At 40.6% G+C, this 288,358-nt stretch overlaps 1 protein-coding gene across 1 annotated transcript; it reads left to right on the forward strand.

The window, feature by feature from the left end:
- Nucleotides 1-61,773: 61,773 nt before the first annotated feature.
- On the forward strand, nt 61,774-219,669 carry LOC126248311 (8-oxo-dGDP phosphatase NUDT18). Its single transcript, XM_049949185.1, has 6 exons — nt 61,774-62,097; nt 94,185-94,375; nt 161,123-161,243; nt 167,177-167,408; nt 205,609-205,714; nt 217,779-219,669. The coding sequence occupies exons 1-6, from the start codon at nt 61,992-61,994 to the stop codon at nt 218,022-218,024; spliced, it is 1,002 nt and encodes a 333-aa protein (XP_049805142.1). The 5' UTR covers nt 61,774-61,991; the 3' UTR covers nt 218,025-219,669.
- The last annotated feature ends 68,689 nt before the right edge of the window (nt 219,670-288,358 follow it).

Genomic DNA, 288,358 nt, shown 5'->3' on the forward strand with positions numbered 1-288,358 from the left:
GATCTTAGGCTGCGGTCACAATGACTCCGATATCGGTGGATTCCGCCGCCGACCGACATCGGCCGGAGACGACCGATTTTTTCAAATTAGTACGCTACTACGTGGGCAGTCACACCATAGCCGAGCTTATCTTCCGAACGTACAGACTTCGAATGACAATCGGTGAAATTCAAGTAAGTTCGTTTTCTTCAGCGAAATCGACCGACGTTCTGACACGTGGAATATGGACTGTGAGAAACTGATAAGTCTAATTAACCCTCCTAGTACCACTGAGGTCAATATGACCCCATAAATACATTTGAAATATAAATGTCTCTTGTTTTCAAAACGATTATTTTCAAAATTTATGACTTTGTCACAAATGGTTGAAATGGCTCTGAGCACTATGGGACTTAACATCTGAGGTCATCAGTACCCTATAACTTAGAACTACTTAAACCTAACTAACGTAAGGACATCAGACACATCCATGCCCAAGGCAGGATTCGAACCTGCGACCTTCGTTGTTACATTGCGAATGTTACATTCAACAGATGTCATACGAAACACCTGCAACAATGAAACTAATATTTCTCACTTATTATTTATACCCATTGTTGCCATTTCTTGCGTCAGCTGTTGTTATGTATTGCCTCAGTTGTTGCTAATGTTTTGCCTCAGCATGTGAGAGAACTACATTTTGATTAGAAAACGTTTGAGTAGTGCTGAAATACAAGCACTTTTGAATGAAGAAGAGGAATTAGGAGATATACCATCTGATGACGATGAAGAGATTGATGCTATTATTTCTGGAGGTAGTGAATCAACTAAAGATTCTGATGCAGATATTGGAGATTTGGAAACTGTATTTCCTGAAGTCACTGACATCCCAAAATAGAATGTTTTCAAGAACTTTAATGATAGTACTACTACTAATAATAATATGTAAGTACATATCTAAAATAGTAATCCCACACTTTTTTCAGGTCGAGAAATGGAAATGAAACATGGGGAGAAAATCGTGGAAGATTACGTGAGAGACAACCAGCACGAAATGTACTGAAGACTGTTCCAGGTCCCACGAGGCATACTGTAAGGAACGTAAATACTGTACACTCAGCATTTGAATTATTTATGAAGTCTAGCATTTTCCAGATTATTCTGAATGGAGTAACAAAGAAGGTAACATTACTTTCTGTAACAAATGGACAGATCTTGATAGAGAAGAATTTGAATGCTTTCTTGGCCTGTTTATTCTTGAGGGAGTACAAAGGTCACAATGAGGGTATAGTGAATTTATGGAACAAAGAGCATGACGGGCCTGTTTTGAATAGTTCTATGGCTAGGAACCGCTTTATATAAATAGCAAGCTGTATTCGGTTTGATAACGCTCAGCACTAGCGACTGAATTGTAGCCCTGATAAATTGGCTCCTATAAGGGATTTATTTGAACAGTGGGTAAGCACATTACGTGATGCATATGAACCACACGAGAATATTGCAGTTGATGAACAACTGGTAACTTCTAGGGGTACATGTCCATTTCGCCTATACATCCCGTCAAAACCTGGAAAGTACGAGATGCATTCAAGTTCTAAGGCCTCCGATTTTTTTTCTCCGGACTGGAAAGAGATAGAAACATGCGCATTGTTTTAAAATGAGGCCGCGTTCATTGTCAATGCGTCCCAGAGATGGCAGCACCATACGGCAGATGGAATTTTACCGCCAGCGGCGAGAATGAGAACTGTTTTAAATACTTAAAATGGCGACGTTTTCCTTACTTGAACAGCGTGCAATCATTCGTTTTCTGAATTTGCGTGGTGTGAAACCAATTGAAATTCATTGACAGTTGAAGGAGACATGTGGTGATGGAGTTATGGATGTGTCGAAAGTGCGTTCGTGGGTGCGACAGTTTAATGAAGGCAGAACATCGTGTGACAACAAACCGAAACAACCTCGGGCTCGCACAAGCCGGTCTGATGACATGATCGAGAAAGTGGAGAGAATTGTTTTGGGGGATCGCCGAATGACTGTTGAACAGATCGCCTCCAGAGTTGGCATTTCTGTGGGTTCTGTGCACACAATCCTGCATGACGACCTGAAAATGCGAAAAGTGTCATCCAGGTGGGTGCCACGAATGCTGACGGACGACCACATGGCTGCCCGTGTGGCATGTTGTCAAGCAATGTTGACGCGCAACGACAGCATGAATGGGACTTTCTTTTCGTCGGTTGTGACAATGGATGAGACGTGGATGCCATTTTTCAATCCAGAAACAAAGCGCCAGTCATCTCAATGGAAGCACACAGATTCACCGCCACCAAAAAAATTTCGGGTAACCGCCAGTGCTGAAAAAATGATGGTGTCCATGTTCTGGGACAGCAAGGGCGTAATCCTTACCCATTGCGTTCCAAAGGGCACTACGGTAACAGGTGCATCCTACGAAAATGTTTTGAAGAACACTGCAACAAAAACGTCCGGGAAGGGCTGCGCGTGTGCTGTTTCACCAAGACAACGCACCCGCACATCGAGCTAACGTTACGCAACAGTTTCTTCGTGATAACAACTTTCAAGTGATTCCTCATGCTTCCTACTCACCAGACCTGGCTCCTAGTGACTTTTGGCTTTTTCCAACCATGAAAGGCACTCTCCGTGGCCGCACATTCACCAGCCGTGCTGCTATTGCCTCAGCGATTTTCCAGTGGTCAAAACAGACTCCTAAAGAAGCCTTCGCCGCTGCCATAGAATCATGGCGTCAGCGTTGTAAAAAATGTGTACGTCTGCAGGGCGATTACGCCGAGAAGTAACGCCAGTTTCATCAATTTCGGGTGAGTAGTTAATTAGAAAAATAATCGGAGGCCTTAGAACTTGAATGCACCTCGTATGGTATAAAGATATGGGCTGCATGTGATAGCACTAATTACTATGTCACACACCTGCAGATGTACAGGAAAGATTGAAGGCCAACCTAGATAAATATATCAGGAAAAAGAGTAGTGTTAGAATTGACAGAACATTTATCTCAGAATGGAAGAAATATCACAACACATAATTTCTTTACAAGTTTGGAGTTAGCAAAGGAACTAGAAAGAAAACAAATGACTCTGCTAGGAACACTAAGAAAAAGTCGTTGTGAACTACCTGCTGAATTTATCGAAGGGGAAGAACTGCAGCTTCATGTCTCTTCAGATTCCAGAAATCAGCTATAATAGTCTTCTATTGCCCAAAAAAGGGTAAGATAGTGACGAGTACTATGCATTTTGGAGAGGAAATAGGTGACGGTGAAGTAGCAAAACCTATTATGGTCCTAGACTATAACGCAACTAAGTCAGGTGTAGACCCAATGGACAAGTTAGTCAGGACCTACACCTTAAAACATATGACAAGAAGATGGCCCATGGTTATTTTTTACAATATTTTGGATATTAGTGAACTAAATGCTTTCATAATTTGGATGGATTTAAATCCTGACTGGAATAAAAAAACCAACTACAAAAGAAGATATTTTCTTCTGGAACTGGGAACAAGTCTAGTACAGAAAAACATTAGTCGGCGCAGCAAAGCTTCTCTTCCTCGTTCTCCCCCTTCAGCAGAAGTGCATATGGGGGCAAATCGTGGACGGTGCTCCCGATGCGAACGTTCAGCGGATAGAAAACATTCAGAACCGTGCAGAAGATGCTTTTATTTTGTATGTAAACAACATTCAGAGATTCTTTGTTTTAAATGTAAAGAGTTGCTTTCTTTTAGATATAAGGATCTATAAGATCAAGGATTAAGACTAGATTTATAAGTGCTTATAGTTTACCTGGTTTCAATCAGTAACGTATGCTTTTATGTCAGTTCATTAAAATAAATAAAATATCGCCAGTATATCCTGTGTTAATTACTTGGGGTCATATTGACCCCAGTGGAACTCAGTATAAAAAAGAAATTCTGGTAGTAGGAGGGTTAAAGAAAGAGTGATTTTGGACATTCTGAGGTTGAAAAATATCATAATCGGGATTTAGTTTGGAAACTTTGGACTGAAAGTGCAGGTTTATGGGAAACCATAAATAGAAAAAAATCTTCATCAAAAATTGTAGGAGTAAATTATAAACTCCAAAATAATAAGTTCAATGAGAAGGGTGGCGTACTTTTGGTTATTGTTACTGTAGTGGATCTTTTTTGGGTTGTGATAGCTTGGTATCAACTGTCTAAAAATTATTATTACTGCTTGCTGTCATTTTTATGGCAGTAGGGTGGTGATTCTACTAGAACTTAGAACTACTTAAACCTAACTAACCTAAGGACATCACACACATCCATGTCCGAGGCAGGATTAGAACCTGCGACCGTAGCAGTCGCGCAGCTCCAGACTGGAGCTCCTAGAACCGCTCGGCCACAGCGGCCGGCTGACCTTAGGGTAGTTAGGCTTAAGCAGTTCTAAGTCTAGGTGACTGATGATGTTAAGTCCCATAGTGCTCAGAGCCATTTGAACCCGCCACAACTCCACAAGGAGGAAAGTCACACTAGGAACACACACCCCACCAGCTATCAACATTCCAACGACTAAAGACCACCATGAACAGCGAATAACAAACGACGATCGAAGAAAACGAGACCAGCTGGCGCGTGATATAGCTGCCCGATGCGGCGAAATCAAGCCAAGACACCACAACAATGACTCTCCCGATTCTGACCACGCACCAATACCAGCGACCGAATTTGATTTGGAACATCTCATCCATTGGGCAAAGATGAGGTATTTCAACTTGTCTGAAACAAACGAACCAGACGAAAGAGGAAAAACTCACAATACATCACTAAAGCTACCAAGTGGCAAGTACAATTGCCAGCCTCCAACCTGGTTGCCCCATTGTAAGTGGGAGGCGAACTGTTGGAAGATGTACACCAAGCTTCCACCTGTGTCGCAAGACAGCCACCTAAACTTCCATAGACAAAAATTCCTCCAATAACCATACAGTAGAAGTGGCAAATATCTTTCACTGACCTCTGTACTGAAGAGACATGTGGCTGGACCAATCAAGACTATCTATAAAGGGGAATCGATCAAGTACTACTTCGAAACGATGGTGGATCAACGGACAGCACTGCAGTTCTTCCAGAACGCAAAAATTCCGTTGTATACACACCAACCTCCAAGTGAGAAAATGCTCAAGGTCGAAATTATGACGGACAAAGCTGAGACTGAGTTTAATGTTATTAGGCCTACGCAAGCTGTGATGCGCCAATGCAGAGCGAGAGATGCCACGATGAATGGTTTAATACCTCAACCAGGCTACTGTGTGTCACTCTCTGCCCCCCTAATGAGTGACTCGATTTATGACATCCATCATATCATATTCACAAAAGTGAAGGTGGAGACTTACTGTCGGTACATGGGACCAGGCATATTGATTGTCATGAGACACAGTGCCAACAGCATATGGCAAAAGCTGGTTATCGTGATTTTGAGCTCTCCAGTAGCAGTTGTCGGTTTTATTTGGCTCGCAAACCATACAGTTTGTTCACGAAAATGGATATACATATAATTCCTATGTCAGTTCTATTAAAACGTACATTTCCTTTCTTGACCATATAGGGAAAGACGAGTAATATACTCGTACAGTATATACAAGAGCCAAGCGGGAATAATAAGAGTAAATGACCAAGAATGATGTGCTCAGATTAAAAAGGGTGTAAGACAGGGATGTAGTCTTTGGCATCTGCTGTTCAATTTATAGTAGAAGAAACAATGATGGAAATAAAAGAAAGGTTTAGGAGTGGAATTAAAATTAAAGGTGAAAGGATATCAATGATACAATTCGCTGATGACATTGCTATCATGAATGAAAGAAGAATCACATGATCTGCTGAATGGAATAAACAATCTAATGAGTACAGAGTATGGATCGAGAGTAAATCTAAAAAAGACGAAAGTAATGAGAAGTATCAGAAATGAGAACAGTAAGAAACTTAACATCCGGATTGATGGTCACGAAGTAGATGAAGTTAAGGAATTCTGCTACCTAGGCAGTAAAATAACCAATGACGGATGGAGTAACGAGAAACATCAAAGGCAGACTAGAAATGGAAAAAAGGGCATTCCTAGCCAAGAGAAGTTTACTAGTATCAAACATAGGCCGTAATTTGAAGAAGAAATTTCAGAGAATGTACGTCTGGAGTACAGCAGTGTATGGTAGTGAAACATGGACTGTGGGAAAATCGGAACTGAAGATAATCGAAACATTTGAGATATGGTGCTACAGACGAATGTTGAAAATTAGGTGGACTTATAAGGTAAGGAATGAGGAGATTATGCACAGAATTGGAGAAGTGAGGAATATGTGGAAAGCATTGATAATGAAAAGGTACAAGATGATAGGACATCTGTTAAGACATAAGGGAATGACATCCATGGTACTAGAGGGAGCTGTAGAGGGCAAAAACCGTGGAGGAAGATAGAGTTTGGAATACATCCAGAAAATAATTGAGCACATAGGTTGCAAGTGCTACACTGAGATGAAGAAGTTGGCACAGGAGAGGAATTCATGGCAGGCCACATAAAACCAGTCAGACGACTCATGACCCAAAGAAAAAGAAAAAAATAATTGTCATGTTGTTCTGTTGTGGTATACATTACTAAAACACTTCAGTATCTGTGGATGTATAATAAGACAAAGATTGAAGGTGTACTGTATATGTCCACTCAGTAAGGACATCAGCTTATAAAAATTCACCAAATCGAACAAAATCACTCCTGACAGAGGGTGCACTTATATTTACATAACATACACTACAGGAATCATTTCTATTAATTACATAGGAAACTCCCACAACCTTTTACAAAACGCAGAGGTGAAACCAAAATCACACACAGCATGACATGAAGACTCTACTGATCCACCCTCAATTCCATAACATGAGGCGTCAACAAACTACACAATGCCGAAACACTGCATCGGCGACCTCGCATTTTATGTTACCGTCTTTTAAAGGCTTTAATAGCTGAAATGTTGCTGATACTTCATTGTAACAAATTCTGACAACAACGACAGTTTTCATGAATTTTCAATGGGTTGCTACCTTAAAGCAGCTTACTCTCATAACACACGAGTTATAATGTAAAAAAAAATAAATAAATAAATACAGTAATACTTTAACCATCAATATGACGTTTCCCGCCATTTTACAACAACAAATCGTAGCAATAACGATTCGTTCTCGAGATGTTGGCATTTAGAAACAGCATATATTCATAGGGTGTAACATATAATATAAAACCTACTTAATATGAGCTTCTACTAGTACTAAACATGACAAATGTAATACAGCATCTTGCTTTCTGTTTTGATATAGGGAGCGTTCTTGCTTCCTATTGGTTCTATTTTACGTGACTGAGCTGCACAGGTACAAGAACAGCAAGCGGCGAAAACAACACCACCAGCTCCAAACAGAACGAAGGACTTCCCATGACTTCCAGTCTGACAGGCTCCTCAACGAGACAGTCGCATGGCTACAAGGATGACGACCACAAATGACAACTCCACAAGAACTGTCCTCCTTCGACTACACAGAACTCTGTAGAGTTTGTCAATCATTTCTGACTTCCTCTCTAAGTTACAACAGAACATCTTTGCCATAATTACGACTACACTGAAGAAATTTATCAAAGCACCAACCATTATCTCCGAACGGATGGCCATCTTCGAAGCTACCATGAGACTGTTTGAACCTAGGTAGGGCCCGTAGGCTAGCTATGCTAAGGAATCTTCCGCTTCGTATATTTAATGCCACTGGAGTTTCAAATGACAAGACGGTTGGAAGAATCAATCTTTCGTCATCGCGTGGACTTCCTATTTGTTACTGAAACGCACCTTCATCCCTCACAAACTTTAAGTTTCGCAACATGGCCTGCTATAGGACAGACTGTTAGTGGCTGCAGGGGAGCTACGGTCATTTTTATCAAGAATTCCATCACACGTGTACTGACGATTCTCCCACAACTGGAAAACCTCGAAGCCACGACCAACATCATTTCTATTTTCTATGGCCTCTTCACGTTCATCTCTTCATACTTCAGCTCTAACAGGCAAGTCATTAGAGAGGATTTGCTTGCGATATTTGACCGATGTGAGAAAATCTTGATGTGTGGTGAACTCAACCCAAAGCACTTTTGCATGGCACTGTCAGAGCAACAACCTACGGCGTGAGAGACTCTGTGTTTTGTAAGAAAGACTTGATGCTATAACGTCTGCGCCTGAGGGTACCTCGAACATTCTGTCGAATCCACACCATAGACCAGATGTTCCGGACATCGCAATGCTTAAGAATCAGAGACTGGATTTGCAATTGCAGACGATCAACGACTTGATCTCGAACCACCAACCCCTCTTGGGCGTAATCTCAGAGGATTTGCACACAGCCGCGCGGAGTGGCTGGGTGTTTTGAGGCGCCATGTCACGGATTGCGCGGCCCCCTCCCACCGGAGGTGCGAATTCTCCCTCGGGCATTAGTGTGCGTGTGTTGCTCTTAGCAAAAGTTAGTTTAAGTCAGTTTAAGTAGTGTGTAAGTATAGGGACCTATGACCTCAGCAGTTTGGTCCCTTAGGAATTCACACACATTTGCTTTGCACACAATGCGGCATACATGGAAAACATCGACATATTGGGACCAGTTTTAGTGGTAGCTGCAAAACAATGCCTGATCTGCTGCAGACATTTCGTCTGTACCTCATATTGATGAAACCATTGACAAACTAACTCGGCTAATTCAACGAGTTTATAAACAGGCATCACTCACCATCACCTACCTTATGGCTTATCATGAAGATCTCTTTCAACTCATCCAAGATTTGAAAACTTTCAAAAATAGGGTCAGGTGTTGCTGGCAGTAGTATCACAGCCCAGGAGATGAGAGAGAGATGAAGTGCCTCTCACGTGAACTTCACTGCTGAGCCTTAGCACACCTTACTGAGGTGTAGAAAGATAAAATGTCCACGTTCTTGCTCAAATTTGAGTCTTTTGCACACCCTACAGTATCCATAAATACTGAGCCAACGAAAGAGTTGGATGAGCAACGCCGGATCTACCAACTTGGTTCAAAAGATCAGTAAATTCACTAGACATTTTCATTATAATATTTATACCAAGTGCGACTAGTTATCCCGTAAAGGTGACTTAAATGCGGTGTTTTGCTGGTACTGTCTGTTGTTTCTAAAGGATAGAAATAATGGATGGACCAAAACTGGGAAATTTAATGAAATCGATAACCGAGCACCTACTGCCTGTTAACTATCTCTGATCGCCTGTAGCTACAGTTGCTTTTGGGGAAAACAGAACAGAAACTGCTTTTAACGACCAACTTAAAAATGGAATAACTCTACACAACAAAAAGGTAAGACTGACAACCTTAAGAGACATATTAACGCAGTGTGTTTTCTAGATAAACAAGAGTTGGCCTTTCTTTGACATGATGGAAAAACAATTCCATTAATTGCGGAAGTTACGTGGAATTGTTGAAGTACACTGCAGGGTATGATCCCCTTCTGACCAAAACACACAGAAACCTTTACTGTGTTTAAAGGAATTTCTAATCAAATCCAAAATGATCTAGTACAAGCCGCTGTTTCAACCGCTTTACGAGGTTTAAAGCGGAAAATTGTGCATGCCCCTTTTGTAGCCGTCATGGTTGACGAAACTTCAGATGTGGCAAATAAAGCTCAGCTCTCTGTTGTCCTCAGTTACGTATACGAGGGAGTTCTGTGCTATTATACAACATATCTGGCGTGTCTTATCGAAATTCGAATGAAATGAAACATTGATTGTACAAACGTTTGATGGTGAGGTGACTACGGAGGGAAATATGAATAGGATTCAAAGCATTAATAAAAGTCACACATCTTGAAGCCATATTTTTAGGTGTTATGTGCATGTACCAAACTTCGCTTTGTCTCAAAGCCCCAGCCAAAAAACGAAGTCTAAAATATTTTTTTAATTTTTGGATACTTTTTGCAACGTCCTCTTCCGCACATCTGTCCAACGCGACGGAATTAATCATCAAGATTGGTGAATACTGTGTGCAGGGACAGAAATAAACTTTGTGATGTGTTTAGCGCCTTGCTAGAACATCCTCAATAAATTGATTCAGATATTTTAGCACCAATTAATGACTTTTTGGCAGTTTTAGAAGGTACAAAATTTGTTTTTTTCTTGAGCATTTTTCGACAAAATGTTTACTTCAACGATGTGTTGTAAAACGTCCTGCGGAACCCAAATGTGATATTTTGTACTATGAACAGAAGATCCAAGAAACTCGCCGCTCCATAGTTCTGATACGTGACGACAGTGAACAAGTTTTTCAAGAATGGTGTCTCAAGTAGTAAACGTTCGAAGAGGAAAAAATCAACTATAAACGCATAAACGCATATATTGCTAAGTGTTCGATAACACTTATAACCACTTGAATTTAAGATTTGAAAATTATTCTAAATTGAAATTTTTTAAATTTGTCACATGAGATCTATGGACAATACACTAACCAGGCCCCCGTAAGCAGCTTCCGAAGTCCCTTAGACGTGTATGGAAAATTTTTCGACTCCATTCGACTGAAAAATGAGCTGAGTATAGTGTACAGTACTGAAAACGCTAAAAATAAAACCACGAATTAACCTGCAAAAGTACTGAGAACTGATCAATGCTAAACAGAAGTTTTCAGCAATTTAATATGTTAGTATCATTACCGTATACAATTCCTGTGATTATGTCTTCAACAGAAAGGTCGTTTTCAGCGGTGGAGAGAATCAAAAGCTACTCTCGAAATTCTACTGGAGAAGATCGTCTGTCTCATCTTGGAATTATTTCAATTAAAGTTCGCCTATTGGGAGAACTCAGAAATAAGGAACAAACCTTTGAGGAAGTTGTTATTAAATTTGCTTAAAAGGAGAGCGAAATGGAATTTCAATTCTGTTGATCTTGCAGAGGTGATCTCCCGAAGTGTCAGCGGTAAGTTTAAAGCCAGAAACTACTGAAGTTATTTCCTATAAAAGATGCTGACTCACTGAGTGCTGGGCAACTAAAGAAACATGGACTCTACACAACTTCGTCACAACGTTGCGGCACTAATGGTAGTGGCAAGCGTTCGAATACATTTATAATTAGAAATTCCTTTTAGCTGTCGATTTTCCCCGTTTTCTATGAAGAAAGTGTATGCGGCTTACCTAAGAGTCATCAAGTGTTACCACAGCGGCTGAATGTGATCATGTATAACGAAAATTAAAGTGATAATCGGATACCGAATGTTATTGAAGGTCATTGTTTTAGCTATGGAACGGTAAATTTGCGTGAAAGAACAGCTGATGAAATAATGCTCGCATTCAGTCAGCTGCTAAAACCGCACTGACGGTGAAACAGGATTATTTTACACAGAACAGATTAAAAAGATTCATGTGGAGGAGCGTGATCGACTATAATTGTCAATTTTGTTTGTAATTAACAAAGAAACTTCAATCCAGTTACACTATATGATTTCGTGAGTAAATCGAGCAAATGAACCAATAGCATTCATTACAGTTGATAATGTGAATGCAATGAACGGAAAGTGAAAGGAAGCGTAAGTTGTAGAGGTGAACAGTAGTGGGTATTATTCAGATAAATAAATAATTCAAACAAATTTATTCACGAATTAATTATTTGTAACTCAAATAACTAACAACAGCGTGGAATACCACTGCATTTTTTTACCTCTTGTACTGAGTTTTTTGTTCCCTTGTCTCGCAACAGGATCACACGGCAGTCAGATTTTTGCTTTTTTTTTTTTTTTTTTTTTTTTTTTTTTTTTTTTTTTTAATGATGCGTGAAGCTCAGAACTCAAATGTACTTCTCCCAAAGCATTTCGATGCTACTCTCAAAAATTTTCGAGAAACTGAATTTGAAGTTTTCCGACCATGTTTAATATGCTAAAATAAGGTAGATTTATTTCGACAAGTCTGACAAGCAGTGTGTCACTGTGATAGAGTGTGTGAGAGGAGTGGGTTCGGTTTGAAATGGATTCAAGTGTTTAAACAAAGGTGCGTGTTCTAAAGAGCATTTCCATGAAGAGTAGAATACATAAAGTGCACAGGACTGGTGATTGATAGATCAAGTCTCGTTTCGGTCATTATTTTTTTTCCTTTCTTTCGTTCAGTTCGAATACCTACATCATTAATTAATTATAAAATTCATGAAATATATGATAATTAACACATTGCAAACAAAAATTCTTACCGAGGTGGCGCAATGGTTAGCACACTGGACGCGCATTCGTGAGGACGACGGTTCAATTCCGCGTCAGGCCATCCTGATTTGGGTTTTCCGTGATTTCACTAAATCGCTCTAGGCATATGCCGGAATGGTTCCTTTGAAAGGGCACGGCCGACTTCCTTCCCCGTCCTTCCCTAATCCGATTAGACCGATAACCTAGCAGTTTGGTCTCTTCCCCTAAACAACCCAACCCAACGTTGTATAATTTAAGAAAACTACAAATTATTTTTTTCTGTCCTTGTGGATCCACATGGGATCGAACCTAGCCAACACACACCTACCAAGCACTCTACCACAGAATCACGTTGCTTGTATTAAAAAAAAAAAATCCTCCCTTATTTTAGAATATATTGAAAACTTCGAAGTATATTTTTTTGTGAACTTCTTAGAGTTGCATCGAACTGCTTTGGGATAAGTATATTTAAGTTTTGAATTTCACATGCCATAAATACAAAAAATTACAAAAATTCGATGGCTGTCTGGTCCCCTTGTCAGTGCAGTTTTTATCTGATAAATAACTTATTAATGGATTATACGTGAATGTGCCTCAGTCGGATAATCCGCACAGGAATTATGACGAAAAATGACGAAGAAACAGACAGACAAAATGACGAAAAGAAAGTGTGGTAAGTTCCATACTACAAAGCTAAAGATTTTGCGCTAGACCACACATTGGTCCTACGATGTTTTCTGTTACTTATCACTGCTTTCATCTCTGACAATGAGAAAACGGTCAAATTAAGTTGCACCACATTTCGGAGTAAATGTTGAACTGTAGGCCCCTTTCTAACTGGTTGTATAAGTGGGTTCAGAGGTGGGAGAAAGTCAAGGACACATTACCTACGACTAATAAAGCACTGCAGAGTTCAAACCAACTTTCGGATTGAGCACAGCTTTATTTGCATTGCAGTGAAACAAATGTTACACAAAAATACTTCATAGGCGGATAGCCTTAGCAGTTACACTACCGACGGGGCTCAATTCAACTGACTCGGCACTTGTCTGTACTTCTCCCCTCCCTCTGCTAACATGCGTAAGTACTCTACATAAGTAGCCAAAGTTTATAATGTAACCAACAGAAAACCTGCAACACCATCCTCCATTGTACAAAGATTGCTAACACTATCAGATGTCTTTAATGTTTGAAAAATGAATTGTTCTGAAAACTAATTTAAAAGAAACAAAAAGTACATTCATTTAATGAATGACAAAAAATTGGAACAATAAATAGTATTGGATTTCATATTTATCTATTATTCATAACACTTTTTATTCACAGGTGATGAATAAGCGTTTTTATTCGTGTATGTGAATAACGTTTCCAATAATATTTGTTATTTTCGAATAATAATTTACATCTGTATTCTTAATCGTCATTCTCATAAATTTTGCCCAACTCTGGTGATTAGCGAAGCACATCGCACATGTGCACACTGTAAATTCGCAGCCTGTGTGAAGGTGAATCCAGGCGCTTGAAATCCGCATGGCTATGAACAAGCACTGATTTACAAGCGCTCACGCAGTTGTCATTATCATCGGTAATCTTTGGCAACTTGCGCCAACGTTCACGATTTGTATTCGTGCTCCCTCTCCCATACCGCAGGCGCGTGCGGGCAATGCGGGCAGGCCAAGCGTTTTCAGGGCTCTAATGGTCATCATATACCAATGCAGGATACAGCTTCTTTTCAAAACTTACTGCAAGAATTGAGTTGTGATAAGGACCAAATGATCCCAATCAAAGAAGGGAAGAAGTTGTGCGTTCTTGTAATGAAGAGCAAGATCAGAGTGATAGGAAGCCGAGCTTTGCACTGAATAAAAATTTTAATCGTTGACGTAGGAGTAGAGATCACAGACCGTGGGGACACCATCCTCCTGACAATTATAGGTGAGGTTTTTATGGAAACAGACTATGGACGGACAATCGCTCTCTGCCGCACGTAGCTTTCTAAGGTCAGCTGACCCACACCACAATATTAGAAGTCAAGAAGAAATGGTGGGGAGGAGATGACTAAGTGAAGTGAACACTGGATCTAAGTATAGCGGAGACAAAAGAGAGATGTGGTCCACGGGTTATGGAGCAAGGAGAGAGATATTACTCGAAAAAACTGAAGAGGTGGAATCCCTAAGTTATCAATTAACAAAGTAACTGTTCCTTATGTTTTGGACTCTGGAGAGTCAGGCATCTGTGATAAGGGAAAATGTTTTTATTTGTTGCACTTCATCAAAGAATTGGCCAACGTTGTCTTTACAAAATACAGAAGTCAGATGAGCTGTTCGGGGATAGAGGTAACTGACCTGCTTGGCCCCTGTACAGAATGATGAGTGCTTATAAGTGTTTATCGTTGTAGAATTAATATCGAAGTAAGTGACTTTTGTACTCCTGCAGAAAGCAACCAAGAGAAATGTGTCCGCCGCTTTTGTGAAGCATTTCCTTAAAGAAGTAGGTTATGTTGAAAGAATTATTACTGATAATGGACCGCAGTGCAAACCGAAGCTGTGGCAAGCCATTCGGGATGAAATAGGATTAAAACTGCACTCGAAATTTCACCTGGCTTCAAACCTGGGGCCAAACGAGTAATTAAAAAACTGGGTAGGTAAGCTATGTCTCATTTACTGTAGCTGCTATCATTAAAGTTGGAATTTGTTCAAGATTTTCAAGGTGAGATCAACGAAATGCCACATAGAGCTACGGTGTATGCCTGATAGCAGTGTTAAACTACCAGGCACCTCCTTATAAAATAAGGGAGTTAGTAGACTTTCTACTGAGTGGAAACAACGGCATTCAGAGAAAGTCAGCATGGCATTCGGACAAACGAAGAAGGAAGCATAAACTAGGCAACATAGACAGAGCGGTCGAGTATGTCAACTGGTCTTGAAGGAGAGTGACGAAATTCTTTTCAAGAGGCATTGGTTATCGAAGGAGTATTGATTTTTGACTAGAAAATTTTTCATTGTGTATGTAGAGAGATACACTCGAACACAGTGAAGTCGAAATGACTAGAGGAAAGATATTCAGAGAGTGAAGAATAACAGAACAAGGGAGAGTTTTTTTAATGTTTTAGTAGGAATTATATGCGCAGGTCCAGTAGAATTAGTTGGTGTTCGGTGGCAACAGATACAGAATGATTGATCTATATGAAATACCGACACTGAGCAGTTGTGCAATTGAGAGTACTTGATGAGACGTTTAAAGAGAAGTATGTTGAACTGTTGAAGGAATTTATGATTTAACTGCGCCACTGGAGCACAGTGATGTTTTACATGGTTTTCTTCACTTACAGTTATACCCATGTAAGAATGATGTCCATAGAGATCGTTTTGTTGTGCAGTGGGAGCGCTGGATGGAGGATGAGTCGGTTCAAGAGAACCATGAGAGCAGAGGATGCTTTAGCGTGTTATGTTTCGGAGAAGGTAGTGTGTATCACAGCCATTGTTGACGAAACGAATGAATGATAACGAAATGAAGAAGAGATGACGACTAACGAAGAGATTGCGAGGTGCCGGGGCTAGTAGTGTATTTATCACTAAATTCTACTAGAATCCACATGTGTAAATCATGCTCTAAGCCCCCCCTATTCTAACTCCGACTTTTGCTGTTGCACAAGGATAAAAAAAATACGCGAACTGACTCTAATCAACCCTGCTAGTGGAGTAGAAGAGAGTTTGGCACCTGCAATAATTTAATTTGATACATAAGTTAAATAAACAAAGGTTTCATTAGCATAGTGAGGAACGATAGGGTTGCTCTATCGATTAACAGAATGAAAGTTCTGTTCAAAATAACAATATGATTTATTAAGCTTAAACACAGAATAGTAAAAGAAACACAGGAAATTTATAAATCATCAAATTGGCTAAAATTGGAGATTCATACAAACACTATAAAGGTGAAGTTGTCCCTAACTTAGATCCTGAGGTTTAAGACGAAGTGGTATGTGGAGCCAATTCCTTTCCACTCAAATCTCAAGAGAGACACACAGCTAACCCAATAGTAATTGCTGTTACTCGAAACTGAACACAGTTAGAAAAGGATGAACAGGCGCGCTCTGCTGAGCTCTGATTATCACCTAGGAAAAATCCCTATCTGCCGGTGCTGCGGACGTACATTACCAACAGTCTTCTTATCTCCCAGAACACGATCTGGCGTACCGCAGGCGAGGGCTGGCTGCTTCGACGTCCTCGACCGAAAGGCGACTGCCGACTACCCAGAGCACCCGTACAGGCCGAACACCGAACATTCCCGCCCCCACGACAGTGGCCGTGGTTACGTTCCAATCAGCAACTCGAAAACCGGCGGAAATTCCACTCCATTGCCGGAGCACTACCATTCCACCAATGGAGATTCTTGGCGCCAATTTCTGTGCTGATTTTGCAGAAAGTGCGGGAATTTTCCCGCCACAACTGCGTGGGTACACAAGTCATTCCCACGCCTCGCTGGTAGCCCGCCAGAAAGTGTTTTCGCAAAGTTTCTCTGAAGTAACGGAACCTCTAGCCCAGCCGCTACTTCACACCCCAGCGGGCGTGTCTCTTGACAATGTCGGCGTCTGAAAAGCATTCACTCGACTGCCTCACACACGTCGGCTTAACTCTCTCCAGTTCCACCGAGCCCGCCTGTCACCGGCCCACCCGGGTGACGAGAGACGCTGCGTGGGAAGTACGCGTGTTAAGGAAAAGCAACCCTCCACCGCATGCAACTAGAGAGGAGAATCGTAAGATAGAAATATGAGAGGGGGCTCATGCCACCTCTCATTGCCCCTACGCCATTTTAGATTGTAATTGGTGAGCGGTTGGCTCACTTAGGAGCAAGGTAGTGAGTCAATCGCCCAAGAACAATCTTACAAAGTGACTCCACATACCGCACTCTATAAAAAAGATCATTGCAACTGAAAAATGCAACTCATAGAGGGAGGATTATTTATGATGTAGCCAACTTCACCTTCTTAATATGGAACACTAACACTCACATCACACATCCATACCCAGGGAGCCCCTTCCGAACACCGATTCACGCAGACATTCACGCTCTAAACATGGCCCGGGCATCTGAGCCAAATATGGAGCAGTTTATTCTTTACAATCAGAGTTGGAGTGCTCCGCAATTAAATGCCCAAGATGTTACAACAATTTTAATCATTAAACTAACCTGACCTCACTCACACATGATAATATTTAAGTTAACAATCTCTTTGTGAGTTTTCAGAATCTAGTTACAACCTCCGATTCATTCTGTCTCCCTGCAGCAAGAATAACCTTTACAAAATGTTCCCTGAACTGATGGTCCATTCACAATGACAGTGGTGGTATCTGCTTCAGTTTATGGGGACTTCAGGCACACTGTTAGCATACACACAACAATAAACACAAAATACAAAAAAAACATGATGTGGAGAACAATACAGTAATCTGTAATAAGAATTACAGTGTAAAACACAAACGCATACAAGGTATAACATACATTACAGAAACAACATAAGAGAAAGAAATTTAAGAAAAACAAAAAAAACAAGGTTCATGGGGCATCAAATTGTGCGTGCACATTGCACAAAGTTCACGACTGTGCTGAGAATGAGGCACTAAATCACATTGTTAGAAATATCCGTGGCACTTCACTGATTCCACTGTACTGACATCACATAAGGCTAAACGTCGGTTGTAGTTGCTACGTTGTGGCAACAGCAATAGGGAGTTCTGGAGTGTCTGCAGTACGCTGTTGAGATTGTAGTCAGACCCACGCATATGATCACGGCAGTACGGTAGGAAGACACAGTGATAGGTTCTCCTCACGTCGATTAATTGTCTCTGAGATCTCCTTGTTGGGATACATCACTAGTCTAGGTCTCTTCTCTCGCTGGACAGAACTTTACGTTTCCCAATATTGCAGTTCGACGAGGGATGATGCCACGTGGAGTGACTCCACAAGTGTGTGAGGTCATCCATACAGGATCGAACTAGGAGCGACTATTGTTAAAAACTGCTCTCTAATAGAGAGGAGAAGTAAGACATGAGACCATACATTTGTTAGTGTGGCACGATACTGCTTTGTGTATGCAGATCGGCCAATGCTAGTGAGTTGTAAAAACCCAAACAGGTGAGTATAGAGCGTCCCTTTCTGTCCTGAGGCACATGAGGCGCAGGTTCTGACACGATATGTGATCTCCTTCGTGTACTCACGACAACGTGGTCTGCCGCAGGGAATCCCTCCAAGCGGCTGCCGCGTCCGGAGAGCTAGCAGGCTGTCGCGTGTCAGGGTCAACGGCCAGCCCCACTTTCGCTTGTGGCGGGGCAAGGGTCCCGTGTAATCCCTCAGGTAGGCAGCCGGGTGACTGTCAGCGTGTAGGACGGGACGCTCGCCCTCTAGCAGGTAGCCGAAGACCTCTTGTTTTTGCGCTGGCTGGCCTCTGCATTGCCACGTTCCTCGTCATCTGTACAATTCTTACAAAAGTCTTATGCCTAACTTTTTCCCATGACCTTCTATGTTATAATAAATTTACCTAATGAAACATTGATGGTCTGTCATTTCAGACACTCTTATTTTACTTTTATAGTTATTAATCTATGGCAATCATTATAACATCTAATCTAGACATGGAAATAATTTATTTTGATATACGTGTAGAGACCGATCTCAGTAAGTACATGGTGTGTGATAACTGATGCTTTGTAATGGATGAACAACTAAATGTGCGGGCCCGCACTAATATTACTATTAATTATATAGATCGACAGTAGACATGCTTCAAGAATTAACTACCATATCCCAACGATCTACATTCTACGTCTTTTAATTAAATTATGTTGTTATGCAGGTCTAAGTTTTACTGTGCTATAAAGAACATGCAACTACGCTACTTTCGCTCGCCCGTCGTCCCTCCATCTCGGGTCTGTGGTTTGGTGACCTGAAAAATAGCAACTCAACAGGCGCGCGCCACACTTGTGGTAGAAAACCCCCACAATATTAATCTAGTTATTGTTAAATCCTACAGTTTAACTTATCCTAGTATCGTACTTTCCCTTTTATTTATTTATTTATTTATTTTATTTTATTTATTTATTTATTTATTTATTTATTTTTTTATTTACCTTATACAATACCCTTACATAGTTCCTGTTACGCTGAGATGTCTTGCTGCTCGCCGCTATTGACGACAGTGATGTGCGCGCCGTACGACATGACCTCCGAGTTTTCATTACGCCTCACTGAAACTCCAGAGACTGGGTTAGCCATGGCTATACACGACAATAAATTTATAGTTGCAACTTCCTTCTCTATGTGAAGCGGTTTTCGCGATCGAAGTACACCTTTCCAGAAGCAATGTAATATGACCAAGCCAGGACTGGTTCCTGTTGAGGATTCAGACACCCAACACACGCCAGCTACACAGTATGTCACGAATATCCAAGTACAATTCCTTGGTGATTCATCTGTGACAAAAACGAGCAGCACGCTAAATCCCCAACCAGCACATTAGCATGGTAGGCTTTTATGCCCTCATTTCTCTCGTCTAGGGCACCATTAGAGTCAAATGCTCACAGGTTCACCCCGACTTGCAAGACAACGATACCGGCGCAGCTCTGCAAAAACTATACTGCCCATATTCACCCTCGAAATCGCGCAATATACCACAATCGTGCAGTGCACTGACGCGTGCCTGCAAGCATTGGTATGAACGTCTCACGAACTGGTTGTGGCCGCTATGGAGCGTATCACGACCTCTCAGAACGCTTCTAAGAGCACGTTCTTGTATGCGCCCGTTTGTGCGACGTCTCGTCACTCATCCTTATCCCTTAACATGGACACCAGATAGGAAAGGACAAAAACATTGCTCATGAAAAGGTAGTGTCTCCTACTCCATCGACATTGGAGATCGCAAACATAAACAAAAAGAGGATAGCAGCAGTAAATTCTTATGCAAGACAACGCAGCGTGTTAATACTTTAGCAATCTTAATCTATTAATGTAACGATTATTGTTCCCCGAACAAAGGTTCATATATTTGCCTATTCTACTATGTACATTTCTTACACTACTACTATTCTACGAACTCCTTTATGTGAGATATGTGGTGGAGTCCTATGGACTTCTTTCCTTTCAGCGTCTCCAATTCATAAGCATTGTGGTGAGCTGCTCTCCTTATACGGTACGGGCCGTTGTAAACAGAATAGAATTTTTGGCATTTCATTTTTTTGTTTGTTCGAAAGTCGGAAAGACTTAACGAGCACCTTTTGTCCAATTTGGAAGTGTCGTAGACGAGCTCCCCTGTCGGCACGTCTCTTCCTGACCTCTGCTGCAGCCCGTATCCTCTTGAGAGCCAAATCCACTATGGCTTGGTGCTGCGTTCGCGCCCTTGGTGGGAAGTTTACGACCTTGGTTATCAAGTCCTTAGGAATCCGGTTTTTCAGTACTGTAATGGGTGCCAATTTTGTTATCCCATGGGGTGCCTCATTGATCACCTCCTGGAAGTCTTTAAGGAAAACGTCCCATGTCGTGTGCTGTTTGTTACAGTACAACCGGCACAAGTTTCCGAGTTCTTTGATAACCCGTTCTGCAGCATTCGAGCTCGGATGGTGTGAAGATATAAAAATGGGATCAATTTTACATCGACGCAACATCTCCTTCCATGTTTTTGACTTAAACTGTGGCCCGTTATCAGAAATGATTCTACTCACATGACCAACCTGTGGTAGGAAATCCCGGATGAGGGCTCGTGATACAGTTCGTCCTGTCGCCCTCTTCAGTGGCGTAAAGGTAACGTATTTGGACGTTAGTTCAACAAACACTAATACGTAAGTATATCCTCTTCTTGTTCTTGGCAAAGGTCCCATCAAATCTGTTGCTGCTAATTGTCTTAATTTGGTCGGTACGATTGGGTATAATGGTGCCTGCATGCTCACAGTAGTGTGCTTAGCCTTTTGGCAGTCTTTACACACCGACAGTACCCTCCGAATTCGACGCTCCATGTTTCGAAAGTAACACATGGTCCTTAGCTTGAGATTGCACTTGCGTGGTCCGAAGTGTCCATAGCTGAGGTGAGTATGCCATATAACCTTGTTTATTAGGTGTTCAGGGATGCATACCCCCCATTCAGTGTCATTGGTATAATTTCGGTGGAAAATTATGCCTTTCCGCAAGAGGTAGAACTGCCTGATGGTGGCGTGTCTTCTGTCTATCCATTTCTGTTTCAATAACACTAGGGCAGGGTCCTTGTCTTGCTCCTCCTTGATGTCCTGCATACTACAGGTAATAAAATTTTCAAAGGCTACTTTCTGCATATAGTAAAGGCAGTAGTGATTTTCCTCCAGATCTTCTTCCATGTTGTGCTCAAATCCGATCGGTGACCGTGATAAGGCGTCTGCAATGATGTTCTGACTGCCGGGGATATATTCTATCGAAAAATTGTACTGCTGTAGATACGATGCCCACCTAATGAGCCGCCTGTGATTAAGCTTTGCAGTCATCAAGAACTCGAGTGCCTTGTGGTCTGTGTAGACCCTCGTCTTGCGACCAAACAGAAGGTATCTGAATTTTTCAAACGCCCATACAATAGCCAGCGCCTCTAACTCGGTTACTGAGTAATTCCTCTCACTCTTGGCTAGTACTCTGCTAGCAAACCCAATTGTCTTCCACACCCTGTTTCCTTCATGTACATAGTCTTGGAACACCATGACACCCAGACCGGAGTATGAACTGTCCGTTACTATGCAAAGCTCTTCAGCTAAATTAGGGTGTGATAGGATGGGTGCTTGTAATAATGCGAATTTTAATGTTTTCCATTCGGATTCGGCCGCCTCATCCCATTCCCAAGGAATCTTCTTTCCTGTAAGTTGATGCAACCGAGGACTGCTCTGAGTTTTGACATGTATAAAGCGGTTGTAAAAATTTATGATCCCCAAGAACCCCCTTAACTGCTTCTTTGTCGTAGGAATGGGAAACTTTTCAATCGCTTCGATCTTTTCGGGATTTGGCGCAATGCCCTCACCCGTGATGATATGTCCTAGAAATTTCACAGAGGACGTCCCAAAATTCGATTTTTCGATATTGATAGTCACACCGTATTCCTTGAATGTCGCTAGGAGTTCACCGAGGACCGCATTGTGCTCTCCCCAAGATTTCTCCGCGATCAGCAAATCGTCCACATAGCTGGTGACATGACGTTTCAAATTATCGCTTAGTATGCCGTCCAGCCCCCGAATGAATGCGGCAGATGAAACGTTCAAACCAAATGGTAGACGACGAAACCGGTAACATCTTCCAAATGCTAAAAAGGCTGTGTACTGTCTGCAATTTGGATGGAGCTCGATCTGCCAGAAACTCGATTTTAGATCAACTGATGAGAAGATTGATATTCCATGGAAGTTTTGTAAGAGTTCCTCTAATCGTTCCGGTCTGTCTGTTTCGGGTTCTATTATGGTATTAATTTGTCGCGAGTCCAAGACTAAACGAATACTACCATCTGCCTTCTCGACTACTCTTAACGGGTTATTATAGGCTGAAGCCGTAGGTTCTATTATTCCTTCACTCAGCATTCGCGTAATTTCAGCTGCTACTTTCTGTCGATATGCCAAGGGGATTGGATAGGGTGGCACACGAAACTGGTTGTGCGGACGTACACGAAATTCATATTGGAAGTTCTTTATTGATCCTGTCTTGGGAAGGAAGACCTCCGCATGTTCTACTAGTAATTTATGAAGTTCTTTGCGGTGTTCGCCCCTTATATTCTTTATTGCTTCCACTTTTTCTCCTATTTTCTCCTTTATTTCTCCCATTATTCCGACTTCATTCTCATCCGTGTCCTCTCCCCTATCCGCAACGTCGTCCTGTTCTTCCTTTCTGTCTTTCAGACACGCATAGTTTATCCGAACACAGTTAGACGGTAGTTGAGCTGGGATCAGCTGATCGTCGAACTTAATGTGGACGGGATTCCCTTTCCTCAAAACCACTTCACCTCGTCCTAGATCAACTATCGCTTCATGTTCATTTAGGAAGTCCGTTCCTATTATCATGTCGATCGCCAGATTTGGCACGATCCAGAAGTTAGACTCTATTTTGTGTCCTTGGCAGGAGAATTCCAGTCTTGTTTGTTGGGTGACCTCCGTACATTTACCCGCTAATGCCCCTTTTATTTTGGTTTTCTTAACCGATAGGACAGGCCAGTCCATCTCCTGAGAGCACCTCTTGTATGCTGCCTCAGATATTGCTGTTATGTAGCTTCCACTATCTATTATCGCATTCAGACTCTTTTCAGCTATTGCTACTGTGATAAGAGTCTGCCGATCATGTCGAGGAGTTGCTTTATGTTCCTCGAGCAGGATTTCTGATAAATCTTCGTAATGTATCATCCGTAGTTGGCCAGGTCCGAGATTACGTGCGAAATTCCGGCGGCCTGTGTTCGCACTAGTCTGGCGTCAATCCCTAGTTAGGCTCCCCCTCCTCTGACGTGCATTAGGATTTGCGGGTCTGGTTTCAATCTCCTGGTTCCACCGTTGTCCTTGGTTTCGCTCTCTCCAATTACGGTCGCTTTGCCGTTCGTTATTCCTTCTATCCCAGATTCCTTGTCTAGATTGACCCTGCTCCCTGACGTTCTGGTTTCCGTGTCTTTGGTTTCCATAACCTTGAATAGCGTAACCTTGACTTCCGTAACCCTGGTTTCCTAACTGACCAGTGCGATTATGCAATCTGCTGTCGTCTTCTGTTCCTGGCCGGTGGTATTTGTTACTTTGCCCCTTCTTCCTGTCCTTTGCGTCTTGTTTATCAAAGACTACTTCGAGTTCGCGCAATAGAATCTTGAATGCTTCTATGTCAGCTCCACACTTGCCGACAAGTGTCTGTTGGTACCTAACTGGCAATTTGGAAAAGCAAAATTTAATGATTTCTCCGTTACTATATGGACTATCTAAAAATTGATTCTTCTTGAGTAAATCATCAAGAAATTTGGTTGCGCTCCTATGCCCGGACACTTCCAGTTCAGGACAAAATATTATTTCCTCTTTAATCCTATCTTGCGTTTCCTTTGACCAGTAGGTCCGCAGGAATGCACCAACAAATTCCTGATAAGTCCGACACGACACTGCCACACCCCGCATCTTTTCCGCGGCTTGGCCTTCGATGTGTCCACACATGAATTCTAATTTTGCCTGGGTTGGCCATGATGCCGGTAATGAATTTGTAAACTGCATCACCCAGCTCTTCGGATGCATCGACCCTCCATTTTCTTTGAACTTCTGGAATTTCAGTATCGACAGGAAGTGATTGTGATCAAAATCCTGTCTGATCCTCGCACTGGTGTTGTCACTCGTTTCCGATACTTGCACGTCTGCTGAGTGTCCTGTTCTATCTTGCTGATAACTGTGATGTGCAACCTCTGTATCACAGTGGAAGTGGCACTCAGAATTCACTCTCCTAAGTGGGCTATAATTATTGGAGCTATTACTCGCTGTTTCTGCGTGTGCAGTGTTAGTTCCGCACTCGGTCAATGGGCTAGAGCACGGCGGGCTTTTCCTCGGAGACACAATTCTTTGTACTCCATCATTGGTACCCGAACGCGCAGTGCTCGTGTGCCCGTTTTGCTCTAGTTTTGCTATCCGACTCTCTACTTCTTCCATTCGTTTCGTGGTGTTCGCAACCGCGATATTACCTTGAGTTTTTAAGAATGCTAGGGATTTTGAGTGGGATTGTGTTGTACGTCGCAAGCGCCCTGCGAGTTTAGAAGTTGATTCCGCGACTTTCATTGCCCCTATTGCTGCCGTTTTGGCTAGGCCTGCTACTTTTTGTGCTACCATTGACATTTGTTTTGCTTCTCCACATTCTTTCTTTATTGTTAATAATTCCCCACGAATTTCCCCTATATGCGAAATTATTGCCTCCGTGTCCTTCTTACGCTGTTCGTCAGCTTCTTCTTTCTCCTTCTTACGCTGTTCGTCAGCTTCTTCTTTCTCCTTCTTACGCTGTTCTTCAGCTTCTTCTTTCATTGATCGTAGGAAGCTCAGTATTGGGTTAATGTCATCATTTTGATCCTCGTCACACCTGGGTGATGTAACTCTGGACACCTGTGCACTAGAGCTCTGACGTGGCCGAGCTGGCCCCTGTCTGCTCTCGTTCGTTTGATTATAAACCTCTACTACCGTCTCGACCTGTGTGCCCGTCTCTGTTTCATCCTCTACCTCACTCTCATAATCACGGCGGCGACGTTGCTCTAAGATCGCGTCCAAATCACCTTCCTCATCAATGACCCTGGCGTCCTGTCCTGCTAAAAATGTGCCCATCTCATCTCCGAACCTATTCCCGTCAATAAACTGCCCCTTATCCATTATTCTATCCTCTTTTGTTTTAGCTTCGATCGATAATAGTCGTGCCTTACTTCTCGTTATCATTCATGATAAACAAATTTATCTAGAATGCACAATTAAATTAATCTACTCCATATATTTTTACACATAGACATAAAATTTCAACAACGCTGTTCCAACGCTGTAATCACAAACACAATTTGATGTGGTACAGAAACCGCACACAAATCCGACAAAGTGCGATGCGGTACAGACACCACATCAGCGAAACACAAAAAAAACAATGAACAAAAAATATATACACTGAAAACAAAAACTGTAGTCATGCGCCGCTACTTAAAACTAAACGCGGAACTACCAAAAAAAACTTGGGTATTAATCATTAAAAAAAATAGAGAGAAAAAAAATTGAATGTTCCTACTAAGAATCCTGTTTGTTTATCAGAGATTCACAGGAAAGATCCTGGCAGGGTCGCCATATTATGCGAGGTGCCGGGGCTAGTAGTGTATTTATCACTAAATTCTACTAGAATCCACATGTGTAAATCATGCTCTAAGCCCCCCCTATTCTAACTCCGACTTTTGCTGTTGCACAAGGATAAAAAAAATACGCGAACTGACTCTAATCAACCCTGCTAGTGGAGTAGAAGAGAGTTTGGCACCTGCAATAATTTAATTTGATACATAAGTTAAATAAACAAAGGTTTCATTAGCATAGTGAGGAACGATAGGGTTGCTCTATCGATTAACAGAATGAAAGTTCTGTTCAAAATAACAATATGATTTATTAAGCTTAAACACAGAATAGTAAAAGAAACACAGGAAATTTATAAATCATCAAATTGGCTAAAATTGGAGATTCATACAAACACTATAAAGGTGAAGTTGTCCCTAACTTAGATCCTGAGGTTTAAGACGAAGTGGTATGTGGAGCCAATTCCTTTCCACTCAAATCTCAAGAGAGACACACAGCTAACCCAATAGTAATTGCTGTTACTCGAAACTGAACACAGTTAGAAAAGGATGAACAGGCGCGCTCTGCTGAGCTCTGATTATCACCTAGGAAAAATCCCTATCTGCCGGTGCTGCGGACGTACATTACCAACAGTCTTCTTATCTCCCAGAACACGATCTGGCGTACCGCAGGCGAGGGCTGGCTGCTTCGACGTCCTCGACCGAAAGGCGACTGCCGACTACCCAGAGCACCCGTACAGGCCGAACACCGAACATTCCCGCCCCCACGACAGTGGCCGTGGTTACGTTCCAATCAGCAACTCGAAAACCGGCGGAAATTCCACTCCATTGCCGGAGCACTACCATTCCACCAATGGAGATTCTTGGCGCCAATTTCTGTGCTGATTTTGCAGAAAGTGCGGGAATTTTCCCGCCACAACTGCGTGGGTACACAAGTCATTCCCACGCCTCGCTGGTAGCCCGCCAGAAAGTGTTTTCGCAAAGTTTCTCTGAAGTAACGGAACCTCTAGCCCAGCCGCTACTTCACACCCCAGCGGGCGTGTCTCTTGACAATGTCGGCGTCTGAAAAGCATTCACTCGACTGCCTCACACACGTCGGCTTAACTCTCTCCAGTTCCACCGAGCCCGCCTGTCACCGGCCCACCCGGGTGACGAGAGACGCTGCGTGGGAAGTACGCGTGTTAAGGAAAAGCAACCCTCCACCGCATGCAACTAGAGAGGAGAATCGTAAGATAGAAATATGAGAGGGGGCTCATGCCACCTCTCAAGATGACGACTAAACAGCGTTCTAGTGAAGCTAGAAAGTAGTGTGAAGACCAAACAGTGAATGGAAGGAAACATAAATATGTGACGTCACCTGAAGTATGATAGTTACTAAGGACGTCCTAAGGTTGCATTTAATTTTAGATCTGGGAGATAGTGATTATTTTACCTTGTTGTGGTGAAAAGACGTGTTGCAATTAATGATGTGTGTGTCTGTTCACAGTCGGCAGTCCAAATCAGGTGCTATGTATGAGATATTAAGTTGGAATAAATGTTACACAGCTGCACATGCGAGGTGTGACCCACTAGTAAATTTTTAAAAAGGAGGATGTATGAATTGAGAGCTCCAATGCTCACCCTTGCCGGCCGTGGTGGCCGAGCGGTTCTAGGCACTTCAGTCCGGAACCGCGTGACTGCTACGGTCGCAGGTTCGAATCCTGCCTCGGACATGGATGTGTGTGATGTCCTTAGGTTGGTTAGGTTTAAGTAGTTCTAAGTTCTAGGGGACTGATGACCTCAGATGTTAAGTCCCATAGTGCTCAGAGCCATTTAAATCGTTTTTTGCTCACCCTTAAGCACACAATAATAGAGGAGCAGTGTATCTTCTGGCCATAATCGCTGATCGGTATTCCTGGAATTGCTGACGTCAGCTTCAGCTTTTCCCGGCATCACTGACACCAGCATCCGATTTTTGGGCAAAGAAATTATTCCCGGAAACGCCCCTCAACCTCTCCCCCTGTAGCCAACGGCGTTATGCGTTCTTGCAAAAACCTGGGGTGGCCAATGGCACACAAGCTCAGGCCTCCATCCTTTGAGCAAATTTAATTTTTATAGTTCAACTGCGTGAGCACTGTCATTTACCATCGGTACATTCACCCAGCATAAAGCACCGCCAGCAGCAGCAGCGGTAAGCTGGGGAGAAGAATACAATCAGTAAGTATTTGTGAATTTTCTTTTTTGCTCTAATAATGTGGTTACTTTGTGTGCGCTCATGACAACACTTCAACATTATACTGCTTCCATGCACACACGTCTTGACCTATTGTAATAAATTAATAACGTTATGGTTTTTGTTGTTATTGCTGGCCGAGGTGGCCGAGCGGTTCTAGGCGCTACAATCTGGAAACGAGCGACCGCTACGGTCGCAGGTTCGAGTCCTGCTTCGGGCATGGATGTGTGTGATTTCCTTCGGTTAGTTAGGTTTAAGTAGTTCTAAGTTCTAGGGGACTGATGACTTTAGAAGTTAAGTCCCATAGTGCTCAGAGCCATTTGAACCATTTGTTGTTGTTATTAGAAATGAGGACACACAGAAGATCCTGTCTAATCCAAAAGTATTTGAACTATCTGATCGAACCACGGTGACGTCATGTTGACTTCACGATGGTGTCACACTGGCGTTGCATCGGCGTCTGGCGTCTCGTTGGCGTCGTGATGGCGTCGCAAAGCATCACGCCAGTCTCACACTGACACTGCATCGGAGTCTGGTGTTATGTGGACGTTGGAGTCGCATCACCTTGGCGTTACACTGATGTAACATCTCATCAATACCCATAATTAATTTAGAGCTCAGAAGGACCTGGATTATTTGTCAGTCACGCTCTGTTGCTCGCCATTCGAGACCTGTGCTCTGTATTGAGGGGATCAGATGATGAAAAATGTGCTTACAGCTTTATGCATCAAAAATGGGAAAGGCATGATAATAGAGGAGCATATGGCTGTCGGTAAGAAGAGTATTGTTCCCACAACCAATCAGGCTTCTGTGGTGGTGGTAAGTGTTGACATGGATTCCTCCAAAGTGCTAAACATCCCTCAGCTATTACAGAGAAAGATGAGGCCAACCAAAAGTTTTAGTTAGGTATTTTTGCAAGACCCCAGCTTGTCAGAATAAACATTCCGTCTGCTTGTCGAATTGGATGTTGTGTATGAAATATCTACGTATATGCCGATGTTACGCCACTGTATACACCGCATTTACACTACATACAGGTATACCTCACGATGTCGGGTCACTGCTCCCTACTTTGTCTTTGAGACATACATGTGACAGCCATTCGCCACGCCCTGCTAAGAGACGAACTTCTCCACTGCTGTGCTTCTTACAGATAAGGGCATGGATGTCTGTCTTGACCTGCTGTCGTTCGACTGTATCAAAGCACAGCCACAGCAGCTACCGCCTGCAACCTCAAGAGCCACTAATCTAGTGCTGGACTGGGACTTAGAGGTGTTCCACGAGCCACAATAGCAGCCTCCTACATCGAGTTTGTTTGGACTGACAAGTAATCAGGAGGAATATATCATAACAATGAGTGACTGTGTCAGTTGTAAAATGATAATGTATGAGAGGGAGTCAAATGAAATCCTTAAATATTATTTAAACTTTTTTAAATTAAACAAAAGTGAAACACAAGTGTTTCATTTTTTGACATAATTTCCCTATAGATGGACACACTACCTCCAGCGCAAAGGAATCCACAAAAAAAAAAAAAAATGTTCTGGTCGTGTGAGCAACCACTCGTGCACCCCCTGCTTCACCTCTTCATCGGAACGAAATTTCTTTCCTCCCATTGCCTCTTTGAGTCATCCAAACATGTAGTATTCACTCGGTGCGACATCTGGTGAGTATGGCAGATGTGGTGCAGTATCAAAGTGCATGTCATCGATGGTTGCAAGTGTAGCACAGGCAATATGACGTCGGGCATTGTCATGTTGCAAAATGACACATGTAGCCAGAAGACAATGTCGCTTCGTTCTTATTGCAGGTCAAAGCATACCTTTCATGCAGTCAGCTGTGTCCGGAACTTCTTGAGTTTTGGTGATGAGTAATGCTTGCTCTCTTTGTTTGCAGTTGGTAACCAGGTTTCGTCTGCTGTAACGATTCTTATGAAAAAGCCATCACTTTCTGCTTCAAAGAGCCGCATAGAGGCAGGTGAATGAAATTACAATAAAGAAAAAGAAAAAAAAACAGGGAGCACACACTCCTCACTGAAATATCAGGGGACTAGCTACTCTGACATATGGCTCTTTGCAGTTACTATGGCTGGCAAAAAGTACTACCAATTCAGTAGTTTTCTTTGCTCAAATTACAAAGTATATCATTTTTCCTTGCAAACTACCTCTTTTATGGCTTTAATAATTAGTTCCGTTTCTTCTTGCAAATCTGGTCGAGAGCATTCGAAGAGTTTAATTTTACCTCTTATTTCCAAGCATAATACTTGTTGTAACACTCCACATCTGTCTGGGAGTATGCTGTCAGCCCTTCTGCTGCAAATTCTTGTCGAATTTCCATAAAAAAATAGCGATGATTAATCGTCATGCTAACTCCCATCATCTCCATTTACTGTATTTTTATGCCCCCTCCCCTTTTTATCCCCGCTTTTATGTAAGAGTTCCCCTTGTAGTTTTGTTAAAGCCTTTTGGTTGAAGAGCGGTGGACTGTGCCGCTGCCAGCCCTCTAGTTAAGTTCCAGAATGATGATGCATCTCTATCACTGCAGGAAGTGGTTTCTCACACGACCAGAACAATTTTTTTTTTTGTGCCCCTATGCCCCCTGATCTTCTACTCACAATCACATGGAAAATAAGTGAAGAGTAGTAGTGAAGAAGCCAAAGGATTTAAGTGGAGTATGGTGAGTGTTTCTATGGTAAACCTTGGTTGGAATGTTTCCAATGAATCTTGTATAAGTGTACTGATGCAGCGTATTTTGTCTTGCTGATCTGTCAACGGCCCTCATGTGGAATCCAAAGTGGATATACCCACATGGGTCAGTCGGCCTAGTTCATTCACTTGTGGAGTTAATTAGTATGGCTCAAACATTAGCAATTATATTTTACTTTTCTTTTGCATTGGAAGAGGAGGTTTGGTAGAAGGAAAACAGCAACTCCAACATAAGCCATTACTAGCGAGTTGGTGTTGGGTAATCCCTTTGATAGTGACAGAGTATTCCCAGTTCTTATATCCAAAGAAAAAAGAAATGGTGACCTGTATTGATTCACTCCTTTTTCTCTACTGCACATAATCATGTTGGAATATGTGTCATACTCATGATACGTTTGTAAATAAGTTTATTTCAAACAAGACAGGCAGTGCATACTTGCTGCAGGTGTCACTCTCAGGCTTAAGCAGATTATGAGCGATTGAGCAATGGACCTCCTTTTGTAAATGTTTTGATTTTTGGATGATGTATATGTTTGTGCCGACTTTTAACTTCTTGTGCCAATATGGTGCTTTTAGGATACTCATTATGCTCACTGTATATAATTAATGGGACCCCCATTTGTAAAGTTAACTATGTGGGAGACTTAACAGATATTTTGCACTTAGTTTAATGTCATTTTATTTGTTGAAATGAGGAGCACCAAGTGAAAATAAATGTGGAGAAGAGGTTGTTAGTTGCTGCCATTAAAGATTTCACTTTACATGTTGTTGAAGTCTTTTAACATATAGATAAACACTGATCCAACTTGTCTGAAATGAGGTATGATTAAATAACCATTTGTAAATCATTGTCCACAATGTAGGACGTATTAGAAGCATTAAAGACAGAGAGTGTAACATTAAATTCCCTGTATATGGATGCTGCAAGTATATTTGAAAAAGTAATGTATTCATGAGTAGCCTACACTTAGGTGAAAACAATTTACAATTTGGATTACAGAAAGGTTGCTCAACTGTGAATGTTATTTATACATTCATGTCAAATAGTAAAAACCTTAAATAATAATATATCGCCAGTTGGTATGTTTTGTGATCTCTTCAAGGCCTACTGTCTTAGAAAAACTCATGTTTTATGGAATTGATAGCTTTACATATAGCTGATTTGGATCATACTTGACAAACAGAATACAAAAGGTTGTGCTGAATAATTCAGACAATGGTGGAAAGGTAGAAAATTCTAGTGACTATGGTACAATCACCAAGGGAGCCCAACAGTGTTCAATTTTGGGTCCATTTCTGTTCTTTACATCTGTGGATGTGTGGGGCAGAAGGAAACAATCAAATTGTTGTTACTTTGTTATGTAGTTATGAAAAGACTCTTAAATGGTCTATGTGTGCTTTTCACCTGCCTTCACCATCTACAAGAACGTGAAAACTATTTTTGTTGGTAGCCAGAAAGCGATGGAGAACATACTGACTATAATTTCCAGTCTGCAGCTCCACATTACTCTTTGTGCTCACTGACAGAAAATGTTCCTACTTGTTGTTTACTCAGTGGGATAGGAACTATGACTGTAAATAAAAGTTTTGAGTTTTAAGTAAGTGATATATTCTGTAAAAGTTATTTAACTAATATCCCTATCGGAAACAGCACTATTACCAGTTCAGAGGCGGCCTCTATGGTAAGTTCCAAGTAAAATGGTCAATCGCCCTGACTTCTAATCACCAAAAATTGATGACTCACCTTAAAAGTGGAAAATAATCTCGCCACTTGCCACACGGCTTTGTCGACATTACAGGTAGCATATAAACAGTTACTTCCATGAAATATAAGGAGCGTTCAAAAAGAAACGAGCTGGAGGCAAAATTACAGAAACAAGTACCTGTATGTTAGAGGTTGACTCTGGCTGTTGAGACATTTGTCCCACTGTGACATAAGGCGGTGAATGGCTGTATCATAAAATTCCCAGGGCTGTGATGTTAACCAGCACCGCATGTACAGCTGGACGTCATCATCCAAGGTGAATCGTTTGCCCCTCAGACCCTTTTTAAGGGGACCGAAAATGGAGTAATCACATGGAGAGAGGTCTTTACTGTATGGAGAGTGGCCGAGAACCTCCCATTTGAATTTCTGCAGGAGTGCCGCGACTGTGTTGGCTGTATGAGGCTTTGCATTGCCATGGAGCAGAATGACCCCACGGGTGAGATTGCCTGGTCGTTTTGATTTGATCGCTTGGCGAAGGGTGGTCAAGGTTTGCGATTAATGCTGGGCATTCACTGTTATCCCATGCTGCGGGAAGTGAATCAGAAGGGTGCCATCTTGGCCAAAGAAGAACGTCAGCATAACATTTCCTGCACTCGTGTGGATGATTGATGCATGCTGTGAACTTCCATGCTCTGGTCGGAACCACACCTCGTTACACACGCCACAATATTACCCCCATGTCACTGGTTTGTGCATTCCAGACTCTGGCTTGTTTCTTTTTGAACACCCCTTATATAAGCGATCCAGGATGGTGTACAGTCATCTTGAGTTTACTTCCTACCTTTACTGAAAACACATTCAAGTCTGCCCAGCTCTGACGTGAATTGAGGCACAGCACATGAGTGAGTTTTACTGATGTGGACCGTTTGATATTTCAGTGAGGAGTGTGTGCTCTCTGTTTTTTTTTCTCTTTATTGTAATTTCATTCCCCTGCCTCTATGGGGCAGGGGAGGGCTGGCAGCGGCACAGTCCACCGCTCTTCAGCCAAAAGGCTTTAACAAAACTACAAGGGGAACTCTTACATAAAAGCGGGGATAAAAAGGGGGGGCATAAAAATACAGTAAATGGAGATGATGGGAGTTAAAATATACACTAAAACGGAGATATGGGGAGCCAATTAAAAAGTCGACATAAAGTTAAAAGAACACAGCTGGCAATTCATTGCGTACTTAAAATCACTGGAGTCAAACACAAGTTAAAAGTCGGCCACAGTATAAACATCACACAGAGCGATACACTTACAAACCCAAACCACTGGAAATGACAGAACACTCACAAAGAATAAAAACCGTTGGTAGGGACCTGCTAAAGGACTGGAGGTCGAAGAGGAGGAAAAAAGAGGGGAGGAGGAATGGGGGGCGGGAGAAAGAGGAAAAGGGGGGAACAGGGGGTGCACCAAGAGGTAGGAGATGGCAGGGCGGGAGATGAAGAGGGAAGACAAGGCAGGAGGGAGTGCAGAGACACTGAAGGGCAGCACAAGAGAGGGAGGGGGCGTGGGAGGGGGAAAGCCGCTCAGGAGGGGGAGGAGAGGGAGACCTGAGGAGGAAGCAGGAGGAAGGTGAGGTTAGAGTTGGTAGGAAGGGTAGACGTCAGGGCGAAGCTCATCATCTGGGAGGGGTAGATGCTGGAAGTTGCGTTGGGAAAGGAGGTGGAGGGTGTGGAGATGGAGAGAGGGTGGGACACAATGGTAAAGGCACGGCAACTGGCTGGGGTGCTCCCTGACTCTCTGGCTGTATTTATATAGGGGCGCAACGGAACGCCAAACAGAACGTCTACCATCAGCCGCCCTAGGCACAAGTAAGAGTATCTAAATGGCCCCTTTCTCGGGCACATATTAATTAATACCTTTGTCGTTTAACAGTTTACAATCTTCTTAGTTTTTATTTAAATAGAGTTAAGTTTGCTTTAGTTACTGAAAAAGTTTTTGCTCGATTGCATTTACATTTTGTCAACTAGAATTTTTAGAACGGAACTGACAGGAGAACATGACCTCTGAACTGCCTCTTTAAGATTCCTTGTAACCATTGTAATTTAAAACATAGTCTTGAAATTTGGTGTAGTCGTATTATTTTATGACCGTAATCGAGTAGTGCAATTAAGACTTTCTATTACAAATACAAATACTACTTGACCTGCCATGAAGAAGGACGTTTTCATTCCAAATTTGGTTTTTAGTAAATGACATGAAAACTAATAGAGGTAGCATACCGGTGTCACATGTTTAATGTTTTTACATGAAACTGAGGCTACCCTCAGATTTAGTTATAAGTTGGCACAGTGGATAGGCCTTGAAAAACTGAACACGGATCAATCAAGAAAACAGGAAGAAGTTGTGTGGAACTATGAAAAAAATAAGCAAAATATACAAACTGAGTAGTCTATATGCAAGATAGGCAACATCAAGGACAGTATGAGAACAGGAGCGCCGTGGTCCGTGGTTAGCGTGAGCACCTGGGAAACGAGAGGTCCTCCCTCGAGTGAAAAGTTAAATTTCTTTATTTTCGCAGTTATGATCTGTCCGTTCATTGACGTCTCTGTTCACTGTAATAAGTTTAGTGTCTGTGTTTTGCGACCGCACCGCAAAACCGTGCGATTAGTAGACGAAAGGACGTGCCTCTCCAATGGGAACCGAAAACATTTGATCGCAAGGTCATAGGTCAACCGATTCCTCCACAGGAAAACACGTCTGATATACTCTATACGACACTGGTGGCGGCATGTGCGTCACATGACAGGAATATGTTGTCGACCTACCTAACTTGTACACTTGGCGAATGGGTAAAAAGATTCTTCTAAAAAAATGGTTCAAATGGCTCTGAGCACTATGGGACTCAACTGCTGAGGTCATTAGTCCCCTAGAACTTAGAACTAGTTAAACCTAACTAACCTAAGGACATCACAAACATCCATGCCCAAGGCAGGATTCGAACCTGCGACCGTAGCGGTCTTGCGGTTCCGGACTGCAGCGCCTTTAACCGCACGGCAGATTCTTCTACCTTGCCCGATTTAGGTTTTCTTGTGGATGTGATAATCACTCCCAAAAAAGTGATGAAAACATAAGAGTTTGTCACATAAACTGCAACAAATGAATGCAATAGTTTCACAGTCGCACAGTTTTCCCTGTGCTCTGTCAAAACATATGTTTTTAACGTTTTCAAATTTTTCCGTGTGTAGACCGTCAAATCCTGCATATGTCCAAGCAAATCTGAACATGTCCTGGAATTGTGGAGAGCGAAGTTGATTGTGTGTGTGTGCCTGAACTTTGATAATTGTCTGAAAATAAAAAATTAAAATTATCACGCAAGGGAAGACTTGAACCAAGGACCTCTCATTAAACAGCTGCTCACGCTAACCACGGGACCACAGCGCTCCTGAACTCAAATTCTCCTTGATGTTGCCTATCTTGAGCATGGACTACTCAGTTTGTATATTTTTTTCATAGTTCCACACAACTTCTTCCTGTTTTCTCGATTAATCTGTGTTCAGTTTTTCGAGGCCTATCCACTGTGCCAACTTATAACTAAATCTGAGGGAGGTGCGATGGGGAGGTTCCCTTGTTAGTCCAATATTTAGCGGCTTAAACTTTTCGTAAAAACGACGATTTTAACCAGAATATTGCTCTTATGAAACTGACACTCGTCACTTCTTATTGTGACTCTTTTTTGGATATTCTGACCACTTTTCAGCTTTCTAGTTTTATTATTCAGCACCAGTTATTTTTTTTCTTACGATTGTATATGTTGCCTAACATATTCATTTGTTTATACTGAGATTTAACAGTGCTACCATTAATATACTTAAGCTTACGCTAATGAAGTTTGGAAAAGTTATTTTAATTTTTAATTTTAGTCTTAAATTACGGAGCAATCCTTTGTGTGTTACGCACAGGGGCGTTATGATGATCGCGGTACGTCCCGCCACACTCGATCGCCTCTGTACCTCGTACAGTGATACAGCATTTGTTTCGTCAGTGGTCTATGGTCTAGCATTTGTTTCGTCTCACCACCCCCTATTTACTTTCGCGAAAAAATTTATTTTTGAACAAAATTAAATATTATAAACAAGTGATGTTACTGTAGCTGATCTCCTTTACATGTAATTGATTTTAGCTAAATTTTCCTTACTACTATACCCACAAAATTAACCATATGTGGCAAAACATTATATAGGGCGTGTCACGTAAGACGTAACACCCCTTTTATTTCGTGAGCAGTTACACATATCGAAACGCGGTTTTCGGAAAATGTTAAAGCGTCGAGGGGCAGGTATTTTCTTGTTTGGTTAATGTTTTTAGCGCTGGTATCAACGGAGATACTGAAGCAAGTACATACTTTTTTTAACTGCATTCGACAGATCTTGAAAAGACAATTACAGTTAAATAGCGTTTGTTAATGTTGAAGTTGAGACCCTTAAATAGTAAAAAATTCGAGAAATGTCCTACAGTGTACAGTCCTCTCGAGTTCCTACTTTTACCGAAAACGAGAGCACGGTGGCCAGAATCGGCATTAGCGGTGCAAACACCGCCAAGCAAAGCTCTTCTGTTCTGCTGTATCAGAATGTCAACATATTTGCCTGTTTACTTGTCCGCAATGCAGGCCGCTCATTTCTACTTCAACACTCGTTGCGTGCACACATGTAAACAAATGAGGAGAAGTTGGCTACACTACTTTTATATGATGAATATAAAAGAAACGCCGTAGAAACAGTGCAGCGGATCGCCAGTGCCCGATGCGCCAGGCAATTGCACGAATTATTAAGACGCTAGTTCGGACAGGCAGCTTGAACGTCAAAAAGAGAACAAGAAACAAGAATACAACTAATAGAGAACACAAGGAAACTGTTCTGGTTACGACGCTAATGAATTCACACAGTGGAAGGAGACATATTGTTAAGAATGTGGAATCAACTAAACGAGTGTTATTCGCATCCTGCAGCGACAGAATTTCCATCCCTATCATCTGTCACTACTGCAGGCACTCGATGACCGTGATTTCGAACGTCGTACAGAATTTTGTAGGTTTGCCCTTCAGCAACTGAGAGACGACCATACGTTTTTCAGAGTGTGCTGTCACCGATGAGGCAACGTTTACTAAACACGCTAATGCAAATTTGCATAACTAGCACTGCTGGGCAGCCGAAAATCCACACTGGCTTCGTAAGGTGCAACATCAACGACCGTGGAGCGTAAACGTATGGCGCGGCATCATAGGAAATTACATTGTGGGATCTTACTTCATCTCATGCGCTCTAAATGGACATTCGTACTTACAATTTCTGGCGAAGATTCCGCCGGTTCTTCTAGAAGAAGTATTCCACGCGCAAACAAAGTTGATACTCTGCGCGGTGGCTGATGGAGCAACCATAAGAGCATTTCCCATTTACAGTCGCTCCCATCAGCCACCGCGCCGAGTGTCAACTGTGTTTGCGCGAGTAATACCTCTTTGATATTCGACAGTGGATGTGGCTACAACACGACTATTGTCCAGCTCACTCGTTCCGTGTTGCAACGAAAATGCTGAATAATAACTTTCCTGGTCGTTGAACAGGACGAAATTCTGTTGTCAAATGGCCTGGAAGGTCCCCCAGATTGACTCCTCTTGATTTTTTTTTTTTTTTTTTTTCGTTTGGGAGCACTGAAAGATGCAGTCTATAACGAAGCCCCATCTACGCCAGACGATATGTGTCGTCGAATCGCTCTACCATATCATCCCCTGTTCTTACATCTGTTCATCTTTCTTTCGAACGGCGATTGCAACAGCAATTTGAACACTTGCTTAAATAAAGGATGAGGTTAGTTTTTTTGGAAGACGAAATTTATGTTATGTTCATGGCGCCTCTAAGCGCGCGGCCACTCTACGCGGCTTCAGCATAAAACGACGATTCGTTAAGAAGAATGTTTATTTTGCGGTGTATGGGTGGTCACCAAAGTATTTTTAATAAAATTTTTAGTTCAACGAATGTACCCCATATGATATAATTTAGAGCAGTGTAGGTAGAGACGGCTGTCCAACAGCATGTATTTTACCTCTAAGAAGCACACAGGAAAAGAAAGGTCAAATCTTGCTTCTAACATTTAGATATTTAATACAGTAGTTGCTTTTAGCAGCGTATAAGACCTTTTTATTTTTGAAGAATGAGCAGTTACTTTTTCTGTTTCTGCTCACGTAAATCTGGGAGGACACACACATGCAGAATAGTCCTTTTTGATACGCTATATTCTAATCTATGTCGTATTTCCGTATGCAAGATTCGTAGATGAGCCTGCATCTAAATCATAAGTTGGTTAAAGGGGATTGCACCGCGAATGTCATTTCCGGCCGTCATGCTCTCACATTCTAGGGCATTTGTCGAATTTTTTTTACGGCAGGTTTCAACGAGAATATTAATAAACGCTATATCACAGTAATTGTCTTCTCAAGAGCTATCGAATGCAGTTACAAAAAGTGTACGATTCCATTAAAAAACGTACTTACTTGAATATCTCAGTACATACCAGTCCCAAAAACATTAACCAAACAAAAACATATGTGCCTCTTGACGCTCTGACATTTGCCGAAACCGGCGTTTCGATATATATAACCGTTCACAAAATAAAAGGAGTGTTACGTCTTACGTGACTCATCCTGTATAGTGGATTCTTACAAAACATGTACATAAAAAGCATAGGAACAAGAAATAAAATTTTCGATTATTAGAAAATTAATTTTGTGATTTAGAATCACAAAAAACATTTCACTCATTTATAGTTTCTCAGTACTCACACATTTAATCAGAACTGTAGGCACTGTGGCGTGTGTCCTTAAAACACTTTCACTAAAACATTTAGGTTAGGGGGTGGGAAGTCATTATGGTTGGTGTCCTTCTCGACACTCCAGTATAAAAAGGGAAAGGTGAGGTGGCTCTGTGGTTGCTGCCCTACTCACTTCAGTCTCCGTACAGCTTGTAGGCTGCCTTTCATAAAGCCTCCATATCCCCGATAAACAGGTAACATAACCTAAGCTTCTGTTCTCAACTTATACGTAAGGGAGGACAAAACACACTCTTTAATTTTCCTTTATAATTTAAGTACTTACTTGAGAAGTTATCAGAAAGAAATTTTCTTTTTAAAATTTATTATTTAGAAAACCGTTATTAACCTTCTCAAAGTGATTACTGAAAATACCCCACTTTATAAAATCGTGACGTTACTCTAGCTCACTTTTACCAGTTACTTTGTTATTAAGCTTGAATCAGGAATTTTGCAATTTATTTTATAAACCACAGCTATTATGTTCTGAGAGTTAACATAGGTTTTTAAAATAGCCACATTTTGGGCTAGTCTGCAATTTACTTCATTACCTTAGATGTTGCTTTACGTAGAAAATCGCGTCACCTTTGTAAGTTCTATCTTCATATGGCTCAATTGTCATGTGGATTAGTATACTAAGGAAGTTATTTGTCTGACACCAGTTACTTTGCTTTGTTACACACATAATTAAAAAGCTGTTTTTATTATGACATATCAGTACTTTGCAATCTGCAGTTCTTGACATATTCGTTTATCTGTATTGTTGTCTGTATGTGTCAATATTTATCTGTTAACTGACCATCTGCCTTAAGCAAGATTACGCGTTTCTCAACCCTTTTTACGAGACATGTGGGAATTGCACACCAATTTTCCACCATTTTACCTTATATGTCAGTCTACCGACTTTATTACTCCAATTTCTCCCTATTTTCATTTAGCCACATATTTCAGTTTGCTACTTATTTCGATGCTTCTTTCTACGTTTATCTTCGTCAGGCTACTGACCTCATTATTTACACATATTTTTGGTGTGATCCTCACACTACTTTCACACATCTCCCTTAATTAAAAGCCAAACGCATTGGTTTTTCTCTATTAGCATCATATTATTACTCTCTCTTATCTACAGACAAACTTACTTCCAACAAGAAAATTATTAATCTATGCAGTTTATTTTTCAAGATTTCAGGAATTTTCAGCTTCAGTTACTTCCCCTAACGCAAAGTATCTGTACTTTGTTGTTACTAATCGTTTTTCTGGATGTTATTTATTATTTGTTTACTTTAGCCATTAATTTTTTTAATCATTGGTGCTCGTAAGTCAGCCATTGTGATTTTAAATATTTGGAATTTACTATTGTAAACTACCACTCATATTCTCTTGTAAGTGACCTTTTGGGTATAGTCATTTTCAGGAATAATTCTTACCTGCTAAGGAGATATTACAAACTAACAGCATATGTACAACATGAAGGCTCACTATAGAGAGAACAGAAGATAATGAAACTTGTAAAAAAAAATGGAGATAAAGTTACATGTAGCTGGAACTGCACAGTACGTCAAACTAAGTAGGCACAAAATAGTGGCAGACTCCCTACATAATACAATTACTGTCAGTTTTGAAAGGCTTCAGATCTACCATGTTTTGTAGACCTAGTTCTATTTTACTTTTGAGGTATTCCAATAGGCACGCGTTTTCATAAGGCTTACTTATTATCCTGAATGGTCATTGATAAATATGCATAAACTTCTGCGTTTTCACTGAAGTTTTCTTGGATTTTTCTTTTAACTAACACTAGAACACCAATGTTAAAACTAGTGCGGGCAGATTTTGCATCATGCCGCCTTTTTCTGTCCAAAGCTTCTTTACGTATGTTTCTCCTAGACGGTACTTCCTTTTCACCTATTGCGCTCTGCGATAGGACTGGAAAATCCACCATGTTTTTAACGGAAGTTGTGGGGTTCCTCGTTAAACATTATCTCACCAAGAGCAAAACCTCTTGTACCATGTTTAAGGTTGTTGATGATTTCTCAAAGTTTTTAATATGATCGGTCAAAGTTGAATGCTTCCTGGCACAATAAGTTCTACACGATCTATTTAACTCACGCATAACCCTCTCGTTCATATTTGCCTGAGGAAAATACCCCGAGATCCTTATATGGCTACTTCCGATATCCGATAAAAGACTCTCAGATTGCCAATATTAACAAAATAGTCCTCTTCCAGCTTGTCTACCAGCATTTTGCCATTAGCTCTATTGGATATAGTTTGACATACTTGCTAAAACCGTCAGTCACCACAAAACATGGGTACATCCTCCTCTAGGTGGTTGCACATAATTCCAGGGATTCACCTGATTCTATATTGTGCATATTTCCCTGCACTGCATGTACCTTCTGAAATACAGCAGAGGATGCTAGCCTGTAACGTCACCAGGCACATTTGAGAATACATTGTGATAGGTGCAAAGTTGTTTTAATCCCACTAAAATGTGATTACTATTTTTCACGTTATAGTCAAAGATTCCACATTTAGAAGGCAGAGTGCGGATTGCATGCAACTAAATAGGTGCAAATATGGATGAGGAATCCAAAGAAGTACGCCACAAGGCGCATTTATTAAAATATTTTTGTACTTAAATTTACTTTGTAATTTTAGGAAACAAAGACCCAGATTTAAATCAAACATTTACTTGTTTTTGCATAGTGATTCACATATGAAAGTTACAGGAAAAGAAGGTGCTCCTCACCTTTTTGTCGCTTCCACTTGTAACTGCTTGGGCCGTATTGCCTTGTGAACTAAGGGCGAGCACTATTTTCTGCTGAGCTCCATCCATTACTGACCGTTGTCGCACTGCCGGATTTAAATTCAGCCTTTCTCGTTGCTCATTTTTTCCTTCGTTTGTTTCTGCTTTCATTTAAAATAAAATTCTTTCATTCGTTATGAAACGTACTTAATACATTTTTGAATGTATCTAAGACAATGTTAAAATATATGTGAATTGTTAAGTTCCTGTAGTTTTGCTGTTTTCGTTTCTTTCGTTAACTCTTTATCTGAAGAATCTACTTCGAATCTTGAAGTCCAAATTGATAATTGATACTCAGAACCTGTTACTATTTTTATTAACAATTAAATAGCTTGTAGGGTATCTTTTCCAATTTTTCGGACAACAGAAGAGCTCTTAACGTCACAAGAGTTATCTCACTGACACAACCTGAGTCCGAATCCCCACCACAAAAGTTCGTTAACGTTACAAGTACATCTAGGGAGAAGCGCTCAAGGGAAACGCCAAGCTCGGGGGCGCACCTCGCAACGCACTGCTCTGCCGCCACCTGTGTTTCGTCATGTCAGTGGCGCAGTGTTTTGGTGCGCCTTGGCGTTCTTCAGTTGTAAGTGTATTTTTACTCGAACGTGGTGTGATTATCTCTATTGGAATTAATAACGTCTGGTGTGAGATCAAAGATAATGACAAAGAGGTAGATAAGTGAAGAGAACAGAAATTACTGATAAATATGGGGAGGTGAATGTAAATGGACGAAAAGAAAGTGCTGCTATTCGCGTAATATGCTGGGAAATCGGTTGAGGAATGAAGAGATACATTTTATTTCACCAGTCTAGGTGCTAAGTACAAACAGAAGCTATGAGGTCATTGTTAAAAAGCAATATATAATAAAAATAAATATTTAAGTGGCACATTGCAACCATTAGATGTTAATTAAATCATAAACACCCTTTGACACAGGCGTTTCCCTTAATAGTACAGAGACCGCTTACACTACGCTTGTCCGCTCTTTTCTCAAGTATTACTATGCGAAATGGGATTCGCATCAGATGGAACTGGTGGAGGACATCGAAAAGGTTCAAAGAAGGGCAGCTCGTTTTATGTTATCGCGAAATAGGGGAGAGAGTGCTACGGATATGATACGCGAATTGAGGTAGCAATCATTAAAACGAAGGCGTTTTTCGTAGTGGCAGGATCTTCTCATGAAATTTCAGTCACCACCTTCCTCCTCATTGTGTGAAAATATCATATTGGTGCCTACCTACATACAATGGTTTCTAATTTGTGAAGAATGAAACCACTTTTAACAACTCCATACATACCTAGTGTCTGTGTGCTTACCATGTCAAATTGAGATCTAGGTAATGACTAGCCATCTGACTGAGCATATTTACTAACCCCGTGACTGCGTTTTCAATGTAAAGCGTAAATAGCATCAACTTCAATGTTATTTAAAATATGGATTTCATGTGAAAAACAATTATGAGTGCCTGTTATGGCTACGTTCTCACTCACCTTAAATATGGGGTCATATTCTGCGGTAATTTGGCAACAGCTAAGCGAGTCTTTAGATTACAAAAAAGGCAATTAGAATCATTAAATCTTCATAAATTAGAATCATAAAACCTAGAAACTCCTGAAAGGCCCAGTTTAAGACTTTAGGTATTCTACCTTTACCATATATTTCGTTACGGAGACTCTCATTTCTTAAAAGTAATGTAATTGACAATGAGCAGCAGACTATTCAAACAGTGACAATCATCACCATAACAACGTTGTTGTTGTGATCTTCAATCCAAAGACTGGTCTGATGCAGCTCTCCACGCTACTCTATCCTGTGAAAGCCTCATGTCCGAATAGCTACTGCAAGCTAAATCCTTTTGAATGTGCTTATTGTATTCATCTTTTCAATAGCATAAACTATGTAACAAATAAGAAAATTCCAGCAACAAATACGAAACAACAGGAACAAAAACAAAAATAACAAAGAAAGCAAGTGAAATGAGAATAAGCAACTGAAGCACGCATCTTAACGGTTGGCCAGTCACCTTCAGAATGGTAGAACATACAGAATCATGTGTTCTGGGAAGCCAGATGTGTATGGTGACGTGATGTCAATTTCTGGTCCGAAATATCTGTGCAGCTGGGCATTTTACCGGCACGAGACACTACCCTACCCCAGTCTATTAATGTCTGTCTGTGTATCAGACACATGGTTCAAAATGGCTCTGAGCTCAATGGGACTTAACATCTGAGGTCATCAGCCCTCTAGAACTTAGAACTACTTAAACCTGACTAACCTAAGGACTCACAACATCCATGCCCGAGGCAGGATTCGAACCTGCGACCGTAGCAGTCCCGCGGTTCCGGACTGAAGCGCCTAGAACCGCTCGACCACCGCGGCCGGCCCTCCATCAGACACATGACTGCAGCGCTTTCGATGAGACAAGTGGAAACAAACGTGATTGCAAGAGGGAGGCATCTACAAACAAGGACAGATAGATATTGCCCTGCAGTACGAAATATTCTCCACCTTTGGTGAACAACACTGGCGACCCATCTGCAGTACGTCGGCAACTACCTGCATAACTTGAAACATCAGCAATACTGTCCATCCATACCACAAAATTACCATCTATTGCAGTCACAGTGCAGCAATGTTGATGGCAATGCTATTGTGGCTAAATATCGTCATAAGATATGGCCCATCTACACGCACCTTTATTGTTTACTTCGAGGAAGCAGATACCGAAATTCCGTTGAATTAAGCGATTGTGTGATAACATTACAAACGCTTTTGTGCCTCGTACTTTTAAAGGCCGGTTCACAGTAAATGTCAATGGAACATCACGTCACGTGACCATCACCTCAGCGGTGGGGCGTCATGTCACGTCACATCTATTTGCTTAAGCCCAGTACCAAACTGTGTATCTGGGATTAAAAAAGTCGGAGTGTGGTACCGGAATTAAGAAACTAACAGCGATAGACTTCATTAATGGTCAAATCAGACTTCATAACGTATGTTCTCGGTCGGTTTTGTTTGGTAAAGTGCTGAAAAGGGAACCAACATTTCAAAACCCCATCATTTATTTGCTAGTGAAAATATATACGTATCAAATAATATTTATAAAGGAATAAATAGAGCCTGTTTACCTTATCCTTTACGTCTTTTTTTTCTTACGCAACTAATAACGTCATAAACACCTGTATTTTTCTCCTTCATTAGGGCTGACTTTTTCACTTAAAATGCTATTTAATGTATTTAACGAACATTTCTTCATCAGCTTATGTGCTTATTTATACACAGTATACAGGGTGTTTCTGTGATTGTGTGCAAAAATTTAATAGGACATAGAGGATATTCCACTGAACAATTTCAGGTAGGGAACCTGGCGTCGGAGAAGCCAGCTTAAGGAGATAATAGGAATAACTGTGTACTTTTTGTTTGCATTAGTTAATTGCAAATACCATCATTGACACAATAAACGTACCATTTGTAGTGTATCTTACGAAATGTGCTGGAACTGACGGCCATCAACCTCAATGCAAGCATGACATTGACGAACAAGATTCTGACGCACCCTGATAAATATCCCTAGTGTACTTCGAATCACATCACAGGCAGCTACAGTTCTGGCAACTAATTCCATCTCCGTATCCAGTGGGATCACACAAACAAGTGACTTCAGAAATTCCCATAGGAAATAACCAAGGAGATTCAGGTAAGGTCACCTCGCAGGCCCTGGAATAGGACCTCACCTTCCAGTCCAGCGACCAGGAAATACTGTACCAGTACAGTTCCATCGTACTGTAATGTACGTCTCTGAATAGCACTGAGTAATGAATGGCTCTGTCGTCGATTAATAGCACATTCTGTCATGGGACAATGTAAATAAATTGTACAATACAACAGAGCCACCTTGTGGACAAGTAAAGTAAACAAAAGCTGCATCGTGACTTCCTGGTAATCAGGCCCGTCCTCCTTGTTTCCTTGCAGGAAATAAAGAAAGTACATGTAAATTAACAGGACAGTACGGGTAAACTTGTACGCATGTTAGTTGTAAATAACCTGGAAAACATTAACGCTAGACAAAGCGATGAACAAGTTTACTTCCATATCTCCTTAACCTGGCTTCTCAGACCCCAGGTTCCCTACATCGAATTGTTCAGTGGAGCATTCTTCCTACCTCAAATTGTTCAGTGGAGCATTCTCTATGAGCTGTTACATTTTTGTACGCTCTTACAGAAACATCCTGTAGGTGGCAGCTCTGTTCTGTTGTTGTAACATCTAAATAATTTTTCGCTTTCAGATAGCTGACAACGCTTGTGGAAGAACACACAAAGAAAAAAATATTAACTTCCGATTTTAGCAGAGGACGACAACGTCAGAACTTCCTTCCCGAAAAATCTTGACTTGACGTGAAGTGACGTGACAGCCCGTTGACGGCCTGAATGAATGTCGTCATTTGAAATGCTTTGTACAATGCTTTGATGTGATGTAACATGAAGAAACAGTGCGTATTGGCTTTAATACATGGTAGCAGTTTGTCATTATCTTTTAAGGAAAATTGGTCGTTATATCACGTCAAAACATTCCACAAGGCATTTCAAATGATGGCATCCTCACAGGACGTCAATGTCGCATCATTTCACGCCAGTTCAAGGTTTCTGGGGAAGAAAGATACTAAAATTAGTATCGCTTATCGAAGGTTATAATTCCCAGATAGTACTGCGAACAGGAAGTTGGTTGAAACCGGAAGTGAATAACAACGAAATCTTAGTTCAGATTGGAATATTTATCGTAAAGGTAGGTTAGCCCAGATTATTGGTGGTGTATTTATTGCAGTAAGAAACTCGACAGTACCTAGCCAGGTAATCACTGATTAATCTGGGTAAAGTTAAGCACAAAAGCTCGGTGAAAAATGATAATCGGATGTTTTTATAGATCTCCAGGGTTAGAAACTGTTCTGGCAGAGGGCTTCAGAGATAACTCTCAGAATATCGTTACTAATTTTCCTCCTAACCATGTTGTTGTAATGGGGGATGACTTCAACTTATTAGCTATATATATTGGGAGAGTTATGCTATCAAAACTGGTTCCATAGACAGGAATTCATGTGACCTTGTTTTGAATGTATTGTCTGAAAATTACTTCGAGCAGTCGCCCTTAATGGAACAAAATCAACATATGTAAAGGTCTTTCCGGAGTACCCCAAGGAAATTTGATGGGACCATTACTGTTTATGATGTATATAAATGATTTAGTAGAAAGCGTCAGAAGCCCTTTAATACTGTTCACAGACGATGCGGTTTTCTATAGAAAAGTAGCAATGCCAGAAGACAGTATCAATTTGCAGAGTGACCTGCAAAAGATTGATGAGTGATGCAAGCCCCGGCAGTTGAAGCTGAACGTGAATAAGTGTAACATATTGCGCGTACATAGGAAAATAAACCCACCACTGTACAACTACGCTATTCATGAAAGACTACTGCAAACAGTATCTACCATAAAATATCTAGGAGTAACTATCCAGAGCGACCTTAAGCGGAATGACCACATAAACAATAGTATGAGAAGCAGATGCCAGACTGAGATTCATAGGATGAAGCTTAAGGAATGTAGCTCATTCACGAAGGAAGTGGCTTATATGACACTTATTCGACCATTCTTGAATACTGTTCAGCAGTCCTGGATTCTTACCAGGTAGGTCTGATAGAACGGCGCATTTTGTCACCGATTTGTTCAGTTGGCGCTAGAGATGCTCAACAAATTTTAATGGCAGACGTTCCAAGAGCGGCAGTGTGTGTCACAAAGAGGTTTGCTATTGAAATTTCAAGAGAACACTTTCCGGTAAGAGTCGGAAAACATATTACTTCACCCCACATACATTTCGCAAAATGATTACGAAGAGAAAATTTTAGAAATTAGAGCTGATACAAGGGCTTGCTGGCAATCATTCTTCCGACGCACTACTCGCGATTGGAACAGGGAAGGGGGGATCAGTTAGTGGTACTGGAAGCACCCTCCACAACACATCATTATGTGGCTTGAGGAGTATGATGCAGATGTAGATTAAATTTTGACACTATCGTCCTCTGCGAACACTGGAAGTTAACCTATTTTCGCCACATTCGATTAATTGTGGTGGATTTCATTCTTTGATGTATCCTTAATCTTTATTTTATTAGTATACTTTGCTTTCGAGGAAAATTGCAAATGTTCCATGATGACTTGGATATTTTTCCCATTGAGTGTTGTTTCACAAGTGAGGTCAGGTATCTGAAAGCGAAAAATTATTTAGTTTTTGCACTAACACAACAGAACTAACACACTGTGTATAAATGAGAACATAAGTTGATGAAGAAATGTTCATTAAATAACATTTTGTCGCCGGCGTCTCACAGTTGGCAACATCAACGCACCTTTCCGTGGCAGTCCTCAAGTTTTTTTTTTTTCCTTTATTGTATTTCAATGCCCCATATGGGGCGGACTGGCAGCAGTATAGGCGCCGCTCTAAAGTTTTGTTGACTTCTTACTTTATTGTCGTCTTTTTGGTTGCTTTTATAGGTTGTGGGCACGTACTGTATGTACGATATGTTTGTTTTGGTTGTGCTGTTTATTTTCTTGGTTCTGAGGTTGCTACTTTCGCACCTCCTTTCTTTCTGTGCTATTTTGTGTTGGTGTTGGTGTTGGTGTGTTCGTGCATTGCTTAGTTCAAACTGACTACCATGCTCCAATCGCCTGCTGCGCCACCTGTCGTTGACCTAACTCAGGATATTCAGTTTGAGAGTCAAAAAATGGCGCAACTGCTTGTAAGTGATGAATCGCTTCATGACGGCACAGATGATTTCGAAAACGACGCCGGAACCAATGGCAGTGCCAACGCCCACACGCGAGTATGACGAGGCGAAGGAAGACTGGAATGAATACCTCGCACAGTTCAACGCGGACATCGCAGCGCATCATACACGTGGTACTGCCAAACATTTTTGTCCCCCCCCCCCCTTTCACCCTATTTTTTCCCACCTACCCACTCCTTCACTCCGTTCTCTCCCCTTTTTTCTTTCGCTTCCACTGTCTTCCCCACTCCTTCCTCGCGTCCGCCCTGCTCCCCCCACCTTTTCTGTGCTCTCTTCTCCCATCGGTTCCCACCGTTTTTCCCCCCACCCTCATCTGTCCGGGTCCGCCCCCCCCCCCCCAAATACTCATATGCCTTCGTACTCTATAGTGCAGTGTTTTCCGTGAGTGTTCAGTGTTGTGCGTCCCCCTTTTTAAAGTGCTGCGAACAGAAACCAGACTGTCGCCATGTTTTTCTTAATTGTGCCTGTCTATTTTTTTTATGTTTTCTTCACAACTTTTTTGTCAGGTCCCAGTTTTAAAAAGTCACCGTTTTATCACCTCTTCTTGTTGTTATGTCTCCTCATTATGTTTTTTTAACTTTATCTGTAGGCTGCACAGCGACATTTTACACTACTGCCAGCCCGCCGCCCCCGAAATACAATAAAGAAAAAAAAAAACTAGTTTCGTTTCTTGGCCAGGCAGGTATGACTGTTTATAGATTGTGCGCCAAACTTTTTCACTTTTCACCCCCAGAACATTTGAAATATGAGGAACTGTTACGGGCGCTTACAAAGTATTATGATGACAGGGTACAAGTGATGGCTGCTATTTACAAATCCTTAGGTTTGCGTAAGCAACAAAGCCAGACGTACTGTCAGCACGTTACTGATTTGCAAGGCCTTACTAGACTGTAGATTCAAATGTGACTGTAAGAAATACTAGAGTGATGTAATGATTCGTGATGCCATCATGCACAGTGTCGCTGACTTTCGAATTCGGAAACAGATTCTTAAATACCCAGGCCTTTTCTTGCAACAGGTTCTGCATATTCATAACTATTGAGATTTCTGTGAAAGTGTAAAAGACAGTTTTTGGGTAATGCCTGCTTATGCTCTAGATAGCTGCGAGAAACAGGCCTCACAGCCGGCTCACAAACAGCGCGCCCGGCCGGCAACAGCCACAACGCTTCACAAAGACGTGTCGCGTCCGGCACAAGGTGTGAGATCATGTCCGAACTGTAATACGGCACATGCTAGCCGATCTTGCTCCTCGAGTGAAGGGACTTGCTTTTTTGCGGCAAACGGGGACATGTACAATCTGCGGGCTCGCGGAAGTCAGGACAACAAACTTTTTATGTATCGTGCTTACCTTCCGTGACAATGATAACACTTTTGGTCTAGACTCTTTTGATTTGTTTGGGTGAAGCTTTGAGGAGAATGCACTTTCTGTTTCTTCCTTTGATTCTAGGGACAGTGTTACTATATTATGAGCAGAATTTCAGGATTTGTTTTCTGAGGGTTTAGGCAAAGGCAATAATTTTGTTGTCCATGTCACAATGAAGGACAATACACAACCACTTTTTGTTAGAATTCGTCCTGTTCCTCGCGCTCTTCGAGAACAAGTTGCTCAGGAAATTACTGCTATGTGGGACACTGAAACATAGCACGCGTTACAGCCAGTCATTGGGCGTCCCCTATTACTATTCTAAAAAACCGTCCGGCACACTCTGGTTGTACGCTGATTTTAAGAAAACTGAGCATCCTCAAATGGGCAAATGCCGCGCCCGGAAGAATTGATGGACTAATCGGATGCCAGGCGTTAGTTTTCTAAAATTGACTTGAGCGGCGCTTACTTGCCAATACCTCTGGATAAGCAGTCTCAATAGGGCTTTGCCATTAATGCTCATCTGGGACTCTTTCGATTTTTGAGACTGCCGTTTGGCAGTGCCCCTGCACCTGCCATATTGCAGCGCTTTCTGGAGCGGGTGACTGAAAAGTTCCTTTTTGCTCGAATTATTTAGATGACGTTGTCGTCTCAGGTCATCTTTGCAAAATTTGCCAAAAATTTCCAAAATACACTTATTTAAAAAGGCAGCTAAAAAGTATCTGTTATGCAATACATTTTATACATTGAAGGATTACTTAGCTAAAACAGAGTAAGGAGTTTGATAAAAAATGTTATACAAATAAATAATAATAATAGTGATTATAAAATATCCAACATTCCACATAACACTTTCACTTTATGTTTTTTCTTTCTTTCTTTCCTTTCTAGAAATACTTACCCCAAGCTACGCATAGCACAATACTGACACCTCTTCCTCTTTCTGAGCTCAACATCTCACTCATTATGGAGGGATACTGACTCAGTTTTTCAGGATATCAAATGGGAAGTTGCGGTACAGAAAATGGCCCAGAGATCACTAGTGTGTGTGTGTGTGTGTGTGTGTGTGTGTGTGTGTGTGTGTGTGTAGTGAGAGGTTATGAAACAATGTGTGTATAGTGTGTGCAGTGACTGATAGTGAGATATGAGTGAACAATGTGGCATTACATTATTTAATAAGTTATTTGTAAAAAAAAGTTTTGTATACCAGGAGTAAATCTAATGATTGTCTCTTACTAGAAGCCTGTAAATATATGTGTATACGAATTAGCTTATTTTAATTTGATCTAAATTTGTAAATGCTTTGACATGTCCTATATCCTTCTAAAAAGAGATCTATGGATGAATAAAGCTAGCTACTACTACTACTACTACTACTACTACTACTACTACTCTGTTTCAAGTGTTATTAGCATCTGTTCTCAAGCGTAATGGAGACAAATGTGTGTTTTTTTCAAACCGAACTTTAGTACTTAGAACATGTCATTTATAGCCAGGCTGTTCACTCATTCCACTCTCATTTGCTTGCTATCTGTGATCTTCCACCCCCACGTAATGTGCGGGAATTGCATTCTGTGTTAGGGAAGCTCACGTACTACATCAGGGTTTATTTCGAACACCACGCAGATAGCGGCTCCCTTGCACCGCTTACACAAGAATAGTGTGCCTTTTGTTTGGTCGCAAGAGTGTCAATTTTTTTCCACAATTTACTTGTTCAATCGGTGACTTGTTCATTTTGATCCACCCAAATCTGTGGTGTTGGCTGTGAATGTTTCCTCTTACAGCATTGGTGCAGTATCATCACATAAACTTGGTTTTGCTGACAGGTCGATTGTCTTTGCTTCGAAGTTGTTCAACGAAGCTCAATGTAATTATTCGCAAATTGAAATGGAAGCTCTCTCCATTGTCTATGGAGTCACTAAATTTCACCAGTACCTTTCCAGCAGAAAATTTTACTTGGTGACTGACCATAAACCTCTGCAATTTTTGTTTAGCTCCTCAGTCCCAACTCCCACAGCACAGAAGCTGCAACGGTGGTCCCTTCTTTTGTCAGCTTACCACTATGAGATTCTGATCGGCCCACTTCAAAGTGTGCGAAGGCAGATGCTCTTTCTCACCTCCCTGTTCGTCCAGGTCCTGCATTCGACGAGTCCTCTGCTTCTTGTACCTACATTGATGCACCAGACATTATATGATTTGTGCAGCTTTCCCCTTAATCACCGGAAAGTTGCCAAGGCCACAGCAGTGGATCCTGATTTGCAGATTCTGTTGCACTACATCCGCACCTGTTGGCTATGTTCAGCCAACGGATTCATAGATGAAGTGGTTACCCAGGCCCTCTAGCCTGGGGTACTTTGTGCTCTACACAAAGGTCACTGGGACATCATTTGCACCAAGCAGTTGCTGTGAAGTCATTGCACTGGGCACGGTGTGGATGTGCAAATTGCACAGTTGACTTCTTAGTGCCCAGCCTATACCGAACATCAGTCAGCCAAACCTCAGCAGTTCTTTGAATGGCCCAAACCTCAAGCAACTTGGCTACATTTACACTTGGATTTTGCGGATCCTTACTGGAGTACATGTTGGCTCAACGTCATTGACGCTTTCAGCAAATTTTCTGTCATGGTTCCTGTGCACTCTACTACGGCCTGTTCCACAATCCAGGCACTGTCGTAGATCTTCTTTCTCGAGTGTTTGCCTGAAGTGATTGTGACTGACAACAGATCTCAGTTTGTGGTCGTCGAGTCTCCAGCATCAAGCACACCGTTAGTGCACCATTCCACCCGCAATCCAATGACGAAGCTGAACACTTTGTGTGAACATTTAAGCAACAGATGGACAAAGTTCCTGCACACGGGATCGAGCTCTGATGCTCTTCTTGTCTTCCTACCACTCCCAGTCACACAATGGACCATCGCCGGCGGAGTTGTTACATGGATGGCACCATTGGACGTTGCTTCAGTTGCTGCACCTGCCACAATGGGCGGCGCCCAGCCCAGCCACACAGGCAAAATATCGCACTAACGTTTCTGTCTTTTGCAGATTATTTGGCGGACAGGGGCACTGGGAACAAGGCGCCATTGTACTATGTGTTGGATTTTCTACATTTCTCCTACAGGGACCAAAAGGATTGCTGAGACGCCACCAGTTTCAAATTTGTCCATATGAATTGCGTGATCCTGCTACAGGCTCAGTGCTTTCAGATTCTGTGCGTCCCTGACAGCAGGAGCCCTCACTGCATCTGGCTCTCACAGGCCCCGCGCCATCGCTTCAAGTACCGGAGCCGATGGTACTTCATGCACTATCATGGTCGTCGCTGTCTCGTCAGCCAATGTCATCTGGGGTTGGACCCCACCTCCTGGCAGCTGTCCCACATGCCGCCACAGGTACATTGTCGTATGCTGCTCCATTTCTGGATGTGGGTATGCGCCCACTGCCCCAATTTTTCGGCTAGTGGAACCATGCGACATCACGGTGTATGCTGAAGCGTGGGCAGTAACTTGGCACTGATCTCAGTTTCAGCTTCTGTCTCCTCTTTACCATCTGCATCTAGCCTTCCTCCCTTTCATCGTTTGCTCGTCTACACTCCACGAATCTGGTGAGGAGGTTTGACGGGGAGGTATGTGGTATAACATACCGATACCACCCCACTGGCATGTCACATTTCGTAATAAAATGGTAAGTTCCCATTTGACACCGATATCAGTCGGGAATGATATGGCGTACCCAGCGGTGCGTGCCTGCTGAGCTACACCCCCCAGTGGCTCTGTGCTACGAGCGCCCTCTGCCGCTGCAATATAGGATGGCCAGTGGCAGCCTCTCAATCAACCTGTGCTCAGAGCCACTTCACCACATGACGCTACATAGATGCCATCTAGTTGTGGCTACAACACCATAGTTCATGCTTAGTACAACAAGACCCTTCTCTGTTGACGCTGATGAGCTGCCCTGTAATTCTTGCTGCATTTTGTAATGTGTCTTCTTTTGCTTGGAGAAATACAACCTGTGTCAACCTGTTCGCTGATCATTTCTGCTCCTGTCCAGTTTTCCTACGACGACAGTTGCTGCACCACTTTGTAGCTAACGTTTCCTTTACCACTGTGTACGAAGCCTTACACAACAATTTCAGTTCGAGACAGGTAAGGGACGACGATCTACCACGAACTGTACTGGTCTAGCGCGACGGTCATCTAGCACAAGGGCAGGTGGCACTAGAGAATTAACGCATTATCCTTCTACATCTACATCTACATTTACACTCTGCAAGCCACCCAACGGTGTGTGGCGGAGGGCACTTTACGTACCACTGTCATTACCTCCCAGTCGCGTATAGTTCGCATTTCCTTGCGCGGAAATACACCAATTCTAAACTCCTGTGCATCCGTGCATGCGCACTAGATGTCAATAATGCGCGCAGGTGCATAAGGGATATTCTGCGTATGCTTTCTGTTTGTTATTGTTTATGGGGTACTGTTAAGGCTCCCATAAACGACCAAACATGTTTATCAAATGCACCCTTGTCTAGCTGTGGATTTGTCAGTCAAGCCTGTACACGTACAAAGTTTGTCTGTTTAACCTCACTACTTCTAAGCAGACGCTGTTCGTGTTCGTGAGTGTTTTGACTGTAGTGGGAATGACCACAAATTCAGACAAAGCAGTTCTGGCATTGATTTTGGCGCTGTGTTTAAAGAAGAAGAAGAGAACAAGACGCTGGTGCAAGCAATGCTTAAAATGAGAGGTTTACCCATGAAAATCTTTTAAAGGAAATATTACTCTCAGAATCCGATGATTAAATCAATTTTCTGCGAATGGACAGTGAAGTGTTTAATAATTTGTTTAGAGTTATTTCTCCCTCACATTGAGAAAGAAGACAAGTATACGAAAATTTATTATCTTCCACTTGGCCATTTAACGACAGTTCATTAAAATATAGCGCACATCGTCCATGGAAGAACCGGGGAACTTCGATTGCTTTTATTTTATTGCACTCCCGCTTGTATGTTATGCGCAAAATGTTTATATTTCTTGACCTCTTCCTCCGTAATATAAGCCTGAGAAATGTCATACCTCCATCATTTTGGTATTGATCAGTGCTGTTTTGTTTCTGTTTTTCTCCTTGATAGTAATTTCCATGGTTAAGGAAACTTACGATACAGTGACATAAATTGTATAAAAATTATTTTCGCGAAACATTTGTGACGAAACGTCGACAAAAACAACGTCCGTCATCTTGTCAAATTTTCGGTGAATCAAATTTTTCGCAAACACGATCTCTGCTTGACAAACACGTCGAATAGCACCGTACACAGTCAAATGCTTGGTCAGCATAGTACACTTTGACAAATTGTTTGATCGTTTAGTGGTGTCTTTATAGCTGACTTCTGTGGCTAGCTGCGAACTTCAGCTTTTTCAGTGAGCGAATTTTAATAAATACAGTAATTAAACAAAACCAATATTTTTTGTCAGCAGACTTTCTTATTAATACAAGTTAATTGCGCAAAGCGTTCATTGTCCTTACTGGAATGGACCAAGCAATCATTAAGAGTCCTAATGCAGGTGCTATCCTGTATGATCCTCTCGAACCGCTGTATCATATTAAGGTACCTTAGCAATCGTTTATTTCTGACTAAATATGCATATAGTTTCGCGAAGTGTTATTTTCGATTTGTATACGTAACTCCTAAATTGGGGAAAGTTCCCATTTGATTTGATTACATTCTTTGCTATATTTCAGCACGCTAGCAAGATGAAACTGTTGAGAGTCGGCGAGATTCCGCTTATGCAGGATTACAATTATTGAACAATATGAAATAAAATCGTAATAACTTCTGAATGGTTTGCGTTAGGACGTTCAAAATGCACGGTTGACCGCGGGGCATGATAGGAATTAGTATGCGCATTATGGTTTGGTTTAGCGACGAAGCCCACTTTCATTTGGATGGGTTCGTCAATAAGCAAAATTGGCGCATTTGGGGGACTGAGAATTCGCATTTCGCGATCGAGAAGTCTCTCGACCCTCGACAGATGACTGACTGTGTGATGTACAATGTCAAGTCACGAAATAATCGGTGCGATATTCCTTGATGGCACGTTGACTACCTAACGATCTTGAAGGTTTTGGAAGATGACTTCATCCCCATTGTCCAAAGTGACACTGATTTCCATCAGATGTGGTTCATGCAAGACGAAGGTCGACCCTATCGAAGCAGAAGAGTGTCTGATGTCCTGGAGGAGCACTTGAGGATCGCATTTTGACTCTTGGGTACCCAGGTACCACTGGCATGGGCCTCGATTGGCCGCCATATTCTCCGGATCTGAACACATGCGACTCCTTTTTGTGGTGCAGTATTAAAGACAAGGCATACTGCAATAACCCCAAACCATTGCTTAGCTCAAAACAGCCATTCAGGAGGTCATCGACAGCGTTGATGTTCCGACACTTCAGCGGGTCAAGCAGAATTTCGCTATTCGTCTGCGCCACATCGTCCAAACAACGATGGAATATTTATGGATGACCCTGCGTCATGTCACTGGGCCACAGCTGTTTGCAATTGGTTTAAAGAACAATGCGGACAATTCGAGCGAATGGTTTGGCCACCCAGATCGCCCAACATGAATCCCATCGAACATTTATAGGACATTATCCAGAGGTGAGTTCGTACACAAAATCCTGCACCGGTAACACTTTCGCAGTTGTGAACAGGTAGACATGCAGCATGGCTCAATATCTCTGCAGGGGACTTCCATCGACTTGATGAGTCCATGCCATGTCGAGTTGCTGCACTACGCTGGGAAAAAGGAGGTCTGACACAATAAATGTATCCGGTGACTTTTGTTCAAATGGTTCAAATGGCTCTAAGCACTATGGGACTTAACATCTGAGATCATCAGTTCCCTAGAACTTAGAACTACTTAAACCTAACTAAAATAAGGACATCACACACATTCATGCCTGAGGCAGGATTCGAACCTAAGACCGTAGCAGCAGCGCGGTTCTGGACTGAAGTGCTTAGTACCGCTCATCCACAGCGGCCGGCCGATGACTTTTGTCACCTCAGTGTACGTCTCCCTGCCACCGTCGTTTCTTCCTAGCCAGGATCGGAACCAACAATGTCTGGCTTTTCGTCATCATCGGTCTGTCAAAATCTTTGGGATTACAGATACTGCCAGACCAATAGCTCCAAAGACAACTGCTTTCTCCATATGCAAAACGCTGAGTAAACCTAAATTTAGATAAAATTTCCATGCAGAAATAAATGTCAATACAAAACGAACAGTTGAGGCTGTAATTCAGATCAGTAATAATATAATTCTATGATAACTACGTATGACAATTATTACTTGATAAATAGGAACCTAGAGCTCTCAAAGGTTTAATTCTAATGAAGGAGTTTACAAGAAATCAGATTTTCTGCTTCCAGTTGCTCGCATTATTGCCGTCTATTGCGCAAGCGCGGATCCAGGCCGTGAAACCAGTTCGAAAACGGTTCCATCGGTCGTGATACCTTTGTTCGAACGAACCTAATATCCCGTGTAATCGGTCGACGTGAACGTCGCAGTTCCAACGTGTATATTTGGGCACTGCTGCAGAGGTGTGCACTTCAGGTGCATCGTGTATTTTTTTTAATGATAGAAACTTACTTATAGGGCAGGAAATTCTACTGTGGTCTGTGTTCGGAACTATATAGTGTTAAAAAAATATTAACACAGCGCTAACAAAATAAATGTCGTGTGACTAGGGCCCCACATCGGGTAGACCGTTCGCCGGGTGCAAGTCTTTCGATTTGACGCCACTTCGGCAACTTGTGCGTCGATGAGGATGAGATGATGATGATTAGGACAACACAACACGCAGGCCCTGAGCGGAGAAAATCTCCGACCCCGGGCCCTTAGGAATGACATCTGTCGCGCTGACCACTCAGCTACTGGGGGCGGACACAGAGCTAAGGATGGTAGGAACGCTCTAAATGGCTTAGACAGCAGCTTCTTAAGCGACGGCAGTTTCCTCATATTAACTTCACACGTTACACGGCAAACCTGACGACTGACGAAATTATTTCGGAATTCACATGGAGACGTAAAAATATCCATATACGCTCGCAGCTCCTTATGTAACACTGCAAAATAATGGCACGAGGAGGGTAAGTTCACCACAAGAACGACTGACAGCGACGTTGTGATTCCTGGTAACAGGCAGAAATGCAAAAGACATGGTTTCCTACAGGAATGTCCAAACAAGCATTGAGCGAAATAACACCTGTTATACATGCTGTTCTGAAGAAGAATTTAATGACAATAAGTGAAGTACCTCAGTTATTTAAACTATCAATTGCGACAAGTTACAGCTATTTCCTAAATTTTTAAACGTCCATACAGGATGTTAGGAAATTCCCGTTAAAAACTTCTAGGCCTTGTAGACGGCAGTGAGTACATAATATTTTGAATAACAACCCATGTCCGGAAAAGTGCCATTTAGTTCTACGACGGTTTCAATTCAGATATTTAACTCATCCAATTCTGCTTGAAGAATTGAATTAGACGTGGTGCAGTACAATTATTAGGTAACAATTCGAAAACAAACATAACGAAACATCCATTTATCACTTAAGCACACTTTGTTGTATTAACACTTAAACATTACGTGTTTACATTATTCCAAAACAAAAAAGAACCCATCATACAGTACGTACATAACGTATAATGTTTAAGTGTTACTACAAACAAATATGCTTAAGTGATAAATGATGTCACGTTGTATTTCCTTTCGAATTGTTACCCAATAACTGTACGGCGTCGCTCCCAATTCACTTCCTCACGCAGAAGTGGATGAGTTAAACATCTCAACCGAAACCGTCGTAGAAAGGAAGCGGTACGTCTCCGGACATGTTATTCAAAAATATTGTGTCTGCGCTCCCCTCTACAAGTCCTAAAAGTTTGTAACGGGAATTTCCGAACATCCTGTATATTCTAATAAATCATAGGATTGACCAATGAAGTATCTTTACTTTGTTTAGGAGTATACAGGATTTTCAGTTCCCTACAAGAAGTCTACAAGCAACCTGTTATGGGTTTTGCACCAAAATATAAAATTCCATTCGGAATTCGTAGTCTACCGTACTGAAATGTTTAATATACGATATTGTGGTAGTGAACTGTACAATATATCTTTAATTCATAGTTGTTATCAACCACATAGTCCATTAGGGACTAAATGTATTGACACACAAGTATAAGAACCCCGATGTCTCTGAAGAGACTGCTGCAAGATGTTCCTTTATAAACTTAACACAATATTCTGATCTCACACCTCTGCAAATTTCTTTTTTTAAATTACACTCCTGGAAATGGAAAAAAGAACACATTGACACCGGTGTGTCAGACCCACCATACTTGCTCCGGACACTGCGAGAGGGCTGTACAAGCAATGATCACACACACGCCACAGCGGACACACCACGAACCGCGGTGTTGGCCGTCGAATGGCGCTAGCTGCGCAGCATTTGTGCACCGCCGCCGTCAGTGTCAGCCAGTTTGCCGTGGCATACGGAGCTCCATCGCAGTCTTTAACACTGGTAGCATGCCGCGACAGCGTGGACGTGAACCGTATGTGCAGTTGACGGACTTTGAGCGAGGGCGTATAGTGGGCATGCGGGAGGCCGGGTGGACGTACCGCCGAATTGCTCAACACGTGGGGCGTGAGGTCTCCACAGTACATCGATGTTGTCGCCAGTGGTCGGCGGAAGGTGCACGTGCCCGTCGACCTGGGACCGGACCGCAGCGACGCACGGATGCACGCCAAGACCGTAGGATCCTACGCAGTGCCGTAGGGGACCGCACCGCCACTTCCCAGCAAATTAGGGACACTGTTGCTCCTGGGGTATCGGCGAGGACCATTCGCAACCGTCTCCATGAAGCTGGGCTACGGTCCCGCACACCGTTAGGCCGTCTTCCGCTCACGCCCCAACATCGTGCAGCCCGCCTCCAGTGGTGTCGCGACAGGCGTGAATGGAGGGACGAATGGAGACGTGTCGTCTTCAGCGATGAGAGTCGCTTCTGCCTTGGTGCCAATGATGGTCGTATGCGTGTTTGGCGCCGTGCAGGTGAGCGCCACAATCAGGACTGCATACGACCGAGGCACACAGGGCCAACACCCGGCATCATGGTGTGGGGAGCGATCTCCTACACTGGCCGTACACCACTGGTGATCGTCGAGGGGACACTGAATAGTGCACGGTACATCCAAACCGTCATCGAACCCATCGTTCTACCATTCCTAGACCGGCAAGGGAACTTGCTGTTCCAACAGGACAATGCATGTCCGCATGTATCCCGTGCCACCCAACGTGCTCTAGAAGGTGTAAGTCAACTACCCTGGCCAGCAAGATCTCCGGATCTGTCCCCCATTGAGCATGTTTGGGACTGGATGAAGCGTCGTCTCACGCGGTCTGCACGTCCAGCACGAACGCTGGTCCAACTGAGGCGCCAGGTGGAAATGGCATGGCAAGCCGTTCCACAGGACTACATCCAGCATCTCTACGATCGTCTCCATGGGAGAATAGCAGCCTGCATTGCTGCGAAAGGTGGATATACACTGTACTAGTGCCGACATTGTGCATGCTCTGTTGCCTGTGTCTATGTGCCTGTGGTTCTGTCAGTGTGATCATGTGATGTATCTGACCCCAGGAGTGTGTCAATAAAGTTTCCCCTTCCTGGGACAATGAATTCACGGTGTTCTTATTTCAATTTCCAGGAGTGTATGTTATCTACGCTGCACGATAGATTATGGACCAAGCAGTATTGAATAAATAATAATTTTGGTTGTGTTTCCAACGACTTAAAAAAATACCAATTTTCGGTTTGCGAAAGGGTTAATTGCTCTTTTCTCTGTTAACGAACAATAAGCAGCTGCTTTCTTGATCGATGTAATCCGTGATCTTACCTATCCACAGACTTGTGTGACTCTAATGTATTCCAGTAAATGCACCAATGAACTCCCTAAAGGACTGATCCATAGCAACGAATTTAGTTTTTACTGTGTATGCAAAGAAGAGAAACACTAGACTGAACAAACAGATGCCTGAAACATGTTTCGCACCCCTTTACACACGCTACGATTTGCCTTGACTGATGTGATTTGGGCGCACAAATATGAGCAGTTCTGCTCAAACCTTCATCGTACAGGCTTGCGCACATATCATACCTGTAAAAATCTCCTGTCGACCCCCTACGATCTGTCTGCGCAGATAGAGCGTTGTGTGTGGGTCCGCAGACTTTTATGCCAGCAGGCCAGTTGACTGGCGGTGTGTTGGTTTGCGACTGCATGCGCAAGTTTTCGTTGCCTGTGAAAACACGGCGTTCCGAAGAAGCTTGATGCGTTTCCTATGGTAATGGTTGGTGATGATGTAGGCAGCAGTAAAGGTTAAGTAACGGGTGCACAGTGTTTACTGTATTTGATGTGCCACGGCTGTCCTTTTTATAACAGTACTTAGTGTGAAATTAAGTATGGATCGAATAGAAGACACAATTTCGGCTATATTAAACGGACTCGCGGCGGATGAAACTCAAGATTATTGCGATTTTACATTGGAGGAACAAAACGAAGCAAGTGGTAGGTGTGCCTGTCATGTTTTGTGATTTTGCAAATTTCATGAGTTAGCGTAATAAAATGCCAGGAAATGTTAAGAATGGGAGAGAACCGAATAGCCATTACTTCCTTGATGTGAAACAGGTGTAGGATTATTATGTTTAGATCGCTGTGTGTATTTACCGAATGTTTTTGTGGTTCAAGTGAGGTGAATGGTGACGATATTAACATTGTCTCGGAAAAAAGTCACATTCACTGTGCAGTTGTGGTCTGATTTTCGAGCAATAGTGTAATGCCTCTAAGCTTCGGAGAACTTAGTTCGTATGGCATTGCAGTACGAAATATGTAGCATCACTCAGCCTGAACCAGGAAAGCCAATTCTAGACCCCCCCCCCCTCCACACACACACACACACACACACACACACACACACACACACACACAAGTTTAGCTTAATCTTGTTTGTGGATGGAGACCATGGTTTCCATTACATTGTTTCAAGCAACACCCTGTCAACTATTTTTAATGTTTTCATTGTTATCTGCCGTTTTTTTTAAGCATAAGAATAAGAATCTTTTTAAGAATAAGAATCTTTATTAGCCGTTCAGTATTTTCTTATACAATGGGCTTCGTCAGTAAGTTCAATTACAGTATAAAGATGGTTATATTCTCATAACAATGTATATATAAATCAAATGAAACTTAGTGTAGTACAATAGCACACATTTGGAATTTTATATATTATTAATTTTACAATAAAAAGGAAAAGATTATACAGATTTATATTAAGCAGGGGGTATTCATTTTGATGACACTGTCATTATCATATACATGTTGATAACACTGTCATTATCCTAAGCTATTGATACAAATTTAGGTCCTACTACAGGCAGAGGTACCTTTCTCTATGTTAAAACAGCAAATCTGCCATATTACAATCTTTAAATTCATCAACCGAGTAAAATGCTTTACCTTTGAGCCATTGACCCAATGTTGTCTTAAATTTACTTTTAGATACTGTTTGCACAATTTTAGGGAGCATATTAAACAGTTCGAGGCCTACATATTTATAACTATTATGTATCTTAAGACAGTCTAGAATATGGCAGATCAATTGTGTGGTTTCGTCTTGTATTGTGGGTGTGGACAGATGACCTAAGGGGATATTGAGCTATGTTTTCTTTTACATGTAGTAAGCAATAATAGATGTACAAACAAGTAACTGTCACGATGTTAAGTTTTTTAAAATGTTCCCTGCATGTATCCCTAGGAGATAAACCCACTATACATAGAAGAGCTTTTTTTTGCCATCTTAAAATTGATATTGAATTGGGAGAATTTCCCCAGAGCAGAATACCATATGTAAGATGGGGGTGGATATAAGCAAAATATGAATGCAGCAGTAAGTTTTGGCTGACATTACTCCTAAACTTTTAAAGTAGGAACATAACACGTGCAAGTTTAGAACAGACATGTGATACGTTTATCCCAGCTAAGTTTCTGGTCAATCATCATTCCTAGCAGTTTAACGGACTTATTCTCTTTGTTTGATACCTTCAAATTAAAGAATATTTCCTCAGTTTTTGTTTCATTTATGAATAGGGAGTTTGCACTAAACCAATGAACCGATTTTTCAAATATTATATTATTTTTTTCTCATACAGATTCAAGAATCTGTCCTGAATTGATAAAAGTTGTATCGTCTGCATAGAGGGCTGTTTTACAGGGTAAATACTGTGGCATATCGTTAACATACACTACAAACAGGAAGGGCCCAAGTATGGAGCCCTGTGGCACACCTCTTTTTATTGTTTGTGGGTTTGACAGCTGCCCATTTACACTAACAAATTGTACTCTGTTGCTTAAGTAGGATTCTAATAATTTCAGGGTGTCCTCTTCCATGCTGTAGTGTCTTAATTTCATGATCAAAGTACTATGAGATACAGTGTCAAATGCTTTACTCAGGTCTAGAAGAGTAGCACAGGAGATTAATTTATTTTCAAAGCCATCATATATATCACTAACAATATTTTCAACTGCTTTAACTGTGGATAGTTTAGACCTGAATCCATACTCTGAGTTACTTAACAAATTATTCCTCTCAAAATAGTGATTAATTTGTTGGTGAACACAGTCTTCGATTATTTTAGATATTATTGGGATTAATGAGATAGGGTGATAGTTACTTGGATTTGATTTATCTCCTTTCTTAAATATGGGAATAATTACTGCTATTTTCAAACAGTCGGGGAAAATCTCTTGCTGTAATATACGGTTAATGAGAGTGGTTAGAGGGGGGCAGAAGATCACTTGATATCTTCTTTATGACAAAGTTTGACAGACCATAGAAGTCTTCTGCTCTGGAACTACTTAGTTTGCCAATTGCTTTGCTAACATCATTTTCAGTTACTGTTGCCCAGCAGAATTTATGGACTACATACTTATTTGAACCTAAAAGAGTTTTAGCATCAAGCATGGCGTTGAGGGGAGACAAATCTTGTTGTAAACTGAAATTAACAAAGTGTGAGTTTAAGATATCTGGGGCTATGGGTATAGCTAGTTGAGTTGTTGGTCTATTTATTTCACTTTCAATTACTTCCCAGGCAGCTTTACAGCTGTTTCTGGATTTAAGAATATAGTTATCATTCGCCCTACGTTTTGCCAAACTTATTTCAGATCTATAAATTTTTCTTATTCTAATGTACATCTCTTTGTACTCGTTGCTGTTATGAGATCTGTCCTTAAACATAAGAAGCATAATCCTGATGCTGTTGAGGTATGGTGTAAACCAATTATTCAGTCTCTGTGGTTTGTGAGCTTGGTTGTTATTCTGTCTTTTTACTAATCTGGGACAAAACTCATCAAATATTCTTGCAATTACCTTTATAAATAATTTGCTTGTGTTACTCACACACATATCTTTGTATAAGATGTCATTCCAGTTAACTGACCTTAATCTAGTTCTAAACTCTTATGTTGCATTCATTCATAGGTCTAACAGTTTTGTGTTGTTCATCTGGAATGCTGACTGAAACTGTAATCCATAGGCCATCATGGTCAGCTAGGCCTAACTTGACTACTCCAATTTCAACATTATTTTCATGGATATTACTTATTATATTGTCTAAGCATGCATTATATCTTGTAGGCTTATCATTTAGACAATAGCAATCAAAAGCTCTTAGGCTATCCAAGAATTCCAATATGACATGACTCTGTACCCTGATATCCATATTAATATCACCAAAAATTAAGATACTTGTAAGACTAACAGTTTTTTTGAAATTCACCATGAATTCATATTCACCAGAAGATGGTGTGCGATATACAGATGCAACAATAATATTATGTTTAGGTATATGTACAACTACAGCCTCAAAGATGGTGTCTATACACAGGTCTGTGACATCAGTAATGAAGTATTGTAGATTTAGTACATTCTTAATATATATTGCAACACCCCCATGACCAATTGTTGATCTGCAGTAACTACTAGCTAAGGAGTAACCAAATGGAATATTGAGGTCAATTTCTGATGAATATAGCCAGTGCTCATTTACACTAAGTATGCCACAGTTGGAAGTTTCTAATCAGTACTGCAATTCTTCCAACGTCTTTCTTAAAGACTGTATATTAATATGTAAGAACAGAAGACTATATTTGCTAACCCTGGGCAGTAAAGATGAGGGTTCAGATTGTCTTCTTAAGGGCACTTCTATTCAGCTGATATCTCGTTTAGAACTTTTCTCCACAATACCGCAATGAATAGTGTAGGAGTGATATATCACAAATTATAAAATGCTCAGAACCATGTACGCTAAGTTCTTTTTATGTTCATCATTGTATCTGTCGCTGTTACAATATTTTCTGGTCGTTAGAGGACAATATGAAAGCGAATCTGGTGTTAGAACTACATGCTAAAGCATTTAATACTATTTCTTTTTATTTTATTTAAAACCTAGCCTCTTACATGTTTAAGCTCTGTAGATTACGACTACTGTGAGAGGGAGGTGAAAATGTGGTGGGTTGTCTTACCTCCCCCCCCCCCCCCCCCCCCACACATGTCTATATGGAATCATATTCTGGGATAACCCATCAGTGAAGAAGACAGTGTTTGTTGTACAGAAGCGTGTAATAATGAGAATAAATGGTGTCACCTTTAGAATCACTTGGTAAATGACTCTGTAAATAATTGGAAACACTGAAAATAAGTCTTGCAGTGTATTTATGGTATTGCAAAGTTTATTGTCAATCAGTGACAGTTGCAAAATGACAGCAACATTCATAAACAAGAGAAATACCTTGCCCTTCACTCAGCATTAGTATGTGACACAAAGGAGTATGGTGTTGAGCCATGCATATCTCCACCTAGTGATGATAAAAAAATAATGGAAACACAAACTGAAATCGTCTGATTGACAGTTCCTAGCCCATAGAGGAATTGCTGAATGTATAATAATGGTGTGTGTGTGTGTGTGTGTGTGTGTGTGTGTGTGTGTGTGTGTGTGTGTGTGTGTGTGAGAGAGAGAGAGAGAGAGAGAGAGAGAGAGAGAGAGAGATTTGGGGGGGGGGGCACATGTGTTTGTAGATGATCTGGACCTCTTAATGTTTTGTCTCAGATCACTGCCAACCTTGTCATGCAGTAGTACTTTAGTAGACTAGCTGTTGACCACTTCTGTTTTGTTATGCTATGCTGTATTTGGACTGCTTCTGCTAAAGTATGCAAAATAGTTCCTGGTTCATTGTGGATTCTACCTACAACAGTTAGAAAATAAAGCTCATTGCTCACATAGAGTTTCATTGCCCAATATGAAGCACAAAGCATAGGTATGACGACTGCGTTGTTTCAGAAAGTTGCACAATATCCCCCTACAACAGTCTACACAGAGCAGGAATTGTTCCTCTGCTGCCCCCATGCATTGCAAAAATTTGAAAAAAATAAAGTTCATACATAGTTTGCAACTCAGAAGTGTGTCACCCAATTTAAACAAAAGAGAAAATTTGCATTTTGAGTTAAGAATTGGAAAAGACATACAAGGTACAGAAAGACAGATTTATCACATATTGTTGTTGCTGTTGTCATCATTGTTGGTTGTGGGAGGGGGGAGGGATTTGACATTTAGTATCTGGATCAGAAGCTGGCAGTAACTTATGTTTTTTGTTGCTTATTGTAGCTCCATCAGTATTATGAATTTTTAGTCTTACAGCTTTTTTTCCATTTCAGAGGTCAAACAGTTATTGGAATTATTATACAATTATCTTCTGTTTATAATTTTGCATGCACACTAAAAATTAAACACCACTTCCTATGAATATATTGTAAACTGATCTGTGTATTTAGTATAAAAATTTCATTTAATGTTATGGTACATGGAATTATATTTAGACAGTTACAATGTGAAAGTTGAGATTTTCATTGCAGTAAGTTCATTTACTTCTATAGTGTTCCAATTTCAACATCCAAAGTTCTCTTTAAACTTAAACATATTAGAGCATTACCTGCACTACTACACTGTTCATATTCAAATTAAGAGAAATGTGTATCAAACAAAAATATAAAACATTATAGCTTAGTAGCAACAAAAGAGAGGAGAAACGTAACATAGATTGGCAAATGACAGTAACTGATGATGTGTAGGACACAATTGTGGGCGTTTTAATTCTCAGCCTTGAATTGTACCATTACTCTCCAGGCAGCAAATGATGTCTAACCAGTGACAACAAAGTTTGCCTTATAAGTAATGCATAGTAGAAATGATTATGTTGGAGTTAAGTAACGGTTGTCCTATTGTTATACACCAGACCTTCCTCAGTGTAGAAAGCAGAGCAAAATCGAAGATTGCAGTACTGCCTATTGGTTTTGACCTGTGACGCCATCAAGATGGTTGACACATGTGTTTAAAGTTCTTGATTTACTTGTTGTGGCAAATTCTGATAAAATACCAAGCTTCAATGGTTGCCTCCATTGTCAGCTGTGACTAAGTCTGACTATTGAGTAACTGGTGAGGCTCTCTCTGTTATACCCAGAGGATGGCATCTGATTTGCTGGGTTACATCATAATGACCTCATAAGTGGCATGTACTGAGGTGGCACCCTCTATGTCCATAATTTGTGTTGCACTCCTATCCAGCTGCTCTTGCTGCACCATCACTCGTGTTGGGCAGTAAAGTGTGAGACGTCTACTTTTGACTCTTTCTTTATCAAGTGCAAGCTTCCATACATTGCTAAGCAGATAGCTGGTGTGTCTATTAAAATTGTTTTCACATAGTCTAATTTCGACTGCTTCCCTGCTCACAGAATGCAAATAGTGTGATGGGTGAGCAAGTATCCTCATTTAACAGGCTGAGCTCAACCACTGCTGATTTTTTGAAGTTTATGTGTTTAAGATGATGCTGATTTTCAGCACAGTGATTTGCAAAAGTCTGTATAGGCTGGTCTACACAACTTTTGCCACACTCACAAGGAATATTGTAAATTCTAGATACACTCGGGACCAAGATCATCTGTAATGGGTCACATTTCTTTAATTTTTGTAAATGACCAGAAGAGTGACGATTCCATGCTTGTTTAGGGCTCTTACCTTGTTAGTTGTTGCACCACAGAATGGAATCCCTCCTATGTGTTGGTTCTCCTCACTTCCTTGAGGTTAATATAAATTTGAGATAATCTTGGCCTGAGAGTACAAGGAATTTATGATATTTCTTTTGAATCTGGCAAAAGTTATGTGGAGCAGTCTATACGGACTGTTGCTGAGCATAAAAGTCACTTTAAATACAGGAATTAAAAAAAAAAAAAAATTAAAAAATAGCCATGGCTGAGCACAACCCATTAGAAAAGCACAAGATTTAGTTTGTTCAAATGAGAATACTTACTTGTGCATCATAATATTGAGACTAGTAGTTGAAATTAGGCTATGTGAAAACAGCTTTAATGGAGACATCAGCTATGCACTTAGCAGTGCATGGAAGTGTGCACTTGATAAAGAAGGAGCACAGAGGAAGACTTCTTGCAATTTACCATCTGATTCGAGTAATGGCACTGCAAGTGAGCCTCGATTGGGAGTGCTGACATGATCTGTGGTTGTAGAGTGCTGTTTCCATGGGGTCACCAGGGCATAGTCCGACCAAACAGATGCCACCCTCTAGGTATAAAAGTGAGAGCCTTGCCAGTTTCACGAGTGAGATGTAGCCTCCGGAAGTTTTGGAGGCAATCATTGAGAGCTTGAAATTTTATCTGGCTTTGATGCTGCAAGTGAGCTGAGACCCCCAGGGGGTCCACAACTCTTTTGTGGATACGTGCATAGCGAGCACGGGACCCTGAGGTAATGTGGCCCTCCTTCCTTTCCGGGCTGCATACCTTCCTTTTCCGCATCCTTCCCTATCCCCCATCTTCGTCCCCCCTCCCCTCACCTCTGGCTCTTTCCTTCCCTTTCTCCCCCTCTGGGAGTATGGTTTGTGCCTACGTCCGGAGACGGACGCTCGTAAATGTAAAGTATTCTTTGCCTTCTCTGCTTGTATTTCTTCATCCTTCCTTTGTCCTTCTCTTTTCCTTACCTCTTCTCTTTACCCTTTTCTCCACTGCGGCGTTTGAGACCTCTCTTCTTTCCTTTCCCTTTCCTTGTTTTTCCCTTTCTCTTTCTTCCGCCCTGTGCGAGTCTGAAGTCCGACCCACGCATTTTCGTGCGTAGCCGGTGACGGGGTAACACGTAATTCCCCACCCCGGGTAGACAGGTAGGACACGTACGTACCCCCTGGTAACGGCCAGGCCCACAAAGGGGTGATTACCCGAGCTGATACCTTCCGAAAGTGCCGATTGGTCCCTCCGTCCGTTTGTCGGGAGGTGTGACCTGAGGTGTGAACAATCACCTAAGGCGGGAGTGCCCTCAGAGAGGGCCCCCACAAGCGAGGAGCGCGCCATCGGAGATGCCGGTAATCATGGGGGATTCTTCCGCAATGGTTTCCTCATCTTCCACTATGTCTGCTCACAAGCGTAATTTCACTGAGTCTCAGCCACAGACAGTTCTTCCATCGTTGCTACAGTTCCTTGTTGTTTCTCAGTCTGACGAAGGTCACTACTTCTCCACGGTCAACCCTTTCATTATTCAGAAAGGTGTCGACGCAATTTCAGGTCCTGTAAAGTCTTGTTCCAGATTACGGAATGGCACCTTGTTGTTAGAAACAGTCAGTGCCCTCCAGGCACAAAAATTGCTGCGTACTTCACTGCTCCACACCTTCCCTGTCCGGGTTGAAGCGCACCGCACTTTAAATTCCTCACGTGGAGTCGTTTATACACGATTCCGCGACGGATTGTCTGACGAGGAAATTCAGCACTACCTTTCTGACCAGGGCGTAATGGCTGTTCATAGTTATGAAAAGGGTTGACACGAACATCATTCCAACCCGCACAGTCTTCTTGACATTTGACAGAGTTCAACTCCCATCGAAAATCAAAGCGGGCTATGAGATAATTTCCGTTCGCCCTTACGTCCCAAACCCTACGCGTTGCTATCAGTGTCAGCGGTTCAATCACACTAGCCAGTCCTGTTCCAATCCGGCCAAATGTGTGACATGTGGCAAGGATGCCCATGAGGGTGCTTGTCCACCTCCATCCCCTCGTTGCATCAACTGTATGGGTGACCATGCTGCTTTCTCTCGAGATTGTCCCATTTTTAAAGACGAAAAGCTCATTCAGGAAATCAGAGTGAAGGAAAAGGTGTCGACCTTTGCTGCTCGAAAATTATTCACAAGTCGAAAGCCCACTGTGCCTCAGACAGGAAAATACAGCACTGTCCTTGCCTCTCCTCGGCCAACAAAGGAGGCGGCCACGCAGACTTGTGATCTCACCTTTAGTGACACGGTAGTCAGATCGGCCAGCGCAGAGATCGCCCGTTCAACCTCCCCACTTTCGCCTGCTCACTCCATGGCTCACCCTTCATCGGGTTCTGCCCAAAAGTCAGACGCCAAGACTTCGAAAAAAGAGCATACTCGTGAAGATTTTTTATGTACCCCAACTTCACAACCATCGGTTCCTCCTTCAACTAAACATCATGTTTCCAAGAAGTCTCATCCACAGCACCATCTGGCGGAAATCACCCTCGGCCGTCTTCTGTGTCGCCGAGGCGCACTGCTGGCGGCCGATCAACCGGCCAATTGCTGGTGGCAGGAGCTGCTCCTTAACAACCTATGGATCAGGATCTTCTCCCTTCGGCTGAATGCCATTCCTTGCTGTCGGTCGCAAGCTCTGAGCAGTCGAGTTGACGGCAACCTTGGTCACATTCCTCCATTTTCTGTTCACCCTATGTCCATTATCCACTGGAATATCCGCGGCATTCGAGCCAATCGGGATGAATTGTCGATCCTCTTATGATCCTACTCGCCAGTCATCTTCTGTCTTCAGGAAACAAAGCTGCATCCCCAAGACCGCTTTGTTCTCCCCCATTTTCAGTCCGTCTGATTTAATCTCCCCTCTGTTGAAGGCACTCCAGCCCATGGAGGACTCACGATTCTTCTCCATGATACTGTCCATTATCACCCAATCCCCTTAAACATTTCCTTCCAAGCTGTCGCTGTCCGTCTTTCCCTTTCTGGATATACCTTTTCTCTTTGTACTGTATACATTCCATCGTCCACACCAATGGAACGAGCTGATCTCCTTCATCTTCTTGGTCAGCTTCCGCCCCCCTATTTGCTGGTTTGGGGATCTCCACATCCTTGTCCACGTGGCTCACTATTGCTAGACGTCTTCCACCAAGCGGATCTAGTTTGCCTCAACACTGGGGTCCCTACATTTTTGTCTGCCTCCACGACAAATTTCTCTCATTTGGACCTTTCGGTCGGTACTGTTCCGCTAGCTCGGCACTTCGAATGGTTCGCCCTTGATGATACACACTCGAGTGACCACTTTCCATGTGTCCTTAGACTGCAGCCTCAACTGTCATATATGCGCCCGCGACACTGGAAGTTGGCCCAAGCCGATTGGACACTTTTTTCGTCTCTAGCGACATTCGATGACCATCACTTTCCTAGCGTCGACGATGAGGTCACACATATTACAGACGTTATTCTTACAGCTGCGGAACGTTAGATACCACGCACCTCCGAATTGCCCCGGCGCCCCCCAGTTCCTTGGTGGAACGAGGCATGCCGTGACGCAATACGTGAGCGGCGACGTGCTCTTCGTGTTTTCCGCCACCATCCTACTTTGGCCAACTGTATCCGCTATAAGCAGTTCTGTGCGTGATGCCGTCGCATCATCCGCGATAGCAAGAAGGCAAGCTGGAACTTCTTTATTAGCTCATTTAACACCTTCACTCCCTCCTCGGAAGTTTGGAGTCAGATTCGACGGTTATCAGGCGCGCCTAGTTTCTCCCCAGTCTCTGGGCTCACTGTCGCGCATGATACATTAGTGGACCCCGTCGCAATTTCTAACTCATTGGGTCAACACTTTGCTGGGATTTCGAGCTCTTCAAATTACCCGCCAGCGTTTCTCCCGAAGAAACGTGCAGCGGAAGTGCAACCTCTTGCTTTCTTCTCTCAAAATCGCGAAAGCAACAACACTGTTTTCTCCATGTGGGAACTCCAACATGCACTCTCTTCTTCTCGCTCCTCCGCCCCAGGACTGGGTGGTATCCACGTCCAAATGTTGCTGCATTTATCAACCCATAGTCTGCGTTACCTCCTTCGCCTTTATAATCGAATTTGGACCGACAGTACTTTTCCCAGACAATGGCGGGAAGCTATCGTCGTTCCTGTTCCGAAACCTGGAAAGGACAAACATCTCCCCTCTAGCTATCGCCCCATTTCTCTCACGAGTAGAGTATGTTAGGTTTTGGAGCGTATGGTGAATTGCCGTTTAGCTTGGTGGCTGGAGTCCCGCAGTCTTTTAACACCTGCCCAATGTGGATTCCGAAAGCATCGTTCTGCAGTTGACCATCTTGTTGCTCTCTCCACTTATATCATGAACAATTTTCTCCGGAAACGACAAACAGCAGCAATATTTTTTGATCTGGAGAGAGCATACAATACCTGTTGGAGGACAGGCATCCCCCGCACACTTTTCTCTTGGGGTTTTCGAGGTCGGCTACCCCTTTTTATTCGTGAATTTGACAGCGCACACATTTAAAGTGCAGGTGAACACTACTCTCTCCCACGCTTTCTCCCAAGAAAACGGGGTGCCCAGGGATCCGTGCTAAGTGTTGTACTGTTTGCCATTGCCATAAATCCAATTATGGATTGTCTCCTTCCTGTTGTCTCGGGCTCCCTCTTTGTGGATGATTTTGCGATCTAATACAGCTCTCAACGGACCAGCCTTCTTGAACGACGTCTTAAAGGCTGTCTTGATCGCCTCCACTCTTGGAGTATCGAAACTGGCTTCAGCTTTTCTCCCAGTAAGACCGTTTGTGTTAATTTTTGGCGTCGTACGGAGTTTCTTCAATCTTCCTTACATCTAGGACCTGTCAACCTTCCGTTTTCGGACGTCGCTAAATTCTTGGGTCTTATGTTTGGCAGAAAACTGTGCTGGTCCTCCCACGTTTCCTTTCTTTCGGCTCGCTGTCTGCGATCCCTCAACACCCTACGTGTCCTGAATGGTACCTCCTGGGGAGCGGACCGAGTGGTCTTCTCCGCCTCTATCGCGCCTTAGTGCGCTCGAAATTGGACTATGGAAGCATAGTTTACTCCTCTGCTCGGCCGTCTATTCTTCGTCGTCTCGACTCTATACACCACCGTGGATTACGTTTAGTGTCTGGAGCTTTTTACACCAGCCCTGTGGAAAGCCTTTATGCTGAGACTGCTGAACCTCCGCTGTCCAATCGGCGAGCAGTCCTTCTGAGTCGTTATGCTAGCCATCTGTCTTCCATGCCTGCTAATCCAGCCCATGTCATTTTTTTCGACGCCTCCACTGATGTAGGGTATGCAGGCCGCCCCCTCCTCTCTACTACCACCGGGAGTCCGTTCTCTTTCCTTCCGCTTTCCTAAAACCTTCTTGACAACTTGGGGTACAGCACTGCCTTGGCTCCGTCCCCGGATCTGCCTGCTCCGTGACCTATGTCAGTTTCCCAAGGATGGTACCCCTTCACTTGTTTATCGTCGGACATTTGCTGCTCTATGTGCACAAATGAAGGAAGCCACTTTTATTTACACTGATGGCTCGAAAACATCGTTAGGTGTAGGGAGTGGCTATATTGTTGGCGACACCCCAAATCAATTTCGGCTTCCTGACCAGTGTTCGGTTTACACTGCGGAGCTTTACACTGTTCTCTAGGCTGTTCACTAAATCCGCCGCCATCAGCGGATACAGTATGTTATCTGTTCAGATTCTCTCAGCTCTCTCCTCAGTCTCCAAGCTCTTTACCCTGTCCACCCTCTGTCCCAGCGGATTCAGGACTGTCTGCGCTTGCTCCACCTGGGGGGCGTCTCGGTGGCATTCCTCTGGCTCCCGGGACACGTTGGTATCTGTGGAAATGAGGCGGCCGATATAGCGGGCAAGGCTGCAGTCTCTCTTCTTCAGCCAGCTATTCAATCGATTCCCTTCGCCGATCTACGGAGTGTTTTATGTCGTCGTGTTGTTCTTTTATGGCACACACATTGGTCGACACTTCCCAATAATGAATTGCGGGACGTGAAAGCTCTTCCCTGTGCTTGGACCTCTTCCTCCCGAACGCGTCGTCGGGAGGAGGTAATTTTAACTAGACTCCGGATAGGGCACTGTCTTTTTAGCCATCGACATCTTTTAAGCGGCGATCCTCCCCCACTCTGTCCCCACTTCTCGTAGCTGTGGACAGTAAGACACCTTTTACTTGATTGCCCCTATTTTACTCCGTTACGCGCCCGTCTAAAGCTGTCGTCTGATATATCGTCAATTTTAGCAGATGACACGCGCTCGGCCGATCGTGTTCTCGAGTTTTTTAGTGCCAGTGAAATGACGTCAGTCATTTGAAGCTTTTTTGGGGACAACCAAACCCTTTCTGTAGTGGAGTTTTAAGCCTTCCTTCTGCTTTTAGTTTCTCCAATTTTTTGATTTTCGTTCCCATTGCTGCTGGTTTCCATTTTCGAAAGGTTTCGTAGCCATACCCCTATTGCAAGCTTATGCATTAAAGCGACCATGACATCACTCATTAACTACATGTGTGAACAGACACAAATAATGTGAAAAACATTTAATTGTAGAAATAATGTGATACTAATGGGGCAACATAGGAATTCGGGGCTTTAGGCGGGGATAAACTAAATGTACGGCAGTCTATAATGTAGACATACCAAAACAAAGACAAATAGGTAAATCAAAGCAAAGCAAGTCCTCCGTAAGTAGCAAAATCACGATGAAAAAGCCCATAAAAACTGATACCAGAAATTTCAGTTAACCTGAATAGCTCAAACGAAGTCCACGATGCCACAAACACTCATACATTACTCCATAACCCGGTACTGGAAATTTCACTCATCTATATAGCTAAAATGATATCTGCAGTACCATAAAACAAAACTGACCTGTATAACTAATATCAAAAACATAACCTCACTGTTGTTGGTAAAACAACCTCGTTAATACGTATTGGTCACAATCCAGTATAACTACCAACAGCTGTCAACACAGCACAAAAAAGAAAAACAATCGTAAAAATTTCATTAACACCCACTTGTGCACATAAACTCACTTGCCATACATACTGCAACAAAAAAGCATACTTACCAACAAAAGTCAGCTGACACATAAATCGGGCAATTGAGTGATAGCAAAAATAATGTCATCAGCACCTTCTCTCGACCGGCCAAACCTAGATTTCTCAATCCAGGAACCCATCCAGATAGAAAGAGGTACATTCTCCCACTGACAATGCCACATACTCTACATCTACATGCATACTTTACAAACCTCCACACGATGCATGGCACAGGGTACTTTGTATCACTACTAAACATTTTCTCTCCTATTCCACATTCAAATAGAAAAAATGACTGTATGAGCCCTAATTTCTTGCATCTTATCTTCATGGTCCTTACATAAAATGGATGTTGGCAGCAATAGAAACATTCTGCAGTCGGCATCAAATGCTTGTTCTCAAAATTTGCATGGTAGTGTTTTGCAGAAAGAGGATAGTCTTCCCTCCAGTGATTCCTATATTCACAAAACATCTCCATAGTACTTGTGTGCTGATTGAACCTACTTTCTTTAATCTGACCTGGTGGGGGTCCCAAACACTTGAACAGTGCTCAAGAATGGGGTGCACTAACATTCTGTATGCTGTCTCCTTTCTAGATGAGCTACACTTTCCCAAAATTCTCCCAATAAACTGAAGTTAAACATTTGCATTCCCTATTACGAACCCGACATACTCATTCCATTTCATACTGCTTTGAAACGTTACACCTAGATATTTAATCAAAGTAACTGTGGCAAGCTGCACTCTACTAATGCTGTATTTGAGTGTTACAGGACTCTTTCTCCTACTCGTCTGTATTAACTTACATTTTTCCACATTTATAGAAACCTCTCATTCATCAGACCAAGTAGAAATTTTCTTTAAGTCATCTTGTTTATTCCTGCAGTCACTCAATGACAACACCTTCTTGTATCTAGTCTGGGATGTAGCAACTTTGTTCAGTCTCATACCTTTTCAACAAACATAACACTTCACACACACTTGACAGTGAAACCAAACAACTGTCGAAATTTACTCGTGGACAACATTGTGTCCCCCATTGTGTTATGCGGAGACCTACTCGTGAACTACATTGTCACATATGTAACTAACAAAAAATGAAACAAAATTAAATCTTCAACCATAAACAACACATTGCACTAATAATTCCAAACCCTAAAATGAATCTATTGCCCATAACTGCCAACTTCACAATAACCCACTAATGAACCACCACAAACTCTTGCAGTGTTGTTCTCACAAATAGAACCCAGGAAGTCCAGTGAATCACTAACGGCACTCACAAACAATTTAGAAACATAGACATCTCAAACTAGAGTGTGCCGTCTGCAAATGCAATCCATTTCAAATATGCCGTGCTACCATGAAATCGTACACCACAATACAGTTGCATCATGGTTCAAAGCAGATGTCTGGTATCGTGACCTGCAAGCAGAACAGGCTTTTGTATATTTCAGTACAGAACGGACCCAAGTAGTTTCTAATATATTGTCGTATGCGAGCTGTAAATCATCGGAAGTTGTAGGAGGACCACTACTCCATTTGAAGTAGAATTTGATGTTCACCTAAATTATGGGAGGAATTAATTACAATTCCTGTTCTTATACTTGTGAAGGATTTCATAAGCCTGTGGCTGTCTAAGTGTAATCCATATTAAAAGTGCAGGAAAAATGTTTCTTGAAGTATAAACTGAAGTAAGGAAGACATTTATTGCCCCCAGGGGACTCGCATTTCTTTTGCGAGTACTCACTTGGCTACCACGAGGTCTCAGCCTATGCAGCATTACTTCCTTTCTGTGTTGCAACTATATACTTCCATTATGCCTTTCCCCCTCTGCCTCTCCATTAGATGTTTTTATGGTGCAGGCCCTGCTTGATTTGGGAATTGAGTTTACGCTTCTTGACATTGTCTACAACTTTTCATTAAATAAATACATGGTCCCCATTGTTGGGTTTGACCTGCCACCAATTTTCAGAACTCTCCACAAGTGTAGAGCGTGAAGGGAAGGTCGCACAATGCAGTATATGCATTTCCATCTTTGCACCCTTCTCTTTAATAAGGCAGTACACCCAAAACCTAGCATGGTAGCCATCCCATTGTGGGGTGGGGCGGGGGGGGGGGGGGGGTGGGCTGGTCAAGTACCTGCATGGTGGTAGCCCCCTGACCATGCAGGGATTGCACTGTTGGTGCCTCAGGTGAAAACTCCCATGTCTTCCAAGCAGTGTTTGTCCATCGTGACTGGGGCACGGGGACTCCAAACAACAGATTACTGGCCAGGTAGCCATTGTTGAAGCTGGGTGGCATCCATTAGGAGAGCCCATGGCGGATGAGCTGCAAATGAAGCGGATGAAGTTATCCTGTGCTGATGGACATATGGTCCCAGAAGTATCTGTGGATGGAAAGTACTCATTTAGTGCAGAGAGAGATGATCCTAAAATGTTCCCTTCCCTGTGTATGCCGTGTGTGGAATATAGGGCTAAGCAGCAAGCAGAGAAATACTACCCCAATACGCAGTTTGCACAAGGACTGATGGGAATTCCTTCTTGGCCGAAAAGCCCTTATTCTTTGTGGAGAACGTAGAAGACAAGTTTGGGGGAGTGGCAACCATCTCTATAAAGAAAAGTGGGTCTAGTCCTGATCGAAACAGCATCTTCTGCCAAGTCACTTGCACTGCTAGCTTTTAACAAGCTAGGGGAGTGTACACTTCATCTTTTGTGTCCATAGGGGGCCAAAGGACAATGCATGCGAACGCTCCTTGTACCTCTCTCCCCACCTGTGTCAGATGTGGAAAGCGCCATTCTCCCTGCTTGCCAGATTGCACCGTTTTCCAAGGAGAGGAGGAAATAGAAGAATATAAGACTCTGGGCAAACTAACTACAAAAGGCCAAGAAAAAGTATGAGCAGTTTCACCCAGCACATATAACAGTGTCATATGCTACAGCTACAATGACACTGACCCCTTCAGCGACAGTACTCCTGCCCATTACACTTCCTACAGTTAGCCCTCAGGGCCCCTTGACCATGCCTGGCCCCCTGATGATTGGAGACTCTACTCTTACTGTTCCCCGCACACCTGCTTTGGGATCGCCAGCTTCCCACCCACTGGATACATGTGTCTCTACCTCCCAGCTGGAGACAAATCACCTTTGTCTTGCTTCTCTCACCAGAAAGGGGTTTTTCAAGACACTTCCTTCCAAAGTTTCTGCTGGTCGACAGCTGGACACCAACCAGTGACTGAATGTGCCACTGGCTGCTGGTTGCAGGGCTTTGCGATCATCATCATTACCTTAAACTGATTCAGAGAAGGCCTTGCAATCATCCAAATCCTCTAAGGAGAGGCAAGATAAGAAGTAGTTCTTCAAGAAGGAGGAGAGTCCGGTGGTCCCCATGCCACCAAATCCTCTCTGCTCCATTGCTGTGGTTTAGGTGGAGATTCCAGTGGCCCCTGAGGCCCCAGGTCACACCACACAATGGAACTCGGAAGCTGTGGGTGTTTATGCTATAACCCCTCAACCAGTGGCAGCAGATGACCCTGGGTTATAAAATGCCTCCTTGGTCCCTTCATGGCCTCACAGTAAATTGACACACTCCACTCGAATTGTAGCAGTTTTCTCCACCACTTGGCTGAGCTATGACATCTTTAAACACTTCCCCTGCCTTCTGCATTGCCGTTCAGGAGACATGGTTTCTAGCAACTTGTACCCCAGTACTTTGTTGATACCAGGGATGTTATAAGAATCGCGCTAACTATGACAGGGTACCGGGTGGAGTTTTTTCTGGCCACACAATATAGTGAAATTGTGCTTCTTAATACCCGTTTGGGGACTGTGGCTAATCATGTGAGTACATTTCAGGATATTACCATCTGCAATGTTTACCTCCTTCCTGATGATTAAGTGTCTCAAGACATTATTTGCATTGTTTCTCAGCTCCCTGTCAACCCCCCCCCCCCAATCTTCCCTAATTTTGGGTGGTTTCAATGCCCATAACCCTTTGTCGGGTGGAACAATGATCACTGGCCACGGTAAAGACCTCGAAAACTTACTGGCACAACTTGACCTTTGTCTCTCGCATACAGGTGCCCCCACACACTTCAGTGTGGCGCTCAGAACTTTCTTGGCCATTGACATTTCTATCTGCAGCCCATGTGTTCTCCCAACCATCTGCTGGAGAGTCCAAAATGACCTGTGTGGTAGTGTCCACTTCCCAATCTTCCTATCGTTCCTTCAGCATCACTGCCCTGGACGCCTGCCCAGATGGGCTCTCAGCAGTGTGGACTGGAGTGCTTTCACCTCTACTGTCACCCTTGGCTTCCTGCTGCGTGGAGATATTGGTGAGGCAGTCCAGAATACTATTCTTTTGGAAGCTGATTTAGCGATCCTCTGTTCCTCAGGACCACCCCAGTGGAAGACAGTGCCTTGGTGGTCATCAGAAATTGCAGAGGCCATTAGACATCGTAGGCAGGCTGTCCAATGTAATAAGCAGAACCCATCGATGGGGCACTTTATTGCCTTTTAGTGGCTCTGTGCCTGGCTCTGCCACCTAATAGAATGACGGAAGTGAGAATGCTGGGAATGGTACATTTCAGACATTGGACCATGTACCTCTCCTTCATAGGTTTGGCCAAAGGTTACACATCGCTACAGATATCAGACACCTGCAGGTGTACCTGGTATTACGTTGGATGGCACTGTCTACACTGATAGAGACACCACTGCTGAATATTTTGCTCTGCATTATGCTCAAGTCTCTGCAGCTAAGAATTATTAAGATGCCTTTCGTGTCCTAAAACAGCGTGTGGAGCAAAAGAAATTATATTTTACTGCATGCCACTGGGGCTACATAATGCTCCATTCAACGAGTGGGAATTTGTCTGTGTCCTAGCCCACTGCCCGGATACAGCCTCAAGAATGTACCGCATCCACAACCAAATCGGTGGACTGTCAGTGTCGTATCCTTACTATCTTTAACTGCACTTGGAGTGAGAGCGAATTCCCATCACAGTGGTGAGAGAACATCACTGTCTCAGTACTGAAGCAGGGTAAGCACCCTGTATAGAGATGGACAGTTATTGCCCAATTAGTCTCACAGTGTTCTCTATAAGTTGCTTGAATGCATGGTGAGCCAGCAGCTGTGGTGGCTCTTTAGTCTTGGGGTTTTTTGACACAAGGCCGTTCCCCTTCTGGTAATCTGGTTTACCTAAAGTCTGCCATCCACATCTTATAGCTGTCTTCTTCAACCTGAAAAAGGCATATGACATCATGTGGTGACACACATCCTCACTACCTTACACAAGTGGGGTCTCCGAGGTCCGCTCCCGATTTTTATCCAGAACTTCTTGTCTCATCATATTTTCTGAGTTCAACTTGGTGCCTCCCACAGTTCTCTCCATATCCAAGAGAATGGTGTCCCACGGGGCTCCGTAGTGAGTGCCCTCTTTTTCTGGTAGCCATCAATGATATAGCAGCAGTTGTGGAGTCCTCGGTATCACTCTCTTTGTATGCTGTTGACTTGCCTCTACTATTGTTCCTTTAGTGTGGGTGTTGCTGAATGTCTAGTGCAAGGTCCCATATGAAAGACACAGACATGACTTTCAGTTTTCAGCCACCAAGACTTGCATCATGCACTTCTGTCAATGTCGTTCTGTTCACCCGCAACCAGAAAATCACCTCGACGACCAGCTACTCAGTGTGGTCAGGACTTAACGCTTTTAATGACTGGTCTTCAGTGCTCATTTGACGTGGATGCCCCATCTTCGTCAGCTTAAGCAAAAGTGTTGGCTGCACGATAGTACGCTTTGCTGTTTGAGTAACACCAGCTGGGGTGCAGATTGCACTACTGTACTGTTGCCTCTGCGTGTATGTGGAGGTACAGGAGTACCTAGTGTTCCTGGACTTGAAAGTTTTGTTGATAGAGACATTATTGCCTATCTTACCTACCATATGGCAGAACGTGCTAATAAGGACTTTGGTAAATCTGCTTATATGTCTCCTTCTGCATTGTCTTTGTATATTCGTAATAAGAGAAAAATATCTGTTAATGAGTCTGTATTTATTTGGGTTAAAGGTAAAGGAGTATGTGAATATGTAAAGTTTGTTGGTGACTGTATTTTGTATTTTCATAAATAAATTCATCTGTATGCAAACTGATCCGTAGCGTCAGCCATTAACCGGACACGGGTACATCACGAACTGGGGGGCTTTACAAAGCCTTGATAGAATCCTGCCTTGATATGGGGGTGTGGCATACGGTTCGGCATCGCGCCCAGCAGGATCCAGTACACCTCTAGGGGGGGGGGGGGGGGGGTTCAACTTGGTAAGAGAGCCTTTCAAACTGGCCCTGTGAACAGCCTATTCGTGGAGACTGGGTCCCTCCATTACAGGTCAGGCGCCAACAATAGCTTTTCAGTTATGCTACACATCTTGGCAGCTCCCCTAAGAATCTGAACCACCATATCCTGTTTCTAAACACGGAAATCCATCACCCATAATGGCAACACAGATCAGGGATTACGATTGTAATCTTTGTCCATTCCCCTCCTCTCTTGAACTCCAGTTGTTGCTTCTACCACCTCTCCTGGCCCACTTACATACACACATCCATGGTGCATCTGTTGGCCATAATTTTATCTTAACCCATCACAACATCCAAAAGACTCGGTTCACCAATTTTTCTCCATCCTTGGCACATCTTGGGGTTCAGAAGTAGTATATACTGATGGCTCAGTGGTTGCTGGTCATGTAGGCTTTGCTTATACTGATGTGGGACATACCGAACTGTGCTTCTTGCCAAATGGCTGTAGTGTTATCTTTGTGAAGTTCATGGATTTCTCGTGCTCTTGAGCATATAAATTTCTCCTTGGGTGAGCCCTTTCTCATCTTCAGTGACTCCTTGAGCAGTTTGCAAGCTCTCGCCCAGATTTACCCTTGCCATCCTTTGATCATGGCTTTCCCGGATTCCTTGTTTGCCCTTGAACAAAGTGGACATTCAGTGACCTTCATCTGGACCCAGGGCCATGTTGGGATCCCAGGGAATGGACTCACTGATATCCTGGCCAAACTGGCTACCATTAAGCTGACTCTTGAGATTGGTATTCAGGAAAGAGACCTCCAATAAGTATTACATCGTCAAGTTTTAGCCATCTGGAATACGGAGTGGCTCACCCTGACTTCATCAAACTAACTACAGGTGATAAGACTAGAAATTTGTGGACGTCTTCCATGCAGGCCTCTTACAGGGACTCTACCGTCCTTTGCCATTTCCTCATGGGCCATACTTGGCCGACTCACGGTCATCTCCTCCATTGTGAGGACCCACCCAACTATCATGTGGTTCCACATTTTGGTGAACTGGCACAATCTAGCCACCCAGCGGTGGACTGTCAATCTCCCTGACTTGCTACTCCTGGTGTTAGGAGATGATGCCTCAGTCACTGACTTAGTTTTACATTTTATTTGTAAAGTGAGCTTTTACCACTATACTTAACGGAGGGCCACTTAACCTTATTGGCCCATTGAGGGATTGGCAGAACACTTTGTTGCCTCCTCTGCTCAGACCTGGCTGTGGCTGTCTGGGCTTGGTGATCCACCCCGGCCATCACTCTACCTCCTCTTCTACTCATCTTCCTCCCTCTCGCGTGGTCTGTTACACTTGTTCATCTTTTGCCTCTCTGTGACACACTCGACAGGCAGTTTCTGAGTGGGGTACCTCTGGTTAGTGGCAGGAGCTTGGGGGGGGGGGGATGTCCTGTCATTGCACTCTGCTCTCAGGGGGCTTTCGGTTGCTTCCCAAATGGGGCACCTTGCCTGCCTTTCTTCCTACGTCTCCTGTTTCCTTCTTTTTTACGAAGCCTGCGTTGACCTTTTGATTGCAGGGTTTTCTTATCCTAGGTTTTGCATGGTAGGCCACCTCTGATGTATAGTAATGTAGACTACTGTTGGACGAAAGAGTGTCTGAGAAGGTAGTAGTTTAGTCCCTTTAAGCTTCCAACCAACCAAGACATTTATTTGTGATTGGCCGGAGAATGTTGATGTGCACAATAATGTAATACAGTGTTTTGTGATGATCATTAAAATAACTGTTTCTGCCTTTAAAATAATACCAAATTTGTGACATTCTCTTAAACAGTGAGGTCAGATATGGAAAAATGTATAGTTCATTGGCTTAGTGGTCAGACTACAAATCTGAAGGCTAGGGTTTCAATGTCTAGTCAGTTCAGATACTCTTTCTGTCATTTAGAGCCTCTTTTACCTCTAGCAATGATTTGTAAATGCAAAAATTCCATGTCACATTATGGTTTTTAGTTTACATTAAATTGTAGGTTCCTCTATAATTTGGGGTTTGTTAGCTCATTGGTCAGAGGATAATGTCTGGTGAAGCAGCACTGTTATGGTAAAGCCAAGCTAGGCATTGAGGACAACTTAACATGCTTATCTTAACAACCAAACTAAATGTGTCCATATAATATAATTTGACCATTTCTTTTCTAAAGCTTTGTAAGTAAAAGAGACGAGCACACGATTTCCTGTAGCTATGGTATGACTGTTGCATTGTGAAACAGGAGCATTCACAGGAAGCAGAAGTAATGTGCAGTGAGCAAAAGTAGGAAAAATATGCAGAAGAATAGAACTATGTTTCTTGACCTAGCCAAACTTCAATTTCTCCCTAAGTCTTCTGCGCCCAAAATTCTATCAATGCTTTTACAAGAAACCTCCAAATTGTGAGTAGTAAGGCCTGAGCTGGAAGCTGTGAAGCCACAATAAGACTGATATTTAAATCTTCCTTGGGATGTTTGCTTACTGTATTTATGTGTCTTAGTGTTGAACTATCATCATCCTGCACAACATAATGTTTTCTTATGCCTGAATGGTAAGGGTACGTCACCCAACAGTGCCACCTGAAGGTTATTTTTTCTTTATAATGACAGAACACCAAATTATATTAAAATGATAAAAAAGTTTCACTTCAGGACAGTTGCGACCACCTTCATTACAGTAAATAGCAGAATGTTACTATACTTTTGCAATTACGTCAGTGTTACCTGAGATCTTTTACAAAACTGCCTGTGTAATACTTGAAACAACATTAGGAATCCAATATCCTTGTTTATAAAACTAAATTTTCTATACTTGTTTATAAAACTAAATTTCTATCCTTGTTTATAAAACTAAATTTTCTGTAATTTACTATTATTTGAATTCTTGGTTCTTCAGAAGTGTTAGTATCGCAGGTGTGTGGTCACTTAAACAGCCAGTACATCCATTCACAGTGAATGAATTTAATTTTTAAAGTGTTATTTCATCAACACTCAACTTACCTATATATGGGTATATTGTCTGTGACTGATAATGGTTGTAAAACAGTTTCAGATTTGTTGCAATTTCAGCCTGTTAAACTATTGCAAGCCTTTGGCACTGTGATTTTCTGCCATTGTAAAGTATACAGTTACATTGTAAAGTATACAGTTCCCTGCCATATGTAGCTATTGTGAACATGTCTCTAATCTATCTCTCACATTACATTTAACAACAATTATTTATGTAAAGCCTTTGTAAAATATTGGGTGTTAGTACATTAGTCGAAACAAACAATTAGGAAATGGAATGTTGAAAAAATTAGCTCATGAATTCACTTTGATGCCATATATGGGAATGTGTTAAAAGTACACTGCATTCTTTGTGTAAAGCAACAAAATAGGAAAGGGCAATTTTTGTAGCAATTGAAAAGCTCAGAAGTAGGCCAAACAACTATAATTACGAGCCATAAGTAGGTTAATACTGACTTTTGTGACTTAGCAAAAGCCTTATTAAGACTAAATGCATTTAGATTTGTTTTAAAGCATCTCCAGTGGTCAAATGTTTTTGTTACCTATATCATTCTTCATAGTCTTCTACATATATGTGGTAGATTTTAGGACACAGCACCATCAGTAATGCTAAACGTATTCGTGTTTTTATGTTGTGAAGGTCCGCTGCCATCTTGCCATTTCATGTACTTCAGTAAGGCATTTAGCAGTCGTAGAAGATGGTATTAAAGTGTGTAACTCATACAACTACAGCTGGGGAAAAATGGGGTCATAAAACAAAGAAGACAACTTCTATAATTACTGTTTTCTCACTGTGAATGGCGTAGGCTTGATAAGGCTGATAATTAGTACCTGAGAGAATTTTTGGCACGTTATAAAAACAATCATTTTTGATGCAAATACAAGAGATATTCAGGAGGATTCAAGTGTGATAAGTTTAGTCTTTATACTTGTTAGTGGTTTATTTCATAAAATCAGGTACATATTTTGGGAATGAAGCCCGTGTTACTGTCATGAGCGATATGCTGGTTAAGATGTTTTGCCACTGCTTTTTCCTGGCCTTATGAGGTGTCGTGTGTGCGTGCGTGTGTGCGTTTTTTTTTTTAGGACAACACGGTGGCACGGTGGAGAGAGGTTGAAACCCATTACGAGCACATAGCTCAGTCTTATCAAAGAGTATCAAGGTGGACTGAACTTCATATCTCAGTCCCATGGTCAGATCACCATCAAGAGTATTACATGGTCTTATTTATTTCATGACTTGTCAGTGGTGTATTAATCCTAATATTCCTACTTTCTTTCACTCGATGAGACACTGTGTGGATGTTCAGAATTTTCCTGTTGTTGTGGTCTTCAGTCCTGAGACTGGTTTGATGCAGATCTCCATGCTACTCTATCCTGTGCAAGCTTCTTCATCTCCCAGTACCTACTGCAACCTACATCCTTTTGAATCTGTTTAGTGTATTCATCTCTTGGTCTCTCTCTACGATTTTTACCCTCCTCACTGCCCTCCAATACTAAATTGGTGATCCCTTGATGCCTCAGAGCATGTCCTACCAACCGATCCCTTCTTCTAGTCAAGTTGTGCCACAAACTCCTCTTCTCCCCAATTCTATTCAATACCTCCTCATTAGTTGTGTGATCTAACCATCTAATCTTCAGCATTCTTCTGTAGCACCACATTTCGAAAGCTTCTATTCTCTTCTTGTCCAAACTATTTATCGTCCATGTTTCACTTCCATACATGGCTACACTCCATACAAATACTTTCAGAAACAACTTCCTGACATTTAAATCTAAACTCAATGTTAACAAATTTCTCTTTTTCAGAAACGCTTTCCTTGCCATTGCCAGTCTACATTTTATATCCTTCCTACTTTGACCATCATCAGTTATTTTGCTCCCCAAATAGCAAAACTCCTTTACTACTTTAAGTGTCTCATTTCCTAATCTAATTCCCTCAGCATCATCCGACTTAATTCGACTACATTCCATTATCCTTGTTTTGCTTTTGTTGTTGATCATTTTATATACTCCTTTGAAGACACCGTCCATTCCGTTCAACTGCTCTTCCAAGTCCTTTGCTGTCCCTGACAGAATTACAATGTCATCGGGCGAATGTCAAAGTTTTTATTTCTTCTCGGTGGATTTTAATACCTACTCCTAATTTTTCTTTTGTTTCCTTTACTGCTTGCTGAATATTCAGATTGAATAACATCGGGGAGAGGCTACAACCCTGTCTCACTCCTTTCCCAACCACTGCTTCCCTTTCATGCCCCTCGACTCTTATAACTGCCATCTGGTTTCTGTACAAATTGTAAATAGTCTTTCGCTCGCTGTATTTTACCCCTGCCACTTTCAGAATTTGAAAGAGAGTATTCCAGTTAACATTGTCAAAAGCTTTCTCTAAGTCTACAAATGCTAGAAACGTAGGTTTGCCTTTCCTTAATCTATTTTCTTAAATAAGTCGTATGGTAAGTATTGCCTCATGTGTTCCAACATTTCTACGGAATCCAAACTGATCTTCCCCGAGGTCCGCTTCTACCAGTTTTTCCATTTGTCTGTAAAGAATTCGTGTTAGTATTTTGCAGCTGTGACTTATTAAACTGATAGTTCGGTAATTTTCACATCTGTCAACACCTGCTTTCTTTAGGATTGGAATTATTATATTTTTCTTGAAGTCAGAGGGTATTTCGCCTGTCTCATACATCTTGCTCACCATATGGTAGAGTGTCAGGACTGACTCTCCCAAGGCCGTCAGTAGTTCTAATGGAATGTTGTCTACTCCCGGGGCCTTGTTTCTACTTAGGTGTTTCAGTGCTCTGTCAGACTCTTCACGCAGTATCATATCTCCCATTTCATCTTCATCTACATCCTCTTCCATTTCCATAATATTGTCCTCAAGTACATTGCCCTTGTATAGACCCTCTATATACTCCTTTCACGCTTCTGCTTTCCCTTCTTTGCTTAGAACTGGGTTTCCATCTGAGCTCTTGATATTCATACAAGTGGTTCTCTTTTCTTCAAAGGCCTCTTTAATTTTCCTGTTGGCAGTATCTATCTTACCCATAGTGAGATTAGTGTCTACATCCTTATATTTGTCCTCTAGCCATCCCTGCTTAGCCATTTTGCACTTCTTGTTGATCTCATTTTTGAGACGTTTGAATTCCGTTTTGCCTGCTTCATTTACTGCATTTTGTGTCATAGTTAGTGTGCAGCCATCATCCCTTCACAGACTTGGTGTAGCAACTGGAAGGTGCTGGAATGTAGGGCATGGGGAATGACAACCTGGCGTCTGTCTCGTTCTGTACTCAGTGATATTATGCCTTTATTTAAGAAGATGCAGTAACATAAAAAGCTCTGTTTATGACTGGCAGTTTAATGTTAGTAGGCCAACAATTTAGTAGGTATAGTAGCATTGCCCATAGTGGAGCATCCTGCCTCATGTCTTATGCCTCTTTGGAATGCATTCATTGCAAAATTTTCCATCTGATTTAAGACTGCTGCATTGATTTTGAAGCAAAGCTCGTTTGCGTGACCAAATTTGGTGCTTAAACTTAGTGGTGTTAGAGACAGGGCATCTGAATTGGCATGCTATCTAGCAGTATGAAAATGAAGTATTGTAATTATGAAATCAAGAGCTGTCAATCGCTGAACTGGTATGCTATTTTGTGCAGCTTATTGAAGATCAGTATCAGGTCTTAATATATCTCCATACAGAATGACTTTCTTAGAAATAGGTGTAGAAATTTGAATAGGATATAAAATAGCCATGCCTGTTTTTCAATTTAGCAGTAGTTTCTTTGACTTATGGAATGAATATTTTATGTGCAAGTTACAGAGTCTTCACTGTTATAGGAGTTTCAGTGTTCTAAAGTGCCAAAGATGTCATACTGTGAAGTGTTGGCTTCTAGGACCAATGGTTTCCCAGTCGGAGTTTAGCTCAGAAGTGGACCCAACATTGCTGTTCTTTAGTGCAGCATAATTTTGTTTGTAGGCAGGCAACTATTTAAAAGGAACTCCTTTTATGCTAAACTGCAAAAGTTGGTTGCATGATTGTGGCTGACCTTGGAATGAACTTTGCATAATAGTTTAGCACTCACTGAAATTGTTAACTCTGTAAGTGTTTGATAGAAAAGGAAAAAGGAAGGAACATTAGGATTTAGTGTTCCATTTACTTAGATGTGGAAAGTTGGATAAATATAGAAGATTGTACAATTACCGAGTACTATGATGCTGTGTTTATATTGCTGCTGAGAATATAGCCCAAGTTTTTGATTCCTTCTCTGAATGATTTACATTTTTGCAAATTGGAGTGCAAGCCACAGTATTGTAAAATCTGGCAGAAGAGAGACATTATTTAAGTGGTGACATTTTGTATACAAGTTTATCCAAAAACTTGGCACATGCCAGAATATCTTTATAGTTGCTCAAGGTAGTGCTTAAACAGGCATGATTGTAACTTAGATAAAAATTTTCCTCCATAATGGCTGAGTGGACTGAATTTGTTAGTCTGCTGGTTGAGTAGTTTCAAATTAGTGGACTGTAGCTAACCATTAAAGCCCCACCCCCAAGTCTTTAAGGAATCTAACTCACGTCTGTAAGATGCCGCATCACCTGAATTGTGTGTCATACAATGATACGTTTTTGTGGGTACATTCAATGGAATATGTGGATACTGTCTGAAAAATATTGTGAATAGGGTTAGCTGTAAAGAAGTAATAAATTAAAGTGTCTTGCATGGTGCTGCAGTTGTATTGCATGAACAGTTAAAATATAATAATCATTTTGTGAAAGGTGCCAGTGATAAAAATTTTGCTAATTGTAATACTTTCAACTTATTGAGTTAACGGTCAATAACTATATAAAATATTGAAAATCAAATTGTTCTTGCCCCTGGAAGCCATTAGATGGGCAACCAAAAACTGGGACTGTGCCCTTGATTAGCCATTTAGTAATACAGATAAGTCTTCCGAACTGGGTCTGCAAGATTTAAAGTTCCCATACAGACTTGATCATCTGTGGCAAATGTAACCACAAAGGCATGAATGAGAGAAATGTTTACACATGAGACTTGGGAGAAGTCACAATTGACACAAAGCCAAAGTATTGGTGTATCACAGAAAATATGATTGTCCTTGCTTTTTGCAGTGGTGACTTGTAGCGTTTTTCTCATAAGTGACCAAATTTACAGAGTTGATAAATGGTGGCAGCTTAAACCTTGGAGTATTACAGGGCCCATCCAGGAAAAAAATGCCTAATGGAGTTAGGGGTCTGTTATTTTACTAGCTGTGCAGCAAATAAAAATCCAGTGTCTTACCACTGTTCTACTTCACATGAGGAAGAATCAGAAGATTTGGAGGCACTGGCATGGAAAACTTTCTTCAAATCGTAATGGAAAGGGATAGATGGTGAATTAGTAAAAATGGCTTCATTTATTTTGACATTTAATGGAAAAGGTATCCTAGGGAACACATGACTTATGTTTTGACTGCACCACTTTGGCTTGTAAAGGAGAAGCAACATGGAGCATATGTGGTTAGGCTGCACAGTGTGGAATCGTTTGTTCTCTTCTCTAGCATGTGATAATTGCTCTCACCCGATGTAGAGATTACACTGGGTATCCTGAAGAAAGAAAAATACAGGAGCTGAGATAGTGAAGCTGATTGCTACTATTTTTCTTTTGGTCATCAGTCTGCTGACTGGTTTGATGAGGCCCACCAAAGCTTCCTCTCTTTGCCATCGTCTTCATCTCAGAGTAGAATTTGCATCCTATGTTGGGGATGTATTCCAGTCTGTCTTCCCCTGCAATTTTTACCTTCGACTGCTCCCTGTAGTACCATGGATGTTATTACCCAATATCTGAAGATATGTGCTATTATCCTGTTCTGTTTTTTGTCATTGTTTTTTATATGTTCCTTTGTTCCCCGATACTGCAGAGAACCTCCTCATTTCTTACCTTATCAGCCCATCTGATTTTCGACATCCTTCTGTAGCACCACATCACAAATACTTTCTCTTCTTTTCCAGTGTTTCCACAGTATATGATTCTCTGTCCTACAATGCTGTGCTCCAGTGTATGTCCTCAGAAATTTGTTCCTCAGATTACTTCCTAAAATTACTTTAGATGGAAAAAAAAAGTCTACAGAGCTATGTAAGCCTACATTCACTACCGCATTGACCTCAGCTCTTTAAATGCCAATCTGAAAGTCAACACTTCAACATAAGTGCCAGCTCAAACATCTGCCTTTGTAAATAGAAACACAAGAGTGCATTAGCTCAAAACCTGCTGCTCCTTCCACACAGGAAGAAAAGTATGTATATACCAGCACAGTAAAGCTTCTAGTGCCCAACAGACAGACTCAAGAAAAAAGACAAGCAGTGCCACTTTCAGGAAAGTACCACAGTCTCCGCTGAAAGAAAAAAAAGAGCATGAAGGGGATATTCAGGTGCAGAGAAATACAGTTTGCAAACTGTTGGGCCATGTGAATCTCTTTGTGTCTGATGGAGCTATTAATTTCAGTACAGAGACATGATAAAGTGGCATCCATACACTAGTGGAACATTGGTGGGTACAGAATGCATGTGGAGGAACTGAAACTTGCAGCACAGCAAAGGCAATTGTGCTAATTTTTGCAGCACAATTTTTATGGATTTTGACTTTTCTATGCAAAGTGGATATAGCATCCACAGTAAGGGTGACCTCAGTGTAGAGAGAACTAATAGTGAGCGACTATCATTGCAGCTGATGCATATCACATCTTGTCTTTCCACCTGCTCACAAACAAAAAACTAACTTAACAAATCATTTAAATGATCAGCATGTTGCCATATTTTCCACTGAGGTGATGTACCACAGTTTTAAATCTGAATCATTCTGTATCATAGCAATATGTTGCAATTGTGATACAGAGCATGCAAATAACTAACTGTAAATGTGCATCATAAGGTCACTAGAATTTACTCTGTATCTACCCCCTCAGAAACCAGTATATCAGAAGATACTCAATAACCACATGACACAGTTACCTTCCCCATTCCTCTTATCTGCAGATAATATGGGACATAGAGTGCGGGACATCACCACCATCTGGCACTGTGGTAGAGCTGGTGAGACCCCTTTGTTGACAGGACATGATGCAGAGACCCCATTTCAGCACTCCTGTGGGATCGTTCTCCTCAGTCAATTTATTTTTCAATAAGATTTCCTCTTACATGTTGCCCAGTGGTAGATTGCAGACAGTGTACGCTCCAGTGACCACGTGCTCATCTGGAAACTCCTGTCATGCAGAGCAGCAAATGGGCGCTAAACAGTGTAAAGTGGATACTTAACAGCCACTTTGTTGTGCTTGAATGTTGAGTGGCTCTAGAAAGTGTCAGCTGCACCACTGAAGCATCCATCGTACATTCTTGTGGTTAATTGTGTGTGTTGGTATATATGATTACCTTCTGAGGATTTATCAAAGTGGCTGTGGCTTCATTGCATGATGGGTAGTTCTTCCTATTTTACCTATGAAGAAGGCAGGACAACTGTTAAACTCTAATTTATATATTCCACTGTGAGGTTTTTATGTTTACTACATGAGGCAAGTGGTGTCGTAAGTTTGTTGTTTGTGAAAAAAGATATTTTATCTCAGTATTTCTAAATAAGTAGCAATTTTTTGTGATGTGCCTCAGTAGGAAATGCTTGTGTAGATTTGTTGTCAGTCTTTTTTTTTCCTGCAGTGCTTCTGTTGCTAACATTTGCCTTTATTTTATTGTATAGTTTGCCAACTGATTTTACTGAGTACCAGTTATTCAGTGAAAGCCACCAATCTCTTGAAAACTGGACTCATTTCATATGATAACAATGATAAGATGTCTTGCGACTTGCCTCATGACTGGTGCTGCATTCTGTTGTCAAATTCTAGAGTTATTTTGAAAGAAACATTAGCAAACGTAACAGCTACTGTCATTAATGACTGTGCCTGTATGATCACATTGACATTTCATGCATGTACTTGATGTGTTTCACAGTTTGCTGTAACTCGGCTACAAATATGTCACATTTGTTGAGTGAACAAAAAATTTTGGAAGCTTAGGAGGAAAAAATTGCGTAATAATTCACCTTATACTTTTTCCTTGGGCGAATAGTTACACTTTCTGTCACCATGATTTTAAAATTTGTAATTTGTCAAAGAACTAAAGTAAACATAAACATAAATATAAATATTGTGAAGCTTGGTCCTTTTTTGATATGTATTACTGTAGAAGGTTCATCAATTACTTATGTGCTAGTAACACTTTCAATAACAGCACATATGGCCTGTTTCAGAGGCCCAGTAGTCTCCTAAGTGTTCAGTTTCCGTAGTGTCAACAGTTGTATGTGCACATTAGAATTTTTGCAGAAAGTATTTCATTTTTTGGAATTAGGGTTTAAAATTTTTGTGATATTTTTGTTTTACATGCTCATCATAATTTAGTAGTGGCTGTAAAGACCTCTGTGTCCTGTACCTCACAGTCCAATCACTGCGGAATTCAGATCAAGCCATCACAAACTGGGATCCCCAAGTCCTAAGCAGTGCTAGATGGCAGTCTTTCAGATACAGTTGACTATATCATGATTGCATTAATAAGAGAGTGGTTTAATATTATCTCAAGATAATTGCAGGGACTTGAGCTGTAATCTTTGTTCATGAGTATTTCTGTGGGCCATGCCATGTCATTGGATTTTTCTAATCACTGAGTTATTTTGTTCATCTTTATGCAGTTGCTTATGTTAAATTGGAACAGTGTCTCTATGTACTCAAAGACAAGCAGGTATTTTTTGAAAATTTTGGCTTTACAGAAGCACAAAGTTTTTGTTTTGCTTAATTTATACCATGGCTGTGGCAAATGGTTGTACATTTTGTGCAAAATATTTGTAACATGAGACAAGTACCATATTTCCTGTCCTTTTGCTATATCACATTGTTCAGTGATGCTGTCTACAAATTTGTTCATGTGACTAAAAAACCACATCTAATGCAAAAGCTGCCATTTTTTTTATTTGGGAGTCGTCGTATTATTTTTTAGTATTGTGATTATCTTCTAGTGTGTCATAAATAATCATGAACTTTTTCTTCCTGCTCCTTTCCCTCCTGAAGGAATTTTGTTATTTCTTACAGCTGCCAAGGGAATAACACCATGTGTATCATCGGACTATGTACCTCTAGTGAAATCTACAGTAACATACATTGTTATTGGAGTGCTCATGAATGAAGAGGGAGAGATCCTGATGATGCAGGAAGCCAAGAGTTCATGTTATGGCCAGTGGTACCTACCTGCAGGACGGGTTGAACCTGGGGAAGAAATAGAGGTATGTTAAGTGGAATTTGTATGTATTTTTGTGTAAGTGTTATTCAGAGTAGAATTTTCATTTAAAGTACACTGATTATGGGAAACTGTTGTAGCAGTTAACTTCTGTAGTTACAGGAAATGTAGAACCCCTTCAAACTGCATGTCTGGAGGAAAGGGTAGATGGGGGGTGCGAGGGGGGGGGAGAGAGAGAGAGAGAGAGAGAGAGAGAGAGAGAGAGAGAGAGAGAGAGAGAGAGAGAGAGGAGAAGAAGAAGAAGAAATTACCAAATGCAGATGATCATCTATGACAGTAAATTTTACTACTGTTTTTGTAGTACACATTTAGAATTTTTGAAAGTTTTTTATTACTACTTATCGAAATTACCCAAACATTTTTGGACAACACTCGTGTTTGTATACCACAGATATACCAGTAACAGGTTTATTACAAGAGTGGTTGCTTAGGACAATTTCATTGTGATCAGTCACAAGCCCAGTTCATGCAGTGTTCTCAAGGGTGATTAGGAGTACTATAACATGAAATCCAACTTGGAGCCAATAACTGAAGCTAGAGCAGTCATAAACAAATGTAAACACTCCAGTCAGTAGGCAAGTGAAATTGGAAGTCCAGAACAAAATGGTTGTAGGTAAACTGCCTGTGGCGCATAACAAATGGCTCCTTATAACAGAGCAGTGGTGTGCACTGTATCCATTTAGCCCTTCAACACAGTTATAATTTCGATGTAGTGCTTTTTGATGTATTGAGCCATTGGGGCAAAATGTCTGCATTTTCATTGCTGATGGACAGGGACTGACTTTACCTCCCCCTTTAACTAGCATGTAGGGCCATAAATAGCCTGGGCAGTTGGAATCCAGACATAGGAGTCTGTGTGATGGTGTGTTGAGGGCCATGGGCCCTGTGCTCACTTAGCAGAGCCCAGTAGGTCCAAAAGCAAACAGTGCCTGTGCCTGTGCCTGTCCAACAGCTGTGCCTTGCCAGGATCATTGATGGCGCAGATAGGTAACTTGCAGTGTGCTTGTTTTACTGTCATCTGATGATGTAGGAAGTGTTTCTGTCATACGAGTTTTGAATGTCCTAAATTGCTGCTCAGCATTTGCATTGGATGTAGGCTTAGGATGGAATGGAGGGGAGGTCAGGTGCTGCATGCTATTATACTGACAAAATACCATAAATGCTTTACTAAGAGAGTGGTTTAATGATCAGAAACTTGAGCTAAAATTTTCTAACTTAGGTGACACAAACTATGGGGCATTGTGTGCTACTATGGAGTAGATTGCCCCCTCTATGGCAAATGTGTTTGCTAGGGTCTGGATTGTTGCCTGGGTATCTGTCCAAGTTAAAGCCATATAGGGAGAGCATCCACCACCAACAGCCACATTGTACCTCTGAATGGTCCAGCATCATCTGTGAGAACCAGAGCCCAGTAGTGCTCTGGTTTTGGCCACAATGAAAAACTTGTGGTGTGACGTGGGACTGCCTAATTTTGGGTGCGTGCAACAAAGGTGCAGACTTCTTTTGATATCTCTCTCTCTCTCTCTCTCTCTCTCTCTCTCTCTCTCTCTCTCTCTCTCCCCCCCCCCCCCCCCCCCCTCTAACCAGTATATGTAGCAAAACGCTTCCTTCATGCAGGCCATACCCCACTTCAGCTGGTATAAAAACTTGAGAATTTATGTCCAGAGTGTGGGTGGTATTATGATCTGATAAGCTACTTCTATTGCCAGCATGAAAACACCATTCCTGAAGATTGTGATGGAGATAGTAGTAGTTCTGGTTGGTCACATCTGCCCCTTTCAGTAAATTCTCTAACTGTGCATGTTGAACTGAAACTACCACCCTGTGAAGCAACATGTGGGTTCAAGCTACTTTGCATGATGAATTAGTCCAGCAGTAGTCACATGTTATCTTAGTGTTGAACTCACATTGCCTTTTGGGTATCGAATTCTTTGTCCGACCCTGTGGCTGTGGGCAACAGTGCGTACACGATAGCATGCAGGAAATTGCCCTAAATGGTTAATTATATCATTTTATACTCATAACATGCTTTCTTTTCTCATGGATTACAGTATTTAAAAAAAAATGGAAATGAAATTCTAATAATTCGAAAGCCCATTAAAATGCTCAATTTGAGTCATATGATGCCTGTGATGTCACTGGTTAGGATGCTGTTCTTGCTTTCATAAAGCTCATTCACAGTGATTTCTTGTTTTGGAATTTACATTTTGGAAAGTGAGTTACAAATGGTACTTAGTTCCACATTGTCCAAATATATCTATAAAAAACCCTGAAAATTCTTTTTTAGTGTTCCAAAGAATGGGAAGATGCATAAAATTTGGTAGCAACTCGTTCGTAGAGATCCAAATGACATAGTGGTCACTAAATGTGTGTGTGTGTGTGTGTGTGTGTGTGTGTGTGTGTGTGTGTGTGTGTGTGTGTGTGTGAGAGAGAGAGAGAGAGAGAGAGAGAGAGAGAGAGAGGATAGTTTTGATGTAAGTAAATACTCCATATGAACACTTGGTTGCTTGTAGCCTGATCAGTGGCACGCTGGACTTCTGCTGCGCCAATGTTCTCAAGATCGGTCCTCATTCAGAGAGAGTTTTTCCTTTTGGTTCTTTTTCCTTCTTGTTCTCTTTGTTTAATACTATTGACTTCTTAAGTGCACTTCAAAGTTCTTGCAGAACTTTATTGCAAATAAAGTATGGACCACAGCAATCGGCTGTCCTTTCATTTCAGGTTTTATTAATCAAATCTAGATTTTGCTTAGTGCATAGCCATTATTGATGCACGATTTCATAGTATCAATGCATGTCAGTCCCCTGTTGTTTATGATGAGGTATGTAGTTCCTCGTATTTACTGAATAGTTCATAGATGGCGACAAATGTCAGTAAGATGGATAGTTGGTGTGGCTTGCCATTCCATTACAGATGTAGAGAGTACTAATCTCTGTGCCATTTCAAACAGACTTTAATTATAACTACAATAAAACCAATATAATGAATTGCTGTTATTAACACTGTACATGCATCTAAACAAATGTACCACAGAAAAAGTTACGTAGGTTCAGTGTTATAGCCATTGTACTCATACAGTGTTAGGTTAATGGCTGCTACTTATTGGCAAGACGGCAGGAGTTAGTTTGTACCTCCTGGGTCAAACCCCTCACTGCTTCCTAGCAAGCGATTCTCAAATAATTCCCAAAACTGCACATTTTTCACAGTGCGTAGTTCATGTAGAGGGTGCCATACAGCCAGCCGATGTGTTCACTGCAAAGCCTACCTTCATTATACAATAGTCTTGAACAAACTGTTACAGAAGCCTGAACAACAGGGGACTGACATACTAGGACATGCATTGATACTATCAAATAGTGTATTGGTAATGGCTATGCACTAACCAAAATCTAGATTTGATTAATAAAGGATAACTGATTTCTGTGCTCTATCATTTTGAAAGTCATATCACAGTCGTTGAGTGCGTCCACATTCCTAATGGGAGGTAACTTGACTTTAAATTCTGTGTCACATTACATTTCAATATCTATTTTCCTTTGTTAGCTTCATATTGCACCATATCAATTTTAGATGAATTTCAAGGATGATTTTTGTAGCAATAACAAACACGATTTATGGAACATAGTACTTATAGAGCAACATGGAAGATACAGGTTGTGCATAGCACTGAACGCATTGACTGGATGACAGTAATACAGGTAAAGAATAGGCTGAGCACTCATTTGCGATTGCTTAAATAATACCGTTTCCTTGACGGTTTACTAGAATGCGCCACAAGGCCGTTGAATTTGGCCCCCATAAGTGGACCTGTGAACTGTATGTATGCACGCCCTCTGAAATTGTGCATGTCACTAGTGAAGGTACATCACTCTTCCAGTCTAGAAGGTGGGAAAGCCACGTACATATGACTAGGCTCATAAAAAATGCAGGGTACGTAAAAAAAAGCATTGGTACAGAAAAAAAGAACTGCTCTCACAAGGCACTGAGATTACGAGTCAAGAAAAACTCCAGTGACAATGCTGGCGTCCATTTCATTACCTTACGATGGTGGCTGCACAGCATGTGGCGTGTCGGCACTGGCGAGTAGGGGTGGAAGTGATGAGGGGCAGTTTGGCACACTATGACCACTCTCGTGGGAGGCTGCAGGGCAGGACCAAGGACAGCATCTCCATGACACTCCTCATCGAGGCCAGTGGTCGGCGCCACAGGTATCGGCGGGAGCAGGAAGTGTCAGAGATGACTGCCACACGGAACCAGCCACGATGCTCCGACATGTGCACCCAGCTGGAACTAATGCTGAGCTGGTGATATTAAATGTCTGAATCATGTGTTTGGCATCACCATTATATTGAGGATGAGATGGATCAACTGTGAGATGGCGATCTCCACTAGCCTGGAAAAAGATGCAAATTCTCAAGAAAGATACTGGGGTTGTTATTGGAAACCACAGTATATGGAGGTACCTCAACTGCAAAAATCTTTGACATGGCCAAAATAGTGGTTGTTGCAGATGTGGACAGACAACGTGCCATGTGGAGAAACTTGGAATAGGCATCCAATGAGCCAATACTGATTTAGGAAGGGCCCAGCAAAATCGACATTTAGATGGTCCCATGAGTGCTGCGACATCAGCCAGGGGGGAAAACGATGCCCATGGGGCCACCTGTTCCTGAACGCAGTGAGTGAGTTCAAGTGGCAATAAGCCATGTAATGTCGTCATCTATGTCTGGCCAATACACATGCTGGTGCGTCAAAGTTTTGGTGCGAGAGGCCCGCCAATGACCGACATGTAGAAGCCACAGTACGTTATGGTGTAAGGAAGTGACATCAGTCTAATTCGGCCTTGACAGCATCGCGCAATGTGACAGGCACCTGCTGCGCCCAGAAAAAACCAAGGGCGGTCGTACTTTTTCGTGGTGATGTGGGCTTGAAAACCGGTAGCACAACCAAGCCCAGGGGAAAACAGAGATGAAAACTCAGAGCAGGGGGACTGTAGTTGCTGCTAAAGAACTTGATCAGACACTAAATTTACCTCATACGTGATGGAGAAACTGAAATAGTTACACACATCTAACCCGAACAGGTCTGCAATATGGGAATGATCCACAACAGGAAGGTGAAAGGGCGAACAACAGATTTGTAAGAGACAGGTGCAGAGAACTGATTTAGGATCAGAATCTGCTGTTTATTGTAGCAAACCAACTTCTGTGAAACCTGTGTGAGTAGGGGGCAGCCCAAGTCACTGCAGTTCCTGTGTCCACTTGTATTTTTAGCAATTTATTGGCCACGCACAAGTCAATAAACAATTTCTTTGGAGAGACAGTCATTGTAGAGTCACAGTAGTCACTATAGAGTTACAGTTTATGTCCATTGGTACTATTGTATGTGCCTCGCTTTCTTTCAACACTTACTGCAAACAGCCCAATGCTTAGGGCATGCAGCATGCTCGTGTAAAGGCAGAAGGGGGACATGCAGCTACTGTTGTGATGCGGCCTGTTACTGCTGTGGCTGTAACCAACGCTGCCACATGCAACACGGAGTCGAATGTTGTACTTATCAAATGGCTTACCCGTCATTCTGAACACTTGCAGCATGCCTAATAGGGGTTTGTTTAGGAACTTCCGATACCTCCCCCCACGCAGCAATCTGATTGCCTATGGCCTGTGACACTTCAAAGAACTGTGCTATATTGAGCACATCCATAAGCATTGGATTCTCACACTGAAGTGCTTTTTCATGGACTTCCCTATCCAGGGCCAGTCGAATAATAATATCACACACCATGTGAGTGGCGTAGGATTCGTGATGGGTGCTAGTGACAAATTTGTAATGACATCTCAACCCATGTAATTCTGCAACCCTGGCTTTGTAAAATTGGTTTGGGCATTTCCGACAATGATAGAATTTGACATGCATTGCAGTGATGTGTTTTGTCACAATAACAGTCTGAGAGAAACTTGCACATTTCATCAGATGATAAGCTGACCAGTTCTTGCAAAGGTTCAAGTTGGTACAACAACTGATAAATGCATGGCGAAAGCTAGGAAATAAAGAAAGCCCTACAAAGTTTTGCATCGCCCATGTGAAAAACCTGAAAATGTCAGCATAACAATGTCTTGTAAGTGTCTCAATCTTCAGCAGATTCATCATATGCCAGAAAGGGTGATGGTTGCACTGACGGGAGAGTAACCTACCGCAATCACACAGAGGGCACCTGACTGAGAGTGGTGGCGAGAGTCGGGTGGTGTTCTGTGAAAGTTTGCTGCTGGACACTGATACGTTGGAGTATTTCTTCCATTGGGAAGTTCGTCAGGTGACTTAGTACGGGCACTAACATGCAGAGAAAATGTAACTCTCACATCTCTAAGTTTTCTATAGCAAGAACAAACATGATTTATGGAACATAGTACTTTATAAAGCAACATGCAAGATACAGTTTGTGCATAGCACTGAATACATTGACTGGACAACAGATATACAGGGTTAAAAATAGGCAGAGCACTTGTTTGAGATAGCTTAAATAATACTATTTCATTGGCAGCTCACCAGAGCGCACCACTGGCCCGACCCAGGTGGGCTCTATAGGTGGGCCTGTGAATGATCCCGGACGCTCAATCCCTGAAATCGCGTGCGTCATGTGTGAAGGTACATCAATGATGTCAAGGAAAGGTATTTTGTGCCTGATTTACCTGTTATTCTGAAGAATCTTAGAAACCATTCAACAATTTTTGACCACATTATTCTTTCCAGACAAATTTTTGAAAGAAATAATTTGACAAAGAAAAAATTATAGATTGCTATGAGGAAATGTAATAAGACCAGGGCATTATGATATAAGGAGAGTTGGTCCTGCTTTTAAATCATAGTATTTCAGCAGCAGTTAAGTATGCACTAAAACGACAGATATCTTAAGGTCCTGCTGCAACAACTGCATATTTTATAGACATAATTTTCCAGTTGCTGAAATTAATGACATGGAGGAACAGAAAAAATACACTGTGTAAAGCTGCTGAAGATACACGATGATGATCTGCAGTTTCACACAAGTGTTGTTACACTGTCTGATAATTTGAAAATTGAGGAAAGAGGTTCCTGGAAAACAGCAGTAATTCTGGCTACGACGACAGCAACAATCAGAATTATCTTCTGAATGAAAAAGTTTCCGCTGTGTTTTATTGTACAGGCTTTCGCTAGTAACCCTGGGAAACCGTTTCATCATGGTCCAAGCAAATAACCCAGTTCCAGATGATTCCCTTAGACAATTCAGCAACTTATTACTGTGTCACATTAATTCTGTCCCTGGCGCTATGCAATTCATTTTTCTTATTTCCGCAACAAAAATCTTGGTTGCTTTTGAAGAACAAAGAGACCATAAAGGCATCAGTTTTTGCAAAGTTTCCACTATCAGCCTTCACCAAATTTGTTTCCATTGTTACTTAAAAGTTGTAAAGGTCTTTGTCATCTCTAAATAACTGTTTTTGAAAAAGCACAGAAAACACTTGTAACTTTGACTAACACTCTTATAACACACAGCTTCATCTTAATCCTAGCCTGTGATGTCACCAGAGCTTCAGACAGTAACAGAGTGTTTTCAGTCACTTGGCCAAATCTTGAAAATAATGATTTTTAAGCTTTAATTACATAAAAATAATTTATTTTGTGAGAATATTGATTGAAAATACTATTTGAGTGTTACAATAATTCAGAATAACAACAATCTGTACCATATTTTAACATAGGAAAGTAGCCTATGGTAATTGCCAAAGAAAAGGGCCACTGTTGTAATCACGATACCATTTTCCCTGGGTGCTTTGATTAAGGGCTGAACAGTGTAATGTAATTCTTGTGGTTGGTGATATGATGGAATTTGACACCATGTCAAATAGCCAGTTCCTCTATTTCCATTTGTGAGGAGTTTGACTGCCACTAATAATTTTTTGGAGACAGACACAAATGGCCCCTCAGTTTCATCTGCATTTTTGTGCGAGAATATTGCCCTATACCATATTACAATGCATCAGTGGATAATGTACTGGGTTCAGTGGCTGTGTGGAACCTAAACATTTAACTACATGAAATCTTGACATTAAACAGACCACTGTAACGCACACACCTTTTTGCACAGCTGATTAAGTGGATAAGTGTTGAACCACGTTAAGTATGGATTTTCCAAAATATAATACTTTTTCCAGAAGTTATTACTATTCTTGAATGATTTTGGGGGATTGCAGCTTATCTGCATTTCTTATGACACTGATTGAATTAAGGGTGAGCAGCCACTTCCTAAGTTTGGCACCATCATGTTCATAACAGCTAACTGCAAATATCAGAAAATGACAAGCTACTAGGGTCTACTAGGGGCTTTGGCTTTTGCACTACTGCTGCTGCTGCTGTTGCTGTTGTTGTACGTACATGATTTTGTCACAGCTTCAAGAATTCACCATCTGTGATGTCTTGGCTTACACACATGGCTTTGAGTCTTTGTCACCAATTTAAAATACTGCATGATTTACTACAAACAGGTTCGTTATGAGAGTGACTGCCGAGACTAGTTTCACTACTGTTAGTCACAAGTCCATTTCCATTGCATTTGTCAAGGGTGAGGAAAAGTACTATACTACTTGCCATCACACTAACAGTCACTAATTTAAACCAAAGTTATCATAAACAAATTTAAAAAGCTCAGTCAGTAGCCAAGTAAAAGCTCCAGTACATAGACTGCAGATTGGCAGAGGTACAGTGCCAAAGGAACTAACTCTGCCTTCCTCCTGCAGAGCAGTGACTATGCCTTAGCTTTATACCAAGCATTGGGTTTCCTGCATCATCAGAATTGAAAACTCATTAATGATATGTTTGTTCTTGATACTTGCTGCTACAAATTGTGTATAACTTTTCAAAAACAGTATGAAATTCCAAAGCTATAGGTGTACAATTTATGTAACAAGTAGAATATTAATGACTTAAGCATATACTGGTGTTTTATTAACATATTTTTGCCCTATCATGTTAAATTACAACTAGTATTAAAAATTATCTTCTTTGTGTGGTGTTATAACCTTGTGCTCCATTCTACCCTGCCACTGACAATTATTCTCCACCCTCTATCTTGATAAATATTTGATATTCCCCTCCTCATCATCTGTTTATCCTGTTGGAGTTGTGCTTTATTCCAGGTCCTGCTTTCCTGCATCCTTTTTGTTCTTCTGCCATCCATGCTTATGCTATGTCCCATCCTGCTTTTTTATTAACTTCATAGTGTCAATTTCTTGTGTTAGATGGTTGAATTCATATTTGTTCCAATTCTTCACATGATGCTCTTCTGCGTGGTTCTGTAGATTTCTTGCGGGATTCAACTCTAATTTAGTCTAAGCTGTTGTTCATCAGCATTTCTTTGTGCCCATGCCTCACATCCATAAGTGACAGCAAGCCTAATCAAAACTAAAAATTGGTACATGGACTGTGTGCACTTCGCTGCAAACTGAAGGAATGTACAACATTGCTGAGGTGGTTTTGAAATGTGGAATGGGTGTTTTTGTTCATCTGAAGATTGGATGGAAGGTAAGGGGAGAAATTCAGTGATAAAAAATTTCACTCCTCTACTCTGGGAAGATGATGTTTACAGAGAAAAGACCTGTGGAGTTGGATTTGTTGTGTTGCAAAGTATGTAAAAGTCTGTCCAGGAATATAAAGCAGTTAGCCTGTACACTTTGAGCCAAAGGAAAGTTTCATAATGTTGTGTATGTGCCTGTACTAAAGTATCAGATGATCAGCTGAAAACTGTGAATGAACACCCAGGTATGACTCCATGTTATTTCTGGCTGATTATAACCCAAAACTTGGAAAAGAAGATGCTTTATGTAGCATATTCGGTAAATGCACGTTGCATGAAGAGAGAAGCAATAATGGTGTGAATGTAGCATGGTTGGCAGCTGCAAGTAAATCAGACACTAAGCTGCTACATGACACAGTGAAAATACAGTTTGATAAATCTACACTTCATGAATCACAAAGAACCAGCCGATTTATGAAAAACTACAAAGTATATTGAAGTGATGGGATTACAGCTGAGCTCCTGAAGAAGGGAGGAATTACACTCTATGAAAGTGTACACTGTCTTATGGATTTAATTTGTAGTCAAGGGGATAAAATCACAAATACATGGACCTTGGAGTTATCCAGCCCATGCTCAAGAAGAGGTGGAAAACGTGCTGCTCTAATTACAGGAGGAGTACTCTGCTAAATGTTCTCAGAAGAGATGTAGGCACAGCACCACAATAGGAATGAGCATAGGCAGGTGTATGAAAAAGCATATAAACATAATACTGGCACCCAGTGTCTCCAGGAAGACCAAGATACTCTTAATATGGAGAGAATGTTACATGACATACCCTTTACAGGGCATAGCAGCCAAATATGTTGGATTCCATAAAGAAAACTTGATATTTGGCTGGCTCCAAGGCAGTAATAATAATAATAATAATAATAATAATCCCAACTCACTCATTGATGAATTCCAAATTGACTATGTAGCAATTTCCTATCTAAACCACAGAGAAATCATGAGTATCCAAGTAAGAAAGGGTGCAAATGTAGACTCAGACCATTACCTAGTGAGAATCAAACTACAGTTAAAACTTCAGAGGTTCACAAAAAGGAAGGCACTAATCCCAAAATTTGACACTAGCCAGATCCAGTCATCTTTCACAGAAGAATTAAAAAAATCCGTCCAACAATTGGAAGCAACTCAGAAGCAAACTAATCAAAACCACACAAAAACTGATACCTCTGCAAAAAAGAAAAAGAAAAAGCACCCTTGGTGGAACGAAGAATGTGAACAAGCAATCCAATCTCAACAGAAAGCATACCGTAATTGGAACAGCAGAAATACTGAGAAGAATTACAAAACATTCTTGGCAATGAGGAAAGAGACAGCCCAATTAATTAGAAAGACCAAAAGGAAATTCGAAAAGGACCAGCTACGTGAAATCGAGAAAGACTTTGAAAGAAACAACACGCGAAATTTCTACAAGAATTTCAAAACAAAACTCACAGGATATCAGCCGCAGAATCTTTGCTTCAAGAAAGGAAATAGGCAATTTGCACTGAACAATCAAGACAATTGTGAAGAACTTGCAAGATATTTTGAAAAACTGTTGAACTGCCCAGAACCAACACAAAGAATTCCACCTCAGGAACCTGAATCCACAACCCAAACTCATTATCACTGGATGTAGAGGAAATCACCAAACAGTTCAAACGTCTTAAAAACAATAAAGCTGCAGGTGAAGATGGAATCATAGCGGAAATCTTCAAATCAGCAGGCCCAAATACTATAAAAGAAATGACCGTAATAATAAGACATTTGGCAAACAGTACGAATTCCAGACGACTGGAAAAATGCATTAATTCATCCTCTACACAAGAAAGGGGAGAGATCATATGTAAACAATTATAGGGAAATCTCATTTATATCAGTAGCTTACAAAATTCTATCCCAGTGCCTTCTCGATAGAGTACGACAACAACTAGAACCAAAAATTGGAGAATATCAGGCAGGATTCAGACCAGGCCATTCATGTCCAGAGCAAATTCTGAACTTAAAACTAATCTTAAGACATCAGAGAATAAGTGGCAAAGATGTAGTTTGCACATTTGTTGACTTTTTATCTGTCCGTCCGACCGTCCGATGCGAGGTAACTGCGCCCTAGTATGGGGACGCTACACCTAAACAAACATCGAAAGGTAGAAGAATCTTTTTACCCATTCGCCAAGTGTACAAATTAGGTGGGTCGACAAAATTTTCCTGTCATGTGACGCACATGCCGTCACTAGTGTCGTATAGAATATATCAAATGTGTTTTCCTGTGGAGGAATCGGTTGACCTATGACCTTGCGATCAAATGTTTTCGGTTCCCATTCGAGTGGCACGTCCTTTCGTCTACCAATCGCACGGTTTTGCGGTGCGGTCGCAAAACACAGACACTAAACTTATTACAGTGAACAGAGACGTCAATGAACGAACGGACAGATCACAACTTTGCGAAAATAAAAAAAGTAAACTTTTCACTCGAGGGGAGGCTCGAACCAAGGACCTCTCGTTCCGCAGCTGCTCACGCCAACCACGAGACCACGGCGCTCCTGAGCTCACACTATCCTTGATGTTGCCTATCTTATGCATTTACTACTCAGTTTGTATATTTTGCTTATTTTTTTCATAGTTCCACACAACTTCTTCCTGTTTTCTCGACTGATCTGTGTTCAGTTTTTCAAGGCCTATCCACTGTGCCGACTTATAACTAAATCTGAGGGGGGTGCGATGGGGAGGTTCCCTTGTAAGTACTTTGCGTAGTCCTAATGGGCTATCCTCATATTTTAATACTAGACAAAAAGGGGATACCTTCTCCACACTGCTTTCCACTCAAACTTCAGAACCAGCAATCTAAGCCTCAGAATATGTGGGTGTATAGATGTAAAGTCAGCACATACCTCTGCATGTTGATGTTACCATTTGTCATAAGAAGGAACTTGAAAGTTCGTGGCGCCCTCCATCGGTAATGGTGGAATTCAATATTGTGTTGGCCCACCGTTAGCCTTGATGACAGTTTCCAGTCTTGCAGGCATACATTCAGTCAGGTGCTGGAAGGTTTTTGGGGGAATGGCAGCCCATTATTCACGGAGTGCTGCACTGAGGAGAGGTACCAATGTCAGTCGGTGAGGCCTGGCATTCCAAAACATCCCAAAGGTGTTCTATAGGATTTAGGTCTGGACTTTGTGTAGACCAGTCCATTACAGGGATGTTATTGTCATGTGACCACTCCGCCACAGGCCGTGCATTATGAGCAGAAGCTCGATCGTGTTAAAAATTGCAATCCCCATCCCCAAATTGCTCTTCAACAGTGGGAAGCAAGAAGGTGCTTAAAACATCAGTGTAGGCCTGTGCTCTGATACTGCCACGCAAAACAACAAGGGTTGCAAGCCTCCTCCATGAAAAATGCAACCACACCATAACACCACCGCCTCTGAATTTTACTGTTGGCACTACACATGCTGGCAGATGACATTCACTGGGCATTCGCCATACCCGCACCCTGCCATCGGATCGCCAAATTGTGTACCGTGAATAGTCACTCCACACAACAGTTTTCCAGTGTTCAATTGCCCAATGTTTACTCTCCTTACACCAAGCGAGGTGTTGTTTGGCATTTACCAGCGTGATGTGTGGCTTATGAGCAGCCGCTCAACCATGAAATCCATGTTTTCTCACCTCCCCCCTAACTGTCATAGTACTTGCAGTGGATCCTGATGCAGTTTGGAATTCCTGTGTTATGGTCCGGATAGATGTCTGCCTATTACACACTACGATCCCTTCAACTGTCCGCGGTCTCTGTCAGTCAACAGACTAAGTTGTCCTGTACACTTTTGTGCTGTACGTGTCCCTTCACGTTTCCACTTCACTATCTCATCGGAAACAGTGGACCTAGGGATGTTTAGGAGTGTGGAAATCTCGTGTACAGACATATGAAACAAGTGACACCCAATCACCTGATCATATTTGAAGTCCGTGAGTTCTGTGGAGTGCCCCATTCTGCTCTCTCACGATGTGTAATGACTACTGAGGTCGTTGATATGAAGTACCTGGCAGTAGGTGGCAGCACAATGCACTTAATATGAAGAACGTATGTTTTTGGGGGTGTCCGGATACTTTTGGTCACACAGTGTACATTCAGCCTCACAGTGGCAGTTGAGGAGATAATTGACCAATTAGTAGTGGCACCAGGCCAGATAACCCATCAGTGGCTAGGAGTACAGCATGCTGTCCCCTGCCCTCTGTACTGCTTCTCAGCGACTCCATTGGCTGAGGATGAAAAGGCAGTTGGTCAGGCCTGATTGGCCCATTTGTGGCCAGAATGGTGGTGCTTATCATCTTATTGTTTACATCACAAAACCTGACATACTGGGTATCACAGCCTTCCCCAAGCAATTAACATATCTGCAGCAGGAGCTAAAGAGCTCAGTGAAAATAAGCCAAGCCAAGCCAAGAAAAGTAAGTATGAAAACAACAAGCTGGAGAATACCAGCATTACTAGAAAAGGACAATTTTTGTCACTGGGCTTTCCATGTAGGTGAACTGGCAAGCATGTCTATATCGACATACACTATCTAAAATACACCATTGAAGAAGGGGCCCTTCTGGTTATTTTTCTATTTCATTGTAATATTTCCTTTTGGATACATTTCTGAATTGAGATGGTAATGTATTTTTTGATCAGTACTCCAAAGCTATTGTTATCCCTCATAATATATGAAGTGTTGCTATTGTTTTGTCGTAGAAATTGCACCTAAATTCCATAGTGAGCACTCTTATCCAGTTTTGTTTATTGTTTATTCATGGATAACTTAACTTTTCCGTTGCTGCTGCAGCTTCTTTGTGTTGCTCTTCAGCTGCAAATTGTATTGAAGGAGGTTGATTAGAAGACTGATTAGAAACAACTGGTTTCAAGTTTTCCCCAGAGAAATAAATGTTTGTGTTTAGTTTCTGGCAGTGCATCTTCTTAAACTTGTTGTTATTAGGGGGTAGTTGATTAGGAACCCCAATCATACTTGAGTCTCTGATTTAATGAGAAACATACATGAATGACTCATCTCTCAAGGATTGAAACATTTTAAAGTACATAAATGAGATTGCTTGGAATACAAACAGGTCTTCCTTCATTCTGTTGTATGAAGTCCATGTTCAGTCCTAGTTGTGGTAAAGCTGTGCAATATATGAATTAAGGTTATCACCATATTTAAGGATGTTAGTCAGCGATGATGATGATTGTGGTTATAATTGTTTGGCTGTATAGAGTTGTCTTCAGAAAAAGCCGCATACCTAATACATGCAACAAAGTTGGTAAGCCACCTCTCACAAAGTGGCAAAATTTCACATTGTGTGATAAGTTTTCACAGTCAAGTCAGTTCCCTAATTTTGATCTTTAACATTTTTGCACGACTGTCAAGTTACTGTTCATTTTTAAATCAGAGATCAGTTAAACAAAATGGGATTTGAGCAGTGGAGTCCAGTAGTTTTTAATATATGAAAATAGGGTTGGAATAAGTATTGGCCCTGGTCACTAATGAGACTCAGTTTGAATTTCAGTTGAGCACAAGAAATTCAGTAACCTGGATCATGTTTTTGTAAATAATTTTATGCATTTTGTACTTGAAGACTTTATACTATTAAGGTCAACCAAGGAGACACTGTAAGCTGTTCTTGTGTTTCCTGTCACTGTTTCAGGAAATTTCTTAAAATTGACTCAAATCTCTATGAGTGTGAAATAGGTTTGTTAAGGAAGTGTCAATCAAACTATCCCCCAGTGAACAGAGCAATGAACATCTAAGATATACTTTCCTTGTACAGAACAAAGGAAGAAAATGTTCAACAGGGAATTACCTCATAATGTTATATTTTCTGATCAAATTAGTGAGAATTGTAAATGTAATTGATTTTTCTCACTATATAATAAAGTGAAAATGTCTTGGGTAGCCAGCCATATACTTCACAATTGTGAGATTTTGGAAAGTAACTGACTTTCCGTATATCAGAAATGTTCTATTATGACAAGTTTCGTTGCATCTGTAATGCTGCTGCCATTCCTGATTGACAGTTTAAACTCATGTGCTCTTTTAAGCAGCAGCTATCAAAACATCAAACTGATCAACACAACCACCACTCATGCTAAATGCTGCCATTGTCTGCTACCTTCATTGGGTATTGTATTCTGCTTCGCTTTATCCGGCACCTAGTGAAAGCCACTTGGATTAAACCAGTTGCATGAGGTAATGCCACTTCTGATTGATCATTCAAATTGGTTATGGTAGTGGAAACAAACTACAGTTGATAAAAGTGGTGACATGGTTAGTCAGTTGGTTTTCATTGTTGCCACCAACTAGAAATTCCACTGCCTCTGATGAAATTTGTATATTATGAAGCAGAATTTCACTAGAAGATTGAAAATGAGTTACTTCACAAAATTTCATGTTACTAAATGTATATATGTAACTTCAAATCATAGACGGTATTTTTTTAAATGCTATGTTGTCTGATTTATGAATAGTTCAATTTTCAGTTTTCTGTTCGCCTGTGAATATTGTTGAAGTAAAAAAGTATGACCGTTTTGATTGTACAAGACACCTCACTCTTGAGTTAGTCATTCAGTTGAGTGCATATTGAAATGGTTGAAGGAGAGAACAACTATATCCCACAATAAACTTTTTGAGTGTGTGCACTGTTTTGAAGAGTGACGTGTTGCAACAGTCTGGTTACTTAGTAAGGTGCTGTGCAAGTACTTAGACACTATGGAATTGTTGACAGTTGTATTAGTTATTCTTGTTAAATATGAGGATGAGTAAATACCAGATTTTGTTTTTCACTATAGAATCAAAGATGAAATACATTGCATGCAAAGAACAGATGCTTAATGTTTTGGAATTTGGGTTGCTTGCATTATTGGGAAAGTGTTATGCCAAACAATTAGAGATTTTAAATCACAGTGGAGACACCCTGAACATTTTCATACAAGTGTTTAGCAGAGGCATATACACTGTCATAAATATTTTATACCATATTTTTTTCTAAAATTAATGTTTCAGAAATGTACGTGTTACGTCTGTGTGATAATCTTGAGAATTGTGTGATACTTTGCAAATCTAACAATTTAGACTAGTTTAAGGCATGTCTTAGTACACTGGGTATTCATTGAAGTATTTAAGACATTATTGCCAAAGCTAGAAGACTAAACTGTGTACCGTGTGTAAATGACTTACAAGGCGTAATTGCTCAGTTATGTGTCATTGGGACAGATGCTGTTTGTAAGAAGTTTGAGCTTATCCTTTGCTTGCTGCTTTTGCTGTACTTTAGTGCATTTTAATGAGTAATTTTGAAACTATTTTCTGATATGCTTAACAAAGGTAAGTGCATAACCATTGCTATACAAGGTCTGCCTAAAAAATAATTTTGCTGAATTTTGAGAGGATGAATGGGTGTGTACCGTTGATAATCATCTCACTTTAGCTGGTGTTAGTTGTAAACTTGGTATGATTCCTGGAGTGGGGTAAAGGGGAGGATCTGTTCTGGAACAGTGTCCAGAACCCTTGTTTAAACATTCTTAATATTACTGTCAAGTTCCAAACTGATATCCTTTCAGTATTCATTGATTTATGGGAACAAAGAGAATCTGACAGAAGACAGGTCAGCGGGTTACAGGGGTTGTGGCTTCATTGCAGTATTGTATTTGGTAAAATGCTCATGGAGTAGCAGGCGTGTGGCTGGATGTGCTGTCATCTTTACTGATGAGTGACTAATTGCTTCAATTTTTTGAATATTTACACCTTGAAAGCACCATTAAGAGGTGCCCTCAAGTAAAAACTTCAGGTGGACCACTCTTTTGCTGACAAAGAACACATTGAGTATGACATTTTTTTTTTTTCCAACTTTCTCATGCACACCTTTTTGCTACATGGAGAAGCCAAAGTACATGAGCTTTAACTTGAATGATTTGTCTCTGGAACTTCTTGAAAAATTTGGGTCCCATTCCCCGAATCACACTGCCCAAAAAATCCATGTAACTTTGCATGTACTTCAGAATTTCATGAGACAGAAAGCCATGATTTTCCTTATACTGGCTTGGAATAAGCTTTCCTCATCTGCAGATCTCGGGTAACAATTTTATGCATAGAAGTTTTGTCCATCAGAACACTTAATGGATGATTGGTATTCAGAAATTCACAATGTGAGTCATGTTGACTTGGGGTTTTCTCATTGACAAGCATTCGAAATAACTTCAGTTCTCCACCTTCTTCTAAACCTCCTTTAATATTAATTTAATTTAGTATTTGAAAACTTGCATTTTCAAGGAGAATATTTCCCCAAAGTCTTGCTTCAACATTGGGAATGTCAGTGCCAGATAAGTTGAACCACACAGAAAATTAGGTGATGTATCATTGCTCAACAGAATGCTAAATCCTTTGCTTATGCAAACACCATAAAAGGTTTCCAGTAAGTTTGCGATTTTTGACTGAATAAGTGTGTGGAGGCAACTTACTGTGGACACATTTTGAAACTTACAACACTTAACCACTAATTCTAAGCGAGCACACTGTGGGTAATAGGTGTGCAATTAAAAATTGTGGTATTATTTTTTGAGCTGGTAAATGTTAAATTTACTGCCTGATTTGGGGAATAAATACCTTGTATGTTGTACAGTAATTTAAGAGATGACGTCTTGCCTGATAAAGACAGTTTTTAGCAAAGTTGAAAGACTTATCAGCATTCTTGTAGGCCTTTACAATTAACCCATCGACAGATTTAGCTTCAAATTTTGACACTACCTGATGATGTGAGCTTGGGAACAGCTGTTTTTCATAGCAGAAGTTGTGCCATGTTTGTTATCTATGAGGTGATGCGACTTGTCCTGGATGTATGGTAACAAGATGTACTTTCTTTACAATAAAAATAAATGTTGCTCATACATTTTTAAGGTTTCTGAGATGGCACCTTAATTTTTGGCAGTTATAGCTTCTTTTAATGTTGTTATGTGTAAGCAATTGGAACCTATTTTTGTTATCTTCAGATTTTGTCATTGATTTTCTGGTTATATTGTGGTTTAATTGACAAAAAATTTTGTGTTGTTAAATGTATGTGTAAATATCTAATGTTAATACCAGTAAATTGAAAGCAGTACCTTGCTGATAATTAAATTGAATGCTGGGATCATTTTTTGAATCTATGGGGACTGTTGTTTGGCAGAGGAATTGTCATGTAACTTGAGCAGCAGAGCAGTTTCAGCTCATCAGATAAATAGACTACATTGTCACAAGTTACTGAAAGGCACAAATTATTGAAGTGTCATTTTGCAATAAGACATGATGTTTCGGCACATTGAGATGAAGGCAGTCATGGGTTGTGAAAAGAGTGTCTTCATAATAAGGGACAAGACATACTGCAGTGGCACCATCTTCCTTCAGGTAAGACAATTGAATTTTGCATGACAGCAATGTGAAGTTTGGTGCTGGCTGCATGAATAAACATAAACCTGGGTTCATGAAAAATAGTTTTTCAAATGTGTCAGTCATAGAGGGACTACTGTAATGATTGAAATCTCTGCTCACGTTCAGTTAATGAAAAAGAGCATGTGATCTTAACAACTTAAAACTGAAAGACCATACATTCAAATTTTCTTTCTTCCCTACACCTTCCAACTAGAAAGACTAATAATGAGATCCTCAATGCCAGACTGATTGTGAATTCATCCTCACAGATTGCATTTTAGTCACATTCAGTAGTTTGTATGTTGTACTCTCTTAAAATGACTTTTACACCTTCCTGAAACAGCTGTTATTTAGATACAGTGATTGAAACAGTCAGAAAATCAGTTAAGATATAAAACATCATGGGAAGAGGATTTATCTGAGATAGACCATAGTATAACTGCTTATTATTACTAGGGAAAAATAATAAATGCTATTTGCTCACCTAAACAAGTCAACTCGACATGATTTCATAAGTGAGATATTGCTCAGACAGTAGAATTCCAGAGGCAATTGTTCCTGGGTATGGGCATATTTCTCAAGAGTTCCCATTTTCCCATATTCAAAACGTAAAGAGTCCGATTGCGTATACTCCGTCCGCCACTTGCACATACGGCCGAAGTAAGGCCTAGTCAGAATCGGACGTCTCCGACGGATCCACCGTCTGCGGCGTGCACGGCGAAGCCACATACTCCGCTTCATCCGACGAGAGTCCGCCTTATCATTTAACGTTCGTTTGCGTCGATGGGCGGAACGAACTGAATATATTGATTATACGGATCCTTTTTTAGTTAACAATTGGTCACGTGTACGTTTTATTGAAAAGTATTTTGAATCTTTTCAGGCGAAGAAGTGTGTATTGCGGTCGTTGACATATTGTGAATTGCATTACAATGGCTGGGCGGGTCGCGTCGTTCGGTGGTATAATGAGGCCTTTCGGTCCAAGGCGGTAAGAAAGAAGCAATTATATCTGTACGGTGATACGAATATAGGCAAGTCCACTTTGGTAGAGAAAGTAATATCTAGGAAACAACATGTGTATATGCCATTCTGTTCAGAGTTTGGTTTCGGTGGCTATGATGGGGGGGGGGGGGGGGGGGGGGACGATGACACAACTGCTCTATATTTGTGTATGAAACATTCCAATATTGTGATGGCTGACTGCATGGGCATTGGCGCACAGAGACACCTCAGTGTCATCTGTTTGGGTTTCTTGGTGGCTCAGACATGTGAGGACTGTATCCTTTGACATTTTTGTTCTTCAGAATGCATGGTGCTATTGGCATTTCCTTTTTATTGGTGATAATGCCTATCTCCCTGGAGCTCAATGACATGCTGCAAATATACTTCCTACAACTGAATTGTACTGACCATGACTGGGATTTTTGTGAAAAACTTATTGCATTTAGACCCTTACTTCATATGTATATTACATAATTGCAAAATATTCTTCCATAGTTTTGGCTAGTATTACTGGACAGTAAATCCTGTTACTTCACTTTGTATGTGTTAGTGAGTGGCATATTCCACATGCACAAAAACAGTCATCCCGTGAGTGGTATAGATGGACTGCAGAGCATATGCAACAGTGTATTGTACTATATTACAAGTTCACACGTACACACATTCATAGGTGACTGGGATAAGGGGTTGTGTTGGGTGGAGGGGGTGAGAGGAGCAAGGAGACAGGGAGTTAAGGTGAGGGCTGGAGTGAATGGAGTGGGGTTTGACTGCTGTGAGGGACAGGCAGCAAGGGACTGGGCTATGAATGTTTCACAGGTGAACGTGAGACTGTAGATCAATGGAGTGAAGTGGGCAGAATGGCATCAGATCTCCAATGCTATAATCAAACATACACCTCTCTCTCCTATCACCTCCTGAAGCAGCTGCCAAGGAGCAACACAGTTATTACCATATATCTCCCAGAACTGGAACCATTTAACTACATCCTCTGCCAGGGCTTCATTTACATTTTCTTGTGCCTTGAAAAATAATGTTCATCCTGCCACACCTTGCAAAATAGTACACCACTGCCTTCACAAAGTACAGAATATCCTCGTCTACTCTTTGCCACACCTGACCCAACCTCTTGTCACATGGTTTGCATCCCTGTGGAATACCTGGGCGCAAGGTTGGTTCTATAAACCCGCCCTGCCCATCTCATTCCATTACTGCCATAGATGTATCCTATCCCATCATAAACTGAGGTGACAAAAGTTGTGGGATACCTCTTAATATCATGTTAGACCACCTTTTGCCTGGCATAGTGCAGCAACTCGACATTGCATGGACTCAACAAGTGGTTAGAAGTCCCCTACAGAAATATTGAGCCATGCTGCCTCTCTAGCCATCCATAATTGTGAAAGTGTTGCTGGTGCAGGATTTTGTGCATGAAATGACCTCTTGATTATGTCCCATAAATGTTGGATGGGATTCATGTTGGGCAATGTGGGTGGTCAGATTATTTGCTCGAATTGTGTGGAATGTTTTTCAAACTAGTCACAAACAGTTGTGGCATGGTGACATGTTTGGGGAACATGAAGTCCATGAATGGTTGCAAATGGTTTCCAAGTAACCGAACATAACCATTTCCGGTCAATGATTGGTTCTGTTGGACCAGAGTACCCAGTCCATTCCATGTAAACACAGCCCACACTATTAGGGGCCACTACCAGCCTAAACAGTGCCTTATTGACAACTTGAGTCCATGGTTTTGTGAGGTCTGCGCCACACTTGAACCATACGAGGGCCGTTCAGAAAGTAACCTCCGGTTGATTTAAAAAAATACACCAAGTTAAATAAAAATATTTTAATATATACATCTTACAACTACATCTTTGCACTATTTTTCTACATAGTCTCCATAGCGATTGAGGCACTTATCGTATCTCTTCACAAGCTTTGAAATTCCTTCTGCATAAAAATCACCCGCTTGTGCCTGGAGCCAGCCTGTGACCGCATCTTTGAGCTCTTCGTCGTCATCAAACCGCTGTGACCCGAGCCATTTCTTCAAATGCATGAAGAGGTGATAATCACTTGGCGCCAGGTCTGGGCTGTAAGGTGGATGGTTGATAACATCCCACTTGAAGGACTCAAGAAGGGCCGTTGTTCTGCGAGCAGAGTGAGGACGGGCGTGCACAGAACTTACGGTAACCCAATCTTGCTGTCACTATCTCGTACAAGAGTGTCTTAGAAATCTGTGGAAAACCAGTAGACAACTCCGACATTGAGAAACGTCGATTTTCACGAACTTTTGCATCAACTGTCTGAACGAGTTCGTCAGTCACCAATGACGGTCTACCACTCCTCTCGTCATCATGAACGTTTTCTCGTCCACTTTTAAATAAACGTACCCATTCACGGACAACTCCTTCACTCATAACTCTTGGTCCGTACACGGCACAAAGCTCAGGATGAATAGCTGCTGCAGAATATCCTTTGGCTGTAAAAAACCTTATGACAGCACGCACTTCACATTTGGCGGGGTTTTCTATTGCAACACACATTTCAAACTGCCACAAAAACTAAACTAGCGCAGGTACGACGTTCACTCGACCACGGGTTGATGCCGACTGACCTGTTGAGTGCGTGAACGCACAGATGGCGTCGCTACTCCCCCCACAACCCACACTGTGACCAATCGGAGGTTACTTTCTGAACCGCCCTCGTACCATCAGCACTTCCCAACTGAAATTGGGACTCCTCTGACCAGGCCATGGTTTTTCAGTCGTCTAGGGTCCAACTTGGTTCAAATGGCTCTGAGCACTATGGGACTTAACATCTATGGTCATCAGTCCCCTAGAACTTAGAACTACTTAAACCTAACTAACCTAAGGACAGCACACAACACCCAGCCATCACGAGGCAGAGAAAATCTCTGACCCCGCCGGGAATCGAACCCGGTAACCCGGGCGTGGGAAGCGAGAACGCTACCGCACGACCACGAGATGCGGGCTAGGGTCCAACTGATATGGTCACGAGCCCAGGAGCGATGCTGCAGGTGACGTTGTGCTGTTAGCAGAGGCACTCACATCAGTCTTCTGCTGCTGTAGCGTATTAATGGCGGATTTCACTGCATTGTCCTAATGGATAAATTCGTCATATGCCCCACATTAATTTCTGCAGCTATTTCACACAATTTTGATTGTCTGTTAGCACTGACAACTCTGTGCCCCCGATGCTGCTCTCATTTGGTAAGTGAAGGCTGTTGCCCAATGTGTTGTCCACAGTGAGAGGTAATGCCAGAAATTTGGTGTTCTTATCACACTCTTGACACTGTGGATGTTGGAATATTTAATTTCCTAACAATTTCTCAAACACTGTGCAAAACTGCAATGGCTGCTCCACAATCCATCACATCATCTGTGTCCTTCTCTGCACCTCCCCTCCCCCTCTGCCCCCCCCCCCCCCCCCCCCTGCTCCCCCCTCCATCCCCAGTACTATCTTCTCTGAATTATGTACATGAAAATCAACACTGTAGTCCTCCTGGTTTCAGTCTCCACTAAACCCCTTTTCCACACCTATCTCCACTCCATTTCCCATGCCTCCATGTTACTCCAGTAATTTACACTCATACTTTTCTCACCACAGGCTTCCCTTCCTCTGCTCTGCCATCTCCCACCCCCTCCCACCCTCCTATTAGCCTTCTCTCAATTTTTCATAAGGCCCACACAACTTCTCTGGTCTGCACCAGGGTGGGCTCCCTGCTGCCACGTTCCCAGTCATCAGCCTCCTTTCCTCCACCCATTCCTTTTTCTCTTCTCCCCCTTGCTTTTCTCACTCCATCTAACACAATTCCTAATCCCAAACCTGCTGCAGCAGTTGGACAATGTAGTCAGCCAGGACAAGATTGCTGTGCATGCACATTATAGGTGTAATAGGGCTTAGACAACCAAGACAATCCTATGGGGTCACTAAGGACAGTGGGTATCCAGGCACTAGAAAAAAAGAGGAAAAATTAGGGGAAAATCAGAATGGGAAAAAAAAAATCGAAAATTTGATGTGAATCGATGTATGTTCCCAAATGCCCATTGTGTTGTGGTCAGGGAGGAGGGGTGGAGTGGGGGGGGGGGGGGTGGCAGAGCAGAGCAGAGTAAGGGAAGCCTGCGATTTAGATTTTAGATGAACTACATTACAACCAAGAAAGAGTGCCTTGCAGCTATTTGGGCCATTAGCAAGTTCAGGCTATATTTATTTGGCACACCATTTACTGTTACGATGGATCACCATTCATCTGTGCTGGCTGACTAGCCTGAAGGAATCCGTCTACATAGCTGTGGGATCAGTGCGGCAGATTGCTAACCGAAAGGGCCCAGATTTTGTTCTTGGCCAGGTCCAAGATTTTCTCCACTCAGGGACTGTGTGTTGTGTTGTCATCAGTTCGTCATCTCTGAAACACAAGTAACCTAATTGGCACTGCATAACAAGACTTTCACCTGGTGCTGGGGGTGCCGAGAGAGAGAGAGAGAGGGGTTGGGGAGGGGGGGGGGGGGGCAGTACTGCCCATCACAATATTTGCATACAGTGCAGCGAAGCAGAACACTACAGGCTTCACATTGTTGTTTTTGTTCCTTGGTCACAAGGCTGAAGCTGCAATGGATACACTGCGCCTGTTCAACTGACTTGTGCTCAGGATGACTGAAACACCTAATCCCCAGGACCAAAGAAGCAAGGCAGCTGGCTCGCATATGGACACCCAGGAGAAAGACTGAGATTGCTATAACACCAAGAATAGGCCTGTGAGAACAGTCTGGGAGACTTGGTATGGATTGTTATAACTGTGTGGAATGTGGGACTACTGGAAAAGTTATTAAAGCATTACTTGATCGTCCTACAGCACGTATGTAGTCTTCATCAAGAAGACAAAAGTGCAGAGATGTCATCTGTGTCCTCAATGTGAAACTCTATTACAGTTGGGAGGTGCATATCAATGATGGGAAGTTAAAGGAAACTGGAGACCCATCCCATTCAGCAATCTTGAAACTTCAAAGGGAAGATGCTAATCATTGTGAAGGGGATGTAGCAACACAACCAGAATGTGAGACTCCACCAGTGCCACCATACAGAGGATCATTGATAAGATTTAGATCCATGGTGTTTTAGTTGGCTCCGGTGAGAACTTCTGAAACTGCAGGTCGCTGTTCTCCGGGAGAGGGCGCTGTGGTGCTAGCAGTGTGGCATAGTGGTTATCATTGCTGGCTGGCATGCTGTGGGTCACCCTTTCAGACCTGACTGTTGCTAATTATGTGTTGTGTAGAATATTCAATGTTCGTACAAATAACAGCATTGTAGATAATTTGATGTTTGTATAAATAGGTGCACCCTCTGTCCAAGAGGTCAGTTCAGTTGGCTTTGTGTTGTTGTCATGTGCTTTCAGTGCTAGGTGTTCAACTTCATTGACAACTCTGTCATAGGATTTGGACTTGAGTGTTGTTTCAGTGTAACAATTCATCCATGAGCTGTTGACAGAGTGCTCCTCAGTTGTGGTAACAATGCCATATGCTTGTTGCCATCATCCTTATACACTGTGGTGACAAGCCATGGGATACCTCCTTTTGCTTAGCATAGTGCAGCAACTCCACATGGCATCGACTCAATTCAGTGGAAGTCTCGTGCAGAAACATAAAGCCATGCTGCCTCTGTAGTCGTCCATAATTGCAGAAGTATTGCTGGTGCAGGATTTTGTGCACTTGCTGATCTCTTGATTAAGTCCCATAAATGTTCGATGGGTGACGAAATCATTCACGCGAACAGTCCAGAATGTCCTTCAAACAAGTTGCAAACAATTGTGGCCTGATGACGTGGCACATTGTCAGCCATTAACATTCTGTCATTGCTTGGGAACATGAAGTCCATGAATGGATGTGTATGGGCTCCAAATAGTCAAAAATAACCATTTCCTGTCAATGATCAGTTCAGTTGGAGCCGAGGACCCAGTCCATTCCATGTAAACACAGGCACACCATTATGGAACCAACACCAGCTTCCACAGTGCCTTATTGACAACTTGGGTCCAAGGCTTTGTGGGGTCAGTGCCACACTTGAACATTACTGTCAGCTCTTACGAACTGAAGGGGGGACTCAACTTTTCCAGTCATCTAGGGTCCATCCGATATGGTTGTGAGCCGAGGAGAGGCACTGCAGATGATGTCACGCTGTTAACAAAGGCACTCACATGTGTCTGCTGCTATAGCCCATTAATGCCAAATTTCACCACTCTGGGCTAACAAATATGTTCATTGTATGTCCCACATTGATTTCTGCAGTAATTTCATGCAGTGTTGGTTATCTGCTAGCACTGACAACTCTATGCAAACACTGTTGCTCTCTGTCATTAAGTGAAGGCTGTTGGCCACTGTGTTGTCCATGGTGAGAGGTAATGCCTGAAATATTGTATTCTCGGCACACTCTTGACTCTGTGGATGTCAGAATATTGAATTCCGTAAGAAATTCTGAAGTGGAATGTCTCACTCATCTAGCTCCAACTACCATTCCGCAGTCAGTGAATTCCCGTTGTGCATCCGCAGTCATGTTGGAAACCTTTTCATATGAATCACCGGAGTACAAATGACAGCTCTGCCTCTGCACTGCCCTTTTATACTTTGTGTATGTGATACTGCTGTCATATGTACATTTGCATTGGCTGTGACATAACGAGTGCTCAATTCATAACAATATAAATCAGTGTTAATATCCTGCATTGACCAGGCTGTCTTTAAGGTCAGTGACTGGGTTCCATATTGTGTCTAGCTATATGCCCCCATCTATTTTGATGGTATTATGAGATATTTTGATCTCTATAGCTTTTTCAATTGCACTATCACTCTCATACCACATGCCGCGGAATTTGAATCCGTGCCAGACATCATGGACGTCGAAGACCCATAGAGGTCTCTGCACCATCATGCTGTAAGCTGTGGTGATGCGGCGCCTCCTGGCTCGCTTTTAGTGTGAGGGCGCCACAGTGGAACACGTGGTTCCAGCAGCCAATAGCAGCGCCCCCGATAGCGTACTTAAGCGCCTGCCTCTCGCTCAGCCAGCCAGTCTAATCTCACGTACGTCTGTTGACACATCGCATCACGTTAGACAGCTTACTTACTTGTTCTGTGTACGAGTGGACATGTTTGTTAGGTTTCCTTGTGACTCCGTTGTTGGATCTTGTTGTTGTTGTTGTTGTTGTTGTTCATTCTGTCCTTCGTTGGTCGTGTCTGTCCTCTCCTGTTGTGTTGTTCGCGGGCCTCTTCGCAGGTCCTACCGCGCTTTCCATCATTTCTACCCCACGACCGTCCTGGTCCCAGTTACAATAATCAGATACCCTTAACATTTGTAATGAAAGAGTTGTCATTGAATATTCTTGTTTTTGTCCATTTTCCAATGCCTGTTGACCTATGACCAGCTTCTCCACGTAGCATAGTAACAGATACATCCTGTTCAGTTCAGCAATGTTTTGTTTTTGCATATGGTCTGTTCGGTGTAGTACTGTCTGGAACTGCATAGTATTTTGTAAACACTGGGAGTTGTGAGGCTTACTTTATCTACACAGTTGTCACGAGTTGGCACGATGTAGCTGGTGGTGTGGAAACTGTATTGATGGTATGCCTCTTCAGGAGCCATCTAATCTTCCCTTCTGCTCAACTGCAGAAGGCTAAAAATGCAAGCTTTTTACTCACCACCTTGATTGTGTTGGACTTCACAGATACCTCTTGAAACTGCTTGTGTTATTTGTTTGTCATTGTAGCTATTCTTTCAAGAATTCATAGGTGTTTCAATTCTTGCCACATGCTTTTGGTGTCAGATACAGTTTTCACTTGAAGGACCAAGGTCCTTAGAACATTGCACTTTTGGACTGGATGGTGATAGCTGAAAATATGCAGGTATCAGTCTGCGAGTTCACTTCCTGAATAAACTGTGGCTGACACACACACATTTGGTTTTGTGTGGGCAAGGATGGCAATCAAGGGCAAGGCCACCACCCTTATCCTCCAGTGTGAGCTTGATACAGTCATGGATGTTATTGAATATTACAAGAACTCTCCCAGTTGTTCGTGCTTGTGTGATCCAATAACAGATGTTTTGTCAAAATAATTTTTTGCAGTAAAAACAACTCGGCATTGCAGTTTGCACTGACAGTATGACATCAGGCAGACTGTGCACACGATCAGCTGTAAATGGACATACATTAGAAATACACACACAAATGCATTCAACACCACCTCTGTCATCATGAAGGATGACAGTTGCTGGAATAGCATAATTAAAGAAACTATAGAGACCAGAATATCTTAGAATACCATTAAATGCCAATTTGCAGCTGAACACAGCAAGGAAACTGGCTATCGGGAGGTTAAAGTGGGCGCAGCAGATGTAGTGTGGGAGTGCTGCTATATACAACAATGGACAGAACATTAGTGACTTCAACCAGTACTACAACTATACAAGGATGAGGGAAGCAACCAAAAGCAGTCAGTTAATGCTTCACAATATCCGAGGGAGCACTAGGCCAAAAACTTATGGGTATATAACCACTTAACATGGCTAGAATCCCGAGAAGATTTTATGTGGGAATATTGCCTCAAAAAGATGCATTCAGTGCTGAAACATCTTTGTTCAAAGAAACTGTCAAAAACTTGAGTGTTAATAGCAGTTCAGACCCATTCCAATAAATCTCTCTGCAAACAAGACAGTTTTATCCAATAACGAATCAACAGACGCTCAGTAATTCATTAACTGTAAATGCATACAATACCTGAAAAGCACTCAGCTGGATCTTTGTTTAGCAAAAGAGAATAAATGTGTGGCAAACATTTTTCATAAAGGATTCAAATGCATGAACATTCACATTGTCTTGTGAATTCCTGCATTCACTATGAGCGATGGAAAGGATGTGGAGCAGTTTGTGGAATTTTACAAAGAAATCTAAAAAGACACAACATAAAATAATCTTATTCATGGAAAAATAGGCAATATCACATACTGGAACAAGAATAATTTTCCTTTCACTGTTAAATTATTTGAAATTATGATTCAGTACTGTAAATATTACATAAGAAACCACATAGCTCTGTTCAGTAGCATAGTCATTTAAATTAGGACAAAATTATTTCTTTTGTGGCAAGAGAAGTAAAACATGCAAAAAATCAAAAACATTTATAGTGCACAGAGTTCCTTTCTGTCATATATAATACTGTGCAGGACATTTGTAAAATTAATATATTAATGGGAGTGTTTGACTGTGGCAAAATAATCAGAGGTATTTCTGAAAATTCTTCAGTGAAAAATTGGCAAATCATGTAAATCATTTACCCAGATTAAAAATTAATCAACATTAGACTCCATTACTTGATGATTGACTCCTAAAGAATTAAGAAAGCCATTTAATCCATAGCACACGTAACAGTCTAAATTTGTTGAAGATCAAGGACCAGGCTTTTTTTAAAACCTAGTTTGTTAGGCCGTGAAGCATGATACCATCTTGCACTTAAGAAAAAAAGGTTTGTTAACATTTTTAAGGCTGTGCAGAACTTTAAGTGTAGGAAATGTTGTTGTTGTTGTGGTCTTCAGTCCAAAGACTGGTTTGATGCAACTCACCATGCTACTTGTTCATGTGCAAGCCTCTTCATCTCCGAATAACTACTGCAACTTAGATCCTTCTGAATCCTGAATCTGCTTACTGTATTCATCTCTTGGTCTCCCTTTACAATTTTTACCCCCCCCCCCCCCCCACACACACACACCTACAACTCCTTTCCAGTACTAAATTGATAATCACTTGATGCCTCAGAATTTGTTCTCTCAACCAATCCCTCCTCCTCCTCCTCCTCCTCCTCCTCCTCCTCAGATTGTGCCACAAATCTTTTCTCTGTTTCATTGTATTCAGTACCTCCTCACTGGTTATGTGATCTACCCATGTAATCTTCAGTATTCGTCTGTAGCACCACATTTTAAAAGTTTCTATTCTCTTCCTTTCTAAACTGTTCATCATCCACATTTCACTTCCTTACATTGCTACACTCCTTACAAATACTTTCAGAAAAGACTTCCTTACACTTAAATCTATATTCAATGTAAGCAAATGTCTCTTCTTCAGAAACACATTCAGCTGCTCTTCGTAGTCCTTTGCTGTCTCTGACAGAATTGCGATATCGTTGGCGAACCTCAAAGTTTTTATTTCTTCTCCCTAGACTATAATTCATACCCCAAATTTTTCTGTGGTTTCCTTTGCTGCTTATTCTATGTACAGATTGAATAGTGTTGAAGATAGGCTACAACCTTATCTCACTCCATTCTCAACCACTGCTTCCCTTTCATGCCCCTCAACTCTTATAACTGCTGTCTGTTTTCTTTACAAGTTGTAAATAGCCTTTCACTCCCTGTATTCTACCTCTGCTATCGTGAGAATTTAAAAGAGAGTTTTCCAATCAACATTATCAAAATCCTTCTCTAAGTCTACAAATGCTATATTTACAAGTTTGCCTTTCCTGAACCTATCTTATAAGATAAGTTGTAGGGTCAATATTGGCCTGCATGTTATTACATTTCTTCAGAATCCAAACTGATCTTCCCCAAGGTTGGCTTCTATCAGTTTTCTCACTCTTTTTCTATAAAGAATTAATTTAGTATTTGGTAACCATGGCTTATTAAACTTGATAGTGCAGTAATATTCATACCTGTCAGCACCTGCTTTCTTTGAAGTCTGAGTGTATTTTGCGTGTTTCATACATCGTGTACATGAGGTGGTAGAATTTTGTCATGGCTGGCTCTTCCAAGGCTATCACTAGTTCTAACAGAATGTCATCTACCCATGGAGCCTCGTTTCAACTTCGGTCTTTCAGTGCTCTATCAAGTTCTTCTCACATATCATATCCTCCTTTTTCATATTCACCTACATCCTCTTTGGTTTCCATAATATTGCCTTCAAGTTCATCTCCCTTATATAGACCCTCTATATACTCCTTCCACCTTTCAGCTTTCTCTTCTTTGGAATAAGAAATATAAAGGTAAAATTGCAGACATAGGCCTTAAAAACAAAATCGAATCTACAGCTTTGTTACTTACTTAGTGATTAAGTGCAAAACACTGGAAAAAAAATCAGTATTTTATGTAAGACTTGCAGTCTGAGAATATGGACCTGTACGTGATCTCGTAGGAATAACACTCTCAGAAATAAAATCATTAACAAACTGTTTCATGAAGGTATCAACATCAGTGAACAATGAATTATTAAGTGAAAATTCAGTAAGAGACCAATAAAGACAATAAAGAAGCATTTAAACGGAGTTTGAGGGTGAGAGACAGTCAGAACTGGTAACTAGATTTGGAGTGACACTTTTCTTATGATCTTATTGGCACCATTTATTTGGAACTAAATTTGTGGTTTCAAAGAATGAAGAAAGTTACAGATGCGCATACAAATCTCTGTGGTTCAATGGCAAACTAAACTTCCAAAGGTAGAGGGATGAATCCCCAGTTGGTCACATTTGTGTGTGCGAGAAACATTGATTGGCGCAATGGTTTGGAGCTCACGTTAAATCAGTTAGGTAAGACAGTTTGAGCATTAGAGGGAGGCAAGGGCATAGTATTTGCAGCAGGACTATGCCAAGTAAAGCAGTGCAATGTTCAAACCAAATTCTGGATTGTAGATGGCTTAACCTTTATTAAAGAGAAATACATCTACCGCTTGTGATGAAGGTCTCAAAAATCAAACATTTAATTTTACAATGAACTATAGTCATTGGTACCAAGTCATCCTAACGTATGAACAATAATCCTCATGTACATAACAGTACTTGTGTTTGTTGCAAAAGCTGAGTGTTCTTCTTCAAAGCTAAAAATGATAGCAAAAACCTTCTTACTTTCAACAATGCTTCATTAACAATTAGTATAAAATTTTTATTTTTCTAAACTAATATATTTCTTAATTTTCCTCACTTTATTTTGTGTATCTACAAAAATATGTTAGTTTAGAAAAATCAAAATTTTATGCTACCTGTTAATGAAGCAGTGTTGAAAGTCCATTTTACTACTTACATGCTCAGATAACCATGCACATTAAAGCACCACTTCTGGGATGGGAGGAGTTCCAGCTCCTGGTCGAATCTTCCCAGCAGATTAGCAATGTGGGTCGTTGTCAGTCATCTTGAATGTGTTTTGTAGGCAGATTCCGACACCCTACTGGGTGAAAACAGGGCTGATACCCCAATTCCCACCTTAGTTACATGATTTGCAAACATTAAGAAAACTTTTGCTCACACCCACATGAATAACACTATGTGCAGACAATTGGGGTATGCACATTCTGTACTGGGGGGTAAAGTGATTATGACAAGTAGGACAACTGGCCATACCTCAAGCTAACAGTCCAGCTAACCAAATCTGTTGCTAACCATGCTGACCCTTTGCTGATGCTGGACAAAGACTCAAGAAACAGGAGAGGAAGACTCTCTTACTACTTGTATGCAGAGTTTCATTAAAAATTCAACTTGGATATTGTGCAGTATTCATTTCTTACAACAACTAGAATCGCAAATATAGTACATCAAATATAGTGTATCAGAGCTGAAGGTGTCAAAGATTATACTTTCTTTTACATCAAACTATAAAAGATAAAATAAATATTATTTGAAAAAGTTTTACTTATTAGTTTTACTTTTTAATCTGTTTGGGAGGAGAGCAGCAAGGGTGACAGCAAAGACGGATATTTGCAATTTCTTCCATATGTATTTTACAGATAAGGTGGACTATAAGACCCACCTTAATTTTTAAGCATTTTTTTTAAAAACAACATTTTTATGATTTTTTATTATTAGATTGCAAAGCCAGACTAAATAAAAAGTTCTTAGTTTCTAAAACTGAACTGACCTGTAAAATCTCTGAAAATAATCATCTGAACTTTCGTTGTCTTTTTCTTCTCCTCTCTCTCTCTCTCTCTCTCTCTCTCTCTCCTCCTCCTCCTCCTCCTCCTCTTCTTCTTCTTCATCATCATCATTGTCCTCTTCATGTATAAGATAGTCTTCACTACCATCAAGAATGTTACTTATGCCACACATCTTGAAAGATTTAACAATAATGTCTTCTCTCACTCTAGACATCATCTATTTACCCTCTGACACACTTGCTTGATCATAGGTTGGTTTAAAGCTCCCTTTGGCGTGAACTCATGTTGAGTTTCATCCATCATCCATTTGTTCCCTTCCTCTCTCGTATACACTTTAAATGGTTTATTTATTGAGACATCAGGAGGTTGCGATTGTAAAGTAGGTCCTCCCTGAATAACAGCAAGCTGTGTATTTCCCTGTCTCAGTTCCTTTTTCACATAATTTTTCAAATGACTACTAAATCAATCTGGCACAAGAAGAGAACTCTGCAATTAAGCTCCTTTCCATCTCTTCCACACTCGTTAATCTATAATTTCATACCAGCCTCGTCCAGCCAACCCTTGTCATGTACGTGAACGCCACCACCTGATGGTACTTCACAAGGTTTTGGCCTTGTTTTGCACTTGGAAATGATCATTGGATTAAGTTTAGTACTGAAAGCACAACATGAAAGGACAGCAGTGTAGTCCATTTTCTCATGTCCTCTTGTTTTTACAGTTACAGTTTTAGCACCTTTCATGGCAACAGTTCTGTTACTTGAAACATTAAATGTCAGAGAAGTTTTGTCCATATTTGCTATTTGGCTTAGTACCACATTGGTTTTCTTTTGGCGTCGAATGATAATGTGATGGAAAGATAATATTTTCTCTTCATACTTTTGTGGCATTTTCTGAGATATTTTGGTTTTGGTTCGAATGCTAAGTCCATGATGATGATGATTCATAAACCTGTAGCACCAACCAGCTCCACCCTTAAAGTCTGTTAAGTTCCACTATAGCGTTATGTTACAAGTGTGTATTTCAGTCATTTTTATATTAATTCCATTGCCATTTTGACAGTGTTCTTTAATCCATTTCAGTACATCATCTTGTAATTTTGGCCATTTTGTATTCAGTTCTCTATTTGCACATTTAGTTTCCCTCATTTTTCATTTCTTCTTTACTAGCCTGCCAATCACAAATGGTTTTTTCTGTTGGTGTAGAGCCAAAATGGTGCTCAGCTGCTCTGTTTCCATATTCTTCTGCAAATGCTACTACTTTCAATTTATAGCCCGCATCGTGTGAATACTTCCCCCCCCCCCAAAACTAGCTACTTACAAAAATATTACACTTTTACCCATAACAGAAATAATTTGCAATTTAAGTTCACTGGCACCATAGACTGCAATGACACATCATAAGCTAGACAGTTTTCTGTGTTCATGATGGCAGGACGACTGGAAGACATCGTTATCGAGCTTGTGGGTCCCTGCAACTCGTGTTTGTTGCATCACGGCATGGGTGCTGCCAGTTGAATCCAGTGTTGCCAGATACGACAGTTTCCCACTAGATTGAATATGTGGCCATTTTTATGACTGGTGAGAATTTTAGATCAAAACACTGGACTTTTTATGTTAGTTTTGAGTATAAGAAGCATCTGTATTTCGGAGCCAATTTTTTGAAGAAAAAAGTGCATGTTATAGTCCGTAAAATATGATATATAATGTTATAAATTGAAGTCCCTCACCAAGTTTTTCTGTCTGTATGTGAAGTCTAATCTCTGGATCTACTGTAGGGATTTTGATATGATTTTCACTAATAAACTGATTCATAGGGAAAACTTATATCACTACATACTGCAAACAAGTCACCTGACGGTAGATACAGGGATGGACAAAAGTATGGAAAACAACACATTACCATGCCTAATACGATGTAGGAAAACTGTTGGAATTCAAAACAGCTTTCAGGTGTCTCAGAATGGATAAATACAGGTCCTGTATGATCCTCAAGGAATCTTGTACCATTTGCCTGCAAAATGGTGGCAAGTTCAGGTAAGGATGATGGAAATGGATAGTAATCACACACCCTTCCCTCCAAAGAAGACCACAAAGGCTTAATAATGTTGAGATCTGATGACTGTGGTGGCCGGGGGAAATGTGACAACGCGTCTTGATGCTTACAAAAGCAGTACATGACAATGAAAGCTGGATGACCAATGGTTCTGCTGTCATGGAACATAGCATCACCATTTGGCAACAAACTTTATACCATGGTGTGGACTTGATCAGTCAAAATGGTCACACAGTACTTGGCAGTAATGCAACCCTGCAGGGCAACCGCAGGGCCACTGGAATACCTTGATATGGTCAGCTATATCACCACCAAATGCTCACCATGTTTCAGTCGTGGTATGTTCACTCGGCCAGAAGTTGGAAACAGTTTGAAACAAGAGTCATGTGACCAAATTACTTTCTTCCATTGCTCCATAGACCAGGTTTTATGCCTTCGGTACCATGTTTTCCTGTTATGGGCATTTGCATCACTGATGTGTGGTTTTGAAATTCCAGCTCGCACTTTCCACTTAATGTTGTTTTGGTGCCAACATGGTTCACTAGTGTCACATTTAGTTCTGCGGTGGCTTTTGTAGCTGTTGTCTTCCTTATTTTTCATCACAATCATCTTCAATGACACTCCATCACGATCACTCAACACGCGCTTTCGTCCGCGTTGTGACTTTGCGGTTAATGTTTTTCTACTTTCCCTGTGTATTTTCAGTATGGTGCCTCCTGAAGCACCAAACACTTGGGCTACCTTGGTTATGGAAGCACCCACCATATGAGCACCAACAATTTGCCCACATTCAAATTCACTTGGCTCTGGCATAATGCACTCTCAACTAAATTAAAAACTGTCCTGACCCTGCCTGACACCTGCAATGTTTTGAGGATATTGCACAGGTGCTGTGTGAAATACAAAAGCACAACCTGCAGGCTTGGCTAGCATCTAAATGTATGTTCAAACACACATTTCTTGCGGTGTTTCCATATTTTTGTCCAATCCCTGTACTTATTGCTACTTATGCAAAGCCAGTGCAGGTGAATAGTTATTTATGAAATGATGTGCAGTTTAAAGTTAAGAGTTGAGACAAGCATTTAGAAATCCTCCCTAACTGATGTCATCATAGACTTGTTTTCTGGACATACTTTTCCATTATTTCCTCACCATTTACCTTTGTTTCTTGCGTGGGGGCGGGTTGCAGCAAGTCAACTGCAATTTCAGGATAGCTGTATTCTCCTACATGTACTGACCTTTGTTTCTTGCGTGGGGGCGGGTTGCAGCAAGTCCACTGCAATTTCAGGATAGCTGTATTCTCCTACATGTACTGACCTTTGGAAGAAGATGTGTGTTACTTGTCTTGTGTCTGTCTTTTCATATAAAGCGTAGCAGGAGTCTTCCGCTGCTCACTGCCATTTTCTTTAGTGAATTCATTCTCTGCACTAATCTTACCTTCATTAAATGTGTTACATTTTGTTTGTTTTGTAATAATTTTATTTAATTTTCCTTCACAACAAACCATTAATATTATCTTGGGAATAACTAAGTGTTTATAAGAGAAAGTGATGTCTATTTTCAGATAAAAAGGCCTTAAGAGGAAAAGAAAGATCTTTTGTATGTTCACAACATTTGTTTAAACAGAAATCTTACCATTAATCTGGGTTTTTTAAAATACATTTGTCAGCTTTCATTTCAGAAATAATATTTTGATGTTTATTATTAGATACTTTCTATTAAGATTCTCCTTCCTTCATTTCTTTTAATCAGCTTAAATGTTCTGAAAATAATTTAGGTTACCTTCTTACGAAACACAAGTGCTTCCAAACATATCAGTATTTCTGTCTGTAATGAGTGCATTAGTATATTGAAACATTAGAATGGCCAAAATTAATGCTGCCAGCAGGAATGATCATTACCTGTGGAAGACAGATAAAAAGTAAATATTTTACAGGTAATTATGAACTGGAAATTTTTGAATTTGCACTCTTAATACTGAATGAAAATCAGCATGTGGATGATGATACATAAGTAGCAAATTCTGTATCACTTCTGGGCTTAAAGAAAGAAAGGGTGTGACCATACTATTTGTTTTATTGAAGGATATAGTTAAGAAATGTGTAGAGGACTAGTATAGTGCTCTTCTATTTGGGAAATGTTACAGTGCTGTTATGCTTTAGAGGCTGTGCAATTGATATGTATTAACTGTAGGTGATAGATTTGTGTGAAAGCAGTCAGAACATATTTTCTCAGGGGGAAACTTCCTTTCTTTGTGTTCGTTGCTTAAATTTTTTTTGTACACAATAACTGTTTGGTTCAGTAGTAACTTTGTGTCGTGCTATCCCCATATTCAATGATGTATGAACAAGCTTTGCATTTAAATTGTTGCATAATCTGCTAATAATTGTAAATTAATGTCAGGAAGTATGACAGTTCTGTAATTACTAGTTTCTCCATGTTCAGAGACTCCGGTTTATTCAAATAATGAACAGCTGCTCCAGTTGCTGATGTAGACTGTAAGTCCACAACTGTTTCAGCCTTCACATTCCGACCATTTTCTAGTGTATCTGAAAACTTTACTACTGTGAAGCAACATCAGATGGAAAAATTTTTCATTTGACGTTGCTTCCCAACAGCAGAATTTGCAGACCCTCTTTAAAATGGCCTTGATGTGAAGACCAAAATTGGTTGTGGACTTAAATAAAGTATATAACAGCAGCTGGAGTGGCCCTCCATTAATAATTGTGTAACTGTTTGGAATAAAACAAAGATCACATATGAAGTCACAGTAAGGATTGGCTTGTTGACAGTTATGTATGGTCAGTCTCGTGTTTCTTTTAAAATTGCGTCAGTGCTGTTCTAGTGTTCAAAAGTTTAATTGAGATCACATTTCCTGAATTTTATGTCTGGTTGATGCACAAGGGAAGGTTAAACACATGACATTGACATACAACAGCATCTAAAACATGTAAGTAGATAAGTTTTGGACCTTGAGAGAAAACTTGGGAAGTTTCTGCCATAAAAACAAAATAGTGGTGGGGCAAAATGGTTACCCCTAGCTGCCAAAAATGATTGGTGACAATGTTTTAAACCTCTCTCTTGGGAATCACTTCCATTACTGAAAAAGAATTGTGTGGGAAAGCCCTAAGTGACACCTGATAATGATACATTGCAGTTCATCTCCTAGATGGGTCCCATGTTTGACCTGTAGGGTTCAGAGCTGGAGACTTCACTGAACACTCAGTGCAGGGGATATTTTTCACCTCGGAGAAGTTCATCCACCATAGCAGTTCAGTATGAATGACCATTATTGTCCATGAAGGTGAATTCTCTATCAGTTTCCCCAGTCCCACATGGTTTTCAGTATCTCACTTCTTTACATTGATTCAGTCTAAATATTGCCACCTTCACAGTAATTGGACCCATCTCTGCCCCTTTGTTTGTGGGACGCCCATTATCAGATGGCTGGATTACTTAGTAACTGCTCAGAGTCTCAAATTTGTGAGTCTATTGGGAAACTGAAACACTTCAGGCAATTGTAAACTCAGCAAATGTCATTGCCAGGGCCAAGTCTTGTAGTGTGGTTATTCTCAGTTGATCATGTTACTGTTATACCATGACCATCTGGCATCCGGTTCCTTGGAAGTTCAATGCCCAATGGAGGCACCTGACCTAGATGGACGTTAGAGGGCATATTATCACTAAAACACTGTGCTCATGTAGTAAGTGCACCACCCATCTTGCCATGTGAACATGCCGGCCAATAGTGTTCCTTGCAGATGGTATAAATATGGCTGCCAAGCAGTCAGTCAGTTCTGTACATGGCCTGATATTGTTGGTTACCATCACTGTTGTACTGTGGACTATTCGATAACAACATTGCGTCTCTCTCTCTCTCTCTCTCTCTCTCTCTCTCTCTCTCTCTCTCTCTCTCTGCTTTTGGCCTGTTGACATCATTGTGGTAAAGGTTTCCACTTTGCACCTCATTATTGCATAGGTTGCTTTGGACTTGTCCTAGTCTGTGTCTTGTCCACCGTCTGTCAACTGTGTTTACCTCAACTACCATTTGGGGTCGTGTTCTCTTTTGCAGGTGGACCTTCCACCTTGTGGTTTAACTTTTTTTCTCTCCTGGGTTCTGACGTGGGTTCTGACGTGTGCGCTGATATTGGGCTACCTGCAGACATAGCATTGGCGACAACGGACAAGGGAGTTGTTCAGTTGTATGGATGCAAAATTGGTTTGTCTGCTGAAGCCACAGCAACATCTAATGCAGCAGCAGCAGCTTTAGGTAGACGTGTTACAAAAGTCACCTCAGCTTCAGCTTCAGGCAGACAAACTCTTGAGTGCACAAGGCCACTTTTCTCCAACCCTCAGCATCCCCCACAGTTGAGGGCTCCAATTTGTCTTCCATTGTTTCCACCTTTCTGTGATGTTACAATGGACTGGGACATACATTTGCATCAAATGAAGCAACATTTCAAAGGGTTTCAGTGCAGCAATTATTATTTCTCTCTTGGGCATTGCCAGACACATTTTTTTATGCTTAGAAAATTAACACCTCTGTCTATTCAGGAAATACACACTCTTATTATTCCCAAAAATATGTGGTAGTGTCCAGACTCAAGTTTCACTAGTACTGTAAACAACCTGAACTATCGTAGTGCTCCTGGGTCACTGAGGTGCAAGCTCTCAGCTGCAAATGTGGTACCACTTGTGCCAATCAAGGCGGTGAGGCTTTGTACATGGACTCCTGGATTGGTGATGTTGTGGTTCCACTGGCAGCTGATCCTAAGGTCCACACAGTGGCATTGAAACTGGATAACCCATCATTGGAGGACATCTTGTGCATCGCACACTCATTCAAAATTGTGTGGGCTGCTAACAAACGACTCGGGCGAGGCCACAAGTTGCAGTGGCTAATGTGCCACCATGCGTTTCATCCCTATGTCACAGGCGTAGAGTAATCCTCCAGGTTTGGTGTCATCGGCCGTCTCTATGGTGTCCATGCCTCCAGTTGCCCCTTGCCGATGGCTGTAGGGGCCACTCCCTTTATGCCTGCAGTGTTTATCTGCTCACTCCCAAGCACACCATCCAGGTCGCTGGGAGCTCTACACACACTGTCGCAAAGAGAGGCATCTCTGCTCAGCACTTCAAAGCCACGCAACCTGCTCCCATCCTGCCCCATGAGTGCATGGGACACTGTACATGTACTGCAATCAGTATCCCCTCTGGGTGACCCCTTCATTCAGAAATTGTTTCTCATGCTTTGAATTCCTCACCAGGACATCTCTTTCTAGGTGGACTCAGTGGCCACCATTTCTTAAACAAGTCAGGTGACGTATGCACAACTGGGATCACCTGAGTTTTCCCTCCCTTTTGACATTTGTTGGCCTATAGATGTGGTTCTTTTCCTCTTCGTGGACGGTTCTCAACCTATGCTGCCTACAAGAGAGTTACGTGACTCATTACATTAATTGTCATCGACCCCTCACCCCAGATCCTACCAACATTTTTTGCATTGACGCCTTTATGTTGTTTGTTTTCTTTATTTCTGATGAAGTCAGTGTCATATCAACTGCAGTCCTTTTCCAGGCATTTGCAGCTATATTTCTATGGGCAACTCCCCTAGTCATCATCAGAAAGCCTAATCATTGTCCTGATTGTATGGAGATTTCAAGGCTACAATAAGTGCTCAATCGCAGGTGGAAATTTATCCCATCCCCTGGCCGGAAGAGGTCTTCATCAAACTTGCTGGATGTGAATACTACTTCTAGATCAATCTCACTGATGACTACCTCCATTTAACCTTATATGAGGGATCACAAAATATTGTTTCATTAATACACCTTTTGGATTATATATGTACGAGCAGCTCCCATTTAGCATTGCCTCAGTCACCACAGTTTCCAAATGTTTATGGAAAAGCTGATGCAGCATATTACGGTTTGTGAATTACTTGTGTGATATCATTGTTATGGGACCCTCCCTCCTTTGCACTCTTCATACGACCCTGCGTGACATGGGCATGCATTGTCATTTGGAGGAGTGCAGTTTTTTTTTTCTTCAGCTGGCAAGTATTTGGGGGATTAGCTCACCAAAGAGGGAATGGGCCCACTGATTGAAATGTCACCGCAATAGACTCCTTACCCCACCCAGCAAACTTACCTGTATTGCAGATTCTTTTTGGGCTCAATCAAATATTATTGAAAATGTTTATCCCATGTGGCCCACATTGTGCAACCCCTCAGTCAGTTGCATAAAAAGGATATGCTTTACAACTGGACCCCTGCCTATGATCGGGCTTTTACCAAATTGAAAATAAGCTGAAATCCACCACTTGCCCCATGACATCCTCTCCCAGTTACCCATTGGTTGTGGCAGCTGATGCTTCTGCTCATGGTATGAGGGCAGTCTTCGTGCAGAGGAATGGAGATGACTCTGAACAGCCTGTATCATATGCATCCAGGACATTGATTCCTTCCCAGTGACACTATTCCCAGATGGAAAATGAGTCATGGGTGATTGTATTTGCTGTTAAAAAATTTCGTGGCTACCTTTTTGGAGTGTAATCCTTTCTAATTACAGAACACAAATTTTTGGTGGAATTATTTGGGCCGCACTGCACCATTCTGGAGTAGACAAGCCAATGCCTTCGGTGCTGGTTATTGTTCCTGAGTGCATAAATTTATACCCTTTGCATAACTGCTGCCATATGCTGGGACCCCTTGTGGTATGTCCTCCGATATGTGACCCATGGCTCGTCAACCTACCTCACCCAGTAATTGGCAAATGCATTCAACTCCTGGAAACATATTTCTCACAGGCTCTCAGTTGTCGATGATGTCATTCTTTTGGGCATAGAGACGGATGGGCATTGGGTGGTCATCCCAGCAGAACTGCACCAACGGGTGTTGAAGATTGCTGCACTGTGGACATGGCAGGATTTCCCCACATGAAGGCTCGCCGACGTGTGTACTGGCCGGGGATCATCATCATCATCATCATCATCATCATCATCATCATCAACATCAACACAGAAAGAGTGGTCTGTGGCATGCACCCAACACCAGGCAACACCCCCACACTCTTTCGTCCCCAGCCATACCCCGTGCCTCTCCTGCGATTGCATCCCTTTTGATTTTGCAGGCCCGTTTTTGGGATCACTGTGGTTGCTTACTTAGAGTATTCATATGTTGTACACATGGCACCCACCACAGCTGATGACACCCTCACAGCCTTGGCACTAGTTTTGGCCATCAAAGGGACCTTCAGAGCCCCACTCTCAGCCCTCTCTGCTTTATGCTGCTGTGTCGGCCCACTTCTACAGTATTGATGCTTGGACACTGGTGACTGTGGTGGAGACCCATGGGTGGTGGGCTACATAGGTCCAAATGCAAAAGGGGCTCTAGTGCCACCACCACAACTGGCTCTGGCCTCAAGCACAGGTGTTGCATCCACTGCCACCTCCTCTACCACCTTCTGGGGACACCATGATGCCATGGCCAGTGACCATGGTGGGTGCCTACAAACACCCCATTCTTGTATTGGCGATCCGCTCCACATCCGTGTGAATCAGCGGAACCCTCTGGTGAGCCCATTGCCAGTTCTTTGAACGTAACATTGAAGGTGACATGGAGGAAATAGGAGCAGCAACAGCACGCACTAGTGTGGGGTTGGAGCTGAGTGAATTTACTTTGAAACAGTCTCATATCTGTGCTGTGTCTGTTGCAGCAATTTGGAGATGGGGATACACTGCTCATGGCCTGCACCTGCTATGAGGGGAAAGGAAAGATTAGCTGAGCACCTTGCAGAAAGTGTAAGGAGGGCCACTAGAACACAAGACAAAGTCTCTCTGATTAGTGGAATGATAGGGGCACATTTTTTAGGTTAGAGTTGCGTTACAGAGTATTGGAAGAAGCTAGAGCAGTACAGGACCCTAATATGTATGTGTAACAGTTCCCAGAAAAATAAAATTAATTTGTTTCATCAGAACATTAGAGGGTTGAAAAACAAGATAGGTTAGCTTATGGTGTGCCTAGATGCTGCTTAAAATTCTGAAGTGATAGATGTTTCTCTCTGAAAACTGTGTAACCACAGGGATGGAAAAGTTAAATATCAGGGATTGTAGACTTGATCATTTTCATGTAGAGTTAGCAATAGAAAAGGAGGAGTTGCAACATATGTAAAAGTTCGAAACAAAGTCAAAAAATATTGGATTAAATAGTTTTTGTGTTGATTAGAATCTGGAAACATGTGCTTGTCTGTTTGTCACTGCAGAATACTTCTCTGATCATTGTAACAGTCCATAGATACCCTCTAGGAAACTCTCAGCTATTAATGAGAAGTCTAAATGCATTATTGCAGCAAAATATTAGGACACTTGTAACATTTTGATAGACAGTGCTTAGGCTGAAACAATTAATGTCTACCCAGTTGCTAACAGGAGTCCCACAGGGTTCAATTTTGGGTTCACACATATTCCTTATATGTGTGAATGACCTACTTAACAAGCACAATTGGTACTTCTTGCAGATGATACTAGTGTGATAATAAATCCCTTTAGAGTGAAAACAGAAGAAGAGTTGGTAAATAATATTTTCCAAAGAATTATTAAGTGGTTCTCTCAAAAATGACTCTCACTAGATTTTGGAAAAAAGCACACTACATTTAGTTCTGTACAACAAATTGTCACCAACAATTGATGTAGAACATGAGCAGGAGTCAGTAAATAGGGTAGAATGATAAAAATTTTTTGGTGTACATATTGATGAAAACTTGAACTGCAAGAAGCATACTACTGAACTTCTAAAACAGTTAAGTTCAACTACTTTTGCTCTTCGTAGAATTGTTAATTTTGGTAACAGATGTACCAACCTCCTGACATACTTTGCATATTTCCTCTCAATGTCATAAGAAATATTTTTCTGGGGTAACTTATCACTTAGAAAGAAAGTGTTGGTTGCACAAAAGCTAGCAGTAAGAATAATATGTTGTGTTCGCCCACAGACGTTATGTAGGTGCGTCTTCAAGGAGCTAGGTATTTTAACTATGCCATCACAGTACATATATTCGCTAATGAAATTGGTCACAAATAATCCATCAAAATTTCAGAAGAACAGTTAATTACATACCTTCAACACTCGAGGGAAAAGTGAGCTTTGTTACCCATTGTTAAAGCTGTCAGTGGCTCAGAAAGGAGTTTAGTATGCACCAACAAAAATGTGTGCTCATTTACCCACTAACATAAAATGCATGACAGGTAGTGGAGGAAGTTTCAAATCTAATTTAAAATCATTTCTCCTGGATAGCTGTTTTTATTCCATTGGTGAATTTTTACTTAAAAACTGGTAGCCAATTAAAAAAAAAGAGCTAGTAGTTGCACGAGTACAGCAAAAAATAATAATATGTTCATTAATGTTAACACTAATCATGTATACATATCCTGTAAATGACTTATTCCACAACGTTTTGATTAAAAATTCATTTAAATGATCTGTGGAACATGTAACCAACCAGCAATGTTCCAATGGACGCCATCGAACACTCTCCAGTTGAAGAGGCCAGGCCTTCACCCTTGCCTACCTTCCTCCTCTCCATGATGCCATTGTGGGTATTTCTGCCCGTACCTGCCCTGTTTCCGGGAAGGGGGGGGGGTGTCGGGCATCTGGTATTGGGCTCCACAAAAAGAGTTAAATGCCCTCTGGAGGAAATGGAGCTAGATGGCTGTTAGAGGTCATAATATTACCGCAGCACTGCACTTGCACAACGAGTGCACTACCCATCTCTCCACGTAAATGAACTGACCAGTAGTGTTCCTCACGGCTGGTATAAATATGGCTGTCCACCGAATGGTCAGTTAGTTTTGTACTCGCATCTGATATTGTCAGGTGCTATTGTCATTGTACGTGGACTAGTTGATGGTAACCTTCCTTGACACTTCCTCTCTGGTTGTGATTTGGATTGTCTCTCTCTCTTTGCTCTTGGCCTGCTGACATCGTTGTGGCGAAGTTTTCCGATATGCTCTTTATTGTTGCATAGGTTACTTTGGGTGTGTCCTAGTCAACATCTCATCAGCCATTAGTCTTTGACAACTTGGTGTTATGTTCTCTTCCAGATGCAGCCCTTCCACCTTGCATCTTCACTCATTTCTCTCCTGGGTTCCAACGCGCGCGCTGATATCCAGCTACTTTTGGATATAGCTATTTCATATACATTACAAGTGTAACTAAATTTTGGCTGGGTGCTTTGCGGCACATTCAGCATTGTTGAACTGGAGTTTGTTTGATCTGCTTCATAGAATAAGAGAATTCTGTTCTGGAAATCAGTTCTCAAATAACTTTCAATGAATTAGGCTGTAAACTTCACTAACAATAAACACACTCCTGGCAACAAAAGCACAAAGATGACTGAGATGTTATCTCTGTAATTGATTGTTTTTGTTACCTTCAAATCGCATCTCTATCAAGGGCAAGGAGTAGACATACAACTAATTTCAATTCATGGTGAAATCCTTTTCTATTTTGATTATGTGTAATTTATGGAAACTCTTGTTGCTTGAGATTTCCTTTTGCCATAATAAATAGTAAATGTGTGTTTGCTAGATCCTTCCAGGCTTAGTGTAAGAGCCGAATAAGTTTCCCTTCTACCCCCTTAAAACACCTGGCCATATCGTTTCTTCCCCCATGTTTTCTAACGGAAACTTAGACCCCAAAGATTTATTGTATATGAACACTTTGTCTGTTTTATTATTAATTTTTTAGATGAGATGCTTCTTAATTCACTGTAATAATGCATAAAGCACTGTACTTTTTATCAGGCCTTGTTCACCCTACCTTGTTCACCCTAAATACTGTTCAGCTTTAGCTTGTAAATATTTTGAGACAATGATGGTTAGTGTTCCGTTGTTGCAGTAGTCTCAACTTGGATCAGTTTTATAATTTTTATATAGATGCAGAAGTGAAGAAATTTGTCAATTCATTTATCAGTATCTACAGGTGTTGTTCCTCGTTCCCTAGAAAATGTAAACTGATATTGGAAAAACCTAGATAAATTGAAGGTTGCAATTAAAAACATTGACTGCAATGCATTTTCAGTGTGAAGTCAGAGATAATTAACAAATGTAAGAGATAATGGACAGTCACTTCAGCATTTTCACTAATTCATTATAAAAAGCTGAGATAGTGACTTCACTATTGTACTGTTGTGGTGTTATTGCAGAGCATTTTGTAGGAACATGTGTGTGAATGTGTGGTGTACATTTTTCTCTGTTTCTAAAAGCAAATTGTTTGTCAAAAGATTCAATAACTGCTCAAATCATTCTGTATTCTGCATACCACTACAGCAACTCATAATAATATACTTTATGACTAAACATCATCAAAAAAAGTTACATTTAATACCATGCTAGTGGGTTGAGCTGCAGTACTTTGAATCTTCATTTAAAAATCCAAAGTATCTACATCTACATCAATACTCCGAAATCTGTTTTACGGCACGTGGCGGAGGGTACCCCATACCACTACTAGTCATTTCCTTTTCCTGTTCCACTCACAAATAGAACAAGGGAAAAAGAACTGTCTATATGCCTCTGTATGAGCCCTAATTTCTCATATCTTATCTTTGTGATATGCACATAGTATGTTCAAGGTACCAGAACAGTTCTGCAGTTAGTTTCAAATGCCAGTTCTCTAAATTTTCTCAATAATGTTCCTCAGATAAAATGTTAGCTTCCCTCCATGGATTCCCATTTGAATTCCTAAAGCATCTCCGTAACACTTGCGTGTCATTCGAACAACTCGGTAATCACAAATGTGTTTAAAAAAAGTTGTTTCCTGGTGAATCTATCCAGACTCACATAAGAATTTAGAGAAACAACTAACAATAAGGGAAACTCAGAATTTTTATTTGTGTGTATTTGCATGATTTGAGTGTTACAGCCATTGCCAATTAACTCTTTTTACAAAGGAAGTGTAAAATATTGTAATAATAATATTAATAATAATAATAATAATAATACAGGCACTTGCTACTTTGTTATTTATGGTGTGGCTTCTTACTTAACATAACTAATGAAGAATTTTTCTGTTAAAGTGTATAAAGCTTGCCTAAATGAAACTAAGGAAAAAGAAAATCTGCATGCAGTCTTTGTCAATTAGTTGTTTATTCCTTCTTTGAATTAAACATTTTGTTGTGACTCACTAGTTGCTGTTTACATTAAGTTCAAATTTTGAGATCATACCAAAGATTAATTCTAACTGGAAAAATACTTAAAATTTCTCTCTTTTGTATAGGATGGCTGATGTATACCTATTGGAGACCTTTTCCTGTTAAATTCTGGCCAAGTTAGTGAATGGAATTCTACCAACACAACACCAAGCAGTTTATGAAGAAAAGAAGGCTGAATGAAATCTCTGCTCAGAATATTACACTCATCTTATTAGTAGATCTCCTGATGTTACAACATCTGTCCAGGATTTGTGTATTATTAAGATATATCAGAGATCAGGAATGTGAAGTACCTGAAAATGTTTGAAAAGCATGTTGGAACTTCCTCCTCCTCCTCCTCCTCCTCCTCCTCCTCCTCCCCTGCATCATGAGACTGCTTGTTAGAAAAACTGTTTTGGCAGTAATGATACTGTTGTATGTGACTGTACCTCCTTGTGAATAAAATAGCCTGTATCATCATTTACACGTTTTGGAATGTTACTTGTTTGTTTATAATGAAATATTTTCATAGGTAAAAATCTTACAAAACACAAATATTTCCAGAATAACACTTCAGTAGATGTGTTTGTTGTAAAAACAGCTATTGTAGTTTTTATTGATACTGTTATTCCCAATGCAGTCATTTCCACTTGTTACCATTATATATTTCTACATCTAATTTGATAAAAAGTCACTGGCTGACAGAGATAAAGCTTCACTTCTATTATATATTTAAAGAAAGAGTAGTTAAATAGCGTGACTTGGCAATTGAGCACTTGAAATGCCAGATACGTGTCTCAAGCTTGTCATCCTGATTCTCCTCCTCCACCTCTGCTCCCATCTCCCCGTCACCATTTTGTTTTAATAACTGTACTTCCGGTGATTGTCAGAACATATCCTTCAACTCAGGCTTGATGAATTTCCCCAGTCGTTACACATGTATAGTAATATTAATCAATAACATGACCTAAAATGCAGAAATACTTTAGAGAAGTCAACTATGCTAAAGAGATAGAAAAGAATGGAAAAATAAATTGCTTTACTTAAATGCTGAATGTGAAGGACATCTGCATCAGACTGGAATTTCTTTGGTGAGATTCAAAAATTGCAGATAAACCCTGATGGTGGTTTACTTGTGCACTGGAGGAGTCCTAAAGGTGTTAAAGATGCTATTGGTAGCCTAAGGAAAAGAGGCTGAATAAATTTGGGAGCTAAGTTTTATAAGATAAGAAAAAATTTAGATTTGTGTATGAGAAAAACACGTAATAACCTTTCTGATGCATGATGCGCCAGTCGTGAAACTTAAATGTTGCTTTGTCACTTTCGAAAAACTGAACAACATATTGTAATATGCTAATTGTTTTGCTTGATTGCAGTTTTATTACCTAATAGTCTAACAAGTATTAATTGGTTGTAAAATACAAATGTTGATGTTAGAACTGGAATAAAAATAAATGACTTTCAGTATTGAAAATTTGTAACTTTCTTGACAGTGCTCCACTTGTTGTATTATTTAAATGAACCTTCATGAAAAATAACGACTACCAGTCTGGGACTTGGGAATGCAGATATTTGGCTTGCACATTGTTGGCGGGATATTGCCCTTGGCAGAAAAAAATGCCAACTCAAATTATGGACCAGCACACAGTGTTATTCTGTCATGGAGGTTCTTGTAAGTGCTATTGAAAGTAAGCTCCGTTCTGGTTCATCTGTGAATTATGGTGGTTGCTTCATGGTCTCGACGTGAGAATATGGTTATCATGGAGTACCCATTCTGTTTCATTGTACATAATGGTGAATGTTTAATATTCCCAGCATTTTTCTTTTCCATATCTTTCCTTTTCTGTCATATCATTGCAATTATAGTTATTTTTTGCTGAACTTTATATAGATTGTGTGTGTGTGTGGGGGGGGGGGGGGTTGTGTGGTTATTTGGCACCTTAATGACAGCATATTATTATTATTATTATTATTATTATTATTATTATTATTGTAGTTGTCGTCGTCGTCGTTGTTGCAGTCTTCAGTCCAAAGACTGGTTTGATGCACCTCTCCATGCTTCTCTATCCAGTGCAAGCGTCTTCATCTCTGAATAGCTACTGCAGCTTATATCCTCCAGAATCTGCTTACTGTATTCATCTCTTGGTGTCGCTCTACAATTTTTATTCTGCACACCTCCCTCCAGTACAAAATTGATGGTCCCTTGATGTCTCAGAATGTTTCCTATCAACCGATCCCTTCTTCTAGTGGGGTTGTGCCACAAATTTATTTTCTCTCTAATTCTATTCAGTACCTCCTCATTAGTCATGTGATCTACCCATGTAATCATCAGCATTCTTCTGTAGCACCACATTTCTCTTTGTGTGTAAACTGTTTATCATCCAATATTTTACTTCCATTCGTGGCTACACTTCATACAAATACTTTCAGAAAAGACTTCCTAATGCTTAAATCTAAGTCTGATGTTAACAAATTTCTCTTCTCCAGAAACACTTTCCTTGCCATTGCCAGTCTACATTTTATATCCTATCTGCTTCAGCTGTCATAAGTTATTTTACTGCCCAAGTAAGGAAACTCGTCTACTAGTTTAAGTGTGTTATTTCCTAATCTAATTACCTCAGCATCACCTGATTTAATTCAACAACATTCCATTATCCTTGTTTTGTATTTGTTGATGTTCATCTTATATCTGTTACTGTTATTATTGTTATTATTCTTTCATTACAGGCCACTAAGGACCGTGTTGAGATAACTATTTATTTCTGTTTTCCTTCATCCTCCTCCAAAATGTTTTCATTTTGTTGGAATGAGCTCTTTTCCTGTTGTCTGGCCATTTGACACCCTTCGTTTATCTGATTGTTTTATCTTCATGAAAACCCTGAATTTCTTGAGTTCTAAACTGAATGTGTCTGTGTTGAGTGGGGTCTCCCATTCAATCCCTGTATCTTGTAAGCCCTTTCTTTGTTCCCAACCCATTTTCTTTGTCTTTTTTCCAAAATTAATCTGTCTTCATTCCCTCCAGATGTCCACAGAGTGTAACACGTGTTTCCCTGATCAGGTATGTTATTTTAGGGCAGAATGATTAGATTTCATTATTTGGTCCTAAAATGCAATTGCCATATTTTTTCTTGATTGGACCTAATATTTCTTTTGAAACAATATTTGTAGACCCATCTTCTCAGCCATTGTTTTGAGTAGTTCTAGTCTTTTCTTTGCATTCTCTGAGGTTCAGTCTATTGTTTCAAGATGATCTGCTAAGGCCAAACAGTTTTATTGCCTCTTTTGATTTACCCAACTTCATGTAGTTATTAACTTCTTTTTTCTTCCTCTGTTTTTCATTCTCTTATAACTTTTGCCATCACACAGCTGATAAAAATGGTGGCAAGCTGTATCCTTGTCGGTCTCCTGATAAGATTTGGAAGGGTCTGGAAGTTGTTCAAAGAAATTTAACTTTAGATACTGTATTTGTAAGAACTTTTTAGTTATTTCTGGAGTTTTCACATCTATAGAAAATTCAGGGTTTTGAGGAGGGAATCTGTACATTGAATCATATGCTCTTTTAAAATCAACAGATATTAGCACTATTTGTTTAAGATTTAGAATTTATTGTGATTTTTATTGTTTTTAGTGGACACACAATACCATTTAACACAGAGATAATGAAAGTGAATGATAAGCTTTCTGTAAATTATAAATGCAAATGCTCTGAAAGCATGTTTATAAGCATTAACTACAAACTTACTTGATATACAGATATGCCACTACAGAAGTTTAAAACTATAATTTAAATTATGTGATTTGTTGAGAGTAATTTTCCATACTGATCCATGCTTAAGTTTTTGTTGTAGTTGTTTGGCTTATCTTACAGTATAGAATTTGAAACATATGAGTTAGTGGCTAGTTGTATATAAAGATTGTTAAAATGCATGTTAATGTCTTTTGCAGCACGTTTATTGTGACATTTGCTTCACGAGCTTTAGTACGCCTATATGAGCACTTGTAGTACTGTTTAATGTAGAGCTTGTTCTAATTATAGATTACTTACATAATCAGTGTGTAAGTTAATAAAGTGTAATAAATATGTTTATGAGATAGCAAGTATTAGGAACTGTACTTTCAATTCCATGCGAGTCGAAAGAGTAAAAAGGAAAGGTTCATACATGCTTTCAAGGAAATTTGTCTTTTGGTGATAAATGAGGAAACTCAATACAGCATTTAAATATTTATAGGAAAGATAAGCAAGTTCTGGCTCCAGTGGTATGAACTCTGTTAAAAGTACTGGAACTTCCCCTTGTTTGAATGAATAGATGATACATGGAGCTCTCCAGTATGGCAAATGATAGAGAAAATACAGTTCACAATTAGGATCTAAGTGTGTTATGTGGCTGATAGACTCAAGATTGAAGCATTGAATTTTAGCTTTTTGAACCAGATTTTTTTATTGTCTTGAAGCTAAAAACACATCAAAATCGTGGACGAGGTGAGGAGGAGAGGAATTAGTCAGCCAACACTCCAGCTCAAATGACTTAATGAATGCAAGTGCAAACATACAAAATGGTAGAGGATATGAGTCAAATAGTGGGTAAATTACCTAATGAGAGAACAGTGAACTCTAGCAAAGGTGTAAGAGATGGAATGGTTTTCAGGAAACTTGATGTCACTACATCAGAGAATGAAAACATGATTTTGAAATTTAGATTTATATCTTATAACAATAAAACTTATGATGAAAATAATTTGTCAAGCACAATTACACTGATTTCAAATGAAATTTTATGGTTTGAGGATGGCCAATGCCAACCAGAATGGTTATTTCATTTTAAATGAGTGTGATTGTTTTGAAAATAATTTATTATCCGGGACAATCATGACTGTAGTCTCCACAGAAACATTGTCATTTCCAAAACTTATCGTGTTAGACGTGTGAGTGGGGGAGCAAGGAATGAACAAGATCAACACAGACTAGACATACTGCGTAATGGAGACACAGTAATTATCTTGCAAACAAGTTGTTTTATTGTACTTTTCAAGCTTGGATTACATGAATAGTTCAATCATCGGTTTCAGCTAATTATGAAGTCATCATTGGGTGATTTTAATACATTGTATAGTAACTTGTCAATTGAAGTGAGCTTATCACCTAGCCTCTTACGTTGGCAAGGAATGTTTTAAAATCATTTAATAATGACTTGAAAAGAACTTTAAACTGGTAATGAAACTATTTCTGTGACCCAAGAATGAAAAATGCTCTTTGGGCCATTAAAATCGGCAATAACAAAATTTTACTTATTACACATTTAAAGAATAGTAGGAAAGATGATTAAATTTATAGGTGATATGCAGTATACAAGCAGCAAGATTTAATTAACACAACTGTCACCTCTGGCAGCAACAGTTGCCCTAACTCAGCTGGCCATGGAATCAAACTGAGCTTTAATGACAGCTATGGTAATATGATTTATGCTGCTTCAGCTGTGTCAGAGGTGGTCAGTTATGTTGGCTACAGTGTGCTGGTCTCTCGGATATGTGTCCAGATGTTTTCAGTGGGTGAAGTTTGAAGACAGATGAGACTGGAGAGTTGTTTACTTAATGAAAATACAGATCAAGGATGTTAGATTGCTGCAGAAGCAAGTTCAGAACAGGTAGCAAAGATATGAGAGCAGTAGCAATTGTGATGGGCCCTTGGAGTGAAAAAGATAAGGTCTGTAACATGAATAAGTCATGGAGATGTAGGTGGGAGAGATGTGTGAAACAACCAAAATTTCCATCAGTTATGTAAAGTAATGCTGGTGATTTATTTCGTACTATAAACAACAGTGCTGATATGTATTGTCGGTGTTCTGTGACATATTACTAGAAACTGCCATTATAAAACAGTGATTTAACTATTTTCAGGAAACTGTGCACCTTTTAATTTTAAGGGACACATTTAGATATATACATAGATGAAAATTTAAACTGGAAGACGACAATGTAGAGCTTTTAAAAACATCCAAGTCTGGTACTTTTTAAAATTTTATCTCATTGACAGTCATTGAGGGAAACAATATGTAAATGCATTTTGCTTACATTTATCCACTGAAGTTTTGGTTGTTGTTGTTGTTGTTGTTGTTGATGTTGTTTACAGTCCAAAGGCTGGTTTGCAGCAGCTCTACCTGTTAGTTTATTCTGTGAAAGCCTCTGGATTGATCCCTTATTTTAATAAAGTTGTGCTATAAATTTCTTTTTTTCCACAATTCAATTCATTATCTCTTCATTAGTTATTTGACCTGCCCATCAGATTTACAGCATGCTTCTGTAGCTCAACATTTCAAAGACTTCTATTCTCCTCTTGTCTGAAGTGTTTATCATCCTCATTTCACTTCTGTATAAGACTACAATACAAACAAATACCTTTAGAAAACACTTCTCCATATTTAAATTTATATTTGATGCTCAAAAATTTCTCTTTTTCCAGAAACGCTTTTCCTGCTGTTGCCAGTCTGCATTTTATATTGTCTCAGTTCAACCATCATCAGATATTTTGCTGCCCAAATAGCTAACTCATCTACTACTTTTAGTGTCTCATTTCTAGTCCAATTCTTGGTATCACCTGATTTAATTTGACTACATTCCATGACCTTTGTGTTGCTTTTGTTGTTCATTTTGTAACTTCTATTCTAGACACTACCCATTCCATTCAACTGCTTTTCATTTTTCCTCTAGCCATTCTTTCTTAATGGTTTTGCACTTTCTGTCATTCCCATTTTGTATGTGTGTATATCTTTTTGCCTGCTTAATTTACTGCATTTTTGTATTGTCTTCTTTTGTCAGTTAAATTGAGTATCTTCTGTGTTATCCAAGGGTTCCTTATGGGACTTGTATTCACCTGTTTGATACTGTGCTGCATTCAGTATTTCATCTCATGATTCTTAAACCAAATGTTTGCAATGATTAAATTATGGTCTGTGCAGAATTCCATGAGGTGCGTTCCTCATTCATTTTTTTCCCCATAGTCCACATTATTATACTATTTTTCCTTCTCTTCCTTTTTCTACTATTGAATTGCAGTCTCCCATGACAATTTGACTGTTTGCCTCACTTAACTATAATATTTACTTCCATCTCATTGTACATCAATTAAATGTGTTCACTTTGCCGTTCCTAGGAGCTTACCTCCATTCCTATTTTCTTATTCATTATTATACCTACTACTGCATTGGCTGTATTTGATTTTGTATTTATAATTTGGTAATTACCTGACCAAGGGTCCTTTTCTCCCTGTTACCACTCTTAACTAATTTCCACTATATTTAACTACAAGTTATCCATCTCCCTTTTCCAGTTCTCTTACATACATGCCTGGTTTAGGGGTCTAACTTCCCATACACTGACCCATAGAATGAAAGTTTTGTTTATTGTGATGATGAGGATATCCTACTCAGTAGTCACTGATTGGAGGTCTGAATGGGGGATTATTTTACCTTCAAAATATTTTACCCAACACGATGTCATCATTAATCCATATGGTAGAGCTGGATTTCCTCGGGGAAATATAGTAGATATAATTTCCCTTTGCTTTCAGCCATTTGCAGTACCAACCAAACGTGTCACTGTTGGCTAATGTTAAAAGGACAGTTCTGTCAATCATCCAGAATTTTGCTTCTGCAACTGCTGAAAAGGTGCTGTTTCTCTTCAGGAACAATATGTTAGCCTGGCATCCCCACAGAAAGCCCCAAATGTGGTTTGTTCCTACAGTATGGATATTCGTATTATTGAGACTTGCAAGCCACACCTCAGCAAGATCCATGTTTCATAGAGGTTCACTAAACTATTATGGTATAATGACACAGGGCATTTCCATTTTCAGAAAGCAACTGTTCAATGGTCAAAATCTTGCTTTGAGAATAATATGTGATGCTCATCTGCAGTCATCTTTTGTTCACTGCTTAAAAGTAATAGGCATTCTAATTAAAGCTCCATGGCACACACATTGTTTGATGACTGTTGTGAAACATCTGTTTCGGTTTACAAAAAATGATAATTACCTCCATTGAAGTTCAAAAAGGAAGAAATTTAACTGTTTTTCATTGTGTACCCAGTGTTGTAAAATGCCTGACAGAAACCAAAGTTACTTTTAAAAGCAAACTGGAATTGTATAATCTAGACAGCTTTTGTTCAATAAATAAATTTTAATTAAGAAACTTGTAGAATATATAGAGGGGCTTATTTGCCTATTTCATCCTAGTTTTATGCAATCTGCTGTTCATGTACATAACACAAACATAATCACCTCTTCACGCAGCAAGGTATAAAACAGGATGAGTGAGTTTGTGCACTGCAAGACAGCAGTTGTTAGTCATTCTTGATTCAAAATGGAATAAAGAATGAACTCGCGAAATGACAATGATGACAAAGATTCAGTACAACAGATATTGTATACACAGAATTAACTAGGAAAAAATTGTATTATTGGGATCTGTCCACTGGAAGCCAGTATCTATAGTAAGTCCTGTGGCAGGGACTCAGTTAAAGATAGTGTAGTGAATAGGACTTGAGCATAAGGAAGTTAGTCCCATGTTGGAGCCTTATTATTATTATTAATATTATTATTATTATTATATTGTCTCAATCATCCCCACCTACTATCTTGAATGCAACAAATTACGTACTCATTTCCAAAGGCTATTTTTATTTGGTGCAGAAAATGACCAATCATGTTGTGTAATAGGCTGGACTAGTATGAGACTAAGAGACAGTAAATAGCGTTGCATTTGATCCATTGGTTCGAGTGGAACACCAGCTCAAAATCATACCTTCCATGGTTCATACAGACTGCATATGGCACTGGGAAGACAACCCACCACATACACTGATTTTCATAGAAGGAGCTGCACCCAGAATGACAAGGCATATTGTGACCGTTGTTGGCAGGCAGGTAGATGGTACCACACATACAAAATGATTACACTTTCAACTTCGAAGGACCGACATTTATTACACTACACAGCCATGAAATGGACATGCTAGCATGGCATCAGGCCACTATGGTTGTGAATTCAAGCATTAGAGACATCACGGCATGGACCTGTATGGGTCTCGGATGCAGTTCTGTGATACTCTGTCCCATGCCACTTGCACCTGAGTGTGCAGTTACCGCAGACCGGTGGGCAGAGGTGGAGTCCTGATGACATGCTCCATGGCACCACACACATTCTCGATCGAGGAGAGATTGGGTGATGTGGCTGGCCATGTCAGAGTATCCACAGCTCCAAGGCACACTTGTGATGTGGCAATTTATGAGCACAGCGATTGTCCTGTTGAAATAAAGTATGAACGTAGGCATTCACTAATGGCAGAGCCACTGGTTGCAAGACCATCCCCACGTACTGTACAGCTGGTTTGGAGCCCATTAGGAATTCCAATGGTGACAGCAACCATAGGATATCTCTCCCCACACCACCATGCCCAGCTGGTGAGACATCTGATGGGAGATAACAAACTGCTCTTCATGACTCTCTCTCTCTCTCTCTCTCTCTCTCTCTCTCTCTCTCCCCCTCTCCCTCTCCCTCTCCCCGCCCTCCCTCTCTCCCTCCCCCTCTCCCTACAGGTGCTAAAGACCTTGCTGTTGTGTGCCCTCCAAACTTCATCATCATCATCATCATCAGCAACATGGCACTCTTCTCTGTGCATCCAGACATTGACCGATGATATATGTTGTGCATGTGAGCCTTCCTGTACACATCGTTGTTGACAATGGGCAATGGTGGTGTCCATGCGACTGGTGTGGCATGGAATACAATAGGACCACCAGCCTTCTGCAACCCCATGATGCGTCCCCACTTGAACTCGTCTATCTGGGTGATGGTGATGAGGTTGGATTGGTGGGGCGCTAAACTACTCGGTCATCGGTGCCCGTACAAAGTCCCAATTTTTACACAGTCCAATCTAGCCATTGCCATAGATGATGATGATGATGATGATGATGATGATGATAACACAAAAATCCAGTCCCCAGACAGAGAAACTCCCCAACCCGGCCAGGAATCAAACCCGGGGCCCCATAATCCAGAGGCAGCAACACTAGCCACTAGACCATGAGCTGCGGACTCGTGTATCTGGGCAGCCACTCGAATGTGTAGTCTGGGCAAAATACACGTTCAGGTGACTCTCTCGTGACACTACTCGCTGTCATAGTGCCAGTGCGACCATTTGGGACCATCTTATATCAACTAATGTGTGTGATGCCACAACCCCATCCCCACTGCTACAGTGCACAGCCAGTGATGCAAAAAATCATTGGCAAAGCTGATGGTACTCAAAATATCCATCACATTTGCAGTAGATTGGTTGGGTACTTCTGGGTGCAACTCTTTTTATGATGATGTGTGAATATTTCCTATTAATATACTGACAGACCTCGGTGATCAACTGTCAAAAGTGGTAGAGATTTGCTGGTTCCTCTACACACCCAGTTCGTTATACAAAACAAATAAGTAAGTCTGGGCAGTCTGCTGGATGAGGGGACCTTTTTATCCTTCCTTTCTATTTATTGGCATAAGTAACAGAAGTGATGCTGTGAACAGTCGTTGATGAGTGTGGTGGAGACCCTTTGTGTTGAAACCATGTTCTGCAGTGGGCCAGCAGTGGCACATGTTCCAGCAACAGTAGAGTTCATCGTGGAGAAACTGCTAGTAGTATGTCGCAGTATGTCGCAGTTACATGGCTGTGAAAGAAATGTGGGACCAGTGAGATGTCCACAAGTGATTCCACACCATATGCTTACACCCCGCTATCTCTGAAAAGCCATCTTGACTTAACAAATTAGGATTGTTCCCACTCCAGTAGTCCACATTGTAGCTGTAAGTTTCTCCAGTGTTGGGGAAGGGTGGTAAGAGTGAAACTGTTGGGGTGTGTAAAATGTGCATAACAGATGCTATGTGATGTTGGTATCTTGTGTAAGTGCTAGTGTAGGGCCAACAAAACCTGTTGATCAAACTTCACTGAATTATCTCTAGCGATCCATGTTCTTTCCAGTGACCCACTTTCTTTTATCACTATTCAATATTACTAAACATAATAACTGTTAGTTGTCATCTATCTGGATAACATATGCAGTGCGAACGTGCCTCTGAGGTGTTCTGTGTAGCCTCGCAGATCCATTTACTTGTTGCTGGAATGCATCAAGAGGGGATGAATAAGCATGAGTTTTGTGACTTAATGAAGGGAAGAAACTCACACATTGATGTATGTGCATACAGTCGTAATACAGGGTGCAGCAGCAGTCATAGTGGGATATTAAAAACACACCATCAGGCAGTAACTGTAATTTATTTATTACCTCTTATGTCAATTATTAGTTAAAGGTATGCCATTTACTAATGTGTAAGTCATTGACCATTGTGTGGATTACTCCTGTCCTCTGCACAACACATTCATCTGGGCAGCATTGGAAGCTTTCCATAACTCGGCATAACATATTCCTTGGGACATTGCCAACGACAGTTCTGATGCAGTCCTTCAACTCGGGAATGGTGGCACAACGTTTTCGGAACACTTTTTGCTTCAGGTAGCCCCAAAGGGAAAATTCTGCACATGAAAGATCAGGTGATCAAGGCCAGGAAATGTCACCAAAATGGGAAATTACTCTGCCGGGAAATGTCTATTGCAAGAAATCCATGCAAATTCTGTCCGCCATTCCTGAGTTGAAGAATCACATTAGAACTGCCGTCAGCAGTGTCCCAGGGAATAAGTTACGCCGAGTTATGGAAAGTTTCCAATGCTGCCTAGATGAATGTGTTGTGCAGAGGGGGCATCATTTGACAGGAGTCATATTCGAAAAGTAATCCACACAATGGACAATGACTTACACATTAATAAATGGCATACCTTTAACTATTAATTGACATAAGAAGTAATAAATAAATTACAGTTACTGCCTGATGGTGTGTTTTTAATATCCTACTGTGAACTCTGCCACACCCTGTAGTTGACATTCCAATGAAGTCTATTTTAACTCTCTGTTGTGATGATATAAAAACAAAATGGTATGAACACATGATAACCTTGCTTACAAATATCTTGCCCAGTGTCTTCACACCACATACCCTCAGTCCAACAGAGGAACTGAGCCAATAGAGGCTTTACACACGACTGAATGCTTATAGCATATGCTCATTGGGCCTCATCTTTCTATTCACCATCTACTGTAATGTTTGATATCTGTGATTGCGTTATGGGGTCAAATAAGTTTCCATTATATATGTTTTACGCAGGTCACATTTTCAGTGTTCTACAGAAGTTAAAACTCACTGGAACTAAAAAAATTGTGTCTGTTGTACTTGACTGGTTGAATGAGTGGAATTTTTCTATCTACCTCGGTGATGTTTCAATCAACACCACCTGTCATTTCTCTTGGTAAAATGCTAGAACTAACAAATAAGTATAAGTAGCTTACTTTGTATAAAACTGTGATGGAAACTAGGTCAAGAAAATAAATAAATGTACTGTTCAAGTGAAAACACAGTGTCAGCAAAAGATAATGGACTTTTCTAATTTGTCTCTGAAAAAATCTTTAGAGCATTTGTGTGTGTTCAAGGGTTAACAAAAGAATGAAACATGTTGAACTATGTGTGAATAATCGGAAAATCTTTACTTTAATTACAAAGTGATACATTTGTAAAACATTAGGAAATATTACCTCTGACAATATTGTCTGACTGACAGAGGCACCAGAGCAGGAAATTGGCAGATTTGTGATTGTGATATTAGCTTGAATCCAGCTCTGATGGTGATGTCTGTGTCTCTTAAGATAAAGGAAAGAAAGCTTGCTTCAACAAGGTCTCCCTTTCCAATTGACTTGTTTAGAACTTTATATGAGGATATCTTTCATTGTTTTCTGACAATGTAGTTTAAAATTTTTGTTTTTTCTCTATCAGACATTGGAAACTCCATGTTGGAATATCAATGATATAAGGAAAAAAAGTAGATTGCTACTCACTGTAAAGAAGACACCAGTTACAGACAGGCACAATGAAAAGACCTTATCATTGTGTCTGCAACTCAACATGTCTTCTGTACAGTGAGTAGCAATCTGTCTTTTTCCATGTATTATTGTTTTTCTCTCTATGCATTTCCTGTGTGAATAATATGAAATACGTATTGTACTCTCCATACAAAGTGAAAGTTGTTATGTGGCTTATATTTTGGTTCAGGAATGAATAGTATGTAAACCTTGACCTTTCAGGAGCCATACAATTTTTTAATGTCTAAGAGGAAGTGTTCACACAATTCAGTTTTATTGTCAGATTTATACACCTATTTACTTTCAATTTTCTCTCTAAGGGCACTGCAGTTTTTAAGGTAGAATTATTTTTCATAGCATTTTTGAAAATATTTTTTGTTTTTCTGGCAATGACCTGCACTGGAATTGCAATTGACAAATGGCTTAATTTTGTCCATAGCTAGATGGACATAAGGTCACAATTGTAACTTAACAATCCAAGAGAACATCTCAGTTAAACCACAAGTACAATGGTAATCACTTAAAACTTATACAGTTTGGAAGAGTGTATTGGATAAGGAATCAATAAATGTGTTGTTAAAGTAACAGAATCCCATCGTTCACCTGTGGATATATTTAGAAATCTATAGAAATCCTAAGAGGAATTGACCTTACCAGGACTTGAAACTTAATTTCCCTGTGGATTACAGACTTCTCTTCAGTATGTTTAGTGTGCCTAATTGAAGCTGAGATTGTGTCCAACCTGTGGAACATTGTTCAGAGAAACTTAAGTTGCTGTTATTGTAGTATTTTTTGGTATAAAAGTAAAAGTTTTCCAGTGTTTCATTAAGGGTGTCAAAATGACTCAAAATGTGGACTTCACTCCCAAATGCAATTACTTGTCAAACTTGTCAAAGCTCCCATGCCGTGTTGAGAAATTTGACACAGTCTTAGTGCTGGATCCTATACTACACTGATGTTGTTTCTGTTATCACAAGTCCCGAGAGTGTGGGAAAGAGACATTTCTACTGCTTCATGAACTATACTGCCACATGGGTTATTTGATAGCGTGTTTATTCATGAGTGTCACAGAGTTACACAACAGCTGATTCCTTGGTTTGGCATACAAAATAATCTTCCATTCCCTCCAGCATCATTTGTATCATTTGTCTGTTGTACTGCTCATTTCTGAATTCATGCAGAAAGCTATTTATCCTGTCTTTCAGAGCTTTGATTAATCTTCAACAATAACAATAAAATATTTTTGTATATATTCAGAATACAAATTTGATGCTATGTTTATGTAAAATACAACAATTTTCAGACAGTAGTAATGACACGGAAGAGGGTAGAACAACATTTGCCATTCTAAAATTCTTCTACACAACAAATTAGCTGCTGTGGAACACTATCCATGTCTTGGGACAGCATAATTGTGTAGGCAGCAGTAGCAGTGTAGCTGTCCACAATCTGATCAACTAAAAAAAAATGTCGTGTGACTAGGGCCTCCTGTCAGGTAGACCGTTCACTGGGTGCAAGTCTTTCGATTTGATGCCACTTCGGCGACTTGCGCGTTGATGGGGATGAAATGATGATGATTAGGACAACACAACACCGAGCCCCTGAGTGGAGAAAATCTCCGACTCAGCCGGGAATCGAACCCGGGCCCTTAGGACTGACATTCTGTCGCACTGACCACTCAGCTACCGGGGGCCAGAAATCTTACCAACTGTGACAAATGATGTATCATCAGCTATGTGAAGAACCCAGGATAAACATTTCTAAAAATTTCTTTTAGCACCATCAATAGAAAGAAATTACATTGTCCATGGTAAGTATAGTCTATAAATGCTACCCCAAAAATAAAACCCTAGAAGCTGACCCATTCTTCTGTAGACATGACTGTGGTCAGAACACTTACAAAAAAAGAGAGAAAAAAGTGCAATTGTAGCACACAACATGACAACAGTTGCCTACTATGGTGTTTCTGTATTTCAAGTTTTCTCTTTCCTGTATATTGGAATTTTGTGGAGACATTGGAATAAAGGAGACCACTTGTCAAAAAGCAGAAACATTGAATCGTTAACAGCCACAAACAAAAAGAAAGAAAACTTGCTAACTTTTGGAGTAATACTTTTTTGAGCTAGAGTGCAAGGTCACACCCCACTCCCTCCCCCTTCCAACACACACACACACATACACACACACACACACACACACACACACACACACACACACACACACACACACACAAACAAACAAACAAACACCTATGCTCCTACATGGCTTGACTGGATGCGCAATGCTGCATTCTGGCATGTGGACTAGATTGTAGTGGAGGTTGTGTCAAGTAGAGTGGGTAGAGGGACAGAGAGGCAGAAAGCAGGGAGAGGGGTTGGGGTAGGTGGCTAGCAACTTGGAGGGAGGCAGCCGGTTTGCCAGCTACAATTGTGGGGGAGAGAGGTGGCAGCTGCATGGGCTACGCATGTGATGCAGGGTGGTTGGAGCTGGTGCAGAGTGGGGAACACTGAAGTTGAGATGTCGGGGTGGTGAATTTGGAAGGGTGTGAGAGGACAGAGGAAGGGTGTGGAGACAGTGGGTTATCAGAGACTGAGGCCAAGATGATTATAGGAGCAAAGGCTGTGTTGCAAGGATAATTGTCGTCTGCATAGTTCAGAGAAGCTGGTGGTAGAGGGAAGGATCATCAAGATGATTCAGGCTGTGAAGCACCCACTGAACTTGAGCATGAGCATGTTATACTCAACTGCATATCATGCCATCCAGTTGTGAACTGTGTTTTAGGCAACAGTTTGTCCATGGCCATTCATACTGTTGGACAGCTGGTTGGTAATCATACCGACATAAAAAGCTGTGCAGTGTTTGCAGCTGAACTGGTATACAACATGGCTGATTTCAAAGGTGGCCCTGATTCTGATCTGGTAGGAGAAGCCTGTAAAAAGACTTGTGTAGGAAATGCAGGGTGGGTGGGGTTGATTGGGTAGGTGTTGTATCTTGGTCTACTACAGTGATATGGTTGTTGTAGCAAGGGGTTGGGAGTGAGAGTGGCATAGTGATGGACTTGTAGGATGTTGTGTAGACTGGGTGAGCAACAAAACTATATTTTTGAGGTGGTGGGAAGGATATTGGGTACCATGTCCCTCATTTCAGAGTATGATGAGAGATAATTAAAGCAGTGATAAAGGGTATGGCTCAGTTGGTCTAGTCCAGGCTGATATTGGGTGGTGACGGCTGCTCCTTTGTGGTGATTCTTGGGGGCGGTGGAAGAATGGGGAATGTGAGGATATGGCACAGGAAATCTGTTTGCAGATTAGGTTTGAGGGCTAGTGCCTGTCTGTGATGGCCTTAATGAGATCCTTACCATACTGGGCATGGGAGTTCTTGCCACTGCAGCTATGTCGTCCATGGGTGGCTAGGTTGTTTGGAAGGGATAGCAGCTGTTGAAATGCTGCCAGTGTTAGCGGTTGTTGGCTGTAAAGTGGGCGGAGGTGTGGATGGAGCCATCAGAGAGGTAGAGGTAAATGACCGTGGAGGTGGCACATTGGTTTGAAGAGGACTGGCTGAAGTGGGTGGCAGAGGTGTTGAGCTTGTGAAGGAATGAGGATAGGGTGTCTTGCTCCAAGTCCAGATCATGAAGGAAAAGTAGTTGAGAGTCAGGATAGAGATGGTGAGTTTGAAGTCTGAAGCACGTTGGGAGAGGTAGTGTTAGATAGTGGCAAGGGCAATGGACATGAGGGATGTTAGTGTTTAGTCAGGTGACATCGACAGTGACGAGTAAGGACCCAGGAGGTAAAGGGATGGGGATGGTGGAGAGTAGGTGATGTGGAAGGCTAGGTTTCTGGCAATTGGTTGGAGGTGTAGTTAACACAAGTGGAAATCCTTTCAGTGGGAGCACAGTAGCCAGCTAGAATGGAACATCCAGCGTTGTTGAGTTTGTGGATTTGGGGAGCATGTATAAGGTGCTGTGTGGGGTGTTGTTGGGGTGAAGAAAGAGATGGACTTGGGGGAGATGCTCTGGGAAGGGCCTATGGATTTCAGTAGGGATTGGAGGTTATGTTGGACTTCTAGGATGGGATCTCTGTGGAAGAGCTTGTAGGTGGAGGAGTTGGACAGTTGGCGGACGTCTCTGTCAGGTAGTCATTGCTACTCATCACAACAATGGCAGAGCCTTTGTTGCAGGATGGATGATAAGTTCTGGATTTGTTTTCAGGTTGTCTATGGCTGTCCTTTCTTATGCTGAAAGGCTGGTGTTCATAGGAAGTGACCTGGAGAAAGATGGTGAGGCCAAGCTGGGGCTAAGGAATTCCTGGAAGGTGACCAGGGGGTGGTTAGGTAGGATGGGGGGTGGCCAGATCATGTTTGACTGGTGGTATGAACTGGGAGAGGCAAGATTCACTGTTGGGATTAGGTTGGCTTTTGTTGGAGGGATTGGATGCAAAGAAGTGTTTCCAACGTAGGGATCGGGAAAAGGAGAGTAGAACTTTGACAAGTCCAACCTCATTAAACATCAAACCCACCACCTCATTCCGTATTCACCTTACCAACTATATTCTGACTTGCAACTACTTTTCCTCTGAAGGGAAAGTATACAAACAAGTCTGTGGCACAGTTACGGGCACCCATATAGCACCTTCCTATTCCAACCTGTTCATGGGCCTTCCTAGCCTCCCAAAACCTCCAACACCTAGTCTGGTTCACGTTCATTGATGATATCTTCTTGATCTGGACACTAGTTAAAACACTTTATCCTCATTCCTTCACATCCTCAATACGTTCTCTCCCATCCACTTTACCTGTCCTCCTCAACCCAACGTGCCACCGTCCTGGGCATTGACTTCCACCTCTCTTATGGTTCCATTCACTCATCTGTCCACATTAAGCCCAATAATCGCCACCCTGCCTGCATTTTGACAGCTGCTATCCCTTATACACCAAAAAATTCCCCCCATACAACCTAGCCACCCATGCACGACATATCTGTGACAAGAACTCCCTTGCTTGGTATGTTGGAGTCTCACAAGGCCTTCACCGACAAGCACTAGCCCCCAAACCTAGTCCGCAAACAGATTTCCTGTGCCATATCCTAACATACCCCCAGTCCTCCCACCACACCCAAGAATCAGCTACAGAGGAGCACCCCTTCGTCACCCAGTGTCACCTTCGACTAAAACAATAGAACCATACCCCTCATCATTGCTTTGATTATCTCTCACCATACCCTGAAATGAGGGACATCCTACCCAATATCCTTCCCACCACTACAAAAATATAGTTTTGTTGCCCATCCAATCTGCACAACATGCTGCTAGTCCATCTCTATGCCTCTCCCACTCTCAGCCCCTTGCTACAACAATTCTATCCTTGTGGTAGACCAAGGTGTAGCACATACCCAGTACACCCACCCAGCACTTCCTACCTGAGTCTTTATACAGACTTACCCTACGCCATCAGAGTCCAGACCACCTTTGAAATCAGCTGTGTTGTATACCAATTCAGCTGCAAACACTGCACAGCTGTTTATGTAAGTATGGCTATCAACCGGCTGCTGTCCACCAGCGTGAATGGCCACTGCCAAAATTTTGCCAACAACAAAGTTGACCACTGGATGGTACAATATGCCAGTTGAGTATAACATGATGGATTTCAATGGCTGCCTCACAACCGGAACCATGTGGCCCCTTCCATCCACCACCAGCTTCTCTGATCTATACAGATGAGAGTTATCCTTGCAACACATCCTTTGCCCATGTAATCGTCCTGGTCTCAATCTCTGATAATCCATTGCCTCCCCAGTTTCCCCTTCCTGTGTCCTGTCACGCCCTCCCAAATTCATCGTCCTGACGTCTTGACTTCAGTGTGCCCTACTCTGCACCAGCCCCACAGGCCGTGCACCACATGCCTAGCCCATACAGATGCCTCCCCTCCCTATCACCAGCAAACCGGCTGCCTCCCTCTGAGCCACTAGACACCCACTGTTAACCCCTCTTCCTGCCTCCCACCTCTCTGTTCCTCTACCCAAGCCGCCCAACACAACCTGCATCACAACCTAGTTCATCTGCCAAAATGCAGCACTGTGCATCCAGCCAGCACCATGTGGGACCATAGGTGTATGTGGGATTGGCAGGGGGGGGGGGGTCTAACTCAGAAAAGGATTACTCCATAAGCTAGCAAATTTTGTTTCCTTTTGTGTGTGACTTTCGATGATTCAGCAGTTCTAGTTTTCGGTGAGTGGTCTTCTTTTAATTGAAAATTATTTATTGTATATTGGACTCTCTCTCAGAATGAGAGCAGAAGCGTTCTGAAATTTTAAACAAACTTTCAAATAGACATATATACTTTAAAGTGTTGTTTCTCTTTATATTTGGATGATGATTTTGTTTCAGTAGAAAAACAGAATATCATTAAACAATTTTTTGAACTCATTATAGCCATGCTACTTCTGACTTTCATTGCTTTGTAGTAAGGTGTCGTCAGTGAAGATTTTTATTACCACAATTGCTTATGTTTTAAATGTCAGTGCATGTGCTCTCATTATTTACAATGTGTGTTTATTTTAGGAAGCAGTGAAACGTGAAGTTTTAGAGGAAACTGGAATTATAATGGAGCCTAAATCATTGCTGCTTGTTGAAACTGCAAGTGGATCGTGGTTTCGATTTGTTATTGTGGGTGACAGCATTGGTAAGTACTGTTCAGTTTCATTATATAATTTCCTAATTAACTGAATCCTCCCCCCATGAACCATAGACCTCGCCGTTGGTGGGGAGGCTTGCGTGCCTCAGCGATACAGATAGCTGTACCGTAGGTGCAACCAAATCGGAGGGGTATCTGTTTAGAGGCCAGACAAACGTATGGTTCCTGAAGAGGGGCAGCAGCCTTTTCAGTAGTTGCAGGGGCAACAGTCAGGATGATTCACTGATCTGGCCTTGTAACACTAACCAAAATGGCCTTACTGTGCTGGTACTGCAAACGGCTGAAAGCAAGGGAAAACTACGGCCGTAATTTTTCCTGAGGGCATGCAGCTTTACTGTATGGATAAATGATGATGGCGTCCTCTTGGGTAAAATATTCTGGAGGTAAAATAGTGCCCCATTCGGATCTCCGGTCAGGGACTACTCAACAGGACGTCATTATCAGGAGAAAGAAAACTGGTGTTCTACGGATCGGAGCATGGAATGTCAGATCCCTTAATCAGGCAGGTAGGTCAGAAAATTTAAAAAGGGAAATGAATAGGTTAAAGTTAGATATAGTGGGAATTAGTGAAGTTTGGTGGCAGGAGGAACAAGACTTTTGGTCAGGTGAATACAGGGTTATAAATACAAAATCAAATAGGGGTAATGCAGGAGTAGGTTTAATAATGAATAAAAAAAATAGGAGTTCGGGTAAGCTACTACAAACAACATAGTGAACGCATTATTGTGGCCAAGATAGACACAAAGCCCACGCCTACTACAGTAGTACAAGTTTATATGCCAACTAGCTCTGCAGATGACGAAGTAATTGAAGAAATGTATGATGAAATAAAAGAAATTATTCAGATAGTGAAGGGAGATGAAAATTTAATAGTCATGGGTGACTGGAATTCAAGAGTAGGAAAAGGAAGAGAACGAAACGTAGTAGGTGAATATGGATTGGGGGTAAGAAATGAAAGAGGAAGCCGCCTGGTAGAATTTTGCACAAAGCACAACTTAATCCCCCGTCCGGCCATCCTGATTTAGCTTTTCCGTGATTTCCCTAAATCGGTCCAGGCAAATGCCGGGATGGTTCCTTTGAAAAGGCACGGCCAACTTCCTTCCCCGTCCTTCCCTACTCCGATGAGACCGATGACCTCGCTGTTTGGTCTCTTCCCCCAAACAATCCAATCCAATCCACAACTTAATCATAGCTAACAGTTGGTTCAAGAATCACTAAAGAAGGTTGTATACATGGAAGAAGCCTGGAGATACTGACAGGTTTCAGATAGATTACATAATGGTAAGACAGGGATTTAGGAACCAGGTTTTAAATTGTAAGACATTTCCTGGGGCACATGTGGACTCTGACCACAATCTATTGGTTATGAACTGTAGATTAAAACTGAAGAAACTGCAGAAAGGTGGAAATTTAAGGAGATGGGACCTGGATAAACTGAAAGAACCAGAGGTTGTACAGAGTTTGAGAGAGAGCATAAGGGAACAATTGACAAGAATGGGGGAAAGAAATACAGTAGAAGAAGAATGGGTAGCTTTGAGGGATGAAGCAGTGAAGGCAGCAGAGGATCAAGTAGGTAAAAATACAAGGGCTGGTAGAAATCCTTGGGTAACAGAAGAAATATTGAATTTAATTGATGAAAGGAGAAAATATAAAAATGCAGTTAATGAAGCAGGCAAAAAGGAATACAAACATCTCAAAAATGAGATCGACAGGAAGTGCAAAATAACTAAGAAGGCATGGTTAGAGGACAAATGTAGAGCCTTATCTCACTAGGGGTAAGATAGATACCGCCTACAGGAAAATTAGAGACCTTTGGAGAAAAGGGAACCACTTGTATGAATATCAAGAGATCAGATGGAAACCCAGTTCTAAGCAATGAAGGGAAAGCAGAAACGTGGAAGGAGTATATAGAGGGTCTATACAAGGGCAATGTACTTGAGGGCAATGTTATAGAAAGGGAAGAGGATGTAGATGAAGATGAAATGGAAGATACGATACTGCGTGAAGAGTTTGACAGAGCACTGAAAGACCAAAGTCGAAACAAGGCCCCAGTAGTAGACAACATTCCATTAGAACTACTGACAGCCTTGGGAGAGTCAGTCCTGACAAAACTCTGCCATCTGGTGAGCAAAATGTATGAGACAGGTGAAATACCCTCAGACTTCAATAAGAATATAATAATTCCAATCCCAAAGAAAGCAGGCATTGACAGATGTGAAAATTACCGAACTATCAGTTTAATAAGTCACGGCTGCAAAATACTAATGCAAATTCTTTACAGACGAATGGAAAAATGGGTAGAAGCCAACCTCGGGGAAGATCAGTTTGGATTCCGTAGAAATGTTGGAACACGTGAGGCAATACTGACCCTATGACTTATCTTAGAAGCAGGATTAAGAAAAGGCAAACCTACATTTCTAGCATTTGTAGACTTAGAGAAAGCTTTTGACAATGTTGACTGGAATACTCTCTTTCGAATTCTGAAGGTGGCAGGGGTAAAATACAGGGAGCGAAAGGCTATTTACAATTTGTACAGAAACCAGATGGCAGTTATAATAGTCAAGGGACATGAAAGGGAAGCAGTGGTTGGGAAGGGAGTGAGACAGGGTTGTAGCCTCTCCCCGATGTTATTCAATCTGTATATTGAGCAAGCAGTAAAGGAAACAAAAGAAAAATTCGCAGTAGGTATTAAAATCCATGGATAAGAAATAAAAATTTTAAGGTTCGCCGATGGCATTCTAATTCTGCCAGAGACAGCAAAGGACTTGGAAGAGCAGTTGAACGGAATGGACAGTGTCTTGAAAGGAGGCTATAAGATGAACATCAACAGAAGCAAAATGAGGATAATGGAATGTAGTCGAATTAAGTTGGCTGATGCTGAGGGAATTAGATTAGGAAATGAGACACTTAAAGTAGTAAAGGAGTTTTGCTATTTGGGGAGCAAAATAACTGATGGTGGTCGAAGTAGAGAGGACATAAAATGTAGACTGGCAATGGCAAGGAAAGCGTTTCTGAAGAAGAGAAATTTGTTAACATCGAGTATAGATTTAAGTGTCAGGAAGTCGTTTCTGGAAGTGTTTGTATGGAGTGTAGCCATGTATGGAAGTGAAACATGGACAATAAATAGTTTGGACAAGATGAGAATAGAAGCTTTCGAAATGTGCTGCTACAGAAGAATGCTGAAGATTAGATGGGTAGATCACATAACTAATGAGGAGGTATTGAATAGGATTGGGGAGAAGAGGAGTTTGTGGTACAACTTGACTAGAAAATGGGATCGGTTTGTAGGACATGTTCTGAGGCATCAAGGGATCACCAATTTAGTATTGGAGGGCAGCGTTGAGGGTAAAAATCGTAGAGGGAGATCAAGAGATGAATACACGAAGCAGATTCAGAAAGATGTAGGTTGCAGTAGGTACTGGGCGATGAAGAAGCTTGCACAGGATAGAGTAGCATGGAGAGCTCCATCAAACCAGTCTCAGGACTGAAGACCACAACGACCTCTCCTTCTGTACATGAAAGTGAGGTAGCTCTGATGCCAAGTTGCTTACTGTAAAAGCTTCGTAGTCATATCACACTTTTCAGATAAAACTTTTTCGTGATGTAATCTAGCTTGGACATGGGTAATTTTTTTTTAACATTCTTTAGAAAATGTTTACAGTATTTTTCTCTTGAGAAAGTTGGAAGGTTAGCATAAATCCTGATGTACTTGGACCTAAATCTCGTATGTTAAGTATTTGGAAGTACATTATATACACTCCTAATCATATTAAAACACCACAAGATATCACTATTTACGCAAAGTGTTTTAAGGTGGTAAGATGTATTGTTTTGTTGATTGCGCTTCTCTGATGATAAATCAAAGTGAGAGAGAAATTGAAGGTTTCAATATTTCATTTGATAGTGGATAGTACTGTAGTGTACCTCTTCATGGGAAGATTTTACATCGAGAACTTTTCAGAGTAATCATTTTGGAACACTTGCTGTTTACAGTTCAGATTGCCAGCCATATGTGCAGGAGATGAAATTCAAGGAACTTTCGATAGAAACATTTAAGAGTAGTATAAACTATTTAAAGCTTATGGAACTTGTATATTCCTTTTATGGATTTCCATCATGCTGGATTAATTACAGGACAGGAACTAGTGTTAATTAGTTCAGTACAGAAACAGTCAAAGTTGCATTATTAACTTTTTATGTAACTGATGACTAGTTTCAGGTTGCCAGATCCCACTTTCAAATCATCCAGGTAGACAAAACAGCATTTTCTCAAATAGCATATAAACCATGTCAAGATTATACGTATTCATGTAACAAAGTCAATTTTAACCATGAACAGTGACAGAACAGACATATAACTCATATATGTTTGTTTTGTCACCCTTCATGGTTGCACTTGACTTTGTGATACGCATATGTATAATCTTGACGTAGTTTATATGCTGTTTTGGAAAATACTGTTTAGTCGGTCTGGTTAATTTGAAAGTGGGTTCTGGTAACACAAAACTAGTCAGTGACAAAATAAAAAGTGACTCTTGCAACTTTGGCTGATTCTATATCAAATTGTGCATTCCTTACTCAAGGAGGAAAGGTGGATTTGTTGGAGAAGGTCACTAAGCACCCAGGTTGACAATTCCGAAAGCTAGAAATCTTCCTTTTGATTCATTTACTCTTTACAAGGGAGTAAATAACAAAATTTGCTTTCAGGGTGTAGGTACTATTTAAAAATAATTTATTCAACTGTGGACTCTTGTAATGAAAGGCTTAGAAATGTTACTTCTGTATATTTTTGTGTGATTATTTTGATTCATATTTTTTTCTTTGTGTATCATTGTAAAACAAACAAATCAAAAGTTCTTAAAAAATCAGTATTATTATTAAACATTTGTGAATTTTTTGGTGCTACCCTGAAACATGTTGTTACCTATCTTACATGTTTTATTACAGAAATCTAGGTTATTTACTTTTCCTCAAGTGACTATGCTGTTGACCCAGAATTATGAGAAAAAACATTTGATTCTTGTCACTTAGCATCCAGTATACTCAAGTGTTTTCTGCTCCTATCAAATATGTATCTGTCAGTAGCTGTGATAACTGATATGTTTGACTCGTATTGATAATATAGTGCTTGTAAATATAACATCTTAAATTATGGAAATGAGAAAAGAAAATATGAAGAAAGCCAGATAATTTCAGCTTCATTGTTGGAGTAAAGCTACTTACTTTAGATATTGGAAAACAAATTAACTGCTGACTTAATGCTGATACCATAAATGTGTTTGCTCATCTCATGTCTTTTCAGAAACTAATTACAGATTCAAAGCTAGATAAATTTCCCATATCTTTAGAGATGCAAATAGATAGAAGATCAGTTCAGGCTAATGTGAAAACCTGTGTTTGTGTGCCAAAATATTATGTCAATTTGATTTTAGGATGTGGCTGCAAACCAACAAACATACCACAAATTATGAGAAATCTTGCCAGATCAGCTGACTCTACTGTTTGAATATCAAAAAGTTACTGATATTAGTAGTTACAGTTCAATTGTTGAAGATAATGCCTACCCCTTGACAAATAGTTTTTAATACACTAACTTCCTTAGTTGTAATTGTGTAAGAAATTAGAAAAATATGAAGTGTTCTCTACATTTCTAAATTTAAATAATTAGAATATGATTGAAGAATACCCATAAAACCTGGAAGAGTTTTTTTATGTTGACCAGTAATGCTTTCACTTGTCAGCGAATGTCTCAATGAAGTACGTCTTAGCCATTCTCTTCAGTCCACTCCCATACACAACTAACTCCCCCCCCCCCCCCCCCCCCTCAGTTTCTACTGTAACCTGGGTAGTAACTTTGCCCAGGCATGTCATTATGATGTAACATTTTTTCTTCTGTAAAATATAATTTGCTGTATTTTCAGGTGGTGAACTGAAGACACCAGATAAGTCTGATGATGAATCATTACAGGCCCAGTGGGTGAAAGATGTAGAGAAGCTCTGTCTTCGATCTAGTGACATTGTGCCTATAATTGAGCGAGCAAGAGCATACAACAAAAGTCCACCTGAGCCATGGCATGGTAAAATATTACCAATCATAAAAGGTCATCAGAAATTGTTATTACGTCTCCTGGTCTGCATTAAAAAAAGGAGCAAGTATGCAGGATTTAAGACTTTTTCTTATGCATTTAGCTTATAAAATCTGAATGGAAATGAGTAGCTTATTCAATCAGTAGTGTCATTGTTACTTATTATTCTTTAATTAAATGATTTCTTTATCTGGTATTTGACTGTCTAATATCTTTTTGATATCACGGTCCTTTGTGTGTGCCTTCCGATAACTTATTCTCAACTAGGGTAACTATATCACCACTTGACAGTAGACTGTGTGAATGGCTGAATTGGCAGTTGATATCTTGTTGGAGCCTCTGTACACTGATCCTCAAACAGGGCCACCCGTAGATTTCGTGGGCCCCTAGACAAACTTTTGTGAGTATCCCCAAGCCTTCTCAGCCCATGACAATTCATTATCACAAATACTGATTCTTCTGTACTATGTGAGCAGTAAATACATACTACCTGCACAGTGCACTGTCAACAGTTCATTTAATAATTGAATCTATACAAACATTAGTACACACAATAATAATGTGCAGTGTACTTTGTTAGCTTGATTTAAAATGTCTGGTTGATACTATCAGGGTCAGCTAAACAGTTTCGGGCAAGTGTAGATGGAACATTGAATCTTCTATTCTTGCCGCTGATAAAGTTATCCACTACATCACTGAAGCTCATGTTAGAACGAAGTTCGTGCCTTATTGATATCATAGCCAGATGATTAAATTTCTCTTGGCCTAAAGTGGATCTCAAATGACTTTTTATTAATTCTAATGTACTAAATCCTCTCTCACCTGAAGCAACAGTCAATTTTGGCATAATGAAAATTCTGAGTGCAGTCCTCAACTTACAGATTACATCTAGCAGAGGAAATAGAAGACGTTTGTGTTCTGTTGTTTTTGTCAAATCTGGAGAAGCAGCTACTCTCACTTAATTGAACATTTGTATTTCTTTAATAAGATTATCACTCATATCATCAGGAGAAGTTCTAATTAATTTTTTAAGTGTGTTTATCCTGAGAACGGCTTCAAAAGTTGCACAAATATTTCTCATTTCTTCATACTGAGAATCAATCTGAGAAACAATCTTGTATGTGATTACGTCAGAATCCTCTTTTTGAAATTGTTCTTCAGTTTCCTCTTGGAGTGTGTCAGGCACTCCATTACTACCCAAGCAGATTCGTAAAAGAAAACCTTCCTTCTCCTGTCTCTCATTTTTGAAAAAAACTGCCTTGGTCCCAGTTTTAGTAGCCATTTGTTTTAGCTCTGCTTAAGAATTCAGGCAAGAGAGCTCTTACATCCTTATCTGTGGAAACCATAAGACATTTAAGATTTTTCATTTCAGTATCAAGGAATATATCTTTCAACTGTGGAATCAAACTTCTTACATTCAATGGTCTAAAGTCTCCCCCCAAACATTCAAGAGAATCAGTGTTCCTGATAAATAATTGATCAGTCTGTATGCTTCTGCTGTCCCATCATGAGACAAACTGCACTGTCTCTTTGTGCATTTAAAGCTTCCATTAATTTTGGTAATTTTTCTGCTGTAGGTTTCACTGCCTTAATTCTTGAGCTCCATCTTGTTTCAGACAGCTGATGAAGAGATTGACAGCCAGTGTATTTTAATTGCCTGAAGAAATTATGCAACTGGTTCAAACACATGAAGAATGTGCCTACTATTAAATTACTTCTCCTACCAAGTTCCAATTATGAGTCACACAAGGAGAAAAGGTTGCCAGTGGATAAATGTCTTCAATCTTTGCTTGCACATCTTTTATTTGCCCAGCCATACATGATCCATTATCAAAGCACTGACCATGACTGCATGAATGTCACCAACTCTAAATTATTGGGGAGGGCAAATCAGTAGATAGGGTTTTGATCACAAGGGGTCTAAACAGGAGATCCCTTGAAAAGAGTTGCAAAAAATAAGGACTGAAAACCACCTTTTGGAGCATTCTGAATGCCTCGTGTGATATATTTCGGTGCCACTTAAAACTCCTAAAGCATGCAAATTTCAGCCTGGATTAAAATGTATTTTACCAAGTATAAAAAAAGTTGTATAATATGGTGTTAGGAACATAAGGCGAAATAATCTTGCAAAGTTCACCTTATTGTAATCCACTACATTTCTCCTGTAGCCAAAATTGGATATGAATATTTTAGCAACATTCTTAAGTCTATTTGAACCAACAGCAGCTTGTGCACACTGCAAACTGCTACATGGTTGAGCCTCTGCTGCATCATTATTGAAGACAGATGTTGTAGAGCAGTAAAACTGCAAGTGATTGTCATGTGGGGTTCGATTGTAAGCCATCTGCCTCTGGCCACTCCTCCTACATACCTACAGCAAAACCAAGCATATTCATGCTTATCTACCCCATTCCTTCATCACTAGATTTGGAATACTATCTTTTTAGTGAATAATATAAGGAGATTTGGTTCACTGACACATTAGCAAATCCTACAAACCATTAATTCCTTCTACACAAGAGCTTTTAATATGTGTAATTGTTTAGCTTGGATATGTTCATTCAATTGTATCACTTTTTGTTAACTAAGACTCAAAAATTGAAATTACTTTTCAAAAAATAGTGGGGGAGGTGGGGGGGGGGGGATACCTTCCCCATCCCTCCCTGGCGATGATGGTCATGGATGACAGTACTGTGAATCAACTCAATGCTTGTGAAATACATCTATGATAACGTTACTATCTGCATCACCTGGCTTTTTCTGCAAATCAGAATATTCCAGAAACCTCTCATGAATTTTCCATTTATTTTCCTCTTTGTTAAAAAGGTGTCTTAAAATCAGAATATTCTGTTTGGTCTGAGACACATCTGGAAGAACAACACAGATAAATGAAAAATACAGAGCCTCCTGCCTTAAAGATTTTCTTTAATATATTATACCTTTACAATGATAAAAGTGCGTTCTGTGCTCTCTGAGATAAATAGTGTTTCTTTGTACAGCTTTTAACATAAATGGTATAAAAAGTGGGTCATATTTAGCCAATAACTCAATTAACCCAAGAAGTTACCATTATCTGGCTCGGAATTGGTGGCAACTTCCCCTAAAAGGCAAATTTTGTGAGGCCAAAAATATAGTAACATGTAAAATTCTTTCAGAAATAGTTTCTGGAAAATGCAATGCACACTGCTATGTACTGCACTTTGTTCATAACATCTCTATGCTAAATAATTATTTTTATGCAACAAACTATTCTCATGGTCAGGAATAATAGCGTATAGCTTTTTCCAAGTTATTTTTGTGTAGTCAAATCCTTCATGTAGGTCAGCTAACCTAGATGTAACAGGCTTTTTGGGATCATTCTGAAATAATGAGCATGATCAACATAAGAGTTTTTTATGGTGGTGACTCCTCACAAGCCAATCTTTGTTTTACTTCAAATTAATTGATAGAGCATTGGGAATACAAGTGATGTTTCGTAAGTTTTCTATTCTGTATGACAAAAAACCGTTGAACTGTTCAAACGTCAGTGCTTGAAATGCCCTTTCTAACAATTCTATATTCATCCTGGTTATTAAATGGGTATGGCGATTGCCGAGGTTCACTTGGATTCCAGTCACAGTCACCACATCCATCAGACTCTGACTTCTGTTTGCTTACATCTCCTGCATCAGGGGGCAAAATGCCTACACCAGATGCAGTTAACTTAGGTTTCTACTTTCAACATGTTTCTGTTTCTGCTTCTGCTGATGTTTAAGGATTACTTATATTCAACACTGGATATCTTCTGGCAAAAAGTAGCTACTGATTTTTTTTTTTTTTCTGTAGCCTTTTCACAAATTTTTCATTGAGTTCACTTTTTTCTGACCACTTGTGTGCACCAGATTTGTGTGCATAACATAACATAATGTGACATTATCTTGGAAAGAAATACCTACTAAAATATGTTTACATGGATAAGGAAAGCTTTAAATAACAGTGAAAGCAGTAGAACTAAATGATTTTTAAAGTATTATAACTTGACTCGGCTTTAAAATAATTTTGAAAGAATTGCCTGATAGATTCACGGATACCTGTAGTACCTACACAAGCAAAGAAGTACACAGGGGCCAAGCAGACATACCTCTGCACGAAGTTATGATAGCTGTTGGGAACCTGGGAAGCACATTTGACACTAGTAAAACATTATTTGAGTTCAATCATTTATTCACAATGTTTACAAGTCATCATTCTTCTGCACCAGCCTCAGCTGATACTTCATTCAGCTGTGTGTAGGATTCTAGCTGATGTCTGTCGAGTCAGATGAGCATGTGCATGCACAGGTGAGGTGTTACCAACCTCGGCACCACGTTGAGTTGCTGGCGAGCAGGCATGGCCGTTGCCCAGGACAAAATGGTCTCGTGCTGGCTGCTGAAGTGTTCTCAGTCCCACTCAGAGTGCTGTGATGACCCTTGACTCATCAGCAGTGTACCTGTTGTTGGTAGTTGTGTGGTTGGTTGACCTCCTCCCTACTGATCTGATAGGTTTCAGCACCCAGAGGTGCCTGGATGTAGAACAGGAATATGGACCCCAAGATGTCCTGTTGGTGGCCTCCACGTTGAAGTTCAGTACTGGCAGCACTCTGTGATGTGGTGTTGACAGTAGACAGCTAGTTTCTCTGTCAGTAGATGGTAGGTGGCGAGCAGCAGGAAGTTCATCAGGTGAAGTCCATCATCTTGAGTACATCTGTGGCTAGTTAATAGACTGTGCAGGAGCTAATGAATGTGCGTGTCTCACTTCCTTTGGTTTTCTGTCACAGTCTTCTTTATGTTGAGTTTGTATAATCACTAGGCACATGGTGTTGTAATGTGTCAAGGGCTTCACCCACTTGTGACATACTGGCTCACCTCCTGCTTCCACCTCGGTCTCTGGGATGACTTGATTTTGCCTGTGGCAGTGTAAGAGTTTGAATAAAAATTTCTAATTCCGTAACCTTTACTATTCTGTGCCATAACAGAAGCATAATTTTCATGAAAACAACAACTTGCATGCTGCTGTCGCTTCTAACATTTAATGATTGAATGAAAGTAAACACAACACTCAAATTTGAAACACACCATATGTAAAACATTAGGATACTGAAAATAGAGTCAAATGTGAAAATTATGGTCTTCAGTATTGCCACCAACACCACTGTTCTGAAAATGGGAAATTAGCAATGCTAGAGTCCCCAAATTCCTATATAAATGCTACTCTTCTCACAAAAGGGATTTTAGAAATTTGCTCAATCTGTATTTAAACATATTTAATCTCTAGGAAAGTTATGAGTTTGTCACTAACAAATGTGCCAAACACTGGATGTTGGGATTTATCATGTGATTTGGCGATAGTGGTGTTCAGTCATTGCTGCAGTCGATTATCAATGTGTGTTGTTGTTGTTGTTGTTGTTGTGGTCTTCAGTCCTGAGACTGGTTTGATGCAACTCTCCATGCTACTCTATCCTGTGCAAGCTTCTTCATATCCCAGTACTTACTGCAACCTACATCCTTTTGAATCTGCTTAGCGTATTCATCTCTTGGTCTCCCTCTACGATTTTTACCCTCCACGCTGCCCTCCAATGCTAAATTTGTGATCCCTTGATGCCTCAAAACATGTCCTACCAACCAGTCCCTTCTTTTTGTCAAGTTGTGCCACAAAATCCTCTTCTCCCCAATTCTATTCAATACCTCCTCATTAGTTATGTGATCTACCCATCTAATCTTCAACATTCTTCTGTAGCACCACATTTCGAAAGCTTCTATTCTCTTCTTGTCCAAACTATTTATCGTCCATGTTTCACTTCCATACATGGCTACACTCCATAAAAATACTTTCAGAAACGACTTCCTGACACTTAAATCTATACTCGATGTTAACAAATTTCTCTTCTTCAGAAACTCTTTCCTTCCCATTGCCAGTCTACATTTTATATCCTCTCTACTTCGACCATCATCAGTTATTTTACTCCCTAAATAGCAAAACTCCTTTACTACTTTAAGTGTCTCATTTCCTAATCTAATTCCCTCAGCATCACCTGATTTAATTTGACTACATTCCATTATCCTCGTTTTGCTTTTGTTGATGTTCATCTTATATCCTCCTTTTAAGACACTGTCCATTCTGTTCAACTGCTCTTCCAAGTCCTTTGCTGTCTCTGACAGAATTCCAATGTCATCAGCGAACCTCAAAGTTTTTATTTCTTCTCCATGAATTTTAATACCTACTCCGAATTTTTCTTTTGTTTCCTTTACTGCTTGCTCAATATACAGATTGAATAACATCGGGGAGAGGCTACAACCCTGTCTCACTCCCTTCCCAACCACTGCTTCCCTTTCATGCCCCTCCACTCTTATAACTGCCATCTGTTTTCTGTACAAATTGTAAATAGCCTTTCACTCCCTGTATTTTACCCCTGCCACCTTCAGAATTTGAAAGAGAGTATTCCAGTTAACATTGTCAAAAGCTTTCTGTAAGTCTACAAATGCTAGAAACGTAGGTTTGCCTTTTCTTAATATTTCTTCTAAGATAAGTCGTAAGGTTAGTATTGCCTCACGTGTTCCAACATTTCTACGGAATCCAAACTGATCTTCCCCCAGGTCCGCTTGTACCAGTTTTTCCATTTGTCTGTAAAGAATTCGCGTTAGTATTTGGCAACTGTGATTTATTAAACTGATAGTTCGGTAATTTTCACATCTGTCAACACCTGCTTTCTTTGGGATTGGAATTATTATATTCTTCTTGAAGTCTGAGGGTATTTCGCCTGTCTCATACATCTTGCTCACCAGATGGTAGAGTTTTGTCAGGACTGTCTCTCCCAAGGCTGTTAGTAGTTCTAATGGAATGTTGTCTACTCCTGGGGCCTTGTTTCGACTCAGGTCTTTCAGTGCTCTGTCAAACTCTTCACGCAGTATCTTATCTCCCATTTCGTCTTCATCTATATCCTCTTCCATTTCCATAATATTGTCCTCAAGTACATCGCCCTTGTATAAACCCTCTATATACTCCTTCCACCTTTCTGCCTTCCCTTCTTTGCTTAGAACTGGGTTGCCATCTGAGCTCTTGATATTCATACAAGTGGTTCTCTTCTCTCCAAAGGTCTCTTTAATTTTCCTGTAGGCAGTATCTATCTTACCCCTCGTGAGATAAGCCTCTACATCCTTACATTTGTCTTCTAACCATCCCTGCTTAGCCATTTTGCACTTCCTGTCGATCTCATTTTTTAGACGTTTGTATTCCTTTTTCCCTGCTTCATTTACTGCATTTTTATATTTTCTCCTTTCATCAATTAAATTCAGTATTTCTTCTGTTACCCAAGGATTTCTATTAGCCCTTGTCTTTTTACCTACTTGATCGTCTGCTGCCTTCACTACTTCAACCCTCAGAGCTACCCATTCTTCTTCTACTGTATTTATTTCCCCCATTCCTGTCAATTGTTCCCTTATGCTCTCCCTGAAACTCTGTACAACCTCTGGTTTAGTCAGTTTATCCAGGTCACATCTCCTTAAATTAGCACCTTTTTGTAGTTTCTTCAGTTTTAATCTACAGTTCATAACCAATAGATTGTGGTCAGAGTCCACATCTGCCCCTGGAAATGTCTTACAATTTAAGACCTGGTTCCTAAATCTCTGTCTTACCATTATATAATCTATCTGATACCTTTTAGTATCTCCAGGATTCTTCCATGTATACAACCTTCTTTTATGATTCTTGGACCAAGTGTTAGCTATGATTAAGTTATGCTCTGTGCAAAATTCTACGAGACGGCTTCCTCTTTCATTTCTTCCCCCCAATCCATATTCACCTACTATGTTTCCTTCTCTTCCTTTTCCTACTGACGAATTCCAGTCACCCATGACTATTAAATTTTCGTCTCCCTTCACTACCTGAATAATTTCTTTTATCTCATCATACATTTCATCTATTTCTTCATCATCTGCAGAGCTAGTTGGCATATAAACTTGTACTACTGTAGTAGGCGTGCGCTTTGTGTCTATCTTGGCCACAATAATGCATTCATTATGCTGTTTGTAGTAGCTTAACCGCACTCCTATTTTTTTATTCATTATTAAACCTACTCCTGCGTTACCCTTATTTGATTTTGTATTTATAACCCTGTATTCACCTGACCAAAAGTCTTGTTCCTCCTGCCACCAAACTTCACTAATTCCCAGTATATCTAACTTTAACCTATCCATTTCCCTATTTAAATTTTCTAACCTACCTGCCCGATTAAGGGATCTGACATTCCACGCTCCGATCCGTAGAACGCCAGTTTTCTTTCTCCTGATAACGACGTCCTCTTGAGTAGTCCCCACCCAGAGATCCGAATGGGGGACTATTTTACCTCCGGAATATTTTACCCAAGAGGACGTCGTCGTCATTTAATCATACAGTAAAGCTGCATGCCCTCGGGAAAAATTACGGCTGTAGTTTCCCCTTGCTTTCAGCCATTTGCAGTACCAGCACAGCAAGGCTGTTTTGGTTAGTGTTACAAGGCCAGATCAGTCAATGTGTGTTGTAAAATTGAATTTGATAGTTACAAGGCTATATAGCTTGTCCAACTTTTCTTGAGTCATGTTGGAAGCTAGTTCAGGGAATAAAAGGATATGCACTATGGTGGCTGAAGCATGAGGAATGTTGTGGTGAGAACGTCTCTGGCAGTGACAATATTTGCAGCTTGCACTACATTCTGAACACTCGCCATATAGGAAATGACTTGTGGAAGTAACAAGCTTTTATGAAAGCATAATTCATGTTCACATTTGGTGCCTATTTGTAGCAATGAAAGTGATTTGAAATTAAATTAAGGTCATAGCTGAAGGCCCAACAATAAGCAGAGTATTCCATAATAGCTACTGCAGTGCTGCTTAGTGTCAGTTTGCATAGATTGGCAGCACTGAAAAGCACAGTGGGAAGTGTTACAAAAACTTGCGGATTTTGTTGATGAGTGCCAAGCAGTACCAGGTGGCATTGCCTAAAGCAAAGTTTGACAAACTAGAAAATCTTCTTGTGGCACCAGTTTACTTTGTAATTTGTTAATTAACAAAAGCATCACTAGCAACATTGACCACATGTGCTTGTACAATCACCTAGCACAGACAGTTCAGCAAAAATTTCCATCCTGAAAAAATTCATAATTAAATAAAGAACAGAAATATGCATAGACACATGATTTCTTGCCATGGGCCCTTGAAAAGCCCAGGCCCCCAACATTTTTCAGGGTTGCCCCCTTATGGGCTGCCCTGCCTCAAATACAATAATTACCTCATGTTCTGCATCTGGACTTCGAATTGGAACTCTGATTGTGTGTCTTGTGTTAATATAATTTTGGCTTTGTTTGTGGTGCTGATTTGTGCTTGCATCTGTAACTCTTCAACATTTTTGGCCAATGACTTTGCACACATCTTGGTTTCCACATCCTACATGGTTCATGGCTGTGGTGTACCATTTTTCACCATAATGCAGTAAAAATGAAATTAACGTACAGTCTTTGTGAATTACCATGAAGGTGTAGTCTATACCTATGTAGTATCTTGCAGTGAGCAGTAAGCAAGTAATAAATCAGTGACATCTTACAACAGAAAACATAGGGAAAGAGGAGGTATTCATGTCTTCGTTTCAAACTATGTCACATGCAATGCAGTTGATGTACAGAATTTTGTTTAATGCAGTTGATGTACAGAATTTTGTTTGGAGCAACATTCTGAAACATGTCATGGAATTGTCCATAATTAATTATATCTACATGGGAGGCACCTTCAGGGTATCTACGTCTCTTGTAAAGCAGTTTGACCTTCTTTAACTGCACCTGTTTAAATATAAGTAAGATGCCATAGTGTTTGGGAATCCAGTGCAAATCCAAACCCCCTCCCCCTTCCAACCCCCCCCCCCTCTCTCTCTCTCTCTCTCTCTCTCTCCGCCCCCCCCCCCCTCTCTCTATCCCCCCTTCTCTCCCTCTTCTCTCTTTCTGCTTCCCACACATTTCCAATGCGTTTGCAGATGCTTACTGCTAAATGTCACAATTATTAAATTTCTTTTAAAATCTGCATATTATCTTCTTACTGTAGTCAATTTTGTCAAAATCTGCATATTATCTTCTTACTGTAGTCAATTTTGTCACTATGTTGAGTTCACTGTCAAGCTCACTAATTGGTGAAACTTTTGTAAGCCAAGTGGAAGTAAAATATATCCCTATTAGTAAAGTTCTGAATGATCCCTCTGGTTGTGATTGGCAGAGCCCTACTGCTTCATAGAAGTCCCTCAAAACTCTGTCTTTCATCAGCTCCTAGTCCTCATATAGGGGACATTAATTATGTTTGTCCTGCAAAATTCAAGTTCATTGTTTTTTTATGACACTAGTATTGTGATAATAGCAGCTGCTCTACTGGCACACATTGAAGGAATAGGGAGCAACAAGTTGCAGATTGTGGCCCATGTTGGAATAAACTATACCTGTCACCTGGGCTCTGAGGTCATTCTTAGAATATTTTGGTTACTGGCAGAAAAGACTGAGAAAATCAGTCTTACTCACAGAGTTTCAGCTAATCTGACAATTGGCAGCATTGTCTTCTGAACTGATAGTGGCCCCCTGTTTCTGAGTCGAGTGGAAGGCTTAAATTAGAGACTTTGAAGGTTCTGTCACAAGCTAGGCTGTGACTTCCTACAATTACCCAAAGGGTTGAGAACTGTACAGTCCCTCCAATGGGTCAGGTGTGCTTTACGCATCAAAGGCTGCTGTCCTACGTTAGGTGTCCAGACATTTATAGCTGTAGGAGACCTGGACATATTAGTGTAAGGTCCAAGGAAATGCCCGCTATTGGTGAGAGTGTTAAAATCCTAGTGATTAAGTGTCAAAGCATCACAACAAAGTGCCAGAGTTCAAAATGCTCCTAAAAATCAGTGGAGCTCACATAATAATGCACTGTCCAGTCACATTAATGTCACTACCTGCCAAAAGCCTGAATAACTACTTATTGCAGTGTATAATACCATGAGATGTGGAGGTTACCGACACGGGTGTGGAGCCATACCGACTACAGTACTGTGGCGAGCTGAGCTAGTTTTCTCAATTGAGGATTCATGGGGTGAACTGCCTGATTGAAGTGGTCCCAGAAATTCTCAATTGGTTTTAAATCCAGGGGGTTTGGTGGTCAGGGGAGTATGGCAAACTCATCCTGGTGCTTTTTACGCCATGCATGTATCCTGCAGGCTGTGTGGTATGTTGCGTTCCGCTTCTGGTAGATGCCGTCATGCGAGAAAAAACAAACTGGATGTAGGGGCGGACATGATCCCCAAGGATAGATGCATACTTATTTTGAGCCAATGTGCCTTCCAGAATGACGAGATCACCCAGGGAATGCCACAAAAATATTCACCAGACCATACTGTTTCCTCCTTGTCTGCTTTCAGACATTTCATGCCAATGGCCATGGAGCATAAAATGTGATTCATCTGTAAAGGTCACCTGTTGCCACTCAGAGGATGTCCAATTGCGGTATTGTTGTGCAAATTCCAGCCTTCATCACTGATGAACAGCAATCAGCTTAGGTGCATGAACCAGGCACCTGCTGCTTAGGCACATACACAGCAACATTCACTGAACTGTCATTGAGGAGACACTGTTGGTAGCCCCTTGGTTCATCTGCGTGATCAGTTGCGCGGCAGTTGCATGTCTATTGCCCGTACACGCCTACATAGCTGTCATTCATCCCAGTCATCTATGGCCCGTGGTGTACCAAAGTTCCCTCAGCACCGGTTTTGGATTGTGCCTTTTGCCATGCGTGGTATACTTTAACCATAGCGGCATGCAAACAGTGTTTACAAACTTAGCTGTTTCGGAAATGTTTTGACCCGTGGCTCAAAAGCCAATTACCATGCCCTTTTGGACATAAGATAAATCACTCAGTTTCCACATTATGACGGTGATTGCACTGTTTTGTGCATCACCCCAACATGCTTTATAAACCCTCCACTGCTAGTGCAGCCACCTACAGTCTATGGATGGTTATTCCATACTGATTTCAAACATAAGTGTTGGTCACATTAATGTGACTGGACCATGTATGCGCATAATGCTGGTTCAAATCCGAAAATAATAGTAATGAAATTTTTAGGGAAAATTTAAGTGTCTGTTGAAATGATATTCTAATGGAAAATGGAGGTAGTTTATTTGTGACAATAGACATGAAATTTGAATCCAATGAGATGGAAACTGAAATAGTATTTGGATTGTTTGGGCAGGACTTAGTATCAAAGGTGGGCATGAACTTATAATTGGGTCCTTCTTTCGACCAAAGAATTCATCTCCAGATGTAACCAAGAATTTTAGAGAAAAACCTCGGTTAACTAGTATGTGAATTCCTCAATCCTACTGTAATCATCAGAGGAGACTTCAGTCATCCAACAATCAGTTGGGAAAATTACACTTTTGTAAGTGTTGGGAATGACAGGACATCCTGTGAAACATTACTAAATGCCTTTTCAGAAAACTCCCTAGAACAGATAGTTCAGAAATGCACTAATGATGGAAATGTGTTAGATGTAAGGGCAACAAAGAGACCTGACCCTCTGTGAGGATGTCCACATTGAAACTGCAGTCAGTGATCATGAGGCAGTTGTAGTTACAAAGACTGTAAAAGTATAAAAGGCAACTAAAACAAATAGAAGGAATTAGACTTCCAGCAAACTAGATATGTAGGCATAATCTTGAATCTTAATAAGGAACTTGAAACATTTAGCTACGGTGAGGAGTGGACAGAAGAACGGTGACTCAAGTTCAAAAGATTAGTTGACTGTGCACTTGACTATACATACCTAGTAGAACAGGTCATGATGGGAGCGAAAGCTACTCCATAAGAGGTGTGAAACAAAAGAAACAGTATTTAAGGTTATAGGTAGAAAGATGCTGAATGACACATATTTGGCTGTCAAAAGGGCAGTGCATAAAGCCCTCAATCACTACTGCAGTAGAAGATTATTGAAAGATCTGTCACGAAACCCAAAAAAATTCTGGTCATGTATGAAGGCTGCCAATGTTAGTGTTCATATACTCGTAGATGACACAGGTACAGAAATCAAGGGTAGCAAAGAAGAAGTGCTTAACTCAGGTACAGAAATCAAGGGTAGCAAAGAAGAAGTGCTTAACTCCATTTTCAAATGTTCTCTTATAAAATAACATCCATAGATATTGCCCCTATTCAGTGCCTGCACCATTGGAAAGATGAGTGATCTTGATATGAGTGTCAGTGTTGTTGAAAAACAGTTGAAATTGCTAAAATTGAATGAAGCTTTAGGGCCCAGTGGGATCACTATTAGATTTCACACAGAATTAGCAGCTGAGTTAGCCCTTCTATTAGCCATAATATACCATGGATCCCTCAAATAAGAAATTGGGCCCACTAGTTGGAAGAAAGCACAGGTCACAACAGTCTACAAGAAAGATATAGAGGTGATCCTCGAACCACTGTCCAATATCCTTAACATCCATCTGTCCTAGACATTTTGGAAGTATTCTAAGCTCAAGTGTAATGATATATCTTGAACAGAATGACACCCTACATGCTAATCACCATGGGTTCTGAAAATATCAATCATGCAAAACCCAGCTTGCACTTTCCTCATTTAACATCCTGAAAGTCATGGATCAAGGCATTCAGGAATTCTCTGATTTCTGTAAAATATTTCACTCAATACCACGCCTACACTTACTGTCGAAAGTATAACTGTATGGGGATATCAAGCGAAATTCGTGACTGAATTAAGGATTTCTCACTATGGAGGGCACAATATGTTACCTTACATAACACGTCATCAGCAGACGCACAGGAGTAACTTCAGAAGTACTCCAGGGAAGTTTGTTTGGTCCCTTGCTGTTCATTTTGTATATTAATAACCTTGCAGACATTATTACTTGTAACTTCACACTTTTTGCAGATGACACAGTTCTCTGTAATGAGGTACTATCTAAAGAAGGCTGCACAAATATTCGTTTGGACCTGGATGAGATTTCAAAATTGTGCACACATCAGCATCTTGCTTTAAATGTTCAGGAATGTAAAATTGTGCACTTCAGAAAATTAAAAGAATGTATTATACCTGACTAAAATATCAGAGAGTCACAGTTGGAATTGTTCAACTCATACAAATACCTGGGTGTAAGAATTTGTAGGGATATGAAATGAATTGATCACATTGGCTCAATCATAGATAAAGCAATGGGCAAACTTCAGTTCAATGGCAGAATACTTGGAAATGCAATCAGTCCACAGAAGAGATTACTTAGAAAACACTTGTGTGACCAATCCTAGAATATTGCGTAAGTGTATGGGACCCATACCGTATACGACTAACGGGGGATATTAAACATATACATAGAAGGACAGCACAAATGGTCACAGATGTGTTCAACTCATGGCAGTGTGTCATGGAGATGCTGAAGAACCTGAAGTGGCACACACTTGAAGATAGCTGCAAACTATCATGAGAAAGCCTACTTACCAAGTTTCAGGAACCAACTTTAAATGACTAATAAAGAAATATACTACAACCCTATATGTATGGCTCCAATAGGGAACATGAGGATGGAATTAGTCTAATTGCTGTGTATACAGAGGTGTTTAAACAATCATTCTTCCCACACTCCGTATGTAAATGTGATGGGAAGAAGCTCTAATAACGGATACAATGGAAAGTACCCTCTGCCAGGCACTTCATAGTGTATGTGGATGTAGAGGCTGATGCCAGAAGATTCCTGGCAGATCTCTTGACCTTAAAAATAAATCCACTGCCAATAAATCTAAAAATAACTAACTAACTCTAGTTCCACTCTGATCATTGAATGCAGATACTTACTGTACAAGAAATTCAGCAGATACAAATGGCATACTGTTTTAGTCTCATATATCAATATATATTGCAGGCTTATCTTTGAACACTGTGCCCTCTTGAGCCTGAAGAGGTTATTTTGCTCCATTTACCTTTGGGAATGTTTCAGATGTAGGGGACACTTCTGCCACACTTTTGCAGGGAATTCAGAAAGTAAGTTACACATGTCATTTCATGCTGAGACTATTGCTCAGCAAGAGTGGCGCATTGTCAGAAGAGAATACATTTTCAGGTTTCCCGGAGAGACAGTTCTACTGTGGTGCAGATAACAGATGCATCATAGTGTGCAAGTGGAATAGTGCAACAGCTGGAAATGTGCTCTAAAGTTTAAGTATGCGGTGGGAGAGTATGATTCCTGTGGGCGAAATATCTAAATTGGATACAGATTCACTGTGGAAGTCTGGTGGTACATGGACTAAATGCAGTAGCAAATCTGACTGTTGTGAAATGGTGCCAACAAGCTGACCAAGGCTGCACAGATGTGGGTGATGCTGATTGGCAAGAAAGACTGTTAATCTGGACCACAGATGACAATGTCCAGGCAACCGAGGAACTGATTCGCAGCAATCGCAGAGTGACTATTGCAGATGTTGCTCAGCAGATGTTCATTTCTATAGGTAATACTCATTCATCCTCTGAGATCCCTGGCAGTATCATAAATTGTGCTCGTGCTGGATTCTGTGATCACTGCTCCTCCCACAAAGATGCAAGGTTTAGGGCATCTCTGGACTTCCTTGAGCATTACCCCATGGAATCTAATGACTTTCTGAGGTGTGTCATTACGGGAGATGAGACATGGGTCCATCGTTTCACACCTGCAACAGAGAGAGTGACTGTGGAATGGAATCGCACTCCCTTGCCTCCATGTCATGAACAGGAAAGGTCATGGCCACCATTCTCTGTAACTATGGAGGGGCTCTGTACACAAGAGTTTATGGCAAAAGGCAGAACCATTAATGTTGATTCATACTGTGAAGCACTGACATTCTACATCTACATCTACATTTATACTCCGCAAGCCACCCAACGGTGAGTGGCGGAGGGCACTTCACGTGCCACTGTCATTACCTCCCTTTTCTGTTCCAGTCGCGTATGGTTCGTGGGAAGAACGACTGCCAGAAAGCCTCCGTGCGTGTTCGAATCTCTCTAATTTTACATTCGTGATCTCCTCGGGAGGTGTAAGTACGGGGAAGCAATATATTCGATACCTCATCCAGAAACACACCCTCTTGAAACCTGGACAGCAAGCTACACCGTGATGCAGAGCGCCTCTCTTGCAGAGTCTGCCACTTGAGTTTACGAAACATCTCCGTAACGATATCACATGTAGCAAACAACCCTGTGGCGAAAAGCGCCATTCTTCTTTGGATCTTCTCTATATCCTCTGCCAACCTGACCTGGTACGGATCCCACACTGATGAGCAATACTCAAGTATAGGTCGAACAAGTGTTTTGTAAGCCACCTCTTTTGTTGATGGACTACATTTTCTAAGGACTCTCCCAATGGATCTCAGCTTGGCCTCCAAAGGGTTTACAATTTCTCTTGACATGATTTCAGAAATGAATCTAGAAATAAACATAATAAACAGTAATAGATCGCTTAATTAATAATAGAAATTTTTTCGAATGTTTCTAAAAAAATAATTTTAACTGTACACTCAGAACTAGTACTTATCGATTATAACATCCAAACATTGCTGTACAAGGTCATAAAAACATGAGGTGTGGAAAATTTAGTAAAGGTATTATTCTCCAGCATGACAATGCAAAATCCTACAAGAAGTGCACACAACATTTTTGAGAGTTTGGATCCAAGATGACCTAAGATGGCAGAAACACACACAACACCTATGTAGTAAATTAAATACCATCTGTGATAGTATAAAAATTCTTGCTGGATGCACATCAATGCAAGCCATAAAAAACGTGTACTATGCCCAAGCAGAATCACTACTAAGATATGGTTTAATTTGCTGGGGAAATTCACCACCCAGCAAAAGCTGTTTTATTGCACAAAAAAGAATTATAAGAGCAATGGAAGGCTCAGCACCTCGATCTTCATGCAAACCCTCATTTAAAAAGCTTCATATTCTTCCATTACCATGCCTATATATCCTAGAAACAATAATATTTATAAGGAAAATCGTAGATGAAAATAGCAAGATTGCTCCAAAAAAACAAAATATCCATTCATACAACACAAGGAATAATCAAGATTTACATATGCAGTTTTCACATACAACACTAAAACAAAAAGGACTGTTGCAACCAGGAAAAAACTGTATAACAAACTACCTAAAAAAATTAAGGCAATAACTGGCATGCATAAATTCAAAACTGCAGTGAGTGACTACTTGCTACAGAATTGCTACTATAGTGTTGATGAATTTTTATCTACAATGTAAATATGTGAAAAATTTAAATAGTTTATACAATTAAGGCCAAGATAAGAAATGTGTACATATAGATTTATCTGTGTATTATATGTGGTCTATTACATATATGTGTGTGTCTGTATAATCAAGGCCGAAAGTATGAAATGTGTGCATGTATTTGTGAAATGTTATTCCCATATGTTAGAGTTATATTGCTATATACTAAAAACCGTACAACAGCTTTTCTGTTAAACTTTATTGCAAATTATTTGACTTGCCCTATATCGTTATGTACTCCTGCACAGTGTATGATTCACAGGACCAATAAATATACAATACAATACAATTTACTTCATTGTTTTTGATGGGAGGTTTCGAAGCATCCACCATACTGCTGAGATCTTGCACCATGCAATTTTCATTTTTCTGCAAGTCGAAAGAATGTCTGAGGGCTTTCCCAATGACGAGAACATTCACACAGTGGGTTTTGAATGGCTCTGTGATCAAGAAGTCGGTTTCTATTGTTAAGGAATTGAACGATTGGTAGAACTTTCCAACGTTGTTTACAGAGTCTTGGTGACTATGTTGGAAAATGGTTTTTTGTATTTGTGTCACTTTTAAGTGTAGTGCAGTGTTCAGTTAAAGTTACTCAGTCTGTGATAATAATGTGTAACTTACTTTTGAAGTTCCTTCCTCTATCAGGTACTTCTACTATTTATATGGTAAATTTTTGAATCCATTTGCCCATATCTAAGAAAATCCCCTTCGTGAAAAATATTATTTGAATTATGTGCATTGTATCCTTAACATCATATTTTTCTCTTTTTATGAAAGACAATATACTTACCACCAGTTCCCAATATATTTACTCCACTGTCAGATAATAGATTTTCAGTCCAGTGCACTGCAAAACTAACCCACTCCAGTTCACTGTGCAACTAATGAGACCTACCATGATTCCATCATAAAGAGGATGAATGACCTACATGAAGACCTGTAGAATTTAACCAATGTTCAGAAAGCTGTTCTGTAGCCTCACTACTGATCAATATTAAACTCTTATTTTAAAATAAAGATGAATTTTCTTAGTCCTTACATGTACACTGCTAATATTGAAAACTGCAACATGAGGAAAGATAGCAAATAGCAAATGTTTACATTTTGTGCATGTAAGTGACTTAGAGGTATACTTGGTGTAGAATTTAGTACACAGAGTTTCCACCTTTGGCAGCAGCAACAGCTCTGCCCTGTCTGGACACTGAGTTGAAATTAGCTTGGATGGGAGAGACGGGTATGTTGTTCCATGCTACTTCAACTCTGTGTCAGAGTGGTTGGCTAATAGTGGTGAGCCACACTTTAGGCAACCCATCACCAGATGTTACCAATGGGTGAGGAATCTTTAGATTATGTGCTGGCCAGGACAACAACAGGAGCAACATGCATTTTTGCGTTAGCATGTTGAAATATAATATCACAGTACCCACAAAGTTAAGTCAGAGCCACTGATGATAAACTGCAGTGTCAACAGACCACAACCCTACTGCTGTCAAACACTGACATGTCTTGATATTTCTCATTATGGACCACCTGAAGGTGGCAATGGGTCTCTTTACTGAAATTTCGTAGAGTAATTACGACCTGAGTGGGATTAACACCCAAGACTTCTACATTTATTCTTCTTGCAGGAGGCATAAATAATCTTCTCACAACCAACCAACATTCTTCTTCTTCTGTTTTCTTTTTCTTGCACCTTTGTCCCACATCAGCACAAGATTGACATGTTTGTTTATGGATTTGGATGGTTAGTTTTAATGGGTGGCTAGACGTTCTTCCTGTCATTACCCTGTTACCTCTTGGGATGGAATATGTGTACCACAGGTGTCTGCATGTAGTGTTATTCATGGAAGAATGGGCACAAATTTTCAAAATATTTGTGAATTATGTAACTGAGGTGGGACTTGGATGCCAGCCTGTAATGACCTAGTGGGATGTGGAAAACCATCTAAAAAGGTATCTTGTGTGTGTATGTGTGTGTGTAAGTGCTCTTGCTTGAAAAAATATTCATCTGAAAACTAGCAGATTTTTAGGCATGTTTATGTGCCTTTCGATGACTCAGCACCTCAACATTTGAATATGATTTGTGAATGAGAAACCTATTGCATAATCTTTCCATACACGTAGACCATAAATGGTATTATTCCTGTTTAATCTGTACAGCTGTGTTGAAATGGTAATCATTTGCATAGTCAAGCTTGTAGTACTCTTCATGCCAATTTGATGTTTGTTGCATGCCTGCTTTGTGGCACTGCAGTTTTAATGCCCAGCAGAGTATTTTTAAGAGATTATTGTTATTCACTTTTATGGCTTCATTGGACGACTTCAGTCAATCATTTGCTGGTCATCTTCATTCCTAAGTGCATATTTTATTCCTTCCAAATTGCCCAATATCTCTTCATTCGCTGTGATCTATTCTATCTTTCCTCATCTGTAAATTTCCTTTTCACTGCGTGTTGTTTGTCTGTTTTTGGTTTAAATCTTATATTCCTGTTTTTCAGTTTCTTGAGATTTTTGTTTTTGTTTTGCAGATCATCTAGACTTACATCTAGTTGTTCCATACCTTCTCTGATTTTGTTAATACACCCTACTTGTTGTTTCAGATTCCAGAGTTTCTATATAATTATTTTTGTTAATCTTGATTCTGGTGTCCTTGTGATGTGACCAAAGAAAGAAACCCTGTTCTTATAAGTAGCATCTGTAATAGGCCCCAGTTCCCTGTACACCAATTCATGTGGCACTACCCTCCATTGTCCTTCTTTCTGATATATATTTTATTTGTACATGTTCTCCTCCCTACAGTTGGGATTTTTTAAATTCTGTTTCTCTTAGTGACTTCAAAAAGAGTTTCACTTGCATATGTGATCCCTGCTGAACCACCATCTTGTAGCATTTTCATTTTGTTTTTATTGATAGATGTTTTTTATTGTATCTAGACCATGTTAGTTTTTGAACCTTTATGGTTTTATTAGTTCTTTGTTGTGCCGCAGGTTTTCCATTCAAGTTGTATGTCATAATTTCTCCTAGGTATTTAAATTGTTTCAATATTTTTATTTTTCTGTCATTTACTGTTATGTGGTTTATTACCAATTAGTCTGTTACCTTCATATCAGTCTTTTTGAATGATACCTGATGTCCTATTTTTATGCTATGTTTTGCAGGCTTATTAATTCATTTCTGGCTTCTTGTATTTTTATAGCTAGTAACACTAAGTTGTTTGTGGATTATAAGCAATTTAAATTTATTTGACCATTCTTGGGTCCAGTTTCGTATTTTCTTAGGATTTTCCTTGTACTATTTATTTGAAGAGTAGTGACGATAGACCATCACCCTTTCTTAGCCCTGTTGTAATTATTAACAGCTGAGATAGTTATCCTCTGAATATTATCTTGAATTTGGTGCTCATTAAGAGTTAATTTTATCATTTTTATTAATTTGGGATGAAGTTCAGAGTACCTTAATATGTCCAACATTGAAGATTTGTGAATACAATCAAAAGCTTTTTTAAAGTTTACAAAGGTTGTGATTTGCTATTTTTTTCGTATTTTTTAGACATCCATTAGCAATTTTAAAGTGATTATCTGTTCCAAGCAGCTTCTCCAGGATCTAAATCTCCCTTGGTAATCTCCTAGGTGCTGTCCACGTGGACACTTTCCAAAAATTGAAGTGTACCATCAAGTCTAAACGCCCAGGGGTGTTGATGGTCAGCATCATTCTGTTGGTGGATAATGCCTGCCCACATATTGCCAAGGCTGTTTTTATTATGCTGGTGAAGTTTTGCTGAGAAGCTCTTACACATCCTCCATACAATCCTGATCTCTCCCCATGTGCTTTCCATATTTTTGGAGCCCTTAAGAAAGTCATTTGTGGCCATCGATATGCTTTGGACAAAAAGGTACATGCCTGGGTACAGTCATGGTTCAGTAGTTAACTGCAAACATTTTTCAATGAAGGCGCTGATCATCCTTTCACGCAGTGGGATAATGTATTAACAGTTATGGTGATTCCTTTTGAAATAACAAAAGGTTTATGTACTTTTTTCTGTCTGTCTCATTTTCATTTGACTGCCCCTTATAAATTATTACATGACAGTCAAAGTCTCCCACATCATTTCAGTGATACTAACCTCCCAGACTCTTTCTTAAATTCTCCATTAACTGTAATGTTTATTTGCCTGTCAGGACTTTTTACTTCTTTGCTTTGAGACGGTACTCATCACAGAAAGCAACATGACATTTGATCATCATAAATTCATTATCCCACGTGCTTGTAATAATTATTAAGTGGACAATTTAAACCAAGCATTGCTACTCATGAGCATCACCAAAGCAACCAATGCACAGACATCATATTACATTTCATCTTGTCAATGACTAAACTTGTGATTATTCTCATAAATTACTTCCACCTTTTGAAGCCTTTCATGTGACTCAGTATTTTCATGATAAGTAATCTCTAATCATAATTTTATAATCATATTCCTCACAATACTTCAGTGATGCAGATAATACTTCATAATCTTCCATAATACAACATAATAATAATAATAATAATAATGTAGAATACATCACATACATTCAGCAACAAAAAGATTCACATCAAGCAGAAAGGAAGGAGGAAGGGGATTTATCGATATAAAAAACCTACATTATGGACAGGTAGACAATTTAAGAAAATTCTTTCTGTAACGAGCAGAAACTAGCAAAATACACAAAGCAATCACTCATATAAATACATCGGCTACACCACTGCAATTTCATAACCACTTCTACAACCCTTTAGATCACATAACATCAACAGATACAAAGAAAGTAAATTGGAAAAAGAAAACACTACATGGCAAGCACCCGTATCATCTAACACAGCCACACATCGATCAAGACGCATCCAACACATGGCTAAGAAAAGGCAATATATACAGTGAGACGGAAGGATTCATGATTACAATACAGGATCAAACAATAAACACCAGATATTACAGCAAGCATATTATTAAAGATCCCAATACCACAACATATAAATGCAGACTTTGCAAACAACAAATAGAAACAGTAGATCACATAACAAGCGGATGTACAATACTAGCAAATACAGAATACCCCAGAAGACATGACAATGTAGCAAAAATAATACATCAACAGCTTGCCTTACAACATAAACTTATAAAACAACACGTTCCCACATACAAGTATGCACCACAAAATGTACTGGAGAATGATGAATACAAATTATACTGGAACAGAACCATTATAACAGATAAAACAACACCACATAACAAACCTGACATCATACTCACCAATAAAAATAAGAAATTAGCACAACTAATCGAAATATCCATACCCAATACAACAAATATACAAAAGAAAACAGGAGAAAAAATTGAAAAATACATCCAACTGGCTGAGGAAGTCAAAGACATGTGGCAGCAGGATAAAGTTGACATCATATCAATTATACTATCAACTACAGGAGTCATACCACACAATATCCACCAGTACATCAATGCAATACAGCTACATCCAAACTTATATATACAACTACAGAAATCTGTAATTATTGATACATGTTCAATTACCCAAAAGTTCCTAAATGCAATATAACATATACCGTACAGTTAAAAGGAAGTGACGCTTGATCAAGGTCCGCGTCACTTTCCATTTTTGACCAGACATAATGTCTGAGAAAAGAAAGAAATAATAATAATAATAATGATAAATTATTCAGGAAGAACTGTAACACATCATCACAATCATATCCCATAATAAATCCTCAATACTTCACAATAGTCTTAAACGCATCAGCTCAAAGATATCTCTCACTTATTGCCACATCATGAAAATAGTACACTACAATACAGACAAAACATTCTCAGTGTCATCAACAGTGCTTATTCAACATTACTTTATCCTAATCATAACAAGATTCTTCATTACTTTACACAGTCTCACTTTGCCCAAAACTTTTGTTCTTTTCCAATACATCATAAACACATCAGTGTATGAGTGCAGTAGTTAGTGGAAGCTGTACACCATAATAAATACTCCCATTGAGACAGACATCACATCTGCTCTACCATAGGAGTGACTTCATAACTGTATCATTACTGTAGAAAAAAAAGACAGACTGACAGGTCTTCCCATTAAGTGGCTTTATCATAACTGTAATTTTATAAGATGTAGCATAATAATTATTTAAATGAAAATCAAATAAGTAGCAAGTTATGCTGACAGACCACACAAAATATGATCACAGTGAAAAAGTATTTATCGCCTCAATTGATGCCTTTTCCATCGTGATCTCATAACTATACACAATCCCACTTTTACATATTACAGCTTCTCTCCATTAAATCAGCCATCAAACCACAGCTGTGTGCCTTTTGAACAGAAACAAAAATAACTCTACTTCCAAATACTCAGTTACTCAATTACTTATTACCTTAAAGTAATTGACAAGTCAAAATTATGAATTTTCCCACCAGAAAATTTTGTAGAAATTTACATCATCTACTAAATTGCACAAAGTACTTTCAGATTACTTTTAAACTGTTTACAAAGTTTGTTCTGATACTTCTCCCACAAGTCAAGTTGCAATTGTCTACATGCAATAGATTTTGAGTGTTTTTCTGCAGTTAATGCTGAAAATTCATGTGCTTTTAATAACTCGAACAGAACACTTTCACTTTCCTTGGACAAAAACTCATCTTTTAAAATGAGAAAACATTTTATTTCTTCATCTGCTTCACTCAAATCATTATGTGAATTCAGACCATCAATCCTAACTACATCAAGTACATCAGTGTTTTCAGCAATACCGCCACCTGGAGTGGCCGAGCGGTTCTAGGCGCTACAGTCTGAAACCGCATGACCCCTACGGTGGCAGGTTCAAATCCTGCCTCGGGCATGGATGTGTGTGATGTCCTTAGGTTAGTTAGGTTTAAGTAGTTCTAAGTTCTAGGGGACTGATGACCTCAGAAGTTAAGTCCCATAGTGGTCAGAGCCATTTGAACCATTTTTTCAGCATTACCTACAGTAATTTTCTCAAGTTCCAAACCAAATACCACATGAGCATTTGACTGTTTCTGCCCTGATTCGATAGTAAGTTTTAATTCTAGTATTTCTGGTTTCATTTTTGCAGGCTGAATGTTACTGTTCTGAAGTTCAAATTTTAGTTTGTTTCTTGGTTCTACAATATTGACACATATTTCATGTTTTAATTCATAATTTAATGGTAAAATTTTGTCATTTGTTTCCATTGATTGACAACCAAGTTCACATTAATTTCTTTTGTGTTGTTATACCTTTCTTTAATTTGACTACCCAGTCCATTACACATTTCTTCTAAGTTATTATCCAAATTTTTAACTATCTGAATGATTATAATATTTGTCTACAAAAATCATCTTTTAATTTCCTCAGTTCTCAAATCATCTTTTAATTTCCTCAGTTCTCAAATCATCTTTTAATTTTCTCAGTTCTCTCTCAAGTATTTCCACTTCTTACTGAAATGATCCCTCACCACTGCTTTTAGTACAAGTTCAGTACTTGTTTTCATCACATCTGAGTGCATTAACAGGTCAAAATTAGGAAAGAAAAAATACATCACATGCAGTGTTTCCCCAAAAGTCTCTGCTTCACTGAATACAAAATGATGATAAAAATTAAGTTTGAATGCTTTTCTTTTGAATTTTTCCATAAGGCAGCAAACAGTGCAGTCTACAACACTAAGTCCAATTTTCACATCATCGATATTTTTTGGTTTTATTTCCAATATGTAATTGAACATATTTCTGCAGTTAATTCATTTAAGTATTTTGCATTACTTGAAAAACTCAAAAATCCCATATAAGAATATGAGATCTGAGAGGTAATTTCAGCTTAACTGTACCACTTATGACACACTTGCTCACATTATAGGTGAAAAATCTAGTCAAATTTTTAGTTAAAAAATATTAATCATTTGTAGTATTCACATTATGATATCATGGTTCTTGCAAAATAGTAAATAATAGTTTTCGAGCAGGAAAACATTAGATAAAAAATTAGGTATTTACAATACTGACTTGGAAGTGAGTACACTTGTTGGTCATATATCAATATTATTCATTTTTGCTGCAGAAGTCCCAAGGAGATTTTTTTGTATAATTTCATATTCTTACGTGATTGCAAGGATTTTGCTAAATAAAAGTCTGGTGAAAACTCACTTACTTTTTTTTTTAATTTTGTTTATTCATAACAACTCTTTGTAACAAACAAACCAAACTTACACTCCCTGACTCTTACTGAAAGACAAACTGAATTGAACTCAACTCCTTGACAGAAAGTCCCACATCTATGGCTGCAGCTGCGATCTCCTGTATTTGTTGAGGGGAGTGAGTACATAATATTTTGAATAGGAACCCATGTCCAGAAATGCACCATTTCCATTCTACGATGGTTTCAGTTCAGGTGTGTAATGCATCCGCATCTGCCGAGGGAAAGAGAAAAGTCTCAGAGTTGCTTCTCCTGATATGCAATAGGGTAGACAGGACGACGTGTACTATGTCAGACGGTCATCTGATGACACTTAACATCTGACTTGCTGCGGGACCTATTTAATGCCTGTAGAGACAGAGGAAGATCTGCTGGCATGAGTTCTAGCCACTGCATTAGGAATTGAAGAGACACCAGTTGGGATGGAGAGTGCGTACCAGCAGGTGCCTTGTAGGTACAATGTCTGTAACGACATTGGTGGTCGCCACATCGAGCCGCTGTTGTAATGCATCAGTACAATTCTGTACTGGCGGTATACTGGGTTCTTTTTTGTTTTGGAATAATTTAAACACGTAATGCTTAAGTGTCAATACAAACAAATGTACTAAAATTGAATTGGATGAGTTAAACATTTGAGTTGAAACTGTCATAGAATGGAACAGTACGTTTCTGATCATGGGTTCCTATTCAAAATGTTATGTAATAACTCTCCCCTACAAGTCCTAGAAGTTTCTAATGGGAATTTCTGAACACACTGTGTAATTACAATTTCATAAGCCAAAAGATTTTCCTAGACAGTTAATGTTAAATTTTCTTGACAGTTAAAAAATGTGATTACAAGGGAGATTCCTATCAACACTTTCTCTTTTTTATGGAATTACCAGGCTTTTCGCCTATAAGGTATTTTAATATTTTTTTCTTATTTACTTTGGGTTTTTGCATTTGCCCATAAGAATTAGAATAATAATTAGTGTTAGCATTCTCCAATAATTGTAAGTTTTTCAAAATGAATGTATTTTAAAGAAAATTTCATGTATTATGAAACTTTAAAAATTCTATAACACTCCCTGGTGCAGGGTGTGGTAGCTGTGAGCCGTGATGATGCGAACAGATAGTTGAGGTGAGGTGGGAGCTCAGGCAGCTGCAGATGTAACAAGTTCTGTTATTCATGCACCTGTGCTGCTTGATACACCCAGTCAGTGGTTGGCTGGTAGCTGAATTCTGTCGGGCTGGCTGTCTACACACCCCATGATGCCAATGTGGCTACATCACTGTGCCAGCAGCCTCATTATGTAAGCCAGTCGCATGACTTTTACACCAAAAACATGTTCTCAATGATGATATATTTGCTATGGCTCCTGGTGACATCCGGCTGTGTAATACCGAGGGATGTTCACTGCATTGAGATGCGCATCCCATAATGGCAGTAGATAGCTTGTGTGCACAGGGAGCAGCCCACTTCCCCCTGGGCAGGAGTCAGCAATGCTGCTGGAGATGACTAGGTGTGGCCCACTGCACCATGTCACTAAATCCAGGGAGGGACTTAGTGTGTAAAGCTGTTGCCCTGCTGTGGTTTTGAACCAGTGTCTTCTGCTGGCAGGTCCGTGTGGTGTCTTCATCTAGCACAGCCTCGCCGTCCTTGTAGGGCTGCAAGAATGATCCTATGACAAAAGTGACCAGTACTTATAGTTGGCAGTGCCACACTTGTTGTGCTCGTGTGCCATTACCAGTCTTGTAAAGGCTGCTGCCACTGTCATTGTGGAAATTTGCCTTGCCCCTTGCTGCTTTAGTTGGTGGAGTACTGCTGAGTTTGCTGTTTCAGCAAGCTAATCTGCCTTGCAACACTGTGTTGGCCTTGTTAAATTACTACAGTGACTACATCTTGCATTTGCCTGCATTCAGTGCTGCAATACACCACTCAGGATCACACTATTATGCCCATATATGGTCATTACGCTGCATTACCCCCTCTGTGAACAAGACCCAGTTCTTAAAGTTGACCTTAAAAACAAGTTTCACCTCATGCTGTATGTTTGTACAAAATATGGAGAAATTTTATAACTAACACAATTGATGACTTGCTCACATGTCTTAGATATTGCATCCAATCTTTCTTATTATGCTGTTTTATTATGGGTGTAGAAATCACACTTGTTTTCACTTCTGGCAATTGAAACCTTCACTGCCTGCCCCATTGCTTCTTTTCTCTTAAACATAAATTTACATCTATCCTGCATTCACACTACAAGGTTATACTCTCAGTCTCTCTTATTCTCTAGGTATTCAGTCTACTGGAATCTGTTCTGTTAGTGGTTTATGCTGACAATTGGCTCTCCACCTGAAATAATAAAAGTTATTCAGAGTAGAGCTAGAGCCACTGTGGTGCTTAGTATTGCAGCATTCAAAATCACCATCACAAGTTATTGTCGTTCTCAGAACTACTTTATGTATTGCATTAACTGCTCAGTTGAAATGCATCCACTGGCACAACAACGAATTGATCCACATAATGAATTGGGTCAGGTTCTAAAATTTTATTCAAAAATGTTATCGTCAATGCTAGTAACAACTCCATTGGTACAACTGGCCAATACAACTGTGGTTGTGAGATGCTTAACTCAGGCAGTAGCTTGCTCCTTGCTTTCTGTAACCTGGACAAGTACTGTTCAGGCAGCAAAAGATTAACACTCGGTTGTCCATGCAAGTTTGTCACTACCCCTAGTGTGTCTCATACGCTATTCGCTAATGCTTGTAACAACCTTGCCACTACAGTTCATGATAACATTTAAAATACATGACACCATCAATGAGGCTCAACATCTCCTCCTCTGTTGTTCTTCTCTGGTGCATTTTGCTCTCTTGACATGCAGACTACAAGATGCTCTTCACCGTTAAAATCTCATGGCTCAAAATGCATCCTAAAGCATGATTAGATGTGTCACATGAAAAGATAAACTCCATCTGAAAATCTGGAAATATTAGAACTGAGTAGTATGTCAAAACACTCTTGATTTCTTCAAACATGTCCTGACATGCTTCTGTCCATATGAATCACACACCTCTTCTTAACAACTGGATGTGTGATAATGCCATTTCACGAATTTGCTGTAGTAATTTGAGATCCGCAAAGAAGATTGCTGTTCCTTAATTGCCTTAGGCACTGAGATCTCTTGTTACTGCTTGCACTTGCCTCGGATATATCCTTACACCATCTTTACTTATCACATGCCCAAAACCTCTTCTAATGCAGAATGGAACTTCTCTGCTCAATGTCAGACATGCAACCCTCAATCTCTTAAACACTTCCTTCAGAAGCTGTCTATGCTGCTCCATTTCTTTTGAGACTACGGCGATAATATTGTCTACGTAAGCAATAAACTGATGCCACTTCAAATGACATAACATGTTGTCCAATAACCTCTGAAATATTTCAGGCACATTTTTCAATCCAAACTGCATTTTCTTGAACTGATAGTGCACCCGTAGTACCAAAAATGCTATCTGTGGTCAGTCTTCATGAAAAACCTCCAGTTGATGGTAACCACTCCTCAAACCCATGGTCAAAAAGTACTGACATAGTCTCAAGTTATCGACAGTCTCAGTAATGTTGGGGATGGGATATGCATCTGTTACAGTCTTGCTGTTCACGTGACGGTAATCACAGCAGAACCTGTGTTGTCTAGAACCACCCATTGACTTTTTTTGCATGACCATTTCACTAACTGCTGGTTAATAAAATCATCCACAATCAGGTGTAAATACCTAGGAATGAGATCTGGTTTCTGGTGTACCGGTGCTTTGTTGCCTATTGGTATTTGGTGCTGAGACATTGGTGTTGCTGGCGACAGACCCCATCAAAAATTAAATCTTCAAACTCAAACAGCAGTTCTTCTATCCACTCTTTCTTTATTCCCTTTAGATGCTCCACTTTTGTATATAACACTGTCTTAACAGCAGCTCATGGCTGCTTTTGGTTCACACTCCTAGTGCACCACTCCTCCTACAGAATGTCTAAACTCACTACTAACACCCCCTCCATAATTTCACTTCCTTGGTGCCAAAATTATCTATATTTATGGATACCACTCTCCCACCATACTGCTCATGTACATAGGCAACACTCCTCTTGATAAAACAATAAACTGGATCCAGTATATCATTCTCCTCCAGAGGCTCTACAATACATTACAAACTCAAAGGTAGATCTGGCTCGACCTTCACCCAAAGCGACTTCCCCATACCACTTGGCACACAGTCATGTGAATCAAGCCTTAGTGCAGTTTTACGCATTTCAACTGGTTTGTCCAATATGCTAGATGTCCCTTGCGACAGTTCTACACTGGTAACAGATTCCCTAACTAGAATTTCATCGCACTAAGAACGAAAAGGTCCAGTCCGACATGTTGAACCCTACTGTGAAATTTTTCACACAGGAAGAATACATCAAAATAAATGCACTGTCAGATTTGTAGCTGCTAAGATGTATTATAAGTATTTTTCTTTTTAATGTTAAAATTACTTATTTTTGTCGCACAAAGAGCCGCTTATAACAGTGGTTTGTACTTCCCATGTAGCTCGGGCATTGGCGAATAAGCAGTTGCAGTTAGGATGAGAGAAGGTAGTGCTGCATAGCATGAAGTCCAGAATGCACACATGCAAATTTTAAGCACTTAAACAATACCAAAAATCCCCCAAATAATTGACTTTTTGAGTAACTTAAAGTTCATATTGGCAGCTAAACTTTTGCAGATGTAATTGTTACACAAGTGAGTAATAGAGGAAAGAAAATTAAGGCAGTGTATGATGTTACATTACAGACAACTTCCTCCCAATCAGCACTTTAATTTGTTGACATGAAATATAACAATTCCTCATAGCACAATTATTATGATATTTTTCATTTATGTGTATTTCAGTAACAAAGAAACAGTCCCTTGTTTATTCCCTGTCATCACAAAAGTGAAACATGTCTATTGAATAACAAAAACAAACATTATCCTTACATCAGGCACACCTGAGTAAAGAAAAGTTAATGCATTTTGGCCCTTCTCAGTAACTAGTAGTTCTATTTAGACAGAATAGGGATGGAGAAAGATTCATAAAACATGGTGATGCAAACTGACACTGCTCAGTTGTCTGAAGTTTAACAATACTGTTGCACTAATAAACCTGAAATGACATAGAGTGCAGTTGTACTGATTGACAATTTTCTGAAAAATGCTTCACACTGTTGAAAAATTTCTTTATCGGGAGACTGAATCATGGTATTAGTTCCAGGTGGAATATGAATTATATTAAGTCTTTTCATTGCCCTCCTGAAGACAAAGGTGTTTTTATGTCTAGGTGAAGAGTCCAACAAGAACAATGAATTATTTTCTGTGACTAGTATGAAGATGTTTTGGATGTAATTTTGAAACTTTCTCTCACCCATTCTTCCAGTTTTTGCTATGTTGATTACAAGATTTTTTGCAACTAAATGGTTATTTTTTTAAATTTTTGGTCCTAATTTGCCTCAAGATCCCTAAAGAAAGATATAAAGTTGTGGAAACAGTAATCCACTGATACTTAACAGTGGATTACTGATTATTGTATACAAATGTGTCACAGCATTCACTGAGTGCAAAGTGACTCATTTTTTTGCTCAGATTATATATTGTGATTTGCACCCTGGTCTTGCACAAAACCTGACTGACTGACTGGCTGGCTTTATACACAGCATTTTAGGGGATAACAAAAAGCTTCAGTTTACATCGGCTATGAATTTCCCTGTAGTAGGACTTATTAATGACATCTCCTCTACATATTTACTTGAAGTAAAAGTCATAATTTTGTGACTTCCTTATCCATATAATTTACCGAATCTGTGTAACTAGGTCAAAGAAGCCAGGAAATCATAATGTTCATCCTATGTGCAATTCAGTATTGTATTGTTGCAGCATTGTAGATCTCCCTCACTAACATTCCACTATCACAAGCAGTTCTATATCTTTGGAATAGTTTCTCTTTGAAACTTTTGTGATTTTAATTTGGGCACATACATCATAGTTTCTATAAATCTTTCTTCCTTTTATACAGTTCATGTTCAGCTTTTACAAAATGAGACCGGTTTTGCACACTGCTTAACTATAAGATTTTCTCCCTCCTTCATTTAACCAAAAAATTTGCAGACTTTTTCTTTTGTCACTGAAAGCTATGTATATGTTTTATTTGGGCTTGGAAGGTAGTTTGTTTTTGTTCTGGACTTAACTATCATTCAAACTATGTTTCACAGAATTGTCCAAGTTATTTCCTGTTTCTTCTAATACTCGCATTTCCACAATTTCTAATGAATGTCCCAGAAATGAACTAATAAATAATACATATGTAGGTCTTCAGGAAAAGTAGGTGATTGTGACTGTAAACCATGTCCTTCAATTTTCATGTTTGCAAGATTGAAAACATTAATTTGATTTCACATTATGACAAATGCTATTAGCAAGCATATATGAAGAAAACACAAAGATATTAATTAAGTTTTATTTCCATTGTTAACACTTAAGTGATATTGAAAAGGCAACTGCTAATTACACTACTGGCCATTAAAATTGCTACACCACGAAGATGACGTGCTACAGACACAAAATTTAACCGACAGGAAGAAGATGCTGTGATATGCAAATGATTAGCTTTTCAGAGCATTCACACAAGGTTGGCGCCAGTGGCGACACCTACAACATACTGACACGAGGAAAGTTTCCAACCGATTTCTCATACACAAACAGCAGTTGACCGGTGTTGCCTGGTGAAATGTTGTTGTGATGCCTCGCGTAAGGAGGAGAAATGTGTACCATCACGTTTCCGACTTTGATAAAGTTCGAATTGTAGCCTATCACAATTGCGGTTTATCGTATCATGACATTGCTGCTCGCGTTGGTCGAGATCCAATGACTGTTAGCAGAATATGGAATCGGTGGGTTCAGGAGGGTAATACGGAACGCCGTGCTGGATCCCAACGGCCTCGTATCACTAGCAGTCGAGATGACATGCATCTTATCTGCATGGCTGTAACGGATCGTGCAGCCACGTCTCGATCCCTGAGTCAACAGATGGGGATGTTTGCAAGACAACAACCATCCGCACGAACAGATCGACGACATTTGCAGCAGCATGGACTATCAGCTCGGAGACCATGGCTGCGGTTACCCTTGACGCTGCATCACAGACAGGAGCACCTGCAGTGATGTACTCAATGACGAACCTGGGTGCACGAATGGCAAAACGTCATTTTTTCGGATGAATCCAGGTTCTGTTTACAGCATCATGATGGTCGCATCCGTGTTTGGCGACATCGCGGTGAATGCATATTGGAAGTGTGTATTCGTCATCGCCATACTGGCGTATCACCCAGCGTGATGGTATGGGGTGCCATTGGTTACACGTCTCGGTCACCTCTTGTTCGCATTGACGGCACTTTGAACAGTGGATGTTACATTTCAGATGTGTTACCACCCCTGGCTCTACCCTTCATTCGATCCCTGTGAAACCCTACGTTTCAGCAGGATAATGCACGACCGCATATTGCAGGTCCTGTACGGGCCTTTCTGGATACAGAAAATGTTTGACTGCTGCCATGGCCAGCACATTCTCCAGATCTCTCACCAACTGAAAATGTCTGGTCAACGGTGGCCGAGCAACTGGCTTGTCACAATACGCCAGTCACTACCCTTGATGAACTGTGGTATCGTGTTGAAGCTGCATGGACAGCTGTACCTGTACACACCATCCAAGCTCTGTTTGACTCAATGCCCAGGCGTATCAAGGCCATTATTATTCTGTATCCAGAAAGGCCCGTACAGGACCTGCAACATGCGGTCGTGCATTATCCTGCTGAAACGTAGGGTTTCACAGGGATCAAATGAAGGGTAGAGCCATGGGTGGTAACACATCTGAAATGTAACATCCACTGTTCAAAGTGCCGTCAATGCGAACAAGAGGTGACCGAGACGTGTAACCAATGGCACCCCATACCATCACGCTGGGTGATACGCCAGTATGGCGTTCTGGATACTGATTTCTCACGATCTATGCACCCAAATTGCGTGAAAATGTAATCACATGTCAGTTCTAGTATAATATATTTGTCCAATGAATACCCATTTATCATCTGCATTTCTTCTTGGTGTAGCAATTTTAATGGCCAGTAGTGTATTATGGATATTAACTGAGTTGCAAATTTGAGTGAATAGTAACTGTGAACAATTGTGTGAGAGAAATTATCAATGGAAACTCAAATTTGCTTTACAAATAATGATTGCATTGTGCTATGTTATCTGTTTACCATTGAGCCATCAACCAAGGCTATGCACCTGCTGTGCTGCACGCATTCACTGTATACTACAGCTGTGGTAGGGGTGTGCATTTTTCCAGCCACGTGGCGAGCTACAAATATGGCAGTTTTTGACATTTTTTTAAAGAACACTTGCTAGTGTTTTAGCAGCTAAAATTTTGACATAGTGATGTTGCTTTTTTTGCGTATTCTTCACGTATAAAAAATTTCAGGGCATGTTTCGAGAAGTCATATTGGACTATTTCCTTGTAAGTTCTACTGTACGTTTCTGAAGATAGTTTTAGCACAATGTTGATGCAAAAAATCTAACCCCAGGATTATGCTGTAGGTCTCACTTAGATACTGTACTACCTATACCCACTGTTCAAATCGAACAGCCCCTATATATAAATCTATGTCCACCAACCTCAACAGTCTCACATAATTATCACTGACCCTACATAACCTATAACATGGCAGCTTCCACTGTCTTTGACCCACTAAGTCTCTACTGGCAACTGATACTTGCGCTGCTGTGTCAAAAAAAAAAAAAAACCCTTGTCCTCTTTGCCCCTTACAGCACCTATTACTGCACACTCCACCTCTGTGTACGTATTTGTTTCATCTAATCTTAATGGGACCACCTGTAAGTGGGCCTCCAGTTCCCTCTTGCATTTAACGGCTGCTTACCACCTCCCCGTCCATCCTTAAATCCATTACCAAAATTCTGTTGATGACACATTCAATTTCCTCTGTTTCCCTTAGGCTGGTGACACTGCCTATGTGAATGTCCACCCTGTCCAAACCTATAAGACTTATTGTTCACAGAAAATACCCCACATCTATCTCATACCCCTCATGATATGTCAGTTTCTAACCTAATAGCAGACTGCAGATGCACTGCTGCACCTGTATGCACCTTTATTGATATGTATCACAGCAATTCCCTCAGAAAAGCATTGATTGTCCTCTGATCAGCTTCTTGCAACAAAACTGTGTTTACTGCATCACTCTGCCATGACTCATACCCATGTTCATTACATTTCCTTATCCTGTTCATGGAATCTGCCACAGTTTCTCCATGCCTCTTCACAGTAGTGCTCAACTGCTCCCGAAAATACCTCCATGGTAATGTTTCTTTATACCTTTTCAAAGGCCCCTTCTCCAACTGTTCAAAGGTTGCTGTATTCTTGCTGCATTCTATAGCAATTCTATACACCTCATGTATGTTATTGCTTCTCCAATTGGTCACAATTTTGCTACCAACAGTAATTGTCCGCCGGCCAGGGTGGCCGAGTGGTTCTAGGCGCTACAATCTGGAACCGTGCGACCGGCATGGATGTGTGTGATGTCCTTAGGTTAGTAAGTTTTAAGTAGTTCTAAGTTCTAGAGGACTGATGACCTCAGAAGTTAAGTCCCATAGTGCTCAGAGCCATTTGAACCATTTTTTTGAGTAATTGACTATCATTCTAGCCACCCATGTCGGCTGAGATATTAAGGTCCTCTAAGAATGACTGTACATCCTGAGATGATTTTCCATAAAGGGAAACAGTTAATCCTGAAGTAGCTTGATCCTTCTCATAGTGAGGTACCTGAAGCACTGCTAACTATTCATCCTTAACTATCAACTGCCCATGTAACTGGATATTATCTGCTGTTAGCTGTGCTGTCTTTTCTAACAATATACATACTGCTTCCGGCTTCAGCAAACTTTTCATCTATGACTCTGCCATTAGAACACTTACTCTCCATTACATACAGTAATACAAAAATTAATTACAATGCCAAAAGATCACTAGAAGTTAGTCTTTACATTTTGTCGTCAGTCACCTAGACACTCTACATTGTCTAGCATTATGACCACACGGATGACATGTATAAAAGGTTAGAGGCACTGCCTCCATGCATGGCACTGTACGCCCAGCTAAGTTACATTGCATACACCCTACAGACACCAAATACTGCTCTCTACCATTACCCTTAAACTCAGATAAGTCAGTCTGCTCTGCCAGCCTAAAGAAGGTAACCTTTCAGTTATGATGACAGTCATGCCTTCCTTCCATGTCTGTACACCCTCCGTAACATAACCAAATGATTCATCACTCACTGCACGATATTGAGACCAGTTGTGGTCCAGACACTGTCCTGATTGAAGCAGATGCTGCAAATTCTGACACCAAACTATAGTGCCCCTGATGCAATGTGGAGCAGCTATGAGCCAGGATGGTGCAAACAGGTGGTGGAGTGAGGTGGGGATGCAGGAGGCTCCAGAGAAAGGCAGCTGCAAATGTAACGAGTGCTTTTATTCATGCATCTGTGCTGCTCAATATACTGGGTCAGTTGCTGGCAAGCTGCTGAATTCTGCTGGACTGGCTGCCTGCACACCCTGCGATGCTGACTTGGCTACTTCACCACACCAGCGGCCACATTACATAAGTCAGCCTTATGGTTTACATACCAGTGGCGTGTTCTCGATGATGGTGTATCTGCTACGGGCCCTGGCAACACCTGGCCACATCGTGGTAGGGGATGCCCGATGCCCCATGCTGAGACGCCCATCCTCTTATGGCAGTAGATGGCTTGTGTGCACGGGAAGCAACCTGCCCCCCCCCCCCCCCCGAGCAAGAGTCAGCTGTACCGCTGAATATGACCTTGTGTGGCCTGCTGTGCCATGGCACTAAGTCTGGGGTGGGCTTAGCGCATAGAATGATCGCCCTGCTGTGGTCTCGAACTGCCGACTCCTAGTGGCAGGCCCATGCCAAATCCTCGTCTGGCAGAGTCCTATCATCCTGGCAGGGCTGTGAGACTCGGAAAAATTCTATTACAAAAATGACCAGTGCTTATAATTAGCAGCAGTGTGCTTGCTGTGCATGTTTGCTACAACTAGTCACGTATATTAAAATAGTACTGCTACTGTCAGTGTAGAAATCTGCTTTGCCCCTTGCTGCACTAGACTATGCAATACCATTGAGTTGACTGTTTCAGCAAGGTAGCCTGGCTCACAACATTACTTTGGCCTTGTTGAGTTATTACAGTGACAACATCCTGAACTCACCAGCCATCAGTGTTTCTGCAATACACTGCTCATGCTCACACTAATATGCCCATATATGGTCATTAAGGTACAATTCAGTGTCTTGCATATCCCTGTTTTTGATTCATTTGGTCAATTATTTCATTTATAGAATAAGAACTGTAAATAAAAGAAAAAATATGGAGAAGTGAACACAATTAAATAACACTAATGTAGTACTTTGAAGAAATAGAATAATTAAAAGATCAGCAATGAAAAATGAAATTTACAATTGTATTGTGTATTGAACATGTGTATTGTACTGCTCATTAGGCAAATCTTGATATGTTACATTAACCACACACTCCCCATATCACATTACAACTGTCTCAGACTGGCCCTGGGCCACCTTATATGCAAGATTCTGGTGTGGTCTTGTCAGAGGGTGCTCCTGACGACAGCTGCCCTGTGGATATTTGCACCACAGTGGTCAACAGCTGTTTGGTTTCCATAGTGACATAGGGTGACTTCACTATATATCCCTCCCTCCCCCCAAATCCCTCCTGGATGATGCCACTACAACCTGTCCGCCTAAGCAGTGATTGCCAAGGGAAAAGACACAGGGGGTGTGGTTCAAAGCAGGTGGATCTTCGGCATGGTTGTGTCTAAACACATTTTCTAGACTACATCCAACCAGTTTGCATTTCCATAGATGTCACTCACTCGGTTCACTTCCACAGCCTGGGGTGTATTTGCAGGAGAATAGCTAAAACATATATCTTGTAAGTGTTTTTTGCCCACTGCTGCAGACACGTCTTGGTGACGGTGTTGCTGCTGACGTGACATGTCCTTGCTAGTACAGTTGTTTATGGAGGTATTCAAATCGTGAAGCAGGTGGGAGTCCTGCTGGAGATAATCTCCTGATCACCAGCCCTCCAGCTGAAACACGTGCACTGCTTGGTAGTGTCAAAGACGATCTCAGACTGAGAAAATTTAGGCTGTGACTAACTTTTTTGCATCAGATGTTTACTGTGTTAAAATTACTATTAATGCTCTTGCATGTGACAAACTTAAGCTCAGTTATCAATGAATTTGAAAAAAACATTAGCAAATTTCTATCAAGGAGCTTGCAAAATTTGCAATGGTTATTGTACTGAAAAGACAGTTAGGAAGTGATATTTAATGGATTGCGTATGTACATATGTTTCATAAAACTAACTTTGCAAATTTAAACATGATGAAAAATCATGATAAGCATGTTCTTGCAAGCTGATTGACCAGAACTTAATAAGTATATGTTAAATAGTGTTTTAGAAATGTAAAGTAATATAAAAAAATATGGACTTACATAATTATTTTATAATTTCCAGTAATCGTGTTCACATATTGCTGTCAGAGAAAAATGATATACATTTACCACTCTGTGAAATAAATCCAAGGAAGAGCTTACACTCAATACTGAAGACATTTATGACAGTAAGTATAAGGTTTTACCTTGTATAGAAATAACAGCTGAAAGTTACAAATACAGGTACAGTTAAAGCTATATAAAGCCTTTAATCAGTAGTGGTCAAAATAACTATGCAAAGAACATCTATATGCATAAAAAATTCAGGTCATTGTACTTTCTGGAGCAAAGGCCATTTTTGAGATGATGCTGATAAAAATGAGGTTCTGAGACAGTGATGAAGAAGGAAAAAAACCACACTCTCAATAACTAAACAGAAGGCAGATGAGGAAGTGAGAACAATTCCCAAAAGGTTTTAAGTAGGCACCCTTGCAGAGTGCTTCAAGAATTTGCAGACGCATATATAGAAATGCAGGGAAAGAGTAAATAAAAATGTTCAGCTATGACTAATAGATTATGTTAAAGAAAAGAGTAAAAAATTGCAAACGGCATGGGTAGGGAAAAAAGAAAGGAATAGTGGACACATGGAGAACAAAAACATTTGCATACATACCAAATAAAGCAGAAAGTGAACTGGATGAAGCCAGTGACGGGCCTACAGGAGAGTGAGTGCAAGTTGGTTGAAGAAGTATAGTCACATCTCATTGTTAGAAGTTCATGTGAACTGTGTGCAGAAATCAAATGTGATCAAGTAAGAGTTCATGCAAGTAAATGAGACTTCAAGGTATTTGTAGAGCATTTCTTGTAATTTAGTTACTTCGAATTGCTAGTGTAGGTTAATTATGTCTTTAAATTGTGGTGCTAGGTTTAAGTGGACTGAATTATGCTAGATTCATATAATACTAATGATAATAAGTATAGCAAGTACTATTGACATATTGTTACATATAATCTTATTTCAGTAACAGCTGCAGTTGAATGTCTAAATCATGTTTCATACCATAATCAGTTGCCTATTTCTGGTAAGATGTTTAAGGATATTAAATAAGTAAAATGGGAAATATGTGAATTTTCTGGCTAGCATATGTGTAGATTTGGCTCAACATAATAATTTCCCCCTATTTAAATGTATTAAATTCAGTAACAGAAGTAAATATTTCAGGCTTTCATGACACAACCAAACTTTGATAAATTCTGATTTGACAGCCCTTCTGTGTCTTGTAACGAGATTCTGTGCCAAATCTATGTTGGCTTTATCTTCTGTGGAAATATTTTATGTATAATGATAACAAATAGACATGACCTGTTTAAGGATGTCCACATAGAAACTGGTATTAGTGACAATCAATCAGTTTTAGCAACAATTATTACAAAAGTACAAAGAACAACCAAAAGAAGTACAAAGATTTATGCGCTTAATAAAATAGATAAACAAGACAGTTCATGGTGGGAGGGACCTCAATGGTGTTGGTATCTGTAGTCAAACTTCTAAAGAAACAGTGACTACTGCACAATAAAAGTAAAACAAAGCACAGGGCTTTAGATGTAGGAATGCTAAATCAAACATGTTTGGCTGTCAGAAGAACAATGACTGAAACCTTCAGCAATCTACCTTAACAGAAAGAGTTTTTGCAAAACTCAGATAAATTGTCATATTTGAAGGCTGTCAGTGGCACCATAGTTAATGTAAAGACACTCATTGATGGCAGCAGAAGGAAAGTAGAAATGCTGAACTTAATTTTGAAATGTTCCTTAGTGGGGAAAGATGTGGGAGTACTGCCCCTGTTTAATTCTTGCACCATTCCATAAACGAGTGATAAAGATGTTAATGTCAGCCGTATTGAGAAACTTAAGATATACCAGGGAAATGCGTTGAGAGCTTTGCTGTGCATGTTGTATATTAATGACCTGGCAGACAGTATCAATGGTAATCTCAGACATTTTGCAAATGCTGCACTATCTGAAAAAATCTGGCAGATATTCAGTTGGATCTTGATAAGAGTTCAAGATGGTGCAAGTATTGACAACTTGTTCTTAATTTTAAAAAATCTAAAATCATGCCCTTAACAGAATGCAAACGATTAGTTTTCTCAGGGCAGCTGTTGTGAGGCACAAATTGAATCAGTCAACTCATACAAATACCTGGATGTAATAATTTGTGGGGATAAGAAATGGAATGATCACACAGGTTCAATTGTAGGTAAAGCAAATGACAGACTTGAATTTTATAAGAACCATGTCTGCTACATGTATCAGAATACTGTCAGTATTGAATGTATATGCCAAAGGGTGGACAGTAAAAATGGTCACAGGTTTGTTTGACTTCATATCTTTTTCAATATATTTCTTTATTAACAGTCTGAGGGTTCTCTTAGAAGAATTTACATTGTAAGTTACTACTGGAAATAATAATCTTATTTAATATAACAATAGAAGAATCCGAAGCCCTTGGAAAACATATGAATAAAATGCATTAGAATATTATGTTCACTGTTGAACACCAGACAGCCAAACATTTAAATTTCCTGGATATCATTTTAAACAGCTGTTAACTGCAAACATAAATTCCAAGTATACATGAGACCAACACAACCAGATGTCACAATGAAATAAACCTCGTGTCACCTAGGTAAGTTCAAAATGGCATAACATAGAGCAATGCTCAACAGAATATACAAAATCGTCTTAAGAGTCCAAAATTAATACCTGAGTTAAACAGTAAAATAAATTCCCACATACCCAATGACAAAGACAAGCCAACACCAAATAAGACTACATCACAACTAACAGATAAGTCAGATAAGTATGTGAGCATGCCATAGGTAGGGAAAATTACATGTAAAGTAGCAAACCTTTTCTGAGGTGGTTCAAATAACAGAATTAGCTTCACAAATAACAAAGTAAAGGGTAAAGTCACCCATAGTATTAAAAACAATGGCAAGCTATACAACTGGTTTTGGATTACAAGCTGAGCTGCATTTTATGCCCAAAGATAACATAGGCCAAACAGAAAGAAACTTCAACATATGATTCCACAAACATAAGGATGCTCTTCATTTAAAAATAATCCAAGAAATCCACCCTACATTACATGTTGCTGGAGATGGCTGTCAAGTGACAGACATAATACATAATCCACAAATACTGCACCTGGCCACCAAAGGCAAAAAAAAAATGGACCTACTTGAAGAAACATAAATTTATTCATACAAGTACACATCCCCAAATGACATAAATGATCAAACAGTGTTACCAAACTTTTTTTTTCTGAGAAATTTCCATAAATTGTGTGTACAGCTTAAACATAAAGTGCAGTCATGGCAGCAACATAATAAATAAATAAAGACTATAATTTTCTGTCCTCTGTCCCAAAGTGAAAGTTTAATAACAGTATATTATGGAAGTTATTTACTTATTGCTTTATTCATTGTAAAATATTAGTCCAGTGTGCGAAGCTATTAGCTATCTGTATAATATGTGATATCACTAGTTATGGGGATAAAATCATCCTATATCACTTTAATAATATTCAGTATAATTTAGCTATCATTCAGCAATACTAAGTTGATAGCCTTTCATGTTAATTGCTAAAAGTCATTTTACATCATAAAAGAATGTGTGATTCTTTACAGTACATACATTGTATACTGAGCAGTTCTTTAATCATACTGAGGTGTTTATTTAGTTTTAAAGGCAGCAATATTAGGTCTATGAACATAGCTGACCACTCGCTCAAATTGCTCGGTGCATGTAGTTCCACAAAAGTTTGGCAGATGTCAGTGGAAGTATTTTGGATCTGGGGAGCAACTGCACGTGAATCCCTTCATGCTTGTTTGAACATACTATGTTTAAATGACCTGACTGTCTAGCTGATCAATCGTTGATCAGTTTCCAGCTGCAAGAACATGGTGTGTGAATGTGAGGCATAGAAAACTGTGAAAATACAACTAGATTTAAAAAAAAAGTCCTGAGTATAAAAGATGGTGGTCATAGCAGTGTTGGAAGTGATTTTTATTAGTGGCTGGTAAGGCTACATGTACTCGTACTGTGGCAGGTGCTCTGCTTCTCTGCCTTACAGATCTACCCCCACACATCTGAAGACACATGTTTGAAGAATGCAACAAAGTGTAAGTTCTGAATCATTACCAGTTGAAGTCAAAGCTACGGAAACTAAAAAATGTCTGCAGAAATATGCGTCAGAGCTCTTCATCCATTTATATTAGAATCAGATGGAGGATTTCATGCCTTATGTTGGGAGGTTGTAAATGTCGATTCAGAATCAGGACATGTGGACTCTCCAACATTTTATCTTATCCTAAGACAGAAGAAACTGATGAAAAACAATTGAGTATGATGTCCAGCATTGGCCAAGTTGTCCAGGCTGTAGGTGTGCATGCATGGGCATGTACAGCAAATATGTGGAAAGATACGTATTGGGAAAGGTGATACCTTTCTATATCAGTATTGGGTACTGCTCAGTTTGTTATTGGTGAAAACTTACTTTTCTAAGGAAAAAAAAAATCTGGTGAATTTATGGAAAACTACATTATGGAAACAGCATTTAACTTAGGAGTAAATCCATGGCATCTTAATAAGATTTCCAATGTCGTAGACTGAGGCACAAATAGATGCAAGATATTCCAATCCATTCAGCATTATACATGCATTATACATGTTTTGAACACAGACCTGAAATACATTTTCATTCATGAGTATTTAAAAAATGAAGTTGCAGTAGTTTATTCCATGACATATGGTGCCAGATACGCTGTTTCATGAAGAAAACTGGTGACACATAAATTCAGTACAGACAAGCTAGAAATAAGAAATGGAGACTAGGTGGAACAGCTTGTTTAAAATGGTACTGTTTGCAAGTAGGCAGCACTATGAAATTGCGAAAGTACTTGCCAAGGAGGGTGTCTTTGTAAAATGTACAAAATGTACTGGTTATATCAATGACATTGAAAAAGAACTCATGACTTTTTGGAAATATTCCAAGATTCCACAGAAGTGCTCAAAGGTGGGAAATATCCTACAATTCAGTTTGTTTTGGAGTGGATGTGTAAATTGAAAAGTCGTTGTAACACAGGGCTTGAAGATACAGAGATATATGTTTACATTACTGTAGATCTAGTTTTCTTGTTTAGTATATGCTTTGTGTCTAGCAAATGAAAATTATACTTCTTAACTGCAAAACACCAGTGTCAGTGTCACTAGTAGTTTGGTAGTATACTAGAACTGTAATATTATCATGTATTAACTGTAGATTCTAAGAGTGCTGAAAGTCCGCTGTCTCTGTCTCACAGACAAGGAAGTTGAATTTCAGACGTTGTACACAACAGTAACATCTTTGTGGCTGATTGCCTAATTATTAAAAACTTAATCCGTTTTTGTGATATCTGTAACTGTTTATTTAGGGCCACTGAGAGAATGTCAGCCACACTCAACAGCAAAAAAATAAAGTCTATGTTTTTGCAGTGAGTAGACTGTGGGCCACATCATACTCAATCTTATGCAACAGTTATCCACTTGGGAGTTGGAAGCATACCAGTTCTCAAGCTATCTAATTTATCAAGAAGAATGTTTTGTGTTCCAACCTCAAATGTGACTAGCAAGAGAAATTTCAGTTAGCATGGAAGAATATCTTGGACAGACAAAGCAGACATGATCCAAAAGGGAAGATGAAATTCTGACAGTTCACTGTAATCACAACGCTAGCAGATAATAATTTGGAGACAATTTTATTCCTGTTACATTTCTAATTTGTTATGTGATAAAACTGATAAACATAAATTTGAATTGATGAAGCAGATATGGTTAGAAAAAAACAGCAATGTAATTTTTCATTCAGATACCTACCATCATTACAAAATTTGGTAGTTACATAGTTTTCTTGTGAAACTCTAAACTGTTTCCAAATTGTCATAATTGCGTAAAGCTAGCTGTTTTCTCTAATGGATCATAATGATGTCATGATTAGATTCTACCATGCCAGGAATACACATCTATTAGGATAACTAAATTGATATGAGTGTAGTTCCATCAGCTGTGGGAATATGACAGAAGCAACACTGGCCTGCACACACACACACACACACACACACACACACACACACACACACAATCTCTCTCTCTCTCTCTCTCTCTCTCTCTCTCTCTCTCTCTCTCATGCACTCGAGTGAGTACGAATGAACAGAATACCCAGCTTGCAGATCTCTGGCTGCGACATTCAAAATACAGTTGATAAAAAGCCTGTGCTGAAGAAAGTATACATAATGTAATGTAACAGTTGGAAATGGGTGAACACTTGAAATCCATCCTGACACAAAGCTTTACAAAAAAGTGGCAGATCACTGTATTTCTTCAAGTAATGTTAGTATACATATGATGTAGCAGTTTGTGAGAAACCTTTTCATATTTACACATAGAAGTTAGCAGAAAATTAACTAAACTTTAGTCTGTGCAATTGATCCACAGTATTTTGCTGTAAAAAAAACTCAAAATCATTGAAGAATAGCAAGATAAAACTCTTGATATCACATCTAACAGAAGGAACTCCTTGAAGCACATAAATTCTTTTTTCATTGTTACTCTCTTGGCAGCTGTAAGTATGATATTTAAGTAGATGGAACTCTGCTACAAAATAATGTTAAATATAGGGGCAATCCCAAAAGTAAGACTTCCTGTTATTTTAGATATACAAACAACTGTTTATTTTCCATAATATTTACATCATTTTATAAGTTGAAGAATCCAAACTTGCCATTTTGGTCAATGCATTTTTGTAGATGCTGTGACATTTTTGCAATTTCCAGTTCATATCAGCTCACTGCTAAGTCCTTCAGCAAGAGTTGAATCATCTTCCAAACCATCATCAGAGCAGAACCAGATTAGATTAGATTGGATTAGTACTTGTTCCATAGATCATGAATACGACACTTCGTAATGATGTGGAACTTGTCAGATTAATAAAAGGTGTCTATACAAGATATTACATTACACAAAATATTACATGACATTTAATATTTTTATTTTATTTTATTTTATTTTTTTGTGGGGGTTGGGGAAATTACCCTTTTACTATATCCAAAAAGAAAACTGGTGTTCTACGGATCGGAGCGTGGAATATCAGATCCCTTAATCGGGCACGTAGGTTAGAAAATTTAAAAAGGGAAATGGTTAGGTTAATGTTAGATATAGTGGGAATTAGTGAAGTTCGGTGGCAGGAGGAACAAGACTTTTGATCAGGTGAATACAGGGTTATAAATACAAAATCAAATAGGGGTAATCAGGAGTAGGTTTAATAATGAATAAAAAAAATAGGAGTTCGGGTAAGCTACTACAGACAACATAGTGAATGCATTATTGTATCCAAGATAGGCACGAAGCCCATGCCTACGACAGTAGTACAAGTCTATATGCCAACTAGCTCTGCAGATGATGAAGAAATTGATGAAATGTATGACAAGATAAAAGAAATTATTCAGGTAGTGAAGGGAGACCAAAATTTAATAGTCGTGGGTGACTGGAATTCAAGAGTAGGAAAAGGGAGAGAAGGAAACATAGTAGGTGAATATGGATTGGGGGTAAGAAATGAAAGAGGAAGCCGTCTCGTAGAATTTTGCACAGAGCATAACTTAATCATAGCTAACACTTGGTTCAAGAATCGTAAAATAAGGTTGTATACATGGAAGAATCCTGGAGATACTAGAAGGTATTAGATAGATTATATAACGGTAAGACAGAGATTTAGGAACAAGGTTTTAAATTGTAAGACATTTCCAGGGGCAGATGTGGACTCTGACCACAATCTATTGGTTATGAACTGTAGATTAAAACTGAAGAAACTGCAAAAAGGTGGGAATTTAAGGAGATGGGATCTGGATAAACTGACTAAACCAGAGGTTGTACAGAGTTTCAGGGAGAGCATAAGGGAACAATTGACAGGAATGGGGGAAAGAAATACAGTACAAGAAGAATGGGTAGTTCTGAGGGATGAAGTAGTGAAGGCAGCAGAGGATCAAGTAGGTAAAAAGACGAGGACTAGTAGAAATCCTTGGGTAACAGAAGAAATATTGAATTTAATTGATGAAAGGAGAAAATATAAAAATGCAGTAAATGAAGCAGGCAAAATGGAATACAAACGTCTCAAAAATGAGATCGACAGGAAGTGCAAAATGGCTAAGCAGGGATGGCTAGAGGACAAATGTAAGGATGTAGAGGCTTATCTCACTAGGTGTAAGATAGATACTGCCTACAGGGAAATTAAAGAGGCCTTTGAAGAAAAGAGAACCACTTGTATGAATATCAAGAGCTCAGATGGAAACCCAGTTCTAAGCAAAGAAGGGAAAGCAGAAAGGTGGAAGGAGTATATAGAGGGTCTATACAAGGGCAGTGTACTTTAGGACAATATTATGGAAATGGAAGAGGATGTAGATGAAGATGAAATGGGAGATACGATACTGCGTGAAGAGTTTGACAGAGCTCTGAAAGACCTGAGTCGAAACAAGGCCCCAGGAGTAGACAACATTCCATTAGAACTACTGACAGCCTTGGGAGAGCCAGTCCTGACAAAACTCTACCATCTGGTGAGCAAGATGTATAAGAGAGGCGAAATACCCTCAGACTTCAAGAAGAATATAATAATTCCAATCCCAAAGAAAGCAGGCATTGACAAATGTGAAAATTAACGAACTATCAGTTTAATAAGTCACAGCTGCAAAATATTACCGCGAATTCTTTATAGACGAATGGAAAAACTGGTAGAAGCCGACCTCGGGGAAGGTCAGTTTGGATTCCGTAGAAATGTTGGAACACATGAGGCAATACTGACCCTACGACTTATCTTAGAAGCTAGATTAAGAAAAGGCAAACCTACGTTTCTAGCATTTGTAGACTTGGAGAAAGCTTTTGACAATGTTGACTGGAATACTCTCTTTCGAATTCTGAAGGTGGCAGGGGTAAAATACAGGGAGCGAAAGGCTATTTACAATTTGTACAGAAACCAGATGGCAGTTATAAGAGTCAAGGGACATGAAAGGGAAGCAGTGGTTGGGAAGGGAGTGAGACAGGGTTGTAGCCTCTCCCCGATGTTATTCAATCTGTATATTGAGCAAGCAGTAAAGGAAACAAAAGAAAAATTCGGAGTAGGTATTAAAATCCATGGAGAAGAAATAAAAACTTTAAGGTTCGCCGATGACATTGTAATTCTGTCAGAGACAGCAAAGGACTTGGAAGAGCAGTTGAACGGAATGGACAGTGTCTTGAAAGGAGGATATAAGATGAACATCAACAGAAGCAAAATGAGGATAGTGGAATGTAGTCGAATTAAGTTGGCTGATGCTGAGGGAATTAGATTAGGAAATGAGACACTTAAAGTAGTAAAGGAGTTTTGCTATTTGGGGAGCAAAATAACTGATGATGGTAGAAATAGAGAGGATGTAAAATGTAGACTGGCAATGGCAAGGAAAGCGTTTCTGAAGAAGAGAAATTTGTTAACATCGAGTATAGATTTAAGTGTCAGGAAGTCGTTTCTGGAAGTGTTTGTATGGAGTGTAGCCATGTATGGAAGTGAAACATGGACAATAAATAGTTTGGACAAGATGAGAATAGAAGCTTTCGAAATGTGCTGCTACAGAAGAATGCTGAAGATTAGATGGGTAGATCACATAACTAATGAGGAGGTATTGAATAGGATTGGGGAGAAGAGGAGTTTGTGGTACAACTTGACTAGAAAATGGGATCGGTTTGTAGGACATGTTCTGAGGCATCAAGGGATCACCAATTTAGTAGTGGAGGGCAGCGTTGAGGGTAAAAATCGTAGAGGGAGATCAAGAGATGAATACACGAAGCAGATTCAGAAAGATGTAGGTTGCAGTAGGTACTGGGCGATGAAGAAGCTTGCACAGGATAGAGTAGCATGGAGAGCTGCATCAAACCAGTTGCAGGACTGAAGACCACAACAACAACAACAACAGTGAAGATCATCCTTTCTCTTAGTATTGTAGCCCTGTACACTGCTATTACTTTTGAATTTGTTTGGTTTGTTAATAACAAATTTCATAAGTGAATGTATATATTATGATGCTACAGTGAAGATCTCTAGCTCTTTAAATAAGTGTCTTCAGGATGATCTTGGATGAGCTCCAGCAATTATTCTGATTACACGCTTTTGTGCAATGAACACTCATTTACTCAATGATGAGTTACCCCAGAAAATGATGCCATACGAAAGCAGAGAATGAAAATAGGCGTGGTAAGCTAATTTACTGAGATGTATATCACCAAAATTTGCAATGAACCTAATAGCATAAGTAGCTGAACTCAAACGTTTCAGCAGATCTTCAGTGTCTTTGTTCCAGTTCAACCCCTCTTCAGTGCATACACCTAGAAATTTTGAATATTCTCCTTTAGCTACCGATTTCTGATTGAAGTCTATATTTATTAATGGTGTCATTCCATTTAATGTGTGGAACTGTATGTACTGTGTTTTGTCAAAGTTTAATGAGAGCCCATTTGCAGAGAACCACTTAATGATTTTATGAAAAACATTATTTACAATTTCACCAGTTAATTCTTGTCTGTTGAGCGTGATAGCTGTACTTGTATCATCGGCAAAAAGTACCAGCTTTGCACTGTCCAGACAAACGTTCTTTCAACTAAGAGAATAGGTGGTGTCAAGTCTGGACTGTATGGTGGGTGGGTGATAACATTCAAACCAATTTTTTACAGGAGATTGACAGTTTGATGGGTGACATGCTGGCAGGTATTGTGATGAGGAATGCTTTCATCTTTGTTCAACATTCCTCTTCTCCAGTTCTGAATTGTTATTTTAAGTTTGTTCATTTTTTCACAATACCTGTCAGCATTTATCGTTGTCCCAGCAAGCAGAAAGTTGAACAACAGTGCATCCTCCTCTGGTCCCAAAACACAGTTGCTGTAACTTTACTGGCAGACTGTGTTTGCTTGAATTTCTACTGCTTTGGTGAGGAGGGATGCTGCCCCTCTTTTGACTTGTTTTGTCACAGGTGTAAAGTTGATTGTTCTGGTTTTGTCACCTTTAACAATCGAGTTCACGAAGTTGTCCTTTTCATCTGCATAGTGGTGAAGAAATTCAAGAGAAGAATCATCTTGCACACACCATCTGATATCACAACTTTTCCATTAAAACCCTGTGGATGATGCTTCAGGAAACCTAAGGTACCAAAATACAGAGAGCATTCAGAGTGATCCTCCCATCTTTATGCATGATTTCCTCAATCTTTTCAACTGTCACATTGGAAATTGATGGCCTACTGTTCATTTGTTTGAATTTAAGTACAACCAGCTGTAAACTACCTACACCAGTTGCGAACATTTTTGACATGCATTCACAACTATCCATACGCTTCTGTCAGTTGGTGATGTATTTCAAGCAGTTTAAAACATTTTGCATTCATAAATCAAATAACTGCATGAACTATGCAGTTGTTGGTAGCATTCAACAAAAGCTCCAATCTGAATGACTGCTAAGCCAAGACGGTGCATCCAGCCAACATGCATGTGTGCATGCTAATTTGGGCAAGGGATAGCACCAATCACAACAGTGTAGTCAACAGCCCCACACTTTCTTTGCATCCCCAATGTTTTGGAAACCTTTGTTTTGAGATTGCTCTCATAGTACAACCAGAAATTAATTGTCCTAGACAAGGATTTTAATTTCCTTACAAGTCTTGCTGTTGATTTCAAGATGGAGGGAAACATAAGATGAAATTAATAGCCACCAAATGAAATAACAGGGAAGACTAGACTTACTACCATTCAAGGAGGGTCAGTTTCATATCCAAGTACAAGAACAACTATTTAGGTTTCCCATGGTGATGTTTCAGATGAGTGCTGGGAGAATGATGTTACAAGTGTAAAACAGCTTTCTGCTATCCATATTTTTCCCTACATTAATTTGTAATTAGCTGTTAGTAACATGGTAGAGGTGTCAATCCCCTCCCACCAGCCAAAAAATTTCACCTTTCCCAAACTAGCTAATAAGTAACACCCATTGAATGTTTGTTATCTTCATCACACAGGAATATAACAAGATTATATGGTCAGGTAACTTCAAAGTGAAAAGGTTGTTCAGTGTAAGTAGTTTAGTATATGTGATTATGGTGATATCAGTAATAATAATGAGTTTAATAAAAATTATGTTGCTTTCAGGAAATATTTGGTGCAGATGTGGCACCACACAAGCCACATGGAGTGTTAAGTGTTGAATTTTCGGGCAGACCTGAAGGTATAAATGACGGAGTTTGCCTTACCATTCTTGTTTCATTTCGCAAACCTCTTGAAGAAGTTGGTATAATAGACAAATACACATGGCTTGAAGTTTCAGAAACATTGGGCAATGAAATCCTTAATAAACTTCCTAAGAATATGGTTACTCCATTAAATGTAATTCGATGAACTTGTGTTAAAATAATTATACAAGACCTATTTATCATGTATGTGTGTCTTTTCATTAATAATCATTACTGTTTCATTAACAATTTTATCAGGTTACATTGGTAAAATATGACATGTATTGTTCAGTTTCTTTAAATTTTGAACATGCAGACACAATTTAACATGAATGTTAGTGCCTGCATAAAATGAAGAAAAGCATCCAGAGGAGATTTTATGGGTGAAAAGAAAAGAATGATAGAAGTTCCATTAAAAGAAAGATGGAAATTAAAGTAATTGGATAAGTGCATCGAGGTTTATTGGACAAAAATGAAATGTGACAAATGGTGAGAGAAGAAGATAAGTCATGACAGGATTTACTGTAGATGAAAATAATGTATACAGCTATGATGATTCAAGTTCCTAGAATAGGTGCTGTAAGGCAGAGAATTATATGTAATGAAAATCAGCGTGGTCTGTGGAAAATAACCAATGAAATGTATTTATTGTGTGTGTGTGTGTGTGTGTTTTCAGTATTTCAAATAATGTGTAACTCATTCTATGTCTCTAATCAATCCCACTGTGAAGTTTTCATTTTGGCATCAGGATCTCTATTTTGGTGGATACCGCTGCTTCTATTTCATTGAAGCTTGCTAGTATTGCAGACACTATGATTCCAAAAGCTGGTTAATTCCATATGTGGTCTCTCACATTTATGTTCATAACTCACAAAACTGGGTAATATTTTACGTGGTAGCCTTGTATTTCAATGTTTCACATAGTCTTATACATGCTACATTCTTTTATAGAAAACTTTCCCATAATGGACATACAGTATTCACATTATAATTGAGCATTTGTAAGTCACCCCTCCCCCTTTTACTCGTTCTTCCCCATCTCCAGCCATCCGCAATTAGGTTTCATAAAAAGCAGTTTGTTATATTTGCAGTTCAAAGTTCCCCGTATACACAGCATTTTACTATTAGCGTCACTTTTTCGCTAAATCAATCACCACTGTGCACACTTTCATGTAATGGAATTCTAATTAAGTTGATTTTCTATATTTTTATATTTATTGTGTAGTTTGTGAGGTGAGCATATTTCCTGCAAAACACAGTGACACTGCACATTGTCTTTCACTTTGTGGAGTCCCTATGCAAGACAAACCCCATCATGACACATTCCAAGTATTAAGTTATATTTATTTGAAAACATATTAACTATTTTATTAGGTTGTATTTTATGTAATGAGATTAATGTGTTGTCTATTAAAAATTTGTATATTTGTTAAGTTTTTTCAGAATAATGTTTGATTTTTTATTCATTGTTAATTGTTTGATTGTGATTGTGATTTTTATGTCATCACCATTTTGTAATTACAACATAACATGAAAAACTAAGCTGTTGCTGTACTCATTGTACATACTGTGTAAATCTTCTTTGGCTTATAACTTATTGGTAACATGCCAATTAATTGTGGTTGTCGGGACATTAATAAACATTATATGCTCTTCACAGAGTGTGACTACTGGGTTCTTAAATCAGTAAATGTGATTGTTTTGTAATCATTATAAAGTCTGATATTCAAATAATACTGTGAATCTATATTAAATACAATTGCATGTAGAACACAATGTTGTGAAGCATTGGTGTGAATATAGTGAATAAAGAAAACCATATGTTTAAGAAAGAACTGAACCTTGTTGTTTTCTCGAGACACGCTTCACATAAAACTGTAACAGTTGTGACTGTGGAATTTTCTGACTGAGCTAACAGCAAAGGTTAAGAAGATGCATAGATATGCTGAAAAGTGGTGGTGTTGGGGTGTGGCTAACAAAACAGATATTAACAAAAAAAAAAACACCAGATGTATAGGAGGGCTTGAGTTCTTTTACCATCTACTTCTACTTTCCTTCTCATCACTAGTTCCAGAAGGAAAGATTTGCAGACCCTGTTTTCAGTTACTTGACACTCATTGTTTGAAATGTGGTAATCAATGTCCAATGTCTTGGTTGTTACTTGCAGATGTTGCCAGTTATGTGAATGGCAGTTTTATTGGTATAAGTGGTGAGAGATACTTATTTTTCTTCAGTAATGTCTTGCTTGTAGTGATGGACATTTATTTATTTTCTTCTTCATAGAGAGCAAAACATCCATAATTTGTTGAATGATGGCGACATTATTCCACTTAGCCTGAATATTTGTAAGGCCTCTTCATAGTTAGACACCTGAGCTAGTTTTGTAACTAAGAAGTGGTCTCAATAAATGTACAGCCTAAGTGGGAAAATCTCACATTCATCTGACGAATTAATTTATTTACTCTTAATGAAAAATGATTAACAGAATGTCTGATTATATGGCTTTCCCTGTTTCATACTGGGTGACCCTCCTACGAGTTTCCAGGTGTATTTTCTCTAATGTTTCAGCAGATATTTGCAATTTCATTTTTGGAATATGTAGTCAGAATCAACCCAAACAAATACTGCTAATCACATCCTTCCTGCAATGGCCACTGTCGATGGAAAGCATTGGTTTGTTTTCCATTGGAAGCAAAATTATTTTTACAGTGGAATTTTACATGTCCATTTGATAGAGTGGTCCCAGATAAGTGCAATGCAATTTTTTTGTTATTGATAAGTATTCAGAGAGACATTAAAACTTGAAGAATATCCAGTATTCTGACAGCAACTGAGCAACACGGCTGCATGGCGGTAGCAGTCAGTCCAAGCCAAAGCATTCCTGTTGCTGCTGAGTGCTAGTTATTCTTCACAGTTTGCTGTCACTGTTAATACATGTTGATAAAATGAATATTGCACTAGACTAATTTGGAACCACTCTATTGAATGGCCATGTAAAATTCTGCTTTAGAAATCATTTCCTTCATAAAGGGAACAAACTGATGAGGAGTATTTGTTCGGGCAGACTCCAGCTACAAATAGCAAAAAGAAAATTACAGATATCTGCAGAAACACCAGAAAAAATGTACTGGTGATGCTCAGACACAAACAATAGAGTGGTTTTTCTAAATGGTGACAAACTGCAGGAAAAGGAGAAAGGAGGTCATTTGTATGTATGTTTAGAAATAAGTTCCATGGAAGGTACACCCACTTGAAGCTGGAGATAAAAGGTCTGCGACATTGTAGGTTTCAATGATTCAAATTCACATGAGAACACACCAGGCAAGTCTGAATGTTCTGTCTGTTCTTGTGTTTTTAGCTCCACATTCATGAAGACAACAGACTCACACATCAGTTGTAGCGGACATCCACTTCACCACTGTTGCCAAATCACTTTGGTGTGGACGTGTGTTGTGCAGAGAAACAATGGCCTGGTATACAAATGAGGAACAGGATGACATGGCCTTGACACATGGACAGGCAAGTGGCAAAGTTTGGGGGAAAGCGTTACTATTGGAAAAAGTGTCCCTGCTTGACAGCATGTACACCATAAACTGTTTGCAACACTTTTTCATCACTTGTGTGAGACAGTCTCTTTTACCAGACTGGCAGGTGCATCTGGTATGTACACGGGCCATTGAGGAAGGGATGTGGAACGCTATGGAATATTATCCCAGTATCGGTACTAGGCATGTGGCCCACCAGCATGGGATAAACCAGACGACAGTGTTGCCTCTGCAGTGTCTGTGTTGTCACCATTTTGTTTTACAGGCCACTGTGGTGCTGAGTGTCTGTTATCTATCCTTTTCACAGATAAAGCTACCTTTACGAGGGATGGTATTGTCGGCCTACACAGCACCCATCTTTGGACTACGGAGAATTCCCGTTGTATGGTGGCAGTGAACTGTCGGCAATGGTTCACCCTCAATAGTTGGGCAGAAATGATTGGTGACCGCCTCATGGGACCAGTCATTCTTCCACAGTGCCTCACAGGCGACACAATATCTACACTTCCTGCAGGTGGCCCTGCGTCTTATGCAAGAAGACATGTCTTTCATAGTGAAGGGTAATGTGGCTACTACATGATCGTGCTCCTGCTCACTTCCACATTTCTGTGCAGAGGCATTTTAACATAATCTACCCTACAAACAAATCAGACAAGGGGGTCCAATAGCATGGCCTGCGTAGTCCTCGTACCTCAACCCTTTAGATTTTTACCTGTTGGGGCACTTGAAAGAAGTCGTATATTTGGAGCCCATTCTGAACATGCAGACACTGAAACAACATGTTCATGCTGTGTGTGATGCCATTCAGTTGCAGGATGGCACATTTGAATGTGTATGTTGATCGCTGCAGCACAGTGTCGTCGTAACTGCCGTCTGCTTCACATCTGCTGTGCAGCGAGCTACATTAATTTAAGTATTAACTGTATTTTTCTTACTTGTCACTTCTTCTTCCGTGTGTTTTTGCTTTTAGAAAGCTTTATTTGTCGAGTGCTAGTAATAGTGTTCCATAGATTTCGTGTTTGTTTTGAATACAGTCAGAGAGAGTCCCTTTAGTCAACCATAGTGCCAGTAGTGCTAATGTTTGTTTTCAATACAGTCCAGAGACAGGTAGTGCTATTTTCATTGTTTTCTACAAGAAGTGGCTAGCAATCACAGTTTAGTCAACAATCAGCCGCCTTTAGTGAATTAGCAGTCTAGTTAAAAGTTGATTAACTCTCTACAGTAAATTGATTCCTTAGGATGGATAGGATGTGTGACTGCTGTGTATGGATGCAGGAGGAGCTGGCCACTGTTCGCGAACAGCTGAGCGTGTTGATGGCCACAGTCAGCCGTCTTCAGGCTACTGCCTCGGAGTGTAGCGGCAGTGGGGAGTCTGGTGCGTCGCATGATACACCCCAGGTGTTACATGCTTCACCCACTGTCCCTGCTGTCGAGACATCTTCGTGGGTACCGGGCGCGGTTGGGCCACCCTCTCCCCAAGGGGAGTGGCGGGTTCAGCGGCGTTCACGGCGCACGAGGCGGAGGGTAAATATGGAGGCTGGCCGTGTGGCATCGCCCGCTCTGCCTGTGAGTGGGCATGTGGCTGCTCCTTCAGCAAGGTCCGAGCATGCACACGGGGGTAGGGGTTTATTAGTTATTGGGAGCTCCAACGTTAGGCGGGTGATGGAGCCCCTTAGGGAAATAGCAGAAAGGTCGGGGAAGAAGGCCAGTGTTCACTCTGTCCGCTTGCCGAGGGGTCTCATCCGAGATGTGGAGGAAGCCCTGCCGGCGGCGATACAGAGCACTGGGTGCACCCGACTGCAAATTGTTGCTCATGTCAGCACCAATGACTCCTGCCGTCTGGGTTCAGAGGTCATCCTCAGTTCGTACAGGCGGTTGGTGGAATTGGTGAAGGCGGAAAGCCTCGCTCGCGGGGTGTAGTATCATTCCCAGAACTGATCACGGTCCTCTGGTTTGGAGCCGATTGGAAGGCTTAAACCAGAGGCTCAGACAATTCTGCAGAGATCTGGGGTGCAAATTTCTCGACCTCCGCTATCGGGTGGGGAAATGTAGGGTCCCCCTGAATAGGTCAGGCGTGCACTACACGCTGGAAGCGGCTACAAGGGTAGCGGAGTACGTGTGGAGTGCACATGGGGGTTTTTTAGGTTAGAGAAATCCCTCCCTAGGCCTGACAAGACACCTCCTGAGACGTGGCAAGGTAGGAGTAGTCAAAATGCAACAGGGAATAACAATATTAATGTGCTAATAGTAAACTGCTAGAGCATCTATAGAAAGGTCCCAGAACTGCTCTCATTAATAAACAGTCACAACGCCCATATAGTACTAGGGACAGAAAGTTGGCTGAAACCAGACGTAAACAGTAATGAAATCCTAAACTCAGATTGGAATGTATACCGCAGAGACAGGCTGGACAGTGAAGGGGGAAGCGTGTTTATAGCGATAAGAAGTGCAATAGTATCGAAGGAAATTGACGGAGATCCGAAATGTGAAATGATTTGGGTGAAGGTCACGGTTAAAGCAGGCTCAGACATGGTAATTGGATGTCTCTATAGGCCCTCTGGCTCAGCAACTGTTGTGGTTGAGCACCTGAAGGATAATTTGGAAAATATTTCGAGTATATTTCCCCACCATGTTATAGTTCTGGGTGGGGATTTTAATTTCCCAGATATAGACTGGGAGACTCAAACGTTCATAACGGGTGGCAGGGACAAAGAATCCAGTGAAATTTTTTTAAGTGCTTTATCTGAAAACTACCTTGAGCAGTTAAACAGAGAACTGACTCGTGGCGATAACATATTAGACCTTCTGGTGACAAACAGACCCGAACTATTTGAAACAGTTAACGCAGAACGGGGAATCAGCGATCATAAAGCGGTTACGGCATCGATGATTTCAGCCGTAAATAGAAATATTAAAAAAGGTAGGAAGATTTTTCTGTTTAGCAAAAGTGACAAAAAGCAGATTACAGAATACCTGACGGCTCAACACAAAAGTTTTGTCTCAAGTACAGATAGTGTTGAGGATCAGTGGACAAAGTTCAAAACCATCGTACAATATGCATTAGATGAGTATGTGCCAAGCAAGATCGTAAGAGATGGAAAAGAGCCACCGTGGTACAACAACCGAGTTAGAAAACTGCTGCGGAAGCAAAGGGAACTTCACAGCAAACATAAACATAGCCAAAGCCTTGCAGACAAAAAAAAAAAAATTACGCGAAGCGAAATGTAGTGTGAGGAGGGCTCTGCGAGAGGCGTTCAATGAATTCGAAAGTAAGGTTCTATGTACTGACTTGGCAGAAAATCCTAAGAAATTTTGGTCTTATGTCAAAGCGGTAGGTGGATCAAAACAAAATGTCCAGACACTCTGTGACCAAAATGGTACTGAAACAGAGGATAACAGACTAAAGGCCGAAATACTAAATGTCCTTTTCCAAAGCTGTTTCACAGAGGAAGACTGCACTGTTGTTCCTTCTCTAGATTGTCGTACAGATGACAAAATGGTAGATATCGAAATAGACGACAGAGGGATAGAGAAACTATTAAAATTGCTCAAAAGAGGAAAGGCCGCTGGACCTGATGGGATACCAGTTCGATTTTACACAGAGTATGCGAAGGATCTTGCCCCCCTTCTTGCAGCGGTGTACCGTAGGTCTCTAGAAGAGCGTAGCGTTCCAAAGGATTGGAAAAGGGCACAAGTCATCCCCATTTTCAAGAAGGGACGTCGAACAGATGTGCAGAACTATAGACCTATATCTCTAACATCGATCACTTGTAGAATTTTGGAACACGTATTATGTTCAAGTATAATGACTTTCCTGGAGACTAGAAATCTACTCTGTTGGAATCAGCATGGGTTTCGAAAAAGACGGTCGTGTGAAACCCAGCTCGCGCTATTCGTCCACGAGACTCAGAGGGCTATAGACACAGGTTCACAGGTAGATGCAGTGTTTCTTGACTTCCGCAAGGCGTTCGATACAGTTCCCCACAGTCGTTTAATGAACAAAGTAAGAGCATATGGACTATCAGACCAGTTGTGTGATTGGATTGAAGAATTCCTAGATAACAGAACGCAGCATGTTATTCTCAATGGAGAGAAGTCTTCCGAAGTAGGAGTGTCATAGGACCGTTGCTATTCACAATATACATAAATGACCTTGTGGATTACATCGGAAGTTCACTGAGGCTTTTTGCAGATGATGCTGTGGTGTATCGAGAGGTTGTAACAATGGAAAATTGTACTGAAATGCAGGAGGATCTGCAGCGAATTGACGCATGGTGCAGGGAATGGCAATTGAATCTCAATGTAGACAAGTGTAATGTGCTGCGAATACATAGAAAGATAGATCCCTTATCATTTAGCTACAAAATAGCAGGTCAGCAACTGGAAGCAGTTAATTCCATAAATTATCTGGGAGTACGCATTAGGAGTGATTTAAAATGGAATGATCATATAAAGTTGATCGTCGGTAAAGCAGATGCCAGACTGAGATTCAAAGCAGATGCCAGACTGAGATTCATTGGAAGAATCGTAAGGAAATGCAATCCGAAAACAAAGGAAGTAGGTTACAGTACGCTTGTTGGCCCACTGCTTGAATACTGCTCAGCAGTGTGGGATCCGTACCAGATAGGGTTGATAGAAGAGATAGAGAAGATCCAACGGAGAGCAGCGCGCTTCGTTACAGGATCATTTAGTAATCACGAAAGCATTACGGAGATGATAGATAAACTCCAGTGGAAGACTCTGCAGGAGAGACGCTCAGTAGCTCGGTACGGGCTTTTGTTAAAGTTTCGAGAACATACCTTCACCGAAGAGTGAAGCAGTATATTGCTCCCTTCTACGTATATCTCGCGAAGAGACCATGAGGATAAAATGAGAGAGATTAGAGCCCACACAGAAGCATACCGACAATCCTTCTTTACACGAACAATACGAGACTGGAATAGAAGGAAGAACCGATAGAGGTACTGAGGGTACCCTCCGCCACACACCGTCAGGTGGCTTGCGGAGTATGGATGTAGATGTAGATGTATGCTTAGAGGCCCGAGTGGGCCACTTCGAACACCTTGTCTAATGGGGTCTCATCACAGATGTCATGAATAGAATTTTACTGTACTGGCACAGTGAATTAATAAATACTGTGTTGCATAGAACCCATGCATTTCTGACCATGTGACCTTTCTTGCTCCTTATCCTTATCAGATATCATATCCTGTAGTTCTCCTTTTAGCAAAATCTCTCTCTCTCTGTGTCTCTGTCTTTCTAGGTGCCCATTAGATTCTAGGTGCCCATTAGATAGATAGATCAATCCCACATTAGTCTAGTATGATACTCATTTCATCAATACATATTAACAGGGACATGAAAACCCGAAGAATAACCTGTACTTCAGCAATGACTGAGCAGCACCCTGCCCTGGGCTGACTGCTGCCAACATGCAACAGCACTGCTCAGTTGCTGCTAGAGTGCTACTTATTCTTCATGTTTTAATGTCTCTGTTAACACAGATGGATAAAAAGTATATTGCACTAGAGTGATTTGCGACCACACTATTAAATGAGCATATAAAACTTCCCTCTAAAAATAATTTTGTTTGCAATGGAAAATGAACCAATGCTTTCTGTTAACACTGGCCATTGCATGAAAGACTTGATGAGCAGTATTTGTTTGGGATGACTACACACTGCAAAAACATAATTGCAAGTATCTGCTGAAACACCACAGAAAAGCCTCCTGACAACCATTAGGAGGGACACCCAGAATAAAATAAGTTAAATACTTGATTCCTTGAAGAGGTACTACACGATGACTGCAGGTGAACACCACTTATTATTCTTACAGCACACTTTTGTGCAATTGCCGTTTTCTTTCTAAGTGATGAGTTACCACAGAAAATTATTTCATGAGACATTATTGAGTGGAGATATGCAGAATGTGTTAGGAGGTCAGTTCATTTGTTTCCAAGACTAGCAGTTATACTAAGAGGGAAAGGAATTTAATTTAACTGCTTGAGCAGCTCAGTAACATTTTTCTTCCAGGTCAAGTTTTAATCTTTATATGCACAAAAAAAAAACCCTCAATCATTGATCTGACTCTGTTTGTTGTGCTGACTGAATATAGTCTCTTTTCTCATAATTAAGGGATATATGATTTACAGAGAACCATTTGATAATTCTTTGGATATCATCATTGACAGTATCTTCTATTGTTTTTCTCTGTAATGGGATTTATTTTTACAACAGTGTAGTCTGTAAAAGTACCAATTCTGGTTGATAAGTGTTAAGTGGAAGGTGTTTTACATTTATACAGTGAGGTTACAAAAGTCATGGGATAACAATATGCAAATATACAGATGGCAGAGGTATCATGTACACAAGGTACTGGCAGAGCTGTCATTTGTATTCAGATGATTCATGTGAAAAGGTTTCAGACATGATTATGGCCGCATGTAACAGACTTTGAATGCAGAATGGTGGTTGGAGCTATATATGCAGGACATTCCATTTTGGAAATTTTAGGGACATCAAAATTCTGAGATGCACAGTATCAAGAGTGTGACAAGAATACCCAGTGTCAGGTATTACCTCTCACCACAGACAATGCAGTGGTCGAAGGCCTTCACTTAACGACTGAGACCAGCAACGTTTATGTAGAATTGTCGTTGATAACAGACAAGCCACACTGCGTGAAATAACCACATAAATCAATGTCAGATGTACAACAAATGTATCCATTAGGACAATGCAGTGAAATGTGGTGTTAATGGGCTATGGCAGAAGACAACCGATGTGAGTGCCTTTACTAGCAGTACAATATCGTCTGCAGTGCCACACCTGGGTCCATGACCACATTAGTTGGACCCTATGTGACTCGAAAACTGTGGCCTGGTCAGATGAGTCCCATTTTCAGTCAGTAAGAGCTGATAGGATTCAAATGTGACACAGCCCCTACAAAGCCATGGACACTGGTTGTGAAGAAGACACAGTGCAAGCTGGTGGTGGCTCCATAGTGTTGTGGATTGTGTTTACATGAAATGGATTGGGTCCTCTGGTCCAACTGAACCGATCATTGACTGGAAACAGTTATGTTTACTTGGAGATCATTTGCAACCATTCAGGGATTTCATGTTCCCAAAAAATGATGGAATTGTCACAGGGCGACAGTTGTTTGTGACTGGTGTGAAGAATATTCTGAGCAATTCAAGGGAATAACTTGGTCACCCAGATTGCCCAACATGAAGCACATTTGTGGGACATAACTGAGAGGTCAGTTTGTGCACAAAATCCTGCATTGGCAACACTTGTAATTATAATGGCTATGAAGGCAGCATGGCTCAATATTTCTGCAGGAGCCTTCCAACAACTTGTTGAGTCCGTGTCAGATAAAGTTCCTGCACTACATTGGACAAAAGGTGGTCTGACATGATACTGGTAGGTATCCCATGACTTTTATCACCCCAGTGTGTAACAGAGTGAACCCAAAAATGAACCTTCTAGCACTCCTTTTGTGTGATTTCTCCCCAATCACTACTATTTTCTCTGACTCTGATATTGTTTGAATTACTCAGCACAACTCTTTGCATTCTGTTTGAAAAGTATGTTTCAAGCTAATTGTTTTTAGAGTCATCAGTGCCATCAAAATTAATTTTTTTCTAAATGGCTAACAAGATCTACACAGTGAAACATCTTGGACAGATCACAAAATATAAAAACTGACAATGTTTTACTATGCTTTTGAAAACCATACTGCAAAGTGCAAAACAAATTGTTTTTAGTAGACTGTGAGACTCTTCTTGTGTATATTACTTTTTGAATATTTTGGGAAAATATACCAGGAAAAATTGGATGATAATTTTTTTTTACTTCTTTGCTGGGATCTTTCTTATGTTGAGGTTAACAATAGCATTTTTAATGCATCTGGAAAAATTCTTTACCAGTGAGGCATTACATATATCACCAAGGACAGTATTTATCAAGTTAGAACAACTCTTCAGATTTCTGTTTCAAATTCTATCAACACCTTATGAGCTTTCGTTTCACACAGAAAAACACACTACAGCAATAAATAATTATATGTCTACCAATTAGAGTGCAGAAACGTGCAACAGAGATCACCCAAATGCAAGGAGTGATGCATCACAGTCACCTCAGTGGATGCTGACTAGCATCAGATGGTCAGCGGTTGGTCGTTGTTGTCCACTGCACCAAGAGACCCTTGAGCAGAAGTTGTTCTGATATTTAAAGACAGCCAAAAGTTCTTCAGAATTTTTTTGTAAGGTTTTGCTATTACTGATTGGTTATAAAGCGAAGTAAATTAACTCTAAGCTCCGATCATACCTTTGGGCAGACAGATTAAATGTGGTTTAAAACATAAAGGAAGGAGTATACTCAAACCCTCAACTTTGCATTTACATAGTGCAACATGTACCACTGGATCCTGAGCAGATACAGCAGAACAATTACTCAAGCAGAAGACAACATCTTTTCCAGGAACTTCAACAGACAGTGTTACCAGTAAATGCATTCTGAAGAGCAGCCAGTTTTTCAGGTGCCTGAAGTTAAAGGCTCAGACTTTGTCCTGGCAGCCATCTGGCGATGAAGTTTTATGTCAAACACAGTACATGCTACAAGGATAGAGGTCTTTGTGGATGCAGACATCCATGGATATCTGCAGTAATTGTTACTTTGCCAGTAAAAATGTAAGCTGTTGAGGACATCTGTAGGTTATCTGTGGATATCTGAAATAATGATTGCTTTGTAGTCAGAATTAAAGGACGATGTACCTCTTATTATATGCTTTTTGTGAAATTGTGGTCAGTGAAGGAGATTGCATGAATCAGTACCGTACATCTGTTGTAATGTTAGCTGTATATTTGAAATCTCTGTAGCCATGTAAAGTGGAAGTCTGTTTCCATGCTTACCTTTTGGCAATGACCACTTTAGCTGCTTCAAAGTGGTCTGCACCTAGTGACTATGTGGTGCTGCTACCTTATCTTTCGTGCAGTCTGTAAAGCACATTCTGGAAGATAAAAATAAGAAGTGCAAGTTGCCAATTTTCTACTGCCTTCAATTAATGCTTTGTTGTGACTGAGCGACTGTGTAACAAATGCATGATAGTAAACATTATGGAGAGCGCTTTAATAAAATCCACACCACGGACGTAATTTCATGTAAGGTGAAACAATGTGATTTCACATCACTGCAAAAAGTCATGTTGAAATCATCGATTTGGTAGAAATTTGATTTATGCATTTGATGGCAATGATAAAATCACAGGCTTAGTGGCTTGTTTTGTATGTAAATATGTGTGGTCTTACACTGGACAGAAATCTGGGTCTTCAGATTTGTTAAAACATGGATGTGAGGCTGGACAAAATAGTACAATTCCTTTTTTAAATGCTATCGCAGACATAAAAGCTCCTCAAGTCCCACCAAATTTGAAGGTAGCTGCAACAAAAATTAAAAAAAAAAAAAAAAAAAAAAAAATCAATCTTGTCAACAAAGACGTTACGTTTTGAAGTTGCTTGTGGAAATGGATTTCTCAAGAGGCACATTTCGTTACTGATCTGGAGGCAAGCATGGTGCAGTGGGTGCCAAGGAATTGCTACTCAATCAATGACCTTTTCAAGAAATTTGAGGGAAAACACTGATTGTCTGTGGGAAGCTGTTTCTAGACAGGCGAGGAATGTTTTTAGGTTTATAGGAAGCTCAATAACAGTCGATTTGTAGAGTGACTCATTCTGTAAAATAAACTACCCGTGAATGACTGAACATTAAATTAAAAGTGAAGGCGGGAAACTTGAAGATTGCGTGTCGTGCACAAGTGATATCGAGAGTGAGATTAAGGAAGTTAGAGAAAATATTAAAGGTGAACTTATAAAGATATTATGGTCATCCAATTTATTTAGCACTATGCACAATGTAGTGTTTGTTGCTGACAGAGATAGAAACACTCTAACAGCATTTCGTCATTATAAGGAAGTCTCATGCTCAACACACATCCTCAGTACCGTGCTGGAGCACACAACTCAAGGAGAAGTCAATAGTTATAATGAGAATGACATACAGAGATTAATACATGTCCAGTCACATTAATGTGACCACCTGTCAAAAGCCTGAATAACCACCTTATGCAGTGTGAACATGCAGTAAGAGAGTCAACAAGGTTCTGGAAGGTATGAACAGGGATGTGGAGACATGCCAACCCCATTGCCGTGGCCAACTGTGCTAGGTTTCTTGGTTGAGGATCCACGATGCAAACATCGTGATCGAGGTAGTCCCACAGATTCTTGATTGGGTTTTAATCCAGGGGGTTTTGTGGCCAGGGAGTATGGTAAACTCATCCTAAGGCTCTTTGAACCACGCATGTACAATGCGAGATGTGTGACATGTTGCAAGTCCTACTGGTAGATGCTATCATGTCAAGGAAAAATAAATTGCATGTAGGGGTGTGAACCGTGTTGGGGCTCGCTTTGGTGCCCTTGGTATGTTGGCATCATGTAATAGTGATAGTGGCACCTCATTTGCTTGTTGTTTTTACTGGCGCCACTAAGTTTGCTAGAGTTGTCTGTCTGTGAATGGCAGCAGCAGCGGTTGTCGATACCTAGTACCATGGTACTATCTTTGGAAGGACATAAAGTGTTTTCCGGGTGTAAGTGTGTTGGGGAGTTCGGTTGGGACAGAGCAACAGTGAGGTCTGGTAGTGTGTCAACATGCCGGACTGCTGGTGGGCCACAGGCACTGCTGGATCGAGGGGCTGTAGTTGCGAGGGCCACAACCTCGTTGTCCACCAGACCCAGGATGTTTGAGTTGAGTGAACATTAACCTAGCAGTGAAACCTCCACCATCTTGAGATCACGCCGTTTCTTCGCGTATTGTTGCTCGCAGGGTCGCTGAGACGAAGAGCAAGAGTGGAGTGTTTGGAGTTGGTGAAATTAGTTAGCCTTCCTCTGCTTCTTATTATTAATCATTGAATTCCTTGTGTTTGTTGGTGAAGTTCAACCAGCGGTATTTTTCTGCCTAGTGGCCGCTAAGGCCCCAGTTACCTGCCCTGGAGGTTAACATATTTTCGCGGCAGTGTACCTTTCCTCACCTTGCCGCTGCTGTCTGGTAAGGCATGTAGTTAGACAGCCTCCTTAATTGTGGTTCGGATATGTTTTTCTGTTGGACTGCTTTGGTCGTAGTGGTTCCTTCTGCTTCTGGATGTTCTAAATGCCGGATTCTGAAGACGCAGTGCTGTCCGCTGGTTCCGCCTTGCCTGGGTTATTCCATCATTGTGTTGGTTATCAGACGTTAGGTAGATTTCGCAAGAGTGTTGGTCTGCATTAAACTGTCACTACCTTGAGTTGCCATCCGGTTAAGTGAATACAACTCTTGGCTGCCCGTCTCACCGGTTAAGAAGTTGAGTGACTTTCCCAGGCCAATCCTTGGAGCACTGTCTGAGGCCCATTTCTCTCTTGGTTGATTAGATTGTGATAATTGTTTAAAAAAAATATTTTAATTTTGAGTTATTACTATTGGGGTCTTCAGCCGACAAATAATTTGAATTTCTGGTCAATAAGCCCCGAAGCCGTGAGTTCAACTTGCTTAAGAATTTTTTTATTTAGACATTGTGTCATAACAGTCCAATTCCATAATTGTTCCTTATTGTCAACCTCATTTCAATTGGTTCCAAATAAAGTGTACGTGATTTAAAAAAAAAAAAAACTGAGCAACCAATGGTAACTGAGTAAGGCCCCGGCCACACCGAATCCTCCGTTTCCTAAGTACCATGTTTCAGGGTGCACATGATCCCCAAGGACAGATGCATACTTCCACCTTCCAGAATGATGAGATCGCCTAGGAAATGTCACTAAAAGATTCCTCCAGCATGGATCTTTCTGGTGATTGTTATGGGGTGTTTTCTTCAGACATTTCATGCTGTACATGCCAAGGGCCATCTGTCCATTGGAGCACAAAAAGTAATTGATCTGAAAAGACCCTCTGTCGCTACCCAATGAATGTCTAGTTGTGGCACTGGCATGAAAATTCCAGCTTTTGTCACTGATGAGCAGCAGTCAGCATGGGTGCATGTACCAGGGACCTGCTGCAGAGACCCATATGCAGCAACATTTGGGAACAGTCATTGAGAGGAGACTGCTGGTGGCCCCTTGGATCATCTTGGTGGTCAGTTGCTCAGTAGTTCCAGTATATTCCCAGTACACATCTCTGCAGCCATTGTTCATCCCCGTCATCTGTGGCCCCTGATGCGCCACAGCTGCCTCGGTGTCAGTTTTGGATAGCACCATTTTGCCATGTACTTTAACTACAATGGCACACAAACAGCTTACAGACTTATCCATGCCAGATAAATCACTCTGTTTCTGCATTACAACAATGGCTCCCGCACTGTTTTCTGCATATCTGTGACATGACATATACCCTCCATTGCTAGCACTGCCACCTGGAAGAAAAGTGTTCCTGAAAAAGAGGAATTTGCTAACATGTAACATCAATTTAAATGTTAGAAAGTGTAGTCTGAAGATATTTGTCTTGAGTGTAGCCCTGCATGGGAGTGAAGCATAGATGATGAGTGGTTCAGACAAGAAGAAAACAGAAGCTTTTGGAATGTTATGCTATAGAAAATGGTGAATATTAGATAGATAGATAGATTGAATAACAAATAAGAAGGTATTGAATCACATTTGGGAAAAGAAAAAATTATGGCACAAATTGGCAAAAAGGAGAGATTGGTTGATAAGACACATCTGACGGCATAGGAATTGTCCATTTGGTAATGGAAGGAAGTGTGAGGTTTTAAAACTGTAGAGATATAACAATGCTTGAATATAGTAAGCAGGTTCAAATGGATGCAAATATGGTAGTTACACAGAGATGAAAAAGCTTACACAGTATAACCAATATTGAGAACTGCATCAGATCAGTCTGTGGACTGGACCACAACTACTGCATGTCTATAAATCATTATATGAGGTGTGTCCAAGTAAGAGCTGCCATCTAATGTGTTGCTGGAGGAGTATCAGTTTAATTCTGTCCACTCCCTCTATCATTTAAATCTCTTTAATCCACGTAGTTTTTGGAAAGATATTTCTTTAAAGATTTTGAATAATTAATATAAAATTACTGTAATTATAAATTTGTTTTAAAGCCGTTAATGACGATTTGAGTAAAATAAATTTCTCACTATCCAAAGAATTCTTCCCCCATGAACCATGGACCTTGCCGTTGGTGGGGAGGCTTGCGTGCCTCAGCGATACAGATGGCCGTACCGTAGGTGCAACCACAACGGAGGGGTATCTGTTGAGAGACCAGACAAACATGTGGTTCCTGAAGAGGGGCAGCAGCCTTTTCAGTAGTTGCAGGGGCAACAGTCTGGATGATTGACTGATCTGGCCTTGTAACATTAACCAAAACGGCCTTGCTGTGCTGGTACTGCGAACGGCTGAAAGCAAGGGGAAACTACAGCCGTAATTTTTCCCGAGGGCATGCAGCTTTACTGTATGATTAAATGACGACGACGTCCTCTTGGGTAAAATATTCTGGAGGTAAAATAGTCCCCCATTCGGATCTCCGGGTGGGGACTACTCAAGAGGACGTCGTTATCAGGAGAAAGAAAACTGGCGTTCTACGGATCGGAGCGTGGAATGTCAGATCCCTTAATCGGGCAGGTAGGTTAGAAAATTTAAATAGGGAAATGGATAGGTTAAAGTTAGATATAGTGGGAATTAGTGAAGTTCGGTGGCAGGTGGAACAAGACTTTTGGTCAGGTGATTACAGATTTATAAATACAAAATCAAATAGAGGTAATGCAGGAGTAGGTTTAATAATGAATAAAAAAAATAGGAGTGCGGGTTAGCTACTACAAACAGCATAGTGAACGCATTATTGTGGCCAAGGTAGACACAAAGCCCATGCCTACTACAGTAGTACAAGTTTATATGCCAACTAGCTCTGCAGATGATGAAGAAATTGATTAAATGTATGACGAGATAAAAGAAATTATTCAGGTAGTGAAGGGAGACGAAAATTTAATAGTCATGGGTGACTGGAATTCAAGAGTAGGAAAAGGGAGAGAAGGAAACATAGTAGGTGAATATGGATTGGGGGTAAGAAATGAAAGAGGAAGCCGTCTCGTAGAATTTTGCACAGAGCATAACTTAATCATAGCTAACACTTGGTTCAAGAATCGTAAAATAAAGTTGTATACATGGAAGAATCCTGGAGATACTAGAAGGTATTAGATAGATTATATAACGGTAAGACAGAGATTTAGGAACAAGGTTTTAAATTGTAAGACATTTCCAGGGGCAGATGTGGACTCTGACCACAATCTATTGGTTATGAACTGTAGATTAAAACAGAAGAATCTACAAAAAGGTGCTAATTTAAGGAGATGTGACCTGGATAAACTGACTAAACCAGAGGTTGTACAGAGTTTCAGGGAGAGCATAAGGGAACAATTGACAGGAATGGGGGAAATAAATACAGTAGAAGAAGAATGGGTAGCTCTGAGGGTTGAAGTAGTGAAGGCAGCAGACGATCAAGTAGGTAAAAAGACAAGGGCTAATAGAAATCCTTGGGTAACAGAAGAAATACTGAATTTAATTGATGAAAGGAGAAAATATAAAAATGCAGTAAATGAAGCAGGGAAAAAGGAATACAAACGTCTAAAAAATGAGATCGACAGGAAGTGCAAAATGGCTAAGCAGGGATGGCTAGAAGACAAATGTAAGGATGTAGAGGCTTATCTCACGAGGGGTAAGATAGATACTGCCTACAAGAAAATTAAAGAGACCTTTGGAGAGAAGAGAACCACTTTTATGAATATCAAGAGCTCAGATGGCAACCCAGTTCTAAGCAAAGAAGGGAAGGCCGAAAGGTGGAAGGAGTATATAGAGGGTCTATACAAGGGCGACGTACTTGAGGACAATATTATGGAAATAGAAGAGTATGTAGATGAAGATGAAATGGGAGATAAGCTACTGCGTGAAGAGTTTGACAGAGCACTGAAAGACCTGAGTCGAAACAAGGCCCCGGGAGTAGACAACATTCCATTAGAACTACTGATGGCCTTGGGAGAACCAGTCATGACAAAACTCTACCATCTGGTGAGCAAGATGTATGAGACAGGCGAAATACCCTCAGACTTCAAGAAGAATATAATAATTCCAATCCCAAAGAAAGCAGGTGTTGACAGATGTGAAAATTACCGAACTATCAGTTTAATAAGTCACAGCTGCAAAATACTAATGCGAATTCTTTACAGACGAATGGAAAAACGGGTAGAAGCCAACCTCAGGGAAGATCAGTTTGGATTCCGTAGAAATGTTGGAACACGTGAGGCAATACTGACCCTACGACTTATCTTAGAAGCTAGATTAAGAAAAGGCAAACCTACGTTTCTAGCATTTGTAGACTTGGAGAATGCTTTTGACAATGTTGACTGGAATACTCTCTTTCGAATTCTGAAGGTGATAGGGGTAAAATACAGGGAGCGAAAGGCTATTTACAATTTGTACAGAAACCAGATGGCAGTTCTAAGAGTCGAGGGGCATGAAAGGGAAGCAGTGGTTGGGAAAGGAGTGAGACAGGGTTGTAGCCTCTCCCCGATGTTATTCAATCTGTATATTGAGCAAGCAGTAAAGGAAACAAAAGAAAAATTCTGAGTAGGTATTAAAATTCATGGAGAAGAAGTAAAAACTTTGAGGTTCGCCGATGACATTGTAATTCTGTCAGAGACAGCAAAGGACTTGGAAGAGCAGTTGAACGGAATGGACAGTGTCTTGAAAGGAGGATATAAGATGAACATCAACAAAAGCAAAACGAGGATAATGGAATGTAGTCAAATTAAATCGGGTGATGCTGAGGGGATTAGATTAGGAAATGAGACACTTAAAGTAGTAAAGGAGTTTTGCTATTTAGGGGGTAAAATAACTGATGATGGTCGAAGTAGAGAGGATATAAAATGTAGACTGGCAATGGCAAGGAAATCGTTTCTGAAGAAGAGAAATTTGTTAACATCGAGTATAGATTTAGGTGTCAGGAAGTCGTTTCTGAAAGTATTTGTATGGAGTGTAGCCATGTATGGAAGTGAAACATGGACGATAAATAGTTTGGACAAGAAGAGAATAGAAGCTTTCGAAATGTGGTGCTACAGAAGAATGCTGAAGATAAGGTGGGTAGATCACGTAACTAATGAGGAGGTATTGAATAGGATTGGGGAGTAGAGAAGTTTGTGGCACAACTTGACTAGAAGAAGGGATCGGTTGGTAGGACATGTTTTGAGGCATCAAGGGATCACAAATTTAGCATTGGAGGGCAGCGTGGAGGGTAAAAATCGTAGAGGGAGACCAAGAGATCAATACACTAAGCAGATTCAGAAGGATGTAGGTTGCAGTAGGTACTGGGAGATGAAGAAGCTTGCACAGGATAGAGTAGCATGGAGAGCTGCATCAAACCAGTCTCAGGACTGAAGACCACAACAACAACAACAACAACAACAACATCCAAAGAATTTCCCACACTATATTAGTACATGGTAGTTTGTAGTTGTATATGCCTTATCTGTGTTTTTATAAGTTTGATTTCTTCATGCTATGTGAGATTTTAATTTTTTACACAATACAAATAGCCTAATAATATTAATTAACTGTGAGTGAAATGAATGCTATAAATAGTCCAGTTCATAAGCATTATCTGTAGGTAGCTGGAAGTGAAAATCGAGATTGAAAGGCCTGTAAGACCAACACCTGGCTTCAAGCTTATACAAACAATTTCACTGAAAGGTAGCGTCTTCAATAGAATTGGCATAACTAGTATGTTTGAGAAACATGACTGGTTGTGCAGTTTTGATGTAAAAAATGCACTGTTTTGTTTTCCGTATGTACTATTTTGAAGATTTATAGAGTTCGTTCAGTACCCACATAAGTAAAATCAATACAAATAATATTCATGACGTCTGTCATCTTTGACAAGCGGAAAAAAGTTAGAAATTTGCTTGAGCCTTAAAAAAAGTACGAAAAATAACAGACAGTTTCCCCTGGGAACCTGCGTCAAAATATACAATGAATCCTTGCGATCCGAACTTGATAATGTCAACTATTATATGGTCGAGACCACATGCATTGTGCTTTTGGTAATAGACCGTGCTCATGGGAAATACCTGTCTCGACAATGATGGTACTCCGGCTTTTATCAAAAGAAGAATATTAGAAGTGTTTCAGTAAAGACATACGGATAAATGAACTAAAACAAAATAAGAATGTTATGTATTTGAAATTCATAATTAACTATGAAAACTTTCATTGTTGTAAAAAGTATTTGCCATTCCGGGTTTCCACTAAACACTGTCGGTGAGGAAATATTTTTTTATATCAACATGACGAATAAAATAGCGTAATCACAAGAGCTAGAAATTTAGGTGCTATACCCTATTACTTTCTCTACCTGGACGAATAAAGCCTGGTTCACACAGGCAACAAAAGTATCGCCACTACTAATGGCGAACTGCAGTTGCTTTGTAGTTGCATGTGTGAACTCCTAGTTTTCGGTGGCGCCATTTAAGAAGCGCAACTTTTGTCACGCCACAAGAAGTTGAACTTGGTTCTACTTGGTTGCGCCATTTTGCCTTCTCCACAATCGAATAACGTCATTCGATTGCTACCTCGCGGCTGGATTCAAACCTTTCTAGTGCGTATTCGTTCGCAGATAGTGCTTTTGTTTGTGCGTTTGCTATAAATATGTCGAAAAAGTGGTCAACAGCGACAATTATGAGATTCTTGGAGGTGTATCAAGAGCGAGAATGCCTTTGGAACCACAAAAGCGAACCATACAAAGACAGAAATTTGAGAGATGCTACATTAATTGAAATAGTAAACAAAATGCGTGAATATGTACCTGGAACTGATGTAGCTACAACAAAATTAAAAATTCGAAGCAATCGAAATGCTTAAATGAGTGAACATAAAAAAAGTACTGAAATCACTTATGAGTGGTGCGTCTACAGACGGTATTTATAAACCCAGCCTTGCTTGGTTTGAAGCTGCAGACCGGTTCTTAAAACATGTAGTCGAGACAAGAGAGACGAGAAACACTTTGGTAAGTAATATTTTACATTTATTATGTTTCCAAAAATCTTATTTAGTAATATGTACTGCCGTTTAATCAGCTGAGACAGGTGACGCCATTTTGCAAACTTCGCAATTACGAAGAATTTGTGGCGCCACTCCAGAATGACTTGACTTGTGGCGATACTTTCGTTGCGTGTGTGAACCCGGCTTTAAGTGCCGTAGGTGGACGTGTTGCATTCGATCAAAAATTCGATGTAGATATTTTAGTGAATATTAATATGTTGCTCTGGGCCCATAAAATCAATTACAGAAAAGTTCCGTGTGAATGAGTGTGTGAGTGAACACCTTAGCTCAAAGACGAGAAGTCACAGAAATCCCAAATCTCGTACTTAACAACATATTAAGAATGCAACATGAAGAGAGCCATAAAATTCTTCCCTCTCAAAACTAAGCATCATAGTGTTGTGTATGATGGATGCTTATCTTTAGACAATACTTGCTAAAAATGTTCATACACTGAATGCAGACTTTAATTGTCAGGATTTGTGTTTGTGCTGATGTTTGTGTTATGAGCATAAGACCTTGGTCCAAGGCATAGCTCTCTGCCTAACGTTTCGTCTTCCAGCGCTGGAAATATCATCAGAGGCTTTAACAACTCAGAAAGCAGTTACAGTCTCAAACGAGCTCAGCAAGCTGAACTATTTATCCACTGATGAGCCGAAACATTATGGCAACCTGCTTGATAGCTTGTTTGTCTGTCTCTGGAACGAAACAGATCACTGATTCTGCGTATCGAGGATCTGACAGTTTCTTTATACGTTTACGGAGGTATGTAGCATTAGATGTCTATGCAAATGTCATGCAATTCGCGTAAATAACAGGCCACTGATTTGTGTATGTGGTGATGGCGCCCGATAGCGACCCAGATGGGTACTACAGGATTTACGTCAGGCGAATTTGGTCTCAAGACATAGCAAGGTTCTGTCTCCGTGACACGGACAGTTATACTGCTGAAGGATGACATTGACTTCGGAGAAGGCATCAAGGGTGAAGGGATGCAAGTGGTTTGTAGCTGTCAGCATGTCTTTGATTACTATCACAGGTCCTATGCAAGTACAGGAGATTGTCTCCCATAGCATGATACTGTTCCCACCAGTCTGCATCTGCAGCACACTACATATTTCTAGCCACCTTGATGATGGTGTGTGTCAAGACAACCATCGATCTAGTGTACCAAAAATGTTAATCACCCTAAGAGCCAACACATTTCCATTGATCAACGTCGAATCCCAATGCTCCAGTGCCCATTGCAGTCGTAATTGAAGATGTTGTTGGGTCAACATATAAACATGTAGGGGCGGTCTGCAGTGGAGTTCCATGTTTAACAGCGTATGATGAATGATGTGCTCTGAAACACTTGTGCATGCACCAGCATTGTGCTCTTTTGGCACAGATGCAGCAGACCGCCATCTATCCTACTCTACAGAGCAGAAAAACATCCGAACCCTCTCTCCCCCCCCCCCTCCGTTTTATGGAGAGTACCCTTTCTGTAGATCCTCATGACAGTAGCATATGAACATTCGACCAGCTTCGCCGTTTCCGAGATACTCGTTCACAGGCTCTGCATAATAATAATCTTCCCTTTGTCAAAGTCGCTTATCTCAATGGATTTCCCCATTTGCAGCCCATATCTTCGCTGATCCCCCACCCATGTCTGCTCCACCGTCATACTTCTGTTACCACGACACATGCCCACAACCCCACCAGGCGGCATCCAAAGTCGCAGTGGACAGTGGCCAAAATGTTTTGGCTTATCAGTGTGTGTATCCATGCAATAGTTGGTGCACGATATTGTCAGAACACTGCCTAAGATCGCAGTCACACAGACGTATTGAAACGTCCCCTTTTTGAACACTTATACTCGACTGTCCTTAAACTGACACACAGTAATTTTTTTAGCGCAACGCAATCTGACTTTCAAAAATCCCTACAAAAGAATGGGCCCTGACTAACATTAACCTGTACTTTTCACAAATCACTTACCTCACAAAAATCTTGGTTACTCCCACTACTCCAATACAGCAAGTGCCACTACTGCCAGCTAAATAAAAGATTCAAACTATGGAAGACACTAACTACTGATAGGGATAGTTAGCAAATGAAAGATATTAATAGAGAACAAACAATGTAGTTACCTTGATATCATCATTTATAAATATAGCAGTTCATGACAAATTTCAAAACTCCGCCATCTCTCTCCCCACATCAATCACTGCTGGCGGCTCACCTCCAACTGAGCAACGCTACGCGCTGTTCACAGCCAGCTGCCTAACACTACAATGGCGAGTATTACAACAATGCAAAGCAGCCACAGGCTGCACACAGCACAGCCAGTGATTTTCATACAGAGGTGGCGTTACCAATAAAAAACCTAAACAGCCTACTTACATAGCCCCCATGCTCCCCACAAAAAAATTTTACAAATTTTTTTGGGCACTGGCCAATACATATTTGTTAAAATTTTTCATAATCGTAATTACAATAACAAAGAAATCAAATGCACACACTTATTGATACAATGTTGGTCAAAAGCTAAAATTTTCTCACAGTCCATAAAGACAGTCCTGATCATTAATCACATTGCAGTGTTTTTCTCAAAGTCTGAGCAGGAAAAGAAAATGTACACGGAAGTAGTGGATTTCCATGCAGTCTTGAAGAAGTAGCGTTGTCCTTCCAATGGAAATACAGTGCTGACTCTTGACATGCTGACAGGTAATGGGCCACAACAGAGCAAACCCACAGCGGAGTCAGTCGAAGTTTTGAAGAGTATTGGTGGGTAGGTCATCATAGAGCAGACCCACTGTAGTCCTGGTAGAGATTACAGTATTGGTGGGCCACCAGAGGTGCAGACCCACTGCAGTCCTTGTAGAAATAATGGTACTGGTGAGTCATCAAAAGTGTAGACCCACTGTAGTCCTTGTAGAAATAATGGTATTGGTGGGTCATCAAAGATGCAGACCCACTGTAGTCCTTGTAGAGATGGCCAGCAGCCATCTGTTGCAAAAGTGCAGGTGCACAATCACCATCGAAGAGTCTTGCGGACAATATAGCAAGTCCATAAACCACCACTTGTGCACTCACAAACTTTTTTTAATTGTCCTTAGAACCAGCAATGCTGTTATCCAGTCCCTTGCTGAATTATTAACACACATGCAAACACTAACAGTCCCTACTTCTCACATATTGTCCATATACTATGACCAATAGAAACGTGTGCAGTGAAATGTAACTTACAAGTTACTTAATTTGATGACCTGGTGTCAATTACAATTTTATAACATAAAATTACAATTACAAAGATACAGAATACATCATTAAAGAACATAACAATACAGATAACATTTGTAGTAATAGGGGCTTTACAAAAGAATCGAAATAACATATACATCAGTGTTACAGGAGTTATGACATAAGTACATACATAAAAGATCGGAATAATTATTGAAACATCGACTTCACACATGAGCATTAAAACAAAACAGAATAAATAATGTCTAAACATCTTTACAAAGAAAATAACATATTATTAATGCAAATTATATTTGAGGATAACAGTATTCCTCATCATAGTGAATAGTATTAGAAAAAAAATTCTATGAAACTACACAGAGACAGGAAGAAAACAAATACACAAGGGTACACAAACACATAGGGGAATAACACAATGGAAAGGACAGGGTTCGTTTTCAGTGTAACTTTTGGTACTGCAGTATTTTGCGAACAAAACCTTTTTTTGTTCTTGGAGATCTCCCTTCGTTCATCATTATTCCCAAAAAGTCCTATCTGTACCTCTTTTCTGTATTCTAACCATATTTCTTTCAAAATAAATATGGCTCATTGTACAATACTCATTTAGGCCCAAATCGTTTTCATATAACTTTCAAAGCATTCTTTCCCTATTCTCCATAGTTAGGTTTTGATATAGTCTACCCCCTCTTGAGCTAACTTAAATCTACTGAGCTCAGATATTAAACTAAGGAACGAGGCAATGCAGCAGCAGAAAACAATTAACACAAACAGCAATGATAAAAAATACAAAAGGCAAAGCAAGCAGCATAAATTACAACTAATATAAGGCAATGAGCAGCAAACAAGAAAAATAAATCAGTAGTAAAACTAGCTTAACAGAATAATACAAAGTGAAATTTAGTAGCACTATGCATGGCAAACAGCATAACTTATACCTAAACATGACAAAGTTCAAGCAGAAAAAGTATTACACTAAAAAATGGCCATGTCTAATACCTATGTCACATCTTAACACTAGAGTGATGCATCACGAGAACTTACACTAGCAGATAAGTTACTAAATCGTAAAGAAATTATTTATGCAATTCCTGTGAAGGGAAATGTCTATTTATGTGCCCTCGTTTTCTTGGAAGTAGAACATAACTTTCTTATTAACTCGATCTGTAGGCATAAAATAACTATATTAGTACATATATTAAATTTTATTTTAACCAATGCTGCAGTGCAGCTAGAAACTAGATATTAAAGGAAATGAGCAAATATGTACAAAGGACGGCATGAAACATCATTCATTAGCCATATGGCATTTCATAAGGCAGTAAAAATTCTCTCAATTCTCGAGAAAGACGCTTGTCATAATCAGGTGTGCAGATGTAAGTATCTTTCCAAGTAATGAGCGTGTCGTATTGGCGGTGCTTTCTACAAGGAATGTCAATAGCGAGGTTAATGGCCTCCCTTTTTTTTTTTTTTTTTTAAACAGTCCCTGAAAAGCTTCAATGTCGTCTTTGCAACGTCCTGCTAAAATAATATGCCGTAAATGTTCAGGTAATTTGATTAAGCAAATGCGGATGAGTTCTGAGGGGCTGTATGGGTTTGAAAGATACTGATTCTTATGCAACATGTCTTCAAAATATCTCATAAGACTGGAAAATTCAGATTGTTCGAAACGTTTCATCATTATGATGCTATGTTTTACTCGGTCTTGTGTAGCTTGAGACCAATACGCTGAGAGGAAGGCATGATAAAATTCTCCTTCACTGTGACAATCGTGAATGACCGATCGCATTCTTACAGCTGGTTCATTCTCCAAGTAGCCACACATAAATTCTAACCTGTGCTCCAATGACCAGTTGGGAGGAAATCAATGAGAGAATTGATGGAGCCACGCTTGTGGATGAATGTCGTTGGCAGAATTCTTAAACGTTTTGAATTTACGTGTAGTAATGAACAGCTTATAGTCAAAATCATCGTGTCGGCGAGTAGCATATCGGTCATTGTTACGTCGTGTCGGCGGCTCCATCTCAAAATCCAATGCGCCTTGCCAATTTCTTTCATAATTTCCGAAATGTCCTGTGTTATTATTTTGTGGTTGTTCTGTATTTCTATGTCCCTCTTCCCGTACTGGAGCGCGAGTGTCCTCTGAAATATGTAATTCTTGTATTACCTGCGTCAACTGATCTTGTACTTCCCGGATTTCTCTTTTGTACTGTGTATTGATCTGATTTTGATTTTGTTTGAATTTTCTAATTTGTTCATACTCTTCTGTGTCAGTGAAGGCTACAGGTCTTGTGTCATTCAGATCATCATCTACCTTTGTAGATAAGTTAGTGACCTGATCCGAAAGTTCGGCTACTTTCTCCGATAGTGAACACATTTCCTCAGTGTGTTTTTCTGAACCAAGTTTCAGAGTGTCCATTTGTGTTGAAATCGAATCTACTGTGTCCTTCAAGTTTTCCTGTGTTTTTGCAAGTTGCGTAACCGAATCGGTAGATGCAACTGAGTCAAATTTAGCTTGCAAGGTCTCATGATTTTCATGAACAGTAGTTTGCAGTTCTTTTATGGCTGCTTCGTGATTCTGTAGTGCATTTTCATGACGCGAAAAAATAGGTTGGAAATGCTCACAAATTTGTGTTTTTACGTCGTTACAGACTTTTTGACATTTCGATTCAATGTGATGTAACTCACTAGTTAAATCCTCACGTGTTTGTTCAAGAGTTTGCTCCAATGAGTCTAACTTTTGAAGATTTTGTTCCATTGCGTCTAACTGTTGCTGTGTTTGTCTCTGGTGTTGTTCCATTGTGTCTAACTGTTGCTGTGTTTGTCTCTGGTGTTGTTCCATTGTGTCTAACTTTTGAAGATTTTGCTTCATTCTGTCTAACTTTTGTAGCTTTTGCTGTGTTTGTCTCTGATTTTGTTCCATTGTGTCTAACTTTTCAAGCTTTTGTCCCATTTGTTTCTGATTTTGTTCCATTTGTTGCATTAATTGCAATAATAATGTATTAGTGTCTGGAATCTATTTCTCTACGCTTTTCGGCAGTGCATTTGCACCGGCAACATTCACATTTTGACAAGCAGAAAATGTGTTTTGACTGATTTGAGAAAACGGTGATGACCCAAAACCTGAATCTACAGTATTTGCGAAATTGTGTCCTGTCATTTCGGATTCCTGAGGCGAGCTGTTGCCGACCGACCGATCGATAATGCTTCCCTGCTCACTAATTGTTTCCCTGTCTACGCCATTGTTTGCCGCCCGCTCCATTTCCCTATGCACAATTACCAAATTACTACTTTGAACATCAGTTAATTCATTACTCGGTGGCGCTAACACACTGCTTTCGTTTTCACTGTCATTTCGCAGTTTACTTTGGAGCCTAGTATTACGTTTTTCACACGCCATTATTGTCACAGTATTTCACACGACAACACAGAAAAACACAATTTGAAGAGCAAAAATAAGAGAACACATTAACATAACACTGAAAATAATATCTAGTTAATTGCAGCTGCGAAATACTTGGTGCAAATCTACATGCATGCCACATCTGTTTTACTGTACAACAATGAAAGACTGCAACTACAAAGGAGATTTTCTCTACAATTACGCGCTAGCAATAAACAAAAGCTACACTAATTACACAAACTACAAGAAAAAAAATCAGAAGATTCCAGTGAGGTATCCTCGGCTAAGGGTCGACATATGAAACGTCCCCTTTTTGAACACTTATACTCGACTGTCCTTAAACTGACACACAGTAATTTTTTTAGCGCAACGCAATCTGACTTTCAAAAATCCCTACAAAAGAATGGGCCCTGACTAACATTAACCTGTACTTTTCACAAATCACTTACCTCACAAAAATCTTGGTTACTCCCACTACTCCAATACAGCAAGCGCCACTACTGCCAGCTAAATAAAAGATTCAAACTATGGAAGACACTAACTACTGATAGGGATAGTTAGCAAATGAAATATATTAATAGAGAACAAACAATGTAGTTACCTTGATATCATCATTTATAAATATAGCAGTTCATGACAAATTTCAAAACTCCGCCATCTCTCTCCCCACATCAATCACTGCTGGCGGCTCACCTCCAACTGAGCAACGCTACGCGCTGTTCACAGCCAGCTGCCTAACACTACAATGGCGAGTATTACAACAATGCAAAGCAGCCACAGGCTGCACACAGCACAGCCAGTGATTTTCATACAGAGGTGGCGTTACCAATAAAAAACCTAAACAGCCTACTTACATAGCCCCCATGCTCCCCACAAAAAAATTTTACAAATTTTTTTGGGCACTGGCCAATACATATTTGTTAAAATTTTTCATAATCGTAATTACAATAACAAAGAAATCAAATGCACACACTTATTGATACAATGTTGGTCAAAAGCTAAAATTTTCTCACAGTCCATAAAGACAGTCCTGATCATTAATCACATTGCAGTGTTTTTCTCAAAGTCTGAGCAGGAAAAGAAAATGTACACGGAAGTAGTGGATTTCCATGCAGTCTTGAAGAAGTAGCGTTGTCCTTCCAATGGAAATACAGTGCTGACTCTTGACATGCTGACAGGTAATGGGCCACAACAGAGCAAACCCACAGCGGAGTCAGTCGAAGTTTTGAAGAGTATTGGTGGGTAGGTCATCATAGAGCAGACCCACTGTAGTCCTGGTAGAGATTACAGTATTGGTGGGCCACCAGAGGTGCAGACCCACTGCAGTCCTTGTAGAAATAATGGTACTGGTGAGTCATCAAAGGTGTAGACCCACTGTAGTCCTTGTAGAAATAATGGTATTGGTGGGTCATCAAAGATGCAGACCCACTGTAGTCCTTGTAGAGATGGCCAGCAGCCATCTGTTGCAAAAGTGCAGGTGCACAATCACCATCGAAGAGTCTTGCGGACAATATAGCAAGTCCATAAACCACCACTTGTGCACTCACAAACTTTTTTTAATTGTCCTTAGAACCAGCAATGCTGTTATCCAGTCCCTTGCTGAATTATTAACACACATGCAAACACTAACAGTCCCTACTTCTCACATATTGTCCATATACTATGACCAATAGAAACGTGTGCAGTGAAATGTAACTTACAAGTTACTTAATTTGATGACCTGGTGTCAATTACAATTTTATAACATAAAATTACAATTACAAAGATACAGAATACATCATTAAAGAACATAACAATACAGATAACATTTGTAGTAATAGGGGCTTTACAAAAGAATCGAAATAACATATACATCAGTGTTACAGGAGTTATGACATAAGTACATACATAAAAGATCGGAATAATTATTGAAACATCGACTTCACACATGAGCATTAAAACAAAACAGAATAAATAATGTCTAAACATCTTTACAAAGAAAATAACATATTATTAATGCAAATTATATTTGAGGATAACAGTATTCCTCATCATAGTGAATAGTATTAGAAAAAAAATTCTATGAAACTACACAGAGACAGGAAGAAAACAAATACACAAGGGTACACAAACACATAGGGGAATAACACAATGGAAAGGACAGGGTTCGTTTTCAGTGTAACTTTTGGTACTGCAGTATTTTGCGAACAAAACCTTTTTTTGTTCTTGGAGATCTCCCTTCGTTCATCATTATTCCCAAAAAGTCCTATCTGTACCTCTTTTCTGTATTCTAACCATATTTCTTTCAAAATAAATATGGCTCATTGTACAATACTCATTTAGGCCCAAATCGTTTTCATATAACTTTCAAAGCATTCTTTCCCTATTCTCCATAGTTAGGTTTTGATATAGTCTACCCCCTCTTGAGCTAACTTAAATCTACTGAGCTCAGATATTAAACTAAGGAACGAGGCAATGCAGCAGCAGAAAACAATTAACACAAACAGCAATGATAAAAAATACAAAAGGCAAAGCAAGCAGCATAAATTACAACTAATATAAGGCAATGAGCAGCAAACAAGAAAAATAAATCAGTAGTAAAACTAGCTTAACAGAATAATACAAAGTGAAATTTAGTAGCACTATGCATGGCAAACAGCATAACTTATACCTAAACATGACAAAGTTCAAGCAGAAAAAGTATTACACTAAAAAATGGCCATGTCTAATACCTATGTCACATCTTAACACTAGAGTGATGCATCACGAGAACTTACACTAGCAGATAAGTTACTAAATCGTAAAGAAATTATTTATGCAATTCCTGTGAAGGGAAATGTCTATTTATGTGCCCTCGTTTTCTTGGAAGTAGAACATAACTTTCTTATTAACTCGATCTGTAGGCATAAAATAACTATATTAGTACATATATTAAATTTTATTTTAACCAATGCTGCAGTGCAGCTAGAAATTAGATATTAAAGGAAATGAGCAAATATGTACAAAGGACGGCATGAAACATCATTCATTAGCCATATGGCATTTCATAAGGCAGTAAAAATTCTCTCAATTCTCGAGAAAGACGCTTGTCATAATCAGGTGTGCAGATGTAAGTATCTTTCCAAGTAATGAGCGTGTCGTATTGGCGGTGCTTTCTACAAGGAATGTCAATAGCGAGGTTAATGGCCTCCCTTTTTTTTTTTTTTTTAAACAGTCCCTGAAAAGCTTCAATGTCGTCTTTGCAACGTCCTGCTAAAATAATATGCCGTAAATGTTCAGGTAATTTGATTAAGCAAATGCGGATGAGTTCTGAGGGGCTGTATGGGTTTGAAAGATACTGATTCTTATGCAACATGTCTTCAAAATATCTCATAAGACTGGAAAATTCAGATTGTTCGAAACGTTTCATCATTATGATGCTATGTTTTACTCGGTCTTGTGTAGCTTGAGACCAATACGCTGAGAGGAAGGCATGATAAAATTCTCCTTCACTGTGACAATCGTGAATGACCGATCGCATTCTTACAGCTGGTTCATTCTCCAAGTAGCCACACATAAATTCTAACCTGTGCTCCAATGACCAGTTGGGAGGAAATCAATGAGAGAATTGATGGAGCCACGCTTGTGGATGAATGTCGTTGGCAGAATTCTTAAACGTTTTGAATTTACGTGTAGTAATGAACAGCTTATAGTCAAAATCATCGTGTCGGCGAGTAGCATATCGGTCATTGTTACGTCGTGTCGGCGGCTCCATCTCAAAATCCAATGCGCCTTGCCAATTTCTTTCATAATTTCCGAAATGTCCTGTGTTATTATTTTGTGGTTGTTCTGTATTTCTATGTCCCTCTTCCCGTACTGGAGCGCGAGTGTCCTCTGAAATATGTAATTCTTGTATTACCTGCGTCAACTGATCTTGTACTTCCCGGATTTCTCTTTTGTACTGTGTATTGATCTGATTTTGATTTTGTTTGAATTTTCTAATTTGTTCATACTCTTCTGTGTCAGTGAAGGCTACAGGTCTTGTGTCATTCAGATCATCATCTACCTTTGTAGATAAGTTAGTGACCTGATCCGAAAGTTCGGCTACTTTCTCCGATAGTGAACACATTTCCTCAGTGTGTTTTTCTGAACCAAGTTTCAGAGTGTCCATTTGTGTTGAAATCGAATCTACTGTGTCCTTCAAGTTTTCCTGTGTTTTTGCAAGTTGCGTAACCGAATCGGTAGATGCAACTGAGTCAAATTTAGCTTGCAAGGTCTCATGATTTTCATGAACAGTAGTTTGCAGTTCTTTTATGGCTGCTTCGTGATTCTGTAGTGCATTTTCATGACGCGAAAAAATAGGTTGGAAATGCTCACAAATTTGTGTTTTTACGTCGTTACAGACTTTTTGACATTTCGATTCAATGTGATGTAACTCACTAGTTAAATCCTCACGTGTTTGTTCAAGAGTTTGCTCCAATGAGTCTAACTTTTGAAGATTTTGTTCCATTGCGTCTAACTGTTGCTGTGTTTGTCTCTGGTGTTGTTCCATTGTGTCTAACTGTTGCTGTGTTTGTCTCTGGTGTTGTTCCATTGTGTCTAACTTTTGAAGATTTTGCTTCATTCTGTCTAACTTTTGTAGCTTTTGCTGTGTTTGTCTCTGATTTTGTTCCATTGTGTCTAACTTTTCAAGCTTTTGTCCCATTTGTTTCTGATTTTGTTCCATTTGTTGCATTAATTGCAATAATAATGTATTAGTGTCTGGAATCTATTTCTCTACGCTTTTCGCAGTGCATTTGCACCGGCAACATTCACATTTTGACAAGCAGAAAATGTGTTTTGACTGATTTGAGAAAACGGTGATGACCCAAAACCTGAATCTACAGTATTTGCGAAATTGTGTCCTGTCATTTCGGATTCCTGAGGCGAGCTGTTGCCGACCGACCGATCGATAATGCTTCCCTGCTCACTAATTGTTTCCCTGTCTACGCCATTGTTTGCCGCCCGCTCCATTTCCCTATGCACAATTACCAAATTACTACTTTGAACATCAGTTAATTCATTACTCGGTGGCGCTAACACACTGCTTTCGTTTTCACTGTCATTTCGCAGTTTACTTTGGAGCCTAGTATTACGTTTTTCACACGCCATTATTGTCACAGTATTTCACACGACAACACAGAAAAACACAATTTGAAGAGCAAAAATAAGAGAACACATTAACATAACACTGAAAATAATATCTAGTTAATTGCAGCTGCGAAATACTTGGTGCAAATCTACATGCATGCCACATCTGTTTTACTGTACAACAATGAAAGACTGCAACTACAAAGGAGATTTTCTCTACAATTACGCGCTAGCAATAAACAAAAGCTACACTAATTACACAAACTACAAGAAAAAAAATCAGAAGATTCCAGTGAGGTATCCTCGGCTAAGGGTCGACATATGAAACGTCCCCTTTTTGAACACTTATACTCGACTGTCCTTAAACTGACACACAGTAATTTTTTTAGCGCAACGCAATCTGACTTTCAAAAATCCCTACAAAAGAATGGGCCCTGACTAACATTAACCTGTACTTTTCACAAATCACTTACCTCACAAAAATCTTGGTTACTCCCACTACTCCAATACAGCAAGCGCCACTACTGCCAGCTAAATAAAAGATTCAAACTATGGAAGACACTAACTACTGATAGGGATAGTTAGCAAATGAAAGATATTAATAGAGAACAAACAATGTAGTTACCTTGATATCATCATTTATAAATATAGCAGTTCATGACAAATTTCAAAACTCCGCCATCTCTCTCCCCACATCCATCACTGCTGGCGGCTCACCTCCAACTGAGCAACGCTACGCGCTGTTCACAGCCAGCTGCCTAACACTACAATGGCGAGTATTACAACAATGCAAAGCAGCCACAGACTGCACACAGCACAGCCAGTGATTTTCATACAGAGGTGGCGTTACCAATAAAAAACCTAAACAGCCTACTTACAGTATGTTATTGAGCTTGTAGTGGGGAAGAGTTGGCGCACTTTATTTTATTTAGCACTGAGACCCACAAGTTATCTACACTGACATAAAAAAAAGTCACAACACCAAAAAATAATTAAGGTAGGGTAATGAAATTTCGGGGATACATTTGTCTAGGTAACATATTTAAGTGATTAACATTGCGAGGTCACATGTTAATGTGAGCACGAGATAAGCAATTACAAACGTGAAATGCTGGAACATTAATAACTGGTGTAACTGCCAGAATGCTGAATGCAAACGTTCATGCACAGTGTTTTATAGGTGCCAGATGTCAGTTTGTGTGATGGTTCAAATGGCTCTGAGCTCTATGTGACTTAACATCTGAGGTCATCAGTCCCCTTGACTTAGAACTGCTTAAACCTAAGTAACCTAAGGAAATCACACACATCCATGCCCGAGGCAGGATTCGAACCTGTGACCGTAACAGTCGCGCGATTCCGGACTGAAGCGCCTAGAACCGCTCGGCCACCGCTGCCGGCGTTTGTGGGATGGCTTTCCATGCCTGTTGCACTTGGTCAGTCAGTACAGAGACGGTTAATGCTGTTTGTGGATGATGTTGGAGCTGTCATCTGATGATGTCCCATATGTGCTCGATTAGAGACAGATCTGGTGATTGAGCAGGCCAAGGTAACAAATGGTTCAAATGGCTCTGAGTACTATGGGACTTAAGTTCTGAGATAATCCGTCTCCTAGAACTTAGAACTACTTAAACCTAACTAACCTAAGGACATCACACACATCCATGCCCGAAGCAGGATTCGAACCTGCGACCGTAGCGGTTGCGCGGTTCCAGACTGTAGCGCCTAGAACGGCTCGGTCACCCCGGTCGGCTGCCAAGGTAACATGCTGACACTCTGTACAGCATGTTGGGTTACAACAGCGGCATGTCAACGAGCATTATCTGTTGGAAAACACCCCCTGGAATGTTGTTGAATGGCAGATCAACAGATTGACATACAATTTTGCAATCAGGATGTGTGTGATAACCACGAGAGTGCTCCTGCTGTCAATGGAATGCACGCTACAGGTCATCCACCTCGGAGCTGTCCTTGAAGTAACCGATTTATAACAGTTTGTTGTGTCACTGTGGTGCCAACTGCTGCTCAAATTGCTGCTGCAGATGCAGTATGACGTGCCCGAGTCATACACCGAACATGATGGTCTTCCTCTCTGTGTTGTCGCTTGGCCGCCTGGAGCCCAGTCTTCTTGCTACGTCTACATCTACATGGTTACTCTGCAATTCACACTTATGTGCCTGACGGAGGGTTCATCGAACCATTTTCATACTACTTCTCTACCATTCCACTCTCGAATGGCGCGTGGGAAAATGGAACACCTAAATCTTTCCTTTCGAGCTGTGATTTCTCTTATTTTATTATGATGATCATTTCTCCCTATGTAGATGGGTGTCAACAAAATATTTTCGCATTTGGAAGAGAAAGTTGGTGATTGAATTTTCGTAAATAGATCACGCAGCAAAGAAAACCGTCTTTGTTTCAGTGACTGCCACCCCAACTGGCGTATCATGTCAGTGACACTCTCACACCTATTACGCGACAACACGAAACGAGCTGCCCTTCTTTGCACTTTTTCGATGTGCTGTACATTCTCGTGACCACCACTGCCAGCAGTTGTGTACAGTAGCTACATTCCTGCCAAGTTTTTCTGCAATGACGCAGAAGAAACAATCAGATTCTCGTAGCCCTATTACATGACCTCGTTCAGACTCAGTGAGGTGTTGATAATGGCGTCTTTTTCGCCTTAAAGGCAGTCTTGACTGGCATCAGTTCACCACGTACAGTCTAACCGAACCTGATTTGCATCTTCATAGTGGCGATACTAGCGCCACTCTTATGAGACTGCCGCGAAATTTGAATAGACACAATCTTTCAGAGGCGGAAAAACACCTACCAAATTTCGTTTACGTCGCACAACTTCTTCTTCGTTTTGTAATTTTTTTTCCATCAGTGTAATTTCAGTCCTCCTCCTTTCTGTTAAAGATATGTTAGTGCTTTTGAATTTCTGTAGTCCCCCTGTACATCCTAGCAAAGTAATCATTAGATCTTACTAAATAAAACAAACAGCTCCAATTCTTCCCCCCTACAAGCTCTGCACTACTCTGCTGTCGTAGGCAGTGGTCTGATGATGATACGAACTGACCGTTGCATGGATGCATATAAACACCTTAGCTTGCTGAGCTTGTTTGAAACTGTAACGGCTTTCTAAGTTATCACAGCCTCTGATGATGTCTCCAGCGTTGGAAGATGCAATGTTAGGCAGAGAATTATGCCGTGGACAACAGTCTTATACCCATAAAACGAATATGAGCAATAATTTTCGTCCACCCAGACATAGGGCTTTATGACATTTTGATGTTCAGTGATAGACTAAATCCTGTAAAAACAGTGTCAATAACAAACAAAATATAATTTATTAATTTATTTCAGGGAAAGGTTTACCTCTCTCAATTAAAACGGAATTTGTGGTTGTGTTCATTGTTCTATGGTACGTGGTAAAAGGTTGAACCTCAGTCCCCCTCCTCCATCCCCTCACCTAATCACACAATGATCGGCTATATACAGTGTAATTAATAGGTTTCTATGTACATATTCTTTAACAATTTTATTTTAATTTCAGATACTAAAAACTGAAGAGGATGATTCACAAATTTTTCGGCTCCCTTGGAAGTGCAGTTTCAATGACAACCAGCTACAACATAATTATTCAAAAAACTGGAAATTGTGGCTTTGACCAGTAGAAAGCAATAAGTTTAAAGCAATGTGTATTTTCTGCAAATGTGACTTTTACATTTGTGCCAGTTAGTTGGTCCGTTAGTTAGTTTCTATAGATCATTTGTATGATAAATCATAATGATGAATTATTGACTTGAGCCATTTTATATTCACATCACAAATTATTTTGCAAATATGGCTGGATACATGTTGATCGTTTACAGTGGTGTTCTTTTTTAAAACATGTAGATGTGATAGTAATTCCTGCACACTGCATCTTACACTTAACAACAATAGTTCTCAGTTTATTTTCAAATTTTACTTGGCTGCCTGTCAGACATTTTATATCACTGGGAAAGTAATCAAAAATATTGGTTGCAGCGCTGTGCATCCCTTTTGTGCAGAAGACAACCTTAATGTGGCACAAATTTCGCAAGGGAATAAAAATACTGTGAAGCAGTAGTCAAAATGCCTGACTCTGTAAATGAATGTCTACAAGATTCTTATGGGCGAGCACCATACATTATTCTTGGAGCACATTTTTGAGCAATAAACATTTTCTTTCTTATAGTTGATTTACCCATGAACATTATATCCATATGATATTACAGAATGAAAATACTCAAAACATGTCAACTGTAACGGTCACCCCTCGGCCAGGAGTTCACTGGATGTCGAGGTTGAACAGGTGAGGTGGTGATAACACAAGTGTTGGAGGCTGAGCTCTAAGAACTGGTGTGTGTTACGGTCTTACACCCAAAGGTATTAGTGAAACAATGGTAGTTGTAATAACATTTTATCAACATTATTTCTATAACGAAATTGTCTTCCATGGCGCGCAGGAAATGGTCCGGGCTGCTCGCTTAGGCATCGGCGATCAATGCTAGACACAGACTCCAGCAGTCCACATAGTGTGTCGCAAGTCAGGCGCACTGCCTGACAGTAAAGTGGCGTAGAGTGCGGTAGCAGGTGGTAGCAAGGTAGTCCAAGGACGTGCCTCTGTGGAATAACGGGCCTCAGTGTTTTCGAAGATGGACGTGCACCTAGACCTGTTCCTACAACATCTTCTGGATGGCAATTGTCGTTAAGGTGGAAGCCCACGAGGGCTCCTCAGCACATGCAGCATGCAACCAGGAAGTAAACGTACAGCCTGGGAGGCAGCACGCAGGTGTCCACCCAGCTAATGGAAGATGGAAGCTTGGAGTCAGTCAGTTTGGCCTGTAGATCCGCATCTTCTATGTCACGGCTGGTAGCGGCGACGAGGAGTGGTGAAGTCTAATCACAGGCTGCAGTCTCGTAGTTAAAGTCTCCAGTCAGGCAGCAAGCACTACATCATGGTTCGCCAGCATGGTTAACTTGTAACTAGTGATACTGTCATTTCGTCGTGATCGGTGATGCAGACACTGAGGACAAAATGTCTGAAACAGGAGTATTTAACGCCAGACATTACGTCACTGGAGCAAGTTAGGCTGCCATTTGACCTCGTTTAACCAGAGGTGTCAGCGGTAGTGTCTCCACCGTGGTGTCTCAATTATGGACGGTTTTCTCTGCCTCTGCGCCGGCCGGAGTGGCCGTGCGGTTCTAGGCGCTACACTCTGGAGCCGAGCGACCGCTCTGGTAGCGGGTTCGAATCCTCCCTCGGGCATGGATGTGTGTGATGTCCTTAGGTTAGTTAGGTTTAATTAGTTCTAAGTTCTAGGCGACTGATGACCTCAGAAGTTAAGTCGCATAGTGCTCAGAGCCTTTTGAACCATTTTCTCTGCCTCTGCATTTGTCGTTATTACTAAAACATCTTGGATCGGTGGAGCTCGGATGTTCCATGTTGTTGTAGAGTTCATTGAATGATGTTTTGAGAGCTGCCATACTGCACTGTTCGCACTTCTTTCTATGTCTACCCTCGCCGTGTGGCAATGAATTACGGGCGTTGCTCTGCTTTTACAATATTGGCACCCTTTGCGTGCTCTAGATTACGATTGTGACACGTGGTCTGAGCCGGACTTAGTTCTTATACTGTCTGTATCGAGAAACAGCTTCGAAAATTTATTAGTGCAACATGGATCAGGGTTGCTGTGCAATACTCTTCTCTTCTCGAAAACATTCACCCTGAATTTTGGGTTGGTGTCACCCTAGAATAACTCCATATACGTAGGTTATATTTACAAAAGTTTTAATTTAGCATTTATTGTTTAACAACTCAAGAGAGTGGTTTTTACTGCTCATTACCATTCCATTCCTTAAAATCTAGTTTTAATCTTTAATTACTATAATCTGATATCAAGTATAAATCTAGTTCTTGTTGTTTACACACAGCATCAACTCATTCTACAGTGGTCTGAGGCGATGATAGGTCTGAAGGACTGGTAACTTTCGCCTCAGGTGTAAGTAGTGCATACAAGTTTCTATAAGGAACACGATTATGCTAGTAGTAGAAACACTTAGAGTAATAACATTCTGATCCTGAATATGTGTTCTGTAACATTACGTCCCTATTCTTCTGTGATTAGCTTATCGATCGAGTATAGAAATTCTGGATACAAGGTGTCGTTAAGAGAGGTTAAATTCTGGCTAGGTATGATACTCACAGGTTTGCCTGGCCAGTACAGCATTGGTGTTGACAACTTAATTCTGCTGGTACCAGTAATGATTGCAGGTAAATGATAGTTACCTCATCCTATATCACAAGTCTTGCTATTGATCTAGACTGTCTTGTAATTCCATCTAGAGGTCTGCATCTGACGTTAATACCACAGTCTAATATACACTCCTGGAAATGGAAAAAAGAACACATTGACACCGGTGTGTCAGACCCACCATACTTGCTCCGGACACTGCGAGAGGGCTGTACAAGCAATGATCACACGCACGGCACAGCGGACACACCAGGAACCGCGGTGTTGGCCGTCGAATGGCGCTAGCTGCGCAGCATTTGTGCACCGCCGCCGTCAGTGTCAGCCAGTTTGCCGTGGCATACGGAGCTCCATCGCAGTCTTTAACACTGGTAGCATGCCGCGACAGCGTGGACGTGAACCGTATGTGCAGTTGACGGACTTTGAGCGAGGGCGTATAGTGGGCATGCGGGAGGCCGGGTGGACGTACCGCCGAATTGCTCAACACGTGGGGCGTGAGGTCTCCACAGTACATCGATGTTGTCGCCGGTGGTCGGCGGAAGGTGCACGTGCCCGTCGACCTGGGACCGGACCGCAGCGACGCACGGATGCACGCCAAGACCGTAGGATCCTACGCAGTGCCGTAGGGGACCGCACCGCCACTTCCCAGCAAATTAGGGACACTGTTGCTCCTGGGGTATCGGCGAGGACCATTCGCAACCCTCTCCATGAAGCTGGGATACGGTCCCGCACACCGTTAGGCCGTCTTCCGCTCACGCCCCAACATCGTGCAGCCCGCCTCCAGTGGTGTCGCGAAAGGCGTGAATGGAGGGACGAATGGAGACGTGTCGTCTTCAGCGATGAGAGTCGCTTCTGCCTTGGTGCCAATGATGGTCGTATGCGTGTTTGGCGCCGTGCAGGTGAGCGCCACAATCAGGACTGCATACGACCGAGGCACACAGGGCCAACACCCGGCATCATGGTGTGGGGAGCGATCTCCTACACTGGCCGTACACCACTGGAGATCGTCGAGGGGACACTGAATAGTGCACGGTACATCCAAACCGTCATCGAACCCATCGTTCTACCATTCCTAGACCGGCAAGGGAACTTGCTGTTCCAACAGGACAATGCACGTCCGCATGTATCCCGTGCCACCCAACGTGCTCTAGAAGGTGTAAGTCAACTACCCTGGCCAGCAAGATCTCCGGATCTGTCCCCCATTGAGCATGTTTGGGACTGGATGAAGTGTCGTCTCACGCGGTCTGCACGTCCAGCACGAACGCTGGTCCAACTGAGGCGCCAGGTGGAAATGGCATGGCAAGCCGTTCCACAGGACTACATCCAGCATCTCTACGATCGTCTCCATGGGAGAATAGCAGCCTGCATTGCTGCGAAAGGTGGATATACACTGTACTAGTGCCGACATTGTGCATGCTCTGTTGCCTGTGTCTATGTGCCTGTGGTTCTGTCAGTGTGATCATGTGATGTATCTGACCCGAGGAATGTGTCAATAAAGTTTCCCCTTCCTGGGACAATGAATTCACGGTGTTCTTATTTCAATTTCCAGGAGTGTATACAGTCGCGACACTCACTGCTGTGACAGTTGTTACCATTTGACAGTTCAAGTAACACTAGCGCACCTAGCGGCCAGAAAGCTCGCCTTCCTCTGACGGCAGATGTTTTGTACGTAATTTACTAAATAGTTAGTATATTTTTGCGTCACAAGTGTTAGGAGAACAGCGAGAGACATAAATGATTGTGAAATATAAGTAAACAGAGCACAAACTATTGAATGAACTGACATAAGGTGCAACAAATTCTTAAAGAAATAATTAAGAAGTAGCATACAATTGCACTTATTCCACTGAAAGTAAGAGAATACACATTTTAAGTATATAGATGCTCTTCCTTGTGTGAAAATGAAGTGACACATCACTTTTCATTACGTTCTGCTTTGCAGGAAGCCTGCTTCCAAAAATACAATCTGCATCTTATTCTTTGTGGTATCAGGTTATCTCAATAAAAAGCATGGCTGTTTTAAAACTTTATTATATCCCATTGATACATTTAACGAAAATAAAATTAAATGAATGAGTCAGTCCTAACACTTTAGCAACCCTAATGAGCCAGCTTCATCACTTTTTCATTTCTTCTCTTGCTCCTACAGACTAAGTCTTGATTCCTGAATTTAATAATGTAAAAGAGCCTCACTTTCACAAACAGTCTTATTAACAGCAGCTTGGTTTCAGCACAGCGCTCAGGTGGAAAATTGGGGATGTCCATCAACATGTTCACAAAGAAAGCACCACAGTTACTTATGTGAGCATATTCATCAAAAGTAAAAGTTATCTTAGTCTGACAATGAGTTAAAAATTATTTGACATCTTCTGTAGAAATAAATAGGCTTCCAAAGTTGCCTTCAGAACTTTAAAAATTACAGTAAGCTTTGCCATTTGCATCTAAGTCTTGGCTGCCATCTACAAGTACTTTCCTACATTTATAACAGTCATGAATTGTAAGCAGTTTCTTTAATACATAACCAAATACGTATCTCATGCTGTTTGCCTCTCTGAGGTCTGTTTGGACTTCCACATTTGGCAGTCTGATCACTGAACTCGTGTCACTGATGTCCAACAGTGGTGAAACAAGTAATTTGGGCGCTGATTTCATATCCACTATTGTCTGACGCCAGTTGATCTCCTCACAATTGGAGGTAGATACACTGTGTGTGTTCATTAATTTGCTTAAAGCACAATTATTGAATGCAGCACAAAACTGTCGTGGTGATGGGTTACTACAAAAACCACCTTTGTGCCTTATCACTGAGAAAACGTTTTCCAGTGGATCTTGAGTAATTTTGCGTGTTAATAAATATAACTTGGTTCCATCCAAAACATCATCAACAAACATGTTCAAAGCGCGTATGTTACCCAGAAGTCCTTTAACACACTTAATCCTAGATGAAAAATCTTTCCCTTCAACGTCTACAAATTTAATCTTTCCCTTCAACATCTACAAATTTCCATGACTGTATCCACGGCTTCAGTGTATTTAATATTTCCAAATATCTTTAGGCACTTGTAATGCAGTTCCTTAAGGATACAGGCCCTTTAACACTATATGCATTAAATATGTCGAAAATGTCGTTAACTTTTTGGCAAAAATCTGCAGTAGCAGTAGCAGATGATGATATGGTGCCACAAGTAACAAGTGTCTCAATGCCTGCTGCTACTGTATGACTCAACACACGAACTGCAGTGCTTACCTTCATTTTTGAAAATGCTGGCAGTTGGGCAGCTCTTTTAGTTAGCTTGGGGGCCAACTTATACTTCCTTTCACAATCACTTGAGTATAACTGGCAAATGTCCTTCCATGAAGCAGTGCCAATCCATCCTTTATCTGTTGTGTGGATAACGTTATACCTGAATAAATTATTACGTATGCTTTTTATCAAGTGTGGGGTGTCATAAGAAAAGAAGATCTTACTCCCTTCGTGTGCTAAGCTTGGATTAATTGGTGTGATACCCAGTCTGTGCCTCCACTCCACAAAATTCGAGCCTTGGTCAGTCACACATGTTTTTACAACCAAACCGATCTCTGTGAGTTTTTTGACAACTTCAAAAAATATGCGCATCAGATGGGTGGCTCCTACTGGTCCTTTGGAGAAATAATATACTAATGGCTGTTTAAAATTTGGGAAGATGCCGTTAATCATTATAACTAATGCAGTATTGGCAACCACAGATGTACGTATCACACCCATATCTTCAAATCCAATAACACGATCCCTAGAGCTGTCATATATCAAATTTTCCATTAGTGACATCTCATCCATAGACAAATTAACAATTATATCAGTTTCTGGCAACTGCTGCACTTTCTGCTTTAAAAGATGAAATATGTTATTATTTATCACACAATGTAATTGTATATCTTCCACATACCTTTGTAAGGTACATACCGACGGAAGTCTAAAACAGTGTGATAAAAAGTGTATGCCTGAGTACTGTAATACAACAAATTAAGTGCAAATAATTTAGTTTCATCCTTCCATCTCGCACCACGTTTTCCATTCAATGGTATATTGATTTGGCTTTTCAAGTGCTTGGAACCAATACTTTTTAAAATGAGCTTGTCCTTTTGTACTTCGGTAACGTTGTGGTTGAAGTTTATTCTTACTATGGACACTTTGCTGGTCACGTAGTAAGTCCAATGATTTGCACGTTTTTACAATTCACACGATTTTCCAACACGCGAATAATTTCACGTAATCTAAGCATTTCATCTTCAAAACATGTCTGTGTTGCAGATTCCATTTTTAGTGATTTTATATATGTCTCTCGTGTAGGAACACATGTGGTAGCTGTTTCTTCTGTGTCAGGTGGCAGTTTTTTTTTTTTTTTTTTTCAGTAACACTTTCACGTTTGTATGGCAATTTTCTCTTCATCGTCACTAGTTCTGGCTTATTCGGCACGTCAAGTAACGTAGGAACTGCATTCCGCGCTCATGAACTGGTTTGACTCGAAATGTAACTCACAAAACTTCACGTTATTGTGCAAATGAAGGACATCTTTTGCAGCAGGTCCTGTCTTGTACTATTTATTAACCATTTCTTGCTCCTAAAAAAGAAAACAAATTCAGTAATTCAAAACAGTTTGGAAAAAAAATCGAATATAAAGAGAGCTCTAATGTAATTTTTCATACCTCTCAGGGTCCTTAGGAAACCTGAAGAATGACAAATGTGGTGTCTTCTTCCTATTATTACTGCAACGGATTGCGCTACATACCCTGCCTTTCGTAAAAACCATGTTAAAAATGAATATAAACGTTACTGTTTATATTTACTGAATACCGTATTCGGCAGCGTAGCTTCTCCACCGCTTGGGACGCTGTTGTCGCAGTGTATAACAAAAATCAGTGAGAGTGTCGCGACTGTATATATTAGACTGTGTTAATACTTGCTCGAATTGCTCCGCGAATGTAATTCCGCGTATCTCCGGCAGATGTCGATACAGCCGCTTTGAACTCGGTGAAGCAACTGCATATGACTTCATTGAAGCTCGTTCACGTGTCCCACGCTCGAACTGCCCGGCTGTTAATGAGAAAGAATATGTTACAAATACTGGAGAAATATCTAGTTGTAGCGGTGTGAGAGGGTTGCAAATAGCGGTTTCATACCACGTTCCTTAGCTGAATCACTTTCAAAATTCAGCGATTTTACGACGAGGTTGTATCGTGGGCTACGTGTAACCGGACTGCTGGTGTTATAATATACTCTCTTACGATCACCTTCTCGGTATTTGCCTGGAAAAACCACGTGATTCGTAGGTGATGCCGTATGTGGATTTAAAAAGCCAGAATAGCTTTTAACATGGGTGCTTGTGTGCACATGTAGAACCAAGACCGCTTGTGACAGTAACATACAATAGTTGTTGGGATCGGGTTTTTTAATATCTGGCGGTGTGTAAGACGATTAAACCTCTCTTTCTAAGACACGGTGGTAGTACTCGCAAGAAAAACTTATGAGACATGTCCACCCACCCATAGTCGATTTTCGGTTGGTATTATTTCGTATTGCCAGTGATCAGTTATTGATGAAGTATTATACTTACAAGGGAACCTCCCCATCGCACCCCCCTCAGATTTAATTATAAGTTGACACAGGGATAGGCCTTGAAAAACTGAACACAGATCAATCGAGAAAACAGGAAGAAGTTGTGTGGAACTATGATAAAATATGCAAAATATACAAGCCGAGTAGTCCATGGGCGAGGTATGCAACATCAAGGAGAATCTGAGCTCACGAGGCCGTGGTCCCGTGGTTAGCGTGAGCAGCTGCGGAACGAGAGGTCGTTGGTTCAAGTCTTCTCTCGAGTAAAAAGTTTAATTTTTTATTTTCAGACAATTATCAAAGTTCAGGCACTCACACATAATCAACTTCGCTCTCCAAAATTCCAGGACATGTTCAGATTTGCTTGGACATATGCAGGATTTGACGGTCTACACACGGAAACATTCGGAAACGTAAAAAAAAAAAAACATATGTTTTGACAGAGCACAGCGAAAACTGTGCGACTGTGAAACTGTTGCATTCATTTGTTGCAGTTTATGTGACAAACTCATGTTTTCATCACTTTTTGGGGAGTGATTATCACATACACAAGAAAACCTAAATCGGGCAAGGTGGAAGAATCTTTTTACCCATTCGCCAGGTGTGCAAGTTAGGTGGGTCGACAACATATTCCTGTCATGTGACGCACATGCCGTCACCAGTGTCGTATAGAATATATCAGACGTGTTTTCCTGTCGAGGAATCGGTTGACCTATGACCTTGCGATCAAATGTTTTCGGTTCCTATTGGAGAGGCACGTCCTTTCGCCTACGAATTGCACGGTTTTGCGGTGCGGTCACAAAACACAGACACTAAATTTATTACAGTGAACAGAGACGTCAATGAATGAACGGACAGATCGTAACTTTAGGAAAATAAAGAAAGTAAACTCTTCACTCGAGGGAAGACTCGAACCAAGGACCTTTCGTTCCGCAGCTGCTCACTCTAACCACGGGACCACGGCGCTCCTCAGCTCATAATGTCATTGATGTTGCCTATCTTGCGTATGGACTACTCAGTTTGTATATTTCGCTTATTTTTTCATAGTTCCACACAACGTCTTCCTGTTTTCTCGATTGATCTGTGTTCAGTTTTTCAAGGCCTATCCACTGTGTCAATTTATAACTAAATCTGAGGGGGATGCGATGGGGAGGTTCCCTTGTTAGTAGTAGGGGTTGTGTGATAGGTTCTCCATGAGCATCAGGCTTATAAAGTATCTGTTTGTGTTCCAACATATACAAAGGAAATGAGTATGTCAAGTTGTAAGGAAGGTATGGATTTGATGTCGAGTACTGTGATAGCAAAGGGAAGAGTATGTTAAGTCATAAGAATGGTACTGATACTTCTATTTCCAGAGCCACAGCCGTCAACAGGGTGTATTTCCCATGGTTTGTTCATTTTCGAATGTCGTTCAGCTGGGACCTCGATCGTAACATTTAGTTGGAAGTACAGGGACAAAATATATATGTGACCAATTTCTTAGGATGATGATTCTACCTGTGAGTGCTTGGCCTGCAGCACCGGTGACCTGTGTGGGGGTAATTCACGTTCCCATTAATGGTAGGAGCTCTCAGAATGGAGAGGCATGTTGGAGTGTAGGAATGTAGATGAATTAACCGTGTGGTCCTCTAGACGACCGAATAGCGAACTAATACTTAGTATGTGTTGGCTAGCTTTCGTGATTGCGTGGAAATTTGAGAATACTGAATATAGACATGTGTTTGCGCTGGACCGTTATTCCCTCCCATGTGTATTGTTCGGTTGACTGCTTCTGCACATTCGCACCTTTATTTAGTTGAGAGAAGATCGATTGTGGTGCATGCATCTAGCAGGCGGAAGACAGTTTTGCTGGTTCTCTAGACATGAGAAACACCTTAGTTGACCTTGTAAATTATAGGGATGATTGGGAATCTGTTACATCACTGACATCACTAATTGCAAGTGGAAATATCAGTTTCCTTAATTTTTTTTCGAGTTTCCGAGTAAATGTCTTCGCAGACGTAACGTTTCTAATCAGTCATTGGTTTCAGCATGCCCCACCTAGCTGAAGTTTCGGGTTCCTAGGAATAAATAATTTCCAGTCTATATCTTCGGAATTATATTGCGCGAGCGATCAGTAGGATACTACTGTGTGTTTGATATCGAGAAGTACCACGAAAATGGTATAATATTATGACAAACCATGTGAAAAGTCATGTGTTCTTGTAATCACAGATTCTGGAGATGGGTGTAGAAAAGCAAGCAAGCACACAGGTCCGGACCAGAAACAGTAACATGTTTGTGCCAAGGGGAACGAGCCCGAATTTTAGAACACCTCTGAGAGTTACTATAATCCACAGAGGATGTTCTGGTTACACATTGGGTGTGATACGAATTGTATGTTTATTACATCGACACAGTACGTGGTGATATATTGCTGGGTTGGAGATTGGTTTCACGTCCTAATATTCAAGTTCCTGTCCTCGGTGGGAGAGCAGTGTAATTGAGTAGGATTCTTTCCGTATTTTACGATAGGGTATGCGGTTATTTATTGATGGGTTGCAGATTGGTTTCACGTTCTAATATTCAAGCTTCTGTCCTCGGTGGGACAGCAGTGTATTTGAGTAAGAGTCTTTCCGTATTTGACGATATGTAGGATGGTGTGTAAGGTTTAATTGTCAGTGCAATATGGCGATCTGTGTAAAATAGTTTTTTTTTTTCTACTGGAAGTCTCGTCTGCAGAACGACAGAAAAAGTGGATGGTGCTTCCACACGAGATCCTTTGTGCTGGGATATAGGAGTCTCTACATAGCAGTGAGAACGTTTTAGTATATTGAAAGCAGTAAGGATAAAACGTGATGTACGAAGTGCCATGTTAGGACCATGAGGAAGCATGCATTCGGCGTTATTCCGTGCTATTTTCGTAAACAGGTTCTGTTAGGCAAGAATTTCCGTGCATGTAAGCTGAGACATCAAGAAAACCAGCGTTAACTGTTTCTGGGACACTATACAATTTCCGAGAGGTCGACATGGCTCTCATTTTACATAGCCATGTGATGTCAGAAAAACACTGAGAACCTTTTACATGGTGAGTGTCCATGCAGACGTTTCATGGCAAGGTGTCAGTCATGCTGGGGCAGGTAAGCATGGCTGGACACAGCTCGTATGTTCCATTAGGATCACTAGAGAGAAAGCAGCCTGTGCTATTCTAGAACAGATTTCTATAGCGCGATCTGTGACATCAGTATCCATAGGTATAGCGTCAGCAACGGTAAACACACGTCCTGCCCAGAGGCGTTTTGTGTATGGGATCGGTGTGAGTGCGCCTTGGAGTTGTGTGGCGAGGTGGACAGGGCTTTGTGCTGTACCTCAGATGATGGGCGAGGATGTGACCGTGGAGGACGAGACACTGCGGAATCAGGCCACTGCGAATAGCCTGGTTGTTGCAGCCCTAACCCATTAGCCTGAGGGAGGGCAGCCCATGGACACCAGAGTGATGCTTTGGAAGCTGCAGCCGGGGTGCTGTCGGGGCGGAGGGCAGTGGCGGTGTCGGCATCAGGCGTTAAGTGGCGGGATGTGTTTTTTATTAGCTATCTTTTGTTCAAACTGCATTCTATCGATTTCACCGACCAATAGGATGCTGTGAATTTAAAAAACTACCCAATACATGTGAAAAATATCGATTTAATTAATTTGCATAAATTTTGTATATCAACATGGTGTTAGTGGTACAACAGTTAAGGGGAGGGTGTGCATGAGTGGGTGACATGGAGCAGAACAGCAGATTAAGTGCAGAACAGGCTAATCTGCATAATTTTCATGTAAAACGCAGTACAATAGTTTAAGGGGGTGGGTGACAAAGAAGAATGCGCCAGAAATGACGTTCAAAAGAGCGTGAAATTCGAAAAGTGTACCAGGAAATGGTGAGAGGACATAACTGATTACTTAATTTGGTATCAAAGGTGGTAGAATAGTTTAAGGAAATGGGGCTGACATGGAAAACCACTTAACAGAACCATAGGTTAAGTGCCGACAAAGGGCCAATCATTAGGTTAAGACACCCAGAGTACAATGCCAAACATTGGGTTATGCAACATGTTTGCTCCATGTAATTACTTCTTACAAGACCTACATGTTTCCAAACAGCAGAAAATGATGAGCAAGAGAGATTCAACCCCCAAAAACTGATATTTTAATAAATAAACAGTATACCCTTAAATTTCCTGTTATGAGGCCCTTCCTCTCTCCAGCATATCAGGGCAGGCTGAGTCATTTTCCCCTCCAGACAGTCATCTTGGGATATGTCATGGAACAGACAACAGTGCCCTCTGGTGGCAGTACTGTGTACTAGGTCAGTTGGACACATGCGCAACTTCCTTCCGTGTTTTCGCTTTCACAGGTAATGCCCATGCATATTTAGTATAAGTATCAATGACCATTGAAATATTTGAATCCATTATCCACACGTGATTATACCCTCATGTCTACACAATCCACCTGCCACAAGTCGTCCAAACCTTTAATCATAACGTATCTTCGCGGGTATGTTTCACATGCTGGTTTGTGCAGTTCTCGAACTACAGTCTCCATACTTACTCGATGATAATGACGTTATTGAAACAACTGGTGGCACAGTGGCTAGCACACTGGACTCGCATTCGGGAGAACGACGGTTCAATCACACGTCTGGCCATCCTGATTTATGTTTTCTGTGATTTCCCTAAATCGCTGCAGGCAAATGCCGGGATGGTTCCTTTGAAAGGGCATGGGCAACTTCCTTCCCTAATCCAATGACACCTATGACCTCGCTGTCTGGTCTCCTCCCACAAACAACACAACCCCCATTATCTCATTCAGGTCGTCATAATATATATATTGTGGGAGTCGATTGCTCACTCTTTGATGCTGAATGTCAATACCATCACTACTGCTATTTTTTTCACCGTCTGGTCTTATAATGGATTTGTATTTCACATTGCTTCGACTTTTTGTATTCTTATGCAGATCAATTAAAAGTGATATTTCACGATACATTTACAGATCTTTAGGCGAATAATTTTACAGTTTTTGTGGGTTTTAGGAAAATCAGGTTCATTGCATGGGCGTTCTTTGAAATTTTTTATCGCCGTTCTGTATCGTTTTTTCATTTAAAGTTATAGGCTGTGTGCCCAACATATATAGTTTCTCACCACTAACAGTGAATGTTTTGTCTATCCTAGTGTCGCTGAGACATTTAATGAAATCGGCAATAGTGTCATCGTCGTAGTTGTGGAATTTCGCTGAGAGTTCATCGAGAGATTCGATAACTGGTTTAAAGGTTTCTTGCAGTGTCTGTTCCCCCTTCAAATGCACTAACCTCAGCAGCCCTAACTTCTCGCGAATGGCCTTCTGTGCCTCAATTACTTTATGCTTAGTTGACATCTCAGTGTATACTAATCGGACTTCTTTGCAGCATGAGGTTTTATGTATCTGCTCTTCTTCTTCTTATGCTGCTCCCCCTTCTAGATAGCAGCAATTTCCCCTTCAGTTAAGTCGCCTATTTTCTTTTCAGTTGCATTAACCTGTTCATACAATGTCCCGTTCTCAATGACAACTATTCCCCCTTCAGTTAAGCCGTTTACTTTCTTCTCAATTGCATTAACCTGATCATTGAGTGTATTGTTCACTCTCAGAAGGGTTTAACAATACGTCTCTAGTTCCTTGCATACACCTCCAACTTTATGTTCGAGAGTTTGAATTTTCGCGTCCACGTTCAAGCGAATGTTTTGTCTATGTACACCCATCCTATCAAACTCAGCTCCTGGCAATCGTGCAAATTTATCCATAGTGATGCGTATACTGATGTACTCACCTCTTTGCATGGCTATATATAGAGTAACTCCTGGAAGTTGCGTCTGTACTTGCCATCATTCAGTTTTATCAATAACGAGAAACCCATACTGTGATTGATTCCAGCAATCTGCACATATCTTTACAAAATAATTGAACGACATGTCGGTTCCTTCATGAGCCTGGTAAATGTGTTTTAAATTCAGATTTTCCTGTGTTGAAGGCTATAATTGGGTCTGCATTATCCCTCACCAGCTGTTTTGGGATTCTGGAATATGTCTGACTCAGATAAAATTCATCAACAGCCATGTGGCGACCGAAACAGAAATATCGCCTAATTTGATCTTGGTTTTCCACAGCAACATCATCAAATATGAACACCGTGTTTGGCTTTACTTTTTCTGGTGGAGGGATATCACTGCTCTCACTGAATGTCGTGTATGTCACACCATCTACATCCTGCAGAATCTCCTGTAATAGTTGATATTTGGGCTGTAGCAGTGTTTTTGAAAATACACATACATGCTCTAAGCGGAATCTATCCAGATCTGTTAGCAGTGACATGAGAACATTTGTCTTGCCGCAGTTGGATGGGCCTACAATTATTGCAATTATGTTGTTAGGAAGGAGGGCGCCATTCTTCTTCTTCCGGTCTTCTGGCGCACAGTCACAACTCCAGTCGCTTACAACAAAGTCTTGATGCTTCACCCAGCCTGCCATGATACCTACTACGTCAGGTACTGGCATGCAGTGGATTTTTGTAGAAACTAATGAACACTATGCCCTTTCCATGATACCGACCATTTCAGATATTGGCGTGCAATGGGCTTTTACGGAGAATTTAGCTAAATGAGATAATTTTCTGCTGTTGCATGTTTCCATTGAAAATACTTGGCAATAGCTTTAGTACTTGCAATATAATAAGAGATAATAAATAAGAAACACATACATGGTTATATACATTTTTTATTCAGTAATCATTCGCAGGATGCACTACATCAACTGGTTATTACTTTATCTGAACGCCAGTACAGAATATAGAAAATAAAGCCTTCTTGTAAGCACACAATTCAGCACGTATTTCTCTCAAACATATTGGCAGTACATTAGTTTTCGCTGGCACCATATTGACCCATTGTTCGAAGTCGTCTACATGCTCTTTGTTCATACTCAGATATTCTGCAATGTCTCTATACACAGCTTTAACACAAGGCAGCCATCTGTTCACTCTTTCCAACACAATGGATAATACCATCTGTAGATAGAACAAGTTTTGAACGGTGGAGTGCTGTAGATAAATTGATGTGTTACCTGATTTCACACGGATTGCAGAGTCATTGTACACTGTTGTAACGGATAGAGTTAGAGCAGCACAGTAAATGTCTGGAGGAGGACAGCTCGGATGATACTCAGTGGTTAACTGCTGCATGATATACGCTTTTGCACCTCAGAGTCCATCCCATCCCACCTCCGTAAATCGCACTTTAGTACTTTTAGCTGCATTCTCGATCTCTATCACAATGCGCCACTCTGTGTCTGTGGTTGCTTCTATACCACTATGTAAACGTTTCAAACCACTAGTGGTTAAATTATACACTGAACAGAATATTGATTGTGCACAATGCTTCATTGGTATCTTCTCATCAGCTACATCCTCACTTAGTCTATGCAGTATCACTGGAATATTCTGTGATGACGCATATGATGGAGGCCAGTACCGACGTGCGTCATGCTGATTAGGACCCTCGGTGCATTTCAGCGAGTCAGGCGCTGGCTGAGTGTCTTCAACCGACATTGACAGCTGATTGCTCTGCTCCATCAAGTTGACCAGGTGCGCGACATGATCCCAGGATGCTGCCACTGTTGCAGGTTCCGACAGTCTGGAACACGTTGCTGTTGCAGACCCCGACAGGCTGGAGGACGTCGCATCTGCTGATGAGTAAAAAAGAAAAACCATTACAAGCGATGATAGAACCACTAAGACCCCCACACGGCAGTAAACACAGACATTAAGGAGGGGGTACTTACTCTTCCGGGGCTTCTTCGTATTCTGTTGCTGTGGCTGAACGGCACTGGACGATGCCGATTGGCGCTTCATTCTGGGTGACTGACTGCAACTGAGACTGCAGAGCTGCTGGGCCCACCTTATATCTTTGTGATCGGATGCTGCGTTCCTGTTGGCTACCACCAATTTCAAGCGCCTCTGGTGATGTATGAATATCAGGTCCAAACAAAGTGGTTGCAATTTTCAGGGTGTTCTCGAGGTTTTCATTTTAGGGTTTGGTTCTATTATCATTCTTTGTGTACTCTAATCTTGAAAATAACTGTTGACAAACGTACGTGCTTCCAGACAAAGATGACATACAGTATATAGCATATGACTGTTCAGCAAGGGATATTTGTCACTGGACAGGTATGATTTGGAAAAGTCCAACAAAGATACATGATCAAATTTTACTTTTAGTTGAGTGTCACACTGCAACTCTATGCTTTCCATCTGAAAATCTTCTGGCAAAGAATCTACATTGTTTGTAATCGGTGTCGAATAGATACAAAAATTTTGATTATTGTTTCGAAAATCCTGAAATCAATTTTCAAATTCTTGCATCAGGTCGGAAAGTATGGCTGCATATTTCAACCTGTCTTTAGGATTATGTTAGGCCAACGTGTTGAAATGAAAAAAATTGTTTGCATTATTCGTGCTTACCATAATTTCAGTTTCATTAGAAATTCTGGCACACAGTCTTATTAACAAAAACGTATTATTTTCTAGCAAAAACGCATTACAATAATATCATGAGGCATGAAGTGTTCGAATTTAAGATTTTGCATCGAATCAAACTTTCCCAGGGTTCACATATATCGTTAGAGCTCCAACAACATTCCATCTACAACATAGTCATTGATGATGAAGTGCAAATAAGCTAATACCGGAGTCAAGTTCAGAGCCTGATGCTTCTGAGAGGAGAAGTCTATAGAAAAGATATTACTCAATCTTTTTATCTTTCTCTTCTAAGGTGGTAAATGCAACAACACTTTTTTTTTAAAAAAAATTGCCCTTACGCCTTGCACGTGATATTTTTTATTATTGGACTCTTCTGCGCGATAATTATATTCCACATCTATTAACCCAACCGGATATGGGTCTCAGACAGACAAGCCAATACCATAATGAGTTTCTCTAACGGGATTGCTCGTAATTCCGCTGACGATTATTTGTGCGATGAGCCAACCCTATAGTCGCGCCACACAGTCTGCTCAGAAGAGGCCAAGGTGACTGAATACAAATGAAATGCCGGCGTGAGGCAAACACATTTATTACAGTGAATGAGATGCATGCAGTCGAGCCTGATACAGTCCACCGCAGGCTGTGTGACCGCGGTTAACGGCTTGAGGTGGAGCGGTGCACGATCCGGAGGGTGTACACTCCACAAGACGTCGCGTAGCCGTGTGCTCGCGGGCAAGTCTCTGTACGGCCGGCTCCCAGAACTATGCGTGGAGTGCGGCGTTTTCCGCGGGCGAGGAGGAAGTGGCTCCATAAACGGTCGGGCCGGCTTCTGCGTGTGCACATGTGGGGAGTCCGCGATCGCTCGACCTACGTACTTCGCGGCTAGGCAGGACAGCTCTTCGTGCGATGCGTCTGGCGCGTTCTGATGCCTGGCTCCACTCGTTCCAAGCTTTGTCTTCATACGTCCGGTGCGCGCCGCGCAGTAGCCGGGCTTTCGGCTAACGGTAAATCGGCTAGCGCGCGCTGCGAATGCTGTGTCGGCCGCAATAGTAGTTCTAGCGTTCGCACGGCTGTGCGGCGGGCCGCCGCAGTTCTATAACCTTGCCTGCCAGAGATCGTATCAGTTAATCTTTTGTTGCTTGTAATACAACCATTACTGAATAGGAGACTTTTCCCGGAAAAGAAATCGTAATGCTGGACTTGGTACCAGTAGGTTCAGTCAACACACTGGTATTACGTGAACTCACACTGGACAACGCTCTTTTCGCGAAAACACTACTGTGACGTTAAATTTGTTGCCAGCGCACATTTTGCGTAACATAAGACAAATTAGGTATCGATAGACATGTTCCTCTCTAGCATCGTTTTTGTGAGTCGCACAAGGTACAGTCTTGGACATAAAAACTGACCGCCGGCCGGCCGCCACAGAGACTAAGTCCGAATCGTTCACCCAAGGTGGCCAATAAAGCTGACTGCCCCTGACAACTCTAAGTCCGTCCATTTGCACAATCTGGCAACACTGTAAAATGTGGAAGTGTCAGGAGGAAGTGTTGTCTACTTCCGAGATGTTTTCGGAGCGTGTGAGCCCGTGGTCTGGTGGTAGTCGTTGTGCATTCTGAACTTATAGTTGCGAGTTCGCATCCAACTGTATTTTTTCTTTTACCACTTTTCGATCTAAAGTTATGAGTCTGATTGAACATCGAAGTTAATTCGCTTAACATTCTACCCACCAGCAATAACAAGTATTCCAGAAACAATTCAGCAGGACGGCTCGTGGCTGCGTCGCGATCATAACAGCTTACGCTCGAGCGTTTCCTCGCGCTGCAGCGGCTACCGGCCACCGGCCAGACGCCACCCGCCGCCTGAAAACCGGCGCCGCCCATGTGAACGCGACGCCACGCTGTCAGTGTATATATCAACTGTCATTTTCGAATTTGAAGTTCTAGTTATCATCTTGCAGTCAAGCATTGGATTTTGCATACTTGACAATCATGAACTACAGTTAAGCATTGTAAAATTGAGTCGCAAGTGGAAAAAGGTGTAACATCTGCAACACAACGTTTACTTTTGGTGTAACAGAGGGGCGAATGCAGAGGAGGTAGCTAGAAAGATTTGAACTGTGTGTGGAACGAGTGCTTTTGGGAAAAATACGCCAGAAAAAGATATTCTTGTTTCAACAAAGATCGTTCTGGCATGAATTATTTTCCACATTAAGGAAGTCTCGACTACTGATATATATGATAGATTACCATTTTACCATCATGCGACATTTGCATTCAACAGGCAAAGTTCAGAAGTCTGGTGTAGGAGTACTGCATGCTCTAATTCGAAACAACAAAAATCAACGGAGTGACTATTATTGAACGTCATCAGGTCACTCATTGAGCATTTCTATGCAGTACTGTTACTGGTGACATGTTATGATGCCTTTATCGTTAACTTCCTAAGAAGAAATGAAAGGCTGAGCCCACCAAAAGAGGTAACTTGAGCAAAGAGTAGTGTGAACATAATATTTTACATCTGATAGCTCCAAAAGTGTGTTTTGGGCTACGAATTCTGCCCCAATGGGTGTGTGCAACACAGCTGGAATTTGTTGCCAACAACTGAGACACCTTTCGGTCGCAGTGTAAGAAAATCGAGCAACAAAACTACATCACCTGTGCTATTGCATGATAATGCACTCTGTTGATTTGAGAAACAGAACTATCCAGAAGATTGATAGGAAAGTCGTCTCGCAGGCACTTGTATTGGTAGGGGAGTCCTCTGTCAAGCAGTTGTCCCTCTCGTCATATATTCGTAAAATTTTAGCTTTCCCGCTCTTCATCGATCAACCGTCAAAACAATTCATGTCTAGACGAGAATACTCTTAAAACTACTCTGGTTTAATGACATCGTTAGAACCAGTAGGTTTCTACTGGCGTAGAATTTGTAAACAACTTTAGCATTGTCAGATTGTTTTAGATATTGTGAAAGAAAATTCTGCTGCTGATTAATTTCTCTTTGATGATTACTGTTGCGTTTAGTAAACTAATGGAAAATGCAATTAAAATATTCACTGTACTAATACAAATTAAATTCAGCTTACTACAGAAACATAACGGTGGCAGTCTATCTTAATGAAGCATTAAGTGTCTGTAAGACGATTGAGCCTATTTTAACACGAATTAGTAGGATAATACCGACTTCGAAAAGATCTGTTTTTACTTCATTTCCTGTATCATTCGCAAGTATTATGAAAATGTGGCAGTTCATGGATAAAATTATGTATTCACAACAACAAAAAATATGTCGGCAGAAAACAAAAGTGGCATTACGAATTTGGCAGTACCGTAAGGTTTTCGCTCTGACACTAAGGGTTACTGAAAGTAGCAAGACGAATTTTGCTCGACCGTTGTCTTACTATTCCCTTATTGAGTTTGTATCTTCCTGTTTGTAGCTCTGCTACAAAAGAATTAAAAATCTGGCTTTCAGCGAGGCCCGAAAGGCGAACGAAGACAGCTTGCACCTGGTAGCCCAGCATGCTTGGTACCTGGGAACTGGTTCTTTCCTAAAGTGGGATGACATCCTTTTGTGGTTGAATTGTTGGCAAATGTTAGTCAGACGCGTGCCGTTGGTCTAAGCGTTTCGGTGTGTTGAATTTGTACAAATGATTTTTCTACAGGTTTTTTTCTGTCCCAAGTAGAGAGCTGAAGTCTCCCATTAGTATTTTCACGTCATCTTGGTGAATTTTGCTCATAGTATTTTCGAGTGTGTTCCAGAATTTTTTGACATTTTCGGTGTTTTTCTTATTTTCGATGTTGGTGGGGGCATGTGCATTGATGAGTGTATATTTATTACTGGGTTCTGAATGAGCATAGTCATAAGTCGATTGTTGATGGGTGTGATTTCTTTGACAGAGTTGATGATAGATCTGTGTTCGAGAAATGCAATGCCGAAGGTTGGTACGCCTTTCGCTACCTTTTGTTGTATTTTGCTCTTGAAGATGCAATGGTTTCCGTAATGCAAGGTTTCATTGTCAATTAGTCGTGGTTCTTGAAGAGCAAGGATGAGAAATTTTTGTCGGTCGATTTCTTTTGTGAGATTATTTAGTTATCGTGTTTGGATCAATGTATCGATGTTCAGTTTTCAAATGCATGTTCTCTGCTTGTAGGGAAATTTACCAGAGATCTTCGTTATTCTTTGCCGTGCTAACCTGGACTCCCCAGAATCCGAAAATCCAACTACCGCTTGTCGACAGGCGGGTTGTGTACCACCTGGCGTAAAGTTGACTTTGCTTGCACAGTTCACGTTTGTTTGTGCTTCATTGGTTTGACCTGGGTGATACCAGGACCAGTCAGGACCAGAGAGTGTTGAAGCCTTTGGAAGAAAATATTTTCAGCCGAGCTCATTGAGCTAACAGACGGTGACCAGAGTAGCAGTGATATTCACTCAGATGTGTCTGGTTTTTGTGTTCAACGGATTGAGTAGCCGTTCAGGATTGTGTTAGTATTTGGTTCACCCCAAGTATTTGATTTCCTCGGTACCACCCATATGGGGGAGGGTTTCCCCTATCGGCCACACGGCATTTTTATTATTATTATTATTATTGTTGTTGTCATTATGTCATCAAAAAAATGGTTCAAATGGCTCTGAGCACTATGGGACTCAACTGCTGAGGTCATTAGTCCCCTAGAACTTAGAACTAGTTAAACCTAACTAACCTAAGGACATCACAAACATCCATGCCCGAGGCAGGATTCGAACCTGCGACCGTAGCGGTCTGGCGGTTCCAGACTGCAGCGCCTTTAACCGCACGGCCACTTCGGCCGGCATTATGTCATCAGCAAACCTGATATGGTGTATCTTCTCACCACTGAAAGAGATGTGTATTGTTCGATTCAGTACTTCCATCACAGAAATATGGGCTATAATTACGTTACATTGCTGCTGGTAGATAAATTTCCCACTTTTTCTTAGACAGTTGCTACCTGTTACTCCATCATAGGAATTTATGTGCGCAGCATTGTTACAATACAGACGTTCAAATTATCCGATTTCTGTAATTTCATTTCGATACCACATCGTTCTAATCGGATTCAGCCAGTCAGTCTTAATGTGGATATCCGACTACGACTCTCATCATATGTTAGACTGGGTAAACCACATTCTTAATCGGACTTTTGTATCTAGATCACTTATCTATGACAGGGCCTGAATTCTTAAACACTGTGGAAAGTAATAATCCAATGTGCTTATTACAAATACGTTATTTAAATATAAATATATGAACTAACGAAATAACAGTTTATTTACAGGAGCAGAGCCCCATCCATCATAGCAGAGCAGTGAGAGATTGGTTTCAAGGCCAAGAGAGGATAAAGCTGTTGCCGTTTGTTCCACGATGACCGAACATCAACCAGATAGAGAATATGTGGGCAGAGGTAACAAGGTCATTCCTATGTGGACCTACAAATGCAAGCGACCTTTGGACGAATATAGAAAACGTATGGTGGGAAGTAAATCATCACGCAACACTGTCGACGACTTAATGAAATCAATGCCCCTACGCCTTCGAGAAATCTTACGTAATGATCGTGGGTGGGTTGGTTACTAAAAGTATACCCGTCCACAAAACCCATGTGGACAATTATCTGATATCGGTCAAGCTTTGCTTTTTCGCAGCTCTTTAGCATACAAGTCCATTTCCAGTCTCCTCCTTACAATTCTTGCAATGCAAGGTAATTGAAAAATCTCATCCACTCGACGCCAACTGAGGAACTGACTGGTGCATGTGTAGTTCAACACACAGTAGTTGTCACACTCACTGGAATCAATGACTGTGTACGTGTGTGTGTGTGTGTGTGTGTGTGTGTGTGTGTATTTTCGTGTGTACGCACTATCTGAATCAATACTATTAACATTAGAGAGACAAACAACAATAAATATTGCAATCAAATATGACTGTAAAGTATTTTAATGCGATGGGAAGTTACAAACTGAATTTTTACCCAACCCACGTCCTGCATATTACGTTAAGTAAGATGTATTAACTCTATAGTATCGCTAGCAGAGATAGTGCGCTCTTGTTGTCGAGGCTCGCGACAAGTGCAGCGATTAGCAGTGCCCAATGCCGCCGCGATTTGTTTATGTTTGTTGAGCGTGGACACTGCAGCAGACGCTTCGCAATAAACAGAAAGAAATCACCTTGGCGCTGACTGCAGTGAGCGGGTATCACTGCCTGCGTGTTCTTATAGTAACCAAAGTGAGACTCTACTCACAGGTGCCATGGAGCAATTGCAACGGGTCTCATGCCATTAGTCATCAGAATATTAACCAGTGATGAAATGTCCACTCTATTTGAATCCCAAGAAAATAGGAACCTTCTCACAAAGGAATGTGAGGTGATATCTAAATTCATCCAACAAACAAAAATTAACTGCAGGGCTTTCATGTATGCAGTTGTAGCACACAAGGAAATATTATGTCTTGGAAGCGTATATTTCATTTCCTCTTCTCATATTAACTCCCTTGTTTTAGTATGAAGTGAGAAAAAAACACGAAAAACTAAAGTTCCTGAGAAGCATTTAAGTCATTTCCTCTTCTCATATCATAACTTTTGTTTTAGTATGAAGTAAAAAAATAAACAGTTTAGGGTTCTGAAGCATAATATGACACCAGATTCTTATCGTTGGCGCTATCGGAAACGCAAAACGCAGGGAGCTGTCCATTCTTTTGTCAACAGTCTGTTTCCTTTCATGCATTACTCCCGCTAGGAGATTCTTATTTAAGGACTTGTGGGCATCAAGTTCTTCAGCAGAACAAGCCATATATTATTGTGCTAATTACGGTATGGAAAAAATGCAACAAATACGAGTTCCTCTAGAGCAGTGAGGATATTTGCACATGCCTTTATTCAGCAATGGCTGCCAGCTGCCACAACATTTCACAGAATCCTTGCGGCAGGCAACACAACTGTGCGTGCACTTCAGACTTCATTCGGTAAGACGGCAGGAGATGGATGGAAACGTCAAATTAACGTCGCTTTCCGAGTCGTATTCATTCTTGGATGAGGTGTTATTAAGGTAGTTGAGCGTTCTAGCAATTACACTTTTATAATTCCCATATGAGTATTCCGATAGCCAAAAGAACCTGTTAGTGTGAAACCATCGGGAACTGCGTTAATATCAAACTGCAAGAACTTGAGACAATACGTGGACTCTTCTCTTCGCTGGGTGACCTATTACTGTTATTTAGGATTCTCTCCGTCCTAGTGGTAATGCAAATGGAACTTCAGAGGCGCTTTCCGCTATTCTTGACAAACATCGGCAACTTGTAATCACTGCGACTCACAACTGTGTGATGATAGTGGTTCAGGTTGTCAGAATGGTGGGTATGGTTTCGTTTACAACGTCGCACCATACGGCACTGACTCTAGTTGGTATAATTTTATTGTTGAAATTTTTCCAGATGTTCCCCCAGTTTTTTGTAGGTTAATTTAACGGAATTAATTCGTGAAGACGATGTCTGGTAATATAATCATAATATAATCTGGTAATATATTCATAGACAGTTAAACACAAATAATTGTCGCAGTTATTATTTTATGACATTTAGTTTGCATTCAGTGCATCGATGTATTATAAGTAATTGCACTCTATCCCCTAAACCTAGTTACAGAAATGCGAATAAGACTTATTGATATATAATGAGGATCTTGTGGCCCTTGCCACCCGCAAGTTTGAGAAGAAGCTAGTGTCACTTCTGAGGTCGCTCACAGAGCACATCAGCTGGTATCCTTCCTGCCAGTATAACTGAAACTGGGCAACAGCGCATAATATGTTTGGCAACTCTGTGACTGACGAGTTACTTCCTTGATGGCACAGAACTATTCTGCTAAATTCACTTGATATTATCGTGTCATTTCAATTGGATACTGTGAGTGATTTTCTCTTTAGATGTCACATAAGGATATCAGTTAATGCTTTTGAGTCAACGAAAGTGGTTCCACACGGGAAATACAACTACTCTCGTCTCTTATGTTGCGATTTATCTGCCATAGCGTCTGCTGTGCCAATAAGTACGTAAAAGACCCGCACATGTTCGCCAGCTCCTAGGTAACGTTCTTGCCTGTCAGGTGCCCGCTGCCTGTGTTCGCCTTTCGAGACTCGCTGAAAGCCATATTTTTAATTCTTTTGTAGCAGAGCTACAAACAGGCAGATACAAATTCAATGAGGGAATCGTAAGATAACGCTCTAGCAAAATTCGTCTTGCTACTTTTAGTAACCCTTAGTGTCATGCGACTGCTACGGTCGCAGGTTCGAATCCTGCCTCGGGCATGGATGTGTGTGATGTCCTTAGGTTAGTTAGGTTTAAGTAGTTCTAAGTTCTAGGGGACTGATGATCACAGCAGTTGAGTCCCATAGTACTCAGAGCCATTTGAACCATCAGAGCGAAAACCTTACGGTACTGCCAAATTCATAATGTCACTTTTGTTTTTTGCCGACATATTTTTTGTTGTTGTGAATACGTAATTTTATCTATGAACTGCCACATTTTCATAATACTTGCGAAACAAATCATGTGAAGTAACACTTCACCAACTTGTTGGGAAGGTGGAAAAAGCACTACCCTCCTGGGTGCTCTCTGTATCTTCCTGGATGTCGAGGGGGTTCTAGTAATACGACCGTCGAGTAAATGGTTAGAGATGAAGAACCTAGTGGTGAATGAACTCATAAACGAGTTGAATGCTAGAGACTACTCTTGAAAAGAATAAGTAGACGATTTATTCACAGTAAGACTTAGAAAATTTGCTAGTACTGTCAAACCTGTTGTTGTGGTCTTCAGTCCTGAGACTGGTTTGATGCAGTTCTCCACGCTACTCTATCCTGTGCAAGCTTCTTCATATCCCAGTACGTACTGCAGCCTACATTCCTCTGAATCTGCTTAGTGTATTCATCTCTTGGTCTCCTTCTACGATTTTTATCCTCCACGCTGCCCTCCAATACTAAACTGGTGATCCCTTGATGCCTCAGAACATGTCCTACCAACCGATCCCTTCTTCTAGTTAAGTTGTGCCACAAACTTCTCTTCTCCCCAATCCTATTCAATACCTCCTCATTAGTTATATGGTCTACCCATCTAATCTTCAGCATTCTTCTGTAGCACCACATTTCGAAAGCTTCTATTCTCTTCTTGTCCAAACTATTTATCGTCCATGTTTCACTTCCATACATGGCTACGCTCCATACAAATACTTTCAGAAACGACTTCCTGACATTTAAATCTATACTCGATGTTAACAAATTTCTCGTCTTCAGAAACGCTTTCCTTGCCATTGCCAGTCTACATTTGATATCCTCTCTACTTCGACCGTCATCAGTTATTTTACTCCCCAAATAGCAAAACTCCTTTACTACTTTAAGTGTCTCATTTCCTAATCTAATTCCTTCAGCATCACCCGACTTAATTTGGCTACATTCCATTATCCTCGTTTTGCTTTTGTTGATGTTCATCTTATACCCTCCTTTCATGACACTGTCCATTCCGTTCAACTGCTCTTCCAAGTCCTTTGCTGTCTCTGACAGAATTACAATGTCATCGGCGAACCTCAAAGTTTTTATTTCTTCTCCATAGATTTTAATACCTACTCCGAATTTTCCTTTTGTTTCTTTCACTGCTCGCTCAGTATACAGATTGAATAATATCAGGGATAGGCTACAACCCTGTCTCACTCCCTTCCCAACCACTGCTTCCCTTTCGTGCCCCTCGACTCTTATAACTGCCATCTGGTTTCTGTACAAATTGTAAATAGCCTTTCGCTCCCTGTATTTTACCCCTGCCACCTTCAGAATTTGAAAGAGAGTATTCCAGTCAACATTGTCAAAAGCTTTCTCTAAGTCTACAAATGCTAGAAACGTAGGTTTGCCTTTCCTTAATCTGGCTTCTAAGATAAGTCGTAGGGTCAGTATTGCCTCCCGTGTTCCAACATTTCTACGGAATCCAAACTGATCTTCCCCAAGGTCAGCTTCTACCAGTTTTTCCATTCGTCTGTAGAGAATACGCGTTAGTATTTTGCATCCGTGACTTATTAAACTGATGGTTAGGTAATTTTCACATCTGTCAGCACCTGCTTTCTTTGGGATCGGAATTATTATATTCTTCTTGAAGTCTGAGGGTATTTCACCTGTCTCATACATCTTGCTCACCAGATGGTCGAGTTTTGTCAGGACTGGCTCTCCCAAGGCCGTCAGTAGTTCTAATGGAGTGTTGTCTACTCCCGGGGCCTTGTTTCGACTTAGGTGTTTCAGTGCTCTGTCAAACTCTTCACGCAGTATCGTATCTCCCATTTCATCTTCATCTACATCTTCTTCCATTTCCATTATATTGACCTCAAGTACATTGCCCTTGTATAGGCCTTCTATATACTCCCTCCAACTTTCTGCTTTCCCTTCTTTGCTTAGAACTGGGTTTCCATCTGAGCTCTTGATATTCATACAAGTGGTTCTCTGTTCTCCAAAGGTCTCTTTAAGTTTCCTGTAGGCAGTATCTATCTTACCCCTAGTGAGATAACCATCTACATCCTTACATTTGTCCTCTAGCCATGCCTTCTTAGCCATTTGCACTTCCTGTCTATCTTGTTTTTGAGACGTTTGTATTCCTTTTTGCCTGCTTCATTTACTGAATTTTTATATTTTCTCCTTTCATCAGTTAAATTCAGTATATCTTCTGTTACCCAAGGATTTCTACTAGCCCTCGTCTTTTTACCTACTAGGTCCTCTGCTGCCTTCACTACTTCATCTCTCAAAGCTACCCATTGTTCTTCTACTGTACTTCTTTCCCCCATTCCTGTCAATTGTTCCCTTATGCTCTCCCTGAAACTCTGTACAACCTCTGGTTCTTTCAGTTTATCCAGGTCCCATCTCCTTAAATTCCGACGTTTTTGCAGTTTCTTCAGTTTTAATCTACAGTTCATAACGAATAGTTTGTGATCGGAGTCCACATCTGCCCCTGGAAATGCCTTACAATTTAAATCCTGGTTCCTAAATCTCTGTCTTACCATTATGTAATCTATCTGAAACCTCTTTCATTTCTTAGCCCCAATACATATTCACCTACTACGTTTCCTTCTCTCTCTTTTCCTACTACCGAATTCCAGTCACCCGTGACTATTAAGTTTTCGTCTCCCTCCACTATCTGAATAATTTCTTTTATTTCATCATACATTTCTTCAATTACTTCGTCATCTGCAGAGCTAGTTGGCATATAAACTTGTACTACTGTAGTAGGCGTGGGCTTCGTGTCTATCTTGGCCACAATAATGCGTTCACTATGCTGTTTGTAGTAGCTTACCCGCACTCTTATTCTTTTATCCATTATTAAACCGACTCCTTCATTACCGCTATTTGATTTTGTATTTATAACCCTGTATTCACCTGACCAAAAGTCTTGTTCCTCCTGGCACCGAACTTCACTAATTCCCACTATATGTAACTTTAACCTATCCATTTCCCTTTTCAAATTTTCTAACCTACCTGCCCGATTAAGGGATCTGACATTCCACGCTCCGATCCGTAGAACACCAGTTTTCTTTCTCCTGATAACGACGTCCTCTTGAGTAGTCCCCGACCGGAGATCCAAATGGGGGACTATTTTACCTCCGGAATATTTTACCCAAGAGGACGCCATCATCATTTAATCATACAGTAAAGCTGCATGCCCTCGGGAAAAATTACGGCCGTAGTTTCCCCTTGCTTTCAGCCGTTCGCAGTACCAGCACAGCAAGGCTGTTCTGGTTAGTGTTACAAGGCCAAATCAGTCAATCATCCAGACTGTTGCCCCTGCAACTACTGAAAAGGCTGCTGCCCCTCTTCAGGAACCACACGTTTGTCTGGCCTCTCAGCAGATACCCCTCCGTTGTGGTTGCACCTACGGTACGGCTATCTGTATCGCTGAGGCACGCAAGCTTCCCCACCAATGGCAAGGTCCATGGTTCTTGTGCACTGAACACTGTGAAAAAGTATTTAAAGACGAGCCCCACGAAAATTGGTGTAGTATTATTTATGGGGAAGCATGTCCAGCACACATACTGAAAAATTATGTTTCTCGATGAAACTTTAGACAGGGTTGTAGTGTATCTTGAGGTAGCCCTGGATGGAAACTATTATGAACACCTCACATAAAGAATATGTTCCACTGCGAAAGGTAATCTTATAAGCACTAGAAGATGCTGTAGGGTAAAATGGGGTTAAAACCCAGTACGTACTGGATATACACCTATGCAATGATAATTTATTGGCCTATAATATGAACAAAGTCGAACAAAAGGTGGCTACTAGGGTCTGGCAAAGTGCAGAGACTGGCCTGCTTTCACAAACAGATGAAATTAGCAGGACATCCACTCTTGGGATAGATATTATGCTAGACATGACCGCTTTACACCTGTGGCTTAAAATGGAGGCAGCGGCAAGGACATAAAGGCTAAAAATTGGAAATAACTGGATATAGTTAGAATATATGGAATCCCAAATCAGTATGGCGATGGCTGGGGAAATGCCGACTAACTATACAATAACGTCTAGCTTTTTCAATAAACCTTGCCATGTAACAGTTGGAAGCAGAGAGCAGTGGAAGAATGAACCACTACACCGTGCAGGAGACATAATATAGTGGTTTACTGACAGGTGGAAAACAGATGAAAGTACCGGGTCCGGTGTACTGCCTAGAATCTCTTTAGGGAAGATGGCCACAGTATTACATGGTACCTTTTATCAGCATGTGCACTGAGGAGAATTAGAGCAGATCCTACAAAAATCGTAGCATCCACTTTTTATTCAGACAGCCAAGCAGCTCTGAAATCTCTATTAGCCGCTGCAACTAGATCGAAGGTCGTTGCAGAATGCCATGAAGCATTTTCTTTCGGACATGTCCGAAAGAACAGACACCACACATATATCCATACACAGGGTGTTTAAGGAGGAATAGTAGATATGTTAGCAGGTGGTAGTACAGACGAATTGCATAAAAAAATTACATATAAATGCGTCCAATTTTTATTGAGTATAGAGATACAGCTGTTAGTACGTAACCCTAACAAACTCAAAGCAAAGGCAAATGAGGAGGTTCAAAGTTGATTATAAAAAATTCCCCCACCAACTTCAATGCACGTTTCACTTCTCTTGATAACGCCACATGTAGCTCTTCTGAGGTCGTTTTTGCGTTCTTTTATAAGGGCTGCACTATTCATAATCCAAACGATCAAATCGGCTCTTGGGTTTACTTTTTCTTTGTAGACATCGCCTTAAACCATCTCCGCAGGCAAAAATCCAAAGAGATAAGGTCCGGGGACCTTGAAGGCCAAGAAAAGTGCCCATATCTAATATCCGGGAAATGTTAGGTTTGGATAATGTGTCTCCTGACGACTAGAATGTGCAGAAGCCACGTCATGCTGGAGGAACATACGCATTCTTGTAGCCAAATGAACCTCTTCCAATAACGCTGGAAGCTAATTTTCAAGGGAGTGTAGACAAATGGATCCTCTAAGGACCAACATACGAAACGAAATTGGATTGAACATAGCTATTTGTACGCAATATAAATTGGACACATGTTATATGTCATTTTTTCTGCAATTTGTCTACACTACCACCTCCTACAATACTTACTATTCCTCCTGAAACATCCTGTATATATATTTGGGTCTCGACGGGTCATCGAAAGTTTTCAGTGCTGGACATACACGACATCGTCCGTACCCTCCCGGGAATACAGTGTGGCCGCGAGCGAGTAGAATAATGGCCGGGGGGGCTTGGTCTCATAAATTCTTACCGCAAATTTACAAAATTTTAAATCCAAAATACTGCATCTCGGTTCTTACAATAGTGCAATAGATGCGCACTGCTTACATGTAACTGAAGAGAGACTCCAACTCGGATTGTGGTTAAGGGCGAATCCCAAGCGCATGGCCGAGAACAACTGGGAGCGGAAACTTAATGTCATCGAAACCTTGTTGAAGGACCATGACATGCTATTGTTAGACCGACTTCAGAAAGTTCAGTTTATAAATACATACGTGCTTAGCAAAAAAAAAAAGCATGTCGCAGCAGTCTTACTGATACTGCAGGTCACTGCACATATAATATTAGCTGTAGCCTTTTGGTACGTGTGGAAACAATATATCTTCAAAGTATCCTTCCACACGGCGACTTTGCAGAGTCAAAATGACGGAGGACTTGGAATTAAAGACGTGCTTTTAAACTAATTCATGCCACTAAGACAGGCATCACGAAACTTTTGTTCCTCTCGTTAGAGCCTGGGAATAGGAACGCTCCTGTTAATGTAGCACGCCAGCCTAGATTACGTCCGAAAGTACTATGGCGATTGGAGCTGTATAAGACTTTCACCGGCACAAACAACCACTAGAACCGTCTATGATTATATTACCAGACATCGTCTTCACAAACCAATTCCGGTAAATTAACCTACAAAAAACTGAAGGAACGTCTGGAAAAAAATCAACAATAAAATTATACCAACTAGGGTCAGTGCCGTTTGGTGCGACGTAGTAAACTAAACCATACCCATAGCAGAACGATTATGGAAAATCAATTTGAGACCATCTCCATACTACGACAAATGTCGGCTTTTAGAAACTGGAGCGCACATCTTCCTATGTGAAAATAGAATCAGAATGTGGAACTGGACTAGGAAGAAATTAGCACTATCAACAGAACCGCAGAAAGTCATATACTGATAACTGAAGCTTTACAACCCGACTGAAAATGTTACCCATCCGCAAAGAATTACTGTTATTCGTGGCTTCTGGAACAGTTTGTGTTTTACGTCGTAACAAACAAAACTTAGTAGAGTACATGTTCTATATTGCAGAAGAACATTTTAAGCTAAAGAAGAATAACAAATATAAGGAATGGTTTAAATTTTTTATCTATTGCTTTATGTGGGCTTCAAAGAGGTGGACAATTTTATTGATTAGAAGCAGAATACTATTCTTTCACTTTTTTTTCCTGGAATATTCTTTTACGTTGGTTCTAAAATCAGAAATGTTCTAATTTGGCAAAACCCCTCCGGCTCCGAAACTTCTTTCATTTGTTGAAAAATATATGGCTTCCTTACAGAGCTCATATGTATCCAGTGCATAATAACTTAAATTGTGAATATATTTATGAATGAATGTTTGTCATGTATTTTTCCGTCACCCTTTTCACTGTTATAAGTTACGTTCTACAAGGAACGCAGGCCATCGGCGGCGGCAGTCTGTAATTTATTTTACCTTAATTACTACTTCAATTTTGTTCTACAATTTAAAGGAATATACGCGTGCAAACACGGAATACATGGGAATAACGCAGCTGCTCAGTGACAGGTATGGGGGAGGCATTGTGGCCAGGCCTCGGATCTTCAACCCCTGCCCTCTTTGCCTCCGCCTACCTGGTGCTGAAAGTCTTGTAAACAGGAGGTCTAAGTTCGAAGCCCAGTCGGTCACAAATTTTCATCTGCCGTCGTTGCTGTATATCAACGCACTGTGTCAGTGTGGACGTCGGTCCTCCGATATTTAAGATACAATTGTTTTTTGAGGCAATAGAGGTGATTTGCGAACATTTGTCTTGCCATCAATGTAACGGGGCTTCAACGGCATCCAACCCTTAGTCTGCTTTGTGCCGGCGCTAACCCATGTCATATACATGCGAATTAGATTGTAGTTCATATTTAGTCAAATAACGAATGGTCAGTATACAAGTATTCCGGCGGGGGTGGCCGAGCGGTTCTAGGCGTTACAGTCTGGAACCGCGCTACCGCTACGGTCGCAGGTTCGAATTCTGTCTCGGGCATGGACGTGTCTTATGTCCTTAGGTTAGTTAGATTTAAGTAGTTCTAAGTTCTAGCGGACTGATGACCTCAGAAGTTAAGTCCCACAGTGCTTAGAGCCATTTGAACCATTTTTGAAGTGTACATGTATTTACGAACAGTAGAAACAGGATTGCAGCGAACTGATCATTTAACCAAGTACAACATAGAGTACCTGTGTAATGAGTCATTCCAGCTGCATAGCTGAGGGAAATATTAGTTAAGCAATTCATTGCAGAATTAATGTAACACCCGCACGATGATCTCTGTAGTCATACTGTATCATTAGCAGCCCCGAATGGAGTACTATGTCCGTTAAATCGGATTATTCAAGATGAGGCCAAATAAAGACAAGCGACGACGCAAAAACACTATCTTTACTTAAGTAGGTAGTCAGCGCTAAATTATGTGCGCCACCATTAACGTTACTGTAAGCATTTTGATAGCATAACACCACCAAAACTACTGACAACATGAATCATTATCATCACGCAGTTGTGACTCGCAGTGATTACAAGTTGCTGATGTTTGTCAAGAATAGCGGAAAGCGCCTCTGAAGTTCCATTTGCATTACCACTAGGACGGAGAGAATCCTAAATAACAGTAATAGGTCACCCAGCGAAGAGAAGAGTCCACGTATTGTCTCAAGTTCTTGCAGTTTGATATTAACGCAGTTCCCGATGGTTTCACACTAACAGGTTCTTTTGGCTATCGGAATACTCATATGGGAATTATAAAAGTGTAATTGCTAGAACGCTCAACTACCTTAATAACACCTCATCCAAGAATGAATACGACTCGGAAAGCGACGTTAATTTGACGTTTCCATCCATCTCCTGCCGTCTTA

The sequence above is a fragment of the Schistocerca nitens genome, chromosome 3 (assembly GCF_023898315.1).
Source record: "Schistocerca nitens isolate TAMUIC-IGC-003100 chromosome 3, iqSchNite1.1, whole genome shotgun sequence".
Taxonomy (NCBI): Eukaryota; Metazoa; Arthropoda; class Insecta; order Orthoptera; family Acrididae; genus Schistocerca; species Schistocerca nitens.

Bases quoted from the DNA above. Each gene is read 5' to 3' on its own strand.
- LOC126248311 (XM_049949185.1), top strand. From the start codon at position 61,992: ATGGATCGAATAGAAGACACAATTTCGGCTATATTAAACGGACTCGCG. The intron at 62,098-94,184 runs GTAGGTGTGCCT...TATTTCTTACAG, and splicing joins GGAACAAAACGAAGCAAGTG to CTGCCAAGGGAATAACACCA. The intron at 161,244-167,176 runs GTAAGTACTGTT...CTGTATTTTCAG, and splicing joins TATTGTGGGTGACAGCATTG to GTGGTGAACTGAAGACACCA.